Source organism: Aquarana catesbeiana, linkage group LG11 (assembly GCF_042186555.1).
Source record: "Aquarana catesbeiana isolate 2022-GZ linkage group LG11, ASM4218655v1, whole genome shotgun sequence".
Lineage (NCBI taxonomy): Eukaryota > Metazoa > Chordata > Amphibia > Anura > Ranidae > Aquarana > Aquarana catesbeiana.
In genome coordinates, this window is record NC_133334.1 from 69,708,183 (window position 1) to 69,996,540 (window position 288,358).

General features: G+C 42.0%; 2 protein-coding genes across 3 annotated transcripts; both read left to right on the forward strand.

Annotated features, from left to right (window-relative positions):
• Nucleotides 1-4,180: 4,180 nt before the first annotated feature.
• On the forward strand, nt 4,181-168,960 carry LGR4 (leucine rich repeat containing G protein-coupled receptor 4). The gene is made up of 18 exons (XM_073604539.1): nt 4,181-4,702; nt 70,577-70,648; nt 102,686-102,757; nt 107,318-107,389; nt 126,280-126,495; nt 129,099-129,170; nt 138,663-138,731; nt 138,865-138,936; nt 142,247-142,318; nt 144,482-144,550; nt 148,103-148,174; nt 151,309-151,374; nt 153,641-153,712; nt 155,204-155,275; nt 158,124-158,249; nt 158,766-158,887; nt 160,194-160,271; nt 162,064-168,960. The coding sequence occupies exons 1-18, from the start codon at nt 4,503-4,505 to the stop codon at nt 163,338-163,340; spliced, it is 2,871 nt and encodes a 956-aa protein (XP_073460640.1). The 5' UTR covers nt 4,181-4,502; the 3' UTR covers nt 163,341-168,960.
• A 46,128-nt stretch (nt 168,961-215,088) lies between these two features.
• CCDC34 (coiled-coil domain containing 34) lies at nt 215,089-261,265 on the forward strand. Of its 2 annotated transcripts, none has more exons than XM_073604540.1 (7): nt 215,089-215,186; nt 217,646-217,888; nt 218,255-218,393; nt 225,523-225,630; nt 244,999-245,157; nt 248,182-248,323; nt 256,956-261,265. In XM_073604540.1, the coding sequence occupies exons 2-7, from the start codon at nt 217,650-217,652 to the stop codon at nt 257,171-257,173; spliced, it is 1,005 nt and encodes a 334-aa protein (XP_073460641.1). In that variant the 5' UTR covers nt 215,089-215,186; nt 217,646-217,649; the 3' UTR covers nt 257,174-261,265. The 2 variants fall into 2 exon arrangements, with proteins under 2 accessions (XP_073460641.1, XP_073460642.1); XM_073604541.1 differs by having other exon boundaries at nt 215,102-215,197.
• The last annotated feature ends 27,093 nt before the right edge of the window (nt 261,266-288,358 follow it).

A 288,358-nucleotide genomic window follows, 5' to 3' on the forward strand; every position in this document is an offset into this window, starting at 1 on the left:
CATTTCCCAGTTCCTATTAAATTTGGGTAATAATCCCCCATCATGTCTGGGAGGCCAACAAGGAGGGGCAGATGTTCCCATGCCACTATGAGGGGGCTAGCAGCGTCTGTGTCCACAGGAAAAAGTGGACGTGGTCCGTCCTCTGGCAGGGCACATTTGTCTCTGTTTAGTGATGTTATCCATGCTATCCAGCCACAGCATGCAAAGGAGGTGGTAGACTGGCTTACTAAACCATCCTCATCCTACTCATCCTCTATGACCCAAGCTAACACTAGTGCACCGTCCACCTCAGCTGCCAAAGTGACTTATTCTGCCTCCTAGTCCACAGCTACTTCTGTCATAGCTCCAGAATTATGCATGGGGGAGTCAGCTGAATTATTTGAACTCAGAGTCAGCCACTTTCTTCTTGAGGATGAACAAACATTACTTGATTCTGATGTTGGTTCTGAGATAGAGGAAAGGAAAAACATAAGCCTAAAAAAAGGGAGAGCACTGATAAACGACAAATTGGCAGTCATTTTCCCCCAGCTGCAGCGTGTGGCCAGGTTGGCTTCAGTGATCATGAGGATGGAGGGGATGATGATAATGATGTCACTGACTTTATCTAAAAAAAAAAAAAAAAAAGTTAATCTTGGCCTGAGCTTACTATAATTTGGCTTCTTCACATAAGGATTGCTCACTGTGGTGCAAAAATATGTTATTTCCATCCAAAGTCTGCCAAAGAGACACCAGAATTTATCCAAAAAATCTCTAATCTTGTTCTGAGTGCACTAAATTGTGGACTCATCATACTGACTGGCTCCTTTGTTTATATAATAAAGAAAGCTTGCCGGGAAAATTGATTTACTGTAAGTGTCACTTTTTTCCTTTAAATATGTCAGTTTTGCTGCAGCAGGTTCTATACATGATACAGATGTGCCACTTTACAGGCAGACTAAGGGGACCCACTAGGCACTATATTTAAAGGAATCTTTCATTTTTATTGTTTCACTTTAAGCATCATTAAAAGCGCTGCTCCTTTAAAAACAATCTTTTAAAAAAATGTTTTTGCATGGATACATATCCCCCAGGGCAGTAACTGGGTCCCCATAACCTTTTTATGGCCAATAGCTTGCATATAAACATTCAAAATAGGCACTTTTGATTTTTCAAGTTCAGGTCCCACAGGTTTCAATAGGGTTCGGAGTTCGGGTCCAAACTTCAGCGATATTCCAGAGTTCTGGTGCAAGCTAAACTGGGGGGTGTTCGGCCCAACTCTAATCAGCACTGCAGCCAGTGGGTCAGTTTGAGAGACGCCGATCTAACGATAAGCTTCTGTTGAGGGCTACACACAGATCTAAATTTGCCCATTCCCTGAAGAACCAAAGCCGAATTTCGATCCGTATGTACCCAGTTTTAGACACTAGTAGAGGGATTGGGTTCTGTAATAGTCCTGTCTTGTTTCTGTTCTTAATACAGACATGTAAGTGAATGTTGTCATCCTAAGACAATAAATGTAACTGTAATAAACTATAATAATAATAAATGATTATGATCATTACACTACTACTACTATTACTACTACTACTACTGAATTATAGTGATAATTAAATCACTACTACTACTAATGATAAAAAAAATTGACCATAATTTATTATTTATAATAGTATTTACATTATTATTATTATTATTATTATTATTATTAATAATAAAAATGATGGTAATAATTAAATCACTACTACTAATGATAAAGTAATTATCATAATGTATTATTGATAATAATAATAATAATAATAATAATAATAATAATAATAAAGATCATTATCATAATTTAATAATATTATTAATAATAATAACAATAATAATAATACATTATAGTGATCATTCAATTACCACTACTACTAATGATAATGTAATGATCAGAATGTATTATTGCCAATATTGTTATTATTATTAATATTATCAATATTAATAATAATAGTAATATGAATAACTTATTGATCATTAACTCACTACTAGTACTAAAGGTAATGTAATGATCATAATTTATTGCTACTACTACTATTAAATAATCATTTTTAATTATTATTTATTTTTACTATTATAATCATAATTTATTATGATTATTATTATTACTATGACTACCACTAATAATAATAATTATTATTATTATTAATAATTATATTGATCATTAAATCACGACTACTACTAATGATAATGTAATGATCAGAATGTATTAATACTACTAATAATAGTAATCATATTCACAATAATAAATTATAGTGATTAATAAATCACTACTTCTGCTAATGATAATGTAATGATTATAATTTCTTCTTCTTATTAATAATAATAATAATAATAAGAAGAAGAAGAAGAAGAAGAAGAAGAAGAAGTATGTTATCATTGTGAAAAAATAAGTATTATGGTAATAAATTACTACTACTACTCATGGTATGGTAATATTCATAATGGATTATTACTAAAAATAATATAATGAACGTAATTTATTACTACTACTATTAAATAATTTTTATTATTATTTATTTATTTTTACTATTAAATTATCTCAAGACCTTCTGCTCTCTAGCTTCCTTGTCACCTCCTCCCATGCTCGCCTCCAGGACTTTTCCAAAGCCTCTCCAATCTTATGGAATGCCTTACCCCAATCTGTCCGCTTATCTCCTACTCTGTTAGCTTTTAAATGATCCCTGAAAACCCTTCTCTTCAGAGAAGCCCACCCTACCCACACCTAACAACTGTATTTTCATTTTCTCCATCAGCTCATCCCCCACAGTTATCACCTTTGGTTCCACTTGACCCTCCCTTCTAGATTGTAAGCTCTAATGAACAGGGCCTTCTGATCCCTCCTGTATTGATTTGTATTGTAAGTGTACTGTCTGCCCTCATGTCGTAAAGCGCTGCGCAAACTGTTGCCGCTATATAAATCCTGAATAATAATAATAATAAAATAATAATAATGTATTATGATTATTATTATTACTATGACTACCACTAATAATAATAATAACAATTGTTATTATTATTATTATTAATTATAGTGATCATTAAATCACTACTACTACTAATGATAATGTAATGATCAGAATTTATTATTACTACTATTAAATAATGTCTTATTATTATCATTAATAATAATACAAATAATAATAGTAATCATAATCACAATCATAAATTATAGTGATCAATAAATCAATACTTCTGCTAATCATAATGTAATGATAATAATGTCTTATTATTATTATAAATAATAATAATAATTATATGAAGAAGAAGAAGAAGAATGTTATCATTGTGAAAAAATAAGTATTATGGTAATAAATTACTACTACTACTACTAATGATATGGTAATATTCATAATGGATTATTACTAATAATAACAATATAATGAACGTCATTTATTACTACTACTAAATAATTATTTATTTATTTTCACTATAATAATAATAATGTATTATGATTATTATTATTATTACTATGACTACCACTAATAATAATAATAATAATAATAATAATTATTATTATTATTAATTATAGTGATCATTAAATCACTACTACTACTGATAATATAATGATCAGAATTTATTATTACTACTATTAAATAATAATTATTATCATTAATAATACAAATAATAATAGTATTCATAACCACAATCATAAATTATAGTGATCAATAAATCAATACTTTTGCTAATCATAATGTAATGATAAAAATGTCTTATTATTTTTACTACTACTACTACTACTACTACTACTAATAATAATAATATGAAGTAGAAGAAGAAGAAGAAGAAGAAGAAGAAGAAGAAGAAGAAGAAGAAGAAGAAGAAGAAGAAGAAGAAGAAGAAGAAGAAAGTTATCATTGTGAAAAAATAAGTACTATGGTACTAAATGACTACTAATGATAGGGTAATATTCCTAATGGATTATTACTACTAATAATATAATGGTCATGTATTCTTATTAATGATAAGAGTTAGTAATAATGTAATGATGAATAGTATGAATGGAATGAATTCTTCTGTGTATTGAGCTCCAGGCTGGATATTTACAATTGCAGGGAATGAATTGAGCAGGCAGTGGCCCCTCTTGTCCCCTCGGCCACACCTCTGCACAGGGAGCCAATCCGGGCTCAGGGTTGTGTGGCTGTTCTGGAATTTGCATATGAAAGCGTAGCAGCCAATGAGAGCGTCGTCGTACATTAGCATGCACCTTGGCTCATTAGCATGTGGAGCAGCAGGCGAGGAGGGATGAGAATGGCTGCAGTTACATTGTATCCGTAGTAGTCGGATCCCGAGAGAAGAAGAAGAAGAAGGAGGAGGAGGAGGGGGAGCCTTCCTCTCTTGTTTGTTTAGTGATCGGCAGCGGGGAAGGAGATCCGCACATTGCATGGACTGATCGCTCTTCTCTCTGGCTAAGCTCGGGACTCGCGGTGGCCGGCGGATCAGCCTTGTATAGGAAGCCGTTGGGGGATAGAGGGAAGCCGGCCAGGTCGGAGAGGATGAGCCGGTCCGGTTGGCTCGCTGCTCTGTCAGCCTGTGTGTTGCTCCTCAGCTCTCCTTCCTCAGGTGGGCCCAGCGGGGTCTCCTCGCCTCCCCCCTGCCCGGTGCCATGCCGCTGTAACGCGGAGAGAGGAGTGGACTGTTCCGGGAAGGGACTGGTATCGGTGCCGGAGGGGCTCAGTGTCTTCACCAACATGCTGTAAGTGGGGGGGACCGGGGAAGGTGCGGGAAGAGCTCATTGGGGTCTGTGTGTGTCCTACAAGGACCCCGGGACACATAGCTCACTACACTTCCTGGGGTCCTCAGGGCTGCTCCTTCCCAGGGGGGTCCCTCTTATTTCCAAGTGTTACCCCCACATCTCCAGGGCTTCCCTCAGTTGTCAGGTCCCCAAAGGATTTCCCCCTTATTTCCAAAGGTTCTTCCTGCTCATTTGCAGTTTCCCAAGGGTGTTCCTCTTCTTTTCCAAGTGTTGTCCCCCCTTTTTCTTAGGTTCTCAAGGGGTGTCCCCCCATCATTCTTAGGTTGTCACTAGTTTCCCTTCTATTTGCCAAGGTTTGTGTTCCTCATACCTGGGTTTTCTCCCCTCATTCTCAGGTTGTCAACCTGGAAATGTTGGGGGCAACCCTTTGCAACCTAGAAATGAAGGGGACAATGCTTGTCTTCCTGGAAAGGAAGGCACAACACTTGCCAAGGGTTGCCCCCTTGCATTTCCAGGTTGCCAAGGTTTGCCCTACGTTTCCAGGTTTCCCCCCCACATTTTTGGGTCTCCAAGAGTTGCCCCCCTCGTTTCTTGGGTTAGACTCGGGTTGCCCCCCTCGTTTCTTAGGTTGCCCCTCTTGTTCCTGGCTTGCCCAGGGTTTTATTCCTAGTTTTCCAAGGGCCCCCCTCACCCCTTATTCTTAGATTCCCAAGAGTTTCTCCTTCTATTCCTAGCTTCCCAAGGGTTGTTTTCATGTTCCCAAGTTTCACCCCTTGCTTCCCTCATTCAGAAGTTCCTAAAGGTTGTCCCCGGATGTCCAAACTGACACTGTACCCTTTTGATGACTTGTTAGTGAAAACTCTCAGTTCTTGCCTACTAATATTCTAATTACTGTTTCAGTTACCTGTCCACGAAGAATTAATTTAATTTTAAAAATAATCCCTTTGTTTCAACATGGAGGTGTTTTAAGGTCCTCTGTGACAGTTCTTCATGACCAGATTGGACAGTGAAGTGTCCATAGATAGTTTTTGTTTTGTTTTTTTCTGTGTTGATAGCTGTGCCCATGCGGTGTAGTCACTTTTCCTCCTCCTTTTATATGACAGTCTATGAGCTATTTTGTGTTTTGTGACCTCGTTTTCTACTAATGGAGCAAATTCAGTACCACCAGCTAATGTATCCTGGTCCTAAAACCTTTTTTTTCTTTTTCAGGGAAGAGTTCCCCTTTGCTGATATTTCTCTAAATGCTTTATCCTTGGAAATGCCCCTGATTTTGAACGCTGTTATTGATCTTTTGTTAGTGTAGTCTTCATTGTGTTTTTTTTTTTTTTTTTTTTGAAGTTGATATTTAATTGGCTTTATATTCAGTTTGGTAAATATGCCTGAGAGGTATGGCATGTGCCATGGTCCCATGGAATGGGAACTGATTTGACAATGCAGAAACCTTTTGGACCGTTTTCAATGTTGCCTTCCAGGTTTTTAAAACACCAAGTACATATATTTTTTTCTTGAATTTTTAATTTTTACCATCTTGCCTTTTTTGATCCAATCCATGTGTAAGTGCCAATTAAAGGGTAAAAGCTGATCAGATTTATTACATGCAGATACATAATATGTATATTTCAAGTTAATAAACATGTCCTAACTGGGTGTAGAGAGCTCCACGGTGCCATCATGCCTGATGGGATTAGTTATGCCAGCTCAGTAGCTGCAACCCTGGAAACAAAGTTGCCCAATGGATGCTCTGAATTCACATACTTCATAAATAGCTCCTCATCTTATATATACGATCCAATGATATTGTAGCTTTTACCCATGTTCTGTACTTGGTTATTGAAAGCTGATTTCTGATTAGACACCAAGGGCTCATTACACACAAGCCCCTCCGTGCGCTTCAGATCCATATTTCATTTCTATTGGAAGTATTGAATGGATCTGATTTTGTGTCTTCCTTCGTCTTTGCTGCCTTCTATGATAACCCAACTCCTGCTGTGCGTCATAGGACATCGCAATGTCCCTCACAGCTGGACCACTGCTGACCTCTGTTCCCCTCAAACTGACGTTGACCTGTTTATTCATGAATGTTTATTTCATTAAGCATGTGTACTGCTTGTTCATTCCATAGTGTTTACTTCATTACTATATTGTTATGTGGTTACTAGTGCTGTGATCATAATATTAGTGTTGTGTTGTGATTCTTTCCTGTGCAGATTATTAGTAAACGCAGCACTGTTGCTTTGATACAATGCCTGAGATATATATCTAATCTTTTTAGGGCCCCTTCACACTGATCATTTTTTTTTTTTTCTTTTGCCTTCCCAAAAGCAGAGCAAAAATGCATGGCTAGTAAGCCCTAGTTCACACTATAACCCGATTGTGAATCGCACAAACTGCATTGCATTCCTGTGTGATTTGAGCCCAATAATTTTGAATGGACTCAAATTGCACCGCATCGCACCAAAGACGTGCAGGCACCCTTTTTTTTTTTTTTTTTTTGATCCGCACTGCAACCGGATCACATGGTGGTTTTGTACCACGCGATCCAGTGCGGGCAAACCACACTGCTTTTGGGATGTCGTTAATTTTTGTATTGACACCCGCGTCAGATCGCAAACAGGATTGCAATGTGGTGCGAGAAATGTGCAGGGATCACAATTGGAATGCAGAGCTGGAAATGCGCAGGGATCACGATTGCAGTGTGGTGTGGGAAATGTACAGGGATCACGATTGCAATGTGGTGTGGGAAATGCACAGGGATCACGATTGCAATGTGGTGTGGGAAATGCGCAGAGATCATGGAGTTTCCTGCGCCGCATGTGTGAACCCAACTCTTCATACAAGTCAATTGTGGGTCAGTTGCATCTTTAAAAGTCCTGCATTCTGCATTTTTGATTCGGTTAAAAAAACAAAAACACCAAAAATGCACCTCCCCATTGAACTGAATGGAAAATACATCAAAAAGTAACAAAAACACATCTGGGGTTGTGTTTTTGGTGCAATTTTTGAGTCCTATGCCTTTTTTCACTGGTGCCAAACGCACTGGAAACGTGGCCAAAAAACGCACATGCATTTTTATTGCGTTTTTTTTTTTTTTTTTTTTTTTTTTTTACAACAGAGCGATGTGAAAGCAGCCTAAACCCTGATGAGAAAATTGTCAGAAAAATACCGCATTTGGAGCGATTTGTACGATAATCTGATCATTAGTACACAGCTTTCGAGAGCTGATCATGACAGTTCATGTGAAATTATCCAAAAGGACAAGCACAGAATTTTTCTTGTACGATACCAGAACCAACGATTTTAGTTCAGTACAGTGTTCGTACAAAAAAAATCGAGTGACCAAGTCCACACTTGCTCGGAAATGAAAACATACATTACATTGCTTCCTGAAGTTGTATTCTGTCGTAAAAGAAGTTTCGTAACTTTTTTATATGAGTCTAGCATGCAAAAAAAAAAGTACGATCATTCATCCGATATTCTCATCGTGTGTACGAGGCCTTATGCCCCGTACACACGGTCGGACATTGATCGGACATTCCGACAACGAAATCCTAGGATTTTTTCCGACGGATGTTGGCTCAAACTTGTCTTGCATACACACGGTCACACAAAGTTGTTGGAAAATCCGATCATTCTGAACATGGTGACGTAAAACACGTACGTCGGGACTATAAACGGGGCAGTGGCCAATATCTTTCATCTCTTTATTTATTCTGAGCATGCGTGGCACTTTGTGTGTCGGATTTGTGTACACACTATCGGAATTTCCGACAACGGATTTTGTTGTCGGAAAATTTTATATCCTGCTCTCAAACTTTGTGTGTCGGAAAATCCGATGGAAAATGTGTGATGGAGCCTACACACGGTCAGAATTTCCGACAACAAGGTCCTATCACACATTTTCCATCGGAAAATCCGACTGTGTGTACAGGGCATTAGAGTTGTGGTGATAGGAGTGTAGTATTGGTTGCCAATTCCACCTAGTGCCTAGATCTTGCTACGAAGAACATCTTGCTTGGCGAATACGTGGAAGCGCCTTCTGTATGTTTTCAGTTTTATGTAAATATATTGGTGGTGATCATTTGACTGTCAATTTTTTTTTTTTATTACATATTTTTCAAATTTATGCTTTAAGCATTGCAGCATGCGCTAAGACGCAGGCTAGATAAAAGAACATGTTACTGCCATCTGTCTGCATCCAGATGAATTTTTCTACATAAAGGTAGATAACGTGGGATTTTGCCATTTAGTGCCATATTTTTAATAATTGTCTCCAGCATCCAGGAATGTTGCTGAGAGCTGTGGCCGCAGGTAGCTTTCTGCTGTGTTGTCGCAAATCAACATAAATATGCTATGTATGCAGATTTCCACTGCTTACTACTCGGCTACAGCAGCATGTGTGGACAAATGAATAGTGCTGTGCATGCTTCAGGGTTTGCAACGTGATTGCTCATAGTTGCCCATAGTTGATCAAAGTGTATTTCTGTGCACATAAGGCAACTGGGTAACTGTTATAGCAGAGCAACAATATGCTTTGGAATGGCTGTCCACCCCCCCGCCCCACCATACATCAGCTGGATGTTGCCGGTTTGTTATATGACCATTTGCTGAGGTTCACAGAGTACCTTAAACTGGCCACATGTGTTACAATTTGCTTGTATAATCTTCTTTACATGGATGCCAAAAATGCCCGGTTTAAATCTGCAACACCGCTAACATATGCGTTTGTGACCTGAGCGTGCGTTCGCCTTTGTGCGTGAGCACAGGGCACGGGTCGCTTTATTTATTTATTTTTTTTCTGTTAGTTGAATATTTTATTTATTTACATTGTTTGATTTATTTATTATCGCTTTTTTTTTTTTTTTTTCTTTCACAAGGAATTTAAACACCCCTTCTGACAGCTATAGGCACGTGACCGGTACTCTTTATAGAGAAATCAGATGCCTCCTCCACCCTTACAAGCATCTAATCACACCAAGATTGGTGTAATCGGATGCTTTACCAATTTAAAAATAGTGCTGCTTACATCTGGGAAACCGAATGGGACAAAAATGCTTGTCGCTTCCGGTTTCCTATACCATAGAGATCATCGGAACCTTTTGGTCCTTGATCAGCTGGTGAAACCGCCGTCTGTGATCCTGGGTTCTCCAGTGTAATGGGAGAACCTGGGAAGGCAGAGGGGGAGGGGTGGTGCACCGTGCCACCTGTAAAAGCGATTCAGCAGCTAATTAGCCATTCGGATCACTCATACAAAAAAAGATAATCGCTGGCTGAAAACAGTGATACTGGGATGATGCTCGTATAGCTGCAGGCATCATCCTGGTATAACCACTGCAACTCAAGGATGTCCTTGGATGGCAAGTGGTTAAAATGGTGCATGCACTACTGTTGGTGCCGTCTGGTTGGGCTGAAATCGCGCCAAATGAATAGGCTGAAATCACACTGCACAGGAACGCAAAGTGCGATTCATGATGTGAACTGGCCCTGAATCCTATTCGATACAGTCATTGTCTAGATCTTCACGCAAGCTTAGGTGCCCGGCTGGCAGTGGAGATTCCTCCATCTATGCTGTTAAAGCGGTTGTATACCGGTGTACTTTTTTTGTGTTTTTTTTTTTTTTTTCCCCTGCAAGTTTGTAATAATGTGCTAGTATGCATTGCATACTAGCACATTATGTGAAACTTCCCTTAAAACTAAGCTGTTCCAGCACCGCGAATTCAGCGCTGTATGGGCTTCCATCTTCACCCATCTTGTTCGTGGGCTCCAGCTCTGTGATTGGCTGGAGTGCGCCGTATTCGCTGTTCACGGCACAGGGTTCTGAAGGAACGGCCTGAGTGGCTGCTCCTTCAGAGCATGTGTGCCAGTGATTTCACTGGCTGCATGTAATGTAAATATCTCCTAAACGGTGCATGTTTGGGCCCTTTAACACGGGCTTTCCGATCAGGTCCCTCTGTCCGCTTTTTAGGTGGACCTGATCAGAGCCTCCATTCACTCCTATGGAGGGGCAGATGTCAGCGGTGACCTGTCCGCTGACACCCACTGCTATCCGATCTGTGAAATCCAGACGGGTGGTGACCTTATCTTCCATCCATCTAACAGATCGAATGAAAATGGACAGGCGGTCCATTTTCATCCGATTTCCCCATAGAGGAGAGCAGGACTTTGACAGGTCCGGCTCAGCACAGTGAGCGGAGACGGACCTGTCATCTGCCTACTCAGCGGGGATCAGCCGGTCGATTCCCCCGCTGAGCAAGCGGACAAGCCCGCGTGAAAGGGACCTTTAGGAGAGATTTATACCACCTATAGGTAAGCCTTATTACAGGCTTACCTATAGGTAAATGTCAGTAAAGGGACCTCTTTAAGCATGGTTGGAGGAATCTGCATATGTCCTCTTTTGCAACTATTCGAAACAATGGTTGGTCATCGACACCCCCCCCCTTAGCAACAGATTCTCCAATCGAAAATGGATGGAGGAATCTCCCCCCCCCCCTGCTGTGCTATTGTATTCTGACAGGGAGGCTCCTCTGCTTTCAGATTACACTGATCATCGGTGGTGGCCAATTGGCTGCAAACCACTGATCAAGAAAAGTTTTCCAACAGGTTCGTTCTTCAGAAGTCAATCGTTGACGCTATATAAATCCTTTCTAAAAATAATATTGCTGTTTTGTCCTGAATGCCATTCCAAGGCAAGAAAACCAAACTCTGTCCTCATATTGTGTAGCACCTATTTAAAAGCAGCTCATAGCATTCTGCCAATCCATTCTCCTGAGGAGTCCAGTTTTCTTTCTTTGTCTAAGGTAATTTATGACTTTATGTTCTGTACTTGTTTTATAGATTTTCTTTTTGTCGTGTGCACCAGTCGCTCTGCGACTTACTGGATGGCTTGTAGAATAAATACATAGATCCATCCTTTATAATGTTCTGCTATATTTATAAGGCCATGGTCTTGGATCTTCTGGATAGACAGAGAAAAGGTTGGCTGTGTCTGTAGATTGAGACATGCCAGGTTGTCCTTTTTAGAACAGTGTTGTTGGAGTTCTCTTGCAATTACCCCCTTCTGACCTCTTGCCTCCCACCCAGAAGATCATCGGGCTGGTTGTGAAGGCCAACTGTTTACTGCAGATGAATCCAAACGTTGTGGAAACAATGGCTACATATAAAACCTATATATGTCCACTTCTTGCTTAGGATGGAAACAATGTTTTTCTGACAAGTGAAACTAGTCAAACAGCTGCAGTATAATTGATACATTTTTGGAAACAAAGAAGACTTTTTTGCATTGCTGAACTGGAGCAAGACTGAAAAACCCCACATATAGATGCCCAGCAAATGCCTTCCAATGTCTGCACTTGGAAGCTACATTTAGTGTTACTAAATCCATAACAGTAAAATCAGTCTGTACAGTGCCTTGAAAAAGTATTCATACCCCTTGAAATTTTCCACATTTTGTCATGTTATAACCAAACACTTTAAATGTATTTTATTGGGACTTTATGTGATAGATCAACACAAAGTGGCACATAATTGTGAAGTGGAAGGAAAATGATAAATGGTTTTAAAATTTTTTACAAATACATTTCTGAAAAGTGTGGCATGCATTTGTATTCAGCCCCCCCGAGACAATACTTTGTAGAACCACCTTTCACTGCAATTACAGCTGCAAGTCTTTTTGGAAATGTCTCTGCCAGATTTGCACATCTAGAGAGTGACATTTTTGCCCATTCTTTTTTGCAAAATAGCTCAAGCTCTGTTAGATTGGATGGAGAGCAATTTTTAAGTCTTGCCACAGATTCTCAATCAGATTTAGGTCTGGACTTTGACTGGGCCATTCTAACACATGAATATGCTTTGATCTAAACCATTCCATTGTAGCTCTGGCTGTATGTTTAGGGTCGTTGCCCTGCTGGAAGGTGAACCTCCGCCTCAGTCTCAAGTCTTTTGCAGACTCTAACAGGTTTTCTTCTAAGATTGCCCTGTATTTGACTCCATCCATTTTCCCATCAACTCTGACCAGCTTCCCTGTCCCCGCTGAAGAAAAGCATCCCCAATACGTGATTCTGCCACCACCATGTTTCACGGTGGGGATGATGCATTCAGGGTGATGTGCAGTGTTAGTTTTCCACCACACATAGCCTTTTGCTTTTAGGCTAAAAAGTTCAATTTTGGTCTCATCTGACCAGAGCACCTTCTTCCGCATGTTTGCTGTGTCCCCCACATGGCTTCTCGCAAACTGCAAACAGGACTTCTTATGGCTTTCTTTCAACAATGGGTTTCTTCTTGCCACTCTTCCATAAAGGCCAGTATTGTGGAGTGCACCACTAATAGTTGTCCTGTGGACAGATTCTCCCACCTAAACTGTGGATCTCTGCAGCTCCTCCAGAGTTACCATGGGCCTCTTGGCTTCTTCTCTGATTAATGTTCTCCTTGCCCGGCCTGAGAGTTTTGGTGGACGGTCATGTCTTGGTAGGTTTGCAGTTGTGTCATACTCTTTCCATTTTCAGATGATGGATTGAACAATGCTCCATGAGATTTTCAAAGCTTGGGATATTTTTTTTATAACCTAACTCTGCTTTAAACTTCTCCAAAACGTTATCCCTGGTCTGTCTGGGGTGTTCCTTGGCCTGTAATGATGCCGTTTGTTCACCAAGATTCTCTAACAAACCTCCTACTGAGCTTAAATTACACCAGGTGGACTTTATTTACTAATTAGGTGACTTCTGAAGGCAATTGGTTCCACTAGATTTTAGTTAGGGGTATCACAGGAAAGGGGGCTGAATACAAATGCATGCCACACTTTTCAGATACATCTATTTTGAAAACCATTTATTATTTTATTTCAACTTCACAATTATGTGCCACTTTGTGTTGGTCTATCACATAAAATCCCAATAAAATACATTCACGTTTTTGGTTGTAACATGACAAAATGTGGAAAATTTTAAGGGGGTATGAATACTCTTTTTTTTTTTTCAAAGCACTGTATATGCGGTAAAGCATACTTGTTCTACTCATTGTGGAACCTAAGGAGTTAATCCTCTGCATTGTGTAAAAAGGCTGTTTGAGCCTGTCTTTTCTGATCCTCCCATTCTTCTACTATCCACAAACCTTCTGCTGATAGAACAGAGCCCTAGGAGGCACTCTGCACATGCTCAGTTTGGTGTGTATTGCTAGAGTTTGTTTGCGATAGAAGTCATAAGACTGCTATATACTGCTGATTAGAAAAGGCATTTAGCAGTTTATATTTACTAAAATCATTGCATTTCCATGTTCTGTGTACTGTGGGAGACCAGATATAATGAATGTAGGGTCCTGAGTTTAGTAACACTTTAAGATAGAAATTAAAAAAAAACCTTCTGACTTTAGAACGACTTTAAATAGAAATTTAGAATAGAATTTGTTGCCGTTGCATGGGCATATGCAATTTTAAAGTGACATGTTTGATATCTTTTACTCAGCCTGACATCTTTTTATATTTGACCAAACAAATGGGCATTTATATTGTGTTTTTGTGCATTTTGAAATTCAAGTGTATTCTTTCCAAATACACTGTATAAAAGCAGAGTATATTTATAATATACTCTGCTTTAAATTATATAATGTTTGCAGGTTCTAAGTAATTTTCTTGCATAAAAATCCTGATTTTTAGGGCTCATGCACACTGGACGTTTTTGGACGTTTTTACAGCAGCTGTTTTTTTCGGCTGTAGATGTTTTTTCTACAGTCATTAAACTCTCCATCATGTTATCTATGTGTCCATGCACACATAGGCTGTTATCAGCATTTTTGAGCAGTAAAACCCCCCCCCCCCCCCAAAACTAGTGGGTTCTGAGTGACGTTTTTCAGCTGTAAAACGCTGATAAATATCAAACGCTCAAAAACGTCGCTCACCAGCGTTTTTTTTAACGTTTTTGATCCATTGAAAAAAAAATGAAAAATTTTTTTTTTTCTTCAAAAAAAAAAAAAAAAAACGCTAATAAACACTAAAAAACACTATTGCAAAAGCGTTGAAAAAAGTTGAAAAACTCACTGCAAAGCTACTGGCGTTTTTATAATGTTATTTTAACGTCCAGTGTGCATGAGGCCTAACATGTAAACAAAAAATGTCAGAAAAGGCCTGGTCTTCCAGTGGTTAATCAATCGCCTCTTGTCAAAGGAGCCAAATGGAAAATTGTTGGCCTAAGGCCTCATCCACACTGGATGTTTTTTGATGTTTTTACAGCAGCTGTTTTTGTCTGTAGACTTTTTTGCTACAGTTAGTAAAATCTCCATCATGTTATCCTATGTATCCATGCACACATAGGCTGTTATCAGCAGTTTTGGGTAGTGGCGTTTTTGAGCCAGTAAAAAAACCCCAAAACTAGTGGGTTCTGAGAGACGTTTTTCAGCTGTAAAAACGCTCTAACGCTGATAAACGTGGATAAAAGCTCAAAAATGTCGCTCACCAGCATTTTTTAACGTTTTTGATCCATTGAAAAAGAAAAAAATAATTTTTTTTCTTAAAAAAAACGCTAACGCAGAAAAATGCTAATAAACGCTAAAAACCGTTATTGCAAAAACGTTGAAAAACTCACTGCAAAGCTACTGGCGTTTTTATAACGTTATTTTAACGTCCAATGTGCATGAGGACTTATAGTGACTGCCTCCAATTATGTACAGGAACTGTTCAGGTATTCTGACAGCTGCAGGTGCCGGCTTTCCAAATACAATGGCTGTCAGATTCCTCATCCACTATGGATGGAGAAATCTGTTTGACTTCCTTCGTTAAGCCCACAGGCTAAACTAAAAAAAATGTGTGGCCACCCTTGGACTGATGTCAGTTTCTGGTGCACATAAGACCTAAGGTAAGTAAGATTTTGTTTAGTGGCTCTGATAGGGGAGCACCATGTCATGATTATGAGTATCCAAAGACTCAGACTTTAACCCTTGACGCTGGCCGCACGCAAATATGCGGCCTCTCGGCAGGTGGGCCTTGGTGCGTGAATTGGAGTAAATAGAGCTGTGCCGAGAACGCGCGGCCTGCGTGCTCCCGCCACAGTTACCAGTGGCTAACAAAGTAGCGCTCAGGAGCTTTCCGATCATGTGACAGCCAATCATGGTGGTCACATGCTCATAAACCCCCGCCTCCCGGCATCCTAAACCTCCTAAAGGGCCAGGAGGTGCCGACGCCAAGCAGGTCAAGGAATGGGAGGTGAGAGACCTGTCAATACTTATTGCAACCTATGATGGTCATTTTCAAGACTTTCTACTGACATTCGGATGTAGAATACCACCCTGTAACATTTGTTTCCTCTAATTTCCACAGAAGAGGAATCGGTTTTGCAGGTCTCTATGTAATATTGAGTTCTTATTGCGACTTAATGAGAGCAATGCCTAGTACACAGAATCATAACATCGGATGAAAAATAGCGATCGTTCCCATAATCTGATCATTTAGTACACGGCTTTCGAGAGCCGAGCGCAACCATTCATGTGAAAATATCCGAAGGGACAAGTGCACAATTTTTAACAGAACAAAAGATTTTCATGTAATTGGTATGGTATTTGTCCAAATTACCGTATTTATCGGCGTATAACGCGCACAGGCGTATAACTCGCACATTCATTTTAAGAGGGAAGTTTCAGGAAAAAAACTTAAATTTTAAATTAGGAACTTTGAAGCAAAATAAGGGTCAGTGCCCATCTGCAGCCTCACCATTGCCATCAATGCAGCAGCCTCACCATTGCCATCAATGCAGCAGCCTCACCATTGCCATCAATGCAGCAGCCTCACCATTGCCATCAATGCAGCAGTCTCGCCAATGCCATCAGTGCAGCCTGATCGATGCCCATCTGCAGCCTAGAGGATACGGGGAGGGGGGCGGGACGAGCACCGACAGATTACATACAGTGAGAATCTCCTATGATAGACAGAACAGTAGTCCAATGGCAGCCCAGGAGACGGAACTTCTTATTACAGAGGCCGCCAAGTAAACAGAAGATTCTCACTGTATGTAACCTGACGGCGCTTGTCCCACCCCCTCCCTGTCTCCACCGAGGCAGCTAAAATTGAAGTATTGGCGTATAACACGCACGCGCTATTTGCACCCGATTTTCATAGTGAAAAAGTGAGTGTTATACGCCAATAAATACAGTAATTTGAATGACCAGAAATGAAAGAATATATTACAGTCCATTACTACTAGAGTTGTATCCTACCGTAGGAGAATTTTCGGAACCCATTGGTTTTTAATAGGGCGCTAAAATAGGCAATTTTTTATATATATATATATATATATATATATATATATATATATATATATATATATATATATATATATATTTTTTTTTTTATCGTGTGTATGGGGCTTGAAGGTCACATCTGTGTAAATGTTGACTGCACACTGATTCTTGATCTGATACCACTTGGAGTTGAAATGGATAAAAAAATATCCTGCTGAATATGCTCAGGAAGTCACCCAATGTATGTTTTAGCACAAACACCCGAATCTGCCCTGATGGCCTCTTGTAATCCCCGCACAGCTGCACTCAGACTGGGAGAGGAACTTTGAACTAATCAAGATTTTGCTACTTTGCATAGTGTTGAAGGGGGGAACAGAGCGGTAACCATATTGGTATGCCACTGTCAGTTGTCCAGTCATGTTAAGGTGGGTTCTTTAGCTGGATATAGCGTCACGTCGTTGTAAACGCTTACATATACCCAGTGAACTGACTGGCCTTGGGTGATACAGAGATGAAACAAATCCTCCTACATAGGTTGTATCTGTTTATCTGCAATCTTCTTTGCTCTACATCCATTCAAAGTGCAGAATTTAGAAAGCTTGTCTGAGACTTCATAAAAAAAAAAAAAAAAGTGGGTGGAGCACTGAAGTTACACTCTGAGAAGTTCTCTGATTGTAGGCAAAAGACGCCCCCCCCCCCGTTCATTTAGCACGCAGGAACAGAGCTGAGGCTGTGAATCGGCTGGAGCTCCCTCCCGTGTCACCATTTTTCTCTTGGTGTCAGGAAAACTTGTCACAAGTGACTCATGCCGATATAGCAGAGGAATGAAGCAGCAGACAGAAATGACACTTGGTACTCCTAATTGAGAAGTACACACTATAGAGGGATATGCTTTGTTCATATTTCACGTCTGAGGTTTACAACCAATTTAGTTATTAGTAATGATAAGTAGTCTGAAGAGGGATACCTGGATCACAAGACTACCTAACAGAATTTCAACTCCTTTGGCAGGTAGAAGTTCATTCATGCGTGTAATCCGAGCGTTTTTGCTTTTTTGTCCGGCGTTCATCTTTGACAGTTCAAAGCTGAAATCCAGCTGCTGTGATTTAAAGGACACGGGCTGATTGAAGTAGAGAATTAGGTGTTTGTAAACTGGATGAGATGGAAAATCCATTTGTGCAATGACTTCATAAGTAAATGAGCTCAAGTCTTGATGCTTTTAATTTTCAAATGATCCAAAAGTTCACTTGGGTGTCCGATATTTGTCACAGATTTGGTCAGGTCTGTGAATAACTTGGCTAACTGGTGCTCCTTAAGGAAAAAAAAAATCTGGATCTTTTGGAGACTGACATTGTGTCCCAATCCTGACCTCCAGATCCTACTCCTATTATTCTAAGTGCATGTTTTGCAGATGACCTTTGTGTATGTGCTGGTGAACCAGAAAGGTTAAAGTGTTAGTAACCCAGGACCCTGCATTCACTATATCTGGTCTCCCACAGTACACAGAACACGGAAATGCAATAGTTTTATTAAATATAAACTACTAAATCTCTTTTCTCATCAGCAGTATATTGTCTTGTGACTTCTATCAGTGTCTGGTTAGCTTGCAAGAGGAGTTTTCATTCTCTTACTATCCTATGAGGCTGCATGACCCCTGACCCTCTGTCTGGACAGTGCTGTTTGGCCCTGTTCTGATCACATGTACCCTCCCAAGGGAAAAAAATAAAATCTCTAGCAATACACACCAAACAGAGCATGTGCAGAGTGCCCCCAAGGCTCTGTTCTATTAGGAGATGGATTTGGGACAGTGGAAGAAGGGAAGGATCAGAGAAGCCAGGATCAAACAGCTTTTTTACACAATGCAGAGGATTAACCCCTTAGGTTCCACAGTGCGTGTAACAAGCACACTTTACTGCATATATAGACTGATTTTACTCTTGTGGGTTTAGTAACACTTTTGATTTTACTTTTATTTCATCTGTACACGATTGGGTAGTCCAAAGTGAACAGGGATTTGCTTTTCATGTGATAGGATAATTGAAGTGAATATTTACATAAGCTGGCCATAGACAGACAGTTTGAATTTTCGGCCAATTCAGCAGGGACCGACTGAGATTCGAACCATGTATGGGCAGGCTAATTGTACCCAATAGGCCCGATTGATCCACTTGGGTACAACCAGCCTGTTAGATTTTTCTACATGTTGTTACTGACTGTGGCTATAGTTGCTAGCAGTAACCATTGTATTCTGCTGCCCATGAATGCTCCCTGCGCCCCCCACTGGCAAATACAATAGCACAGCAGGAGGCATTCCCCCATCAACCCGGGCTGTGTTGATGGGGGAATCGAGCAATTTTTTTTTTTTTTTTTTTTTTTTTTCTTTCCTTCCAGCCATGGTGGAATAAAAGAACATATCATCTATGACCAAATAGTATGTGAAGAATCAACCTGGTAGTGTCAGCTCTGCGATGTAGATACTTGAGTGGACATTGACCAATCCACCAATCATAAATTAATGGTGGGACCTGAGGTTTGGGAAGCACTGGTGTATAGAAATATTTGATTTATGCCTGCCGTTCTCAATCAGGGCTCCTCCAGAAGTTGCTAGCAATGGTGGATTTGGGGGGGCGCAGAAGCAGTAGCAGCTGCAATACCTGTGTCTTGCGTGGTAGCCGTCTTGGATTTCTTGTCCTCTGTGACATAGTCCTGCAGCCAGTGCGGGAGAGACTTGGAGCGCGTCCTGTTTCTGGACACAAATCGCTCCATCAATGGAGTGTCGCGGGCAGTAGGGTGGGCTAGAACCGGATCGCCCAGACTCCACACTCAACCTCCGGGCGAGGCCCTCTAGCAATCACGGCTCCCCTGGTGCCCGGCACCCCAGCTTCTGTGATGACATGGTCTTCAGCCTGCTGTCCCGATAGCCCAAAGCCAATATCGCAGGGTGGGAAGGCTCGTTGTGCGAGGACAACATATAACTGACCAATTGGGTCTTCCGGCTGTGGTTATGTGCTTGTGAGGGGGTGACGGATCTCTTGCTTTGGCGCCCCGCACACTGCACGGCCACACAGATGGTGTGGGCTCGAATGCCCCTTGTGGACTGGCCGCCACTGTTGGTTGTGTGGTGTGTGTGTGTGTTTTTTATGTTTTTGTTTTTTTGAACTTCTGTTTGATGGTGTCTGTATAGTTCCAGGGCCAACACCACTTGACAGTAATGGGCAAGACTCCAATGATCTGTAAGTGTGGCATTCTTCTCATCATTAGGGTTTTATTCTTCCTACTGACTACCTATGTAAGGGATTTTTTTCCACTGCCTCTAATGAACTGGTTTTAATAGGGGTTTCCTGAGATCTGTAAATATTATTATTTTAGGGGTTCCCCTTTATGGTGAAAAGGTTGAGAAAACGCTGCATTATACTGTACATATTGTTATGGAGCGCTATGACTCTTGTGTGTTCGGAAACCAGCTAAGACGGGCTTAATTATGTATGGCCGTGCTGAAATGTGTATTTAAGAGGCAGAGAGTGCCTCAAGTCTCCTTCTTTACTCGGAGAACATGTTAGACTGATGTGACAAATGACATGGTTGTATCACACTTTCCTGAGGCAATTCTACCTCCTGTGTCAGCTCACTTCCTCAGCTTCTATGACTTGTACAAATAAACACTCTAGTTCCTTTGCTTGTGTGAGAACAACTTGTGTGTCCTACTTGTTACATATTGTGCCCTTTTTTATTTTAAGGCCCGTTTAGCATGGGCATCCAATAGGGATGTGTGTTCTTGGCATCTACCGCTTGATCTCTGGTGGCCTGGGATGGAAGATTCTGAATTGCTTAGATTCACTCTCCATTATGCTGTGTTAAAATGAGCATTGGGTGGTCCATCGATTGGCATTGATGGCTCCCCTGCCAGCCTGTTGGCTGCTGGTTTTCCCAGAATGCATGTCCAACAGAAGCCGCCAAACATCCGGCTTTTGTTGGACATGCATTCTGGGAAAACCAGCAGCTGACCGGCTGGCAGGGGGCCGTTAATGCCAATAGATGGGCCATCCAATGCCCATTTTAACACAGCATAGTGGAGTCTAAGCAATTCAGAATCTTTCATCCCAGGCCACCAGAGATCAAGCGGTAGATGCTAAGAACACACATCCTTACATCCCTATTGGATGCCCATGCTGACTGGGCATCCAATAGGGCTTCTGTTGGACTGAATGTCAGCCAGTTTTAATTGAACAGGCCGTTGTCGCCCGACATTCTGTCCATCTATACTAGGTTTAAGTGAACCTCCAACTTGGAATAAAGTCTATTGAACTAATACCCTCACTGCCCAGCTAAAGCTGCAAGGGCAGCCAGACAGAGATGTACAGGAAAAAAGTTTACCCTCCTGTCCCATTCGGCAGGCACGCACTTGCAACGCAGTAATGTGCCTTTTACAAGATTAAAACAGGCAGTGAGGAGGCAATGTAACTCCTCTTAGTCACTCTAAACGCCTGTCAAATGTCCTCTGAAAAGCAATTCACCACTTAAGTGGCCAACGCAAGTGTAAGCAAGCCTTAAAGTGATACTAAAGGATTATTTTTTAAATAACAAACATGTCATACTTACCTCCACTGTGCAGCTTGTTTTGCACAGAGTGGCCCCAAACATCCATTTTTGGGGTCCCTCGGCGACTCTTTCGGCTCCTCCCTGCATTAGATAACCCCCTAGACCCCCTAGGAGAAGCGCTCTCCCGAGGGGGTTACCTTGGGGGCACACAGCATTTAGTGTCCATAGAGGGCGAATGCAGGACTCGGGCCCCCCCCGGTGTCCGCGTCATTAGATTTGATTAACAGCAGCTGGAGCCAATGGCTGCGCTGCTATCTATCCAATCAAGAGCCGGGAACCCGTGGAGAGAGGGACGACAGGGTCACGCCAACGGAAATTCAAGGCTCTGATAAGTAAAACGGGGGGTGGAGGGGTGGCTGCAAGGTGTTTTTTCACCTTAATGCATCCTATGCAAAAACAACAAGCCTTTACAACCCCTTTAAAGTATAACTAGAGGCAAAACTTTTTTTTGTTGTGTTATGGATAGAGTAGAGAGGGAGTAGAACACCTGTCAGTTTTAATTGCTGTCTTCCCCCATTATGGAGTTTCACCCTCCTCTGTCCTGTTTACCATATACACTAGTTCTGATGACCTGGGGATCCACAAAGAATCCCTTTTATTTGCTGGGATCTCCTCTCACTTCCTGTTTGGCTGTGGAACAGGAAGTGAAGGGAAATCTCTGTAATGGGACACAGGATTATAACCCTCCCTTGCTTTATCCAGAATTGAAGAAAAAAAGTTTTGCCTATAGTTCTACTTTAATAAAAGTTACAATCAAAGTGTGAAGTACCTGCTGAAAATACACCTTTTTATTTTTCCTTTTTTTTTTTTTTTTTTTTTTTAAAGCTTTTTCTAGCATAATAGGCCAACTATCAAGCTATATAGTCTGCCATAAAAGTCATAAAATCGTCTGTTGCTGGTTATACTGTAATATAGTGGAGTCTTCTGGGAATTGATAAACTTCATTTTATGGTCTGCTGATTCGTAAACGAGTTAAGAATGTGTCGAGCGTTGCAGGTATCAAATCTGACCTTGGATGTAGAGTAATAAGAGTATACAGTACCTTTTGGAAACCAAGATGTTTATCTCCTATGTGTGGCTTATGTGCTGTGTTTTTTTTGCAAAGTTTATTTTTTAAGGGTCAAACTATTTCGTATCCAGATAAATCTTGGCTATAAATTAAATCAATATGATTTTTGTTTCTTGCTCCAGATGAGATACAGGTCAACAGTTTGGCAAAAGCATGCCTTTCTTTTCTTTCGCTTTCCAGTACAAGCAGTCCTCTCAATTATCCTGTGGTTTGCTTTTCCTTTTCATATGAGAAAAGACATATTTGGAGACCTGATGGAGCACTGCAAATTCAGCATTTTAAATTAAATGTGACCTAAATTGCCTTATGTATGTATTTATTTATTTTTTAAAAAGAGTATGTAATTTTAGCAGACCCTGTTAAATATCTTAAAAATATTATTAGGAAAAAAAGCTGATTTCATGCCCGTGATTTGCGTTAATTTAGGGGTGGGCAACCAAGCATGTGGGTCAGGGCAGCGATGCAATTACATTTTTATTAATGATTTAGAGAGGCCTGTTTATTGTCAATGACATTCAGGTGCCAAGACTCCTCCCAGTACCCTCATAGGCCCGCCTACAGCCCGGGTTTTGTTATGGGAAGAAGCCTGCTTGCCCACCCTCTTCCTCCTCCTAGTCCATCTGCCGGCATGAATGTAAAACTTCTTCGTTCCTGATATTTACATTCAATTATAGCATTTTTGCAGATTTAAAGTGATTTGTAAAGGCAGAAGGTTTTTTTTTTTTTTTTATCTTGATGCATTAAGATAAAAAGCCTTCTTTGTGCAGCAGCCCCCCTAATACTTACCTGAGCCCCATCTCAATCCAGTGATGTTGCACGGGAGACTTGGTTGTCCAGGGACTTTGTCTCCTGATTGGCTGAGACGGCAGTGAAGCTCTGTTGGCTCCCGCTGCTGTCAAATCCAAGTCAGTGAGCCAATGAGGAGAGAGGGAGAGGACCGCGGCTCCATGTCTAAATGGACACGGGGAGTTGCGGCTCAGCTCGGCTACCCCCATAGCAAGCTGCTTGCTGTGGGGCACTCAACAGGAGAGAGGGGCCAGGAGCACAGGCGAAAGACCCAGGAAGAAGGGGGGCCAGGCTGCTCTGTGCAAAACCAGTATAACAGGTTTGTTATCTTTAATTAGAAAAAAAAGAGAGACTTTAATATCACTTTAAAAGTGGAAGGTCCACTTATCTGCTTCCTCATGAAGCAGGTACCCGCCCCCACTTCCAAGAGACTGCACTGCGGTGATGTCCTTCTAAAGTTCACCCCCCCCCCCCTCCTCCGCCACCGGGCCAGTTAGAAAGCGCAGCGCACTTCGCTTCACTGCCGGTCTCCCTTATCACAAATGGCGGCGGCAGCACTCGAGAGCCGATCCAAAAATCATCTGGGGTGCCGGAATTGAATGGTCCCTGGACAGATAAGTGCCCTAATATTAAAAGTCAGCAGCTACAGATACTTTTTTCATTTTTAGAGGGGATGGGTGGGGGTAGAACTCCGTTTTAAGCAGCCCATAGATGACTCAAATTTCCTTCCTTCCACCAAGGGGGAGTCTTTCTGGCTGGCAGAACACGATTACTGCTAGCAACTATAACAGCCGGCAGCAATCTAGTGTAAAAAATCAGCCCGGCTGGTCGTGCCATGTCAATCAGCCTGCCCATAAGTGGATCGAATCTTGGCTGGTCCCTGCTAAAAAAGCTGAATTTCGATACATGTATGTATGGCTTTAGGCAATTGTTTTACCCAGTTATTGCTGGTAATGCTGAACTATGTCATGTTACTGACAAAAATGCTGTATAGTGTTGGAGGGGGGAAAAAATAAATCTGTATGGTCAGCTTAAGGGTTTTTTCACCCCATATGGGTTGGTCTGCAATGGGCAACCTTGTCCAACACACTCCCAACGCATACACAAAACAATTTGCTCTAACTCTTATGCGCTGCATTGGTGTGTGCTGAGAAAGTAGAATTGCGGTGCACTATACTGCAATGCAAAAAAGGAATGAAAAGTAATTTTATGGCATTTTTACATAGTGGTAAAAGAAAAGTAAACAGTGTGATGCGTCATTACAATGCATTGGCACCGCTCCCTTCACAGCACACACCAGCGGCCGTCCACCTTACATTGCAGCCACTGGTGTAAATGGGCCCTTGCCATGTTGTAAACATGGCCCCAGTTAGCACAGCACTTGTGTAATTGCTTCTCTTATGGATGGCTGCTTGATGTCTCAATTGGCCTCCCATGTTGGCATGTACACAGGCTGTGCGTTGGCCAAGAAAGTCTAAAACTCACCAGCCGAAGTGTGGGTACCATTATTGCCATGTGTCATTGCTCTGTCATTACATAAGTTCACATACGGGGCCTCTCTTTGTGTGGTCTTGGCTCAAGTTGTTTTTCTGCTTGCTTTTCTACTGCTCCTGGACTGCAGGTAAATTTACCGAACACTTAATGCACAAAGAAATGATTCTAGCACTGGAGATTTTTAGCTTTTATGAAAAGCCATTCACCACAACAGGACAATGCACGGAGACGCTATTCAATTGCCTGGGTGTACTAATAAGTGTTGTATAGTTTGGCGATTGCACAGACATGGTTGATCACTATTGTGGTAAAGGAATTTGAAGGTAAACAAGCAAGCAGCAACAAGTTGGGACACTTGGCTTTGTACATGTAATATCTGACAATCTAAATTCATGTCAATGTGTTCGCTAAAAGCAGCTTTGTTTTCTTTATTTTTTTTTTTTTTTTTTTCCTCAATGGGATATTTGTGCAGCTTATTCTTAGAATGACTAACCTATGTTAGGGAGGCAGTTAAAACTTTCAAAAAAGTGTATTTTTTTTTTTCTGTTGACTTTTATAAATGTTGGTGGATGATGGGCCACATTTTTCCTTTCCATCGTACATGTGTTGTGGACTTGTTGGCCATCTCTTGTGGCTTTAGCTGTCAGCTCTGCCTCTTCTGCAACGGGGTCTTCTGCAGCATTAAAGTAATTGCGGCCTCATTGCTGCTCGGTGAATGGAAAGTACAGCAGAGAGAGTGAGACCCCCAGTGATCAGGTGAGCATACTTAAAATTTTAGAAGCGCAGATCTCATTGCTGGTATCCCAAAAGACCTAGGAGGCCATTGAGGTATTCAACTCATCATCATATACCCAATGTGACAAAATGCACGATTTACCGATTGTAGGTAGGTAGGGTTCCCCTTTATGGGTAATGCCACCCCTTAGGTGGAGTGGTCATACAGGTTTCCCTTTTATATGGTTGGAGGAGTTTGAGTTAGTTGGTTAGCACTACAGAAAAGAGGAGAGCTGAAGGGTTTTAGTGTGCTCCCCCCCCCCCAGGGGCTGTTGTGGACTTTTCCCTTATCTTACGGGAACTAAAGTTATGGACTGTTATTGGGTTGTGAGTTCCACCATGATCTTCTGCCATTTACAAGATGCAATAATGTAAGAGGCTGATGTGTACTACCTCACCAATATTTGGAAACGTGACTGATGTTTTATGGACTGTGCTATTCCAACACGTAAAAAAGTTTTATGGCAGCAAGGAGCCTCTGTGTAATAATCTACTAGTATAGCGTGTCAATTACAGCCAATGCCTGGGGGGTGAAGAGTTGTGAGCTTTACTGGAGCAAGCCTGGTTGGCCCTGGAGTGAGTGGTGATGGAGGAATAGGAGCGGCCCCCCCATGCACCACATGTTGGGTTACCCAGGCTCCTGTGTCTCATGGGCCCTGGGTGGGCAGTTGGGCTTCTGAAGCTTCTGTCTTGACCACGTGTCATACATAGGCCTATGTGCTAGGCCACCCACACACAAAGCAAATTTCTTTCCTCAAAGAATCGATCAAATTGGTACATTCAGCCTGCCCGTTAACGGTTTGAATCTTGGCCGGTTCCTGCTGAACCGGCTGAGATTTGAACTGTGTATGGCTGGCCTGAGTGACCCAGAGGATGGGGGGGGGGGGACGACTAGGACTGACACATCTGTGTGTGTTAACAATATGTGGGTTAAGGCTGAATACCACTCCAATGCCCTGCAACCCTAAATAAGGTCCTAGCTGCAAGTATCGGCCATGTAGGAATAAGGTGGGGCCTACTTACATGCTTGTTACTAAAACAGGACAATGCATATCCTACACAGCCCATGTCAAAAATAGTCCTGGCATAGCTTACCTCAGTATATACAAAACGGAAGCTTTAAAAACTAACAAGTTAAATCCTTGCAATGTGTATCGGAAGTCTTTGAGTTATTCAACTCATCATATACCATTGTAACAAAATGCACATTTTACTGAATGCTGCCAAAACGGAACAATGGATATCCTACATAGTCCATTTCAGAAATAGCCTACCTTAGTATATACAAAACAGAAGCACATTGGATTCTTGCAATGCTTATAGGAGCCCCAAGAGAGAATCTGCACCTTTTACCACATGTTATTACAATATAAGAAAGCATGTCCTAGAGTCCATCAGTTTTAGAAATTGTCCTAGCATAGCTTACCTTCGTGTATACAAAACAGAAGCACGTTAGATCCTTGCAGTGCACATAGAGACCCTAGGAGACCTAGGAAGCTATTGAATTCAACCTATCATCATACCCAAAGTGACAAATTGCACATTTTATTATACGTTAGCAGTGCACAACAGGTCCATATGTATCCAACACTGTTCGTTTCAAAAATGCTACTGGCAAGACCTGCCTCAGTATATACAAAACAGAAGCAGGTTAGATCCTTGCAATATACTGTATATACAGTGGGAAGGGAAAGTATTCGGACCCCCTTACATTTTTCACTCTTTGTTATATTGTAGCCATTTGCTAAAATCATTTAAGTTAATTTTTTTGCTCATTAATGTATACACAGCACCCCATATTGACAGAAAAACACAGAACTGTTGACATTTTTGCAGATTTATTAAAAAATAAAAACTGAAATATCACATGGTCCTAAGTATTCAGACCCTTTGCTGTGACACTCATATATTTAACTCCATGCTGTGCTGTCCATTTCTTCTGATCATCCTTGAGATGGTTCTACACCTTCATTTGAGTCCAGCTGTGTTTGATTATACTGATTGGACTTGATTAGGAAAGCCACACACCTGTCTATATAAGACCTTCCAGCTCACAGTGCATGTCAGAGTAAATGAGAATCATGAGGTCAAAGGAACTGCCTGAAGAGCTCAGACAGAATTGTGGCAAGGCACAGATCTGGCCAAGGTTACAAAAAAATTTCTGCTGCACTTAAGGTTTCTAAGAGCACAGTGGCCTCCATAATCCTTAAATGGAAGACTTTGGGATGACCATAACCCTTCCTAGAGCTGGCCGTCTGGCCAAACTGAGCTATCGGGGGAGAAGAGCCTTGGTGAGAGAGGTAAAGAAGAACCCAAAGATCACTGTGGCTGAGCTCCAGAGATGCAGTCAGGAGATGAGAGAAAGTTGTAGAAAGTCAACCATCACTGCAGCCCTCCACCAGTCAGGGCTTTATGGCAGAGTGGCCCGACAGAAGCCTCTCTTCTGTGCAAGACACATGATAACCTGCATGGAGTTTGCTAAAAAACACCTGAAGGACTCCAAGATGGTGAGAAATAAGATTCTTTGGTCTGATGAGACCAAGAATGAACTTTTTGGCCTTAATTCTAATGTGTGGAGAAAACCAGGCACTGCTCATCACCTGTCCAATAGAGTCCCAAAAGTGAAGCATGGTGGTGGCAGCATCATGCTGTGCGGATGTTTTTCAGCTGCAGGGACAGGACGACTGGTTGCAATCGAGGGAAAGATGAATGCGGCCAAGTACAGGCATATCCTGGACAAAAACCTTCTCCAGAGTGCTCAGGACCTCAGACTGGGCCAAAGGTTTACCTTCCAACAAGACAATGACCCTAAGCACACGGCAAAAAAAGTAGGAGTGGCTTCACAACAACTCCGTGAATGGCCCAGCCAGAGCCCTGACTTAAACCCAATTGAGCATCTCTGGAGAGACCTAAAAATGGCTGTCCACCAACATTTACCATCCAACCTGACAGAACTGGAGAAGATCTGCAAGGAGGAATGGCAGAGGATCCCCAAATCCAGGTGTGAAAAACTTGCTGCATCTTTCCCAAAAAGACTCATGGCTGTATTAGATCAAAAGTGTGCTTCTACTAAATGCTGAGCAAAGGGTCTGAATACTTAGGACCATGTGATAGTTCAGTTTTTCTTTTTTTAATAAATCTGCAAAAATGTCAACAATTCTGTGTTTTTCTGTCAATATGGGGTGCTGTGTGTACATTATTGAGGAAAAAATGAACTTAAATGATTTTAGCAAATGGCTGCAATATAACAAAGAGTGAAAAATTTAAGGGGGTCTGAATACTTTCCGTTCCCACTGTAGTTATGGTGAACTGTCTGTCTTTCTTTCACAACAAAAGGCATTGAACTATAAAGGATTCCAATTATAGGCATGGGAACACAAATATACTGATTAGCTATAACTTTATGGCCTATAGGCATGGAAGAAGTTGACCGCACTCACAGGTATGAAGCAAATGGTTGACTTTATTGCAGATAAAAATCCATCAAAAGACGAGCAATAACATCCTAGGCAGACGGGCAAAGATTAACACGTTTCACAAATCAGAATTCGCTTAGTCATAATCTAATAACTTTATGGCCACCCACCTAATATTGAGTAGGTCCCTGACCCGTTGAGGCATGAACACCTCTCAATATATAGTGTGGTGCCTGACACCAAGCTGTCAGTAGCAGATCCTTTAAGTCCTGTAAGTTGAAAGGTGGGGCCTCCATGGATCAGGCTAGGTTTTCGAGCACATTCCACAGATGCTCAATTGGATTAAGATCTGGAGAGTTTGGAAGCCAAATTAACACCTAAAACTCTTTTTGCTGTGTTCCTCAAACAATTTTTGAACCATTTTTGCAGTGTGAGGCTCATTATCCTGCTGACTGAGGCCACTGCCACCTGGGAATATAGTTTCCATGAAGGGGTGTACTTGGTCACCAACAATGTTTTAGGTGGGTGGCACGTGTCACGTAACATCCACATGAATGGCAGGCAGTGCTGTGACAAGGTCATTCAGTCCACAGGGCAAGGATGCCAAACAGTCCGACCCCATCCCTACAGTATACCATTGTGCCCCGGCCTGCCCATCCCTTGTCCTGGCCCTGATGGCAGGACCCAAGGTTTCCCAGCAGAACATTGCCCAAAGCATCACACTGCTCCTGCTGGCTTGCTTTCTTCCCATACTGAATCCTGGTGCCATCTCTTCCAAAGGGAAGTGACCTACACATGCATCCGGACCATTCAAATGATATAAAAGAAAGCATGATTCATCAGACCAGGCAACCTTCTTTCTTTGCTCCATGGTCCAGTTCTGGTGCTTTAATGCCTATTGTAGGTACTTATGGCTGTGGACACGGGTCAGCATGGGCACGCTTCCCTGTCTGTGGCTACATAGCCCTATATGCAACAAAGTGCAATGCCTTATTTTTTTTCTGCTTTTAAATGCAACAACTTCAGGGACCACATGTTTACTTGCTGCCTAATCTAACCCACCAACTTTCTGATACCATTGTAACCAGATAATCAATGCTAGTGACTTAACCTGTCAGTGGTCATAAAACTATGGCTGATCGGTGTATAAAGGTACGCCTCATGCTATGCCTGTTTCCTTTTAGGCTCCAGTCAGCTACCCTTGCACAAGAGTCCCATAAAATGGCCTTCATGGACCCGAAGACATGATAAGGGCAGGTTTTATAAGCTTTGCCTCCTTCCATTATCAGGTAGAAGCTGGTTGTAGAAGCGTGGGAAGATGTTGCATAGATGGAACATAAAATAAAGCGAGGTTATAAAAAGCCTTTCTTTTTGGCTGTTGGCAAACCTCTATTAAAATCGAGATCTCCGGGAGAATATCTCAAATTTACACAGAGGTGCAAGTTTACAGGCTGCTGAGAATGAGTGTTTTCCTTCCATCATCTGTGTTTCTGATGGGAAACCAAACAATGGGGCACAAGCTGCCACAAGAGAGGTTTATGCAACACTCTTTGTGCCAGAGGCAGTTTTGGCACCTGTTTTGGGTCCCTCTTGTAAAGATTAAATGTGTTCCTCACATCGGGAATGGAGAATTCGCACAGATGCTGTGTAACGTAATAAGTGGGAAAATCTGAATGGTTTTTATTTCAGGCTTCTCTATCCCAATAAACCTTTTTTATTTGTTGACATCCACAAGTGATGGCCCTAGTGTGTGACCGTTCATTTGGTCTTCCTACCATTTAATCATAAGAAAGGTTTGGCCCCATTCGCACTTAGTTTAGTGGGAACTCACGTTCCTGCTTGTAATTTTCTGTAGGCGATTTTCATGCGATTCCATGCATCGCTCATAGGGCAGCCCATGCACTTTAGGCCACATTCACATCTGGTTATAAAGGATCCCAGGCAGAATCGCCATGATTCTGCACCATGCGTGTTTTGGGTGCCATTCATTTTTAATAGCACTTAAACCTAGTGCAGTTTTCCCATTACTGCTGTGCAATAAATCTCGAAGCTTTGTCACCCAAAAAAAGCCCCTGCTTCCTTTTTAGGAGACCAGCTTTTGCGCGGCACAACCACACCGCATTTAGGTGTCCTTAAAAATGAATGACACACCATGCGCTTTGCCACTTTTGCAGTGCAATTTGTAATTGCGGGCAGAATAACTGCAATTCTGCCTGCGATCCCAAATCGCCAGAAGTGAACAGGGCCTCAGTGGGCTGCCCTAGGTGCGTTACTCGCCCAAAAGAAGCTCTTGCTCTTTTTTGGCTGACGAACTTCGTTCTATTTTTTTTTTTTTTTGTGCTACGTTTTGCCAAGATTGCCGCATGACAATTACAGCAGAATTGCACAACATTTGGGGTTCCTTTTTAGAATGAATGGCACCCAAACGCGCATAGTATTTTTGGAATCACGGGCAGAATTGCCAAGTGTGAAAGGAACCTAAGGCCCCTTTCACACTTGTGTGACTTGTCCTGCAAATTGTGACTGCAAAGTCACATGTCAAGTCGTACCCCATGGTTTCCAATGAGTACTGTTCATATCTGTGCGACTTCAAGTTGCAGGAACTTCAAAGTAGTCCCTGCACTACTTTGGTCAGACTTTGATGCAACTTGAGGTCCATAGGCCTCAAGATTACACAGGCAATGCTTCAAGTCGCAGCAAAATCGCAGCACAAGTGTGACAGAGGCTTTCGAGTCATCAAGTAGCCTAAACTCTGTGCTAGAAATTCCAATTCTCTAGAAACCCAGCTCAGGTTTTTATTCCAAAGGATAACCTTCATAGGTGCGTTGTGTATGTTCGTTGTAGTACCAATGAAAATGAAGGGCAATATGCATAAAGCAACATTTGTCAAGGGTGCCATACTGCATGAGTTACTACAATACAGTATGGGGTAAATTTATAACCATATTTTCTGAGCTATCTGCCCTACAAAACTGCATGTATATTTATTCTGTGGGGCTAAGACAAATGTTAGACTATTTCAGGTTATTTTCTCTCCAGCTCAGTTGTTCTTCTTTTATACTGAATAACGTGAATCAGGAAAATACTGCACTGTGGCCACTGGATGGAGCTGTCGATCATAGAAAATAAGTATTTTCTGTGATCATTGGCTCTATCTAGTGGCCATAATGAGGGATTGCCCTGATTAACTTTTTTTTTTTTTTTTTTTTTTTTGATGGATAACATTCAACCTGGAGAAAGAATAGACTAATAACATTTGATTTTGCCCCCCATTCACACAGAACTAATGTACATCCAGTTTTTCAGGACAAATATCTGTGTATACTTTGTCTAAATACACTCCTAAGTGTGACTAGGTCTTAACCCTCTAAATATACAGTTTTAATACTTATGGATACTATTTTACCTGTCGAAGGATCTTTAATCCTCTTCAGCCAGTTCTATAAGTCACATACTCCTGGTGCTTAAACTAATTGGCACTTGGGTCCATTCTGCAGCATGGCCGTTCGCCACCAATCACGAGAGACCTATAAGAGTTATAAGATCAGCTGAGCAGAATTAACAACTTAATTGGCAGGTATAGCAGTTTACATATACATACTTCAATTATGTATTTTCCTGTTTGTTTGGAGTTCAATATTTATATGTCAAGTGGTCTTTTATGGTATTATTAGAGATAAACCTCTTAGTGTAACAAAGTCAGTCCTATATTCTGTGACTAATGGCCCTCTTTTCGTTAGATGACAGTGGCAGTACACACTATTTGGTCTACTTTGCACCCTCATTTAGATGTGTGATTATGATGAAGGCAATTATAACCCTTTTGAACTATCCTGAAACTTTTTTTTCTTGCCTATTGCAAGCTGCACCGTCATGTTAAATGTTTCTTTAATCTTTTCGACTGGGCTAGTAACAGGTGGGGATGTGTGGGTGATCAGGGAAGATCTGAGGGTGGGTGTCTTTTGGATGTTTCATACAGGTTAAATCTGCATCCTAACTGTTCTTGTTATTGGGGATACCATCTGATGTGCACCTTTTTTATGTTGAAAGCTGAGATCATGCCAGTAAGAGAATGGCCCAATGTTTAAAGGTGACGATCTGCAGCGCAAGGATCACTCCTCTGGTACAGATATGTTTGGAAAACGTGTGTGTGTGTGTGGTGTTTTTTTTTTTTTTTTTTTTTTTTTTTTGTGTTTGGTGGACACAGTGGTGAAGATGACAGATCTGTGGGGTTTTGGATATGCGTACCTTTTTTTTATATCTAATTGAATGTTTTAGTTTTAAATTACCTAGATATGTTCCAGGTGCAGGTTCAGCAGGGACCGGTCAAGATTTGAACAATGTATGGGCAGGCTGATTATACCGATTGATCAACTTGGGTACAACCAGCATATTAGGCCTTTTATGCGATTGTCAGTGGCTATAGCTGCTAGCAATAATCATTGTGTTTTCACCTGGGATGGCTCCCACCCACCCCCCTCTAGCTTCATGAGAGGGATTCCCCCATCAATGTTGACAGTGTGTTGGTGTGATATTTTTTTTTCTTTGCCTAATTCCCCCATCTGGCCAGCTTTGGAGGTTGTTCTCTTTGGAAAGCAGTCACAGTAGAAAAGCTTGTTGCCTGCCAATGAAAGAAGGACTCTTGCTCCTTGTGTGAAAGCAGTGGCCTTTCTGCAGAGGACCAGCATACCCCCTGCTGAGTCAGAAGTAGAGTTCTGAAGTCAACAATGCAAATACACTCTGCTGATTGGAGGGGTTGTTGGACCCTCTATGATGAGCTTGATGGATATCCCATTTAAAAACCTGGGCATTGATATAGAGTTCCCCAAATCCCCTGTGTGGATATAACAACCCGCACATTTCTGGGATTGCTTTCCACAAGATTTTGGAGTGTCTGTGGGAAATTGTGCCGATTCAAACAAAAGTTTAACCATTTGTGAGGTTGAACTAATGTTGGACAACAGGATCTGGCTTACAATCAGCATTCAAGCAACTAGAGGTGTCCAGTAGAGTTGAGGTCAAGGCTCTGTACAGCCTCTACAAGTTCTTCCACACCAGACTCATTGAACCATGCCTTCATGGAGGTGGCTCTGTCTGTCATGTTGAAACAGAAAAAGGTTTTGCCGAAACCATGGCCGCAAGGTTGGAAGCCCAACAACTGTTCAGAAATTCTTGAATGGTTGAATGGTTGAATTTCTTTCAACCAAAATTTTAACCATTTGAGGTTGGACTAATATTGGACATCACGATCTGGCTTACAATCGGCATTTAGGCAACCAGAGGTGTCCAATAGAGTTGAGGTCAAGGCTCTGTACAAGCACTTCAAGTTCCTCCACACCAGACTCTCAATTCATGCCTTCATGTAGCTGGCTCTGTCCTAGCCATGCTTAAACATAAAAGGGTCTTGCGGAAACCATTGCTGCAAGGTTGAAATTCCAACAATTGTTCAGAATTTCTTGAATAGTTGAATTTAATTCAACCAAAATTGCAACCATTTGTGAGGTAGAACTAATTTTGAACATCAGGGTCTGATAGGTAGAGTTTAGGTCAAGGCTCTGTGCAGGCAACTCAAGCTCCCCCACACCAGACTCAGCTATCATGCCTCCATGTAGCTGGCTCTGTCATAGTCATGCTTAAAAGGGTCTTGCCCAAACCATTGGCACAACGTTGAAAGCCCAACAATTGTTCATAATTTCTTTGTGTGCTGGAAACACCTGAACTCAATATTTTGTAGGCGTTTTCCTCACACTTTTGGGTATATAGTATATGTAGTAGTATAAAGCTGTGACCCTCTGGAAATTGGACTTCAGTTATTTGTGCCACACTGGGGATCATCCCTTGGGGAGGGATGGTGGGGGTGACATATTCTAGGTTTGCAGCAGCCTGAATTGGCTGGCATCATGGAACGCTGAATATACATTTTGCACACTGCATTAGCAATTTTTTATCGTTCTGGTGATTTTTAGCATATGTATATGATTTTTTTTTTTTTAAACCCCCCCCCCCCCCTCTCCATTTGTAAGGCATAATGGGGCCCTGTTACATTTTGTGTCATTGTTACAATTCATTCACCACGGATGCTATTTGAGGGAGGCTTTTCCCATTAGCATCTTGGTTACACATGAATAGTTTGATCCAGTCTCTCAGTAGGAGGCTTATGTGGCTGTGCTTTCAATAGGCATCTTGTTGACAAAGTAAATATGTGAGACATTTAATTGCTGTCCTTTTAACAGATTGTGGGACTGGAAGGCAGGGTTGCAGACAAATTGTTATTTTGTGGTCTTTGACAGCAGAGGTAGTTATAGCTGAAAACTCAGTCCTGTAAAAAGCTTTCTCCTATTACTTTTTAAGATTCGTGCATACGAGTGCAAGAAAAAAATTGCTTTCAGGAGCATTTGGCTATTTTATTTAAGCCTCTTCGCACAACTATATGATGGTTAATGTGCCCATGCAAATGCTTGTGCTTAGATTCATAATAATAATTAAAAAAAGACCAAAACCCATGTTCCCAGGGCAGAGTAGTGGCAGTTTTTCACTGTATGCATGTTAACATTTATAATTGTATAATAAGAGTACAAATGTACTCTTGGAGTACAAGTGTTGCTTGCAGAGAACCCTGGACATCAATAGCCTCTTGCATCCTAGTAATGGGATGCTGGAAGCAATAGCCACCTAGCAACAGAGGGCCCTAGGGAGGAATAGCCTCTTGTGTCCTAGTAACAGGATACTGATACCAATAGCCACCTAGCAACAGAGGGCCCGAGGCGGTAATAGCCTGTTGTGTCCTAGTAATGGGATGCTGGAAGCAGTAGCCACCTAGCAATGGAGGACCCTAGGCATCAATGGCCACCTGCATCCTAGTAATGGAGGATGCTAGGCTGCTTCCTTGAGAAGTTATTTGCACCTAACAATGGAGGATGCTAAATAGCAGGAACTAGGGGGCAGGCAGCATGAGCCACATAGCATCCTATCAACCCATAGTGGATATTTGTGCTGAACGTTTGTATGCATATAAACTATGGCACTAATGTTTACATGTGTACAGAGCAAATATATCTTATTTTAGTACAAGAGCTGGCAACATCCTAGCAAAAGGGGATGCAAAGTGTCTATGAGGACTAACGTCCGAAACACATAGGTAATACTATTTTTTGGCTGTCATCCTTAGTTTCGACCATCTCTTTACTTATTCTGATGCTAGGTGTCCATGCCTGTGTCCTAGCAACAAAGAACCCAAGGTGGCAATACCTGTCTGCGTCTTAGCAGCAGAGGACCTAGCAATATGGGACACTATGCATCCTAGCAACAGAGGACGCTAGACAGCTTCCATAGAAGCTGTCTGTGCTCTAACAATGTATGATACCAGGAGGCAGGAGCTAGGGAGCAGGCGGCTCAAACATCTTGCGTTGCAAGGATGCAGGTAGCTTGAGCTGCCAAGGGTCCTAGCAACCAGTAGAGCACATTACAGAAATGTGTTCTGTATTGCATGTAAACAACATTTTACATAGGATCTTGCTGCTAGCTTCTAGTGGCAAGATCTTGCATATTTACATATGACCGTGTGCAGGTTTTATATAGCATGAGCATGTTTGGAGAGCTCAGGAAAACACTGGAACATCTATATCAGTCAATGTCCCCTACGGAGCTTACTATCACTTATTACCACAATCATTTACATATGACATGAAGAATGTCTCCTACTTTGTGAGGTGTCTCTAGGCAGTGTCTAGGTTTGTGACAGCAGGAGGTGGAACCTTGACTCGCCTGACCCACATCTTGTGTAAATCTACCCCAAAATCTGAGATGGCCTCTGTGCTGCTGCACAGTCTGCAGCCGTCCCCGTACAGCTCTACATCTCTGCAAAATATAACTAGAAAAATGTTGCTATGGGCAGCTGCTTTCATTTTCTTCTTGTGTCATTCTCGAGGTTGGTATGCATTCAGAGAACTTTGAATTTTTTCTTTAACCTAATAATAATGTTTTTTTCATCTCTTCGGCAGTCAAATATTTGACCCTTTGTTTTTAGGTGAGAAATGCAGCATGTGAACTGGCTTCTGTCTTTTATTTATTTTGCTGAGACCTTCTGGGATTTAGATGGCGGAGTGTTGACCAAGTGGTTAATATTTCACTCGGGTTGTGTAGGTCAGGTGTGCTTGAAGGTGTGCTGGTTTTCCCAAAATGCACTCTGTCACAGAGCATTATCTGCAGAGGCTGAGAACTAGATTGTCACTTGAGACAAAGTGCTCAGAGAAATACCACATCCTGTGAGGAGATGTGGGCTGGCAGGCTGAAGGATGGCCTGGTCAGGGAAGGTCTGTTCAGGACATAATACCACTGACTTAGGAACCTCTCCCCCCCCCCAGCATGTGGCCTAATTAGCCAATTACCTCATAAGCTGCCCCACAGTCTGTGCTAAATAACTTGAAGCAGTGATTTAGGGCCTAGGTTGAAGGAAACTTGCCTGGCTGTCTTTTGACTAAAGTAATTGAAATGCTGACTGGAAAAAAGCATTCAGATGAGGAAAGTTAGAAGTCAGAATTCCAAAAATGTATATTTTGTGAAAGCAGTGAAACCACCGGATCAGCATGACAGCCAGGGAATTTATATTTCTAGAAGGAAAGATCCGCAGTGGGACTCCACATAGTACTTCACTGCAAGTTTACTTTAATTGGTCAGTTCACTTCCAGCAGCTTGTGTTGGAAAGTCCTGAAGACACAAGTCACTTGCAGGCTTTTTTTCCCCTCATGCTTCTGACCCTTTCTTAGGCCGGGCATAAGAAATTTGCTCAATTCCCCCATCTACACAGACAGGGGTATCCCTCCTGCCGAGCCATTGTGTTCTCCCGGCTGGGGGGGGGGTTGTGGTGCTATAACAGCCGTTAGCAATAATGGCATGTAAGATTTGGCAGGCTGGTTGTACCCAAGTTGATCAATTTTTATCTTTGCTGAACTACCAGCCGAGATTCAAACATTCCATGGCCGGCTTTACGCTCCTGCTCACTCATGTTTGCTTGCTAGTTTTTGCTCTGTCATTCATTCGCTCTCGCACGCTCGTTCTCTCTCTTGCGCTCTCCTCCCTTCTCCCCCCCCCCCCCCTCTCCTCCCTTCTTTCTCTCACGATTGCTTTCGTTCTGATTTGTGCCTGCTCATGGTTGTGCGCCCTTTTGCTAATGTGCATTGCGCTCCCTTCCTCCCTCGCTCATGTACTTGCGCGTTTTTGCTCATTCTCTCACTTGCGCTTGTGCAGCCTGCCTCTCCTTCTGATGCATGTATGCTCTCCCTTTCTTACTCGCTCTTGCTGATGATTGCATGCTATCCTTTTTACCTATAATAATATTGTTGTTATTATTATTACAAATATAGATTCTCTATAAACTAATGGCTTGGCGCCAGATACCACAGAATACCTTCAGAGATCTAGTGGAGTCCATGTTGTAAACATGGCCATCATGGCTGAAACGCGTTGCCATCTGCTGTACGGATTTTTGTCTTTTATGGAGTATCAATAAATTTGGAGATATTTAAGAGCATGTATGGAGTTGCGGATCATCTTCTATCAGTTATCCTGCACCCAACATCACGGGAGGACTTCTGGGTAATTTGGGGTAGTAGCACCTTTTTTCTTTTCTCTTTTCTGGGATAGTGGAGTCCATGCCTTGACAAGTTATGGTGGTGATCAATATCAGCCATAACATTATGACCACTCACCATAATCCATCAAGGCATGGACTCCGCTAGACCTTTGATGGTATACTGTGGTATCTGGCACCAAGCCGTTAGTCACAGATCCTTTAAGTCCTGGAAATTGCAAAGTGGGGCCTCCATGGATCGGACCTGTTTTTCCAGCGCATCCCACAGATGCTCGATTGGCTTGAGGTCTGGACAATTTGGAGTCCAAGTAAACAACTTGAACTGGTTGTGTTCCTTAAACTTTTCTTATATAAACAAGGGGCGCCCCAAAAGGTCATGGCCTGACACGGAAGGAGTGGACATGGAACTTTATCACTGCACAAAGCCACTCTTCTAGATGTTTGCCGCTGAAAACTGTGCATGCACGTTATACAGTTTTCGTGCAGTACTTGCAAACAGTTGGCATTCCCCATAGTGGAGTTGAAGATGATGAAAGTGGAAGAAGGCTGCTCGGAGTGTTCCATCTTTGGGCAAAGTGATGGTGACCATCTTCTAGGGTTCCAACAATGTGTGGCAGGATCCCCTGAAGACTGTCGCTATCACTTTGCTCATTGATGGAACACTCCAAGCTGCTGCCTTCCACTTTAACTACGGGGAGTGCCAACTGTTTGCAAGGAGCGCACGAAAACCGCATAGCGCGGATGCTCTATTTTTAGCGCCATACATCTGGAACTGTGGCTTGGTGCGGTGATAATTTCATGTCTGTGTGGTCATTCCTTCAATGTTGGACCATGAACTTTTGATCTATAGATAGCTCTCTCTCCCTCTCTCTCTCTCTCTCTCTCTCTCTCCCTCTCTCCCTCTCTCTCTAGATAGATAGATAGATAGATAGATAGATAGATAGATAGATAGATAGATAGATAGATAGATAGATAGATAGATAGATATAGAGATAGATATTCTAAGCATGCTTGTAGCGTTAATCTGGACAAAGGTTGTACAGCGGTCACCTCCAGACAATTACAGGGGGTCCCCTACTTACAAACACCCGACTTACAAACGACTCCTACTTACAAACGGAAGGAGACAACAGGAAGTGAGAGGAAATCTACCCCTAGGAAGGGAAATTCACTCCTGTAAGAGTTAACATGGGAAAAAGGTGTCTCCACTGATGCTTTATCACCAATCCTTATTTCCCTAATAACCCCAAATTTTCAAAATCCAATTGTCATTGGGACAGAAAGTGAGGTGAAATCTGAGCAGGGGCACACACAGCAAAACAAATGTTACAGGGGTGATAGCCTAGGGAAGGGTTATCTAAAAGACTTAAAAATAGATTTTTTGGCTGGAGCTACACTTAAAAAATGTATCTGTTCCGACTTACAAACAGATTCAACTTAAGAATAAACCTAAAGTCCCTATCTTGTTTGTAACCCGGGGACCCCCTGTATTGGTGCCTAGACATACATGCTTGTACCACACCAGTTTGCATTTCTGATGTTCTCTAATCGGTTCACACAATTAATAATGGAAGATGACATGCCAGTTGACTTATTTTAGTCTTGTCCCAGCACCTTATAGTTATTATGGCCAAATAACTTTTTGTAGCTTAGCAAGTGCAGTTTGGCTTCCTCACCCACCTTCCAATTGCATCTCCTCGACTATATGACTTGGAGATTTCCTCACAGTAATTACCTTTGGTGCCCTTTGGCCTTTGTAACATTTGTTTGGAGTAACTTTTGTTGCTCAGTGAGCATTTCCAAACAAGGCAGTGCCTCAAGCTGTCTCCGGACGTGATTTATGCATTTGCAAACTTGCGTTGGGCCTGGCTGCTAAAGATCCACATTCTGAACTGGCTTGTTAAGTCAGGCCCCTTTTGTGAAGAGAATAGGAGCTAATCAATTCTAGTCAAATATCTACTAGGAGTAAATGTGGAGTAACTAGTGCAGTCGTTCAGACATTTCACAAAGGTGTAGTTTACTTGTTTTCTTCTCTCACGTCATGCTTCGCAAATAATATTTGAGCAATGTATGGCTGCCGACTGTCCCTGATTTCCTGAGACAGTCTGTGAAAATGATTTGTCCCTGGAACTTTCTTCCGTGCTACGTTCTTTCAAAACAAACCGCAACAAAAATATCCTGCTGGTTGTTTGTGTTCTTAGGGTTTAGATTAACTTTAATAAAAACGATAACTGAATAGTATTTAGCTTGCTTAGAGGAACTGCAGCCTTTTCGCTCCCTTTTTTCGCTGTCTATCTTTAACATTCTTCAGCACAATAAGCATACTCGCCTAGCCAGCAGGTCCAGCGTTGAGCCTCTGGGATCCTCCTCTATGCAGTGGCTGCATGGGTCCAGCGCCGCCATGTTATCGGATCAGCTGCCAGCTCTTTGCTGAATGGGACTGCACGTCATGCATCCCAGGAGGCACCGGGGGCACCGTGTCATTCGCCTAGACAAGTTCCAGAAATTGGGGGCAGGTTGAGCTTTTAAAATAAAAAAAAAAAATGTGGGTACCCCCCCTGATAGCGGCGCTGCGGAGGAGCAGGATGGAGAGGAGGAGAGTGCCGAGGGAAGATCTCCTTTAACCCCTTTGCTGACAGCATTCACTCCTTCACCTGCAGATCATGGAAATAGAATCCCTGGCTTTGGGAGGCGTTCCAAGCTTGGTCTAAGGTCGTTTACGCTGATATTGCCTTCTGAAGAGCGATCAGAGGGCTCCCCAACCCCCCCCCCCCCCAAAAAATAAACCCTGCACCACCGCGCTGCTGCCATATGCTTTGCACGTGGTTGCATCATGGACCATTCAGTTGATGGGTCATGTTCGCTGGGTGATGCTGTCCACCAAACACAGGTCATTTTTGGCCATACCATGTATACCTCCATCGGCTGCCTTTTGTAGCTTAAAGTGGTTGTAAAGGCAGAAGGTTTTTTTTTTATCTTTATGCATTAAGATAAAAAGCCTTCTGTGTGCAGCAGCCCCCCTAATACTTACCTGAGCCCCATCTAGATCCAGCGATGTTGGAGTGTCTCCGCTGCCCAGGACACCCCTCCTCATTGGCTGAGGCAGCAGCGCAGGCACCATTGGCTCCCGCTGCTGTCAGTCAGCAAGCCAATGAGGATAGAAAGTGGGCAGGCTGTAGCTCCGTGTCTGAATGGACACAGAGCTGCAGCTCCGCTTGGGTGCCCCCATATCAAGCTACTTGTGTGGGGGCACTCAATAGGAGGGAGGGGCCAAGAGCACAGAAGAGGGACCCGAGAAGAGGAGGATCAGGGTGCAAATCCATTGCAACAGAGCAGGTAAGTATAATGGGTATGTGTGTGCTTGTTTGTTTTTTGTTTATTTTTTTATCCATTTTATTTATTGTTACAGCACTTGTTTAATAGTCCGTTCGTTTTTTTTTTTTTTTTTTTTTGTTTAATATATTTTTAAAACAAAAAAACAAAAAAAGTTCTACATTGTAGACATTAAAAGCAATTGCTGATTTTCTCAGCAGCTATCAACACAGCATTTTATCTTTGTGGCTGCATTTTAACAGATCCTTCAGATCCACAAAATTTTAAGAGGACAATTGAGCCTTGACTACAGATTGGTTTAGACAGAGCTACTGAAGGCATTTACAAGGTAAATTTGCATGTCAGGACCTTAATTTAACGCACAGCGTAACTCCTGTCAACTCTCAGCGACAGCGTGTAGCCAGCCTTAGGGTTGCATGTCCATTAAAATGATTCACACATAGCAACCCACAATTAATTTTATATCATGAAATAACATCTGTCATCGAAACTGTTGAAGAAATTTGTTGATCGTCTTCCAAGTTGTATTGGCGGGTGAGAACAATTCACCTGTTTTTATGATTATTGGCTTCCAGACACAGTGTGCTAGATATACAATCTTGGGCAGGGCACACTTTCTCCACTGGCTGCTGACCCTGAGTGTGTGACCATGTGTACTAGGCTCAGATGTGTAGTAGTAGGCTCAGATGTGTAGTAGTAGGCTCAGATGTGTAGTAGTAGGCTCAGATGTGTAGTAGTAGGCTCAGATGTGTAGTAGTAGGCTCAGATGTGTAGTAGTAGGCTCAGATGTGTAGTAGTAGGCTCAGATGTGTACTAGGCTTAGATGTGTAGTAGTAGGCTCAGATGTGTACTAGGCTTAGATGTGTGCTCCGACACAAGTTCACAAGGTGTGTCTCACATTGAAGCATTTATGGCATCTGTCTTGCTGGTTATTGATAGATCTTCTGCTTATCTAAGGGCAGATTTGTAGCATGAGTTTCATCAATAAATGACTAGATGTCCTGGAAGTCTACCTATCATATTGTCAAGTGCCTGTGTTAATTACAAAGCTGCCAACATTTCTTAGACTTTTTTTTTCTTTTTTTTTTTTTTAAAGAAATACATATTAACACACATTCAAGTATGTTGAGAACACATTTGAAGACTAAGTTTAACCTTTTGAAAAAAAAAAAATTAAATTGAATGCAAAATTTTAAATTAAATGCAAAATTTCTTTTGCAGGCATAAAAAGTGCATTTATTATTTTTTATTTATTTTTTTCTAAGGAGCCTGCAGAACATGCATCTGCGATCAGCAGATCACGGGGTACAATATCCGGCTCCTGCAGACTCCCAGGATAGTTGTCTGCTGGTACCTCTGAAATGGGCAGGCAGTTACTTGGGAACAGGAAGATCCATGAACTGCGAGGACGCTCATCAGCACCCTTGCAGTCCATTGAGAACTACAAGCAGTCAGCCGCAATTCAGATATTTGCACTTACTGCATTTTAAAATTAATTTGATGGTCGTTGTGTTGTGTGTTGTTTGTTTGTTTTGTGTATGTGTATATATGTATGTGTGTGTGTGTGTGTGTGTATGTGTATGTGTATGTATATATATATATATATATATATATATATATATATATATATATATATATATATATATATATACAAATTTAATTACACACACACGTAATATATAATGTCACACTATTGTCAAAAGTATTGGGGTGCCTGTCTTTACATGCACATGAACACGGTTTAGGAGTGTGTCTATGGGAATGTTTGACCATTCTTCCAGAAGCGCATTTGTGAGGTCAGGCACTGATGTGGATGAGAAGGCCTGGCTCGCAGTCTCCGCTCTAAGGCTCCATTCACACTAGCGCGTTTTTTGATGCATTTTGCAGAAATGCACGGGAATTTTTTAACATGGGTTTCTATGGAACATGTTCACATCAATGCTTTTTTGTTTCTCTGCATTTTTGGAAAGGGTCGGGGACTTTTTTTCATGCAAAAAGCAGCGTTTTGCATGTAATGGATTTCAATGGACAAGCATCAAAAACGCAAGTGCAGCGTTTTTGCAGCGTTTTTGATGCGTTTTTGCCGTTTTTTTTTTTTTTTTAATTTTTTTAAAATTTTTTTTTAGACTGTAAAAAAAACTGTAAAAAAAAAAAAAAAAAAACGCAAATCGCGGCAAAAAACGCCGCAAAAACGCTGCTCAAAAACGTGGCAAGCATGAAAAAAAAACCTCCAAAAACGCCCAAAAGCAACATGCATAGGTGTGAATCGAGCCTAATTCATACCAAAGGTGTTCTTTCGGGTTGAGGTCAGGACTCTGTGCAGACCAGTCAAGTTCCTCCACTCCAAACTCGCTCATCCATGTCTTTATGGACCTTGCTTTGTGCACTGGTGCACAGTCATGTTGGAACAGGAATGGTTCAAAAAGAATTAGATGGTTATGGACTGCCCTAGTCAGATTCCTGATTTTATTCACATTGAAATTTTGTAGGGGGATTTTAAACCGGTCAGTTGATACAAGGAAACCCACAAATCTCTTGCAGTCAAATTTTGCATGGGAAAGTGGTTTATGTCAGAGGCTTGTGTCAGTTATACATAATGCCAGCTTTTGATGCCAAGGATGTACCTACCTTTTTTTTTTTTTTTTCCACCGTAAACCATTACATCTATTGATATTCACATTGATTAAATGAGTGAAAAGGACATTTTTTCTTCTGTTATCACCTTTTTATCTGTGGGCACCCTTTAAATAAACACCTAATATTTGTTAACTTCATTTTTCACATGGCTTTATATAATTAGGAATTTATCTTTTTAAATTAACCGCTTATTTTTTTTTGGAACGTTGACTAAAGACTTTGCAGTCTTGGCTTGTGAATGATCTACTAGATTTTAGCTGTAATCTATTTTATTCTCTTTTTGCAACACATGTTGAGTGGAATGGCGCCTTAGCAGTCACCGTTGTATGAAAAGAATTCACGCTGTGCCATTGTTTTGAAGGAACACCTTGTCCGTACCGGTTCTTCAAAAAAAAAAAATGGAGTTCATTAGCTGGGGAGAGGTGTTAATGATTTTACATCCTGGCCATATATACTTCAGAATCCTGTGATAGGGGATGCCATCATGTCCTCTAGTGATGGTCATGAGCTGTTTATCTGATGATTTATGTCTTGAAATTCTACCCTTCCTTTTTTTTTTTTTTTTTTTTCTATTTTTTTTTTTTTTTTGTATCTGTGAATGAAGCAACCTAACCCTGGGACTTCCAAGCACAGGGTTGTAATTTGAAGCCGTGTTTTGGCTTCTTCCCATAGTTATCACCAAATGGGTGTGGTGAACCTTTCTTATCTGATGATAAAGCCTGCAGTACAATGTCATAGCCTCCAGCAGTGCTTATCTTTAGTGGGAGACTGGGTAGACTGTATCTACCACCCAGATAGCAACAAAATGGTTAAAGAGTAACTTCAGTCAGCAAATAATTATTCTCTGAGCGCTGATGCAATCGAGGAGAAAAAAAAATCTATACTACAGTCAAAAGTCCACTGGGCTCACCTGGAAGAGGACTTATTACAAAAACTCACACTTCACGTGTGCAATAGGGTATCTATCGGTGTATGTGGTTAACGTTTAAAATCATATTTTCATTTAAACATTTTGTATTCAGTTATTTCAACCCTGTTTCTGTTTTAAACTTCTTGAAGATCCCAACACAACCCCCCCCCCCTTTTTTTTTTTTCAAAGTGTTTTTTTCCCGCGGAAAAATTAGAAAAAAAAGTGGCGTGGAATATATGTTATATTATTGTAAAATATCTGTCATAGTATTCAAACTTTATAACATGAAGACCTTAATGAAAGATTTCTGAGATGTTATGTAAGGTCCTAAATCATTGCAAGTGCTTTCAGCTGAAGACCAGCAAATCCTGGAATACAATTCAAGTAACACTGTACTTCTCAATTCAGTTCTCAAACAAGAAAAATGTGCATTTCTACTACTGGGGGGTGCTGCTGGGGAAAGGCTCCAGTTTAGTATGCTTGTGGGCTCCATTTTACTATAGACATGTATTCACTATGTCCTGTGAATAGGGATTGCTGTGTCACACGTTTCAGAGCCTGCCTTCTGACCTACAGAGGGGCTGAGAAGGAAAGTTTTAGGAGGCAGAGTCAGAACAGGAAACACTACTTGCAGGCATCAAGGTACCACGGGATATGTAATCCTTATAATTTGAAAGTGAACCAAAGGAATGAGTGTAGAAGAAAAAAGTGTGCTTGCAGGGAATCCATGAAAACTGAAGATTTTTTTTTCCCTCCCCAAAGAGTTAAATTTACAGTGATTTAGGAAGTTTTGCAAGCACAACCTTTGCACAGCACTGCTAAGTAGGAGGCGCAGCCTGAATATCTAATAAGTAACTGTGGCTGCTGTTGTGTGCATATATAATTGTATACTATATACAGAAATGAGACCTTCCTCCTTCCCTTTTTTTTTTTTTTTTTTTTTTTTTTTAGGGTCTACCTATCCTCTTCACTCTCAAGCTGTGTACCTCCTCAGGTGCTACCAGGCCTCTACAGGGCAGAACAACACTGTCATGCTTGTGCACACCTCCTAGGGCCTTGCGCCATCATGCAGGCTGGGCTCCTATTACTCCAGGACATCATTATGTGGGCACTAGGATAATGGCAGATGGGTGTGTGGGGGTGGGGGGGGGTTGATTTAAGTCCCACTTTAAGCAAGTCTTTTCAGGCTGGCCTGACACATACCCCTGAGGGAGACGGGCGATCAAGTATATATGCTGGTCACACCTGCTGGCATTGCAAGGAAGATCAGAAGATTTAAAAACTACTGTATGCTTGACTCTGGACTTTGCTGGCCATCAAATTTTTAAAGCTGTGGATGGCTCTGCAAGCACCATCCGGCTTGACAACCGTTGATTTAAAAAATTTACTAAGCTAGTGGATAATTGTCGTCTAAACAGCGACTTCGTCTTAGCAGATGCAGTCAATGTTAAAGCACTGCCCTTGTGTTCAGATATCTTTGGGTGCCATGGCTGTCTGAATACAATAGCCAGCAGTGGACATTCCTTTATCCACACTCAAGTGCCAGTGAAGCTAAAATGTAATTATAATAGTGTGTGTGTGTGTGTGTGTGTGTGTTGGTATTGATTTTATACTTTTCTTATTTTTAATTTATTTTAACAACCTTTTAAAGATTGGCAGTTCTTGTGTCAGTGGATACATGCTTGTTTTGGGAAACTAAAATTTTTGAAGCCATTACAATATCGAAAAAATTATCGATATCAAAATTTTTTTTTTTTTTGAAGGGCAGCAATGGCAATTTATGTAATTTTATTAGCAAATAACTTTTTTTTAATTTTTTTTATTTATTAAACCAATGGGATTTAATGGTATCTTTTAAGCATGTAATTACTTCAAAAATGAGCTTGAATGCGCTTATATAATTTTAAAACATTCAGCATGTGATTTTCAATTCAATGGAGATGGCAAGTTGTAGCAAAGCTACAGAATGCAACTTTCCTTTAAATTCTTGTCATGGTGCTAATGCTCAGGTGTATATACTGCCTTGTCCATTTGTTCCTCTCCAAGCTTATAACTGGACAGTAAATGGAGAAACAGTGGACTGAGAAGCCTGTTTCTCTATCAGTCCATTTCTCTTCCAGCCATCATGTTCCTTTTTTGGCACATAAGCATTGCAGCATGCCTGATTGGCTCCTCGTGCTGCTTCCCCCTCTGACATTCATAGCTCTGTTGTACAGGGACTGCAAAAGGCTGATACCAGGTAAAATGTAGGCATTTGCATTTATCAAAATTGTGCTGTATTAATTAATACAGAACTGCATTAATTAGTCTTTTATTTCTGCCTGGATTTTAATTCAAAATTTTAACTTTTTTTTTTTTCTGTATTTTTTGACAAAGTTGTTCAGCTCCAGTATGTTGTTGTTATTTGTGTTTTTTTTTTTTTCTTGTATTAATGCTGACGGTTATCCATTAAGTTTGCATGCTTTACAGATGAGAATTGATGTCGAAACAGTCAACGCTTAATAGGTCCCTCTGAAGGAAGTCAATTGCAAACCCTTCTCACGTTTCCTGGTTTTGAACATAACAAAGTTCTTGCATACTTCAGGTACAAAGGCCTGGCATTCCATCGGATACATGAGGCATGCCTTGTGTTTGAGATGAAGCCTGTGAAAACTGAAATACATAGACTTTATGACTTCAAGCTTATCTTATGAGCTGAGTCAAATTTTATTCTCACGAAGACCTTTTATATTCTCAAAGAGCTACCTGTGAAAGGCAAGACAATGAAAATGGCCTTCTTGTGAAGTTTTACAGTTGAAAACACTTAAAAGATCAGTTTACAAAAATTTGGGTATTTTTAGTTTTTGATACATGGCTTAAAGTCTAATTTCATATAAAAAGATGGGTAGTCGGACATTGTACCAAAAACCTCTACCTTCCCAGTAAAGCAGCTACACAGGGTGTCTAAAAATGACCGTGCAGACCTCGAGGTACCAGAGCTTGACTTGCTGCACTCAGTGATCTGATCTCTGTGATCAGAGCTGGTCAGACGCACCCTTTTTCTCTCCCCCCCCCCCCCTCAATACAGTTGTGAGGGGTGTGGTTACTACTCATCAATGCCAGCAGAGAACACTGCAGCGGAAAGCATTTTTTATTTAAAGTCCAACTCCAGAATGGACAGTGGGTCTGACTAGAGGGCCTATCTTGCACCTAAGTAAACTAAACTCTGTTTTCACTTACCTGAAGTGGTGGTCATGTGATCATCTAGCGCCCCTTTCTTCTCACAGTTTACTTCCTGGAGGAGTCCTTCTTCTGGAAGTCCACCTGACTGCCTGTGTAATGTGAACAATTCATTGACTGGCCATGGGAGTGGTCATGTTGGGCCCCTGAAGAAAGATAATGTCGGGCCCATGGTAAGGGGATCGGCTGGCGAGGCTTACAACTGGCACTGGATGGAGGAGGAAACAAAGTTAGCAAGGGATGTGGAAAGGGGGACTCAGGTGAGTATAACTGATGTCACCATGTAAGGGAAATTTTACAGTAGAAAGAAAGTACATTTTTTGGGTGGGGTTATGCTTTAAGGAATCTTCATGCAAGCAAATCTCTCAAATGATGTGCAAGGGTGGAGGACTTAGTTGGGCTTTATTCAATTTTTCTGGAACAGTGGTGAGTTCTTCGTTCCGGAACACCTTTTTGGAGCCTTAAAGTGATTGTAAAGTTTCGTTTGTTATTTTTATAGGTTAAAAAAAAACATGTTATACTTGCCTGCTCTGTTGCAGTGGATTTGCACAGAACAGCCCTAATGTCCCTCTTCTGTGCTCCTGGGCCCTCCCTCCTGTTCACTGGCCCCACAGCAAGCAGCTTGCTATGGGGGCACCTAAGCCGAGTCACATCTCCCTGTGTCCATTCGGACACAGAGCCCCGGCCCCGTATCTGTACCCTCTCTCCCCTGATTGGCTAGTTGACTTTGAATGACAGCAGCGGCAGCCAATGGTGCCCCTGCTGTGACTCGGCCAATCAGGAGGGAGAATTTCAGACAGCTGAGACACTCGTGGGCATTGCTCGACAGAGAGGGACCTCAGGTAAGTATTAGGGAGGCTGCTGCACACAGAAGGCTTTATCTTAATGCATAGAATGCATTAAGTTTAAAAAAAATATTCAGCCTTTACAACCACTTGCAGGCACACAAGCTGGCCATAGATGGTTCAAATCTTGGCCAGTCCCTGCTCAGCCGGCGGAGATTTGAATAATCTATGAGCTGGTTAAATGAAAATAATAAATAAATGAAATAATTGTTTTCAAAATAGCTGATCTTTAAACTAGAAATAATAATTATGAGAGTAGTGACCTTTTAAGCTTGGGCTGACCTCCTTGGATTTCATCACCACCACCATGAGCTACTTGCCACTTTGTATATATTCGATGAAAAGTTAATTTTACTCTGTTTGTTTTGTGTTGAGGTTAAATAGGTTACAGTGTACAGTGACCTTCAATGGGATTACAGGGCAAGGAGTCATTTCTGATTAGGAAATATCTGTGTACAACAACTTGGTTATCTAAAGCTCTTATTAGCCTATGAAACTTTTACCTGTTTGTATGTACTTAATAATTGCTGTTAAGGATCCAGTTACAAGTCTTTTTAGGACCTAAGCGAATATCTACAGTGAAGCTCTTATCTCCTAGGCAAAGTACTGTACCTGGACTGGGGGTGGCGATAATGATGAGATATTCTATTCCTTAAAGTGGTTGTAAACCCTAAAAAAACAAAACAAAAAAAAAACCTGCAAGACAAAGGCATAATGAACTACTATGCACAGCATACTAGCTCATTATGAATTACTTACCTGAGATTGAAACCCCCGCATTGGTCCTCGTTCACCGCTCCGGAGGCCAACATCGCTCCCGGAGTTACTTCCAGGTATCGCGGGCTCCGGCGCAATGACGTCACTCCCGCGCATGCGTGCAGGAGCCGCCGGTAGCGGCACAGTCTAACTAAAGCAACGTATATGCCGTTGCTTCAGTGCGCATGTGCCGATGACGTCGGCACATGCAAATATAAGGGGTATCTCCTAAACCGTGCAGGTTTAGGAGATATCCAGTGTAGCTACAGGTAAGCTTAATTATAGGCTTACCTGTAGCAAAAAGTGGTTGTAAAGGGTTTACAACCACTTTAAGCTGGCCATAGACAGGGTCGTTGGATGCAACCGTAGTTGCGGGAAAGAAAATCGTTCAATTTCCCTATCATCGCATCCCATGGAGCCATTGTGTTCTCCCAGTGTGGGAAGCTGTCCCCACCAGAAGAAAACTGTGATTATGGCTAGCGGCTAGCTATAACAGCCGCTAGCCATAATCGCATGTAAAATCCGACAGGCTGGTTCTACTCAAGTTGATTGATCAATCAACTTGGGTACATTCAGCCTGTTCATACATGTTTCGAACCTCGGCCGATCCCTGCTGAACTGTCTGAAATTCGAGCCATCTATGGCCGGCTTTACTCTATAACTGAAATTTTTGGCTTTACATCCATTTTAAAGATAATGAAAGAAGTCTTCTTTTAAATACTTTAATAAGTCAAAGGAATTTCTTTTAAAGGGAAACTCATTGTCTGCTTTTCTGTAATGTAAACTGACCCTTTTCTGTGCTTGATTTAATTCTCCTTTGAAAGCGTCTGATTGTCTGGCTTTTCTAAAAAAACGGTAGATACTTCTTTGTATTTGTGACAAATAACATTTAATCATGAAACCAAAGTTCACGCAAAAGCTTTCTGTTTTCTGGTTTATAAACTGAGAAGAACAGTCAGTCCTTCTACAAAGTACGGCATTCTAAAGGGCTTTTGTTTGTATTCGTTTTGCACGGAGGAGGGTATTTACCCAACTCACAAAGTTGGCCTTGTTATAGTGGTTTATCCTTCCAGAAACTTGTGAATGTACAAACAATTGTAAAAAAAAAAAAAAATACATGAATGAAAATTGTTACTTTAATAAAGCAATAGTAAGCTTGTGTGAGTAGCAAAGTGCTCATCATTTCAAGGAGCGAATCTTTTTAGAAAACTGTTTTTCCATCTTTCTTTCAAGTTGTGGTGCTGTGCTTGTGATTCCGAGCATCTTCTACTTCGTCGTTGTTTAAAACATAGGTAGGAAGATCTAAAAGGATCTAATAAAAAATGGTGCGCTAATTCAAGAAGCTATGCAGCAAAAATAGACCATGCATGAATGCCTATCCAGAATTTAAAAAAAGAATTGATACTGTTGTGACACAATGATAAAGTGCGCTGCTATTTCAAGAATCTATGCAGCAAAAATAAACAAATATGCATGAGTGACTATCCCTCATTTAAAAATAAATAAAATACATGCAATATTATGCAATATGTGAAACGGTGATGAAGTGTGCGAATTCAAGAAGCTAACCAGCAAAAATTTTATTATTTTTTTAAATGGGGGGGGATAGTCATTCATACATATTTGTTTATTTTTGCTGCATAGCTTCTTGAATTGGCGCACCATTTTTTTAAATTAATATTTGTGTTAGAGTGTTGACATCACTTGCTAATGGTTGCAGCTTTACCATGTCTATTTTTTGGGTGATATGTTTTTTGACATTTATTTTGTGCACAGGTTTTGGTTGGTTGTGAGGTCCATAGCAGCGCACAAGTACTTCATACTTAAGATCTAAAAGGGGGTTACAAGACCTGCCCTTCAGCACAACAATCCACCATACAAGTTCCTCCATTACTGTCATCCCAAAATAATGGTTTACTGGTCACCCTAGCAGATAAATGGCTTTTTTTTCTTTCTTTATTGGAAACCAGAGCCAATCATATGATTGCTCATAGCATGAAGGTCTCAGTAACCAATCCTCAGTTACATAGTTTCTCATTTTGAAGGAGGACACATGTCCACACAGTTCGACTGTGCTCGGCAAGTTGGGCTATCTATGCTGCTTATGTATCAAATATCTGCATAACTCATAGGTTGACCATAAATGGAAGAACCAGGCTAAGCAGACTTGTATGTTTGTGTTGAAAGATAGTTAGAATTATGTTAAAATTAGCCCAGAGTGAAAAATATAATTAGGGCCTGTTGCTTCTTCTTATTTAGTCGGAAAGTAAACTGTTTTAGCTCTAAAATACCTACAGATTTTCTTGAAGGACTTACTGGCTTCACACCTTCCTTTTGCAGGTCTACTGTAGGTGAGGGTGGGGTTTGGTGTAAGGCAGAAATTCAAAATGGTTCCTTTGGGAGAGGCAGATGGTCAGTGCCTCTGCCTTAAATAGAAATGCTCAGGTGCCACGCCTAGAAGCTGCAGTAGCGAATGATGTTACGACTCTGAGGGAGCACACTTCAGGGACTGGTACTTTAGGGCTAAATGATAAGGTCACAGATTGCCCCCCCCCCCAAAGAAAAAAAAAAAGACCAGTGGAACTAAAGTCAGTTTTTAAATATACTTACTTCTAAAGTAGTACTAAATGCTCAAACTTTTTACAATTTAATGCTTGTCAATGAGGTGAACTTTCATAATTACATTGCCAATTTTGTGCCCAGTACTTACTTTGTTTTCACTGTCCCTTGGTTGCAGACCACTCCATGTTGTCTCCCTGAACTCTTGGATAGGGGAGCGGAGCATGTGCACAAAGGACACTGGGAACTAGAAATAATGGACAGCACAGGCTCCTGTGGATGGAAGGATTCGAAGAATGGCTTGCTGCTCTAGGCTTTGGGGAGATCTGTTATAGTGTATGCATGCAGGGTAGGTGACTAGCCAGGAACACACATGCAAGAGTCTCTTCTTGCAAGGGGATGGAGCCTTCAAAGAACAGGAACTAGAGAAGACAACATTTTTGCAGACGGAAGGTAGAACAAGCACAGGGCTTTGGAAGAAAAGCACTCAAAAGTCATGGGTCGATCTGATGCTGCATCTGTCTCCTGCTGCCTCTAAACTGAGAAATGAGTGATGAAAGACCATTGATCGCTCAGTTCTTGGCCTTCAGTGAGCTGAGAGGTGGTGACTGTTAGTCATTGATTCACTGGGCTGTGGAGGGGGCTTGGGAGGCTGAGTCAGCTGGCGGTCCAGGCATCTGGTTGGATCCCGACCTTAAAGTCAGGATGTCTCCAGAGCCTGGACCGGCTGAGTGATGTCATCCAATAGGGGCCAAAGCCCGCTTTTGGATCAGTATAGATCACAGAAATGCAGAATGAAGTGCAAAAGAGCTTTGATTCCACTTTTAACTTAAAGAGCCTGGGGAAAAAGAAAAATGAAAGTCAGCAGCTACAAATACTGTAGCTGCTGACTTTTAATATATAGACACTTACCTGTTCAGGGAGCCCACAATGTCCACACCCCAGCCATTAAGTGAAACTGGCAGTGAAGCCTTGCGGCTTCACAGGCGGTTCCCTACTGCACATGTGCGAAGCATGCTGTGCTTTCTAATTGGCACGGCAGAGGAAGGAGGAGGGGGGCCGAACTTCTGAGGGACGACACCATCTCCCGGAAGTGGGGACAGGGACCAGTGAAAAACCAATACCCGTGAAAGGTGCCAATTGTGGCACCGGGGAGGAGCAAAAAGTTCTACTTTTGGGGGAACTCCACTTTTAAGTGTCAGTATAGATCTCATAGTAACCTGTTCAATCTGCACACGTGAAATCAAATGGTGTACACAGACCTTTCGTGTGTTTGTGTGTGTGCGTGTATGCATGTATTATTTATTATCAATATTTTATATTATTATTTACATTTTTTTCTTATTTGTGTTTTTTATGGTTTTTTAAATGTAAAAAAAAAAAAAAAAGAATTTTATTGTTTGTTTATTTTTAACTATGGATTCCAGTAAGTGGCTTTATGCCCATTACAGTGGCTTATATATGCCATTTTATAAAATCTAGGTATATATATATATATATATATATATATATATATATATATATATATATATATATATATATATATATATATATATTTTTTTTTTTTTTTTCCTTCTTCCTTTTAAGTTTAGCAAAACAGGCATGTAATTCGTTATTGAGCTGCACCAGTAGGGGTGCTTTGTGCAGGTCTTAATTAAGGGCTTTGTAAGCTGCAACAAAAGAGGGTGAAAAAAGTATGCTTCAGGCTCATTGTTGGCTGTCCCCATTGGCCCAGCTTGCTGGCCATCTATTGGTTCTCTACATGTTTTCTGAATATAACTGACACTTTTGTTCGTGGTTAACAGAGGTGAAAGAAGCCAATTATTGCCAGGTTTTTTTTTTTTTTTTCTGTCCTTTGTTTCGTTCTGTCAAGGGGCAGCTGCAAAGTAATGGAAATAAAGGCAAATATGGAATACACTTACACAAGGTGTTGTGGTAACTTTTAAAACTTTTTTCTTCTATGGCAGAGTTTTATCATGAATGCTTGGCTCAATTAGGATGCGCAGTCATCGTGTTTACTTGGTTAGCAAGAATAAGAGCTCTTTAAATGACCATAAGTACTTCTGGGAAAAGATTAAAACATAGTTATAATAAATAAAAACCTCCAGTTCTGATCACCCTTCCCCCTGAATCATTGAGGGAGGGGGGGGTCCCCTAATGTTCCCGCACTGCAAGAAAAGTGCTGCTTTATTTCTCCATGGTGGCCAGTCACATGACCGTACACCTAGGCATTTAGTTATGTAATCTCAGCTGAAGCGTCTTGTGACCGACAAGCAGGCAAAGCTGTCCAATCAGAAATGTTTAATAGACGTTTCCTGTGTGTGGAAAGACTTTTATCAAGACGGCCCAACAGTGCCTGCACACTTTTGGGCTGCTGACGTCTAAATGATATGTAATACAGTGACCTATCTAAAGTATTGAATGTCATTTAGACAGAAGCAGCCCAAAAGCGTGTCTCTCCAAACACTGACAGGGAACATCTTAAAAGTGTGCGCGTTTTCTGAAATTATGCTCGGAATTGCTTATATCACAGAAGTAAAAAAAAACTGCCAAAAAAAAGCTTACTTGTCACCCCCCCCCCCTCCCCAAAAAAAAAGAACCAAAACAATAAACAAAAAAGAAGAAAACGGTATTTTCACGAAATATACACTAAAATCGCTATTCTTGGATACAAACACAAAATAAATTACACAATTCCTGCTATATCTAAAATATGTAATATAATATATATATATTGTATTTTAATATATGATATTATAATATATAATATAATAAAACTGTATTGAGTTAATAAATACATCACTTGTCTAAACAGACCCATGATGTCTCACTGTTGGGACAGAGAAAGGGACTGAGGACAGAGATTCCCCTATCCGTTTCTCTGCAGCCACAGCTACACTGGACAGTGTATGACCAGAAAGCGCTCTGCACAGAGGCTCCCGTGTCATTTTACAAATGGAAGCATAGTAAACACAGTTTAGGCATGGGGGGGGGGGTGTCCAAGGCAGCAGGGGAAATTGAATCCTCGACAGGGAGGGTGAGTCGAGCACCAGTATCCAGGGGGCCTGGGCAGCAGGGGAATCAAATGTGGGTATGAGAGGGCCTGACCAGTGTGGGTGGGTGGGGTCAGAGGCAATCGCAGGAACCTATCACCTTTGTGTGTGTCTCTCCCCGCAGCAGCTGTAAGCTGTCAGGAGGAGAATCTGGCTTTTAGCTGCTGCAGGGGGATGCACCTGGGATCAATCTCTCAATGGGCCTTCATCCCCCCCCCCCCTCCACATCTTATTCACCTGCGGCCTTGGTAGTGTGTGTTGGTGGGGGGTGGGAGCTTTAATCAGACCCTGTTACTTTACCTTGATATAGCAAAGTGACAGGAATTCTGTAACGTGAAAGTAATTAAAAATTAGTTTAAAACTTAAATTATGTACAAAACCCATTAAAAAGTAACGGTGTGTTTTTGGTCAATTTTATTTAAATATTTTTAACAAGTTTTTAAACCAAGGTTTTATATAATTCTTTTTGCAGAACATTTTAATTCTCATGACCTTGCCTTTTCAGAGCATTTTGGGGTTTCTAAAAAGAGAGCAGAAGTAATAGGGCATTCCTTTTGTAACAGTTTCTCTAATTTAAAGGTGTGCATAGTAGGGAAGGACTCTTGACTCACACAGGTGTGTACGTGTACGTGTGGACGTGCGTAATTTAGGTATTCAGATCTATACACAGACTATTTTTAGCAAAGTAATTAAAGCCCCATACCCACCATTAGATTTTCTGCAGATTTTTGTCTTCAGATTTACCAAAACCATGTAGTGCAAGGGCCTGCCTGATTGCATAGAAATTGAAACTCTTAAGATTTGACCTCGTATTATATGGTTTTGGTAAATCTGAAGACAAAAATTTGCAGAAAATCTAATAGTGTGTATGGGGCTTTAGACTAGTTAGAACATATGAAGGGGATACTAGAGCTCTCCCTGCTGTTTGGGGAAAACATAATATGAATGTGTTCACTATACAATGTGTTTTTTTTTTTATTTTGTTTTGTTTTTTTTGTTTTTTAGTCCTGAAGCTAAAACAAATAAAATCTATGTACAAAAGCACTATACAGCTCCTTTATAGCCACAATTACATTTAATCATAATACAAAAAAAAAGTTAAAAAATCACTGCAGTGCATTAGTTATAATTCTCCTATTGGTAGGAATATAAGGAAGAGTAGCTGAGCTGGAGGGCAAATTAAGCACTTTACAAATTGACACTCTGTGACTTGCCCTGGTTGACATTGTTTGTTTTGCACTTTGGCTAGAAGTCGGCTGTGTTCTCCTTTATGCTAATATTTATCTTCTCTGCTGTGTTTTTGCCATCTTGGACAATTTACTAAGCTCTAGGCGAGTCGGTAAAGGTACAATTGTGGCAAATGGGAAGTGACAATGGTGTCTGTCGAAAAACCATTTACCTTGGCAGCTGATAAACATGATGTACTTCCCTTGAGGCTTTGAATTGCTGTCGTGTGTGTGTTTGTTTTTTTTTTTTTTTTTTCTTTTGCCAACTTTTTAATTTATTATTTTAATCATTGTCAGATTTAATTTTTTTCTTTTAACTGATGTATAAAGTGCACCTGTGATCTATATCAGTGGTCATCAACCCTGTCCTCAGTGCCCACTAACAGGCCAGGTTTTATGTATTACCTTGGGGAGATTCAGATTAGAATACTGCAATCACTGAGCAGCAAATGATATCACCTGTGATGTATTTCAGTTATCTTGCAAACCTGGCCTGTTAGTGGGTCCTGAGCACGGGGATGATGACCCCTCATATGCTGTCCACTCATAAAGGCTTTTCACCATTCTATCAGCTGATTTTTTTTTTTTTTTTTAACTTTAAAGGGGAGCTAAGTTCTCTCAATCAATGTCAAAGTGCTTTTAAAGGCTGCAGGTTTTTACCTTCTTGCATTCTATGCATGAAAGTAAATCACCTTCATTATGAATCTCCCACCACAGCCCCTACTTATACTCACCTGAGCCCGATCCAGTGATGTGCATGAGAGCAGAAGATCTCCCGGGTCTCTGCCTCTTCATTGGCTGAGACATAGCAGCAAGAGCCATTGGCACCCACTGCTGTCCATTACAGCCAGTAAGGAGGGAGTGAGGGGGTGGGCCACTCTCTGTCTCTCTGCATGTGTGCCCCCAGAGCAAGCGGCTTTCTATGGGGACACTCAGAAGGAGGGAAGTACCAGGAGCGCCAGGCTGGGGACCACAGAAGAGGAAGATCGGGGTTTTTTTCTGTGCAAAACCACTACACAGAGTAGGTAAATGTGACATGTATGTTCATTTAAAAAAAGAAGCTGCAGCTTTACATTCTCTTTAACCATTTTTAATCCTTAAAGTGATTGTAAAGTCTCAGTTTTTTAAAGTTAAAAATGACAAACCTGTTATCCTTACCTGGACAGTGGTTTTGCACAGAGCAGCCCTGACCCTCCTCTTCTCGGGTCCCCCCTCGGCACTCCTGGCCCCTCCCTCCTGTTGCGTACCCCCACAGTAAACGGCTTGCTATGGAGACACCCGAGTCGAGCCTCAGCTCCCTGTGTCTATTCGGACACGGAGCTTTGGCCTGACCCCACCTCCTTTCTCTCCTGATTGGCTGGCTGGCTGGCTGGCTGGCTGACTGACTTTGACAGCAGTGGGAGCCAATAGTGCCACAGTGCTGTGTCAGCCAATGAAGAGGGCAATCCCAGGCAGCCAAGACACTTCTTCAACATTGCTGGATCTAGAGGGACTTCAGATAAGTGTTAGGGGGGCTGCTGCACACAGAAGGCTTTTTATCTTAATGCAAAGAATGCATTAAGATAACAAACCTTCTGCCTTTACAATCACTTCAAGGCCCTTTCACACTCGTATGTTTTACCTTGCAAGAAGAATGTTTCCCTTTTAAATCCTATGGGACTCTTCACGCCACTGAGTTACAGGTGCAGTGCGTTTTGAAAAGTCTTGCATGCTTCATCTATGGTCAACCATCTGTGGTGCACCAAAAATGCATCTTTCCATTGAAATTAATGGAAATCGTGTTAAAAACGCACCACAGTTTGCTTTTTTTTTTTTTTTGGTGCGTTTTTTGAGTCACGTGTCCATTTAACATAGGTGCAGGAAACCCAAAAATGCATCTGAAACACAGCAAAATCACAGTAAAAACTCAAGATGTTTTTTTTTTTATAATCACATTTTCTTAAAACATATTTCAACATACAACATAGAAATACGCATTGCAAAAATATTTATATAAATCTTTCCATTAACACCGACCAGGGTTGCCAACCGCGAGTAAATTTACTGACAGTTTGTAAAAATCATTTTTTTACAATTGCCAGTGAATATCAGGGGCTAATAATTTCATGCTTTGTTGACTTTTTAAGTTTAAATCAAGCAAATTACTTTGTTATAGGTATTGTCAGTGTTTCCATATTATGTTTATACTGTTCAAATATTCACTGTGCTAGTTTTCAATAGGAGTTCTGTAATTTCTCAGGTTGTCAGTAAAAAAAATGTGCTCCGCCAGTAAATTTTTTCATGTTTTGTCAGTAAAAAAAAATGGTGCGGGAGGTTGGCAACCCTGACACGGACTACAAAAACCCCCTTCCCAGAGAAATGCACTGGATCCTTGATCATATCCTATTCAGAAAAAAAAAATCCCACAGCCATTTGTCTACTCATAACCAAAACTCAATTCATGCAAAACGTTGTTCAATATATAATTAAGAATGAAGCATTACAGCGCCCTATTACTTGTGTCAAACAACCCAAAAAAAAAAAAAAAAATTATATATATATATATATATATATATATATATATATATATATATATATATATATATATATATATATATATATATATATACTGTGTGTGTGTGTATGTGTATATATATATATATATATATATATACTGTGTGTGTGTGTGTGTGTGTGTGTATATATATATATATATATATATGTATATGTGTGTGTGTGTATATATATATATATATATATATATATATATGTGTATGTATGTGTGTGTATATATATATATATATATATATATATATATATATATATATATATATATATATATAATTTCAAATTAATGTTATCCTGTTCTATTATATTTAGTGCTTTTATTCAATATAAACCCCTCCCTGCTACTTCATAAAATATTTATTCCTCTCTTCCTTTCATTTCAATGTTTCAATCCACCCTTCTTTATTGGCTTTTAATTACGTGTTTCCTATCCCAGTTTAACCTAATTTATTATTAGAAATTATTCTTTTCCTTTTAATGACCTCAATCATCTCTCCACTGCATTTCCCCGCATATGTGTTAATTTTGCTACAGAGCAGCTAGCAATAGTAAATAATAAGAAGGTATATTTATATTCACTTCTTTTAAACGTTTTAAACCTCCTGCTTGCATGCCTAAGCTAAGGGCAGATAGATTCAAGGAATTAAATGCTACATGAATCCTATGCCCTTACGCTGTGGCTAGAAACACTAGGGGTTGATTTTGAAAGTGATTTCTCAATAAAATAAAGCATGACGACGTGGATGGATGAGTGAGTTTGCTTTTAATATAAAAAAAAAAAAAAAAAAGAATTAATTGGCATTTTCAGTTTGTGGTGCTCAGATACAGTTTAGTTCCACTTTAAGCTAAATGTACTTGTGGTGACTTTCTGGCCATTTCTACCTCTTTTGGTTGATCAGCAATCAAACATATGATCTAAAGTGGTTGTCTGAAGCAAAAAAAAAAAATGAATCCATGAATTTGATTTATCACCTACTTGAACTGGGCCATGAATTGGCAGCTTCAACACTGGTCATTAAAAAAAAAAACATTATTTTTATTATACAGATTAATATAGCGCCAACAGTTTGCGCAACGCTTTAAAACTCGATTGAAACCATAAATAGCAATTTTGCCAAAGGCCCTGCCCTGTTCAATCCCGTCACTTTGTGGTTGATCGAAACAACAAACATTTTAAGGTTTAAATGAAAATCTGGGGCATACAAACATAAAACAAAGTGACTTCTTTTTTCTTTGGGAGAAGTTGTAAAGAACAATTTGTAATAATAAGAATTTGCTCTTTTTTTTCCCCCAGGGGATATCTAGTGTGTTTTTTTTTTTTTTTTTCTCGTGTTAGTCTAGTAATGTAATTCTTATCTTAAATACATGACCCCTGAATTCATTATCTGCAACCTTTTTACTGCAGCAGAGTGTGGTGTGAGGAGTACATTCCCTCACAGTGAGGCTCATTCGGGGTAACACATTTTTTTGGAAAGGCCTTCTGTCCCTTTTTATGTGACGTTTTTAACCCATGCACAGCCAGATTTTGGTATATGGCTAAGGCTGGGGTCACACTATTGTTGCATGCGGCTTACAGCAGGGGTCCGGTGCGTCCCCGTTCACTGTTTTCAAGTCTGATTTTCAGTCCAAATTTTTGGGCTGAATTCGGACCTGAAACAAACCAAAAGACGCACAGGGCTCTTGCACAAATTTGCAGCGGAGATATGTGAACCACCTCCGTAGAGACCCGGACACAATCTCCTACCATGCAAATTGGACTCAGGAAAACCCAGCCTAAAGCCTGTACAAGTATACCTGTAGTGGAGCGTGTCCCACAGTACACAGGAAATGCAGTTAGTTTAGTAAATATAAACTGCTAAAAACCTTTTCTCATCAGCAGTATATAGCAGTCCTGTGACTTCTATCAGTGTCTGGTTAAAGTTTGTAGGAGGAGTTTTCATTCTACACTGACCTATCAAGATGCAGGACCCCTGGCCCTCTATCTGGAGAGTGCCGATTGGCCCTGTGCTGATCACAGGCACTCTCCCAAGGAAATAAAACTCTAGCAATACACACCAAACTGAGCATGTGCAGCCTGTCCCCTGGCTCTGTATTATCAGGAAATATATAGGGGACAGTGGAAAGAGGAGAGGATCAGAGGAGACGGGATCCAGCAGCCAGATCCCACAGGTGGCCTTGAGTTTACTATACCCAAGTGCACACTCAAAGTATATATAAACCAAATCATGTGGCGCTATCACCCAAAAGCCGATTGAAGAATCTGGTTGGGTAAGGAACATCGCTGGATGCCTGGATGGGTGTTCTAATATTAAAAGTCAGCAGCTACAGTGTTTTTAGCTACTGGTTTTTATTAATTTTTTGGGGGGGGGGGGGGGGGGTGGGGCGCTGAAGCTCATTTAACTAACTTGTAGAGAATTTTCTGGAGTCCAAGTTTGGAGTATTGTCATCGCATGAAATGCCTTACTTTCTTTTCTTTTAACTTTACTTCTTTAACTACACCATGAGATTAGTTATCTGCAGTCTTCTACTTAAAGGGAATGTAAACCCTCTCCTATACCCAGTGAAGTGAACAGCCTTAGATGATACATAGAAATGAAACAAATCTCCCTACATAAGTTTTACATGTGTATATATGCTGTCTTCAGCTTGCTATATTCTTTTAGAATTCTGTTAGAATTTTTACTTCCTCATTCAGCTGTGGGAGTGGTGTCTTGGCTTACACTGTGTTACAGCTGATTGAAGGAAAGGCACACACCCCCACTCCACATAGGCAGAAGAAGGAAGGAATGTGCAGAGCTGTGCTGTGACAAGACAAGCTCTCTGTTAATCTATTTATAGCACCCACCCCGACACAAATTTCAGGCTGGTTTTATCTCCCTTCTCAGGGAACTTGTCAGCAGAAACAGCAGAAAGACCAGGGACTTAGGGCTTTGGAGAGAGATAAGAAAACACTATGGCTGTATTCTCAGGCCTCCACCTGCTTTGTATGCTTGGTTGATTTAGATGGATAATATCTCTCTATTAAACATTTGTATCTGTTTGATATGCATTGCCTGAAATCTGCCAATGAAAACTAAAATAGTATTTTATTACAATGGAAGGGGAAAAAATAAAACTTACTTATGACACGCTGTGCCTTAGCAATTATAATTGGGGTATAGTTAGGGTTTACATCTACTTTAAAATGACGGTGTTTAAAGTGTAAGTTCAAAAAAAAAAAGGAATAATGTGAAAACACCCTGGCCCCTTTCCCCTTAGTCCCTACTTGCCGCATAAGAGATGAGTTTTTGGTGCCCATGCAGCCAATTTAGCTGTTTGGGGATCTCAGATCCCTGCTCTTCCCCCTTCATTCTGTAGGACTTCTGGGACTGATTGCTCTGGTCTGTCCTGGAAGCCTTGCAGAAATAAAGGGGAGACCAGGGGGGTTTTCGAATCCCAGGACTGCTGCACGGGCACTGACTGGTTATCACCCACAGGGGTATGTACAGTGTGGCGATCACCTTTTTTTTTTTTTTTTTCATTTTTTTTTTTTTTTTTTAATAATTTTTTTGAGAATTTTCCTTTTAATAACTATTTGTTTATATAAAAACAGTCGCTCTGACATCTTTTTAAAAAAAAAAAATCAGTTTATATGCATTTAAATTTGCTTTAATGCAGCCACACATTTTGCTAACTTAAACTGTTCACCTTTTTTCTTTGAAAAGCTGAACTTACAAAGTATATAGGTGTATATGTATGTACATACATAAATTTATCCACTTTTAGGCGATCCCTGAAAACTTCAGAGAGGCCTATCCTGCCTCCATCTAACAACTGCACTATTTGCTCATCCCCCACAGCTATTACCCTTTTGTATAACTTGACCCTCCCTCCTAGATTGTAAGCTCTAAGGAGCAGGGCCCTCTGATTCCTCCTGTATTGAATTGTATTGTACTTGTACTGTCTGCCCTAATTTTGTAAAGTGCTGCGTAAACGGTCGGCGCTAAATAAATCCTGTATAATAATAATAATGTACATGGCAGCAGCCATATTTAGTATTTCTGCAGAGTGATGCAAGTCTGCTCAGACAGAAAACAGTACTAGGTCTGTGTATAAATAGCTTTATTTATCTCAACAGTCATTTGCGTAGGGTGATTGCACTTCTTTGACATACTGGGAATGGGTAGAGTAATAAAAAATAAAAAATAAATATATATATATATATATATATATATATATATATATATATATATATATATATATTTATTTTTCTTTTTTTCTCTCGCACACAGTTGTAAAGCTATGGGACAGTACGCCAGTAACATTGGCATTCAAAAATGTGTTAAATTAAAAAGTAGCTCCAAGTGAATAAACACTGGCTGTACGCTAATAGCTTACTTATTCCATGGAGTTTACTATCGTGTAAGTTTTTTTTATTAAGTTATTTATTTCTTCAAGCGCTGTGGGTGACATTTGATGATGATTTATTGGTGTATGCTACAGGCCATTCCTGGCCATTAGGTATTTTTGCTTCTTTCCTGTTGAATAGGAATACAAGCGTGTATGGATTTGTAGAATTTCCAGCTAGATAGCATTCCACCTCAGCTGACACATGAACCTAGCCGTGATCTAGAGATCCTCCAACCTCCACCCCATTTGAATATAGCACATATTTAGGTGTAAAGCTACTGGTAATTTCTTTTTCCATGGCTATGTTGCTAGATTTAGTAGCTCAAAAAAAATTCTTGAAAATAATTAACACTTACATGTTCCTCTGCCTGTGATACCAACCTTGGCTCTCCTAAAGATTGATAAAAAATCTTGGCATCCTTTCCATCTGTTCCTGTAGCAATACTCTGTCCTGTAGTAATCTAGAGGCTAGCATAGGAAACAGAATGAGGAGGGGGACTGGGCGTCTGACAAACTCAGAAGAGTATCTTTAGGAACGGGGGGCGGAGGGGGGGGGGGGGGTGAACACACTGCACCCCCCGCCACACTTGACCTCAGTGGGTGATTACCTATTACTGCCCATGCAGTGATGGAACAGCGGTCTGGGGAATCGAATGCCCCGCTCTCTTCCCATTCATTTCTTAGGGTTTCCAGGCTGGAGCAGAGCAATTCCAATTGGTCAAAGTGGTCACGTGTCAGCATATGAGCGATGACCATCTCCTGGAAAGTGCAAACAAGGTTATCTTGATGGCAGCTTCCTTGGCTAAAAATGATGGGAGGGTTTAGTTCCACTTTAAGCCTTAAAAGTGTTTAGACGTCAATGGGACAATAGTTTCCTTTTTGTCTATAGGTCGAATATCAGCCAGTTCAGCAGGCCGAGATTGGATCCATCTATGGGCAGGCTGGCTGTAATGAAGTTGATCCATCGATCGACTTCAGTGCAACCAGGCTGTTGGATTCTTTTCATGTGATCACTGCTGGCTGCTTTAGCCCCCTGCAGTGACCATTGTGTTCTGCTGGCAGAACACAATAGAGCCGCAGGAGGGATTCCCCCATCAACACTGATCGGGCAATTTTCTTTCCTTCCAGCCGTGGTGGATAAAAAGAAAATTGCATAATCTATGAGTTGCTTTAGGGACCTTGGGTTAAAGAGTAACTCTCCAGGTTTATATATAGCACTCTACTACTTTTATCATTTATTTAGAGAAGTAGAAGAAAGAGCTAAACCAGTTTGGAGTTCAAGTTTGCTCTGTACTCAGTGCCCTATTTTGTGGAGCAGGTACGACTCCTGTTAAGGAAGATGGGTTCATGGGGTAAAGTGAAAATCGTATTCTATTTTCAGGTTCCTTTCTTCAGGTGAAATCTCTCAGGCACCTGAGAGCACACAAAGACACTGCAGGCCTGATTTATCAAATCGTTTTTAGGAGGAATTGCAGATGCCTTCCTTGAGTCATCAATCAGATTCAAACCTGTGCAATGCTACAATGTAGAATCTGGTGGATGTGAAGAGTACAAGCCAATTCTTGGCAAGATGCTTGAAACCAATGTAGGACCAAAGACTACTACACGCGACTGATGGACGGGGACTATATAACACTGTCCCAGACATTGGCCTGTCTATGGCTGACCTAAATTCTTCATCAAATAATGTGTCCTTAGAGTAAAATCCTGACTGCAAGTAATGTAGAAAATTACGTAATCTGTTGCTGCTCGCCCAGAAACTGCCAGAACGGAGTCGCTCTCCCCATATGCAATAAATAATTTCTTTACAGTCTTGTAAAAATATTTTTACGGCGCACCAAATCCATTGCGTATTTGCCACTTTTCCAGGCTGTTCCTCTCTTGTCCACTGTGGGCAATTTGTGCTTGATGGTTGGTATTCCCAGACAGTCTATTTTTTTTCCAGACACATTAGTTGAGATATATAAACAAGATCTTTTTACATTTTCTTTCCAGAGAGCATGATGAGTAGTTATACCCCAATTTTTGATTGTTATTTCTTGAATGGTCCATCCTACAAAACTAATTTTACTTGTGACTGGACACTAGTGGTTTGACATGCTCAAAAGGGCAGTGAGGAATCCAGAAGTGAGTAAACCCTTCATAGATCTTGGCTTTGCTCCGATTCTACAAAGTGCAACTCCTCCTGCTGTATGCTCTATAATGAAGAATACTAACTGCAAGAGGGAGACCTTACTCAACTGACTGCAGAATTTGGGAAGATCTGGAAAAATGGCTGAAAATTCCTTGTCATCAAACTCCTGAGATGTGAGAAGTCTGAGGAGGAATAAAGTTGCCACCATCAACCTATTTGACTGACTGTTGAAAGTGCAAGTTCTCCTTTTCAGAAAAAAAAACATACAAAAGGTGAACTAATGCCCTACACCCTCACTCATCCCTGTCCCCACACTTACCCCCTGCACTTGCCTCCACCATGGGTGGTTAGCTGTCTCGGAAATGAAAGCCCACTTTTATTCGTCTTTCCTTAGGGCTTTTGGGACAGATCATAGCGATTCTTATTGGTCTTGTGCTGGCAAATGTCAGGATCATTGTCATGTGGCATTGGCTCTGGAACTACACGGGTACCATCAAATGGGAAGCTCAAATTACCACAGCTCAAGGAACCCCTAGCAACATCTGAAGGAGTCCCAGGGTTCCACAGAACCCAGGCTGAGAATGGCTGCACTAAGAGGTTGGCTGAGAAAACTGGTTGGTTGTGGGCAGACATAGCTGCAGGAAGGAGGCGAAAATGTTGTTTTGGGTGAAAACATAACACTGGTTACCGCTTTTGCAAAGGGCATGCAAAAAATATATATATTTATTTGATCTAGAAATGAAGCCTTTTGAGGTTCTAAGCAAATCATGGCAGGCTGTTGCTTTCTTTAGGTGTCGAACTTGAGACTGCCTTCCTGTTGGTCCTTTTGATGTGATGAGCAACTCATCCATTGGGAGCAGCTGACCAATAGGGAGGCTTAGAAGGTGGGAGAGGTGGGACCAGGCTTGGCTGTAAGAGATAAAGTTGAAATTCATATGTAACTTTAGCTGCCTATGACTGGATCTGCAGTCCATTTCGACATTTTAGTTTTTACCTAAAAGAAAAGTATGGCCAAAGCTTGTTTGGTCTTACTTCTCTTGTGGGTCACAGGAGTGCAGTCCTGTGACCCATAATCAGGCAGCAGCGGGCTAAAACTCACTGTCTGCTGAACTCACAGAACCACTCCAATCTCTGCATGTATCCCGGCAATATTGTTGGGAACCTCTCAGATACCCAATCAGCAGCTGGCTCAGTCTCTAGGCGCACCAATGAGAGCCTGAGCCCAGCCGTTGCTGCCTCCTCCACAGCACTCTGCTCCAGTGTGTGCAGGAGGGGCAGTGCAGAGAGCGGGGACTAACAGTGACCCGAGAACTGAGCGGCCGGTGGTCATGTGATTGCTCAGTTCTCCAGGCTTAGAGCTGAAGCCATATAGATGCTGCAGCCGTATAGGTTACTATAGATGTTTGTTTTTGTCCCCACACTTCTTCTTTAACCTTGCCTCTGCTAATTTAAAGTTTTATTCATCGTGTACTCAGTTGGAATTGCCCAGGGTTGTGACCACTTCAGAGTTTTCTGATACGACTTGAAAATACATTTCACAGCCATATCCAGCAGTGTGCCAGGTCTGAATAGTAGATGTTGTGGCTTGCAATGTATCAGGAAGTATGTAGAATGTTCTGTCACAAGGACATGCACTGGTAGCAATGTTCAAGGATGATCCGTTTTGAATTTGGAGCAGTTGCCAAGACAAATAGTAACCCTGTATGCTTATACTGCAGTGAGATGATTATGTATTTTTTAGTTTGCATGGTATATGGTCTGTTATTTCTGGCAGAATGCAGACGTATAGTTTTGTGGTAATTTTTACAAAGTGGCTATTCTTCTAAATAAGGCATTAACTATTAACTATTTTTATTTGAATAAAAATATAGTAGGAAAATGTGTGTGGCATTCGCTAAAGAAAGAATGTAACCAATTGAATCCTTAGGAAGGGGAACTCACGGTCTTTGCTGTAATGGTGGCAGTTGTATTAAATGACTTACCATCAGTCTAAAGCTGGCCATACATCGATCAAATTCGGCTGGTTTAATAGGACCTGGATACGTTTCGAACCATGTATGGGCAGTAGGGTTGTACAGAAGTCGATATAGCGATTGACTTCTATACAACCACCCTGTTGGATTTTCACTGCTCGATCAGTGCTGCAGGCTATAACCGGCAATGCTAATCAATGGTAAAATCTCCCCGCTGTTAGAGTACAATAGTTCAGTGGGGAGGATTCCCCCATCCACATCAGATGTGTGGATGGGAGAATCGAGTCAGTGATTTTTTTCGTACAACTTGCTGGTCAAATTAAAAAACTAGCTCATCGATGAGCTGCCTTGGTCTTTGGTGCCCAAACTGTGGCCTAAGGGCCCATTGGTCATAGTTGCCGGGCCCTCAAACATCAGCGGCCAGTAATAAACCTCTAGCAGTCCAATGCAACATGCCCACAGTCTGACTGTCTTCTGCAGCATAGCCTCAGTCTCTAATTACTTTTGTAGCATGTCTCCAGTCTCTGACCAGCTTGAATGAATACGTGCGGCCCCTTGGTGGTGATGGGGGCTGAAGTTGAGGCTCCCTATTTTCAAATAAGTTCACCACCACTGGTCTAAGCACGTTTAAACCAGGTGTGAAATGACGAAATTACTTGGGGTCCGCTTTAAAGATGAACTTTACCCTGGTTTTGGCAGGCACCTGTACCCACTTTCATTCAGATTGCCACCGCAATCTGTGTGGAATTTGTCCCCTTCCTCCTTCCCTCACAACCTTCTGGAACACGTCACCGGTCCCAGAAGACTTCAAGACCGTTCAGAGTGCCGCATGGCTTGCACATGCACAGTAGAAAACCGACTGTGAAGCCGCAAGGCTTCCCTGATGGTTTCCCTTACTTAAGATCCCGGCGCCTGCACTCAAAGCCGATTTTGAAGAATCTGCTTGGGTGAGGACATCGCTGGATCCCTGGACAGGTAAGTGTAAGTACTTATATTAAGTCAGCAGCTACAGTATTTGTAGCTGTTGACTTTTTTTATGTTTTGGGGGAGGGGGGGGGGGGGGGATATTGGAGCTCCTCTTTAATGCCTTAGTTCCTCAACTGCGAATGTATGTTTTATAAAGGTATGGACCAAATTTATAAATGTCCTTATCACTTTAATGAAGATCCCAATTGCATTGTATGAGCCATTCAGACAGAAATCCATAAATCTTCATAGGGGTCACAATTTTTTTTTTTTTTCTTACAGCTGTAGGTTGTTAGTGGGTATGGTACTACACTTGTTTTATAATGATGTATTAAGGTTAAAAAAAATACATTTATAGCAACCCTTTGTGTGGTTTCGAATAAAGTAGGGAAGGGTGTAAACCCTGTTTTCTGCTATCTGTGTTGCATTATAGGGAGGTTACCCTGTACCCGAAAATGAAACAGTTATTGAGAGGAGATGTGTACAAAGTCAGGAGAACTCTCCTCTTATAGTCGGTTGTCACCCAATCTGGTATTCTTCAAAGATTTAAAGCGGGGGTCCACCTATCTATCATTTTTTTTTTTTGGAGTTCATTCACAAACTTTTCTTCTCATGATTATCTACTCACATGTTCTGTGTAATAAGTCCGCCTGTGTCCGATTTCGTTGCAAAGAATAACTTATAAAATTCACTGAAGGCGGTTTCCATCTTCATTGTGGGCATTTGAAGCCCACAAGCATGTATTTCCTGGATGCGGTGAATGCTGTGCTCCCAGCATTCACCGAGATGTTGTGATGACGCTGTTGCACAATGCATGCTGGGAAGCCTGAGACTAGCTCCCAGGGGACTGTGGGAGGTCTGGGAGAGGCTAGAAACACGCCTACTCCCATGGGAGGAAAACCAGGAAGTGCTAAGAAGATTAGAAAAAAAAAGGTAATTACGGCGATTTAATTTTTTTTACACAGCATGTCAGCATCTAGGCAAGGAAGAGAATGCATAGAGATAATGTTCAAAATTTGGGTGGAACCCCGCTTTAATATCAGTTGACGGAGGTTCTAACCCTTCACTACTAAAAGTTTTGGCTAGACATGCACTTTCATTTCAAGTGTTGTAACGCGATAAATTTTTGTTCATTTGAGAAATTGGATCAACACTCGTTTTTTCTGCAAGGTATGATCCTTCTCCTACTTGGCATGGCTGCGTATGTGCCAACCAGAAATAGTGTTTTCTTTCTGTATATGTTAATCAGGTAATGTTAATAGCTCAACAGCAATTAAAAGTGGGCATAACCTTTCAGGCAAACTAAGTTAATTGCCAACCTTATTAAATTTTTTTTTTTCATTAATCTTTTAATTGACGTTTTTACTTTTTAATTGTTTTACAGAGATATCAGCATGAACAACATCACCAAGCTACCAGAAGGTGCCTTTAAAGGACTGCCATATCTAGTAGAACTGTAAGTGTTCTTAAGTTTATTTTTTATTTTAAAAAAAAAGTGAATTCCTTGATTAAAAAGAAAAGTATTGAATGATATTAACTTATATGTGTGTGCATATAAAAAATTCTTCTTTAAAATAAGTGCTGTAAAGTACTTTTGAAGTGGATTTAATCCAGCGATCACATAACCGCAGGCCTCCATTGTAATGTAAGGTGGTGACATGGTTTGCTAACAGGGACTAGTGATGGGCTTAGGTGTGTTCAGGATCGTAGTCCCAACCCATCTGAGCAATCCCACCAGGAAGGCGACACTGCACACCGCCAATCATAGACAGTGAGGCATTTCCCGGTCTGCAGCTGCACAGACAGGGAAATGCCTCACTGCCTAATATTGGCGGTGTGCAGTGTTGGCTCCCTGGTAGGATTGCTCAGGTGGGTTGGAACTACAATCCCAAACATGCCTGAACCCATCACTAATAGGGACATATGAGGAGAATGGCTAATCTGGTCTTGATAGCTGGGTATTTTTTCTTCATTCCTGTGGAATCCACACTTGTTACAGGACAGCTCCTGCTGGGAGCTGCTGTCAATCATCTGCGCAGGACTTGGTGGGGCGCATGTGATGTCACAGGTTTACTGTGGGACTACAGGTTCTCCTAGGTCTGATTACAAGATGAAATGATGTAAACTGACCACGCTGACCTGCTGCTATGGTTAGTGTGGTCTGAAAACTACAGGAAATCAAGGCGCAATGGAATTGCACAGAGTGGCCCCAATCCTCCTCTTCTGGGGTCCCCTCCTGGTGTTCCTGGCTCCTCCTCTTGGTGTGCCACCATAGGAAGCTGTTTCCTATGGTGGCACACCTGTTGGCTTAATCCCGAGCTGTACACAACCCAGTTCTCAAGACATGGTCACTGGTGTGCACTGGGAGGAGCAGTGTGGGTGAGCCGATCCCAGCACATCACTGTTTACTTTTTTGTGCAAACTTTATTGAAATGACACAAGCTGACCCCTTCTTTTCTGCTGCATTCACACCTGAGCGTTTTCAGCTCATAAAACGCCTGAAAAAACACCTGAAAAAATCCAACAAGCAAAATCCCATTCATTTCAATGGCACCTGTTCACATCTGAGCGTTTTGTCACCTGAAGCAGGTTACAGGCGTTTTCTGCTTTTTACATTGGTGACCTGTACAAAATTGCGGTAAAAACGCGTGACTTTGAAACGCTCAGACCTGAATGCAGCCTAAACTTTACCCAGAAGGGGAAGTTCCGCTTGTTTGCATCCCCCCCCCCCCCCCCTTTCACTGCCACATTTGACACTTTTTTGGGGGAAGGTGGGAGTGGGTACCTGATTTTGCTAGGCACCCACTCCCCATTCCGGTCAGATGTGCCACGGCTATCTGAGCCAGAAGTTCGGGCCCCTCCCTCCTTCCTCCGCAGCCTTCTGGGACACATCACAGGTCCAAGAAGTCTGCAAAACCATTCAGAAAGCGTAGCACGACTCTTGCTTTCACAGTAGGAAATGTCGCAAGCCTTCACTGCCTGATTCCCTTACTTACAATGCTGGTGCCTGCACCTGAAGCCGATTTAAGCATCTGCTTGGGTGAGGACATCTCTGGACAGGTGAGTGTCCTTATATTAAAAATCAGCAGCTACAGTATTTGTAGCTGCTGACTTAATAATTGGAGGGGAGCCTGGAGTTTGGCCTTAGCACAGTGCGATGTAGTGGTGTGCATTGTGCCATGATGCGCCGAAACATGTTATGCATGCCGTAATGTATTTTTTTTTCAGTGCACAACACAGTGGTATGAACTGGTATAATAGGGAACCAGGCTTTTTGCCTTATCTTGCATTGGGACTGTGCTGGACAGCCCCAATGCACCTGGTGTGAACGGGCCTCAAAAATGCTGGAGATTCACTTTAGCGCACAACGACCATTCAAAAATCGGCCTATGCTGTCTACAGTAACTAGGCATCTGGTCACTATTGGTTATAGTACCCCAACATTTGCTTGTTGTAATAAGCCTATAAATAGTGACCTTGGCAAGACTTCTGCTTATGTGGTGCTGGGTATGGTTTTGATTTGTCTAGTTAGCAGAAAAGCTGGTTGTAGAACAATGTGTGTGGGCTGCATTGTTTAATATGCATCATCCATTTCCGGATATTGCTTTACTGACCCATAAAATGTGCTGTGCAGGTTCTTAGTCTACGGTTTTGTTTGTATGTATGCGGAACTTGTGAAATAATGTAAATTCTAACTAATTACTGTTTACACTATCTGGGTGGGTGGGTTCCCTTTACTGTACAGATCGTGTATATGAAGGGATTTCAAGACCAGTCGCCCAACTGATTCCAATTAGGCTTGTCCTGTCAGTGAAAGGGAAAGAAGAGAATGTTGTTGACTCTACAGAAGAAAGCACAGGTTTATTGGTTGGGTGTGTAGAACCTCAGTAGTACAATTATCTTTAACAATATTGTTTTTATACTGATTGTATAACCATAGTTAATGATGGACACCTCCAAGTTCTTCTGTTTTTATTAGTATTTCATTTAAAGCTGAACACCAGGCAGGTATAAATTACACAAATTTAAGGAGGCTCTGTGATCATTAATACATAATTAAAAGTATTTTTAAATTCACGCAGTGTAAGTATCCTAATTTGACCTGGTATCAGCCTTTTGCAGTCCCTGTACAGCAGGGCTAGAATTGAGAGGAAGAAGCAATGCAAGGAGCCAATCAGATAATGAGCTGCTCAGTCACACTTCTTGTCAACACATCACTGCGCAGTTTCTCCTTTTCAACCTGGGCTCAGGGGAAGTGGGTTCAATGATGTTGGACATCAGACTGAGGAGATCTAGTGAACTTAAAAAAGACTGCAGGAGAATTTGTCACTTGAAGGTAAGTTTAACCTCTTGCAGTACTGGTTAAGTCACCGGGTGTGGCAGAGGATGATCTAGGCTTAGAGGAAGTGGATTAAATTGACACTGGACATTAGACTGAGGGCATCTTGTGGTGGAAATAGAGTATTGTGGGTAGAGCTCTGGACTGAAATTGAATATTACAACAAAAGCTCTTTTTTTTTTTTTTAATGTATCTTATGATGGACTGTTCATTCTTATTTCATTGCCTTTGGCTGGAGCTCTTCTTTAAACTTGTGGTTGATGCCTGTGTCACCTCCGCCAGTGTAGTAAATTGAAGCACTGGTGACCAATCTGTAAAACTCCCCATACACATTACAATATTATTGTACAGTCCCTTAGATTTAACAAATCCTACATTTTATAAGGTGCTTCCGGAACTATCAAATACATTTTATCCATTCAGGCAGGCCCTTCCTCCAAGGGTCTTTAAACTTTCTATACAAAGGGCCAGGTTACTATCCTTACTATCCTTCCAAATTTAGGGGGGCCAGAGTGGCTAGTGCCTTAGGTTTGGTAGTCAGTGGGTGTAAACCATTACATAGCGCCTGTGGTCAGTTGGAAGAGGAAAATTACCCCATCATTGGTATCAATGGGGGGGAATAGTACCCCATTATTTATTAGCAGGGGGGAATTGGGCCCCATTATCAGTGTTAATGGAAGGAATATTGGTCCAATGCCTGTGTCAGTGGAAGGAATATGGTGCATAATTGGTGTCAATGGGAGAAACAGTGCTCCCCTGTTGGTGTCAGTGGAAGGAAGAATGTCTTGTGATTGGTGTCAGTGGAAGGAAGAATGTCTTGTGATTGGTGTCAGTGGGAGAAACTGTGGCTCGTATCAATGGAAAGAACAGTTCTTCAAGGACCGGATATAGGCATGCAAAAAACCCAATATGACCCGCAGGCTGCAGTTTGGAGAGAACTGCTGTACATAGTTGTTGGTAGATCTAAAGGAGATTATACACTCAAATAATCCGGTAATGTTAAAACTTATCTAAACCCAATTTTTTTTTTTTTTTAATTGTTTTAGCATGTGAAAGGTATAAAAACCCCTGTCCATTGTTTATTGCTCTCTTTGTCCCCTGCTAGGGGGATTCACCCTCCTATTTGTCCTGGTGATTATTGTCACTGTTACTGCAAGTGAGGCAAAATACAACATTTTGAGCTGTCAACAGAACAGACATAGAGAGGATACGTTTCCATTGGGACACTTGTTCTGGTGACAGCTGTCTTAATGGCTGATTTCCTCTCATTTCCTGTTATGACTACAGAACAGAAAGTGAAAAGAATACTCCCTAATTTTCCAAAACTAAGCCAAAATTGTTGGTTTAGGATATTTTTCCAAGTGGAGAGATGGATAAACAACATCACTTTAAGAAGGTCTCATAGCCACAGTGGGATCAAAGTACAGGAAAAGCTATATTATTTGGCATGAACAAAAGTAGTCCCCTTTCACATGGCCACCCTCTGTTTCGCCTTAGGCCGGCTATACACCGTTTGAATCTCAGCCGGTTCAGCAGGAAATGTTCATCAGCAGGCTGAATGTATCAAGTTGATCAAATGACTTGGGTACAAGCAGTCTGCCCGACTCCCTTCTCTGCAGCTGCTGGCGTCTTCTCCTAAATGGGATGGCTACCCCTGTGCCCCCCCCCCCCCCTGTGCTGGCAGTAGACGATATCTCGACAGGAGGAATTCCCCTGTCAGCACACTGTGTTGATGGGGGAATGGTGCAAATTTCTTTTCTGCAACTTGTGACTGCAGGAAAGAAATTCGCACTGTGTATGGACAGCCTTAGCAGGAGATCCTAGACAGGTCCCCTGCTGAGTTAGGTCAGAATGAGAACAAATGTCACATATTTGGCGTGTGTGTGCATTTTTCTTTTTTTCTACCATCTTGTGACAGAGGAAAAATTGACCCATGTAATACCTACGGGAGTCCGCGTTTTTAGTGAATGTCCACCCCATTCTATCCACCCACATCTGGTCAATAAAAATTGAAGTGGATGCAAACTTTGTTTTCCATTCAGTTTGATGACCCGGATGTGGACAGATAAAGGCATACCGCATGTCCACCTACAACTGGCTACCCATAGAGAAACCTTTCAGTCTATTTTTGAAAACAAACTGCTGGAATACGCATGTGAAAAGGGCCTCACTGTAAAGAGCAGCGATCAGAACATGAGATAAAGCTCATCAGATGTATCTTTTTTTTTTACAAAACAGAAATGAGAATAGGATCCTTGAATGTATTAGCTGCCACATTTTTCTTTTTTCCCTTTTATTTTGATCCGAAAATTCTACCAATAAGGCCGGCCATAGATTCGAACAATGTATGGGCAGGCTGAGTGTTCCAAGTTTATTGATCGATCAACTTGGGTACAACTAGCCTGCCGGATTTCGCATTTGATTATCACTAGTGGCTAGTATAGCTGCTAGCAATAATTGCTGTCTTCTCCCAGCAGGGACGGCTTCCCCCACCCAGAGAAGGCAATGGCTCAGCGGGAGGGATTCCTCTGTCAACAGTGTCTGTTGATGGGGGAATCGAGCAAACTTCTTTTCTGCAGCCCATAGTTACAGGAAAGAAATTTGCTCTGTGAATGGGGCTGCCTAACACACCTTCTAGTCCCTGGATGGCTGTACTTACTCCTCCATTTTATCTATGGAAGAGGCCATGGTGGTCACCCAGGATGGACTACAAAGGTGTGGCTTTGTGAGTCTCCATTGCATTTTGGTCAGTGTAAGATTGTGTACAGAAGAAAGATAACATTGTTTTTTAATTTCAGCTGCCTGCCCCCATTGATGCTGTTAACGTGGTAGGAAAATTGATTGACTTTCCAATGTTCAGGTCTTGGGCCATCTATGGCCAGCTTTTAGATGTGTTGGCTGCATTCATTTACATTTTCCAGGCTAAATATTGGCTGCTATATATTACATTTTTTGTTCTTCAGTTTAGTTATTCTTTAAACTAATCTTTCATCCAAAATCTATTGGTAGGGTGATTTGAGAGTCAACATTAGGGCCTGAATTTTGTCTAAATCATTTACCATTTAAATTAACCTTTGTTGGAATTAAGACGGAGCCTGGACTAAGTCGACCTAGTTGTGGCATTTGGAAATATCACACACAGACTTGTGTGAAATCCTCTTTCGTGCGTAACACAGGGTGTGACAAGAGAGGAATTTTTAATTAACATTTATTAGTTGTACAAATCTCTTTGCATGTAGTGCACTTGGCATAGAAAATGTATTTCAATGTTGATTATTTAAAGCCTTCTTTATGCTTGTCTGTTGCATATAACTTGTCAAGTGCTTTCTGCTCCTCCTTCTGTTAAATATACTTGTTGTCCTAATAGTATTTATATAAGGTATATGTTTGTCAGCAGTATGGCTTAAAGTGGAACTAAATTGTATCTGAGCACCACAAACTGAAAACCCTATTGAATTTTTGATATTTAAAGCAAACTTATCCATGCATCTGTGTCTCCATTGTTTATTTTGTTCAGAAATCTCTTTGAAAAATGCCCCTCCAGCATTTCAAGTTATGGCTGTCTTGAGTAGGGGCAGATAATTCATGTAGCATTTACTTCCTGGAATCCATCTGCCCTTAGCTCAGGCATAAAGGAAGGAGGGTGTTCTTAGTTTAGACCGCCCCTTCTCCCCTCTTCCAGATGAAAGAAAAAAAAATGCCCATGGAGGCTCCTGGTCCTATGACATTTTGGCCTATGTCCGAAACCAGTAATCATCTGAAGAAATGTACAAAAATAAATAAAAAGATTACCAATAACACAGCAGAAGGATAAAAATGAATGTTAATTGAGGAAGTTTAGTTCCACTTTAAAGCTGATCTCCTCCTTTACTTTCACTTTAGATTGTTTGGGTTGGGCTAGCCCAAACAAATGATTTCCTTCATTAATGGTGTGCCTGTTGGGAAATCTGTATAGACTGTAAGTAATCTCCTGTACCAAGCAGCTGGCCTGACTCTTTGTGATTGTGAAGACAGGAGGTTAGCCACTCAGCACGGGTGCCGTTCAGAGAATGCTTTGCTTTTTCTCAGTGAATGCAAAGCATTCGCTGATTGGACAAGAAGGTGAGATGGGGAGGCGATTGTTATGCTGTCCACCTCGTCCAATCAGAGAACACTTTTCATTCATTAAGAAAATGCAAAGCTTTCTCTTAATGGCACCCGCGTTGAGCAGCTGACCTCCTGTATTCACAATACATAAGGCTATCAATTCAGCACGGGACCCCAACACTAGTGGAGATAGCTGGAGTAGCGCTGTCAACTTAGTGATTTCCAGGGGCATCGTGGCAGGTATGGTATAGTCATAGTTACATTTGGACAAGTGTAACTATGTAAAAATATACCATGCCTGTAATTCATCTTTAAATGCAAGCTCCAAAGAATGTCTTATAAAACAAAAACCACAGAATCCTCAAAACTGATAATCATATCCCTGCTGCTAAACCAAAGAAAATCCATGTGTGATACACAGATTGCAATCCAAAAAAAATCAAACAGTAACTTGCTCCAGACCACCTTTCCTCCCTCGGTAAGCAGCTCAGAGACAGATACTACTCTTCAAACCTCCGCTCCTGATAAATAGCTCCGAAACAGAAGGTGGACATGTTCCTCATAGGGCAACCAGGCTTGCATGTATTTATAAGATGCAGTAAAATTACAACTCACATTTGTTGGTGCCCAAGCCTGCACCCAGCGATATCAGCAGTGTCTGGTATATCTCTGGCCGCCTCCTCCCAGCATGGAGGTTCAGCCTGAGTTCCAGCAACCAGATGCTCTGTCACTTAGTTGTAATTTTACTGCATCCTTTAAATAAATGTAAGCCTGGTTGCGCTATGAGGGGACCGTCTGCCTTTTTGTTTCTGAGCTATTTATCGGGAGAGGAGCAGAGGTTTGAAGAAAGTAGTATCTGTCTCTGAGCTACTTAACGAGGGAGGAACAGGGGTTTGGAGCAAGTTACCGTTTGATTAAGCGCAAGCTGACCCACAAAAAAGTGGGTCCTAAAATCTGGTGAGTGGCAGTGTGTGTCTAAGGTGGTGTGGATCACAGAACATACAAGTCTGTGGCACGATTGTCTGCATGAAATGGTGCTCAATCTGGAGGTGGCGATTTACCAGTGGTCACATGTTGGATGGTTTCATATTAGGCTAAAAGATGGACATTTTTGTTTATGTATTATTTTTACACGCCAGCTTGGCACATATGTGATGTGTCCCCAATAAGGAGGTACCTAGCGCCCATACACTAAGATTTTTTTGGATTCCAAATAATGTCTACTCCTTATGCCGCACATGAGCGGAATGTCTGACAGAAAAAGTCAGACGGAAGCTTTTCATCGTCTATTCCGATCGTGTGTATGCCTCATCTGACGGACCTAGAAATGGAACATGTTCTAAATATTTTCGACGGAACCAATTCCTATCGGGAAAACCGCTCATCTGTATGCTGTTCCGACGGACCAAAAACGACGCATGCTCTGAAGCAAGTACAAGACGGAAGCTATTGGCTACTGGCTATTGCACTTCCTTTTTCTAGTCCCGTCAAGTGTTGTACGTCACCGCGTTCTTGACAGTCGGACTTTGGTTTGACCGTATGTAGGCAAGACCGCTTGAATGGAATTAAGTCGGAGTTCCGTTGGAGAAACCTTCGGAGTTTATTCCGACGGCAAAACTGGTTGTGTGTACGCGGCATAAGAGTTTTAAATTAGACATAAACCCTAACTGAATGACCTTTTTAGCTAAAGTGCAGTGCATCGTGAACAAGTTTCATTTTCAGTGCTGGTTTCTTGAAGGTGATAGCAGTTGACCATGCCTATATAATGTGTTGAAATGGCCACTTATTGGCTTCATTGGAAGACCATGTGACAGGGTGACAACACAGAAGCGCAATTGTGACTCAGTGTTGTTACCCTATAACAGGAGGTTTTTGAACAAAAGAACTTCACGGCAGTATCGGTAGTTATTATTATTTTAATTAAGGCTGCAGATTTAAAATATTGAAATGGACTTCTGAAATGACAGGATAACCTGTTTTAGGCTTATATGTGATTCTAGTGATTTGGGTTTCCATATGCATACAGAGAAGAAGCCTGTTGCATAAGTAACCAGCGTTCCTACTTATGTGCTTGTATCTAATCTCGGCAAGGTGTGGCTTGTGAACTGTAGCCAAGCACCAAAAGTAGCTTTCATTACTTCCCAACCTCCTCCCTGCGCTTGTGTATTCAGAACTTCAAGCGAGCCTCCTGCATTGCAGCGCACGGAACTCTTGGTGGTCCGAGTGTCTGTTTTGGCTGATGCAGCCTCACAGACATCTGTAAATTGCTTCCAGATGAGTGTCTCTCCGGCAGACAAAAGGGAATGTTAAAAGCTTTTTAGACAGCGAAGTTGTTAATTTTTTGGGCTCTTGGCAGGTTATTGTTTAGATTTACCTTTTATAAACTCCTGTAGAATGGTTTCACTAAACACAACTAGTATGGCAACCTAACATATCACTATAGATCGAATACTGGACTAAGACCCCCCCCCCCCCCCCCCCATGCCTCTAACAGTCAGGGGCACTTCTAATTTTAGTTTGAGATCTTAACAACTCCTTTATCAAATTATCATATACGTATTATTAGCTAAACTGGCGTTCTTTAAAGGGAAAACGCATTTTGTTAAACTTTTATGTAACATATTTTGTATTTTATTGATGGTAAAATTAACCCCTTTTGGTTTAATTCGAAGCTGTTGTGTTTTTATAAAACTGCCAAAAAATTTAAACTTGGCCTTTTGTATGTGGGAGACAGTCTATGTGATGTTGGTGTACAAATTTTGCCCAGGAAAATGATTTCCTGCCTGTATAATTAAATTGAATAACTGCTTTTTTTGGCAATTCTGCTATTACAGCATCAAAATTGGTCATGTGACTGCAGCAGGATGGCCCTCCCACTTAGTAGAACGTTAAACGTTAAAGCCTGGTACACACTAGTGGGGTGTGTGTGTGTTTTTCTTTTTTTTTTTTTTTCTTTTTTTTTTTCCAACCCAGCAGGGCTGAACAAAATAAAACTTACAGCTTAGGAGGAGCCGCTGTACTAACTATCCAGGTTGGTACAGCAATCTCCCCTGCTGTTCTGTTGTGTTTTGACAGAACACTCAGGTCAGCACTATTGGCTGAGAGAAGCTGGCCGAACCAACTGCAGTACACACGGGCTGAATGTCGATGCCGCCTGAATTCGCCCTGTGTATACTAGGCTTAAGCTTAAGCATATGGTTTGATTTTTGTCTGAATTCACCAGAATTCCAGTTATAGGTGGCCCTGTTTGCACCACAAGCTCGACAAGTCAGTTTAAAAATCGACTGGGCTGGGTAGAAGTTTCTGGGCTAATGGCAGTTCTGCTATTACAGCATCAAAATTGCTCAAGTGACTGTAGAAGGATGACCCCCCCACTCAGCTTTTAGCAAGTAGAAAGTTAGGTTAGCCATACATGGCTTGAATTTGGGCTAAATCAGTAAAAATTCCAAATGTAGGTGGCCCTGTTGGCACTACCCAGCTCGACAAAAATAGACTGAGCTGGGAAGAAGTTTCTGGCCCAAACAGTAACTGCATCCTTTTGGATGCAGTCACTGTTCATGTAAACAGGCAGCTGCATGGGCTGCCTTAAAGCGGGGGTCCACCTATCTATCGTTTTTTTTTTTTTTTTTTAGTTCATTCACAAACTTTTCTTCTCAGCATTACACACTCACATATTGTGTGTAATATGTCCGCCTGTGTCAGATTTCGTAGGAAAGAATAACTTATATTATTCACTGCAGGCGGTTTCCATCTTCATTGTGGGCATTTGAAGCCCACAAGCATTTATTTCCTGGATGTGGTGAATGCTGTGCTCCCAGCATTCACCGCTCGTTCCCGCACATGCTTAGTGGCATCCTGGGAAGCCTGAAACTAGCTCCCAGGAGTCTGGGAGAGGCTAGAAACACGCCTACTCCCATGGGAGGAGAACCAGGAAGTGCAAAGAAGAATAGAAAAATAAAAGGTAATTACGGCGATTTAAATTTTTTTAAACGGCATGTCAGCATCTAGGCAAGGAAGAGAATACATACAGATATTGTTCAAAATTTGGGTGGAACCCCGCTTTAATACAGTAGCCAGACCCTTTTTTTTTTTTTATCTATTTACTGTTTAGTGTGGATGGAGGAATCCATTAATTTTGATCTCATTCAGCTAAAAGTGTATGGCTAGCTTTTGGTGGAACCCATGTGTGAGATGCTTACAAATGATGACACATAGGAACCTGTAATGAAGTAGGCTAAAATCCTTGCAACGTATATAACTGACCAAGAGTGATTTGTTTTTCTCATTAATATGGATTTAAACTTTTACGGGTGTCCAGAAACTTTGGTGAGGATTGGGTTTCACGGGGTTACCATTGGGGATAATCAATGTATGCTTTCAATCTTCCAACATACTCTTTATCCTTGACAGACATCAACCCTTTACTTCTCTATGGTGGAAAGCTAGGATTTAGTTGACCAACAAAAGTAGCAACATGCACTGTCGTGGGTTCAGACACTAACTTTTGTCTCACTGCCAATTTTTGGTACAACTCGAGCAGTATCTCTAAAACCTGAAATGCATTCAACCAGCATAAATGTATCATGTTTAATGAAGAACTCCTGGTAAAACACCAAATTCAGACTTATTAAGAACATTTCTGATTTTGACAGTTGCTGTTTGGCATCGGTAAGCCGCACGGTGATGATAGAAAAGCGGGTTTCTAAGTAAATAGAACAAATGCTGAAATTTCTGGGGAAGAGGAAGTGCAGTAAGTAAATGCACTTGGCTTTAAAGTGTATGTAAATCCTAACTATTTACTTATTTGTCCCATTTTGGTCTGTTAAATATAACCTTTCAAGCATTTTTACATTCTAAAAGATCGAGTGCCACTGCAAACCTCACTGATCTCCCCAGTCGACAAACAGGTTCCAACCTGAAGACCCGTCTACTCTCAGTATGCCACTATAAATGTTCCAGAAATTACCTTTTGTGGAACATCTTGAAGCATTTTATTTATATTTGTTTGCGAAGCGCAAAAAATACCAGTTGATCAGAATTTAGGAGCTGCCATTTGCAGTTACTTTCAGGGAATTTAATTGGCCCTCTTAGTTCTCGTCTTGAGCTACAAGACGAGAACTAGGACATCTAGGACATCTGGGCAGGGCTGTTATCTCTATCAAGCAATCAGAAAGCCTCTTTCCCAACCCAACGAGTGCGCAGGGTTATATGGCCTCAGCCAGCTCTACTCCACTGACCCCGCTCCCTGACGTGTTTCACCCTACCCACCGAGGTTTAGTCATAGAGGGCAGGCTGGTACCACTCTGTCCAGAAAAATGCTGTGTCAGCCCACAACAGGACTTAGAAGCTAAGTGCATTTTTGGCAGATTAATAGGTAGTATTTTGTACTTGCAGGGTCTTGTCAGAAATAATTTGTGGAGAAACATGCATGCACTGCAGAGATTACCTGCATGTTTTAATTTATTTATTTTTATATATATATATATATATATATATATATATATATATATATATATATATATATATATATATATATATATATATAATTTATATATTTTATACCCTACCTAGACACACTTTATTTTGCTGTGACATTTTATTGGTTTACATAAGCATCATACTTTGGGACAACGTTTCAGGGCTTCCAAAGGGTTGAGACATGCATGGTATGTAATACTAAACTAAATGTAACCATTCAGAGTCCGTCAGACAAGTGGTTCATGTCGGGGAAAATCCTGCTAAGCAGGATTTTGTGAATAATAGTGAGTATGTTCTGTGATTCCAGGCTCATGAATATTTATATTTCTCTAGGAACAAAGGAAACTCCCAGAAAAAAATGCTGTAAAACCATGTACAAAAGAGCCTTATTTTTCTTCATAAATTCTACTACAATTTCCATATATCTGAAATGGACAATTCACTTTGACTCCCCCCCCCCTTTGTAAAGTTGAAGGATCACGAGAGCTGTGACACCATTGAAGAAGCCTGTTATGATCTATAAAATGTACTCCTAAAAAGTTCAGGTGCTGTTTGGAGAACCAACTTATGGCAATCTGTGTAATGAATGTTAGTCCTCTGCAGCTACAGGGGAACCAAAATACCAGGGTTGTGCAAAAGAACAAACAACAAAAGTTTCCTCTTAATCCAGCGCTGGGGTGGTTAATGGCTACAAACCACTTGAGGCGTACCTCGGGTAAAGTCATAAAAATGTCTGTGCCATGGTTTGTGATAAAGATTTATTGTAAAATCAGTCCAAGGATTCCAAGAATGAATAGGGTTAAATATGGCTGACAGACAATCAATGTTAAACATCATGCTTGATTTTGAACCTCGATCCCACCCAAACCTCGGCAGGTTAACTCAGGCATATCAAAGCCAATCCTGGGTGTGATCAAAAGGTGTGTAGGCGCCAGATGTCCCATGGGTATCTACCCAATGGAAGAGATGACCAACCACTGGATGAACCTGTTAGGGTCAGTGCTATGAAGAGGCCCCGATGAACCGGACAGAGGACTCTGTACCACCGGATGGTGCAATTGATGTGCTCGGGTGACGCACTGGATATGACGTCACCAACACAGAGCAATTTCAAACCACAAGGCTTAGGGTGGAACGCAGATGCGGTGGTAGAGCAGATGAAAAGCAGGCAGCAGGCTTTATTCATGACAACGCTTTTCAGGCACGGCCCTTTATCATATCATCCACCTGACCACACCAGCTGCACCATCCGGCGGTTTGTAGTCCTATGCCTGGTCCATTGGGGGTCTCTCTACATCTACATCACTGACCCTTACAGGTTCATCCAGTGATCGGTCATCCCTTCCATTGAGTGGATGCCCATGCGACATCTGGCGCCTACACACCTTTTGGTCGCCCCAGCACCGGCCTTGGTATGCCTGAGTCAGCCTGCTGAGGTTTGGGTGGGATCGAGGCTCAAAATCAAGCATGATGTTTAACATTGATTGTCTGTCAGCTATATTTAACCCTTTACATTTTTGGAATCCTTTGACTTTGATTTTACAATAAATCTTTTTATCAGGAACTATGGCACAGACATTTTTCTGACTTTTCTGAGGTATGCCTCAAGCGGTTTGTAGCCAGCGCTGGATAAGGAGGAATCTTTTGTTGTTTGATATGATATATAAGTTGATCATTGACCCACTTCTGTTTAAAAAGGCGTTCCATGACACTGTCATGGAAGGTGTTAAAAGTATTAGACACATCCTGAGAGGTGTTATGGTGCCGGCAATATTTGCCTTTTGTTTCGCAATACGTGTAGTGTTATTTCAAACCAACATAAGTGTGTGCTTATTACATGCTCCTACGCTTTACACCTTGAACTTGTGTTTCCCTCTGAATTCGTGCGTGCTCCTTAGTTGCCAGATTCTTTAAATATTCTCTTTCTTGCTTTCTATCTTCCAGCCCAAAACAGGGTGAGGTTCAGGATTACCTTAGTGCAATTATATTCCCTATACATTTTATATTGAAAGGACCAGTAAACGCATAGGACCAATACATCATAAGGGCCCATGCACGTCTCCGCTTTGCACTAATGCAAGGCACCATGTGTGCATTTGTTTGTTACTTTGCCATTAATAATCAGTGTCATCCCAACACAGTGGTCTCCAAACTGTGGCCTCGGGACCAGATGTGGCCCTTTGCTTACATTTATCCAGCCCTTGGGGCGCTATTCTTCCCACTGATACGAGACACTATTCTACCACCTGACCTCAAGAATGGGGCACCATTTCTCCCACTGATCCCAACAATGGGATACTATTCCTCCCAATGATACCAACAGTGGGGCACTATTCCTCACCTTAATACCAAATGTGGTGATGTTTACTCCCACTGATGCCTGGAAAATGTCCACTCCTATTGGCCACAGTCCTGTCCCCCTACAGTCTGAAGGACTATAAATTCTTTTTGTTTAGCAAGTTTAGAGACCCCTACATTAGAGGAAGATACACCTGTTTATCTATTCAAATCAATGGGCGTCAACACATGACTTAATGCTCTGTACTGGAAAGATGTGAATGGGCCCTAAACTACATTGTTATGTAAAAAAAAAAAATATTTTATATATATATATATATATATATATATATATATATATATTTTAAATTATATATATATATTTTAAATTAACAAAATTCAGACTGGAAGTTAGACTTTTGAAGGTAAAGCTAAATTTTATCTTCTGAAAAATTTGGAAAAGAGGGACGAAGGAAAGTGGATTTTTTCACAGTTATCTCAGCTGCTAGCTATCAGTTAAGAGCTGTAATATGAGTGATGGAGCATTTAAGAACTTACAACCACCTCTGTGCACAAGTGTAGGCCCCATTCACATTTAGCATAGCGAGAGCACATGGTGCGTTTTTTGTGCAACACGCATAGGGCAGTCCATTGATTTTGATAGGCTGCTCTATGGGTGACAAACGTGGCATAGTTTCCGGTTTGCTTGTTTTTAATTTTTTTTATTGTGCATTTTGCCACATTTTTGTGGGCATTTTTGCCTGTGGAAAAATGAGAATTTTCTTCCCACCTTTGGTGGGAACCTACAGGTTTGTTGGCCATTTCGGGAACGTGAAGATGTGAACTGAGCCCAACATTGGATAGCCAGAGAAATGACATGGGTCATTTTAAATATGATCAGGCCAGTTAATGTCTGAAACATTTACAGATGTACAATTTGGCAAAATGGGGAAACACGATCAGCTTGGGTGATGGACAAACTTAAACTTGTCTGAAATATTTGGTCCTTGCTTGCATTACACTAGACAAACTACGATAGCAGCAATGTCATTTTTAATTCATAATCTTTAAAAAAAAAAAAATGAGATTGATTGAAATTAATCCAAACGTCTGTTGATTAACAACTGGTATCACCAGGTATATTTTGTTTGTATTTTTCTACCTTTTATATGTATGTTACTAGTTTTCTTACAGTGGTTTTAATATCTTGTTGTTTTCTCATACCTATTCATTAATGTGATGGTTTTTAACACCTCCTCTAAACCCTAAAACAAAATATTAATTTACTGTAGCTTACCAGTCCTTGTACATGGTGGTTGGCCGCATTAGTATTCATTAGTCAGGCTTTTCCTTCTTTGTTTTTGCCTAGTAATGCAGCAAATAGGCAAATAATACAATTTCTGTCCCTCGTTGGCTCCATTGTATCTGTATAGTTTGCCACCTAGGCTTGACTTTAAACACACCATAAAAACAAATATTTTATGTAGTTAGAATCTCCGTCATAGTTCACTAGCGCTCTTTAGCTTGTTGGCAATGTGCAAAATGACAGAAAAAAAAAGGACATCACATACAGTAAAACCTTGGTTTGTGAGTGTTTTACAAGACGAGCAAATTTTTTTTTTTAGAAGTCACACCTGCGTTTAAAAGAGAAGAGCGGTGTCTCTAAGGCCCCTTTCACACTGCCGCGACTTGGACGTGATTTTGACACCATTTCAGGGAATTCCTGTGTAAACTTGAGGTCAGACCAAAGTAGTACAGGAACTACTTTGAAGTCGGTGCGACTTGAAGTCGCACACATATGAATGGTTATCATTGGGAATCATAGAGTACAACTTGTCATGCGACTCTGATGTCCAAAGTTCCAGGAAAAGTTGCACAAGTGTGAAAGGGGCCTAAGTGTTGAAATATTATAGAAGGAACCCTCAAAGGAAAAGGAAAACACTTGTACCCCCCGGTACGGAGGGACTTTGAAGGCAAACAGTCAGAAGTTTGTAAAAGCATATTATTTATTAGAAAACGTTTTTTGGCTTTAAAAAGCATATTTATAAAAACATGATAGCAGTCTATACAAAATATTCATACAAAAACAAAGTTTGCACATAGTGAGTTTTCTATAATTTCAAAACCAAATACAAATTCCTCCATGAGCCTAACATGTTTCAGGACGATATCCCTTCTTCAGAGGCGTTTTTTGGAAAGAAGAATGGGTATGTTCAATATTCAACTGTATAGAAAGATGTATAAGTATATGCGAAAATAGTTTTCTTAAGGGTTTAGATAAACCTCTGCTGCCAAATGTCCAACATAAATTGATGGACCCCGTCCATGCTCAGAAAAGCCCACACAAAGGTCCCAAAGGAGGAACGGTCTATGTGGACAGCTTTACCCCGGATGCCTGCATACTAGTTGTGCCTGTTTTAATCCTCAGTCATGTGAGTTGCTAAATGTTGTACCCTCATTAAATGTAATACTCTGTATACACTATAGCTCCTGCTGGATTTTACTTCTAATCCCCTTGTGGAGGCTGCCATTTGTGGATGAGCATTTTATGGTTACACAGCCTATCACATTTCTATAATTTTATATGGATTATAGACTGAAGGACTTATGAATAAATGGTTGTGGAACGAATCATTTGAGTTTCCATCATTTCTTATGGGGAAATTCGCTTTGATATACAAGTGTTTTGGATTGCAAGAATCATGTTTCAGGAACGAATTCTGCTCGCAATCCAAGGTTTTACTGTATAGCACTGAACTGTTTGATCAAAGGTAGAAAGCTGTTGCTCTTTTATATAACATATAAAAATGTATATTGTGTTTTAATAGTTATTCATTTTAAAATTAATTTTGAGCTCCTCTTTGTATGTATACATCTTCAACAGCATGAAAATTGTGTCACATTTGCTTCCTGAAACATAAAACCATTAGCACCGTTTTGCTAATCCCCATTCATAGTTCAGCAAATTACTCAGCTGGGTAACTCACTGCAAAATAATGTTGACACTTAAGTGTTTTATTTCAGCTGGCCTGCAATTTTCACATTGAGTAATGTATGCAGTAAGCAGCCCTGTAGACAGGGTCTGGGACTCTAATTGTTTTAAATGTTAAAGACCTATAAATGTGAGTGTACTGAATTTAAAAAAAAATATATATAATATATATATATATATATATATATATATATATATAATTTTTTTTTAATTTTTTTTTTTGGGGGGGGGGGGGTGGACAGTATTCAGATCCCCTTAAATTTTTCACTCTTTGTTATATTGCAGCCATTTGCTAAAATCATTTAAGTTCATTTTTTTCCTCATTAGTGTACACACAGCACCCCATATTGACAGAAAAACACAGAATTGTTGACATTTTTGCAGATTTATTAAAAAAGAAAAACTGAAATATCACGTGGTCCTAAGTATTCAGACCCTTTGCTGTGACACTCATATATTTAACTCAGGCTCTGTCCATTTCTTCTGATCATCCTTGAGATGGTTCTACACCTTAATTTGAGTCCAGCTGTCTTTGATTATACTGATTGGACTTGATTATGAAAGCCACACACCTGTCTATATAAGACCTTCCAGCTCACAGTGCATGTCAGAGCAAATGAGAATCATGAGGTCAAAGGAACTGCCTGAGGAGCTCAGAGACAGAATTGTGGCAAGGCACAGATCTGGCCAAGGTTACAAAAAAAATTCTGCTGCACTTAAGGTTCCTAAGAGCACAGTGGCCTCCATAATCCTTAAATGGAAGACATTTGGGACGACCAGAACCCTTCCTAGAGCTGGCCATCTGGCCAAACTGAGCTATCGGGGGAGAAGAGCCTTGGCGAGAAAGGTAAAGAAGAACCCAAAGATCACTGTGGCTGAGCTCCAGAGATGCAGTCGGGAGATGGGAGAAGGTTGTAGAAAGTCAACCATCACTGCAGCCCTCCACCAGTTGGGGTCTTATGGCAGAGTGGCCCAACGGAAGCCTTTCCTCAGTGCAAGACACATGAAAGCCCGCATGGAGTTTGCTAAAAAAACACCTGAAGGACTCCAAGATGGTGAGAAATAAGATTCTCTGGTCTGATGAGACCAAGATAGAACTTTTTGGCCTTAATTCTAAGCGGTATGTGTGGAAAAAAAACAGGCACTGCTCATCACCTGTCCAATACAGTCCCAACAGTGAAGCATGGTGGTGGCAGCATCATGCTGTGGGGGTGTTTTTCAGCTGCAGGGACAGGACGACTGGTTGCAATTGAGGGAAAGATGAATGCGGCCAAGTGAAGGGATATCCTGGACAAAAACCTTCTCCAGAGTGCTCAGGACCTCAGACTGGGCCGAAGGTTTACCTTCCAACAAGACAATGACCCTAAGCACACAGCTAAAATAAAGAAGGAGTGACTGTTCTTGAATGGCCCAGCCAGAGCCCTGACTTAAACCCAATTGAGCATCTCTGGAGAGACCCAAAAATGGCTGTCCACCAACGTTTAGCATCCAACCTGACAGAACTGGAGAGGATCTGCAAGGAGGAATGGCAGAGGATCCCAAAACCAGGTGTGAAAAACTTGTAGCATCTTTCCCAAAAAGACTCATGGCTGTATTAGATCAAAAGGGTGCTTCTACTAAATACTGAGTAAAGGGTCTGAATACTTAGGACCATGTGATATTTCAGTGTTTCATTCTTAATAAATCTGCAAAAATGTCAACAATTCTGTGTTTTTCCGTCAATATGGGGTGCTGTGTGTACATTAATGAGGAAAAAAATGAACTTAAATGATTTTAGCAAATGGCTGCAATATAACAAAGAGTGAAAAATGTAAGGGGGTCTGAATACTTTCCGTCCCCACTGTATGTGTGTATGTATCTATATATCTATATATATATATATATATATATAGATATATAGATACATACACAGTGTGAATTTCTTTCCTGCAACCACGTGCTGCGGGAAAGAAATTTGCTTGATTCCCCCCATCAACAGTGTTGACAGGGGAATCCCTGCCACTGAGCTATTGTATTCCCTGGGGGGGGGGGGGGGGGGGGGCGTGTGCGGGGAAGACAGTGATTATTGCTAGAAGCTATAGCTGCCACTAGCGATAATCACATATAAATCTGGAAGGCTGGTTGTACCCAAGTTAATTGATCAACTTGGTAACTTTACTACGTTGTGGTTTTTTTTTTTTTTAATTCATTGAAGTGTATTTTTTCCCCAAAAAAATCCATTTAAAAGACCGCTGCGCAAATACAGTGTGACATAAAATATTGCAACAACCGCCATTTTATTCTCTAGGGTCTCTGCTAAAAATATATATGTTTGGGGGTTCTAAGTAATTTTCTAGCAGATAATACTGATTTTAACTTGTAAGCAACGAATGTCAGAAATAGGTTTAGTCTTTTAAGTGGTTTAACTGACCTTATTTAAAGCGGGGGTCCACCTATCTATCGTTTTTTTTTTTTTTTTTTTTTGGAGTTCATTCACAAACTTTTCTTCTCATGATTATCTACTCACATGTTCTTTGTAATAAGTCCCCCTGTGTCCGATTTCGTTGTAAAGAATAACTTATAAAATTCACTGAAGGCGGTTTCCATCTTCATTGGCGGCACGTGAAGCCCACAAGCATGTATTTCCTGGATGCGGTGAATGCTGTGCTCCCAGCATTCACCGAGATGTTGTGATGACGCTGTTGCACAATGCATGCTGGGAAGCCTGTGACTAGCTCCCAGGGGAATGTGGGAGGTCTGGGAGAGGCTAGAAACACGCCTACTCCCATGGGAGGAAAACCAGGAAGTGCTAAGAAGATTAGAAAAAAAAGGTAATTACGGCGATTTAAATTTTTTTACACAGCATGTCAGCATCTAGGCAAGGAAGAGAATGCATAGAGATAATGTTCAAAATTTGGGTGGAACCCCGCTTTAAACTCACAAGTTCATTCCTTTGATCTAAATGATATGACAGATACAATGTATCTCTTCTCTATCTCCCAGCAAATGTTGATAAACATTTGCCAGCTTTATTTATTTTTTTGACAGCTCTGAGCTGCTCTGCACTTGTCACATAGAATCAAGGAAATGTTGGGTTAAGATTGTGAGGAGGGTTGAATCAAGATTGCGATCTTTTAACGATTAATCGTGCAGCTCTACCAGAGGGGAAAGGATCTTTTTTTTCATTATTTTTTACTGAATCGTGTCGAACCCAGAGGTGTCTGGGTGTAAACAGACATGTGTCTGTTTACATCCAACTGCCCATAGAGGAGAATGGAGGGTTGAGCTGAAAAACGGACAGCTGGACCAGATTGGACCTCTAGTGTGAAAGAGGCTGTTCTACAATTAAATGTTAAAAGCAAATGAAAGTTTAAAGAGGAGGTCCCCCCACCCCTGCAAAAATGAAAAGCCAGCAGCTACACATACTGCAGCTGCTGACTTTTAATAATGGGACACTTACTTGTCCTGGAGTCCAGCTATGTCGGCACCACAGCTGATGCTTCCATCAGCTTACGGGTGTTGCCGCCGCCATTGCAGGTGAGGGAACCCGGCAGTGTATCATTACGGATTCACGCCAGGTCCCTACTGCGCACGCGCGAGGCATCGCTGTGCTCTCCTACTGGCGAGGCAGAGGGAGGAGGAGGGAGCCGAGTTGTGATGTAATTTGCCACGGCCCGGACTCCTGGAAGTGGGGACGGGATACCTGTCAAAGACAGGTATCTGCTCCCCTCTGAAAAGTGCCCAATGTGGCACCGGAGGGGGGGGGGGGGAGACAAATGAGCATAACTTCCACTTTTGGGTGGAACTCCGCTTTAAGTACTTTTGAATGACATTTGTCACACCATCAATTGTACTGAGAATTTTAATACTTATGTTTATATAAAAGTTCATTTGGAAATATACTAATGTATGGCCAGCTTGGAATAGGGAAGAACATCTCTCTAGTTTCATTAACTGTGTCCCCCTTAGGAAGACTTATATCCTGTTATGGTGACCATAAGGGAATCTAGGGGAAATCTCCTCAGTTTGTTAAGCTGGGTACACATTTCAAGAGATGAAGGGACAAATTTCCTCAGGAAAGGTAGATGCTGGGAATAGCAGTAAAGGGAGTTCTGTATATAATTTATGTACAGAATGCTTCCAGCATTTTCAGTGGTTATGAGGTGAATTTTAGAAAATCATAGCTGACTACAATTGAAAAAAGTGAATTTTATGATTTCTTTACAAAATTGCTTCTGTAGCAATAATGGATGTTTTTTAAACTAAAGTAGAGTTACTCTTTAAGTATTTTAATATAGGTCCACTTTAACATGAAAAAATGTCAAGGCTATAGACATAGGTGTGCAGCCCAAAGCTCAAACACACGTTATCAATCACTCACTGCATTCACTCAGTAATGGAAGGGGCCGGTGAATTACATATTTACTGGCCCCTTCCCCCACTCATCCTAAAACATCCCCCTGTGTGTGCCCGCAGCTGCAGCCCATGAGAGATGAGGGAAGCCAGCAGCGCTGCAGGGGAGGGATGGGGAGCCAGGGCAGTAGGGGGATTCTGTGCTTCTGTGATTAGGATGTGCCTGGGCACACCTGGCACACCCTGTGTGCACGCTGTGGCTATAGACCAGTGTTTCTCAACTCCTGTCCTCAAGGTGCCCCAACAGGTCCTGTTTTTTCAGGGTTTCCCTCAGATGAAACGGCTGTGGTAATTTAATAAGGCAGTAAAAACTGATCAAATACCTGTGCAAAATAATGCCTGAAAACCTGACCTTTTGGTGCGCCTTAAGGACTGGAATTGAGAAACACTGATATAGATATTCATGTGTTTACAAATTCTGATCAAGCATTAAATGAGCCTTAAAGCCAGCCCTCACTGAACTTCTTTATGTGCCGGGAATGTGGAGCAGTTCACCCTCAAAGTTAATGGCAGAAGCACTGAAGTCAATTTCTCAGCAGCTCAGCTCTCCCTGCTCCCCCTCCCAGGCATTTAGCTCTCTAAACACTAATGTAATGGAGATAGAGCTCTGGATGGGTAGCACGGGAAGCTGAGCTGCCAAGGGAAGGACTTGCAGAGTCTCTGCTGTGAATTTTGAGGATGAATTGCTCCAGACTGTTTGCAGCTACAGAAACTTTTAGGGACATGTAAATATTTTAAATGTCCACGTCATAGATTTATTTGAAAATGTACAATACACCACACATGTTAAAAAGCACATTTTGATGATATTTTGCCGTCTTGTTCTGCAGTATGGTTGATTGAGAGGGAAGTTGGAAAACTCTTCCAAACAGATGGGAGATCATCTACCTGTTCATCTATGATCATCTTTGGTTCAATAAATCAATGACTAGCTGCTACTATATACCATATCCTGGATAAATGGGAACTCTGAGAAATAGATGCAGGACTGTAGTTGTCCTCAATCTGGTAACTACCCAAGATTTAATCCATGTGCTTGAGATCAGCGTGTTCAGTTAACATCTTGATGTTGTGGTTTCATGTTCCTAGTTAAAAGAATACTGATGTCTGCAGGGTATGAAAACTGCTCATCTTCCGCTCTCTCAGCCCCACAGGCATTATTTATATCATCTGAAGAGTTTGTGTCTAGTGCTAATAGTGCACATCCCCTCCCCGCCCCTAATTATGAGGTTCTTGACCCTTCTAAGCAGTAAGTCCGTCAACGGCCCAAGAATATTTGGCAGGCACGTTAGAAAAACCTTTCTCATACTCGGCCAGTTGTATCCTGTTTCCTGGAAGATTGCCAGAGAGAGGAAAAAAACGGATGTTGGGTGAATTGCGCTTCTCTGTTAGTTGGTTTAGCAGGATGAATAAACAGGAGTTGCCTTGAGGTAGGCCGTTCTCCTCTACTTAAAGTCACGCAACCGCTCTTGGTTTCAGCATGTTCCCCCTCACAATAAGCTAGTGACACTTAAATGTGAGCTGTGTTTTTTTTTCTTTCCTTATTTTTTTCTGTGGTCTTGGCTTAAAAATAAAATATTTACTTCCATCTCTGCATCAGTCCTGGTATGTCTGCTATGTATAGTCTGATCCCAGTGATAAATGCTCGGTGGAATTTAGGGGCATTTGAAAAATATGCCTTGCACACTATTTTCACGGAGACAGAAAATTCTAAATTTTACAGTTGCCACCAGAACCAGAGGTTAAAAGCGAAGTCTGGGTTTTGTTTTTTGTTTTGTTTTTTTTAATGATACTTACCTCGGTGGATGGGGCATCAGACCGATGCTGCAGCTGTCCCCCGCCATCTCTGCACTGAGAACCGAGCCACCAAACATCGCCGATGGCTCGGTTCTCACAGATCCCTGAGAGGAAAGCTGCTGACTGTCAGTCAGTGTCTCTCCTCTCTCTGATCTTCCATGCTCACTGGAGCACTGAGCAATGGAGGGGCAGAGAGGCCATCTCAGCGGCTCGGTGAGACTGCCATCAATCAAGGCAGCTGGCGGATCCAGACTTGGAAGTTGGGATGACCCGATGCCTCGACTTATAACAGTGACGTCAGCGGAGAACTGACTTCACACTGCTCTCTGCTGAAAACGGGTCACAGGAGTGCAAAACGGATTGCAATCCTGGGACCCATAGCAGAAGCTCAGCCTAAAAAGCTCAGGCTGGACTTCACCGTTTAAGGTAAATTTTGCTATGGGGACACCTGCTCAAAGGCAAAAGGGTCATTCCCATTAATGTGTATTTCGGGTAAAAAAAAAAAACGAAAACAATCAGTACAGTACAGGCACATTTCCTGTTTTTATATTTTATCTTTAAATGCTGCAAGTACGAAGAGTACTTGATCTGTCAGGAATACAGTGTGCTCCTTACTTCCTGTTTGTTCTGACAATACGGTTCCTATGGTGGGCTGAAATTCCAACTGGTGTGGTAAGACCTACCTGCTGACTTGCAAAACTCCACCTGACCTTCCTCCCTTTTCTGTCTCACTCCACATGCATACATTAAGTTTTTGTTTTCCCAGGAAAACCATGTTGCTGCTTTGACTATCAAGAGTCTACCCACAAACTGTGCATGGAAAGGGATTTTGGGAGATTTACAGTAGTTTAGGGGGTGTATCTACCTGATTAGGATGGATACAAGCAACTGCTCCTGCAAGCATTTTACAAACCCGGGAAGGTCACAGTAAAGGTGGTTTCTTACTAGAGGAACAAGGCCAAAGATCAAATAGTGCTGGGACATGATCTAGAGGTGAAGGAGGGTTGGGAATACATTTGGGGGATATTTTGGGTAATGCTAGGACATACAAAAGCCCATCTCAACCTTTTTACCCTAGAGAAGCATCTAAAATAATTTCCATGTGAACCTCTACTAAAGCCAGTTCATCGGGGGTCTTTGGGAGATGTGCCCCTGATATTGGTGGTAAATTGCAAGAATGAGACTCTTACTTGCCATCCTTGTAGACCAGTGCAACTATACATGTAACATACATGGCCGATCCCCGTGGAAGCTGGAAATCTAGTAGACACCGCTATCTTGACTTATTTTATTGTTCAGTATTTATTTTTATTTTATTTTTGTTTCCATAATTTTTATTTTCTGGATAATTTTTATAAACATACAGTTATCATACAGAATGTGTCAAATAACGCTTATATTGGAATGCAGTATATGCAGTTCATCTGATAATAATTGGTACTCTCAACGTAATAGTAATTATTTTGATAAAACCGTTAAAGAATCATAGTTGGACAGATCAGGATGGTCAATTCATGCATTAGTTCCTGATAAAAGTGTAAATATGAGGGCAGAAAATGCCACAAGCGATAGCAGTTAAGTCTAGGTGCTTGCATCTGGTGTAGGATTTTGTTTTATAGCATCTAATAGGCAAATATTGACCTCCAAGATATTTTTTGCTTTTGCCTTCCCCCTCCTGCCTCCTACCTGACATCATCAGTGTTATCGATCGCATCACTGTTCAAGAGTGCCACAACCCAGAGCACTGTACTGGGCAAATCTCTACTTCCGCTAGGACTTTGGCACTTTGCCCCCACCATCTGTTTGACCCAGCAGTTTATTGGATGACCTCAGAAGATGCAGGGCATGGGGCCCAGCAAACTTCCCAGTTGAAGACTGCATGCAGCATTAGGGTCCCAACATTGGATGCTCTCTAAGAGCTTTTGAGGTTTCATACTGTATGTAGGCACTTTTAGGGTGCTTACTCCTGCATGCAAGTGGTAGATTACAGATTTTCTATTACTTCCGGTTTGGTTAAAGTAACAGGATTGCATTTTCTTGAATGTATATTAAAAAATAATAACACTTTTGAACTCCTAAAATGAGTAATACATGTTGGAAAGGGAACGGATAACTGGAAGATAAGACTTCTGAAAAGTTTCGTTATCGCAGTAGTTATGTGCTTTTTGAGGTTATCAGTTGTTTAATTAGTAAATCATTTTGAACCACTTGCTAAGAATCACACCCAACACATTCCCATGTATTTAATAATAAATAGAACTGAGTAAAGTAAGATCACACAAACAGATTGGAAAATGACTCCCCTGCCCTTCATTATGAACATAGGCATCAAGTGAGCAGAATGGCAAAATCTTGACTTAAGCTGGCTATAGATGGATCAAAAATTGGCCGGTTCAGCAGGGACTGCACAAATTTTGATGCATGTGTGGCCATGCCTGTTTGGCAGAAGTCGATTGTTAGATTGACTTTTGTCAAACAGGCTTGTTAAAAATTTTTTCTCTAGTCAGGCGGAGAGTCCAGCTGTCAAAATACAATGTCCCAACAGAGAGGATTCTTCTATCCACCTCACATTCTCACTTTTTTTAACCATTTATAGCCAGCTTAAGGTGTGTGTGTGTGTGTGTGTGTGTATATATATATATATATATATATATGTGTGTGTGTGTGTGTGTGTGTGTGTGTGTGTATATATATATATATATATATATATATATATATATATATATATATATATATATATATATATACAGGGGGTCCCCTAGTTACAAACATCCGACTTACAAACGACTCCTACTTACAAACGAAGGGAGACAACAGGAAGTGAGAAGAAATCTACCCCTAGGAGAGGAAATTCATTTCTGTAAGAGTTATTATGAGAAAAAGGTACCTCCACTGATGCTTTAACACCAAGGCTTGTTTCCACAACAACCCAAAATTTTCAAAATCCAATTGTCATTGGGGCAGAAAGTGAGGTGAAATCTTCTGAACAGGGGCACACACAGCAAAACAAATGTTACAGGGGTAATAACCCTTCCCTATGCTATCCAAAAAGCTTAAAAATAGTTTTTTTGGCTGGAGCTACACTTAAAAAATGTACCTGTTCCGACTTACAAACAGATTCAACTTAAGAACAAACCTACAGTCCCTAACTTGTTTGTAACCCGGGGACCCCCTGTATATATATATATATAAATCTTTTTATTCTCAAACTGAGAGATCCTGTTATAATTGCCAGCTTTGTGTGTTCCAGCATTTTCCCATTCCATTTTAAATGGAATGGGAAGCCCTTCCCTTTCCTTTCCATAAAATTGCCCCTTGCAATGGCCACATTTGGGCAGACCTGAAAACTGAAGGGCAAAGATCTCTTCGGTCGAGTTCCCGAAAATTAAGGAAACTACCAGGTGATTTAAATCTCAAACATTCATCAACCGAAATATCAGATTTGAGAAGACTTGCTCTTTAAAATCAGTCATTGATTATGCCAGGTTTGACAAATGTGTCCATCAGTTTAATTAACTAAAACCCAACTGAACTTTACATTTACTTTAGAAAGCAGGTATATCCTGAGAAGAAATGCCTGTCTCCTGCCTACATACTATAGAGGGGAACCCTTGCACTGTGTGTGATAGTTGTGGTCACTCTACAGAGGTCTGACATGCTCCTTGCTAGAGTGCTGTAACCAGTAGGGAGCTTTACTGATTGTAGACCAATTGGTTTAACTCAGCAGGGGTGTGCCCGACCTCTGCAGAGAGACTACTGCTTCCACACAGATTGCAAGGGATCTGCTGGCAGAAGGCAGGATTTTATACTCCTTCCAAAAAAAAAAAAAATCTAGAACACTGCACACTTTTTTTTTTTTTTGATGCACCTTGTGCATTTGGACAGTTTAAATGAAAAGTTTTTCATTCAGTTTTCTTTTCTCTAAAAAGTTTATCTGAAATCATCCACTTTGTACATTGTGTACTTTAATCTGGTCATTGCCATTTGTTAATTTGTGTGGATCTTCATTAAAACAAACAAAAAAAAAAAGGTCCAAGTGTTTTTGTTGAGACCGGTATTCTATGATACCTATACCAGATCTTTATTCAAATTGTACATTTTTTTAGTAGTTTTTCATTTGATGGTTTCCATTGGTGGTGTGTTTTTTTTTCTTTTTAATTTTCATTTGGAAGGGGAAAATTTGCTCTTGCACACCAGATGTAAAACCAATTAGCAATTATCAGCACATCCCTTCACTAATCACCATGTAAAATGTGAAGAGCTGGCTTGAGGGTTCTCTGTGACAAACCCCTGGGAGACTTTCATGCAGCCCCCACCAATTCTATCCAAAGGGAAGGAGCCATTCAGCTTGTGCTCAGCTTACTGTGTAAACTGATCCTGTGTTGGCAGCCTGGTGGCTGGGATTACTAGGTGTGCCACATTTTAACACTTGTCTAATTCTGCATTCAGGAAAGGGCTTGCGATATTTAAGCCTCAGTGCAGCAAAGGTTGGACCACACAGAAAATGTTTATCAGGAAGTAGGATGTGCAGAAGAAAACAAGCAGAGAGGAAAAACTTTGACTGCAAATGCACGTCTGTAAGATTTGGCTCTTTGACGTGTTGATTTTTCTGCATTGCTTCATGTTTATCTTGCGATGCTGAAGCCCCTCGTTCTGTGGTTTATTGCTTATTTCCTTGAAGCTCCCAAGGAAAGCGAAGGTCAAGAAAAGTAAAGTTGGCCTGTCAAACAAAAAAGAATTTATAATTACCTTTCCTATGGTCCTAATCCTAAAATTCCACTGCTTTGCAGATCTGCGCCCTACTGCAGGTATCAACACTTCCAGGTGTGCTGAATACCTTCTCCCCCTACTGCATGTTGTGGTTCTTCCCAACAGCTCCTATGTAGGCACTGTTGGAAGGAACCACAACTTGCAACAAGGAAGCAGGTATTGAATGAGTTGGAGATACGGGCTATAGGAAAGTATACTGCTGCTAAACAATTTTAATATTTAAGTTGAATAAAGCTGTGGAGCTGTGTGTGTGTGTGTGTGCTGTGAAAAGTTATTTTTCACATTACCTGGGCATTTGGTATTATGGAACCTCTCAAGGATTGCTAGCCAGAAGCTACTAGTATCTAGAGCCCTACCCCTTGTAGCAGTAGCTACTGTACGATGCTGCAGCCAAAGTTTCATTTAGACATTATAGTGTTATAGGTACACCTAAATGTATTTTATATATGCTTTGACCCTTGTGTAATGTGAGGCCTAATGAAATGAAATGTAAAAAAAGATAGATAGATAGATAACCAATTGTTTGTTTTTTGAGTTCTCTTAAGCGGTAGTACCTGCAAGGTGTGCGGGATGATTTTGTGAGATCTTAAATCTTGTTACCATTCAGTATAAAGAGTGTCATTGAGAATTTCATAGTCTGATGATGTACTGTATATTCCATTAAAAGTTTTAATATAATGGATTCTATTTTAGTTTAACTTGTGGTCAAATTAACCATTGAAGACCATACCCTGTCTGCATTATATGCAGAGCTAGTTTTCAAGTGTACATAACCAAACAAAAGGAAAAAGAAATGGTTTCATGTTTCCTGAACAATAAAGAGCCTTTTGACTACTCTCAACCTCCCCCGCACCTCCTTTCCCGTATATTTCTTGTGCTGAATTTATACACATTCCCAGAGGTGGTTAGATGGCAGAAACTAAAAAGGAAAACCTTACCACAATTTGTAGATTTTGAAGCTTGGTGCCTTCCTGCTACCCTAGGTGCACCGAACTGCCGGTCATATTATGGAAAGTACAGCTCTGTCTACAGAATAGCTGGACAGTTGACATTATCACAAGTTACATTTTATCATTAATCTTCATTTGTTTGAAAATAAGCAATGCTTTTTAGTTAGTTTGTGTACATTGGCAGATCTGTGTCAGATCTAAAAGGGGGACATTTCTATTAGAAAGATAAGTAGACATTTGGGAAGAGATTTTGAGACTTTTACGAACTGTAATATTTTAAAATCATGACTTTTTACCCAAACTTGATCATTAGACCAATTCTTCTCATCAGGATGTACATTCCCGTTCGGACAAGCTTGCTTCAAACTGGCCTCGGTTTCAGGCTCCCTATATAATTTCACCCTGATTTTTATTGCAAACTGTTATTCAAGTCCCGAAGTGTCCTTATCCCCCAAATGCACTGGCTGTGTCTGTTACTCTTAAATATTTTTAACCAATTTTATGATGGATGTTTGGAATAGGTTCTCCTAACCACACATCAAGAAGTTGCCTCATCAGGACATACAATATTTAACCTATCCATACCTAACTTTCTGAGTGAATTAAAAAGGAGTTACCATTTACATCCAAAATGGATAAGCAAAAGACGTTTATCTGCCCTGTCTGAAGTTGCGTGTACCATGAGAAATGAATGCTAGAAAAATTATTAATTAAAGTATAACTAAAGGCAAAACTTTTGTTGTAAGTTTTTTGGATAGAGTGCAGATGAATTGGAACACCTGCCAGGTTTGTATTGCTGTCTGTGCCCCTTTTTAGTGAGGTTTGTCCTGGTGACCACCATCACCAAATACGAAGGTGAAAAAAAATCATTACATTGTCACCACAGTTGAAATCTTCCAATGGGGACACTAGTTTTAATGTTAACCAGGGATTCCTTCATTTTGAAGGGATTTCCTCTCACTTCCTGTTTTGGCTATAGGACAGGAAGTGATGGGAAGTCTCCCAAATGGGACACAGATGGCAAAAGCTAAATTGATAGGGGTTATAACCCTCCCTTTTAGCTGGCCATGGATGAAACGAAAGAAGGTTCAGCAGAGGACTGTCTCAGATTCAATCCATCTATGGGCAGGCTGATTATATCCAAGCCAATCCATAGATCATCTTGGGTACAACCAGTATGTCTGATTTTTAGCATGCAATTATTGTCAGTGGCTATAGTCACAAACCATAATAACTGTGTTCTCCCAGCAGGGATGGCTTGCTGCGCCCCCCCCCTGCCTGGAGAACACAACAGCTCCACGGGAGGTATTCCCTCATCATAGTTGATTGGGGGAATGAAGAGACTTTTCTTTCCTTTCACCCATGGTTGCCTGAAAGAAAATCGCATAATCTATAGCCTGCTTTAATATATCCAAAATGGAAAAAAGAAAAACCTCTTGCCTTTAGTTCTTGTATGGTTTTTTATTTATTTTTTTTTAACCTATGCATTTCTTTTAACGTTCGCTATTCTAAATAGCAAAATGGAACTATAGAGGGGTTAGAGGAAAGATCTAGGGTAGTATAACACTTTTTTGGTAGTTAAAAAAAAAAAAATCCACAATTTAAGTGTTCTAGCTAAACATCAGACCAGAAAGAGGGACAGTGGTGGGATTTGGTTTCCAAAAGCGGCACACTACCTCCAAGTGAGTTGTCAGCTGGGAGTTGTACCCATCTTTAGTAAGACCACTAGGACCCTCTGCAGTTCTTTGCCTGCCTCGGCCAATAAATGGACATGAGTACCAATTGCAGATTGGTCAATCCGAAACACTTGTTATTGCTCTGCTATGAAACTCTCATTACGAGCCACACTTGAATAGCTTGCATGGGTGCCCTTAGACTTGTTCCCTTCGTGTTTTTGTTTTAATAAGCAGGAAGCTGGCTTATAAAATATACATTAAAATAGGTCAGAATCATGATAAATATAATTCGTGACATTCTTCCATGTCAGATTTCAAAAAGCTACCAGTTGCTGGAGAAATGGAAGTCGGTCGTTTTCACGGTATATTAATAATAACGAGATGTGCTCGGTGCATTGATTAAACTGGGTCACTCTGTTTTATAAAGACTTGGCTTTGGCGGGATTGCAAGAAGAAAAAAAGTCTTGTCTGAGTTGTTGTCTGATTCTCCGAACTGTCCTTATTGTGCCTTTTCCAAGACTAATTATGGCAGAATTTTTTTTTTTTTTTTACTGTTGTGGCCGAACATGTTACGTATTTATTCACAATCAATTAGTGCTGTGACAAATGATTGTTTTGTGGCATTCTTAGTCTCTGTTATGTTGAGCTCATTATTAGAATATTTTCAATAAATTCTCACTTTATCTCACTTTTTTTACCCCCGGAGTCTCAATTATTATTACAATTTTTCTTCCAGGCGACTGGCTGGTAATGACCTCTCTTTCATCCATCCCATGGCCTTGTCTGGCCTGAGAGAACTCAAAGTTCTGTAAGTAATTGTTCAGTTTTGTTAGTAATTACATGCTTGCCCTGCTCTGTCAGCACAGCAAGTCTTTCCCTTTAACTCTTCTGGACCTGCGGGGGAGGCAAATGTCACTTTGTGGCATGGGCAGTCGCCCACAAATGCTGGCTTCATCAATAGAGTTGTGCAATGTACAGTAGGAACTCATTCATTGTCATTGACAACACGTGTTAATAGGACATTTTTTGAATGCAAATAATGGTTTTTAATTGTATTGTTCAAACTTTGCATTTATATGCACTCAGATGTGTTCACTTTAGCTACATTTTGGGAAAGAGGGAATTCTGTACATCCAGGGTCCAATTAAAAACTCAACGCAGGTAAACGCGCGCAAAGGTAATGGTGAATACAGCTAAATGCGCGCAAAGGTGGGTACATCTGTAAGGTGACCTTACACTGAACCCCCCCCCCCCCCCGACAACGCGCCCCCCCCTCCCTGGTTCTGCTGTATTTCAGTCTGGTACAGCAGGACTGGGGGGATGGGGTCCAGTGTAAGGTCACCGGTCACCTAACACTTTAAAGAGGAAATATGGGAATGTGTGTGTATATATACATATATATATATATATATATATATATATATATATATATATATATATATATATATATATATGTATGTTGTGCTCATAAGTTTACATACCCTGGCAGATGATTTCTTGACCATTTTTCTTTCACTCATGGCTCATGGTTAGTGTTTGGCTGAAGCCATTTATTATCAATCAACTGTGTTTACTCTTTTTAAATCGTAATGACAACAGAAACTACCCAAATGACCCTGATCAAAAGTTTACATACCCCAGTTCTTAACACCGTGGATTGCCCCCTTTAACATCAATGACACCTTTTGAAGTCTTTTGTGGTATTTGTGGATGAGGCTCTTTATCTTCTCAGATGGTAAAGCTGCCCATTCCTCTTGGCAAAAAGCCTCCAGTTCCTGTAAATTCTTGGGCTGTCTTGCATGAACTGCACGTTTTGAGATCTCCTCAGAGTGGCTCAATGATATTGAGGTCAGGAGAATAAGATGGCCACTCCAGAACCTTCACTTTATTCTGCTGTAGCCAATGACAGGTCGACTTGGCCTTGTGTTTTGGATCATTGTTATGCTGGAATGTTCAAGTACATCCCACGAGTAGCTTCCTGGCTGATGAATGCAAATGTTCCTCCAGTATTTTTTTAAAACATACTGCATTCATCTTGCCAATAATTTTGACCAAATTACCTGTGCCTTTTTGTAGTTCACACATCCCCAAAACATCAGTGATCCACCTCCGTACCTTTCATCATAGGCCTTGTTGACTCCTCTCCAAATGTAGCGTTTATGGTTGTGGCCAAAAAGCTCAATTTTGGTCTCATCACTCCAAATGACTTTGTGCCAGAAGGTTTGAGGCTTGTCTCTGTGCTGTTTGGCGTATTGTAAGTAGGATACATTGTGGCATTTGTTTAGTAATGGCTTTCTTCTGGGGACTCAACCATGCAGCCCATCTTTCTTCAAGTGCCTCTTTATTTTACATCTTGAAACAGCCACACCACATGTTTTCAGGGAGTCCTGTATTTCATCAGAAGTTCTTTGTGGGATTTTCTTTGCATCCCGGACAATTTTCCTGGCAGTTGTGGCTAAAATTTTAGTTGGTCTACCTGACCATGGTTTGGTTTCAACAGAACCCCTCGTTTTCCACTTCTTGATTAGAGCTTGAACACTGCTGATTGGCATTCTCAATTCCTTGGATATCTCTTTATATCCCTGTACTGTTTTATACAGTTCAAATACCTTTCCCTGCAGATCCTTTGACAATTCTTTTGCTTTCCCCATGACTCAGAATCCAGAAACGTCAGTGCAGCACTGGATGAAAGTTGCAAGGGTCTGTCAGGAGTTCAGAGACTCATTAATCTTTTATACACACACACACACACACACACACACACACAGCATTCAAACCCCTTTGTGTCAACTTGTTTGCATGTTCTCAGGCCAAAATCACCAGGGTATGTAAACTTTTGATCAGGGTCATTTGGGTAGTTTGTGTTGCCATGATGATTTAAAAAGAGTAAATACAGTTGATTGATAATAAATGGCTTCAGCCAAACACCAACCATGAGTGAAAAATGTTTTTGTGTTATTCACATTCTCTGAAAAATGGCCAAGAAATCATAAAGTCTGCCAAGGTATGTAGACTTTTATGAGCACAACTGTGTGTGTATGTATGTATGAATGTGTGTGTATATATATATATATATATATATATATATATATATATATATATATATATATAAAACACTGCTCTTAAAATACTACTCTAAATGCCTGATGTGCATAGTAACATGGGCTAAAATAGAAATGCCTGCCTCTAATCGCAGTTTTAACGGCAGCATTTTATTTATTTTTTCTCCCTGTTTGCATCAGGCCTAAGTGATCTAAGTGATCGTATTGGTGATCCATAGATTGTTTACTGCTATGTGTATAGCCAGCATTAGATTGTCAGACAATCTCTGCATCAAAATCGGGAACAGGGAAAAAATGCCGTGAACAAGCACAATGCAAATGCGGGATATTTGCTGAATTTAGTGTAATGCCCCGTACACCCGATCGGAGCGTGTTGTCGGAAATTCTGACCGTGTGTGGGCTCCATCGGACATTTTCCATCGGATTTTCCGACACACAAAGTTGGAGAGCAGGAGATAAAATTTTCCGACAACAAAATCCGTTGTTGGAAATTCCGATCGTGTGTACACAAATCCGACGGACAAAGTGCCACGCATGCTCAGAATAAATAAAGAGATGAAAGCTATTGGCCACTGCCCCGTTTATAGTCCCGACGTACGTGTTTTACGTCACCGCGTTTAAAATGATCGGATTTTCCGACAACTTTGTGTGACCGTGTGTATGCAAAACAAGTTTGAGCCAACATCCGTCAGAAAAAATCCTAGGATTTTGTTGTCAGAATGTCCGAACAAAGTCCGACCGTGTGTACGGGGCATAAAGGAAATCTGTCAGGAGTGAATCATGGAGCTCCAATGCTGACCCTTCTGATGCTTGTTGCCAGGCTGTCATGATGACACCTAGGCTTCAATGCTTCCAGAATCACTAACCTGCAGAATTCAGACACTTTTCTAGCACATTTGAAGCATGTATATTCTGGTTCTATGACTTGATGTCGGCCATACCTAGGCAACAATCACTTTTAAAAGCAAAGCAAGCAAAGGAAGAAGCTTCCTTTACTACTTTTATGACTGGGCCACTTTAATTTTGGTTCTGTATTCTATAAAAACTCTATACCGAGGATCGGCCCCGATACCTCATATTCGTGAGGATTATTTTATTCATATATATCTAGAACATGTGGATTATGCCAATTTATATTCAGGCAATATGCAAAGCTTTAGTACAGTGCCTTGAAAAAGTGTTCCTGCCCCTTTTCCACATTTTGTCATGTTGCAACCAAAAATGTAAATGTATTTTATTGGGATTTTTTGTGAAAGACCAACACAAAGTGGCACATAATTGTGAAGTGGAAGGAAAATGATAAATGATTTTCAATTTTTTTTTTACAAATATGTGAAAAGTGTGACGTGTATTTGTATTCAGCCCTCCTGAATCAATACTTTGTAGAACCCCCTTTCGCTGCAACTACAGCTACACGTCTTTTTGCGGATGTCTCTACCAGCTTTGCATATCTAGGAGTGAAATTTTTGCCCATTCGTCTGTGCAAAATAGCTCCAGCTTTTTCAGACTGTATGGAGAGCGTCTGTGAAGAGCAATTTTCAAGTCTTGCCACAGATTCTCAATTGGATTTAGGTCTGGACTTTGACTGGGGCATTCCAACACATGAATATGCTTTGATCTAAACCATTCCATTGTAGCTCTGGCTGTATGTTTTTAAGCTCGTTGTCCTGCTGGAAGGTGAACCTCCGCCCCAGTCGCAAGTCTTTTTTGACTCCAACAGGTTTTCTTCTAAGATTTCCCTGTATTTGGATCCATCCATCTTCCCTTTAACTCTGACCAGCTTCCCTGTCCCTGCTGAAGAAAAGCATCCCACAACATAATGCTTCCACTACCATGTTTCACGGTGGGGATGGTGTGTTCAGAGTGATGTGCAGTGTTAGTTTTCCATTACACATAGCGTTTTGGACTTTAATTAGTAAATGGACTCCATTTACTAATTATTTGACTTCTGAAGGCAATTGGTTCCACTAGATTTTAGTTAGGGGTATCAGAGTAAAGGGGGCTGAATACAAATGCATGCCACACTATTCAGATATTTATTTATCATAATTATGTAACACTTTGTGTTGGTCTATCACATAAAATCCCAATAAAATACATTTACGTTTTTGATTATAACATGGCAAAATGTGGAAAATTTCAAGGGGTATGAATACTTTTTCAAGGCACTGTGATACAATAAAAATTAGTTCAAACAATTGCATACACAGTTTAATACATTTTTCTCTGTTAAAAGGTTAAAAATTGGTTACGGGTAGAAATATTCAAGTCCTCTATTTGAACGATGTATGTTTTATATTTTGTAGGACCCTTCAAAATAACCAGCTGAAAACCGTTCCCAGTGAAGCTTTAAAGGTCCTGAGCTCTCTACAGTCTTTGTAAGTGTAATTATTGTTCACCTAATTTATATACAATGTACTCCATTTAAATGTGTTTTGCATTATCTTTTTGAACTAAGAAAGCTGCAAAAGTCTGAATATATATACAGATGACTTTATTGGAAGGTTTGGTCAATTCCAATTGAAACTTGATAAAGCCAGTAACTGCAGTACAACAAATACACAGGGAATTGAATATCTTCAGATGTCATAACGTTCTAAATCAGGTTTTTGAATATATGGAGTACTGCGGTTTCCTTGACCAGAGTATGTACTATGCACTTGTTTAACTATACTGTATAATATAAAGAGTCTATACATATAGTTAGTAGAAACATTTTAAAAATGTATACACTCTCTAAAGTGGTTGTAATGCTCTAAAATGAAAAATGAACAAAGCATATTCTTCTATAGTGTGCATTTGCCTCAACCCAACGCACCTAGTGTGATTTGTGTCTGCTCTCTCATTCCTGTGCTGTTTGCATGACTCCCTTATGACAGTCTATGCTGACACCAAGCAATCCTGGGAGATGCCCTTGCCCCCCACAGCAGGTAATTGATAGCCTCAGCTGTGTATGCTATCCTTAAAATGTGAAGAGGGGGGCTTGTCCTTTCAATTCACTCAGATTACACTCAGCTCCCTGCTCTATGATGTGCAGTGTGTGACATCTAACCCCCGATATGCTGTGTAAATTCTTTACTTTGAATGGCTGTAGATAATAGATTGTTGCAGATAAACAGATACAGCTAATGTATTAGGCTGCAGCTACAGGGGAGAAGAGAGAGCTCCCAGACAATAGCTAGTAAAGCCTGGAGCGGGGTCATCACCCATAGGCTTTAATAGTCCATCTGTTGCCGGTGTTCCCTCCTCTCCCCTAAAGCCGTACTGGCTGATGCAGGGGAGATCACATGACCGGAATGTAGAGACCTGAAATGGGTAACTCTATACTGTGCATCTTTCTTAGACAAGTTGATAACCATAGGTGCGAGGGGAGGGGATGGGTTTAAGGTTAGTTAGGTGTAGGGGTGCAACGGATCGTCATCGATCCGTGATCCGATCCGCGGAGGTTGATCCGTACGGGACACCCGCGATCCGCGGAGTGCTCTGTGGCCTCGGCCATAGGAAAGGCAGCGGCTTGCCTAGCTCCGGAGCGGCGGCCATCTTGGTACACCCGGCGGCCGTTTAGCACGTGATCTCTCCCCTCTGTGTACTGATCTGTACAGTGGAGGGGAGAGATCGGATGGCAGCAGTGCCAATACTCTGCAATGCCCTGCCAATACTCTGCAATGCCCTGCTGCAATACCCTTCCAATGCCCTGCCAATACTCTGCAATGCCCTGCCAATGCTCTGCAATACCCTGCTGCAATGCCCTGACAATACTCTGCAATGCCCTGAGAATACTCTGCAATACCCTGCCAATACCCTGCCAATAGTCAGCCATACTCTGCCAATACTCTGCCAATATACCAGCCAATACTCTGCCAATATACCAGCCAATACCCTGCCAATATACCCGCCAATACCCGCCAATACCCTGCCAATATACCCACCAATACCCTGCCAATATACCTGCCAATACCCTGCAATACTTTGCCAATACTCTGCCAATACTCTGCCAATAGGGAGATTGTGGATATTACGGTGGGGGAGATTTTTTTTTTTGTTGATCCGAAAATGATCCGAACTGTGACTCCTGATCCGATGAACGTGAGTTTTTTGATCCGTTGCACCCCTAGTTAGGTGTAAGCTAGAATTCCATTTTTCGGGGGTTGTCTAATAAGGCTGGATAAAAGCTATGATTCTGTTCAGTAAAGATCTGTCAGACCGATGAAATGTTTTCTGTCGGTTTGGTCTTATTCAATATATTCTTCAGGATTGTAAAGAGCCAGGAAGCATAAATTTTACTACAACTAGTACAGTGTTCTAGATTTAAGCTGCTATGAATAAATGTTATAACTGCGGTGGCCGTCTGCCCTCTTCCATTTTAGAGTGCCTCTGAACACTATAATTTAATCTATGTAATGTTCTATTTCGGTATCCCAAATGTTATTGCCACATTCAATCTTGAAACGGCTGCAGTACGGCGTCTTAAATTTAACTTACACGCTTTTGCAGAATCTGTTCAATGCATTTAACCCTAACTGGGGCTTGGAGTATATAGAAGGACAAGGAACAGTGTTCATGAACGAAATGAAGAAAACAAAATATGTAATATTTTTTCATGTCTATTGTATGATGGTATGATTGTGATTGAAAGAGCGGTCTACCAGAAAGACACATAAACTGCATCACTATAGATTGTGACTTTACTGTTCAGTAGAAGTGGCACATTTCTGGATAAATAGCCTAATTTCTCAGTGAGGAAAAGGATCCGCTACATAGGGATGTGCACAACGGAAACATTTTTGTTTTGGATTTGTTTGTTAATTTTGTTTTCATCATATTCGTTATGTTGGATTGATTCAGTTTTGGAATTCGTTTTGTATATTTGTTATTTTCAGATCCAAATTAGAATTTGAAAATGATTTTAAATTAATTCGAGTTTGAAAATGAAACACATTGCAATAAATACAGTGAGGAATACAAGTGAAATAAGATGATCATTCCTACTTAGGCTGCTTTATAGAATATAATAGAAAAGAATAGCATAGAATAAAATAGAATATTTTCTATTATATTCTATTCCTTTATTTTTTATTCTATTCTTTTTTAATCTATTCTATTTTTTTTTCTATTCCTTTATTTTCCATGTTATTCTTATCTATTCTATAAAGCAACCTAATTAGGAATTATCATCTTTTTTCACTTCTATGCCTTAACAACTTGTTGCGAAATCACGTAATTATGCTAAGCAACCGCTCAGTTGTTATCCCAAGCAGCAAGAGGGGGTGTCCGTGTCCATCTATCCCCCCCCCCCCCCACCTTCTGCTGCTCTGCACGGGCTCTCCCATCTCACCAGGAGGCCCGAGCGACCAGCCGGCATGTGCGCCAACTGGCCAGTGACCCGAACAAAGCTGGAATCGGCTTGGATCAGGTCTCGGCTCTAGTAACCCGGAAGCGACATCACAACGTCACTTCTGGTTTACTGGAGCCTTAAAGGCACCAATTTAAAAAAAAAAATATGTCAGTATTCAAAACAGCCAAACTTGGCGTTTTTTAATGCTTTTAAGTGCAAAGGAGGGATTTTGGGGTCTTATAGACCCCAGATCCCTCCAAAAGAAATACCTGACACATGACAATTGCTGTCACAAGGGATGTTATACATTTAAATTTAAAGGGACAGTGTAAAAATAAAAAAATAAAAAAATAAAACAAAATTTTAAGTGCCCCATCCCTCCGTGCTCGCACCTGAGGAGCGAACTGATATGTAAGTTGCGTCCGCAAATGTAAAACACACATGTGTGGTATTGCCGCAATCGTTAGAGGGAGAAAAATTATTCTAGCACTAGACTTCCTCTTTAACCCTGGTAACCGTTAAAAAAAATTTAAAGTGTTTGCCTATGGAGATTTTTAAGTACCGTAGTTTGTCGCCATTTCACGAGTGTGCACAAATTTAAAGCATGACATGTTGGGTATAATATATTTACTCGGTGTAACATCAACTTTTACATTATACAGAAAAATTGGGCTAACTTTTCTGTTTTTGTTTTTTTTTTTAATTCATGAAAGTGTGTTTATTCCAAATAAATTGTGTTTGAAAGGCTGGACAAATAAACTGTGACATAAAATGTTGCAACAACCACCATTTTTTGCTCTAGGCTAATTCTAAGTAATTTTCTAGCAAAAAATACTAATTTAACCCATTCAGCCCCGGAAAATTACCCCCTTCCTGACTAAGCCATTTTTTATGATACGGCACTGTGTCGCTTTAACTGGCAATTGCATGGTCATGCGGCGCTGTACTCAAACAAAATTTACATCCTTTTTTTTCCCACAAGTAGAGCTTTCTTTTGGTGGTATTTTATCACCTCTGCGTTTTTTTATTTTATGTGCTATAAACAAAAGAGCGACAATTTTGAAAAAAGACACAATTTTTTTGCTTTTTGCTATAATACATATCCCAAATTATTAAAAAAAACAAAAAAATGTCTTCATCAGTTTAGGCCAATATGTATTCTACATTTTTTTGGTAAAGAAAATCGCAATAAGCGTACATTGAGTGGTTTGCGCAAAAGTTATAGCATCTAGCGTTTTTGGGTTTTTTTTTTTTTTTTATATTGCGGCGGACAGATCAGACACTTTTGACCCTTTTTTTTTTTTTTTTTTTTGGACCATTGACATTTATACAGCGATCAGAGCTAAAAATAATAAAAATTACTGTATAAATGTCACTGGCAGGGAAGGGGTTAACACTAGGGGGCGATCAAGGGGTTAAATGTATGTTCCCTAGGTGTGTTCTAACTGTGAGGGTATAGGATTGACTGGGGGAGGAGACAGATAAGAACAGACTATCTGTTTTTCATGTTTTTACATAAATCACTCAGATGGGAATGTTTTTTTTTTTTTTTTTTTTTTCAACAAAAGTGGAGTTACTCTTTAACCAATAACCTGCTGTATCCAAAATGAAATTTTTTTTTATTCAAATGTACTTTTAAGTAAAACACTTTACATATTTGCAATTTTGTACTGTGTGTTTGACCCTTTGGCTGAAGTTCCGCTTTTAGAGTTCCGATTTTTATGATATTATAATCCGTCTTCGAATAAATTAAACTTTGCATGTTTTTATTCTACATCTACAGCATTGTATATTTGTGTGGTCTTTGAACTGGTAAATCCTAATGCACCTAAAATTCCTAGCAGTGAGTACACTGTCTGACAGATCTTTTCCCTGTCCTCTATCCACACCTTGACATCCCTGGTATCCTATGAGGACTTGCCTTGATGAAAGGTGCTTTTGTTTGGGATGAGAGAGGAACTTTTTTATGTTAACAGGAAAATGTTGAGCCAAATGTTTAAAGTTGGTAGGTTTGGCACATTGGGTTGTGTTCCACAAGACCTACAAGGCTGTCTGAAGTAAACCAAATTCTCTTAGAGGTCTCAATGTTTGCATAGCTTCTCAGTCTTTTGCCAAGTAAAAACATGAAAATGACTGAAATTGTAATGTTTACTTCACTTCCTTGTGTTTTGGAGTTAAAGAACGAAATGCCGGAAAAATCTAATTGTAGTTTGTATGCTTGTGTGTAATGAAATCAGGAAAATCAAATTCTCACATAAACACATACCCATGTAACCGCTCCACAAAATAAAAATATATTAAAAGGAATATAATTCTAGATCTTGAAGTAGCGTTGTGAAACTTCTGTTCCTTAGGAGGGAACACAAAGTTCTTCACCAACACTGGGTATTTAATTCATAGTCCCCAACTCTCCCTTATGTGGAGGCCCTGTCCCCATCTCTCCCTTATGTGGAGGCCCTGTCCCCAACTCTCCCTTATGTGGAGGCCCTGTCCCAGACTCTCCCTTATGTGGAGGCCCTGTCCCCGACTCTCCCTTATGTGGAGGCCCTGTCCCCGACTCTCCCTTATGTGGAGGCCCTGTCCCCGACTCTCCCTTATGTGGAGGCCCTGTCCCCGACTCTCCCTTATGTGGAGGCCCTGTCCCCGACTCTCCCTTATGTGGAGGCCCTGTCCCCGACTCTCCCTTATGTGGAGGCCCTGTCCCCGACTCTCCCTTATGTGGAGGCCCTGTCCCCGACTCTCCCTTATGTGGAGGCCCTGTCCACGACTCTCCCTTATGTGGAGGCCCTGTCCACGACTCTCCCTTATGTGGAGGCCCTGTCCCCGACTCTCCCTTATGTGGAGGCCCTGTCCCCGACTCTCCCTTATGTGGAGGCCCTGTCCCCGACTCTCCCTTATGTGGAGGCCCTGTCCCCGACTCTCCCTTATGTGGAGGCCCTGTCCCCGACTCTCCCTTATGTGGAGGCCCTGTCCACGACTCTCCCTTATGTGGAGGCCCTGTCCACGACTCTCCCTTATGTGGAGGCCCTGTCCCCGACTCTCCCTTATGTGGAGGCCCTGTCCCCGACTCTCCCTTATGTGGAGGCCCTGTCCCCGACTCTCCCTTATGTGGAGGCCCTGTCCCCGACTCTCCCTTATGTGGAGCCCCTGTCCACAACTCTCCCTTATGTGGAGAGTTGTGTTTTTGAAGAAAAACACAGGAAAGTATTTATTGAAAATAAAATATCCATTTATTTATTATTTAAAGCTGGAGTCTGAAAAGTGTGAATTGTCTCAAAAGAAACTTCTGCTAACACGAGATTAACAGAAGGAGCCCAAAGGGTGGAGCACTGGGTATTGAACTTCCTTTTTCTAGTCCCGTCGTACGTGCTGTACATCACCTCGTTCTGGACGGTCGGACTTTTGTTTGACTATGTGTGTAGGCAAGATCGCTTCAATGAAATTCCGTCGGAGAAACCTTCAGAGTTTATTCCAACGGCAAAACCGGTAGTGTGTACAGGGCATTAGAGGTGAAAAAAGCATTACAGGGGGTCCCCAGGTTACAAACAAGTTAGGGACTGTAGGTTTGTTCTTAAGTTGAATCTGTTTGTAAGTCGGAACAGGTACATATTTTAAGTTTAGCTCAAGCCAAAAAGACTATTTTTTAGCTTTTTGGATAACATAGGGAAAGGTTAATACCCCTGTAACATTTGTTTTTCTCTGTGTGCCCCTGTTCAGAAGATTTCACCTCACCTTCTGTCCCAATGACAATTGGATTTTGAAAAATTTGGGTTGTAGTGGAAACAAGCCTTGGTGATAAAGTATCAGTGGAGGTACCTTTTCCCCATAATAGCTCTTACAGGAGTGAATTTCCCTTCCTAGAGGTAGATTTCCTCTCAGTTCCTGTTGTCTCCCTCCGTTTGTAAGTAGGAGTCGTTTGTAAGTCGGATGTTTGTAACTAGGGGACCCCCTGTATAAGGGGAAAGCCTTTCTGACAGTGGAGGCTGGTGGGGCAAACAGCCAACCACCCCTTCCGGGAGGACAGCCGGGACATCAAAGCCCAGCACTTGCCCCATCTAGGAAGTGGGCAGGCAGCATGTTGGCGGCTTTCTTCCTCCTCCTGTGGTGTGGCTCACGGTGCCTTCCATTGCGCATCCTCCTCCTCTTAGGCATCCAATAGGATCGCCTGACCTTTCAGCCAATCAGGAAACTGGTATCAGACCCGCACTTCCTGATTGGTGGAGAGGCGATTCAGTGTTAGAAAAGCGAATATTCATTTGCTTATCTAACACCTGGGTGGGCCCTGAGCGTAATGCTCTGTGCTCCGAGTCCACCCTATTTTGAAGCCTATTAAATCCTATGGTTCTAATCGGGTGCTTCAACAAAAAAAAACACCCCCGCCGCTGTAATTCATGTGCCAAGTGTCCTGACAGGGGCCAGACGCATGAATAGGTGGTGGCCATGGATAGATGTCCATTAACCATAGAGGGGGCGGCGCTCATGCACCCTTAATGGACGGGCCGCCCCTGCTTTCTGACCATCTAAAATGACCCTTGTGAAGGTAAAAAGAAAACTAACTTGGGGTGTAGGAAGTACATACAGTAAACATAATAAACAGTCCTCCACTTTTACTTCACTCACACAGCATGGTACATGTATTCATTTACAGTGCCCATCTCTACTGTACATCATGAACAGATGATTGGAAACCAAATGTCCGAATAGTTTTATAACTAGAATAAGGCACTGTGATTTAATACTTCTAATACTAGGAAAGTTTATAGGCATTTTGTATCTTTATGTGGACTTTCCTTAGTTGTGTGCCCTTTCTTCTGCTCATTAAAGTCAGGCCAGAACAGCCAAGCTTGTCTATCTGGATGACATGAAGGCACTCTCGTGATGCTAGATGAGTTTATCCCGGTGGAAAGTCTTCCTTTTTGATCTTCAGGGGAGGTTTATGAATTTGGAATAAGTAGATAGAAAAGGGACAGGTATTTTCTCGTTTTTATTTTGATGGAGCCTCAGGGCTTTTGTATCTTGAGATATTTTAATGCTCCTCTGTTTAAACAGTCCTTTCTCTAAACAGGCAGAAATGATTCATCAATAGCAGATTATTTATTTGCATTAGGTAAGAGGCATGCAGGTGGCATTACGTAAGGGGAGAAAAGTCGTCTCTCAGGTCACTGCTTTACATCAACACTGTATACTGAGAATCTCTTTCTTGCCTTATAAAAATCCTTCTGACATGTTCATAAGCCCCCAAGCAACTTGTCAAAATGACAGAAGGATTGGTGTGGAAGGGAATTGGCATTTCTGTATGCTACTCACCTTTTTGTGAGCAAAGTATTCTGTTTCAGTCATCTTCAAGATCATTTTTTGCATTCATATGATGGTCTATGGACGAATGGTGTTAAAGAAGTATTAAACCCAAAAGCAAACCTTTGTTATAATGCAGCGTACCAATTCTTAGATGTGATGGCTGCATTAGTTAGATAATTTAACAGGAGTGCCCTTTAATTATCAGCTTTTCATTTATGCAAAACCTGTATCCCCAAAAACTGTTTTCTGTAAGATATAAAGTATTACTTGGAGTTTAGCTTCCATTTGTTAGTGTATTTCAATCTGCTACTACATCCAACATCCCCTTTCCCTCATACTGACAATGCTGCTGTCTGCTGTGCTCATTCATCCAGGGTGTAGGCACTCAATAATACAGGAGGTCTGTTAATGGCCAGATCTCCAGATTGAAAACCGAGGGGAAAAAGTCCAAAAAAAAAAAAAGAAAAAAAACAATACAGCCACTGTCTAAAGTTTGGTAAGCTGCAATATATTATATTTTTGGTTTTGGGTTTATTACTGCTTTAAGTCAAGCTGGTGTTCAAAATATTGTCAGCCAAGGTTCCTTTGTAGTTGCTTTTAGCTAGGTGAGGGAAAACTTCCCCCAGGTCCATATGGCCTACACATGGCTGCTAGTCACCTTTTATAGTAGACATGTTTGTGTATATACCATAGCCTTTCTCAGCCTTTTTACCCCAGAGGAACACTTAAAAATGTTTCAGGTCGCAGGAAACTCCTGCTAAAATTAATTTGGGAGTCTGAGCAAAGAATGGCGCTTCCATTGGTCATCACTGGGAAGAATGCCCCTATACAGTGGTGGTTAGAAAAAAACCCTTACAGACAGCAAGAAAGATCATTGGCATCCTGCTGCCTGGCTTTGCTACATGGCATTGGACCCAGAACTATCCAGGCCACCTTCAGATAAGGCGGTTACAATGTCCATGGTTCAACCCCTAGCAACCTCTGGAGTAGGGATGAGCCGAACACCCCCCTGTTCAGTTCGCACCAGAACTTGCGAACAGGCAAAAAATTTGTTCGAACACGCGAACACCGTTAAAGTCTATGGGACACGAACATGAATAATCAAAAGTGCTAATTTTAAAGGCTTATATGCAAGTTATTGTCATAAAAAGTGTTTGGGGACCTGGGTCTTGCCCCAGGGGACAAGGATCAATGCAAAAAAAAAGTTTTAAAAAGTCAGTTTTTTCGGGAGCAGTGATTTTAATAATGCTTAAAGTGAAACAATAAAAGTGTAATATTCCTTTAAATTTCTTACCTGGGGGGTGTCTATAGTATACCTGTAAAGGGGTGCATGTTGATTCAAGGGGTTGAACATGAATATCAAGTACAAATTTTAGGAACTGCAACCATTTTTATACACAGTCCCCCCATTTTCAGGGGTTCAAATGTAATTGGACAAATTAATATAATCATAAATGTTAATAATTAATATTTTGTTGAGAATCCTTTACCGGCAATGACTGCCTGAAGTCTGGAACCCAAAGACTGGGTTTCCTCCTTTCTGATGCTTTTCCAGGCTCTAACTACAGCTGTCTTCAGTTGTTCTTTGTGTGTCTTTCTGCCTTTAGTTTTGCCTTCAGCAAGTAAAATGCATGCTCAATTGGGTTGAGATCAGGTGATTGACTCTGCCATTGCAGAATATTCCACTTCTTTTCCTTCAAAAGCTCCTGGGTTGCTTTTGCAGTGTGTTTTGGATCATAGTCCATCTGTACTGTGAAGCGCTGTCCAATCAAATGTGCTGCATTTGACTGAATCTGGACAGACAGTATATGTCTAAGCAGTGCCGAATTCATCCGACTGCTTCTGTCTTCTGTCACATCATCAATAAACACCAATGACCCAGTGCCACTGGAAGCCATGCATGCCCATGCCATCACAGTGCCTCCACCATGTTTTAAAGATGACATTGTGTGCTTTGGATCATGAGCTGTTCTAAGCCTTCTCCACACGTTTTTTCTTCCCGTCATTCTGGTACAGATTAATCTTAGTTTTATCCGTCCAAAGAATGCTTTTCCAGAACTGGTCTGGCTTTTTTAGATGTTTTTTTGGCAAAGTCTAATCTGGCTTTTCTATTCTTCAGACTTAAGAATGGTTTGCACCTTGTGGTGAACCCTCTGTATTTGCTCTTGTATAGTGTTCTCTTAATTGTAGACTTTTGACAATAATATGCCCACCTCCTGGGGAGTATCTTTCACTTGTCTGGATGTTGTGAATGGGTTTTTCTTTACCATAGAGAGGATCCTGCGATCATCCAACACTGTTGTCTTCTGTGGACCTCTAGGCCTTTTTATGTTGCTAAGCTCACCAGTGCGTTCTTCTTTCCTCAGAATGCACCAAACAGTTTTTGGCCACTCCTAATGTTGCTGCTATCTCTGATGGGTTTGTTTTGTTTTTAAAGCCTTACAATGGCCAGTTTCACTTGCATGGACAGCTCCTTTTAACGCATGATGTAGGTTCACAGCAATAGATTCCAAATGCAAATACCACATTTAGAATCAACTCCAGACCTTTTACTTAATTTGCTTAATTGATGAAGAAATGACATAGTAGCCCACACCTGGCCATGAAACAGCTTTTGATTCAATTGTCCAATTACTTTTGGTGCTTTGAAAAAGGGGGGATGGCTATTCTTAAGAGCTGTAATTCCTAAACCCTTCCTCCGATTTGGATGTACATACCCTCAAATTAAACCTGAGAGTGTGCTCTTTCAGCCCATATCCATTATATAACTATAGCTTGAATGTTTTGGTAAATACCTGAAAAAACTAAACTTGTGCCTGTGTCCAAATATATATGGACCTCACTGTATCTATTGAGATAATTTCATGTGTGTCATTTGTGTCATCCACTGTATGCAGCATTTGTAAGCCCCGTAGAGGGTATGGTTTTAGTCCCCAAAATGTGTTGGCTTGTCATTTTGGCTATCTATAATAGAATAAATGTTTTTATGATGTTTAGTGTGGCACTCTTACCCTGTGCCTGAGAACAGCCTAACCATCACTTTTCTGCGATACTCTGGACTACATAAGGTGCCCGTCCCACGGTGTGAAATGTTTGAGTGAGTGGGTGACAGGCGACAAGTCACTATGTGGATATGTGTTGCTGGAATACAAATTAAAAAAAAAAAAACACACTCTGACATCGGTGGTGATGGTGGTGGTGGTGGTGGTGGTGGTGGTGGGGGGGGGGGGGGGAGACTTCCCCCTCTTTCCTTTTCCCTTCCCTTTTTTCTTATTCTTTTACTTTCCCTCTTTTCCTTCCTTTCAGATGTGTTTATCGATTTCAAACAAAAGGAGCACTACTACCACTTAGGAAACCGTGTCTTCTCCACATTCTGCAGTTCCACCCTAGCCTTGACCAGCTGCTTAATACCATCAAAAGAGACACATTTGTGCCATGTACTTTGCAAGTTGCTCCTGTTGTTCATGGAGCTGGCTTTGTACACGGGGGTACATTCTTGCTGGTAAAAGAAAAGTGTCTTCCTCAATCTGTTGCCACAAGGTTGGAAGAGCACAATTGTCCAAAACAGGGGCGTCCAACCTGCAGCCCAACACAAATTGTAAACTTACTTAAAATTTTTGAATCTTCTTTTTTTTTTCTTTTTTTGTAAAAATGCATGTACTTTTTAGCGAACACATGTGGCCAAAAATATTTGACAGGGTTTCTTTCCTGGACTTAAGTTTTATCTTCCCAAAGAAAAATATCCCACTCTTCACAATCATGCCTTATTCATGTCATCAGTTTTCAATCGCACCTATATTTTGTCGGCAACTATTTTCAAGTATAAAGCACACAAAGTGTAAAATTAGAACCAAAATATTTTATGCGCCCCTTGAAAATTTGAGAATTGCTATTACATCCATCTAACCAGATATTGATGCGTAGGTTAGTTTAAAAACTGTGTCAAATATGCCACTAGTTTTATGTTGCCCCCTTTAATTTTTACAATAAAAAATATAAAAAACAAATTAAGTTTTATTACTCAGGTAGGCACATTATCTATATCAGTGATCGTTATGAGACCTGCCCAAATTTTTCTGCTCATCAGTTATTCTTATTGTTAGTGTATTTTATGTGCGGCCCAAGACAATTCCGCTTCTTCCAATGTGGCCCAGGAAGGTCAAAAGGTTGGACACCCCTGTTCTAAAATGTCTTTGTAATCTGTAATGTTAACTGTATTCTTTACTGGATACACCTGAGCTTAATATTTTGGAGGGATGTTCACATACTTTTGGCCATATAGTGGAGGTGTGGTAATACGGAGTCCAAAAAATGTTTGGGCATATTCTGTACCTAATATACCATGGAAAAGTTGGCAACCTCATGATTGTTGCAAGTTGCGTTTTTAGCTATCTATTTTATTTTTTTGTTTTTTTGTTTTTTTTTTACTGGTGGTGTCATTGATTTCCCAAACCATAATTATGCAGTTGTATGTTTGTTTTTTGGAAGCACACTGCATATAACAATTATATTAACCCTATGAAAGTATTCTTGTACCACTTTTTTTTTTTTTTCAGTAAACTGCTAAAACAGCTGTATGGGATCGAAACCTCAGTATAAAACAATGTTTTGTCAATGGCTGTAGCCATTGTGCATTAAAAAGGTTGTATGCGCAGCTGTTAAAATTCCTGATATCCCTTGTGAAGAAATTAATAGGATACACAGAAATCAGCTTTTGTTTTTCTTGGGGGGGACACAAAAGAAGTTGCAACTGTTGCTCGGTTTGTCTTCATTTTTCAACTGACAGTAACTTTGAAAGGGGAAAGATTTGAGACCTGTAAGTGATCTCTTTTCTTTGTTTTGAGAAGCCTAATGGATCGGCAGCTTGGTTATTAATCACCGACCTGACAAGAGAGTGCAGGTGTTTTTTGTTTAGTGGAGGAAGCTTGTCCATTTACTTCTACCCTGCATTGTGCCACAGGGACATCCGTCCATGTTTTCTCTGTTAACTCTTCTCATACCAGAGAGGCCAGCGGTGTACTTTGTTGTTGTGCTTCACTGCAACTGTTAGCGTGCATCGTTTATCAGTTCAAAGTACGCTTTGAACGAGGATTAATTAAGCATCCCCTGAAACACAATGGTCTAGGTGGGGTGCTGGTAAAGGATTTTCCCTTTGTTGTCATTGTTGCCATGACCTCAACAGGAATAATTATCCACACTGTACCTGGTGTGCTGCATGGATTTTTTTTCCTACTTTATTTATTTATTTATTTATTTATTTATTTATTTATTTTTAAAGAAGAAACAACGCATTGTTTCCAAAGCTAGCATTTTTTTTTTTTGTAAGTTAGCCAGGTAAGTGGTGCAAATTTATATCCTGCAAACACAGATTGCAGGAAAGAAATTCCACGATTCCACCATCAACACAGACCGTGCTGACTGGGGAATCAGCAATTGTCTTTTCCCGGCCAGGTGGGTTGGGGAAGCCGTCCCCACCGAGAGAAGACATTGATTATTGCTAGCAGCAAGAACTGCAGGGTAATCCGGCAGGCTGGTTGTACCCAAGTTGATTGATCAACTTGGTACATTCAGCCTGCCTATTAACAGTTTGAATCTGAGATTCGAACAGTGTATGGCCGGCCTAAGAGTATAACCACAAAAATTTCAACCCAGTCACTAAAATGTCATATAAGCTTTAAAGCTAAAATCTAGACTGATATGAAAGACCCCAATTAATTCACCTGAATTTGACTCGGTTTGCTGCCCCCTGTACATCAGAGCTCAGAAATGGGAGGGAGAAGCAGTCCGGGAAGTTAGAGGTATGTTGCTGTCAGTGTACAAAGAATGCTGATAGGAGGGGAGAGCAATGTAACAAATATGCAAATTGGTGTTCTGCATCTCCTTTCTCTGTCCAGTCATAGGGTGGGGATGGGGATGAGACTTTTAAGTAAAGGGGAACTGTAGCAGAGAAATATCAGGTCCCTTTCCCTGCCAAATAGTTCTATGCTGAAAGAATGTAAATCTCAGGACTAAATTGGCAAAAATACAAAGCCTTTGGGAGGTAAAACCGCTCCTATATGTATTTCATCTGTTTATTTAGCGGTTTGCCTGGCACTCAGCTTTTAACATGTTAATTTTTATGTAAGAACTAATTTTCAACATTTTTACATCTGCAACTTTTACCTAGTGATTCCACTGTGAATTATGCCTTATAAAAGGGACTTCCTCGTATCAGCTGACAACATTTGCCCCTGTCCCCTAAATTGTGCTCTTGTGTTGTCACCCTGTTCAATTGGCTGTTCCAATTACACAAAGCTGGACCTCTGTCACCATCAGGAAACCCACTCTGAGAATGTTGGAGAAATCTAAGCACTAAAACTTGACAGAGGATCAAATCATATACATTTTATATTTTTATATATAAATATATATTTATATTATATATATATATATATATATATATATATATATATATATATATATGTAGCGCTGGTATTTTTAATACAGACTCTATAAGTAAAACATTTAGTTGTCTGAAGGTGTAGTTTAACTCAGACTGCAATTAATGTAAATTCTGGTTCTGTTTCAGCTTGGCTGGTTGTGTGGTTTTCCCCTTGGCCTGGAGATGGCGCCCTATTATTTCAACCAAGGTTGGAAATTGCAACAAGCTGGGTTTATTGAGTGCCTACTTGCCCGGAAAACAGTCGGTGTGGTCTGCCTGCTGTGCATTCTGGGAGAGGGTACTTAACCACTTCAAAACTAGCCTCGTTTTGGATTTTAGGTGTTTAAGAGATTAAAACAGGTTTTTTTGCTAGAAAATTACTTAGAACCCCCAAACATTATATATTGTTTTTTTTTCTAACACCCTAGAGAATAAAATAGCAGTCATTGCAATACTTTTTTTTGCACCGTATTTGCGCAGCGGTCTTCTAAGCGCACTTTTTTTGGAAAAAATTCACTTTTTTGAAAAAAAAAATAAGACAACAGTAAAGTTAGCCCAATTTTTTTTTATATTGTGAAATATAATGTTACGCCAAGTAAATTGATACATATCATGTCACGCTTTAAAATTGCGCCCGCTCGTGGAATGGCGTCAAACTTTTACCCTTAAAAATCTCCATAGGCGACGTTTAAAAAAATTCTACAGATTGCATGTTTTGCGTTACAGAGGAGATCTAGGGCTAGAATTATTGCTCTCACTCTACCGGTCGCGGTGATACCTCACATGTGTGGTTTGACCACCGTTTTCATATGCGGGCGCTACTCACGTATGCGTTCGCTTCTGCGCGCGAGCTCGTCGGGACAGGGCGCTTTAAAATTTTTTTTTTTTTTTTATTATTTATTTTACTTTATTTTATTTATTTTTTCACTGTTTTTAAAAAAAAAAAATTTGGATCACTTTTATTCCTATTACAAGGAATGTAAACATCCCTTGTAATAGAAAAAAGCATGACAGGTCCTCTTAAATATGAGATCTGAGGTCAAAAAGTCCTCAGATCTCATATTTAGACTAAAATGCAAAAAAAAAAGTCGTTTAAAAAAAATGACACAAAAAAATTGTGCCTTTAAGAGAAGTGGGCGGAGCCGTCGTAATGACGTCGCTCCGACCGTCACATGGTATAGAGACGGGTGGGGGCCATCTTGGCCTCACTCATCTCAGTACCTCAGCAGTGACAGGTCCCGATCTCCTCCGCCGCTACCGACGGCTCCGGTAAGCGGCGGAGGGCGCGGGAGAGCGGCAGGAGGGGGGTGGCACCTCTCCCGCCGCCGATAACGGTGATCTCGCGGCGAACCCGCCGCAGAGACCACCGTTATCGTGTACAGAATCGCCGGCCCTAAAGATGGATACCTTGGTTGTGGCAGCATCTGCTGCCGTTACCGAGATATCCATCTTTAAAAAACAGGACGTCAATATACAGTGGGCGGTCGGGAAGCGGTTAAGGGACAGACCCCGTGACAGAGAGGAGTTCCGACCTGATGGCCCTCCTGGCCTAAGGTGTGTCGTTGCCGTCAAGTTTGTCTCGGGGCCAGCTGGCCCGAGGCGTAGCTACTGAAGGTAGGCCCAAAAGTCTTGGGGCCTACAGATCCAGGGATGGTCCTGTGCTGTCTTGCCTGCGGGAAGAAGCCAAGCGACTGGAGAATCCAGGGGAGTACTTTTCAGGAGAGGACTGCGCAATAAGGCCCGTGCCTCTAGAAGAGCCTGGAGACTCAGTTGGAGGATGCATCCTGGGTTACATACCACACAGTACCGTAAGTTCGGAAGAAGGGAACTGGTATTGTGTGATCAAGCCTTTGATATTGCAACAAGTCGCTAATTACCCAATCCTGTGGCAGAGGATTGTGTAACAGTTACACCGAATCTTAAAGTCTGTGGCAGAGAATCACATCGGCTGCCAGGTTAGAAAGAGAGGCCTGTTGCTGAATCCAGTTGTGGAGCTGTTGCCCTCTGGATCAAAGAGAGTGTTTCTGATCTGCAATTTCAAGGTACCTGAATTTCCCCTAAACCCTCCATCCCTCTATTGCATGAGTCTTTCTTAAATAAAGCATTCAAGAAAGAGACTGTGTGTCGGAGCTGAAATTACTAAAGAGAACTCTTTAATGGGACCCCTATGACGGATATGGTGAATCAGTAAGACCCAATTTAAACCAGCAGCTCCGTCGAGGGTAAGTTTTATATATTTATATATATATATATATATATATATATATATATATATATATATATACACACACACACACACGGTGCCTTGCAAAAGTATTCACCCCCTTGGCATTTTGATGCCTCACAACCTGGAATTAACATGGATTGCTTGAGGATTTGCATCATTTAATTTACGGAACATGCCCACAACTTTGAAGATTTTTTTTTTATTATTGTGAAGCAAACAACAAATAGGACAAAATAACAGAAAAAGTCAATGTGCATAACTATTCATCCCCCTAAAGTCAATACTTTGTAGAGCCACCTTTTGCGACTATCACAGCTTTGGATAAGTCTCTATGACCTTGCCACATCTTACCACTTGGATTTTTGCCCATTCCTCCTTGCAAAACTGCTCCAGCTACTTCAAGTTGTATGGTTTGCACTTGTGAACAGCAATCTTTAAGTTTGATCACAGATTTTCTATTGGATTGAGGTCTGGGCTTTGACTAGGCCATTCCAATACATTTACATGTTTCCCCTTAAAGTAATGTTTTTGCAGTCATTGTCCTGCTGAAAGATGGAACCTCGGTCCTAGCCTCAAATCACACACAGAGTGGTATAGGTTTTGCTCAAGAATATCCCTGTATTTAGCACCATCCATCTTTTCCTCAACTCTGACCACCACAACTTCATTATCAGTCCGTGCCAAGCTCCTGGCACTTCTCCCCTCTTTATGGTTACAGACTATTACAGCTGGAGAAACAGGGGGAAAGACTCCATGTTGGTGCAATTATTGCAGAGAGGAAGGTAGAGCCAGAATGGGATGTGATGGGAATCCACAGCAAACTTTTAAAAATGCTCTGAAGTGTTTTATTTTACATCTAAAGCATTTTTTCACAACCTACATGACCAATGTGACAAAATGGATTGTTAAAGAGACTGCCACTTTGCCATACATGCCATTCCTTATATCTCACTGCCTGACTTATTTATGCTGACTATCCTCACATACCATTACTCTGCATTTGTAACTCTGTGTATCCATTATTGGGAAAAAGCACCAAAGAGCACACTGGTAGATCGCCTACTCCCAGTAGTTAGTAGATCGGCTTCAGCTCATCTCTTTCCAAAGCTATGCAAAGCCTGAAGTGTGGCTTTTGGAGGAGATGAGCTGAAGCCTATCCACTATATACTGGCACTAGGTAGTTTGCCAGTGTGCTCCAGTGTTTTTTTCCAATAGATGTCTTCACATAGCTGTACAGGATCTTTTGGATGCGCTTGCTTGTATGGGTCACACAGATCCGGACTAATAGGACACACACCGGGTCGCATGTCCTAACCAGTGTCCCGACCTCTAATCAAAACTATTGATTTGCTAGGCCCCCATGTCTTAGCAACCAATAATATACACAAAGGCTCCGGCATTCAGCTGCTCCACCTTGTAGTGTCGCCTTCCTATCTCCACTTCCATTCTGGCTGCTGAGAACAGAGCTGGGAAACAATCAAAGCCTCAGAATAGACCTGCTGGCTAGTCCAGGGGTCATCTGTGTATCCACTGTGTCAAATGTTGTCGGAGCTTACACAGAGTTGACATCCTCATCGGATGTCCTGGCGATTGGACCCTGAGGCCTGGGCACTGCATCCTGGAAGGAGGTTATATGCCACCCCATATTATGCTATTTCACACCTGGAAGTGTCAGGCATTGGTGACGGTTGCTTCAGAGGAATGCTGGTGAGGGTGCTCGTTACTCAACTAATTTGTCATTAATAGGCAAAGTGACTGATGTAATTTGAGCTGAGTAAAATGACACTAAAAATGCAATTTGTTTAAACAATATCTCCGGTAAGTTTTTAGTACAAGGATCACGCATTTTTTTGACTTTCCTGAACATTCACTCTGCGGTTTTATTTGTCCAACTCATAAGTTCTTAAAATATTTTATCTCTTCCATTTTCAGTAAACTTGCTTCTGGTCATGACACAAAACTGATGAATTGTGCATTTCTCTTACAGACGACTAGACGCTAACCATATTGTCACCGTGCCAGATGACAGCTTCGAGGGCCTTGTGCAGCTCCGACATCTGTGGCTGGATGACAACAGTTTAACAGAGGTCCCGGTTCGTCCCCTCAGTAACCTCCCATCCCTTCAGGCCTTAACGCTGGCTCTGAACAAAATCACTCACATACCGGATTATGCCTTCTCAAATCTGTCAAGCCTCGTTGTTTTGTAAGTATTTCCAGGTCAATATTTCAAGGAAATGAAAAATTAAATCTAAAATAGCAGATGTTTTTCTTTTTTAGCATTGTTAAAATTATCTGTTGTGGCATTTGATTTCTTGGAGAAGTGTTAAAATATGTGTTTTCCATCTGTGTTTTTAGTGGGACAGTTATTAGTATTTTTATTTTTTTTAAATAAAAAATATATAACCTATATTTTGACACCGGGCCATCACACATAAAGGTTTGTTGGATATCCCGTTCCAAAACCATGGGCATTAGGGAGACACTGTCACCTTGCCCATTCAGTGCAAAGTTCTGGAGTGTTTGTAAAGGTTCCCTCCTACCTTTCTCCAATTCTAATCACCATACTATACTAACCTCTACCGCTGGAGAAAAGTCTTCCAGATATTGGGGAACACGTGATTTTCTCACATAACAGTAGTCCAGTCTGTTGAAGCAGTGACATGATCACTCGCACTAACATTCAGCACTAGAATTCCAGGTGACACCTTGGCTTTTAGTGCTGATACGAGCTGCAAGGGTAGCTGGAGAAAGTGGGGTGCAGGAGGCCTTTACAAACACACCATCATTTTGCCCTGAATGGGCAAAGTGACAGGACCTCTTTAATCTTATCCTTCCCCTGATATTACACCAGCCTCTGTTCAGTGGAGGCTTTCCACCAAATTTTGCAGTGCGACTATGGGGAAATTTGAGTTCAGCCAAAAATTATTGGATTTATTGGGTCACTCTGATGTTAGACAAAAAGATCTGGCTTGCAGTTGGTCTTCCAATTCATGCCAAAGGTGTTCATTAGGGCTGAGCTCATGGCTCTGTACTGGCTACTGGGGTTCCTCTACTCCAAATTCCTGAAACTATCTCTTGATCAAACAGGGGTTTCAAAAAAACTTTCTACAAGATTGGAAGTGAACATGTATTTATCTATACGTACCCTTGACCTGACCTCAATAATTTGAAGTGAATTCTTCTACCATGGTTTTGACCATGTAAGTGGAAGGGGTAGTCCAGATAATTATAACCATTATGGTAAAGCAAAGGAAGGACAATTAGTGAATCTTTCAATTAATAAATGATTTATGAATGAATTGTAGGCAGCATCAATTTTAATTATTCTGACGAATTTTAATCTGGAATAGATGTGATATATATATATATATATATATATATTTCGTTTTTGTTTTTTTTTTTAAACCCCTTGACCTCCCCACTTCTCTCCTGTATCTCTCATCGCCATCGCTGTAGCGGCCTGCATATCAACCTCTTATCCTGCACAGTAACCCCCTTCATCTACATCCTCCCACCGTGTGAAGCCTGTACATTAATCCTCTTACCTCGTCCCCAGTATGTGTGATCTGTACATTAATGATGCTCTGTAGCTAGTTCATTATTCCTCCATGTATTAACCACCTTAATACCAGCATGGTTCTAAATTTCCAAAAAATTGTAGGAAAAAATCAAATCACCCTGGAGGGTCTACTTTTCAAAAAGAAGTAATTTCTGAGAAGTTTTTATTGTCCTGCTATTTTATTTGGTATGTTTTATAACAGAACTAAAGGGAAACGGCTATTTCTTAAAGTGGAAGTTTAGCCAAAAAATTTCTAACGCTAAATCTTCTCTCAGCCACATTCTAAAACAAATCTTTCTAACCCTGCAAAGAAAAAATTGCTAAACATACCATTTCTGAAGCCGTTACGATCCGGCCTGGTCACCAGCAGCGGATGCTGTGTGCAGGAGAGAACCAACAATGGCTGGAAAATGCCTGGGAAGTGACGTCACCCATAGAGTTACTATAGGCTTCCATTGTTGGCTGCCTCTCCTGCATACTTCCACACATTGAAGCTGCCACTGATAACACAGCGTGGGACCGGACCAGAGCGGCTGCAGAACAGGTAGGTATAGCAATTTCTTCTATACAGGGTTAGATAGATTAGATTTAGAATGTGGCTGCCAGTAGGTTTAGAGTTAGGTTTTGGTTGAACTTCTACTTTAAAGTTTTTTTTTTTTTTTAAATAAACATGTCATACTTTCCTGCAGTGCACAATGGGGTACCCCCCCCCCCCCCCCCCCCGTGCTCTAGGGTCCCTCTCTTCTCTGTGCGTTGCCATAGGAAGCTGCTGTGTGCATCCATAGACGCACGCAACTCGACCCCACTCCCTGCTCCCTCCCAGGATTTTATTGACAGCAGCAGGAGCCAATGGCTCCTGCTACTGCCTCTGTGTCCTGTAAGGAGAGGGCCGCAGCAGGGGGGCACAGCACTGGATCGGGACAGTTAAGTTAAGTATAAAATGGGGCTGATACAACTGCTGGGGAATTTTTTACTTTAATGCAGGGAATGCATTAAGGTAAAAAATGTCCTGCCTTTACAACTACTTTATTAAATACCACCAAAAGTCTGAAAAAAAATATAAAATTAATTTGGGTAAGACCAAGTAATTGTCAGTCAAACTATCACAACACTGAATACTGAACAAAATACAAATAGTTCTTCCTGGATTTCTTTAACCATAGGCAAAGTGCATGCTGACAGGTTTAGTTTAATCTGCAAACTGTTTACATTTTACTCAGTAAACCTTTCTCCTTTCATGCTCCTAGACATCTCCACAACAATAAAATCAAAACTCTAGGACCGCACTGCTTTGATGGGTTGGATAGCCTGGAAGCGCTGTAAGTACCGCCTGTTGCATAACGTGACTCCACAATATTTATCCATCAGATTATTTCTTAGCAAGGATCAAAGAGCTGATGGCGTGACACGAGTGTGCCTGTGTATTGTGTCAAGACGAGTACTTCCTTTCATTATGGATCCCTTGCTGGAGGGGCTTTGACTGCGTGGATGGGCTTAATCAACAAAGCATTTAATTGCTATAATGGAAATAGATACAGGATGTGGGCACAGTTCACATTCTGCATGTAAAGGCAGTTCTACAGACATGTTATGCTGCAAAAGTAAGCAATGTAGGTTATATAATGAATTGACCACATAGGGTCTCATTCATCAAAGTGTTTTCTGTAAGCACTGTCTCGGTAGACCCGCAGCAACTATCGAAATAAAACACTTTCACTGCCAATGATGGTGAGAAAAAGAATGTGACCATGGTGGTTTTTATGATATGCTCTGCTTTTATTTTCCCCACAAGCAAGGAAAAAAAAATGTAATTTTTGCATTTCTTTAGATTTAAGACGATGAAATGAACTTATTGTATGTGAATATTTTGTATTTACCATCTGTAGCCAAAATGTGGAGCTGAGGTATAGAGAACATAAAGCTGGCGCTGCTCTGTTTGAATTGTGCTCAGTGGGTGACCCTATCGACTACCTCACGCCCGACATCCCTCGAGTTAAAAATTGAAGGAGACAGGCGTTAAATGTCAGCCGAACCACACCTACATGCATTCAGGTGCAGGCACTGTTCAAGGATTTTGACAATTGGCAGACCAACTGTCAAAATACAACAGCCACAGTGTGAGATTCATCCATCCTTGCTGTGCCAGAGGTTATCAAACGAATGATCACCCGTTTTTTTTTTTTTTGCATGCTAGTCTCATATCAAAAATGAAGAATTTACTAAAGTTACAAAAGTTCTTGTACAGCGGAATATAAACTTGGAAGTGATTTAATGTGTTGTGTAGTTGTGGTCTGGATGAATCGAGCTGAGGCTGCTTTCACCTGCTAACCAATTAGGCCGGGCGAGGTGTGCGGTGGCTGGGCTATCTCTTCCAATTTTTGCAGTATGCTTTGGGTCTGGACGGACCTTTCTTCAGCCTGCACCCTCACTAGTCAGCGGCATCCAACTCATCAGACCTTGACCGCCTGAGCAGGGACCCTTAAGCATTTATCATGGGCCTCAGAGATAGAACAACTTGCCTGTCCAGGGATCCAGAGATGTCTTCATCGGTTCTCGAGTGCCATGCTGCCGCCATTGCCTGTGAGGGAATCCCAACTACGTATGCGTGAAGCACCCTGTGCTTTCTGAATGGAGGCGGAAGGAGGAGGGGGGCCGAACTTCAGAGTAATCTGGCTGCGGCAAGATCTCTCAGAAGTGGGGATGGGTACCTGTCAAAATCAGGTACCCGCTTCCCCCCGAAAAGGTGCCAAATATGGCACCGGGGGGGGCAGATAAGCAGAGCTTCCACTTTTGGGTGGAACGCCGCTTTAACAGTTTACAAGGAAGCCTGAAGGTAGTGCTGGGCTTTCTCAGAAAGCCTAACCTTTTCAGACAGTGTTATGTGTATATACCCCATAGTGAACTGTATTAATGTATACAAATTAAAAATCTACCCCATAGTAAATGTTTTTGTTACAAAAAGTTAGATTACATTACAGTTTCTATAGATTAAATGTAAAAAAATAAAATAAAATTGGGCAAAAAAGATGTTGGTGTCTTGGGACTGGAATTTAAAGGCATCATGCACACAGAACATTTTTTTTTTCCTCCCCCCATGTTCTAAGGGAAAAAGCAGCTTAAACGCACCTAAAGCCATGTTTGTTTAGGCGCATTAGCATTTGTGCGTTTGTTCATTCCATTGGCCAGAATATTACTTTATTCTGGCCATTGGAATGCGTGAACACTCAAGCGTTAACGTGCCTCATTTCATGTTTAGGCACGTCCAGCTTTTTTCTGCTCAAACACACCTCTACTGATTGCGCAAGTGATGTTTTTTTTTTTTTTTTTTTCCCCAGCCTCTAAATGCTCCTCTTCTAATACGCCTGTGTGTTTAGAGGCTGGAAAAAAAGTAAAATGTCTGTAAATACACTGGGGTTTTTTTCAGTCTTGTTTGCTTGAGACCTTAATATGAGGGATTCTAAAGCTTGCATGAAAAATTAGGAAAAAACAATGTACTTTTTATCTTGCGTGAATTTGTATAAGGTTAGTCAACCTAAACTGGCTACACATAGAACAATTTGTACAATATATAAGGCTAGTGGCAGAAATCTGACTATACATGTTCAAATCTGAGATCTATAAAAAGCTTGTAAAAAAGCTTGTATGAAACCATGAACCTGTGAAAACATTAACTTGCATATATATCATGTACAAATGGTTGAGCATATCCACAAATATTATATATAGTTTTTAAAACCTTAAAATGTATTGGTTTTTCAGAATTTTAGTAAAACAAGGTTTCATTGGTGCTTTTAGAGGATTAAAAAAAAAGTGTAAAATTAGTTCTATTGACTATCTTGCATGTTCTCCATATTTATTTATTTATTTATTTATTTTACATTTTGCCTGTAAGGTTATTTCATTTTTGGACCTTGCAATTCAAACTTAGTACAATGTAGATTGTACAAGCTGATTGCAATGTGTATGGACAAACAACAACTTACATTTTCTGCCATTTCAGCTTCAGAAAAGCTTATGCAGTTTAAAAAGGGAATCTTATAAATATTAGGTGAACTTTATAAACTGGCAGAATTTGGCAGAAATTATAATGGATACCCTCAGATCTCAGAAGACACCCCCGGACTCTATTTCTGCTGGGCAGTGCAGTATAGAGAGCCTATTGTCTAGTAGTTATTGTTCCCATAAGATAAGCATGGCGCCAGCTGTGTGTACGCTCTGTTCACAGCCATGCATTCTTGGTCAATACAAGTGTACATGTCTGTATTCTAATCTATAAATAAATTTAAAAAAAAGAAAGTCGTCTTTACCAGTTTTAGTAGGTTAAAGGTATTCATTACAGCGCATTCACACCACAATGTATGTTTATGGTAACACTTGGCAACCCACTGTATGTATGGTTTGTGGTGTGCTGCCATAAATTTTTGTTAGCAATGCAGAGCAGTGTTCACCACAACGCATAAATGTGATTGGTTTGCATAGCGGTACATTATGATGCGTTTTGAAACAAACAGGATCTATTTTGTTTTCGTGAGGTTGAGATACATCGACAGCCTGTTCTTAAAAGAATGGGCTTCAATGCAGTGCTCCTTAATGCACAAGAAAATATGCATAAGTGGTTGGCACTTCCAGCTAGCAGCACTAGGGACGTGAGTTCAAATCCCAACCACAGCACCACCTGCCTTGAGTTTGCATGTGCCTGTGTGGGTTACCACCCAGGGTACTCGATTTTCCCACCCCAGGGTACTCGGTTTTCCCACCCCAGGGTACTCGGTTTTCCCACCCCAGGGTACTCGGTTTTCCCACCCCAGGGTACTCGGTTTTCCCACCCCAGGGTACTTGGTTTTCCCACCCCAGGGTACTTGGTTTTCCCACCCCAGGGTACTTGGTTTTCCCACCCCAGGGTACTTGGTTTTCCCACCCAGGGTACCCGGGTTTTCCCACCCAGGGTACTTGGCCTTCCTCCCACACTTCAAAGACATGCTGATAGGTTAATTAGCTCCTGTCTAAATTGGCCCTAGTATGTGTATCTATGAATGCGAGTTAGGGACCTTAGATTTTAAGCCCCTTGAGGGACTGATCTAAAAGTGCTGCATAAAAGCATTCTCTGGCGCACATGCCAACCTCCATGCCTTCACAGGGCGACATGGCAGCTGCCATGTTACCCGCAACTAAGTGGGGATCAATGCATAGAAGTGCCTTCTAGATGGTTCCCACAGCATGTATAAAATGCCATAATTGGAATTTTTTTTTAATGCGATTCTTCAGCCAGTTTGGAAAAATTAAAAATCAGCAGCTACAAAAACTGTAGCTGATGACTTTTATTAAACAGATACTCACCTGTCCCAGGATCCAACGTCAGCCTCACCCAAGCTGGTTCTTCACCAGTCTTCGGGTCCCTGTCGAAGGGGCGTGTCCCTGAAATATGTAGTGTCTCCAGTCGGCGATGTGTGACTCTCTTTGCTCCCTTGGCATTGGCAGTTCCTAATTGGCTCCAGCAGCAGGGTTTGCCCATACTCTTCGGATTCCCTTGGCTGACTTCCCCCAGGTTGTGACATCACTTCCAGGCTTCGTATACTGGCCCCAACAGTTCCTATGCCTGCAGTTTGGTTCCCCCTTCATTGGACCCCTGGCCTTGTGGTCCTGGACAAGCCCCCCCACCAGCGGTGCTCCTGTGTTCTTTGTCCAACGGCTTTGTGCTGGGTTTCCCTAAGCCCTTGTGCCATCCATGCAGCTCCAGCCTCCAGGTACTGTCAGTTTTTTAATCCAAGTCTCTGCATGACCATCAATTGACTGCTGTATGCCTTGGTGAACATTTTATTATTTTTTAACAATAATAAAAAGTTTTTACTTTGCCTCTAAGGGGCCTATTTATGTCTGCTGATCAGCGCTGTTCACCCCTTTGATTATATCTTCTGTCCTCATGTGTCTATGAGTTTTGGACAGCAGCGGCCACAGCTACATTTAGATTTTCTTTTTGACTTTTCACTTGGCCTCTGGTCTGTACGCCTGGATTTTTGTTTTTAGCACCTTTCTAATGAATGTCTTTTTTGTAGCAGAATTAAATTCATAATCTACTAACATGCGGAGCCTACCTTGTAACACCTTCATCTGACACCGCTCCATTTTTTTAGGTCAAACTTTAAATACATTTGTCTCCCTTGACTTGTTAAGCACAAGTGTATCTAGCTTGACTTCCTTCCCTGTATCCTTCCCATTGCTCTTATCGCTTCACACGAAAGAAGCCTTTTATTTTACTCTTTCAAGGAAATAAAAGAAAAAAATACTGAATATTTATGTTCAACAAAAAAAGCCTTTGTTTTCAAGCCATGTAAGCGTAGCGATACGGCTCCTAATTCAGCACCGGCAGGCATTCAGACAAAGAAGGAAAGGTATGAAAGAAACTATTGAGTGCCCAATTCTGAAATGAAACAGGTTTCTCTGATAGGATCAGTAAACACTTCACTGTGGTGCCAGTCGCTTCTTCTGATCGCAGATTAAGCTGCAAATGGTGCCGTCTGCCCTCCTAAGCTGTAGATCTTCAAATTGTACATATTTTGGCACGATAATCCTTGGTTTAGAAAGCAGTGAGGCTTAACAATTGGTTAGCTTTTTATTCCCAATATCTCCCAGATTGGGTGTGGTTTTGGTGGATTACACACAAACCTTAAGGCTTGCCGTATATAGGGCGAATTTCTTTCCTGCAACCATGGGACACCTATTGGGACACATGCCTTTACATGCACATGAACTTTAATGGCATCCCAGTGATAGTCTGTAGGGTTTAATATTGAGTTGGCCCACCCTTTGCAGCTATAACAGCTTCAAACTCTTCTGGGAAGGCTGTCCACCACGTTTAGGAGTGCGTCTATGGGACAGTCAAGTTCTCCACCTCAAACTCGCTCATCCATGCTTCTATGGACCTTGTTTATGCACTGGTGTGCAGTCATTTTGCTACAGGAAGAGGCCACCCCCAAACTTGCCACAAAGTTGGGAGCATGAAATTGTCCAAAATGTCTTGGTATGTTGATGCCTTAATTTCTTTCACTGGTATGAAGGGGCCAAGCCCAACCCCTGGAAAACAACCCCACACCATAATTCCCCCCCCCCCCACCAGGATTTTGGCGTGGGGTTGTTTTCAGGGGTTGGGCAGGGCCCTTTAGTTCCAGTGAAGGGAACGCTTAAGGCATCAGCATACCAAGACATTTTGGACAATTTCATGCTCCCAACTTTGTGGGAACAGTTTGGGGATGGCCCCTTCCTGTTCCAACGTGACTGCGCATCAGTCCACAAAGCAAGGTCCATAAAGACATGGGTGAGTCCTGACCTCAACCCGATAGAACACCTTTGGGATGAATTAGAGAGGAGACTGCGAGCCAGGCCTTCTCGTCCAACATCATTTTAAGGTCACCCATGCTCCATCCCTTTTCGACAATGTCATGAAGGGGAGGAGCTTAGTCATCATAAAGTGGAGCCATTCAAAGGTTTGAGAAACCTGATTCAAAAGCTTAATAGAAGGATCAAGCTGCCATTGTCTGATTAGCAAGTTTTTAACCCCTACCCTGTCCCTCCCCTCTCCCCCATAAAGACATGAATGAGTGAGTTTGGGGTGGAGGAACTTGACTGGCCTGCACAGAGTGCTGACCTCAACCCGATAGAACACCTTTGGGATGAATTAGGAGACTGCAAGTCTGGCCTTCTTGTCCAACATCGGTGCCTGACCTCAAACATTCCCATAGACACACTCCTAAACATTGTGGACAGCCATCCCAGAAGAGTTGAAGCTGTTTTGCTGCAAAGGGTGGGCCAACTCAATATTGAACCCTACAGACTAAGACTGGGATGCCATTAAAGTTCATGTGTGTGGAAAGGCAGGTGTCCCAATACATTTGGCAACATAGTGTATATATTTGTCCATTTCTGCATTTGGGCCTCATGCACACTGAAGCTCAGAAATCCCTTTTTTACAGGCATTCTGAATTTTTTTCTTTTTCCTTTTGCCTTCAAACCCCCCCCATGTGTCCATGCATGCATAGAAGTTGACAAGTAGGAGCATTAGAGGCAGAAAATAAATACATCACTTGTGCCTGCTGAAGAAGAGTGTTTGGGCTGAGGAAACACACACGTTAATACCTTCTAATAGCCATACAATTATTATTCTGGCCAATAGAATGCATGAACGTGCATGCAAACATGTTGCTTTTACCATGTTTTCCCAGCTGCTTTTTCTTCTAGGTGTTCTTTGGAGCATAGTGTGCATGAGACCTTATGGGCTTAGCTGAAGGCCATTGTCTTGTCACGGTGACATTTAATTTTATTGTTTGTGGTTTTTGTAATCCGCAGTAAGTCCTCCTCGCCCTTCCATTTGCTGAAGCCTGGTACAGCCGGCTGTGAAGTGGCTAGTCTGAACTAAGCTGACCCCTGGCCATTGTTTGCTTGTATCAGATATACTCTGTACACTGAAGGAAGTGATTAAAGATGGAAAGACAAATACTGTGGTTTGAGCAGGGGATAAAAACAATACCGCTGATTTTATTTGCACTCCAGCTTTGTTTTGTAAGAGTACGTTTAAGTATAATGTGGCTTTTGTTTCTGTAGTAAAAGTCAGACTATAGATTTAGACATTAAGCACTTTGCCCCCAATTATCTCTGTATGGTAGGAACATATTTATTTTCATTAAATGGGACTGGGGTGACAACCCAATGGATTTCCAATTGTGTTTCCTTTCCGTGCAATGGGAGAGAAGCTAAAGTGAACATTATGTCCGGACACTGAAAATAATTGTCTGTCTCTTGCATTAAGCCTTATTTGTAATTGGGTGTCCATTGGCTTTCAACCCATTGCTCTTCCTTGGGTATATGTAAGAGTTCAGGCACTCAGAAATTGCATAGAGTGGATATAAAAAGTCTACACACCCCTGTTAAAATGTCAGGTTTCTGTGATGTAAAAAAATGAGACACCTTTAATGTGACCAATAAACCTGTACCAACAAACTGAAATCTTTTAGGTGGAGGGAAGTAAAAATAAACTAAAATATGGTTGCATAAGTGTGCACACCCTTAAACTAATACTTTGTTGAAGCACCTTTTGATTTTTTACAGCACTTAGTCTTTTTGGGTATAAGTCTATCAGCATGGCACATCTTGACTTGGCAATATTTGCCCACTCTTCTTTGCAAAAACATTCCAAATCTGTCAGATTGCGAGGGCATCTCCTGTGCACAGCCCTCTTCAGATCACCCCACAGATTTTCAATCAGACTCAGGTCTGGGCTATGGCTGGGCCATTCCAAAACTTTAATCTTCTTCTGGTGAAGCCATTCCTTTGTTGATTTGGATGTATGCATTGGGTCGTTGTCATGCTGAAAGATGAAGTTCCTCTTCATGTTCAGCTTTCTAGCAGAAGCCTAAAGGTTTTGTGCCAGTATTGCCTGGTATTTGGAACTGTTCATAATTCCCTCTACCTTGACTAAGGCCCATGTTCCAGCTGAAGAAAACAGCCCCAAAGCATCATGCTGCCACCACCATGCTTCACGGTGGGTATGGTGTTCTTTTGGTGATGTGCAGTGTTTTTGCGCCACACATCTTTTGGAATTTTGGCCAACAATGTCAACCTTGGTTTCTTCAGACCATTACACATTTTCCCACATGCTTTTGGGAGACTTCAGATGTGTTTTTGCAAAATTTATCCAGGAATTTTCTTTGTAAGAAAAGTCTTGCCACTGTACCCCATAGCCCAGACATATGAAGAATACAGGAGCTTGTTGTCACATGTACCACACAGCCAGTAATTGCCAGATATTCCTGCAGCTACTTTAATGCTGCTGTAGGCCCCTTGGCAGGCTTTCTGACCAGTTTTCGTCTGGTCTTTTCATCAATTTTGGAGGGACGTCCAGTTCTTGGTAATGTCACTGTTGTGCCATATTTTCTCCACTTGATGATGACGGTCTTCACTGTGTTCCATGGTATATCTAATGCCTTGGAAATTCTTTTCTACCCTTCTCCTGACTAATACCTTTTAACAATGAGATTGCTCTGATTCTTTGGAAGCTCTCGGCAGACCATGGCTTTTGCTGTAGGATACGACTAAGAAAATGTCAGGAAAGACCTACTATTTGGGGTAATCAAAGGTACTTTAAATGACGGCAGGTGTGTACTGACTCCTACAGTATTTAACAGTTCAAATGTGATTGCTTACTTCTGAACACAGCTACATCCCCAGTTATAAAGGGGTGTGCATACTTATGCAACCACATTATTTTTTTTTTTTTATTTTTACTTCCCCCTTCCCTGAAATATTTCAATTTGTTTCTCAATTGAGTTGTACAGTTTATAGGTCACAATGAGCGCCGGTTCAAATTAGAAGCGGCACGACTTGCAGGTCGCCTCACCGAGGCGACCTGCACACGACTGCCGCGGCGACTTGCAAGACGACTTCTGTATAGAAGTCTATGCAAGTCGCCCCCAAAGTAGTACAGGAGCCTTTCTTCTAAGTCGGAGCGACTTGCGTCGCTCCGATTAGAACGGTTCCATTGTACAGAACGGGAGGCGACTTGTCAGGCGGCTAGGTCGCCTGACAAGTCGCCCTCGTGTGAACCGGCTCTAAAGGTGGAAAAAGTTCTGAAATTATTTCTTTGTCTCATTTTTTTTTTTAACATAACAGAAACCTGACATTTTTACAGGGGTGTGTAGAGTATATCCACTGTATGTATGTAAAGATTGTTCTTAAAAATAAGAATTTTTGTTTTTTGTTTTTTCCTACCCATCAGCCAACCATTAACTTCAATGTTTTTTTTTTTTTTTTTTTTTTTTTAGTGACCTTAATTATAATAACCTTGTGGACTTCCCTGAAGTTATAAAGTCATTGGGCAATTTGAAGGAGCTGTAAGTTTTGTTTTTCTTTGTTTTTCGACTTATATTTCAGAGATTTACATATGCAAGCGTAAAAGATATGGTAGCAAAAAAGGTTAAATCCTATCTTCATAATTCAGTATTTATTTATTTTTTCCATTTTTAGAGGTTTTCACAGCAATTCCATTACAACAATCCCTGATGGAGCATTCGAGAAGAACCCATTGCTGAAGAGCATGTGAGTTATGTTTTCATTTTATTGTGTATTTTACATGTTAACAAAAACTTAATTAAGGTAATTAAATTTAATACTTAAAATATTAAATATATATATATATTTTTTTTTTGGGGGGGGGGGGGGCGCTTTGAGTATGTATATCAGTGTAATCTACTATTGATAGATACACTATATTGTCAAAAGTATTGTGATACCTGCCTTTACACCCCTCCAAATCATTTGGTGGAGGGGGGATTTTGGTGTGGGGTTGTTTTTCAGGGGTTGGGCTTGGCCCCTTAGTTACAGTGAAGGGAACTCTTGAGGCATCAGCATACCAAGAAATTTTGGACAATTTTATGCTTCTAACTTTGTGGGAACAGTTTGGGGATGGCCCCTTCCTGTTCCAACATGACTGCGCATCAGTCCACAAAGCAAGGTCCATAAAGACATGGGCGAGTCCTGACCTCAACCCGATAGAACACCTTTGGGATGAATTAGAGAGGAGACTGCGAGCCAGGCCTCCTCGTCCAACATCATTTTAAGGTCACCCATGCTCCATCCCTTTTCGACAATGTCATGAAGGGGAGGGGCTTAGTCATCATAAAGTGGAGGCATGCAAGGGTTTGAGAAACCTGATTCAAAAGCTTAATAGAAGGATCAAGCTTCCATTGTCTGATTAGCAATTTCTTATCCGTTTTTAACGCCTACCCTGCCTCTCCCCTAAGTCCGCCCCTAAACAAGCCCTCATAAATTATCTCATAAAATGACACTGTTAGGTTCCAAAAAGAAATATTAACAATTTTAACAATATAACATAAAGCATATCAGTTCCCGTCAGTGCAGCCGAACCATGCCCATCAGTACGGGTCCCATCAGTGCCGCCTCATCAGTGGCCATCAGTGCCGCGTATCATTACCAATCAGTCAGGCCTATCAGTGTCAATACATACAGCCTCATCAGTGCCACTGCCCAGCAATGCTTCACGGAGAAATCGGGAGGATCTGCCAGCTGAATGACACAGAGGGGGGATCTCCTGCTGAGACGCGGCTTGTATATGAATAGCCGCCGCTGTCAAACCAAGTCTCGCCTCCTAGACTGGCTACTCTAATAGACCGCACACTGGTCCAGTGCCGGTCCAGGAGACGGGACTTAGTTTGACAGCAGCCGGCTATTCATATAAAAGCCGAATCTAAGCAGGAGATGCCCGTTCCGGCTGCTTAATCCTTCTGACAGTTTCCTGGCTAATCGCTTATGGCAGAAGCGGTGCAGCCTTTTGTACAGGACATCAGAGTGACCCTGGGGCAGGGAGTCCCCCTGTGGACCGCTCTGATGGCCCGCCATGAAACTGTCAGCCCAGTCCGCCCCTGCTCCACACCCGCCCTCCGCTAATTTCCACTCGCCAAATGAGAGCAGGCGTGTGGAAATTGAGAGCTGCGTGTGTGGACACCTTGCACCTTGCCCCCCCATGCGGACGCCCATGCTCCTACCCCTCTACAGCTAAGGAAGTTGCCATCTTAGCCTCTGTTTGATTTGCAACTGCAATGGTGCTACACATGTGATCAGTCATGACACCAGCCATCTGATGATTTGACAGTTTGGTTGAAACCACAAGGAAATGTGACATGCCAGGAGTGTAACCTTTTTTTGAAACCGCTAAAGCTGAACTTTACTCATAAAAATAATGTTCTTTAGCAAGGAACAGCCATTCCACAGAAATAATTATGCTACCAAAATGAGTGTGTGCTTTAAATTGCCTCCAGCATTGATCCTGTTTCTTCTTGCTGGAGGCTCTGAACAGTAAGACCCCTTTCACGCTGGGGCATTTTTCAGGTGCTTTTGGGCTAAAAATAGCGCCTGAAAAACGCCTCCCCTGCAGCTAGAGCTGGGCGATTTTCTCCCCAAAAAAATCTGCGTTTTTTTTTTTGTTTTTTTTTTTCCGGACACCACGCTGGTCCTGAGGAGCTGTGGGCAGGAGTTTTTAGGTGAGGCCGCGGCTTCGGCCTAGTTTGCGAGGCCGGACACTGCAGACTAGGCCAAAGCCGCGGCCTCACCTAAAAATTCCTGCCCACAGCTCCTCAGGACCAGCGTGGTGTCAGCGCCGGTGCTGGGGAGCCGCAGGCAGGAGTTTTTAGGTGAGGCCGTGGCTTCAGCCTAGTCCACGGCGTCCGGCCTCATGGACTAGGCTGAAGCTGCAGCCTCGCCTAAAATCTCCTGCCCGCAGGTCCTGGTAAAAAAAAATCTAAAAAAAAACGATTTGCTGAAATTTTGAATCGATTTGACCTCTCAACTCGATTCAAGATTCAAATTGATTTTTTCCCCAGCCCTACCTGCAGCCCCAGTGTGAGAACCCGAGTGCATTCATACTTGAGCGGTGCGCTTGCAGGACATTAGAAAAAGTCCTGCAAGCAGCATCTTTCGGGCGGTGCGGGAGCGGTGTATACAAAAGCGCCCCGCTAGCGATTAAAAAGCGACGCTATTACATGGGCGGCGCTTTATCGCTAATGCCCCCCGCCCCAGTACAAAAGTAGTCCAAATCAGCAGAACTGAATTCATCGAATTAACGGTTCCAAAAAGGTTACATTTTTTGGAATGCTGGGATTGCTAACTGTCACATTTGCTTGTGTACTCAACCAAACTGTCAAACCATCAAATTGCTGGTATCATTACAGTTAGAAGTTAGATTGTAAGCTACATGAGCAGGTCCCTCCTATTCCTTCTGTATTGAACCGTATTGTAATCGTACTGTCCCCCTTTACATTGTAAAACCCTGCGTAAACTGTTGGCGCTATATAAATCCTATATAATAATCTAATAATGTGCAGCACCATGGCAGTTGCAGATCAAACAGAGGCAGCTTCCTTGCCTGTAAAGTATAAGAGAGTTTAATTCCACTTTAAGGCCGTCAGCAAATTGGCCTCTACAAAATCGGCAGTGTCTAAAAAATAGAGAGCAACTGAGCATGTGCAGAGTAAGGTGAGACAGTGTATTACTGAATTTTAAACCCTTTAGGCACTAAAGTCCCATTTAAATCAATGGGTTTAGTTCCACTTTAAGGGGTTACTACATGCCAACCAGCTCTTTGACACATTTGATTACCTTTTCTGCAGACCTAGAGTAACCAAACAAAATGTTCACAAGGTTTTGGTTATACATTTCTAAATTCCAAGTGTTTCACTTGTGCCTAACGGTGACTTTTTCAATACATATGGCCATGTTGATCAGTTAATAATGGTTAGTACTAACCATAATAGCTCTAGGCTTCCACTGTTTTGACCTAAATTATTGAAACCAGTTTTAACAGTGTATTTATTTCTCTTTTTAATTCTGACAGCCAATTGTACGATAATCCGTTGTCCTTTGTTGGGAATTCAGCTTTTCAAAACTTATCAGACCTCCGCTTCTTGTAAGTACTTGTCTAGCCTTTAGTAGAATGTGTGAAGTGAGATACTTGACACAGCAATATTGGCTCTGTCTGCTTTCTATAATTATACTGTTTAACTGTACTCTGATCTGTGGACCCCTTCAAAAGATTTAAAAAAAACAAAGGGATTTTAATTCATTTCAAAAAGTAGTGTGACCAGAGAGAGTGTGATATCATTGGAGGAACTTAAGTGTTTTTTTTTGGAGCCCTGGCATGTGAGAATTTTTATGCTATTTACTAACAAGCTGGAATGCAGTCTAGGAGAACCAAACACAAAATGAAAAGGCCGTATGAAACGTGATCCTTTGTCTTTCACACCAGCTCACAGAACTAAACACACAATGATCAGGCTGCATGTAATCTGATCTTTGGGTCCTTTCTTCCAACTTGCTGTAACAAACACAGAATGGTCAAGACCAGGGGTCTCCAAACTTTGTAAACAAAGGGCCAGTTTACTGTGCTTCAGAATTTAGGGGGGCCGGACTGTGACCATCAGGAGTAGAAAATGTCCCAGCATCAGCTGTAGTAAACAATGCCCTATCTTTGGTGTCAGCGAGAGGAATTGTGCTCCATCGTTTGTGTCATTGGGAGGAACTTTGCCCCATCATTGTTGTCATTGGGAATCATTGGAAGGACCTGTGTCCCATCATTGGTAGGAATTATGCCACATTGCTTGTGTATTTGGGAGATCTTGTTCTCCATCATAGTTGTCACTGCGAGGAATTGTGCCCCATCATTGGTGTCATTGGGCCCCATTGTTGGAATCATTGGGAGGACCTGTGCCCCATCATTAGTGTCATTGGTAGGAATTGTGCCAAATTGCTTGTGTAATTGGGAGGAATTGTTCCTCGTCATTGATGGCGCTGGGAGGAATTGTTCCCCTTCATTGGTGTCGCTGCAAGGAATTGTGCCCTATCATTGGTGTCATTGGGAGGAACTGTGCCCCATCATTGTAAGTGGGCCCCATTGTTGGAATTATTGGGAGGACCTGTGCCTCATCATCGGTGTCATTGGTAGGCATTGTGCCTCGTCGCTTGTTTAACTGGGAGAAATTGTTCCCCATCATTGGTGTTACTGCAAGGAATTGTGCCCCATCAATGGTGTCATTGGGCCCCATTGTTGGAACATTGGGAATACCTGTGTCCCTATGTTGGTGTCATTGTTAGGAATTGTGCCACATCGCTTGTGTAATTAGGAAAAATTGTTCCCCATCATTGGTGTCGCTGTGAGGAATTGTGCCCCATCATTGGTGTTATTGGGTCCCATTGTTGGAATCATTGGGAGGACCTGTGCCCCATCATTGGGGTCATTAATAGGAATTGTGCCACATTGCATGTGTAAGTGGGAGGAACTGTGCTTCATCATTGGTAGGAATTGTGCCCCTTCTTTGGTGTCAGTGGATATAATCGTGCCTCAAGGGCCCGGATAAAAGCAAGCAAAGGGACGCAGTTTGGAGACCACTTGTAAAGACTGTTGAATCCTCAATTTAAGCTCACAGAACCAAACACAAAATATAGCTGCATGTTCTGATCACTGAGTCTTCTATTTCATCACATAGAACCAAACCATTTCAGGCTGAACATTGAGTTTTATATGCCAGCTGTCAAAACCAAACATAAAATTATTGGGATTTCATCATAGTTCTTCTCTTCCAGCCCACAGAACCATACACAAAATGATCAGCCTGAATATAATCATTTGGACTTTTATTCCAGCTGGCAGAACAAAACAAAAAAATGAACAGGCTGCATATTATCGGATCCTTAAATGATCTACTCCTGCTACGAGTACCAAACACAAAACTAGGTCGCACAAAGTGTGAAAAGCTCATATTTGATGCCAACAGAAGTACCAACTTCTCCCTATCAGCTGCCAGGTCTTTTTGTATCTGCCCCCATCTCTGTATAGTCTTTTATGCAATAAATTTGCTGATGGCAAGAATGTCTGGCTGTGAACCCAGCAAATGGCAGTTGTACAAACCATAAAAAAACTAGAATCTCTGACAATCATTTTAGCCTTTCATAATCTGAGTGCCTCCATATTTACGTTTAGTAGAGTGGTGGACTGAAGTATTTTGAAGTCTCACTGATCTTATAAGTTCAAACTGAATTTGTACCTTTTTTTTTTTAAACATTTATTCAATAGGGTTATTCGAGGAGCATCTGACATCCTATGGTTCCCAAACTTGACTGGAACAGTAAACCTGGAAAGCCTGTGAGTGATACAAATGACTGGGATTATTGAGCTGTACCCAGACTTTAGGATAAAACCTGAAGGAAATAAAGCTGGAAAGGATTTCAATAGCAACCAATGTTCCTATCATGTTAGAAAATGAGAGGAAATTATAGTTTATAGATTGTACATGAAAAAATGTGTGTTGTGGGAAATTCCCTATGGGCCTGTTAATAAAATGACAGGAGTGTGTAGGAGCCTAAAACATCTGAGCTCAGGTTGATTAACTGCAATTGCCAAAGTGGCGTGCATCTGGAAAATTTGTGAATCTACGTTCACACCGGACTTGACAAACTTAGGTTATGCACAAGGACAAGGGCTGATATGTTTTAACCGAGTCAGCCCCGGAAGAATTTACCCCCTTCCCGACCAGAGCACTTTTTGCGATGTGGCACTGCGTCACTTTAACTGACAATTGTCGTGCGACGTTGTACCCAAACAAAATTGACGTCCTTTTTTTTTCCCCTCAAATAGGTCTTTCTTTTGGTGGTATTTGATCGCCTCTGTGGTTTTTATTATTTTGCGCTATAATCAAAAAAAGAGCGTAAATTTTTGAAAAAAAACATAATTTTTTTACTTTTTGCTATAATAAATATACCCCAAAAATATATAAATTTTATTCTTCTACATATTTCTGGTAAGAAAAATCACAATAAGCGTATATTGATTGGTTTGCGCAAAATTTATAGCGTCTACAAAATAGGGGATAGTTTTATGGCATTTTTATTTTTAATTTTTTTTTTTTTTTTATTAGTAATGGCGGCGATCTGCAATTTCTATCGGGGCTGCGACATTATGGCAGACAGACCGGACACTTTTGACACTATTTTGGGACCATTGGCATTTATACAGCGATCAGTGCTATAAAAATTGCATTGATTACTGTGTAAATTTCACTGGCAGGGTTAAAACTAGGGGGCGGTGAAGGGGTTAAGTTAGAATCACTCCTGGGGAGTGATTCTAACTGTGGGGGGGAGGGGCTACACCTCACATGACAGCGATCACTGCTCCCGATGACAGAGAGCAGTGATCTCTGTCCTGTCACTTTGTTTACAGAAGCATCTCCCCGTTCTACCTCTCTGTGACACAATCGCGTGCACCGGACGGGCATCGAGTCCACGGGTCCCAAGGTCACGGAGACCGCGGTGCACATGCACCAGCTGCACCGCTTCTTACATAGTTAGTAAGGTTGAATAAAGACACCAGTCCATCCAGTTCAACCTTAGTGAGTGTTGGTGCATGTCTACAATTATCCTTATTTATTTAAGATACTCATATAGCGCCGTCAATTTACACAGCGCTCCACACATACATCGCACACTCACATCGGCCCCTACCCTCAAGGAGCCCAGAATCTAAGGTCCCCAACTCACATTCATATACTAGGGCCAATTTTTTGGACAGAAGCCAATTAACCTACCAGCATGTCTTTGGAGTGTGGGGAGTGAGGAAACCCACGCAGGCACAGGGAGAACATGCAGGTAGTGTCATGGTTGGGATTCGAACCAGCTACCCTTTTTACTGCTAGGCAAGAGTGCTACCCACTACACCACTGTGCGGCCCACCTGTACACCCGCCCACCAGCGCCATTCTGCCGATGTAAATCGGCGTGCGCTGGTCGGCAAGCGGTTAAAGACCATTACAGCGTATGTAAAGGCAGATTAGGAAAAACATTTCTGCTATGGCCTTTTTTTTTTTTTTTCCTAGCAATGACTTTGTCATTACTTAAAGTGATATTAATGTCTTTTTTTTTTTTTTAATATGTCATACTTGCCTGCTTTGTGCATGGGTTGTGCACAGAGCTGCCCAGATCCTCCCCTTTCCGGATCACCTTGCTCCTCCCCCCTACCGAATGCCCCCACAGCAAGCTGCTCTGTGTGTCTATTCAGACATGGAGCCGTGGCTCTGCCCCACCCCCTCTCTCTCCTCATTGGCTCACTGACTTTGATTGCCATTGGCTCCTGCTGCTGTCTCAACCAATGAGGAGGGGAGTATCGGACAGCCGAGGTTCTCATGCAATATCGCTGGATTGAGATAAGTTCAGATTAATATCGGGGGGACTGAGGAGGGCTGCTGCACACGGAAGTTTTTTATCTTAATGCATAAAATGCATTAAGATAAAATACGTTCTTCCTTTTGGAACCACTCTAAAGTGAAGCTAAACTAATCTGAGCACCACAAACTGAAAATGTTATTGAATTCATTTTAAATATTCACAGCAAACTTATCCATCCTTTTCTCTAAGCTTTATTTTGTGTAGAAATCACTTAGAACCCCCCCCCCCCCCCCCCCCCCTTTAGCATTTTTAACCATGGCCATCTTGAGTAAAGGCAGATGATTCATGTAGTATTTTCTTCCTGGAATCCATCTGCCTTTGGCTAAGGCATGCAGGCAAGAGAAAACCCCTCTTTCAGATAGAAGAAAACAAATCCCCACACAGACTCCTGGGATGTATGACATCATTTTGGCCTAGACCAGAAAGCAACTAAAAAAAGAAAACAAGACAAACATTTAAAATGGGTACAAATAATATACTGTACATTCCTATCTATTTACTAATGCTAGCAGCATCATAAGAATTAAAAATAGTTATTGTTGATCGACAGAGTTTAGTTTAGTTTTATGATCACAAAATAACTTCAAGGAAAAAAACCAAGGCTTTCTTTTCGTGTTTTTTCGTGATATTGTAATGCTTTTTTTTTATGTAATCCATAGACAAAAACGTGAAAACTCCATAGAGAAAAAAGTGAAACTAAAAAAATAACAGCCTTGTTTCTACTTTTATCATTGTTTTTTAAAAAAATTGTAAATGTAAAGAGAAAACCTGTTTTATTCCATAATTTGTCTTTTTTTTTTTTTTTTTAAATGACACTAAAATTAAGATTTTATGAAGATTTTAGACAAAACATTGCAACATTATTTACAATTATTTACAAATGGAATAAAACTTTGTTTAATGAAATACTAAAAAACTAAAAAAATTAACCAAATTTTTTTTTTAATGGTTTAAAAAATAGAATTTTTTTTTTAAGTCTTTAGGAAAATAACGAAGGGAGGAGTTAATTTGGGGTGATTAGGGTAAACAAAGGGTTAAACATGAAGGTATTAAACAGAATTTTTTTTTTTTTTTTAATATATGCAGATCACCCAATGTATTAGTCGACGAAATGTAACTTTGTATATCTCTCATCTGGCATGGTTTTATTTTCTTATGACAGCAGCACCTTCTACAGCTGCCTTATTAAGTCCTGGTTCACACTAGTGCGATTTCTGATGCAACATGTATTGTACAAAATCGCCATCTTTAGAAGGATGGCACTTGAGTCTCTTTTATACAGCACTGTTCTACCTTCTCTACCTTGTCAGGTCAGAGTTGGCGGTGGTGGAAAAAAATTGGGAACTGACCTCAGTAGGAGAACCTGTCAGTGACTTTAGAAACCATCTTTTGATGTCTAAATTATGTTTTTTTTTTAAATATTTGACATAGCAACCTATAGATGAAGATCAAGTTTCAAAATACCTTGTGTTTTACAGGACGTTAACAGGCACAAAGATCAGAAGCATTCCACTGAACCTGTGCCAGGAGCAGAAGATGCTTCGATCTCTGTAAGTTAATACATCTTTAATTTGCTTATATGTGCCATGTTGCTTTATCCTGGTATGAAACGTATTTTGGGTCGGCGTCATCCATCAGTTATACCAAATATATATTTAAAAACACTACGGAATCCAGTTATGAAAGAGGTACTATGGTACATTTTCAGTGTGTAAATAGCCAAAAGTACCAAAACCTTTACCGGAATAAAATTTTTGATCAGCTTGACATTTTCTTTTTGCTCTGGTTGCAAGATCAAACACATTTTTAACATTCTGCCTTTAGTTACTATTTCTGTGTTGGAGCGATCGGCATCTTTGCTGAACAAATAGGAAAACAAAGTAAGAGGATAAGCCGTTTGAGATTGTAGTGTAAAATAATGTTATGGACCTCAGCTGAGCCAACTGGCACTGAAAAAAAATAGAAATAAAGTAACTTTTTTTTTTTAAGATAGATTTGAGTTTTTCAAAAAAAATGCGTGTATATAAAAAAAAAAAAAAAAACAGGAATCTACATTTCAACTAGTTGCAGAATTAAAGCACTAGAGAAATACTAGGCCAGAAATACGTAGAAGTAATATAGGATCAGAAACTGTGAGGCTCGGTTCACACAGGGACGACTTGTCAGGCGACCTAGTCGCCTGACAAGTCGCCTCCCGTTCTGTACAATGGAACCGTTCTAAGGGGAGCGACGCAAGTCGCTCCGACTTAGAAAAAGGTTCCTGTACGACTTTGGGGGCGACTTGGGGCGACTTGCATAGACTTCTATACAGAAGTCGTTTTGCAAGTCACCCGGGCAGTCTTGTGCAGGTCGCCTCGGTGAGGCGACCTGCAAGTCGTGCCGCCTCTGGTGTGAACCGAGGCTAAGTTGAAACAAAGTTTTCAATTTGGGTGTCTTGCTGATCAAGTAGCTTCAATACCTTGTAGTAGAGGTGCACCGAATGGAAATTTTGGTGCCGAAACTGAAAACTCAGAATGCACTTAACTGAAAATGACAGTTTAAAAAATAAAATTAAATAAATAAATATATATATATATATATATATATATATATATATATATATATTTTTTTTTTTTTTATGTGTGTGTGTGTGTGTGTGTATGTATGTATATATATATTATATATATTATAAATATTATATATATATATATATATATATATATATATATTATATACAGTATATATATTATAAATTATTATAATAAATGAATATGAATTTTATTGTTGGCCATTATTGGCACCTTTAGTGCAAGAAAAGCTCAAGAAAAATGCATCCCTTTAAATTCTATGCATGTCTTCACACTGGTCGGTTGTGGTGTTAAAAACCTTGCTTGCTGCATTTTTGGTCAGTTAAAAGCACAGTAAAATCGTGTGCATTTTTGGCGCCATTATCACCAACTTTTTCTTTATCGGCAAAATGCCGAAAAACACTATTTTCGACCGATATGTTTCGGTACATCTCTACTTTGCAGGTTAAAAGTTTGGACTTTACATGCTGCATACTTATTCAGGTCAGTGACTTCAGAAATAGTCAGACCCTTAGTACTTTAGCCACTTCAGCCCCGGAAGATTTGGCAGCTCAATGACCAGGCCATTTTTGCAATACGGAACTGCGTTGATTTAATTTGACGTCCTTTTTTTTTCCCACAAATAGAGCTTTCTTTTGGTGGTACTTGATCACCTCTGCAGTTTTAATTTTTTGCACTATAAACAAAAAATGAGCGACAATTTTGAAAAAAACACTATCTTTTATTTTTTGCTATAATAAATATCCCAAATTTAAAAAAAAAAAAAAAAAAAAAAAAATTTTTTTCCTCAGTTTAGGCTGATATGTATTCTTCCACATATTTTTGGTAAAAAAATTGCAATAAGCGTATATTAATTGGTTCGCGCAAATGTTATAGCATCTACAAAATAGGGAATAGATTTATGCCATTTTTTAATTAATTAATTTTTTTTTTACTAGTAATGGCGGTGATCTGTGATTTTTATCAGGGCTGCGATATTGCGGCGGACAAATTGGACACTTTTGACACCTTTTTATACAGCGATCAGTGCTATAAAAATGCACTGATTACTGTATAAATGTCACTGTCAGGGAAGGGGTTAACACTAGGGGGCGATTAAGGGGTTAACTGTGTTCCCTAGTGTGTGTTCTAACTGTGTGGGGGATGGGACTGACTAGAGGAGGAGAGAGATCAATGTTCATACTTTGTTTACACACACAGATCCCAGTTCTCACTCTGTCACAAGCGATCGCGGGTGCCCAGCGGTCATCGTGCCCGCCAGGAACTCGTATCAGCTCTAGCGTGGCGCCTGCCCCCTAGTGGTCAAAAGGCGAACTGACGTACAGTTGCATCGTTTCGCCCAGGGGAGCCAACCTGCCGCAGTACAACTGCAGCGGCTGGTTGGGAAGGGTTTAAAAAGGAGGTCATAAAGGCAGCAATTTTATTTCTCCCAATAGAGGTTTCCTTTAAATTGAACATGGAGGACAAACAAGTTGCCCCTGCAGCATCTAATCCTCACACGTCCCTTTTCGCACCACTCTGTTCACTGTTGGGAGTGAAGAGATTAAAAAACCTTCTGTAAGCTCAAAGTCAACTTTCCCTGCTGCCATATGACAGTGCTGGACCAATCACCAAGCACCTGAGTTGTCATATGATCCCCATACCCATAAATACCAACTGTTTCTCTATGCTCCCATCAGCAAAGGAATTAGTGGGGTAGCAAAGAGTGGTATATATGTAAGTAGGGGCTGGCATGAACACACTTTGCTTTTATTAAAGGGAACCTAGAAAGGTAACACAGTGGAGCTGCCATTGTTTTTAGGCTCTGGGGATGCCCTTCCATCACTAGCTTTACCATTTGGTGAGTCACAGATGCAGGAGAAGTACATGCATGTAAAGTATACATGCTTTTTTTATTGATGGACCAAATCGTGAAGCAAGTAGAGAGCTAATACCTTCAAATAAGTCAGCAATGACCATTCCTGTAATTTTTTTATGCCATTCATATTTCTGTCCTGAGTTGTTCACGTTTGAGTGGTTTTTATGATGTTCTTTAAGAAGGCTACAGTAGACAGTACAGTACAGTAGAAGACTACAATTTAAATATCTTAATTCTCGTTCTCCTTTTTTTGTCTTAGAGACCTTTCCTACAGTGAAATAACAGATCTGAATGGATTGAAAGGATGCAGTTCATTGGAGGAAATGTAAGCAACAGCCCCTATCAAATGGTCTATCTAATGGTTAAAGCAGCCATGGACAAGACAGATCTTTGATTGACTAAGGCTAGCCATACATGTTTAGTTTTCTCTCATTCATCCTTGCATTTCAAATGAGTGAAATCAATTGATTCCCCCATCCACACTAAAGACCATGGATGGAGGAATCTAAACTGTAGGCTGTTGGATTCAAACAGCTGAGACTGCCTGAATACCTGAACAGTGACTGCATCTGATTGTATGCAGTCACTGCTCAGCTGATTATTTTCCAGCCAGCTCCTTCGGGCATTTTTGAACCAGGTGGCGCTGACAGGGCCACCTATGACTTGAATTTCACCCGATTCAGCTGGAATTGCAGAAACTTGAGCAGCGTATGGCCAACTTTAGACACAATTTTATCCACCCGATCCCCCATGTATCTTAAGTATTCATAGAGGCACATTTTTTACTATTTTGTGCCCTTTCTTATAAATTTTTGGACCCTTTTCACAGACTTGTCAACATTTTCTTGTCATTGCTTATCACTACTTAATAAGATAGACGTGGGTGGAGGTTCTAGAAATTTCTTGGCAAATCCAGAAGACTTTTGCAACTAAAAAATTATTGGCCAATGTATGAAATGGGCATGCAGTCAACTTGACCAATAGGCCTCTTTTTTATGTGACTGAGTAATGTAGGTTTAGCAAGATTAAAGGAGAAGTAGGGCCAAAGATATTTCAATCAAACTTCTCCTGTGGGTCACGGGAGAGTGCACTTAGTTCTGCACTCCTTTGACCCATATTCAGCCGACAGTAGGCTAAAATCTGCTGTTAGCTGGCATTACTTAGAGGGTCCAAGCTCTAGAGGGATCCAGACTTTAATGCTGGGGTCCACCCAGATGGCTCAGTGGCAGCTGGCTCAGCCTCTCAGCGCATTGCTGAGAGCCTGAGCCAGCCGGTCTCGCCCCCTCCACAGCCCAGTGCTCCACTGAATACTGAGAACCGAGTTATTTAACAAACAAGCATTCTCCTGCTCTCGCAGTGGTAGACCCAGAGGTACACAGTCTAAAATGCCTTCTTAACGCCAACGGTCTTGCTGCCCTCTCAGGACGATGTGTATCCTCAGACTGAAAAAGAACAATAGGAAGGGAAGGGCGCATCAACCTAGCGCATTAACTCAATGAAATGTATTTCAAGATAAAAACAGCAATAAATATACTCCCAAATGTAAATTATGACAATTTTTAAACACCTATCTTAGCAAGGGAAATTGACTGCCTGAAGGTCTAATCAAGTCCATCAATACTGCCAAAAGACCAGGAGGCGTCCAAAAATGACTGACGCATTTCACCAGAGCCAGGGTAGTGAAGATGGTTCTCCCTTGAAATGCATCAACCATTTTCAAATGCCTCCTGGACTTCCGGCAGTACCGACGGACTTGATTAGACCTTCAGGCTGTCGATAATATATGCTATGATATGCGTTTACACAATTATGTTTGAGTATATTTGTTGTATTTTTTGAGGTAATGCGCTAGGTCGGTGCACCCTTCTCTTTCTATTGTGTACCGAGAAACGAGTGTAGAAGTCTTTGACTGCTCAGTTCTTGGTCTTGGAGGCAGCAGAGGACAGATGGCAGGTTTTTTATAATCCCACACTTTTCTTTTAATATCACCAAAACATAGAAGAAACAGAATTTAAATTTTATGTAAACTTGTTTGTTTTTGTTTTTTTGTCTTTTTAAAATTTGGATTTTTCTTCACTTCCTGTCCCTTGAGACACAACCGGAATTGAGAGGATATCTTTCTCCAAACTGAGTGGAAATTCTCTTACCAAATTGTCACCATCACTTTCTGCCCAGGTAGCAATTGTCACTGTTATAATTAGCTATGTTAATCTTCCTAGTGGGAACACGTACGACAATATAAACCTGAAAAGAGTTCTAACCCCTCAACAAAAATAGTTTTGGTATAAGATCTACTTTACAATAGGTCTCTCCTCCTTTTTTTTTTCTCTCCAGTACATTGACAAGTGGATTAAACCTTTTTTTTTATTTTGGTCTTCCATAATGTGTTTTGATTTTGTATAATCTTATTGTACACTTGTAAATACTGGTGTGGCATCAGAAAAGCTTTTAAAAGGTGTCTGTGTACTAAGTAAACTTTCATATAGCTCCTGTCATAAAACATTGATGTCAGTTGCTTGGTCTATAATTATTTTTTATATATTACACAGCAGGTTACAATTTGTAGATTAATGTGTTTGTTCTACTTATAGTTACCTGCAACACAATCAAATTACTGAAGTTCAAAACGAGTCTTTACAAGGCTTGACATCGTTGCGTGTGCTGTAAGTATGGAGTCTGATGAAGTACTCTTATCTATTCCTTACAATAAGTTAACCTCTATTCCCTGGCTGTCCTTGATGTATATCTCAGGTAGTTAAATCTTTTTAGCAGGAGTGATGGGAGATGGCTGTATGGCAACTGGGACCTGTGGTCACCATATTAGATGCACCACTTTAGCAGAATTATCCGCCAAGGTTATTGCCGTACCTGTGAATATTCACATATAAACTTTTCTTGGTCTGGTCTTGAAGGGGAGCCATTCTTGGCAGTACTCCAGAGGCAATGCCAGCAAGCTCTCTTGATTGGCTGGCAGGGGATGATGCAACTCTGCACATGTGCACAGGAGTTCATTCATCCTGGCACCAAGGCGTACCAAGAATGTACAATGTGTTTTAAAGTGATTGCAAGTAAGTTTGCTTGCCTGCTCACAATTTTTTTACTTCTTCACTGTATTTCCATTTTAAAAATAATCTATTTTGCCCCTTTTGGACAAAGTAACAACTTCTCTTGATTGGGCACCTTTCTGATGCGCCCCTGCCCATCTGTTCACCTGTAGAAGCGATAACGCCAATCCCTGTGTAGTCTGTGTTGATCTATGTCAGAGCTTACACAGGGTTTAAAGACATTTTCTCCTCTGTCACATGACTTCAGGTAATACCAGGGGAAATTCAGATACTTACATGGCTTGAATTTACAAAATTGAATGTAAAGATGTAGTAATGAGTAATAAACTTCTATATCTACCTAGGGTTCAGCTTTAAGGAGTCAATGGGGATGATTTACTAAAACCTGGAGAGTGAAAATTTTGGTGCAGCTCTGCATAGAAACCTATCCGCTTCCATTTTTTTATTTTTTGGTCAAAGCTTGATTGAACAAGCTTAATTTAGAAGCTGATTGGCTATTATGCACAGCTGCACCAGATTTTGCACTCTCCAGTGTTAGTAAATCAACCTCAATGTCACTTTGCCCATGCAGGCTAAGTAACAGGGTCTGTGTAAAGTCATCCCAACCCACTGAAATGTACCTCTCCAACAACCCACCACCTGATTCCTCTTCAACAACCCACCACCTGATTCTTTGGCGATTGCAGAAGTGAATGTCTTTTCAAGGGCCTCCTGGGAGGGGCAGAGTGAGAATCTGTTGCGCAGAGTATAGATAGGCTGAACAGCCCACACAGTTTAATTGGTTGCTAAGATGTAAGCGGGCACACCATAACAACCAATGAACTGTGTGCCCACCTTCATCTTGGCAACCAGTGAGGCTGTGTGGGCTGCCCAGTATTCTTCTTTGCTAGTATACAGGAGGCCTGGATGCGGATTGATCAGACGTTCGCTAAGCTCAGGCCAGTTTGGCTCTTAGTGCTGACAAATAAGTAGACACGTGTTTCAGCCCACCAGAGTTATTGAGTGGAATTGACTTGCAAAGCTTCATTTGCTGAAACTAGGGATATTTTTTTAAAGGATTAGTAATGTAGGTTTGTTGTACCATTGCAGAGACCTCAGCAGGAATTCCATCCGTTGGATTCACAGTGACGCTTTCACAACTTTGGCTTCCATATCTAAACTGTAAGTGCATTCTCTTCCTCCTTTCCTAACATTACCAAGCTGCTTTTCATTTTCTAAGAGGATTTACTTTCTAAAGGGTTTAATAAGATCACAGACCCCCAGGGTAGAAACAGAAACCACGTAATGTAACATTAAAACAACAAACATGCTTTGAAAGTGCATTTTAGTCAGATTAAGATTTTTGCGGTGATATAGGAAATGTCAGATGCATGTCCAGAAGTGAATTCTGTAATATAGTATTATAAACCATGGTTACAAGACAACACAGACCTCCAGTGGCCTCATGTCAAAACGATCCTACATGTTTAGGAGGATTCCAGTTTAAATTAAGTGGATCCACGCTTAAGGAAAGGTATGTCTTGAGGGATGTAACTATGCATCCTTCTAGGGATACAGAATCGTTTTTACTTCTGTTTCCAAGTATATAGACATTTGGGATGTTGCAGTCTGTATAAATTATTCTATAGGAATACTGTGTTGGGCCCCCAGTGTTTCTGAGCCTCACAGTGATTGCATGGGTGGCCATGGCTATAATGACTGTCAAAAAGAATGTGGAGCCACATACCAGTTGCCAGCTGAATCACCATGTGTAGAAAAATGGCTTAAGCTGGTCTCCTCCCAATCCATGCCCCTTGGAGGTGTTTCACGCTCCCACAGGCTTAGTCGTACATCTATGACTATGTCCGTGGAAGGGTGAACCACATTAGAGGGACGTGGTTTGGGAGGAGAAACACTGAAGCTGTTCTACACATGGTGATTGGGCTGGCAACTGGTATGCGGCTCCTTATTCTTTTTGAAAGTCATTTTTGGTAGGCTGGACAAACCCTGGTAGATGCCACCAACCAACAGCAATGAAGCCATCGGGCTGTTGTGTGTTTTAGTGCTTGAAGCTGCACTCTTTATTCTTCTTGGGGTCACAGCTGTTATAACTTTAGTCAGGCACTGTGGGGGTTATTTACGAAAGGCAAATCCACTTTGCACTACAAGTGCAAACTACAAGTGCAAAGTGCACTTGGAAGTACAATCGTTGGAAATAAGAGGGGTAGATCTGAAATGAGGGAAAGCTCTGCTGATTTTATTATCCAATCATGTGCAAGCTAAAATGCTGTTCTTTATTCTAATCTACAGCGACTGCAGTTGTAGTTTGCACTTGTAGTGCAAAGTGCAGTTGCCTTTCGTAAATAACCCCCTAAGTGTCTTATAGCAAATCCCCTTATTAGTAAGTGCCACCTTGGTGGTTACTGTTTCTTCACCAGACTAAGTTGTCTTATTTGATTATGTCATTGTATTTCAATTGTTTAACTGTAATACCTGTCTTCACCTGTAGTAGTGCTAAAGGTGACCTCTGATAATGCAGTTTTTTTGTTCTAAGCAAAAGAAGTTTTTGGGATTGGGAGTCCCTTCTGCATTAAACTTGAAGGTCTCTCAAGATGAGGTCCACCTTTGGTTAAGACCCCTTTCACACTGGGGCGCATTTCAGGCATTTTAGCGCTAAAAATAGCACCTGTAAAGCACCCCTCAAGCCACCCCAGTGTGAAAACTGGGGCGGTGTGCTTGCAGGAAGGGAAAAAAAGTCCTGCAAGCAGCATCTTTGGGGCAGGGCGGTAGCTTTGTATACACCGATTTCAAACCACCCCTTCCCTTTGAAATGAATGGGCAATGCTGCCGAAGCGCCGCAACACGGGTGCTATTAACCCTATTAAAAGCTCACCGCTATCGGCCGAAAAGCGGCGCTATGTGGGAAAGGAGTCTTAAAGTGTACTCTTTACCGTTATTTGGACTTTTTTCATTCACTTCCTTCCCTTACCTCTTACACAATTTAAATATCATGTTCATTTTTTGCTTTTAAATAAATGTAACCTCAGCCACTTTTAGTTCTTGCCTATGGGGAAAGTGATTAGTCCAAGGGCCAAATATGTGGTCAATGTAGCCGCTGATGAGGCGGCGCTCGTGGGAAGCACTGATAATCGGGGCGGTGATGATCAGTGCCCTGATTATCATTGTAGATAACCCTTTTTACACTGATCACAGATCCCGCAGGGTTCTAGGAGGGTGTCAATAGATGTCCTCTCAGAACCGGACGACCGCTCTGTAGCCGTCATTTGGCTATAGCGCGGTCGCCTGGGGGGCAATGCCACCCGAGGCAAACACATTGTTTGCCTCGCACAGACATGCTCCTGTATACAGGGAATCTAAAAGCCCACTTTTAGGCTGTAAGAATAGAAGAAAGCCATAAGTGACATACCACTGAGGTAACTAGCAACTACCACAGTATGAGTTCAGATAAAGGCTGTTAAAGAACAAAATGTATACTGCAGCATGCAAGTCCCTTTTCTGCAAGTACAAAAATATTCATGTTGATTCTGCCAGAAATCTTGTGTCCTTGTCACTTCCTGTGTATTGAACTGAGATCTCACGCAATGTTGACTTTTTTGCTATCTTGCTATCTTGTTTGAACTATATTACACCACCTATGTAATGGAGATGAGGTGTTTCAGGAGAGTGACAGTGCTGCTCCTCCATAGATACAGTGCAAGTGAGTGAGTGTTGTCACCCTAGGGCAGGAAGTGTAGTACTGGCAGAATCACTAGATGAAAATTAGGAGGAAAAATGAATGCAGCCACTACATCTAAGGCCTGTAAAGCTGCAATATATTACATTTATATTGCTTTTTTTTTTTTTTTTTTTTTTTTTGTTCAGGGAGGGTAGGAGTGAATACACTTTTTTTTTTTTTTTTTTTGTTTTTGTTGCTTGTGTTTTTTTTTTTTTTTTTGTTTTTGTTGCTTGTGTTTTTTTTTTTTTTTTTTTTTATATCTGGCAGTCTGCTGATATGTACTTGTGTTTTCAGAGACCTCAGTTTTAATGACCTGACAACGTTTCCTACTGGAGGACTTCATGGCCTAGCCCAGCTAAGGCTTACGGGCAATCCTTCCTTCAAAGAGTCACTGCCTGCAAAAGAGTTTCTGAAACTCCAGTAAGTGTTTTTTCCAATGCTCAGTTCTTTAGTCACTGTGTGGTAAGGTAAAAATGAAAACCCCATGGTCCAAGCAATAACTGGATCCAGGCACAATAAGAATAGCCATATACAGCTCGAATGTAAACAAGTTCTATCGAATCAGCCAAAATTTGGCCATGGGTGCCTTTTCAAGCACCACCTGACTTTATAGAAGTCGGTTTGAAAACAGACTGAACTGGGTGGAAAATTATTTTGGCACAGTCAAATCTATCATTGTTGGCTCATCCACATCCTGCAGCCAATTTAGATGGACATGGTTTTTGTCAGAATATAACCTTGAAGAAATAAACTATCCAGTTCAAATTGTATTTGTGTCTATACGACCATTATAGTTTTCTTTACTTTTTTTTTTTTTCTATCGATGAGGGTGTAATTTTCTTTTTTGATCTTGAAACATCTGTGCAATGTATCATTTATCACATAATGCATTACATACCACTTGTTCTTGATGTTGGGTTTCTGTCTATTTTTAAGGTCAGTGTCTGTCCCGTACGCTTACCAGTGCTGTGCATTTTCTGCCTGTGACTCCTATTTGACCTCAACTATTGAAGATGATGGATCAAAGTATCAGAAATTACTGATGGACCATGAGAAAGGTATGTAACCACCAGGTTAATACTGGGTAAAATAGACAAAAAGATATACTAAAGAGCACATTGGAACTAGGAAAGTAAACCAAGGATGTAATTTATTGTCACACTATTGAAGTTAATCTTTCAGCAAATTAATAAAAAATAAGTTTTGATTGGGCCACATGGGTTGGTTCATCTTTGTTTGAAATGTTTTTGCCTTTTCTCAATGAAGATCCCTTCATGCAGGAAATCAAATGAAAATATGGAGACCTTCTACTAATGGAATAAAGACTCTTCACTTAGCAAAGTTAATGTTCTAGAAAAATATTAAAAGTGGAATTTTAAAGTAAAGGCATACATAGTGTATGAAAATGTTTAAACCCCTTTCAAACTGAGAAACATACAGGGCATAGACTACAGGGTGTGAAATCCCAATTATTTTATGAGGTCAACGCTGTATTAAAACACACTTTGCTTTGGATTGTTACCCTTGGAAATTCTAAAAGACTCTAAAGACTAGACTGCAGTTCATTATAATTGAAATTCACTTTTGGGTGGGCAGGCATGACGACAAGGCAGAGCGAGGATGGATGTATTATAAACTACCTTGGCTTATACTCGAGTACATGCTGTATTTTTCCAGGCATTAACTAATTTTATCCCCAAACCTTCCTAGGAGCAAATAGGATTCTTTAGAACATGTCTCAGCTTTTTTTTTTTTTTTTTTTTTTTTTGTAATAACCTTGCTGCCATAGTGAGAAATAACTTTGTTTCACTCCCTGTTCCAACACCAGGCTTGTATAATTCTTGCAGGGGCTCAGTTCCTATTAAAGTATGCACACCCCCAGAACCATATCTCCCAAGAACCCTTTTTCTACACACTGTATGAGAACAGGCTTTTTATAGTGAAGACATGTCTCTTGGGGACATTTTGCATTGTTTTGCTTGGAAATGTATGCATGTGAAGAGGGATAGGTGTAGTTTTGTAGTCCAGCAGGCAGGGCTGATAACGCTGCTTAGGATTGCAGTGCAGCAAACGCACTTTGCCATTCCAAAAAGGAAGTTTGGAGTTGATAGATTTTTTGCCATACATGCATTTTTTTTTAAATGGGTAAAACATGGAGAAATGTGTCTGTATTGCAAAGATAGACTGAGTATTGAGCTTAAAATGTAAACTTTTCTGGAGTGTGTTATCGGCAACCTTTTTTTTCTTTTTTTTCTGGCTATATCTGGTTATGTTTTGCTATATCTGGGTATATTTAGAGAAAGCAGTAACAGGCACACCTTATGATAACTGCCAGTTAATTACACTTTGCTTCTAATGTCACAGGAGCCCTTGAAGATTATATGATCACCGAGGATGAGAAAGATCACGTCCAGGCTGCTGTCCACTGTAATCCATCCACAGGTAATTCTGTTCTGTGTGTTAAGAATCCTGTTCTCTGCAAATGTTGATTTTCCAGAAAAGATTATCAAATGGCAACGGGTGGGAGGGGAAAGAAAAGTGTCATGAATATGGCATACACATTGAGATCAGATAAATAGTGTTTTACTGCATTTTGGGGGGAAAATAAAACCGCAGAAAGCCTTTGTAAATTGTCATTACTTTTTACAAAATAAATGTTTCTGAGTTATGTTCACCGTATTTAAAACAATCAAAAAAATCTGTGGAAAAATTGCCCTGAGTGGCAGCAACTAAGCCATTGGAAACTGGCTTCTATTAAGTACTGTCCATGTCCAAGCTGTTGATCCATGTACAGAGTAACTTACAGCCCCATTATTTACCTGCACATAACATTTGAGGCACCTGCAAGTATTTGTACAATTAAGCAGTTTTTTTAAAGAGACTCACTATTCATTTGCAATGAAAATGGTTAACACTTGTTCTTCCAACAACTAGTAATTGCTGTCTCAAAGAAATTACGCTGGCTGAATACTGATATATTTTTTCTTAAGTGTTGGAAACCTATTTTTTCCTCAAAGTTTCAATAAATATTAGAAAAGAAAGAAATTACACTAGGCATCCAGTATACTTCCAGAAGTGTCAAATGCCTGGTTCCTCTCTGCCTGTTGTAATTTCTCCGGACCCTACTTTACAAGACACAATGGGGCGCCAGGCACCTAGAAGTGGTCTGGATGCCAAAGATGGTTTAGTCGGCGTAGCTCCTGGACACAGCAGGTATTGGTGGTGGGGAGGTTAGTAAGTGCTAACCCTATTCTGTGCAAGCATGGCTTTGGGTTCAAAGTTGAAAAAAAAGCAACTGGGCCTTTTGAAACACTTTACAACCTTTTGGTAGTCTGGATCTGGCCCACCATCTTTTGTGCCTCACTGTTGATCCATCAATATAACTGCAGCTTGACTGAGTGAGATATAGGAATTGTTGTACCAGATCTTGACCCTGGGAACTAAAGTCAGAATTTGCATAATTGAGCATGCAGGATTCCAGCCTTCTGCTCAGAAAGCTTTTTAACATATCTGGCAAACTAGCCATAAACATTAAGGCTCGGTTCACATATATGCAAGTCAGATGTGGTTTTAACCGCGTCCGATTCGCATAACATATGAACTAGACTGGCTTTCAATGGAGTTGGTTCATACCTGTCCGGGGCAGCCGCGGTCTGTTTTTGAAAAGGGTCCTGTGCGATTTTGTGTCCGCTTGGAATCGCACCTGAACCGGTGAACAAAACCGAGCCAGACATGTGTGAACCTAGCCTCAAGCATAGCCTGGCCCTGGACTGGCAGTGACCAATGTCACCTGTGTAAATGCATGATTTGATTTGAACGTCACCGGACAGTCCTTTTTTAAATTTTCAGCTTTATGTATTTTTTTCTAGCTTCGTTTTAGAGAATAAAGTGCAATTTTTAAATCTTTGTCCCTTTGTCCCTTATTCAAGCAAATTTCCACATATAAACTTTCAGCCGTTGCCTTTCTCCTGCTGTTCTTGGACAGCTTAGGTTTGCTCATGTTGAAATTACAGAATGGAACAGTCTTTCCAGTAATGAGATGAGTTGTAAAAAATATTTCTGGTGTTCAGGTTTCTAGCAGTCAGTGCAAGCATTGATAGATATCAACTTTCACTAAATCAGATAAACCATCTGTTTATGTTCAACTAGTCTTTATCTGATGCAGATATTATTATTTTATGTCTATTTCTAGTTTAATCATTTATATTAAAACTTTTTTTTTTTTTTTTTTCAGGCGCTTTCAAACCTTGTGAGTACCTCCTTGGCAGCTGGATGATTCGGCTGACGGTGTGGTTCATCTTCCTTTTAGCCCTCATCTTCAACATCGTTGTCATTGTGACCATGTTTGCTTCATGCTCTTCACTGACATCCTCAAAATTCTTCATTGGTCTCCTCTCTGTCTCCAATCTCTTCATGGGCATTTATACTGGCATTTTGACAGTACTGGACACTGTCTCTTGGGGACATTTTGCAGAGTTTGGCATCTGGTGGGAAACTGGCAGTGGATGCAAAGTGGCTGGGTTCCTAGCAATTTTCTCTTCAGAGAGTGCCATTTTTTTCTTGACCTTGGCAGCCATCGAACGGAGTTTGTCTGCAAAGGATATAATTAAGAAGGAAAAGAGCCAGCATTTAAAGAAATTTCAGATTGCATCAATTCTTGCTCTGTTTCTTGCCATAGCAGCTGGATGCTTGCCATTATTTCATGTCGGAGAGTTTTCTTCCTCTCCTCTTTGCTTGCCTTTCCCGACAGGAGAAACGCCCTCCCTGGGCTTTACAGTTACCTTGGTTCTTCTTAACTCGCTGGCTTTTTTGGTCATGGTTATCACCTACACTAAACTGTATTGCACATTGGACAAGGAAGACCTCTCAGAAAGTGCAGAATCCAGTATGATCAAACATGTGGCTTGGCTGATCTTCACCAACTGCATCTTCTTTTGTCCTGTTGCTTTCTTCTCCTTTGCACCACTGATCACAGCGATTTCCATAACTCCGGAAATCATGAAATCTGTAACTTTGATATTTTTCCCTTTGCCAGCTTGCCTCAATCCAGTACTGTATGTGTTTTTCAACCCCAAGTTCAAAGAAGACTGGAAACTTTTGAAGTGGCACTTGACAAAGCGAAATGGCTCTGTTGCAGTTGCAACCAATGCGCAGAGAGGATGCGTGACTCAAGATTTTTATTATGACTTTGGAATGTACTCCCACCTACAAGGTAACTTTGCAGTGTGTGATTACTGTGAGACTGTTCTATTAAAGAATCCACTTCCTTGCAAACACTTGATAAAGTCTCACAGTTGTCCTACGTTAGCAGTTGTGCCTTGCCACCGATCGGAAAACTACTGGTCAGACTTTGGTACTCAGTCAGCCCATTCAGATTGTGCAGACGAGGAAGATTCTTTTGTATCAGACAGTTCTGATCAGGTCCAGGCCTGTGGTCGTGCCTGCTTTTACCAGAGTCGTGGATTTCCCTTGGTTCGTTATGCATATAATATACCGAGAATGAAAGACTGAGACAAAACTTCTAAACTTATTTCTGAAGGACTGTAGCAGTGGCCATAGAGCACAAATCATTAAGGACCCAATAGCAAAGGGAGCACTTTTGCAAGCACATCGCTTAGAAGAAGGGAAGTGGACAAGGGCTTTAGGACTCAGACAAAACCCTTTGAGGTCTTTGAAGCAACATGTGCTGAGTTGAAAAACTCTAATATACACAGTAATGCCTCTGAGGAAGTCAAAAGACTTTTAAAAAAATAATGTGTAAACCAAAATTTTACCTGAAACGTTTTTGTTTGTGTTCTAATCTTTGTAATGTTGTATTTGTTTTCCTTTTTTATATTGTGTTTTATGTCTGTTTTGAATTTTTTTTAAATGTTGTATAGTTCTCACATACTACCGTGTAGGTATTTGAGGGAATGCCATTTGAAGAAGGTCTTGTGCTCTTAAGCATTCCACAGTGTTCTTTTCCCTAAATTGAATGCTCATGTGGTTTGCAGATCTTAGATCTCACGTGGTTTGCAGAGCTTGTATTTCATGTGCACAGGTCTCCATGAAAAATTTTTTTTAATGGAAACATGTACTTGGTACATATTTGCAAAGTGTACCTGTAACCAAAAATGTTTTTGTTTAATTTGGATAGAGTGGGAAAGAATTAGAACCCATGTCAGGTTTTACTAACATCCAGGGATCCATTGGTGAGATTTTGCCTCACTTTCTTTGTTCTGAAGGCAGCGTTTTACCAGACAGGGAAAGAGAAAATTGAAAAGCTGACAGGTTTTTGAGCATTGTCTTATTGTCTGTGCTTCTTTTGGAAGTTCTGTTCTGTTCCCTTTTTCTGTCTGGAGTTGTCCTTCTGTATAGTGAGTAAGGAGAAATCTCCACATAGCAGTAAAGCCTAACAAGGGTTCTAATTTTTCCCCACTGTATAGACATAAAAAAAAAAATGCTATCAATACACTCACTAGCTTCCAGGTTGTCTAGGAGGCTGCACAAGGTGTCTGTTTTTACGATGCAGGTCTTCTCAGACACAAGTTCCTTGTGATTTGAATGCAAGTCTAGATTTTCTGAAAGTGCACAGGCCTTAGCACGTTGCCCACCTACCCCTTATTTGATCACACACGTAACCTACCCAGAAGTAAGTTTGTTCTGTTTGGTTTTTTTGTAACATTGTCAAGAAGAAAATGGGAGGAGAATGTGGTCATGGTAATGACAGGCAGAATGGGTACTTCAAAACTTGGCAGGTATTTAGGTAAATCTGCATAGAGAAATGAATGACTTTAAAGCTAATAATCAACCAATTTTATTTTTTTTTTCATTTGGATTTAATGAGGAAAGGTTATAACCTCTGTGGGGTTCCATTGCTGTTTTAGTCCCTTCTGAGGAAATTACTATAATTCCAGTGAGAGTAATTAACCAGACTAAGTGAGAGAAAATATCGAATGGGACCCAGACGGCAGTTAAAACCTGGGTGTGCAGGAAAAGCAGCAAAAAGCAAAATTTATTTGAACTTGATCATAAAAATCAACAAGTTTCAGGGGTACAAATGTCTCCCTTTATTAGGGCTTGGTACGGTAACACTATGTACATTACACAGGATCCTGGAGAGGTAATTGGAATGATCACTCCAGATATCGGTTAAGTTAGTTAAAATCTAACAGAGGCTCTAACAAAAAAAATGTCTGGAGTTAAATTTAAATACCAATCAAATGTCAAAATTATCGACACTTTGAATATTTTAAAAACTTGACTGACACTATTTTAGGTGTACAAAAGTAACTATAGTGCTGATAAGCATTTCCATCTGCCTTTGCCATAGAGAGCAGTCTGTAGTATGGTGAACACTCTTCGCATGGTGCCTTGGAGTCACTAAACACAGGAGTGCTCATATAGGTTGGTATGGTGCATAACAGTATCCTGAAGTGAAGCATTAATCATTTATCCATACCCATGTACCTTGTGTGCGTAATAACTCCAGATAACTTGCTGTTGGGTCTCATTTGGGGTGCTCTCTCAGTTTGCAATACTGTGATCAGTATTGCAATGCATTGCTGCTGTAGCAAAATACATGTTTTGTTGAAAACCATTTTTCAAATGAACATCAGGTATGGGCCAATAGTGTGAAGATTCAAGGTTTGATGATTTTAAAATGGATCTGTTGCAATCAATTAAAAATAGGCATTTCTGATGGATGGAAATTTGTTTCATCACCTAAAGGAATCTTACAGTTAACTGAAAAATGCCCCTCTGTGTAAAGGCTGTTCAGTTATGTTGGATATGCAAGGAAATGTCTTTTGTCTGTTTATTATGCTGAAAAGTATATTTTAAGACCATGTATGGGGTCATAAGATTTCTTTGTGAATAGCCAATATAAGAATATAGTAAGAAAAAAAAATCAAAGTGGAAAAATGGGAAACCCTCAGTATTCTGTCAAACTTTTGTGATCACAAGGACTAAAACTATGTCAATAAAGCTAAACTTTAGGCAAATGGGTAAAAACACAAAACACAGAAAAAAATTAAAAATTATATATATATAATGTATATGTATTTTTTTTTAGGGAGCCGTTTTACCTGTTAAAACACTTATATTTCTCTTCATTTATTAGATTTAGACTGGGTTCACACTGATGCAAAATGGATGAGGGTTTTTCCGCATCCAATTCGCATGACTGGAGAGTGTGACCGGCTGTCAATGGAGCCAGTTCACACAGCTCTGGGCCAGCCACGGCTCTGTTTCAGGTGCAAATTCAGGCAAAAATTCGGACTTGATTTGCGCTTAAAATGCTGACCGGGAACGCATCAGACCCCCTGCTGTGAGCCGTGGCCGTAGCAAGAGTGAACCCAGGATTTAAGAGCTCTACCACGTCACACAGGGTAGGAGACCTGATTTTTCCCTCCTGCTATTACAGAACAGTTATAGGTCTCCTCCCCACCCCCAACCTGTGATAGAAGAAGTGGCAGACTGATGAGCTCAACTTTGCCACTCTGCATGCTCATTGAACTGCAGCACAACTGATTGGCTCCTTGTGGTTCTTCCCTTCCCTTCCCACCCCTACACACACCCTCAGTATGAGCTCTACTGCACATAATCTGCAAGAGGCTAATTCCAAGTCAAATTTGGGTGCTTGCATTTAGGTAAAAAAAAAACCTTTAAGGATGTATTACCCGATACAGAGCTGCATTAATGGGTGTTCTTTTAGATCTGCCCGGAGTTCCGCTTTAGATAAGGTACGTTTGTTCAGGCTAGGTGACCTATATAGTATCAGCAGTGATGGCTTAGTCGGTTATTGCTTTTCTGGTCAGTTTTCCAATCCGGTGCTAATTTAATAGCAGGGTGCTTTATGTATCTCTTAGCAACAAATGATGTGATGAGTTTTATGTTCTAAATGTCAATGCATAAGCTACAACTTTCTCCAGGTTGTTATGAGGTACATTTTGTGTTTTAAAAAATCTCCACTGTATGTATATTTCTGCTGTCCAAGTTGCCTTGATCATGTTTTTTGTATCCATTTGTACTATACATAGAATAGACTGCAGTGCATCTTGACTCTGTGACAGACAAATGCTGCGTACACACAATGGGAATTTCCGACAACAAATGTTTGATGGGAGCCTGTTGTCGGAAATTCTGACAGTGTAGGCTCCATCGGACATTTTTTGTCAGAATTTCCAACAACAAAAATTTGAGAGCTGGTTCCAATCGTGTGTGCACAATTCCGAAGCACAAAATTCCACGCATGCTCGGAATCAAGCAGAAGAGCCGCACTGGCTATTGAACTTCATTTTTCTCGGCTCGTCGTACGTGTTGTACGTCACCGCATTCTTGACATTCGGAATTTCCAACAACATTTGTGTGACCGTGTGTATGCAAGACAAGTTTGAGCCAACATCCGTTGAAAATAAATCTAGGACTTTGTTGTCGGAATGTCCGATCGTGTGTACGCAGCATAAGGTCGACCATGCATAGAGCGAATTCCATTTCTGCTAGAATTATCCACAAATTGCTTTTATTAAGGCCTCTTACCTGGGCTTTACACTCAGGTCCACCTGTCAGTTTTTAGGGGAGACCAGACTGGAAGCTCATTGCAGGCCTATGAGCAGGGAGATGTAAGAGGACTCGTGTCCATTTACAAAATACTGAGAGGCACTGGGAACTTTTAGACTTGCAAGTGTAGTCAGATGAAGGAAAACTTCAAACAAGCTCAACAGCTCTGGCAAAGTGGCTCCCACACAGCAAGGCTTCCCTCGATGGGTACCCAACCATACCTCAAACCATAGATACATAAGGGAGCGGCAGAACAAAATTGGATAAGAATTCAAGATAATTTTAATTGTTGATAAAAGTCATACAAAAACAGTCAGTGTTTGGGGACAACAGGGCTCAATACAAGATAAAACTTGGATAATCTCAGATGGAGTCCATGGTTGCTCAGCACCTGCTGTAATTTTGTTCCTTCATGACTAGGGTTCAGTACAGGTTCTAATATAGTTCTGTGAAGTCACTGTTTTCTCTGAGTTCATCCAAGTTTTATCCCGTGTTGAGCCCTGATGAAGGGGGAGTGGTGTTGCCCCGAAACGTGTTGGCTGTTTTTGTATGACTTTTAAAATCCACAATTAAAATGATCTTGGACTTGTTTATCTGATTTGGGTCTGGTGCTCCAACAGTGCCAGTGCGTCCAGCTGCAATCACTGCAGGTAATCACTGGCTATGCAGAGAGTAACAAATAACTGAGGCTGCCAGTGACCTGTCATTATAGTGAATGAGATCGGTGGCTGCACCTAACAGCAGAGATCTGCAAAAGGAATCTGATTCCTGCCGCTACTATTCACATCGGCCCTAATTGGTGAATGTAGCCTAATAGTTCATATGTAGTTGCTAATCATTATCATGTCACACACACTTTTTATTTTTTTTATTTTAAAAGTTTGTCTTAAATAAACCCTAAAGATGGGTTAATGACTTGTCTATTTGATGTTTAAAAATTAATCTGCAAACAAAGCATTGGTACCATATTTTGATCACAGATTTGATGATTTAATTTGATAACACAATGGAATAAACTGATGGGTCTACTCTAACTAATTATGAGCACTTAACTGCAGAATCCATTATTAGTCCAAGCTTTTATTTTTTTTAAGCTTTTAATCAGCCTATATTTAACTTAACTTGCAGACAAAAACATAATTCATTAGACAATGGTCCTTTTTTATCTTTTGTACCTTTTGAATTATGGGTAGTTATTTGTATTGTGTTGTCATCTGTCTTTAGAATTGTTAAATGTTGTTGTTCATTGTACTCGCAAAAAAGCACAAGTTGTCAAATCTTGATTCCTTGCCACCATTACTTTGTTGTTCTCTAGAGACATTCCAGTCTTGACAGTGAAGCTAGATTGAAGTTTTACAAACTAAGCTGTATATAGTGAGCATATTTTTGTATCTTTGTACTGTAAATTATTTGATAGAGCACAAGGACAGGATGTATAGCTTCAGTTTATTTTGTCAATTAAAGCTACCTCCTAAAACTGTATTGGCTGCCAGTAGCAGAATAAATTGGTTTATATACTTTTTTTTTTTTCTTGCATTGTACATAAGTTTTTTGTACATAGATGCTGTAATAAAGAAAAGTTGTATATTAATCGAGGTAGGGGGTTTATGTTCTGTAAGTTGTAATTTTTTATATGCAAAGCTTTTAACAAGTAAAGAATTGTTTTCCATTGTGAGTTTTTCTTTGGCATGGGGTAAGTCATCTAAGGTGAGGATTAAATCTTTTTCAACTGTGTCTCTTATAACTCCTTTAACAAAGGAGATTGGCATCCAAATGTTACAGTGTAAGACATGTTGTGCTAATGATTGTCACCTGTTTTTAAAGTGGTCCTAGTATCAAATATAACCTCCTGCTACAAAAAAAAAAGTAAAGCGTAATGGTCTAGGATCTCAACGCAGCCACTCATGACCAAATGTCTGGGCACTTGGTTATATGATTTCTGATGCTGGGCTAGTTTATTCTTACGTTCAACAGAGATTACATGAACAAATGCCTGGGTGCTTAGGTATGCAAATAGAAGCTATGGGGTTCCAAAGTGGCAATGCTGCCAAAAAAAAAAAAAAATAAGTATTGTGATCTACGAATAACTTTACCATCTTTTAGTGTAGCATGGCGGGAAGGTTGGAAGTGGTTTATATTTGATCCACTTTAACGCGATATTTAACAAAAAAAAAAAAAAAAGTGCTGATAAATATTGTTTAAAAACTCTTAAGTCCAATTCACAAACGGACCAGAGAGTAAAAAGTAGTGATGCACCGAAATTTCGTCCGCCAAAACATATCGGCCAAAAATGGCCTTTTCGGCAAAATGCCGAAAAGGAAATCTCGCCGAAAATGGGGGCGGGGCCTTGGCAGGGCCCCGTCCCTGGTGCTGGCCGTTACGGGGGTGTCCTTCTGGCACTGCGTGCCGCAGTCCTCTCCTCTCTTCTCCTCCTCCCCTCTCGCCGAGATCTCCGTTGTGTCACCATCTCCTGTAATGTGTCTGCAGTCTCTGACCATCTCCAGTACCATGTCCCCAGTCTCTGACCATCTCCTGTACCATGTCCCCAGTCTCTGACCATCTCCTGTACCATGTCCCCAGTCTCTGACCATCTCCTGTATAAAAATATTTTTAAAACCAGTCACTTTCGGTATCGGTGCTGTTTCGGTATCGGTTTTCGACCTAGTGTATTTTTAATTTTTGGTATCGGTTTCGGCACCAAAAAACCCATTCGGTGCATCCCTCGTAAAAAGGCATGCGATCTTCACCACCAGGGTTTTGCTGGCGATATCACATGCAGTATTTTTCAAAAAAAATTCTATTTATTTTCTCCTCATTTTTAATTGTCCGCCTTTTTTTTTTTTTTTTACAGCTGCTGAGTCATCCGTTAGGTACGTGGCAGCCGGCTTCCTGGCCCGCTCCTTAACAACCAGCACATTGCGATAAATTACTGCAATAATGCAGTATTTACCGCTAATTTAAACAAATACCGCATTAACGCAAGTTTCTTAATGAACTGAACATTTGCACAGTTGTCACCGCATGTGGTATTTTACCGAATTTTATTAGCCGTTCTTTAACTCTTAATGAATTGACTCCATTGTAATGAGCTTAGCAACTTAAATAAATCAGCAGTTTAAATGCTATACCTTTCTTATACATAAAGATTTTCCCATGATCAGCTTAACTTAAAGTGGTATTGAACGCAAACATTTATTATATTGCAGCCTGCCAATTCTTAGATGTGATATTTCTATTTGTTTCCTTTTTAGGCTTGCTTTCTTATATTTTCATCTGGTGATCTGGGCAGTGAGTCTATTGTTTATCACAAGCTCAAGCTCTCCAACAGAATTTATCAATTTACATGGATGAGACAATGCACTTTACACTGGCAGGGGTGGTTAAATAGATCAGCTTTTATTTATACATGTAAAACCTCTATCCCAAAAGGAAAAAAAAACTGTTGCTGTAACTGATTATAAAGTGTGAGCTGGAGTTTGGCTTCAATATGTTACTGTATTCAAATCTGCTAATACATTTAACACCCCCCCCCCCCCCCGACTGACAATGCTCCTGGATCACCAGGTGAAAGCGGGGGGGGGAGCACCGATGCACCCATTACATCTAATGATTGGTAAGCTGCAATATAATACATTTTAAGGTATTGGGTTTAAAGTGGAACTAAAAGAAAAAAAATGTTACCCTTGTTCCAACAGTCTGATGCCGGCGAAGTCCCTTACCGACGCCAGAATCTTCTCCCTAGTATCTTCTTGATGCCAAACTTCAGCCGTCTTGATTAACGGGTTGAAACCATTCCCATACATGCATAGGAGTGTAGTAATCCCGTTACAAAGATAGGGTGCCGGAGTGTATGTGAAGCTGTGCATGCTCCGCTCATTCTTCATTCTAGAGGGGATTGCAGAGAGTCAGGTAAGTGTATTGAATTGAAAACAGACCTTGCGAGTCTCATCTGCAATAAGGGCCCTTTAGGTATGTCTGCAGCTTCATAGTACATGAAGTGCACTGCTTGTTTTCATGAGTACATTTCTAAAGGTATCTAGCAGTACTTGCATTTAGGGCTGTGTTTGCCCAGGGAAGAATGCAGGCTGGCATTCATCAATGGGCACATACTGCCAGAAAACACTAATACCGCTAGGTGCGCACTGTGCACCCGCAGCAGCTGTTGGCTCTCATATAGTAGGACAGGCTTCCAGCAGTGAGGCTGAATGGTGCACCTGTGACTTCTGCCCACACCCAAATGCCAGATTCTCATCAACTGGGGTTAAATGCCAAGTGTAAATGGGGATTCGAAAGGACTGAAAAGCATCACTAATTAACAACTCTAAAGTATTGCATATCCTCCAACAAAGAAAAAATAAAAATATGGGGCTAGGGATGGCGTGCAAGTCGTTGCTGTATACACAAATCAGTAACCTAAATAAACCCTCCCTATTTCCAGCCTTTGCCATTCATAAATTAATTGTGTTACATGGGAAACCCCCCTGTCTGAGAACAAGCATATTAAATGTTTATAATTTAATTAGGGGTTATCTAACTATTTTATGGAGTAGATAATTTATTCTTTTATCAAATTTTTAAATCTGCTCTGATTTACCACCAGCTGTATTTTCTAAAGAAAAACACATGCCAGAGTACACCACCCTTTGGATACTGCCAAAAGAAATGTTGCAACATGATCTATGATGCTTTGCTACTGTAGTTGCAGTATTCCTGAAGTTACATTTGTCTCTCTGAATGCTGTGTGCAAATCAAGTCCAGCTGATGCTTAAGAAGGCTGCAGAGCACCCAAGGTGTATGACACTTATCATATAGGGGCTGTGAGGACCAAGCAAAGGAAGTTAAACCCTTTGGCCAACCAATTGTTAAAGGTCTGAAAGTGTTTTTTTTTTTTATTGGTTTTTTTTTTTTTTTTTTTTTCAATTTTTGTTTAATAGCTCAGTGTTCCTCAACTCCAATCCTCAAGGCACCCCAACCAGTCATGTTTTCAGGCTTCCCATTGTTTTGCACAGGCGATTTGATCAGTTTCATAGCCGTGTCGTTTGAGGGAAATCCTGAAAACGTGACCTGTTGGGGCGCCTTGAGGACTGGAGTTGAGAAACACTGTAATAGCTTATCTTAATTGTAGACTTGGTCTGTCTTATTGCCTTCAAACCAGCTCATCTGGCGCCTATCAATTTGAAGGAGTAGTAGCTCTAGTGCAAGGAATTTCCAAAACAAAAAAACATGCAGTGTATTTTAAATTGAGCAATCCTGCAATTTTTTTAGTCAATGTCTATTTAAAACCTTGGGATTTATAATACAAGGGTCGAAAGTGAACCTGTGTCAAACCCAAGAGTCCACAAAACAAACTCACCAGGTTAAAGCAGATTTTAACTCTAAAATTGAACTGTTGTCCTCTTCAGCCACCGTCCTTTTTTCTATCCTAGACCAGAATGACATGTCATGTGCTCTCAGAGCCTCCTGGGGTATGTAGGCACATATGTCCCAGGGAGGAACTGGCTCCCATTCCGGAAAGGAGTAGAGGGCTAGGCCTGGCGGCACATGATTGGGAGGCAACATGTTTAAACCGGAAAGTGAGAGCCTCCTCCCGGTGATGTCATAGAGGAAGATGGTAGCACTGGACTTGATGGCAGCAAACAAGCATATTGCAGCAGGACAATGCTGAATGCACTGGGTGGGTAAGTATTTGAATTGAGGACAACCCAGCTTCAGGTAAGCAGAGGTTAAAAAAAAAAGGGGGGGGTGGAGGAAATGAAGTTGCTCTTCATTTTACACTATGATGGTTTGTTTCGGAGTCCAAAAAGATTTGATCCCATATGGTATGTCACTTTGCTCTGATTGCTTTTATTACAAACAGAAGCATTTAAACCCATTTATACATGGGTTGCCAATAAGACCAAGTTCATCCTACAATAAAAATGGGAAATGTAGATCTGCCCTTTGTCTGTTTTGCTCTACCTACTGATGTAGCATGATTTTGTTTTCAGACTTGGATACAGAAAGGGAGCAAATTCTCAGTGAAAGGGCTCCACTAAACTGATTAGTGTGTACCGGTTCTGGTTGGGCATTAAAACATGGTATCCTCTTAACAGATGAATAACACCTTGTTACACACAACCAACCCATTTTGTTACTTAATGCAAAAGCTATAAACAATAAAGCATATCGGAAGTAAAGTTCTACTACTCAACTGTATAGTAAGGTAACTAAGTTTTCAAAATAAAACCTGGGGATGACCTACTGATCATGCCAAATTTCAATGGGGGTAGGGCAGGAGTGGAGCAGGGGGTGGGGATGATGATGACATTCAAAGCAAGCGGTCTGGGTCAAGAGTGTAGAGGCTAAACCTAATACCTCCTCCAATGCAAATTCCTCCCTCCCTGAATTGTTCTCATTGGACCTTGGCAAGGCATTGCTGGTGAGTTCCCTCCCCTCATATCCAATGGTAGCACCTGTACAGCTGCAAAAGGTAACATATACTTGCAGTTTGTATAGGAGTCTGTGTCATCAGGTGGAACATGTAATTTCTCTTCTCTAGCACCCCCTTCCATGTGACAGGTCACGTCCCAGTTTGCATTTAAAGGTGGCTGCAGGCAGAGGGATCTCCAGATCAGTAATATCACAAAGTGCCTTTGGTGTCTATTGCAACAGATTTACTTAGCCACACAGTGCTTCCCTTCCTCTTTCCCCTACATTAAGACACTGTGCATAAGGTGGCTGCTCCCCCTGGATGTCCACCCACCCCCTATCCTGGCCCTGTACTCTACTATGGTATTGGCGTACTGGATCCACGCCCAGATGTGCACTACAGGTCACCATCACAAGCAAGAGCAAGGCAGTAAACAATCCATATCTGTACGTCTCATGAAAGTCTAAATAACCGAGAGGGGAGAGACTTGGGTAGACCTTGTGATATCAGCATGAGCCATAATAATAATTCCAGACACACCCCTCCTGCTACAGGCCAATCATAGAAACGTTGCTGAGACGGATCACCCTGAAGTTGTTTGGGCTGGGGACAACATTATTAAAGTTAGAAAGAAATCAAGGACACATTTTACCTCAAGGATGAAGTTGGGTACACTTTTTTTTTCCTTGGGGACAGCCTCTAAAATTGGGGACCGTTCCCAGAAACTGGGGATGTCTGGGGTCTCTACTTTATAGACCACTAAACATGGAAAAGGCTACCTTTTGAATAGCATGCTGAAAAAAATATGTTGCTGATAACATAAGGTTCCCCATTCTGTGCTAAGCATTGGTGTAGTATACCTGCCTGTAGATCTATGCTGTGTTGCCAGGCCTGACGACCCCAAACTGAGTGGGGAAAAAAATGGGGAAGTCAGTTGTACACAGAGCACCTTCACTTCTCAAAAATTTGCAATGAATCGTCAACACGATCAAACTGAGCTGATACTTTTCTTATCACCACCACACTAAAATAGCAAGCTCAAGACAGATCAGGATAAATCAAGCATACCAGGTAGGAATGTATAAACAATACTTAGTCAGGGGCTGTAAATCCTCAAAGGGCTTTTAAATAAGCCCAGTTGTAAAATCGCCATGTCATAAATCCTCTGCAGGACATCAACAGGCTCTAAAATATCCTGGTCATAATTGTCTGTCACTGTTGTAAAACCATTTAGAAGCAATACAAATTTAAAATGTGTAGTGCTTACTTGACCTGAAACTGCTCTTTTCATACATCTTTAGTTCTCAAACTCTACACATAATCCATAACCACAGGTACCGTATTTATCGGTGGAAAAAAAATTTTAGGAGGGAAGTTTAAGGAAAAGAAACTTACATTAAAATGCCAATCAATGCAGCCTCATCAGTGTTCATCTGCAGCCTTGTTAGTGTCATTGCAGCTTTTTCAGTGTCAGTGCAGCCTTGACCCAGTGTCCATTGCAGCCTTGTCAGTGCAGCTTTGCCCCAGTGCAGCCTTGTCAGTGCAGCTTTGCCCCAGTGCAGCCTTGTCAGTGCAGCTTTGCCCCAGTGCAGCCTTGTCAGTGCAGCTTTGCCCCAGTGCAGCCTTGTCAGTGCAGCTTTGCCCCAGTGCAGCCTTGTCAGTGCAGCTTTGCCCCAGTGCAGCCTTGTCAGTGCAGCTTTGCCCCAGTGCAGCCTTGTCAGTGCAGCTTTGCCCCAGTGCAGTCTTGTCAGTGCAGCTTTGCCCCAGTGCAGCCTTGTCAGTGCAGCTTTGCCCCAGTGCAGCCTTGTCAGTGCAGCTTTGCCCCAGTGCAGCCTTGTCAGTGCAGCCTTGTCCCCAGTGTCCATGCCTACCACCTGCCGCCGCCGCCGACATACACATGCATGTAGTTTTAAATATGGCGCCGCGGAGTTCGGAGGGACTCGGCGCCGGCGGAACTGAACTAACGCCGCCGAGATACACATAGTCGAGTGTATTCGGCTCTTTCCGGCGCCGCTCACAGTCCCGCCCAGTCCCGCCCTATGATGGACATAACACAGGTCCAACAGGCGGGACTGGGCGTGACTGTGAGCGGCGCCGGAAAGAGCCGAATACACTCGACTATGTGTATCTCGGCTCTGTGATTTCGGCGGCGCTCGTTCAGCTCCGCCGAGTCTCTCCGAACTCCGCGGCACCATATTTAAAATTACTCGCTATGTGAATGTCGGCGGCGATCGCCGCCGATAGCTCACAATTAGCGGGGATCGGCGTATAACACGCACCCACGATTTTCCCCTGATTTTAAGGGGAAAAAAGTGCGTGTTATACGCCGAAAGGCATTCCTAACTAGCATCTACCTGTATGTAAGAAAATCCATTAGAGACCAAACACCCCTTTATTATGAGGTTCAGAAAGCTGATGGGCCACATTCCCTTCTTCTGAAGAAGCCATACATACTGTAAGATCTGTGTAGTATTTCATGTCTATTACCGGAAGTCATAATTTTATTCTGTGCAGTAATGTGTTGGTTGTTGGACTCTAAAACATGATCATTTGGACATAATTGGAATGTATTATAGAATAAATAATATTTGGAAGAATTGGCAATAAAGAACTGTTAGGTGAAATATAATGAAATAATAGCAAGCAAAACTGATGTAGATTTTTAATAGAGGTGGCACAATTGTTGCAGCAAACATCTACATGCCACCAATGCTGCAACTTTACCTGTGTCATCTATGGTGGTATAGATGTCACTGTTCTAACAAATGGCTCATAGATTTCTGCATAGGTGATACATGGATATTGTTGCCATGTGTCAGCTGTTACATCAATCTATGGGGTTGATTTGCTATAACTGGAAGCTGATTGGTTTCTATGCAGAGCTGCACCAGATTTTGCACTCTTCAGTTTTAGTATATCAACCCCAATGTGTAACCTATGCACAATATGTGGCAGATAGAGTTGTGCAACATAGGTGCCATTGCACTGAATGCTTTAATATTGAAACACCTTGAGGTTTGTGGTTGTGTTGGTATGGTACTAAATTTTGTCCTCATACATATTTTGTCAGTGTGGTAGGATTGTGTTTTCAGACATTTTTTTGGTTGTGTCAAAACTGTACCAATTCTAGTTCTCTGGACATATTTGTGGTTATGTCAGTATGTTAATTATGTTGTTTTTAGGGACATGTTTCTGCTTGTAACTGTGTTAATTTGTTTATATTATTGCAAATGCTGGTAAATTTGATTTTGTGCTATATGCTGTGTTGAGAAGAGGGGAAAGGTTGCCAGCCTAGAGGATAAAGTATCCATCCACCCTAGTAGCCCATATATGGAGCCCAAACATGAAACGGAAGGAAGGAACTGTGTTGCCCCTTCTCCACCTTCCAAGTCTCAATCCCAGCCTCTTGTTGTGTTGAGGCTGGCAGGAGAAGTAACACTTGCCAAGGTACAGCTGTCAGGAATGCCCTTTTTTGCATTCCTGTCACCCGTACCACAGTGGATTAAGTGGTATAGTATATTGGTCCCAGCACTAATTGTGTATGGGACCAATATACTATACCACTTAATCCACTGCAGTCCTGTCAATAGCAAGCGCCATATCTGGTTGCAGTGCACTATGTGTGCCGCTGCTAGACCATCAGTCCTGTTTCAGCACGCCATGCAGAGTATGCCAGTATTACCTCCTACCCCCTATCCTGCTGCAGTCTTGGGCTCACCAACATTGAAAAGTTGCAAAGTATGTGTAAAATATTGATCTGATATAATATGCTGTTTTGCCTTGCTGTGTAATGTGTTATAGGATTATAATACCAGGGCTCAAAATTTCAAGTCCTGAGCTACTAGCCTGGCCTTAGAAGTTACTCTCCACCAGTTGCTCCACCGAACCCATACCCTGCCCCACCCCTAATTCCAACCCTTAATACGCCCTTGTAAATTACCATATTTTCTCTTTATTTTATTTATCACAGTAAGATCAATGCAATATGATTGCTGATTGCTGATATTGGTTATTTTTATTTGTTTTCTTATTCAGTGTAATAATTACAAATTATACTGAGGGCGGGGGTGGACAGGGCAGCCATCAGAAATTTTGGTGCCCCATACACAGCTTTAGGCCTGGACCCACAACACCCCCCTCCGTGCCTGACCACAAATATTCCCCAGGGCCAACACACTGGCCATCCCACCAAATCCACCCACTGGCCATCCCACAGCTCTACAGGCAGCCCCTACACCTGTACACATTCAGCCCCCCTCACATCTGTACACACTCAGCCCCCCTCACATCTGTACACACTCAGTCCCCCTCACACCTGTACACACTCTGCCCCCCCTCACACCTGTACACACTCAGCCCCCCCTCACATCTGTACACACTCAGCCCCCCTCACACCTGTACACACTCGGCCCCCTCACACCTGTACACACTCGGCCCCCCTCACACCTGTACACACTCGGCCCCCCTCACACCTGTACACACTCGGCCCCCCTCACACCTGTACACAGTCAGCCCCCCTCACACCTGTACACAGTCAGCCCCCCCACATCTGTACACACTCAGCCCCCCTCACATCTGTACACACTCAACCCCCCTCACACCTGTACACACTCGGCCCCCCTCACACCTGTACACACTCGGCCCCCCTCACACCTGTACACACTCGGCCCCCCTCACACCTGTACACACTCGGCCCCCCTCACACCTGTACACACTCGGCCCCCCTCACACCTGTACACACTCGGCCCCCCTCACACCTGTACACACTCGGCCCCCCTCACACCTGTACACACTTGGCCCCCCTCACACCTGTACAAACTCGGCCCTCCTCACACCTGTACACACTCGGCCCCCCTCACACCTGTACACACTCAGCACCCCCTCACATCTGTACACACTCGGCCCCCCTCACACCTGTACACACTCAGCACCCCCTCACACCTGTACACACTCAGCCCCCCCTCACACCTGTACACACTCGGCCCCCCCTCACACCTGTACACACTCGGCCCCCCCTCACACCTGTACACACTCTGCCCCCCCTCACACCTGTACACACTCAGCACTCCCTCACATCTGTACACACTCAGCCCCCTCACACCTTTACACACTCAGTCCTCCTGACACACATAGCACGCACACAACACACAACTCTGGCCCCCCTGTTCACAAACAGCCTGTCCTCACTTATACACACAAACCCTACTTGTAAAGAGGTCTTCCTAGTCCCAGTTCCTTTTCACAAAGCTGACACATGTCCCTGAGACTCAGAGAAGAGCTGCAGCCATCACAATCCAAAATACAGTACAAGCAGCACTCGCATGAGGAGTGCACATGCAGGAAGCAGCCTCAGGTGCCAGTAAAAAGCCAGATGTGAGCAAAATAGCAGAGAGCAGCAGCTGCTGACTCTTCTGTTGTGAATGAATGTATAGAGAAAGACAGGGCAGCCACGCCAATTGGAGGAGAAGAAGGGATAAGAAGCACCACCGCCATCTTTTCTCCTGGCAGGTGTGCTCCACTCGCCCTCAGCTTTTTTCTACTCATCAAATGCGAGTAGGCGAGCGGAAATTTTGAGGGATTATACTATAGTATTATACTATAAGGGCATTGTATATTATATCAGCCTGTCACCATCAAACAATGCCCCCCAAAACAGCAATATTTTCATGTCTACTTACAGTATTCCACAGCCACTATTTGCAGTGCAACATTACAGGCACTGCTATAAGGTGGGCTCCAAATCTCATTTCCTCTGGTGGACCCCGGTGTCCCAGTCTGACCCCGTACATTTATGTTATTCTTTATTTTCAGGGCAACCTGTGACCCACCTGGAACATCAGCATCGTACGTTGTTTTGTTCCCCATCTCTTATGTGTTATCAGCCATGGTGACCCTGGCTTCAGTCCACCATGTCAATAAGTACATTTTTTTTTATACACATCTTAACAATGGCTCCAGTGCAGGTGCTTGTGCTAGTAATTAAACACTGTTGACTATGAGCACCCAGCAAAATTATAGCCTCTGCTTTGTTTAGACTTCTGTAACACCTCTTATGAGGATATAGGGGCAAGATATCTTTGGACACTGTGTATTACAATGTACTGTATGTAGACCCTAACAACTTTTCTATTTGCTCCTTTTGGACTACTAACCACTTCAGTCCCGGAAGGATTTACCCCCTTTAATGACCAGGCCTTTTTTTGCGATACGGCACTGCGTTGCTTTACCTGACAATTGCGTGGTCATGCGATGTTGTACCCAAACAAAATTGATGTCCTTTTTTTTTTTCCCATGAATAGAGCTTCATTTTGTTGGATTTTTATCACCTCTTCGGTTTTTATTTTTTGTGCTACAAAGAAAAAAAAAAAAAGACTGACAATTTTGAAAAAAAAACAATATTTTTTACTTTCTGCTGTAATACATATCTAAAAAAAAATGTATTCATCAGTTTAAGTCAATATGTACATATTTTTGGGTAAAAAATCACAATAAGCATATATTGATTGGTTTGCGCAAAAGTTATAGCGTTTACAAAATAGGGAAAAGATTTAGGGACTTTATTTTATTGTTTTTACTAGTAATGGCGGGGATCAGCGTTTTTTTTTTTTTTTTTAGTGGGACTGCGACATTGCGATGGACAAATCTGACCCTAAGTGACACTTTTTGGTGACTAGTAACACCAATACAGTGATCAGTCCTGTAAAAATGCAGTGATCACTGTATAAATGGGACTGGCATGGAAAGGGTTAAGTGTTTCCTAGGGAGGTGTTTCTAACTGTGTGGGGGGCGGACTGACTGGCAGTAGAGAGAGATCGCTGTTTCTGATCACTAGGAACAGCTGATCTCTCTCTCCTCCCCTGTCAGAACTGGGATCCACCTTGTTTACATAGGCAGATCCCCGTTCTGCCTCTCTTCACCGAGATTGTGGGTGGCCAGTGGACCTTGAGTCCGCTAAACCCGTGCCCGCAGTACCACATGCACAGAAAGACGTACAGGTTTGCACAGCCGGGCCGCCTTGCCGCAGTATATATGCAGAAGGCAAGTGGTTAACCACTTCAGCCCGATAGGATTTGCCCCCTTAATGACCAGGCCATTTTTTGCAATACAGCACTGCGTTGCTTTAACTGACAGTTGCAGGGTCATGCAATGCTGTACCCAAACAAAATTAACTTCCTTTTTTCCCCACAAATAGAGCTTTCTTGTGGTGGTATTTGATCACCTCTGCGGTTTTTATTTTTTGCGCTATAAACAAAAAAAGAGCGTCAATTTTGAAAAAAAAAATATATATATTTTTTACTTTCTGCTATAATACATATCCAAAAAAAATATAAAAAAAAAATGTATTCATCAGTTTAAGCCAATATCTATTCTTCTACATATTTTTGGTAAAAAAGAATCGCAAATTGATTGGTTTGCGCAAAAGTTATAGCGTCTACAAAAAAGGGGATAGATTTATAGCATTTTTATTTATTTTCTGTTTACTAGTAATGGTGGCGATCTGCGATTTTTAGCGGGACTGCGACATTGCGACAGATCGGATACTTTTGACACTTTTTTGGGACCATTGACATTTATACAGCGATCGAAGCTAAAAATAGCCACTTATTACTGTATAAATGTCACTGGCAGGGAAGGGGTTAACACTAGGGGGCGATGAAGGGGTTAAGTGTGTCCTAGGGAGGTGTTTCTAACTGTGGGGACAGTGCACTGACTGGGAGTAGAGAGATATCTCTGTTTCTAATCACTCGAAACAGCAGATATCTTTCCTCTCCTTGACAGAATGGGGGATCTGTCTGTTTTCATTGACAGATCCCCCGTTATCACTCTCTCAGTAGCGATCGTGGGTGCCCGGAGGACATCGCAGCTGCCAGGCACATGCATCAGCTCCTACGTCACACGGCGTGTGTGCGCCTGCTAAGGCTAGTTAAAGGGCCGACGTACAGCTACGACTATTTGCCCAGGAGAGCCAACCTTTCGTAGTATAATGACGGCGGCAGGTCGGCTAGTGGTTAAATATGCCATCAAAAGCATTTGACAAAAACAAAAACCCCCACTGATCTGCTAGAGATTTAGTGAGCTGATGACTTTCTTTATACAGCTGTGGCCAAAAGTTTTGAGAATGACACAAATATTAATTTTCAAAAATCTGCTGCTTTAGTGTTTTTAGATCGTTTTGTCAGATGTTACTATGGTATACTGAAGTATAATTACAAGCATTTCATAGGTGTCAAAGGCTTTTATTGACAATTACATTAAAGTGGACCTGAATTTTTTTTTTTTTTTTAATGAAGACTTCTACCTGGTACAGTAGAGGATGTCAAGTCATCTGTGCCCAGTTTTGCCACGAAGAGTTAATCCAGCTCTAAGCAATCCTCTTGTCTTTTTGTAGTAAGATAAAAAAAGTCATAGATAAGTTTGTGTTGCCACATACCCCACTGCTGTGCCTGACATCTGATTTCTTAATCTCATAAACAGAGAGAGACCGAGAGAGAAAGAGAGTTCCAGCTTCACATCTCAGCATGATTGGGCATGCTGAAGTCATGTGGTGCCTTTCCTGTGTTTTGACTGGATGTTACTCAGGAATAGGAGAGGGTAGAGGTAGGCGGGGAGTCTTGTGACATCACGACTCAGTCCACGAGCTCCAGCAAAGAGACCCACCCACCAATTCCAGAGTTTTGCGGGGCTCTTACTGCTGAAGGGGGTGACATTTGCAAGGTAGGGATACATGCAGGAGGCTTGCATGCATATATACATTAATACTGTGCCATCAGTTTATACTGGGTGAGTGGTGGGTTTACATCCACTTTAAGTTTATGCAGAGTCAATATTTGCAGTGTTAACCCTTCTTTTTCAAGACCTCTGCAATTTGCCCTGCCATGCTGGCAATCATCTTCTAGGCCACATCCTGACTGATGGCAGCCCATTCTTGCATAATCAATGCTTGGAGTTTTTCAGAGTTTGTGGGGTTTTTGTTCAGTTGAGTAGGGATGAGCTGAGCACCCCCCGGTTCGGTTTGCACCAGAACATGCGAACAGACCAAAAATTTGTGCAAACACCGTTAAAGTCTATGGGACACGAACGTGAAAAATCAAAAGTGCTAATTTTAAAGGCTTATATGCATGTTATTGCCATAAAAAGTGTTTGGGGACCCGAGTCCTGCCCCAGGGGACATGTATCAATGCAAAAATTTCTTTTAAATCGGCCATTTTTTCAGAAGCAGTGATTTTAGGAATGCTTAAAGTGAAACAGTAAAAATGAAATATTCCTTTAAATATCGTGCCTGGGGGGTGTCCTTAGTATGCCTGCAAAGTAGCACATCTTTCCGCTGGGCTCAGCCCTTCCTTCTCTGAGCTGGCCGCTCACCTGTCGGCTAATTACCAGCTCCTATCTCTCCACAGTTACTCAGCTGTTGATGTTTTCCTGCTCGTCAGTCCTGCCTACTTAAGCCGTCCAGCCCAGAGGGTCACTGTCTTCGCCTTAGTCAACATCACAGAGACACTCTCCTGCAGTCCTGTTAAAAGACTTTCTTGGCTGACATCCCTTCTGGCTCCAGATCTGCAAGTTTTACTACGCTCATCTCCCTGGCTTCCTGACGTTTGGCTTGTATGACTATCTGTTCTGGTACTCTGGCTATGTTTTGACTAGGTTTTGTTCTATTTACTTTTATTATTAAACAAGTGTGATTTAACTGTACTTCTGTCTCGGTCTGATTTCATGGTTTCTGACACCATGTTTATAACAGTGCCACAGCAAAATTACATTTCTAAAGGAAAAAATGTCATTTAAAATTGCTCACGGTTGTAATGTATTGCCAGATCCCGGCAATATACATAAAATGGACGGGGGGGAACCCATGCCATTTTTTTTTTTTTTAATTCTCTCATAGAGCTCCCCTTAACCACTTCAATACACTATACGGTATTATATATTGTACACTGCACTATATACCCTGCACTGTGTTATATATACTACACTGCGTGCACTATATACTCTGAACTGCAGTATGTATACTATACGGACTGCACTATATACTCTGCTTAAAAATTGGGCCTTAGGTATTGGTGGTGGTAGAACACGGTAACCCCTCACAGTTACTCTTGTTGGGCGCAGGAACGGTCCCTGCTGTTAAATATTATTTCAGAAATTGTAATTACATGCCCCTGTTTAAACAGGGCAGAAACATTGGGCCTTAGGTGTTGGTGATGCCAGAACACTGTAACCCCTCACAGTTACTTTTGTTGGGTGCAGGAACGGTCCCTGATGTTAAATATTATTTCAGAGGCTGCTTGCCCTCTTTTAGTGGCCTGTGAGCGTCTGCCTCTCCTTGGAGGCCTTCCAGACATGATGGGTATTTGTTTATTTTTTATTTTTTTTAACACCGCAGTACACTGTATTATATATAATATATAAATCAAATACACTGCCACTAACCAGCCTGCCTAATCTAGCTCAATCTCTCTATCTTCGTCCGCTATAACACACTATATGGGCGCTGTGTAAACAGCCTTATATAGTGTGGGCATGGACTTAGTCCCCTTGAGCCATGATTGACTAAAGGCACCCTGCTTTTGGGCAATTATGGCTCTCACTGAGGAGCGTGCTTTGTTTGGCCAAAGCATGCAGGTCAGGTGTATGCTTTGGCCAATCATCATATAGCAATGCACTGTGTGGTCTTGCAGTGCATTATGGGGCACTCGAATTTGCCGCAAACTCCCCATAACATTTCCTGTTCGGCGTAGGGGTATACAGCTCAGCCTCATTTCAGATCAGGGCACACCGCTCCTGGTATACAGATCAAGGTATACAGCTTAGCACCCTATCACCAAAATCGTTCGTTCTGTTACCTTAGCTTCTGTTACGATCGCTCCAAAAGCGTATTTTTCATCTGATATTCTCATCATGTGTACGAGGCTTTAGGCTCCATTCACACTAATGCATTTTTTGATGCTTTTTGCATTTTGCAGAAAGGCAGGGAATTTTTTTAACATGGGTTCCTATGGAAGACATTCACATTAGTGCATTTTTGTGCCTCTGCGTTTTCCCACAAAATGCAGCGTTTTGCATGCAATAGACTTCAATGGACCAGCATCCAAAACGCAAGTACTGCGTCTTTACCGTGATTTTATGGCGATTTTAGGTGTTTTTTTACATTCACTGTATATAACTGGTTGCTAAGGAGCAGCCCGGGAAGCCGGCTGACGCGCCCTTAACAACCGATGAGTCATCAGCTGTAAGCGGGCTTGAATGTTAAAAAAAAAGGGCGTGGGGGTCCCCCACAAAGACCATACCAGACCCTTCGGTCTGGTATGGATTAAGAGGGGACACCACCCAAAATAAAAAAAAAATAATGGCGTGGGGTCCCCTGCAAAATCCATACCAGACCCTTATCAGAGCATATACAAAAGAAAGAGAGGAGGAGAGGACCTCCAAAAGACAGTCCGCTCGAGAACAAGCGAGTGTAAACCTAAATAACTTTATTAATGTCCCAATTAATACAGTACAACTATCCAAAAACCATACGTTAAAAATAGGACAAAGGTCCTATATTGCACAGGTGGCCACCAAAACCATTCCACATACATCTATCACTCATGCACTCGCACACATGTATAACATTATATGGGAGACCCGGGTCTAATCAAAATTTCGTAGAGTTCCTGAGTGAAGTTATAGATAATTTGATATTAAGCCTTCGGTCTTCACTAAATAAAGTGCAAGTGCTGGTGATTGATGAATATCCGTCCGGATATAAATGATGAAGGAAACGACTATAGATACAAATGCAAGAGCAAAGTAAGAAAACGGGATGTCCCAGTATTACCAGCTTATAGCGGCAAGCAGAGGGCAAGTTTACATCTTATGCAAGGAAACAGATGGTGGATAGCCGTGGACAGTGTACCTCCTGTATATTGGAGTACTACATAGCTCACCGTTTGACGTCTTCAATAGATGAATAACAAAGCCTAAGGAGGATGGTAGAAGCCGCGCTGATATGATGTAGGGGAGCGTTCATGCGGTGTGTTCATCTGTTGCAGGTATGAGCTGTCATTTCCGGATCTTCCCCGAGGGGATGTACGGTGTGTCACAGAGTTCAAAAGTTCCGTGCTTGATCTATCAGATAATTGGAAGAAGCGCTCAGCCTTAGTATCCACCGCAAGGCTCAACCCAGTGTCTCAGAGTCAGTCAGGATATTCCCATATAATCAAGGTAGTTCCTTCATCAATGTGTGGAGGTCCGTGTCCCACCTGAACATAGGTTAGACGCTTACGCGTTTCGCTTGTTACCAAGCTTCTTCAGAGCATGTGTAGTGCCCTCGGCTGAGTGTTTAAGTAGCCTGACGGCTAGTGTTCAGTATCCTTCAATTATAGCCAGCACCTGGGCACTAGAACCTAACCTTAATTTGCATTCACCCTTAGTGCAGTCACGCTCATGCATACAGCTGTGTTACAGATTCAGACAGAACACTGATAATAATGGGTTCATGAAAATTCTCCAATCTGATCGGGTTATGTATGGTCCCATTTGATTTCTGACACAGCATTAGGTCATTAAAATTATGGGAGAGGGCAATTTACCTATTCTTCTTCTCCTCCCATTTGATTTCTGACTCTGTACCATACATAAGCCGATCAGATTGGAGAATTTCCAGAAAAACCACAATTAGATCTGAAGGTTGTTAACCTATCTGAATTCTCCCTCAACCACCATCATATCTCTCTATTACAAAAGGGCCTATCTTTTTCTCCCACCACAACAATGAGTGAATTTGAGGTCTTTAAGGACATTAATTTGTTTTTGAGAAAATTAATTTTCAGATATTGGCACGCGAATAGGGATACCCAACGCACTGAAATGGATCAATTAGATAAACAAGAGCGGGACTCTCTTGAGGCCCTGATTGCCCTTCTTGACGAAAATCAAGAGTGTGATCTAGAAGGGGAAGCCACACAGATATCACCTAGTTGTCCCCGTCCATCTCAGTTAGTGATAAAATCCCTAAAAATGCCTCCTCTCTCTAAACACAGACATATCCAGTTCTTTCTAGAACAGGTTAAAAGGGATCTTACTGAGATCAATTGGGAATATAAAGGACATGATAATCTCAGCCAAGAAGAAAGGAGGGCCTTAAGGGAACTGGAGGATGCAAAAGACATAGTTATCAAAGCGAGTGACAAGGGAGGCAATACGGTTCTTATGTCTCACACTATGTACGAGGAACAAACTATGCGTCTTCTTCATGATGAGACCACGTACTTGAGGTTACATCAGAACCCCTTTCCCCAAATGGTGTCAGATCTGAATTTTAAGCTTGAGCTAGCCCAAGAAGCAGGCCTTATCATCAAAAAAGAATGTAAATATCTTAGTGTTAGTGACTTCAATAGTCCTACCCTGTACACTATCCCCAAATTACATAAGTCCATCACCGACCCTCCAGGGAGACCGATAGTATCGGCTGTCAAGGGTCCCCTTGAGAGGGTCGGTAAATACGTGGACTCACTGATTAAAGAACTAGTACATGAACTACCGTCATTTGTTCAGGATACACGGGATGTTCTGGGGAGACTGGAGGATATATCTCTACCAAGGGGGATGTTACTTGTTGGAGTCGATGTAGAGTCGCTATATACATCGATTCCGCACAGATGGGGTCTAAGAGCAACACAATTCTTTTTAGACAGCAAATTTCTATTACTGGCGGGGCAAAACGAATTCATCGTTGATCTACTGCAGTTCATGCTGGAAAACAACTATTTCCAGTTTCTTGGGATATATTACAAACAAATCAGAGGCACGTCGATGGGTGCCCCATGGGCCCCTTCATACGCCTGTTTACACCTTGGCCTCTGGGAACTTGAATGCGTGTACCCCTCGCCGATGTACCTCAGCCACTGTCGCCTGTGGCTGAGGTACATCGATGACGTGATCATGATTTGGGACGGCTCACCGGCTGAATTGATATGATTTATTGATGAGCTTAATGACAATGACCGTAACATCAAATTAACATATACGTATGATGCTAATAGTCTGTCATTTCTAGACCTCACTGTTTTTGTAAAAGATGACAAACTACATACTAAAACCTTCAGAAAAGATACAGCAGCCAATTCACTGTTATTGGCATCAAGTCATCATCCTATCCCCCTTAAACAAGGAATTCCAGTAGGTCAGTTCCTTCGTGCAAGAAGGAACTGCTCGGAGGAAGGTGACTTTCACAGGGAAATGCATGACCTTTACGGGAGATTTCGCGACCGGGGCTACTCACACACATGTATCAGACGTGCCAAAAAAAGAGCTCTACATACAAATAGATCATCCCTATTGATGAATTATACTAAAAGGGAAAAGGAGAAAACCCCAAATCACCCCCCCTTAAGGATCATCACCAAGTTTGGCGCACAGTGGGACCAAATCAGGGAGGTTTTGGGTCGTCATTGGCACATCTTGTCTGAGGCCCCCATCCTGGGAAATTTTGTTAGTAAAAAACCTTTGCTCACTGCTCGCAGAGCAACGAACCTGAGGGACCGTCTGGTACATTCAGAGTACAATCGCCCCAAAAAACGTAACTGGTTGACTGATCTCCCACCTCTTAAGGGCATGTACCATTGTGGTAGGTGTCATGTGTGTAGGTATGTGGATAGAACGGATGTGTTCGCCAGTTCTGACGGTAAAAGACAGTTTAAAATCAACAGTTTCATTAACTGTACAACCACACAGGTAATCTACATGCTGACTTGCCCGTGTGGTCTCATCTATGTTGGTAAGACCAAAAGAGAATTGAGAATTAGAACTGGCGAGCACATCTAGAGCATCCTTAACAAGGATGACGATCGGCCTCTGTCCCTGCATTTCCTCGAAAAACATGGGGGCAAACCAGACGGCCTTAAGTGTAAGGGCATCTATAAGCTTAACTTGCCCCATAGACGTGGAGATTTTGATAGGATATTGTATCAGAAGGAGAAGATGTGGATTTTTTATTTAAATAGTATGCAGCCCTCCGGATTGAACAATGAATTCAATCTGTCCCCCTTTTTGGAGCAATAAATTGACAGTAAAAATTCTAATTATGTTCATTCAAGGGATTAAAAAATCTCCTATTGAAAATCCACATCTTCTCCTGATTGAGACTGACACCATCTGTGGGCAACGGATTGCATACAACTTAATTCATTAACAGCACCTCCGTTCCCCAGACGGGTAACAGAATCTAACATATGAAATCTAACCAGATGAGATGATAATCTGTTCCCCCTTTTTTCATATGGTGTCTATCCCATGGTCATATATAAACCGATCAGATTGAGGCTGCAGCACTTTCTGACAATGGACTGCTGACCATGTATCAATAGCAATCTAATAATAAGCAATGTTCACTCTCCACAATGGTAACAGCATTAGGACATTAAAATTATGGGAGAGGGCAATTTACCTATTCTTCTTCTCCTCCCATTTGATTTCTGACTCTGTACCATACATAAGCCGATCAGATTGGAGAATTTTCATGAACCCATTATTATCAGTGTTCTGTCTGAATCTGTAACACAGCTGTATGCATGAGCGTGACTGCACTAAGGGTGAATGCAAATTAAGGTTAGGTTCTAGTGCCCAGGTGCTGGCTATAATTGAAGGATATTGAACACTAGCCGTCAGGCTACTTAAGCACTCAGCCGAGGGCACTACACATGCTCTGAAGAAGCTTGGTAACAAGCGAAACGCGTAAACGTCTAACCTATGTTCAGGTGGGACACGGACCTCCACACATTGATGAAGGAACTACCTTGATTATATGGGAATATCCTGACTGACTCTGAGACACTGGGTTGAGCCTTGCGGTGGATACTGAGGCTGAGCGCTTCTTCCAATTATCTGATAGATCAAGCGCGGAACTTTTGAACTCTGTGACACACCGTACATCCCCTCGGGGAAGATCCGGAAATGACAGCTCATACCTGCAACAGATGAACACACCGCATGAACGCTCCCCTACATCATATCAGCGCAGCTTCTACCATCCTCCTTAGGCTTTGTTATTCATCTATTGAAGACGTCAAACGGTGAGCTATGTAGTACTCCAATATACAGGAGGTACACTGTCTACGGCTATCCACCGTCTGTTTCCTTGCATAAGATGTAAACTTGCCCTCTGCTTGCCGCTATAAGCTGGTAATACTGGGACATCCCGTTTTCTTACTTTGCTCTTGCATTTGTATCTATAGTCATTTCCTTCATCATTTATATCCGGACTGATATTCATCAATCACCAGCACTTGCACTTTATTTAATGAAGACCGAAGGCTTAATATCAAATTATCTATAACCTCACTCAGGAACTCTATGAAATTTTGATTAGACCCGGGTCTCCCATATAATGTTATACATGTGTGCGAGTGCATGAGTGATAGATGTATGTGGAATGGTTTTGGTGGCCACCTGTGCAATATAGGACCTTTGTCCTATTTTTAACGTATGGTTTTTGGATAGTTGTACTGTATTAATTGGGACATTAATAAAGTTATTTAGGTTTACACTCGCTTGTTCTCGAGCGGACTGTCTTTTGGAGGTCCTCTCTTTCTTTTGTATATGCAATATGGTCCCGTGAACAAACCATTTGTTTGATTGCTGACTAAGCATAGCTGATCCAATCAACAAATGGTATTTGTGGTATTAAGGGTATAACAATCAAGGTGGGCAATTCTAGGCCGTTAACTTAACCTTGGCTATACCTCTAACCTAATCTGGATGTATTTAAGGTGTCCCCCTCCCCTTGTGCCCCTTATCAGAGCATGCAGCCCCCCACCCCAAAATACCTTTGCCCCCATGTTAATGGGGACAAGAGCCTCTCCCTGACAACCCTGGCCGGTGGTTGTCGGGGTCTGCGGGTAGGGGCTTATCGGAACCTGGAAGCCCCCTTTAACAAGGGGAGCCCCAGATCCTGCCCCCCCATGTGAATGGGTATCGGGTACATCGTACCCCTATCCATTCACCAAAAAAGCAGTGAAATGTTAAAAAAAAAACAAGAGCTGTTTTTTTTACAAGTCCTTTTTAAAAAAAAAACAGCTCCGAGCTGTCTTCTTCCACCGCCGTCTCTCCTGATGCCGTCTTCTCCCGTCTTCTTCCACCGCCGTCTCTCCCGATGCCGTCTTCTCCCGCCGATATGGGCCGATGTCTTCTTCCTCACCGCCGGTTAGCCGCTAAAAACAAAAAAGGCCGCTCTTGTCCTGAGGCTGTCTTCCTCCGTTGTGACGTCCCCCACTGTCTGACATCTCTTATATAGCAATGGGGCGTTGCATTCCAATGACGTCACCCGGAGAGCAGCTTATACATCATACCCTATAATCCAGGATATTATAGAGAATTCAACACTTTTCTAAGGGTTTCCTTAAAGTACAAATAAAGGCAAAACCTTTTTTTTTCCATTTTGGATTGAGTAATTTGTATTGTTATAACCCCTGTAAGATTTTTTTTTTTTTTTTTTTTTTTTGCCACATGTGTCCCATTGGTGAGATTTCCCTTCACTTCCTGTCCCATAGCCAAAACAGGAGGTGATCGGTAATCCCCCCAAAGTGAGGGAATCCCTGGCTGTCAGCAGGGCCACTAGAAATAGTTCCCCTATTGGAAGGTTTCCCCTCTATTACTGTTCTGGGGACAACCCAAAATGTAGGAATTTTCTTTTACAATCCCTTTTCGATGATAAAGGTAAACGGGACAAAAAAAAAAAAAAAGGATGAATCTGAACGGGCACAGACAGCAATACAAATGGACAGGCGCTCTAATCCCTCTACACTTTGTCTAAAACCCCAAAAAACATGTTTTTTCCTTTAGTTATACTTGAAACGGCATACACAAAGTTGTTAACATTTTATGATTTTTTTTTTCTGATCACCTGCCTGACAGAATCTTCTTAATTCCAAAAACATACTGCCCTGTTCGGTTTGCACCAGAACTTTCAAACACCGTGAAAGTTTGGACCCGAATACGAACCCAGTTAAAGTCAATGGGACCCGAATGTCAAAAATCAAAAGAGCCCATTTTGAAGGCTTATATGCAAGTTATTGGGCATTCAATGGTTATAGGGGTCCGGGTTCTGCCCTGGGGGACATGTATCAATAAAAAAAGTTTGTGAAAAATGTAATTTTTAAATGAGCAATGATTTTTTGATTTTTAAAGTGAAAGCATAAAAATGAAAAATTCCTTCCAATATAGTGCCTGGGGGTCCCCTTAGTCTACCTGTAAAGTGGCAGATCTGTACCATGTCTAGAATGTGCTGCAGCAATAATTGCATTTATAAAGCCAAAAAAAATGAAATTTTCCCTGCAAGCTGCCTTTATTTTGCTCAGCAACAGCTGGGGAGCCAGTGTGTATGATGAGGCCACAATGTAGTGCACTAGGAACAAGATTAGAGATTTTTTGGATACATTCTGGTGTCACTTTGACTTTGGATAAAACAACAGGTCCATAAAAATTGGTCTTTGGGTGTCGGTGGCGCCTTCCACCGTAACCCTATAGAGGTAATCTTAATGAAAGCAAGAATTGGCCTTGCTGTAAAAAATTGCACTATTGTGCACCTGTCAAAGAGGTGCAGAAAAATTGGTCTTTGGGTGTCAGTGGCACCTTCTCACCGTAACCTTATAGAGGTACTCTTGATGAAAGCAAGAATTGGCCTTGCCATAAAAAATTGCAATGATATGCACCTGTCAAACAGGTGCTGAAAATTTGGTCTTTGGGTGTTAATTGTGCCCATGAAACCTATACCAAAAACATTCTTCCAGAAATAATTGAACAGCCTCGAAGTCCTGCAGAGATTCCACATCGGTCTATTCTCATGACCCAGTAAGTCAGTGGATCAACCGCGGGAAAGCTCTCCATCTCTGTTTTGGCCCCGAGGTAATCATCCACCATGTGATGCAGACGCTGCCAATGGCATTTGGAAGCTGACAGCCCTGGGCGGCGAGGACTAAAAAAAGTCTGAAATGCCTCACTTAGGCGGATGCCTTCTCCAACCCTCCTCTCTTGACCAACAGAAGACTCAAAACTACGTTTTCATTGTAACCTACTGGAGTCAGGAAAAACATCCAATAAAAACCTCTTTAACCATTAGCATCCCGCCCACTGTCATATGACAGCGGGACGGTAAGGCTCTAGTTCTTGGCGGACGTCATATGACGTGAGCCCGTTTAAACAGGGCATGTGCGCGATCGTGTGTGCGCAGCCCTGTACTGTCGTGGCGGCGTGTGACCGAGACACCGCTCATCACCGACAGGGGTGAACAGCCACTGGGCATGGCTGTTTACAACTCCCCACATTACACGGTACATGCGCGCGATGGTGGGCGCACTGTGCGTGCACGTCAGTGGCGGCGTGTTCCCGGGAACACTGCTCGTCACCGACGATAGTAAACAGCCATTGGCCAGGGCTGCGTACCACATGATCGGATGTGATCCATTCACAGCCAATCACTAAATGTAAACATAGAGCTGTCGCTAGCTGTTATCAGCTCTTCTCTCCTCGCACACCGTTTCCAGTGTGAGGAGAGAAGAGCCAGGAACAGTGAGTTACAGATCTATGTTTAGTAGTGTCTGCACCAACATCACACCTGTCCCATTGCCCCCCCCCCCAATTGTCATATGTCACCCAACAGTCACCCCATAAAATTGCACCTGTCACATAAGAGACTGCCATCAGTGACCATCAGCGGTGCAACCGTCACCCATCAGTGACCGTGCCCTGTCACCCATCACCCATCAGTGACCTTGCCCTGTCACCCATCACCCATCAGTGACCGTCAGCGATGCACCCGTCACCCATCAGTGACCGTGGCCTGTCACCCGTCACCCATCTGTGACCATCACCCGTCACCATCCGTGGCCTGTCACCCATCAGTGACCATCACCCATCACACCATCATCACCTATCAGTGAACGTCACCTGCCAACCATTGCACAGCCCATCAGCGACCGTCACCTGCCACCCATCTTTCAACCGATCGAGAGTAGTAATGATTCGGATGAAGAATGGGTCCCTCCTAAAAGGGCACGACACTCTGGAAACCAGGCAGCCACCAGCAACCAGGATTATATTCCCAGGCCCAGTACCAGCGCTGCCACCCGCAATAGGCCCCAGAAACAAAGGCTCAGTACCAGCTTTGCCACCAGCAATAGGCCCCAGGAACAAAGGCCCAGTACCAGTGCTGCCGCCCCGTGAACAAATGCCCAGGCCCACTACCAGTGCTGCCACATCACACCTGAGTACCAGCACAGGAAATTCAACTCCCCCAACTACTGGAGTGTCACGTCCCCCAAGAGCCGGGGCCGCTACATACATGCCAGATGGTCTTGCCAACCCAAAATGTCTGGCTTCCAACTCGGGATCACCAAGTATTCCCCCTTTCACAGCACAGCCAGGTGTGCAGGCCAACACCCAAAATTTCACAGAGATCGATTGCGTTCATCTGTTTTTGCCCGACACTTTGCTGCAATTCATTGTGGACCAGACAAATTTGTATGCCCAGCAGTATATTGCCAACAACCCCCAATCATCTTATGCCCGTCCGTTTGAGTGGAGAGATCTGAATTTGGAGGAGTTCAAATTGTTTTTGGGCCTCACCCTAAACATGGTGCTTACAAAAAAAATGAAGGACATGGCTATTGGTCCACCAACCCCATCCACCATATGCCCATGTATTCTGCCGTAATGCCCAGGTTCCGATATGAGATGATTATGAGATTCTTTCATTTTTAACAACAAAACCCAGTGCCCTCCCCGCAATCATCCAAATTCCGATAAGCTATATAAAATTCGCTCACTGATAAATGTATTTTCCCAACGATTTGCAGAGCTCTATGTCCCCGAGAAGCATATATGTGTGGATGAGTCCCTGGTACCATTTTCAGGCCGGCTAGGAATAAAACAATATATTCCTAGCAAAAAGGCCAAATACGGAGTCAAATTTTACAAGCTCTATGAGAGAGCCACGGGATATCTTTATGCGTTCCGCATATATGAAGGAAGAGATTCCCAGCTCCAGCCCCCTGAGTGCCCGGCCTACATGGGCACAACTGGAAAAATCGTATGGGACCTTGCTTACCCACTTCTGTAAAAAGGATATCATATATACCTTGACAACTTTTATACCAGCCTGCCCCTTTTCAGACACCTATACATCAAAAAAACCCTGGCCTGTGGAACCTCAAGAAAAATTAGGAAGGGCTTCCCACAATCCATAGTAAACAAAAAGCTGCAAAGGGGGGTAAGAGCAACACTGAGATGCAATGAAGTGCTGGCCTTAAGGTGGAAGGATAACAGGAACGTGCACATGATGTCCACCATTCACGATGACACTACAGTTGTAGTTCAGCGAAGACGAGGTCCCATTGAAAAACCGACATGTGTCCAAGATTATAATCGCTACATGGGGGGGGGGGGGGGTGGATTTCAATGATCAAATAATTCAGCCCTATTTGTCAATAAGGAGGTCCTGATTCTGGTACAAGAAGGTAGCAATTTATCTCATCCATTTGGCCGTTTATAATTGCTACATAGTCTACATCAAATACACAGAAAGCCCTGCCCCCTTCCTAAAATTCATAGAAGAAGTAGTCACGTCCCTCATCTATCAACAAAGACCCCCCCCAGAAGACCTTCGCTCTGATGCTGTTAGCCGTTCTTCATGAACGCCACTTCCTGTACAACATTCCACCATCTGAAGCAGGCCGAAGACGGCAAAAAAGATGTCGCGTGTGCAGCAGAAGAGGATTTCTAAAAGATACCAGCTTCCATTGTCCCCAGTGTCCCTCCCAACCTGGCCTTTGCATTGGTGAATGCTTCGAACTTTATCATACATCCCTAAAATATTAGCCCAAATTTTCCCCATTTTCATCATCAGTGCTGACCATTTTCCATGCTCCCCCAAATAACCATGCCACTGCCTTCCAAGTGAACTGACCCTGGCCTGCTTTTTGACTATGCCTCTGCCTACCATTTGGACTGCTTCCACGTGAACTGACCCTGGCCTGTTTTGTGACTATGCCTCTGCCTACCGTTTGGACTGCTTCCATGTGAACTGACCCTGGCCTGTTTTGTGACTATGCTTCTGCCCGCCACTTGGACTGCTTGCACGTGAACTGACCCTGGCCTGTTTTATGGACTATGATTTGCCTACCGCTTGGACTGATCTGTTGCCCTGCTACTGTAGTACACAGGGTGTCTTACATATGTGAGGGGCTCCAGAATAGTTTTTCCAGATGGAGAAATTTTTTTTTTTTGTGTTCTCTGGGTTTTGTAATTTCCTGGCTAGGGTCTGGAGTCCGGAGGCTTCATAGAGATTTGGGTGGGTCGAAGCCTCTACCCCTGTGCCCCTGTGCACAGGTCTTACCCGATTGCGGCCCTCAGCCTGCTGCTGACTTACTGCCATCATGCCTTTGCCTGCCGCATGAATGGACCACACCTCTGCCTGCTACCTGGATTATGCAAATAATCAGCTGTAGCAACAGGCAGTATGTTTATGAAGGGCTGGAGAGCGGTACTTTAATGAGTGTCTGCAGGTAACAGTGTACCAGGACCAATATTATGGCTGTGCTGGCTGTCTCTGTCTGGACAATTTCTATGGACAAATGCTTTGGCTGTGCTGACAATATCCTTGTGCTGACTATAGACAATGTTCCTTCCTGCTGCCTGGATAATTACTATTGCTGTCGCTAAGCACATCCCTGACTGCTGCCTGGACCAGTGCTCTCTTCTGTGGACACTACTAAAAGCATAAATATTCCCTATTGTCTTCCTGCTTCTCCTCCTGGCCAATCAGGAAGCGGGTCTTCAATTGGCCGGAAGGAGAAGTGACCGTATTGGCCGCCAAGGAGGAGGAGATGCACGGGGAAGCCAAAGCTGCCTGTGACCTAGATAAGGTAAATGCAGGGCTTTTTAAAGGACAGGCGAGTGATGGGGGTGGCGTTTGGTTTACCGAACGACGGGGGGTGTGGGGGCTTTGACTGATGAACCGACCAAATGGGATGGCGGGTGGTTTGTTTGCTGCCCCCCCAAAAAATGGAGCACCAGCCGCCACCGCTCCACCCCCTCCTGTAGTTTTCTACAGGCAGCCTGTAGTGAGTGGAGCTTGTTAGGTTCCTCCCACAGTTCTGCTCTTTGCACAGATTTGATGATGTTATTACTACTTTTACAAGGTAATATTTGGGTTTTCAAAGGCATTTGGTGCACAAAAGTGGATGTATATCGTTTGTGGCTATTGAGGAATATATTTAAATGCATGGTTCACCTTTGCCTATGCAGATAAGGAACGTCTGTAGATAAAAACAAGCTGTGCAGCTTTGCCCAAGGCTGAATAATGCCCTTGCTATAGGTGTAGGCCATTTATGTGTTTCATGAAGCCTGACTAGAAAATCCCAGGATACTGCTAAGAGAGGCCTTGCTGTTACTGTTCACCTTCACCATCACAGGAGCGGGCTCTTACTTTGCTTCAACCCCTCACAGGCACTTATAATTAAGCCCTGGTGAGTGGGGCGAAACATGTCAGGGGCATGGCCTGAGCAAAGGCACTGACTGAGGCTTTCACATGTATAGATCCATACTAGGACTGGGGAGCGACGGTTTCAAGTTAAAATACGGTATTGCAATGGCATTATTCAACTTTGGTTCAAACCTGCACAGTTTGTTTTTTCAACAGGCACCCCTTATCTGTGTAGCGGGTGCCCTGCCTTTCCCGCGACCATACCAAGCTGACCGAGGCTCTCACTGAAGGCAGAGACACAGCCTGTCAGATCCTGTGGGGGAACTTCTCCCCTTGCTCTCCTTCTCTCACTGTGCTCTGGGTGAGAGGTCTATTCAGACACTCAGTACCCTCCCCTGTTTCTTCATTGGCAGAAGTAGCTGGTCAATCCCAGGGAGGACTGAAAAATTGCAAGGAACTCTGGGACGTGTAGTTCCCAGCACAGGTGGCCCCATTATAACCCCTGGGGGCAGAGACTACAAGTTCCAGCTTGCTCTGAGAGGAAGGAGAGAGGACCTAATCTTTTTTGCCTGGGACCAGGGCAGACCACCACGAGGTGAGGAAAGGGAGGCTGCTGTAATCCTTGGGGCCATCACCATTCCAGCCCAGATGGACCTGCTTTTCAGGGTAACGTTGGAATGACAGGTGCCAATCCAAACTGTTGGTTCCTTCAGACTGATCGAGTGTGTCCAGCATCTCTACATCGCTCCTGTGTGTGTCACAACCGTCTCCAGGATATGGTGAGCTTTGCGATCCAATTTGCTGCAAGCTTTCTCATTTCCAAGTATTTGTGGATAATGGCACCAACTCTCTCATGTGATATTCCCAGATATGTAGCAATACTTTTGGCTGATATTCGGCGGTCCTCCATGATCAAGTCATGGATGGCTTTCACATTTGCAGGCACAGAGACAGAAACAGGCCTTCCACTGGGTTTCTCACTTTCAACACCGAAATGGTCAGTTTTAAAATTGATAACCCAACCTTTAACTGTTGCATATGAAGGTCCACTGTCACCCAAAGTCTGTGAAATGTCATCATGCATCTGCTTCGCACCTTTCCCTTGGAGAAACAGGAACTTGATTATGGTCCTATGCTCTTCCACACTGAATTTTTCTGGAGGTGCTGCCATGTTCACTTTGGACCTGAAAAAGAAAGATAAGTTAAAATCATAGGTAGTTGATTTTTGCACCATTGAATATAGACAAATTGGCCAGTACACCCTGTAATTTACAGCTTCCTAGATCAGTTTTTTCTGGGTAAGGCTCAATACTTATCAGCACCCCCTCATATGCTGCTGTGATCCTTGGGGCCATCACCATCATCTCCAGGATTTTGTGAGTGGGCTCATGCCCAGATCGTCTCTATACTACCGAATCAAATAGCTTATGAACACTGCTAGCAGACATCACAATCCGGATTGCCAAGAGGACCTGTTATTTGGTCACACTAAACCAAACTTTGCTGATTACTGACCCTTGTCTGAGGGTCCCTTGTTCTTGTCTGGGCTCCAACACTGCCGGTGAAGATAAAACCAAGGCCTTACATCTAGACTAATACTCATTTGTCTTTAAGGGAAAATGTGACTGGTTTCTATACAGCTCAATCTCCTATTAGGATTAGAGTTACTGTAGGCTGGCCCTCCTTCTACAGTAGTAGTAGCATAATCAGCTGAAGTTCCTTTGAGTATCTCATTGCTAAATGTATGTTATTGCGCTGTTATCTTGAGTGCTACTGTTATTCATGTGTCATTGCTATTTGTACTTAACCAATTTTGTAAGAGTTGATTAAACGAAATCCTGGGTTGCTTTTTCCAGGATTTTGCTATACTTTTTCTTGTTCTGCTCAATTAATACAAGATACTGTTGAATTCAGATTGCATTGTGTCTGTGTGTCATTTACTAGGGCAGCGTTTCTCAACCTTTTTTTTCAGTCAAGGCACCCCTCCAAAATTATGGACAGTCTTGAGGCACCCCATTCTAAAATGTAAAGGCTATTCTATTAGTTTTACATAATGCACATCCACAAGTCCAAGTAGGACACTCAACGTTAGAGGTTCCAAAACAAACACACTTTTGCAAACTGGTACTGACTAGTATTCCTGTATTTCTTTACTCCCACCAGTTTTTCTCAATCACCTAGTTGATGTGACCCCAACACTTATCAAGAGGGGCAGGGTAAGGTCAAACAAGGATGAAATGCAGGCAACTGACATCCTCCTTATCAACTGATGATGCCTTTGGTTGTTAGAATGCCGGCAGCTAGAAAGTTGTAATGGTGCACAATGAAAACCTGTGGCTTTGTGTAACTTAAAGGCAGCCTTCATCCACACGACAGCTTGTATACAATTTTTGGGCAATTTTTAGGCATTTTGCTAAGGCACCCCTGAAGACACCTCAAGGCACCCTGGTTGAAAAAGGCTGCACTAGGGTATTACACTAATGCCCCGTACACACGGTCGGATTTTCCGACGGAAAATGTGTGATAGGACCTTGTTGTCGGAAATTCCGACCGTGTGTAGGCTCCATCACACATTTTCCATCGGATTTTCCGACCCACAAAGTTTGAGAGCAGGATATAAAATTTTCCGACAACAAAATACATTATCGGAAATTCCGATCGTGTGTACACAAATCCGACGGACAAAGTGCCACGCATGCTCAGAATAAATAAAGGGATGAAAGCTATTGGCCACTGCCCCGTTTATAGTCCCGATGTACGTGTTTTACGTCACCGCGTTTAGAACGATCGGATTTTCCGACAACTTTGTGTGACTGTGTGTATGCAAGACAAGTTTGAGCCAACATCCGTCGGAAAAAATCCTAGGATTTTGTTGTCGGAATGTCCGATCAATGTCCGACCGTGTGTACAGGGCATTACAGTATCTCTAGGTGTGCCAGAGGGGCTGAGACGGTTTTTGGGGGTTGAGAGGCAGAGTATTGAATCAAACATATTCTGCATAGACACCACATGATACCACAGTGCCCAGGGCAGCTGTGCCTCCTGCCCACCCCTTGTCTCAGCCCTGATTGGGTAATGCTAACAGTACTATAACAACATCTTATTCTGGAGAATGTCTGGTACAGATAAAATTGGAAAAGCTGTACCTAAAATGAAGTTATACTACATTTGTACTTTCATTTCTGGATCTAGTACAAACACCACCCTCCATACCGGTGAGCCTGAGAGACACCACAGGAATTGTATTACACACCCAAAGAGATTTGAAGTATTCAAACAACGGCGCCAGTGTGAATTAGTATACATTGTTTGCTTTATTAATAAATAAATATAACAATGTTTGACAGATGAACTAATTGTCTTAAGACAGTTTAGTAAACCCCGTCTTGTGAGAACACTACTTAAAAGCTTATCAGTTTTAATGAGAAGCATAACAGGGGCTTAGGGATTGATTCCATCGACTTATCCCAGAAAAACCTTTAAAAGTTCAATCTAATTTTACTATGGCTGTTGGGGATTCATGATATGCCGTGCATCACCTGGCTTTTATAGCTTTCGACAGAGATAAAAAAAAGAAATTCTTGGTATATGCTGAATTTTATAGAGGAAATCTGTCATCACGCCGCTGGATAATATCTACAGCCTCAGGTAGTGGATGTATTTGCTGTCACATATTTGCTTTAAATTATATCTTGCATTATATCTAAAGCCAAAACCTTTTTAAGTTGAGTATGGAATGGTTTAAAGCCTTGTCAGTTTTTTTTTTTTGCTGTCCCATTAGGTAGATTTCTCTTCACTTCCTGTAATGTGACATGGCAGGAAATGAGAAAAAAACACTGTTTGTCAGGAGAAAAGCTGTCCCCATCTGCAAATTCCCCCCTGTTTCCTGTTCATTTGGCAAACATCACATTTTGTGTTTTTCACTGCTGTCTCTCCTGGTGACAATGGTCACCAGGACAAAATGAGAGAGGTTCTCCTATTAGAATGCAGACTATTCTGTTTCTAATGCCACTTTATGCATTGGCATCCCTCTTTAGACCCAGTCTGTCTATACATTATGGTCACCTATTGACTAGACACCAGCCACAAGCAGCTTAACTCTTCAATAAGACACACAAGTTGAATCCAACACAACTTTACTTCATCTAATTGCAAAACAGAGGATGTTTTTCCAGCCTTTTGAAGTGTAAGAAGACAATGACTTACCAGAGCTCTCTGTCTGTGAATAACTAACACTGACTGAATGGCGAGAATCTAAGGCCGGCCATACACAATTCTTGGCAGGTTCAGCAGGAACCGCCGAGATTCAACCATTAATGGGCAGGCTGAATGTACCAAGTTGATCGATCAACTTGGGTATAACCAGCCTACAGCCTACAGGATTCTCTTGCGATTATTGCTAGCGGCTGCTATAGCCACTACGATAATCACTGTCTTCTACCAGCAGGGATGGCTTCCCCCACCCGCCCCCACCGGAAGAAGACAATTGCTCGGGAGGAGGAATTTCTGCACTGTCTATGTTGATGGGGGAATCGTGCAAATTTCTTTCCTGCAACCCTTGGTTGCAGGAAAGAAAATTGCACCATGTATGGCCAGTCTAAGAATAAACCAGTGGTCTCCAAAACATGGACCAAGGGAAGCATGTGGCCCTTTGCTTGTATTTTTTCCAGTTCTTGAGGCACAATTTTATTCACTGACACCCAGTAGTGTGTTTAGGTTTTGTGCTGCCCTAGGCCTGACTAAACTCGTGCAGCCCCTAATTTAAATATGACCCGCCCTTCCTGTCAAGGCCACACACCTTGCTGTTTAAGACCCGCCCTCAAATTTTTGAGTGGGGACACTAGTTCTGAGGGCCTGGGGGGGCGGCGGCAATTGATTCCATTAATTTGCATAGATTTCCTCTCACTTCCTGTTTGGCTATGGGGCAGGAATTGAAGGGAAATCTTTGCAATGGGACAGGGATGGTAAAATATAAACTGGCAGGGGCTATAACCCTCCCTTATTCTATCCAAAATGAAAAATAAAGTGTTGTCTATAGTTCTACTTTAAGCACAAATTTCTGATAATTTTATGGAGAGGACTAAGAAGATATAACCATGCCTATGGTGCAGCAGAAAACATATAGTACAGTGAGTAAGCTTTGTGGTCCAGGATGATAGGACAGTCAAAATTAGAAGCGGAGCCCCCCCCCCCCCCCCCCCCCACAGTTGCGGAATGCCGTCTGCCTGCATACCGGAAGCAGTGCGGACTGAATCCAGATAGCAATAAAAACCTGAAAATGGAAAATTGTATACTCACCGGGAGGGTGCAAGAAAAATGTTGTAATGGTCAGTAGCGCAAGTATACATAATGAATTTTCCAAATGTTAACGTCGTGAGCTGAACCGGGTTCACCTAATAAAGTGTAATGAAGGTGTCCTGGGAGTACTATATTGCTGACGTGCAAATAGCCTCAGAAGACACTCGCCACTGCTATGTCCACAATGCTGGCACTGCCCTGGTTGAATGTGCTCTTAAAGATGGCAGTCTCAGCAAGCTTTTGAGATGGCCGCTCCCCGCCCCTCGACAGCTCAGAGCTCCAATGAGCGTGGAGAAGCAGAGAGGAGAGACGCTGACTGACAGTCAGCAGCTCTCCTCTCGGGGAGCTATAAGAACCGAGCCATCGGCGATGTTCGGTGGCTCGGTTCGCAGTGCAGAGACGCCAGGGGACAGATACAGCATCGGTCTGATGCTGCATCCATCTAGGTAAGTATGGATCTAAAATAAAAAAAAAACAAAAAAACATACTACTCGTTTAAGTCCTCTGGAACAGGAAAGTCTTGTAAAGGAGTAGGCTCTTTTAATTGCCTTAACAATCTAGGAGGTGGCTGTAAGTGTTGATGCTGACTGACCCTGCCTTAACCCATGCTGGAACCAAGCACAGATTTTAGCTTTCCTGAATGAAAAGGTAGCTGCCAAGCAGGCAATCAGAGTTAGATCAAAATCCAGGGGATATGGTTCTCTCACTTCACTAAGAAAGACAGTAAATTTAATTTCTGGTTAAATTGGAAGGAGAAAGACAACTTATGGATAAAGCAGTCTGGGGTTTTAGGACTTTCTGGCCGGGTAGGTGAGGCTCCTTGAGTACAAAGCCTGCAGCTCTGACACCCTTTTCACAGAGCTTGTAGCAACCAAAAATTTGGTCTTCAGGGTTAGATTGAAGAGTGTAGCCAATTCTGTAGGATAGAAATGAGGCCTTGATAGAGCTGGGTACCATAAGCAAGTCCCACATACAGTGGCGTCACTAGAGTTGGTGTCACCTGGTAAAAACAGGGTGTCACTCGCCCCGGGAATGGATGGATATGGGATGGGGTGGTGGATGGAGCCGGAATGTGATGGGGGGTGGATGGAGCTGCAATAGGATGAGGGGGATGGATGCAGCCAGGATGGTATCAGGGGAATGCATGGAGCTGGGAGGGAATTAGGGGAATGGATGAGCTGGGATGGAATCTGGGGAATAGATGGAGACGTGGTGGAATCAGTGGAATGGATGGAGCTGGGATGGGGTGGTGGATGGAGCCAGGATGTGATTGGGGGGGTGGATGGAGCTGGAATAGGATCGGGGGGGGGGTGGAGCCAGGATGGGATCAGGGGAATGGATATAGCTGGGATGGGATCGGATGGTGGATGGAGCTGGGATGGGATTGAGGTTGTGAATGGAGCTGGGATAGGATGGGGGTGGTGGATGGAGACTGGATGAGATCTGGGTGATGGATGGCGCTGGGATGGGATGGGGGGTGGATGGAGCAGGGATGGGATTGGGGGGTGGATGGAGCAGGTATGGGATCGGGGGGGTGAATTGAGCTGGGATGGGATGTGGGAGGTGGATTGAGCAGGGATAGGATGGGGGGTGGATGGAGCAGGGATGGGATCGGGGGGGTGGATGGAGCAGGGATGGGATCGGGGGGGTGGATCAAGCAGGGATTGGATTGGGGGGATGGGTGGAGCTGGTATAGGGGGGATGGATGGGATGGGGGATGGATGGGATGGGGGGTGGATGGGGATGGGATGAGGGTGGATGGAGCAGGGATGGGCTTGGGGGGGTGGATGGAGCTGGGATGGGATCTTTGATTGTGGGGGTGGGGGTTAGAGGATATGTGCTAGGGGGTGCTTTGGTAGGGGAGAGGAATTGTGCTGTGGGGGGGTTAAATGTCATATCTGCCCCCTCTCCTTTTAGCACAAGTCATTTCTAACCCAAAACAAAGCACCCCCTGGTACATGCCCTCAACCCCACCCTCCATAAAATGACTCCTGGCAGCATAAAAGTCCTGTCCCCCTCCTCTGCAATACCTCGGCCCCGGACAGGTGCTGTGGCACACTGTCCCTCTTCCTCCTGGTCTGTGTACATGAAACATCAGACCCAAGGAGGATTCAACTATAGTCTGGTCTGCAGTGGGTTCAGCCGGCGGGGAGAGAGATGATTGCGGCGTGTGGGACAGTCAGTGTCAGACTCCAGGCACCTCTGACTCTGCTTCATTCTCTCCTCCCCCATTCTCCCTGCACATCGCATGCAGCTGAGATCTGGAAGGGAAGGAGGGAGCCGCGGCACTGGTGCCAGTCTCAGCCTGGTTGCACCCTCTGGTGGGTGTCACCCATGTGCGGACCGCCCCATCGCCCCCCCCCCCAGCGACGCTACTGCCTACATAGGTAACAATAGGTTCCTGGCAGGTCTATAACTTCATGCAAGCCTTTTAAGAATTGCATCACTAAAGGGTTAAGGGCCCCTTAAACCCCTGTAAGTGCAGACAAGACTGAACTTTGAAATTTAAACATATTTGAACCTAGGCCCCTGTTCAGCCCCAATTATAAGAACTGCAGAACCTTGGCTGGTTCAGGTGATAAAGGACTCCAGGCTTTTGCTGTGTGAGAGCTGCATAACTCACCCATAGTCTATGGTCTTATTCATGGAGACCTCTCTTGCTAAGGTAGCCACTACCTGCACTGAGCACCCTTGACTTGGTAGCCCCCTCCAGTCCTGATCAGGTGAAGAAAAAAAGGAGAATGCTGTGAGCCGTTTCTGTCTTTGATTTATAGTTAACCAGTCATATCAGGTTGTGGGGAGGAGTCACAACCATAGTATGCTGCCATGATGCACCAGGAAAGGAGTTTTAACACTTCCTCATCTAAAACAAATACAAAGTTTATATTTTGCTGTCCTTAAAGGGCTGACTTTTAATATTAAGACATATACCTGTCCAGTGTTCCCGTGATGTCGGCACCCCAGCCAGGGATAAACTTGGCTCCATCTCTACACCAATTATACAATCTTAACTTTCGCGACTTTGTCACCTAACAAATCCTGGTCGACTATGGAATCCTCGTCCATCTCATCTAATGGCCTGATAGACGCTCTCCTACTAACATCTGCTGGGCTTCCCTCAAACATAAAGACCACTTCCCCACCAATTTCAGCATCTCTGATGGCCTAGAAGAAATTTACCTTTGATGTGTCTCTACAGCACCCATCTCATACTCTATCGATTCCTCTCAAATCACTAAAGATACACTTGACAAATCTCAGTCTACAACAATGGTTAGCACATGGGATTAACAGCCTAAATGACCTTTATACCAATAACAACCTGAAGACCTTCCGAGAACTCCAGACTGAATACCACCTCCTAGACTCCGAAGCATAAACCTACATGAGGATATCTCATTTTCTAAAACATACTGAACTGAGATTAGAATACTTGCACCTCTACTCCAATTCTACACACAAGTTATAACCTAAACATGGTATCTCCTCAATATACGCAGCCCTCAGTGACAATCGACCCTGTATCCAAATCTCTACCCTATCAAAATGGACAGAGCAACTAAATGCCAATATAACTCAGGATATGTGGGAACGAATATTTAAAATGACCTACACAGCCTCCCACTGCTCCAATCATTGGGAACCTTATCAAAAAAACCTACGTAGATGGTATCTCACACCCTACCATCTATCAAAAATCTTCCAGGGTCATTCAGCTAATTGCTGGAGATTTTGTGAAAGTACTGGAACTATAGCACACGTCTTATGGTTTTGCACATCTATAACCTCCTACTGGAGACAAATATTCTCCTTGATCGCTACAATATCACATACCCCCTATACCCCCAACCCAACACTAGCTCTACTCCACATTGGAATAGAGAAGTTTCCTCCCAATCAAGAGTAGTAATACTACACCTACTACTTGCACCAAACTGAACATCACCAAGCTCTGGAAAAAAGCAGAACCCCCATCTATTTCCAGTACAATTACAAAACTAAACCTCCGATGTGAGATGAAGAAAATAGCGGCTAGGAAAAATTTATATATGAAAAAATTCCACTATTACTGGAAGTCTTGGCTATCACACCCACAATGCACTGTGACTTTATGAGCTGCAGACCCAACTTGTTTACTCTAAACTCTAAAGCTTGGTTATGCTTATGTTATATACAGTTCGAGGCATAATATTTTGGAATTTTTAGGGTGCATACTTACAACACGATAATTTTTAGAAAAATAGAAATTTATTAGGAAATTTTAAAAACAAAGACCCAAACATAAGTGATATTACAGTACTTTTACAAGTGCAAACTGATTTCATCCCTACACGTTTCGTCTTGGTTATTGGCTTCTTCAGGAGTATTTTTTTATATCAGGCACAGTAAACACTGAAAGTAGAAAGAGTTTTTTGAGAAAAGGTAACACGATAAACAATCAAAATACATCATAAATATATATCAAACACATACAAATTTAAACATTCATGAAATGGCAAAATGCATCGCGCCAAAGCTCCAATAGGTCATATAAGTTACCTGTATATTAAAAAAGCTATTTGTATGTATATTGAGGCTCCAGTGTCATAGGGGTATGGAAAATCGGATCATCAGGTATAACCATACAGGGTGATGCATCTTTAAATACAACCGTTTGTATGGTCCAACTGAAAGGGAGAGTGATGAAAAACAATTAGACCTGGCAATATGGAAAATCCTCAAATCATTATCATTAGAATCCCAAAGGGGGAAACTAGTCTATAGCTTTACCCCACAGACAGAATCCTTTAATGTGTTCCAAAACTTGAAATTGATTGATAGCTTCCAGCCAGGGGAAATAGATGAAGTTGCAAAAGATGGTGAGAGAAATAAGATAGATTGGTTTCTGAGATTTCATCAAGTCACAATATGACCCCTGAATCAGAAAAATAATATAAACATTCCAGTCGCTAGTTAGTCAGTTAAGAAATTAATCTTGTGAGGATAAATTAGTTACCGTAAACTTTCACAACAAATCTCTCCCCTTCCTATGCCGGAACACAAATGAAGACCAAAATCAGAATGTTTATATACCCCCCTCCACCCTCCCCTTAAGATCTGCTTAGGCGCCAAAACAGGAGGGTGAGGACGCTTTGTGAGCACCAAATAGAGAGCCGTGTTTACACCGGAAATGATGTCTGCATGGGAAGGGATGCACTGGAAGGTTCGCTATGATAATGGCGGCACACCGAAAGTGACGTAAGGGACGCCAGACCCGGAAGCGCCAACCACATCACAGACAACCACTGCTGGAAATGACGCTGAGATGTGATAAACATCAGGCATCAGTGTAGGCATCAACCTGCCAGACAGAACGCCAAATCGGCGTGTAGAGTAAAGAATTTGAATTGGGTGCTGCCTCATGTATTGAAGACAGCCAACCCGATGGGAAACTAGAATCAGCTAAAGATGAATGGCACCACCTAGTGAGGTCAAGAAAGACGACACTGAATGTGATGCCCTGGGCATCCCTATGGCTACCAAATCCAAAAAAGGTAAAACCCCTATAATAGTGAAGATATATGTAGATAATATATAATATTTAATAAAATAATATATTGTATTCATAGTAATTTTGTCTCCTAAAAAGGGACAAAAATGAAAAAGATACAAAAAGATCTGGAGCCTCCTCAAAAGGAACCACAAATGTATTGATTGAAAAAAGGAAATGACCCAAAATGAATATGGACACAATGCAGATTGCCAATCCAAGTTACAAATCAAGATAAACAACATTACCAATTCGAAAATTGGAAATTTTGCCAGACTTTAAAAAGTGTGGCAAAGATAAATTAGTATTTTTTATATTTGAAGAACGTGGCTAATTTTAAATCTAGAGGAACGGCTTGTAGCTGATTCATTCATACCTGGATAGACAGTGGCTGCCAGGGAATGAATCCATCTTGTCTCACGCTGAAGGAGAGCCTTGTTCACATCACCTCCTCTATTGTGAGTCGGTATATGTTCAAGTGCAAAAAATCTCATTTTTGACACCTGGAACGAATGGTAGAGTCCCATGTGTCGGCTGATAGGGGTTTCCATTCTTTTCTTTTGAACAAGGGAGACATGATCCCTTATTCTGTGAAAGAACGGTCTTATGGTCTTTCCTTCATAGAATGCTTGGCATTCACATACCATGTAGTAGACAACCCCAATTGACTGATAATTGGCAAAAAGTGTGGTTTATAAATGTTTCCATTGGGAAGGGCCAATTCAGCAGAGTTCATCAGAAATCTGCAGAATCCGCACCTCCTACATTTCTGCTGAACTCTGCTGAATTGGCCCTTCCCAATGGAAACATTTATAAACCAAACTTTTTTGCCAATTGTCAGTCAATTGGGGTTGTCTACTACATGGTATGTGAATGCCAAGCATTCTATGTAGGAAAGACAATAAGTCTATCCAGGTATAAATGAATCCATCAGCTACAAGCCATTGCTCTAGACTTAAAATTATTTTATTTTTGCCACACTTTTTATAGTCTGGCAAAATTTCCAATTTTCAAATTGGTAATGTTGTTTATCTTGATTTGTAATTTGGATTGGCAATATGCATTGTGTCCATATTCATTTTGGGTCATTTCCTTTTTTCAATCAATTAATTTGTTGTTCCTTTTGAGTAGGCACCAGATCTTTTTGTTTCTTTTTAATTTTTGTCCCTTTTTGGGGGACAAAATTACTATGAATATAATATTTTATTTTATGCAATATTATATATTATCTACATATATCTTCACTATTATAGGGCTTTCTTTTCGGATTTGGTAGCCATAGGGACACCCAGGGCATCACATTCAGTGTCGTCTTTCTTGACCTCACTAGATGGTGCCATTCGTCTTTAGCTGATTCCGGTTTCCTGTCGGGTCGGCTGCCTTCAATACATCAGGCAGCCTCCAATTGGGATTCTTTACTCTATGCGCCGATTTGGCGTTCTGTCTGACAGGTTGATGCCTTTTTTAATCCACGCTGATGCCTGATATTTATCACATCTCAGCGTCATTTCCAGCAGTGGTTGTCTGTGATGTGGTTGGCACTTCTGCGACTGGCGTCCCTTACATTACTTCTGTTGCGCCGCCATTATCATAGCGTCACTTCCGGTGCTTCCCTTCCCATGCGGATGTAATTTTCGTCATGGCCATGGCTCGCTATTTGGTGCTCACAAAGCATCCTCATCCTCTTTTTTTTGGCGCCAAAGTGGCTCTTAAACGGGAGGGTGGAGGGGGATATATAAACATTCCGGTTTTGGTCTTCATTTGTGGTCCGGCATAGGAAGGGGAGAGATTTGGTGTAAAACTTTGGGCTTAAGGCAACTTCATTTATCCTCACAAGATTACTTTCTTAACTGTTCTGAAGCTAATTAGTGACTGAAATGTTTATATTATTTTTCTGATTCAGGGGTCATATTGTGACTTGATGAAATCTCAGAAACCAATCTATCTTATCTCTCTCAGCTTCTTTTGCAACTTCATCTATTTCCCCTGCGCTGGAAGCTATCAATCAATTTGAAGTTCTGGAACACATTAAAGGATTCTGTCTGTGGGGTAAAGCTATAGACTAGTTTCCCCCTTTGGGATTCTAATGATAACGAATTGGGGATTTTCCATATTCCCAGGTTTAATTGTTTTTCATCATTCTCCCTTTCAGTTGGACCATACAAACGGTTGTATTTAAAGATACGTCCCCCTCTATGGTTATACCTGATGATCCGATTTTCCATACCCCTATGACTCTGGAGCCTCAATAAATATACAAATAGCTTTTTGAATATACAGGTAACTTATATGACCTATTGGAGCTTTGGCGCGATGCATTTTGTGTTTGATATATACTCATGATGTATTTTGATTGTTTCTCTTGTTACCTTTTCTCATGTTACCTTTTCTCAAAAAACTCTTTCTACTTCCAGTGTTTACTGTGCCTGATATCAAAAAATTCTCCTGAAGAAGCCAGGACTTTGCACTTGTAACAGTACTGTAATATCAAATACTTATGTTTGGGTGTTTGTTTTTAACATTTTTCTAATAAATGTCTATTTTTCTAAAAATTACCGTGTTGTAAATATGCACCCTAAAAATCTCAAAATATTATTCCTAGAACTGTATATTTATATATTAGGGGATGTGGCGCAGGATATATGCTACGTGATAAGCAAAAATCTCTTCTCCTATGCTTACGTAAAAAAAAAAAAAAAAAGAAAAGAAAAGAAGGGGGAGTTTTGAGGCTTTGAATGAGGCACATATGTGGTGTGCCTCCATCCCTGGTTCAGAAGATAAAGTGGGAAACTTGATACTTTAAACGAGGCCTATGGACAAGGTGGAGGTTGATGGAATAAAGGTACATATTTATTGGTCATACAGAACTGTATAAAGCATATCAGTAACAGAAACCACATGATAAAAAACATTGTGTCATTTCATGAATATTCACACACACATATGTATGTGCGCATGCAATATAAGCATCAAGAATACATCAAATATATATCAACTAGACGCCACATAATGGTCTCAACTGATTGGTTAATACATTCAATGAATACATATATATATATATATATATATATATATATATATATATATATATATATATATATATATATATATATTATATATACACACATCAGTGCAGCACTTGCAGTGGGAATAAAAAATTGTGTAAAACAACAAAACCATGATTGATGGAAAATGTTCTGAGTTGATGGTGTGATGTAGGTATGTGTCTGTCTGCATCACAGATTGTCCGACGCGTTTCGTGTAAACCACTCATCAGGGGCGGATGCTCAGACATATCTATAAATTGTAGTAAAATACAATTAATCTGACTGTAACTAATTGTAACAGGCAGGGCCGTCTTTAGCGCAGGGCAAACGGGGCACTTGCCCTGGGCCCAATCTTTGTTGGGGGGCCCGCGCTAGCCATGAATTGGGGCCCCGATGACAGCTTTGCAGAGCGCACAGAGGACACGGGAGGATGTATTCCTTGCTAGCCAGCTGAGAGGGGCAGGGCTGGGAGCTCCACTGACGCTCTGACCCCGCCCACATGCAGCCTGTGTACTCGGAAAAGAGCTTCTGTAGTGAAAGCCAGTGATCGGAGTGGGAGTGTCAGTGGAGCTTCCGGCCCCGCCCCCTCTATACTGGCTGGTGAATACAGAGGTCCGGGGGCGGGGCCGGGAGCTCCAATGACACTCCCACTCCGATTACTGGCTCTCACTACAGGCGCTCTATGCCCAGTACACAGGCTGCACGTGGGTGGGGTCAGAGCGTCAGTGGAGCTCCCGGCCCCGCCCCTCTCAGCTGGCTAGCGCGGAATACATCCTCCCATGTCCTCTGTGCGCTCTGCAAAGCTGTCATCGAGGCGACCATTCACGGGTGATGTAGGCCCCCCAACGAAGCATCAGTGGCGCTCCCAGCTGCTTTAGTGAGAGCAGAGAGTGGAAGCCCCGCCCACAGTCCTGAATGTATGTAGTGTTTGGCTGGCCAGGTATGGCCTTACAACCATAGAATGCCTGACTGTTTAAACCCTGAGCTGTGTTATTTAACTGTAAAGCTGTGCATTGCTGAAAGTTCTCTGACCATCCCCTGTATAATGTCCGCAGTCTCTGGTAATCTCCTGCAGTATGTCCGCAGTCTCTGATTGTCTCCTGCAGTATGTCCGCAGTCTCTGGGAATCTCCTGCAGTATGTCCGCAGTCTCTGGTAATCTCCTGCAGTATGTCCGCAGTTTCTGATTGTCTCCTGCAGTATGTACACAGTCTCTGATTGTCTCCTACAGTATGTCCGCAGTCTCTGGTAATCTCCTGCAGTATGTCCGCAGTCTCTGGTAATCTCCTGCAGTATGTCCGCAGTCTCTGATTGTCTCCTACAGTATGTCCGCAGTCTCTGATTGTCTCCTACAGTATGTCCGCAGTCTCTGATTGTCTCCTGCAGTATGTCCGCAGTCTCTGGTAATCTCCTGCAGTATGTCCGCAGTCTCTGATTGTCTCCTGCAGTATGTCCACAGTCTCTGAACCTCTCCTGTAGTATGTGTATTAATGTGCCCCTTTACTTGCTCAGCAAACAGTAGTGATCTGCTTTAATCTCTAGCAACCAATCAGTAAGTGCTAATGATGTGCTGTAACCCCTAGCAACCAATTAGTGAGCGCTAATAATGTACAGTAACCTCTAGCAACCAATCGGCAAGCAGAAATTATGTGTTGTAACCTCTAGAAACCAGCCATTGAGCAGTAATGATAGGCTGTAACCTCTGGCAAACAATTGCAATCGCTGCGTGATCTGCTGCAGTAAACTGATTTTGAGTCTACCTGCTATTTTTTGTATGTCTCAGAATGAAGGGGAGGCCCCAAGAAAATGTTTGCCCAGGGCCCAATCAAAATTAAAGACGGCCCTGGTAACAGGGAGAGGTAGGTAAGCCCACCCTGAGTACTTACATGGAATCAATGCAGGGGGGGTGTGGTAAGTATGGAGCCAAGGTCAGAATGGTGGTCTTTACTGGTAGCTGAGGTAATGGAGCCGCGCGTTGGTGGGGCGCATACACAAAACTCCCCCACACACACCAGAACCGGGTAGCTGGGTTTCGTGATAGGACAAGGTACTGTGCCAGTAATGACCGCCAAAAGGAGTCTAGTGTAAAGGGATTCATAATCAGTGTATCATAATATACTGATAAGGTAAGTGAAAGGTAATATGTATCTAATTGAGGGATAAAAATCAAGAGAGTCTGTGCAAAAGAATGAAATGAGATGAAAAAGATAAACCACATCCAAATTGCCATAGAATGTGGTATGGAAAAAGATCAAAAAAGAAGCAGAGACAGTCCCAATTCACCAAGACCAATTGGTGAGAAGAAATGACTGGCCGACATGGTAGTTTTAGCTTACATGTATCCCAGAAGAAATATCCAGTGCTGTGGTGAAGTATAACATCATCAGTTTGTGGCACCCAGACTATGTGAGGGGAGGCCAGATATACCCGCCTTGCACACGTGCATGCTGACTCCACACCAGCGTCATGCAGGCACGACATATGCAGGGAAGGGCTCTGACACGGATGATGAGTACCGCCCACGGAAGACGCCCATGTTGTTTTTCTTTCTTGCAAAATCAGTTGTTAGCCACTGGACCAGAACAACATTGTTAACATACCCTGTAAACCTTGATCCAGTCGAAACATCTGACCTGTTGTAACAAACATCTCTAATAAAGAAATATTGAGCAAAAAAAAAAATAATGTCTTAAATACTTTGTCATAGATTGCCACAGAATACCTAAGTTAAGTGATATTGGTGAAATTGATTTTGCAGCAAAACTTCAGATTTCACGATCAGCAAAACGGTTTTATTATACAGTGCCTAAAGGGTGACGGGGCAACTTCTCGTTGTGGGCGAGCCCTTGGTAGAGTCCTGTTTTTTACTTCAATGTTTGGGGGGGGCAAACAACTGAGCCCCCCCCCCCCCCCCCCCCGCGGCAACTCAAACTTCCTCGCTGTCTGCCGGTTGGTCCACTGGCACTTTCCCCTATCTAAGCAGCAGCGGGGATCGGGCATCCGTGGAGTGGCGGCGAGGGGATTGGGCATCCGTGGAGCGGTGGCGGGGATCGGGCATCCAGGCATCGGAGGCTCTTCTCCTCCTAGGCGTCCAATAAGATCGCCTGTCCTTTCAGCCAATTGGGTGATGGGTATCAGACCCGCTTCCTGATTAGCCAGGAGGTGGATCAGTGTTGCAACAGCGAATATTCATTCGCTGTTGCAACACACCTGGGTGGGCTGTGGTCGCACTCTCTGCGTCCCGAGCACACCCTATTTTGAAGCCTATTAGAGCCTCTGGCTTTTGAAATTTACAAATGCAGAAATTTAGAAATTGGATGAAAGGTTTAGCACTGGGAAACACTTTTTGAAAAAAAAAAAAGTGCATTTTATATACAACTATATAGATCAGACCAAAATGAGGGACAAATGAGGAGGAAGGAGGGACAGAGGGACATTGCTCCAATCAGGGACAGTCCCTCCAAATCAGGGACAGTTGGGAGCTATGGCAGAATTGTGGCAAATCTGATTCACAATGCCCAGGTGTGAATGCAGCCTAAGGGTGCCAGCGGCGGCTGGCTTCTACCAACCGATGCAAAAACAGACCGTTTCCATCTGTTTGGGTCCATTTTCGATTGTTAAATGGAACAAAAATAAAGACTTGTTCCGTTTAAAAAAAATGAACCTCAATTGATATGAAAATATAAGATAGAAAAAGAAAAGTAATGCAGCCATCACATGTAAGAATTGGTGCTGCTCTTTCTGGAAGTAGTGTGCTTTGTGTGTATTATATAGAGCAGAGTACAAGGCGGGGATAGCCCGCCCGGCCTCATACATATCACTTTATAGCCGTTGACAGCTGCGGCCGCAATGTGCTAGGAAGCTGCAGAGCCGAAGCATCACGCGTCGCCAGGGAAACGAGTCGGGACCGTTCCCGGTCTCTATTGGCAACGCCGGGCGGGGCTACAACAACCCTGGGAAGCGTGCTCTGTGATTGGTTTGGTCTCGCAGTGGACGACGGGATTGCTCTCCGGCGCCGCCATCTTGGACGTTGGCTGCTGTCGGTTCTGTGAAGTGAAAGCATCGTACTCTCGGTAATTAGCGGGTAGGCAGACACTTGTGTGGTCCGGGCCGGGCGGGGGTTGTGTGGTGTGCATGTTCATTATTGTCTGGAAGCTGTAGTTCTGCTTTGTGTACAATGCTAGGCCTGGCAAGTCTCTGCAGGTTTAGAGTGTTGTTATTATTAGTGTGTGGGGATGGAATATTCCAATGGTACAGTCCAGGCAGTGTGTTACTGTTCCTATATACTGTAGTAGAGAGAAGGCTGGTCATGTCCTGTGTCCTTGTCACATGCAGACACTCGGGCACCCAGGGTACAGGACAATGGACCCGCCAGGTAAGTCTGGACTGCTAACTTTACAACGAAAAGTAAAACTTTTTTCTCTAGCTTTGCATGGAGTGGAGAGGGATTAGAACACCTAATTATTTCCATTGCTGTCTGTGTCCCCTTTAGGGAGATTCACCCTATCTGTCCAGCTGACCCCCCCAATTCCCCTGGATTCCTTCACCTTGGGGGGGATTTCCTCTCACTTCCTGTTTGGCTATGAGACAGGAAGTGAAGGGAAATCTCCCCAATGGGACACAGATGACAAAAAAAGACCTCTGACAGATTCCCTTAAGCCTCGTACACACCATCAGATTTTTGGCAGGGAATTGTGTGATGACAGACTGCCTAAAATCCGACCGTTAGTACGCTCCTTCAGACAATTGTTGTCCAACTTTCCACCAACAAATGTTGGATAGCAGGCTAGTAAATTTTCGTTGGACAACGGTCTGTTGTCAGATTTTCCTATCGTGTGTACACAAGTCCGTCACACAAAAGTCCAAAGTACAGACACGCATGCTCAGAATCAGTGCTTACTAAACACGACATTAGCAGAAGGTGCCCAAAAGGGTGGCACTCAAGCTGAAATTCCACGTAGTATGTCACTACATTCGTGTTTGTTGGCCAACAATTGTGTACCGTTTGTATGCAAGACAAGTTCCTGGCACACGCCCTTCGGAGAAAAGTCTGGCGCTTTGTTGGCCAACAATCCGATCGTGTGTACGAGGCTTTAGGCTGGGTTCACACTCTCTTCACCTGCGGCTCACAGCGGGGGTCCGGTGCGTCCCCTTTCACCGTTTCAGATCTGATTTCAGCCTGAGTTTTTGGCTGAATTCGGACCTGAAACAGACCAAAAGACGTACAGGGCTCCTGTGCAAATTCGCGCCAGAGCCCCAGCGGAGAGGTGTAAACCGGATCCATAGAGAGCCCATCACAATCTCCTACCATGCGAATTGGCTGCGGAGAAACCCACATCCAATTCCCATAAGTGCCTCACTCTATCCAACATGAAAAAAAAAAGTTTGGCCTTTACTTCTGCTGGGCACTTTTACCCACTTCCTACCCAAGTCAGCTTTCAGCGCTGTCACACTTTGACAATTGCGCAGTCATGCAATGCTGTACCCAAATAATTTTTTTTGCATTTTTTTTAATGCAAATAGAGATTTATTTTGGTGGTATTTAATCACTGCTGGTTTTTATTTATTTATTTTTTTGCTAAAAATAAAAATGAAAAAAGGCCAAAAATTTTGAAGAAAAACACTTTCATCGCTGATGGGCACTGACTTTCATCACTGATCATCAGTGCCCTGATTACCTGTACAGGTCTCCCCTGTGAGGAAATGCCACTGATTGGCTCTCCTCTCCTCACACTCTGTCAGTGTGAGATGAGGAGCCGATAACCAGCATTTCCTTGTTTACATGTAATCAGCTGTGATTGGACAGAGCTGATCACATGGGTAATAAACTGAGTCATTGGCTCTTTACCAAGGACACAACGCGATCACCGCACCCCCAGAAGTGGTGAGACTGGGGTCGACGTCCTATGACATCGTCCAAGAACAAGAGAGCACCCCACCCACCGTCATTTGTCTATACGGCAGGCGGGAGATGGTTAAAGTGGTAGTAAACTCTGTTACACAACTTGTACCTACAGGTTGGCCTATAGTAAGGCTTTCCTGTAGGTACTGTGAATATCTCCTAAACTTGCACAGTTTAGGAGATATTCAGAGTGCATGATGCCGATGACCTCATCGGCGCATGCGCTCTGAAGGTCTGGCTTATGGTGCCGAACCTTCAGAGCCCGTGCCGGAAACGGCTTGCGCGCGGGAGTGACACCATTACAGCACTGGCCACTCACAGCGCCTGAGCCCGCGAACACGGCAGAAACGCCGGGGGGAGGTGTCAGCCGTCTCAGTGCTGAGCAGGCATATATTTCTCTTTTAAGGTAAAAAAAACCATTTAAACTTTAGCACCACTAGGTAGACGTGGCCCTCTGTAGACGCAATGCAACAGATTTATAGAAATTCATTTTCACTCTTGGGGTTTTGATATGCCTACGCTAGATAGTACCACCCTTGTGCATACTGTTTTTTTTTTTTTTTTTTTATATAATATATATTTATAATGTCTTCCTTTTCCCACTTTTTTTTTTTTTTTTTTTTTTTTCAGAGGCATGTCTTCGAGTAGCAGTGGTGCCCGATCTGCCGGGAGACGCCGTTCTCATTCCACCCCTCATAAACACTCCAAGACAGAATCCTTTACTGGGCGCTCAGAGAGCTGTGACATTGACAATACAGAAGATTCTCCTCATTCTTTTTCTCCCATCTACCATGACACTTTTGAAAGTGAAAACAAAGACAGTGAATCACAGTCAAGGATATTGGAGAATGAATCTGGATCAAAGTGCCCTAGGTATTGCTTCCAATTTAAAGTAGAATTTTGGCCACATGCAGATATTTACATACTTATAGGAAGCAGTTAAAAATCTTTAAACATGCTCTCAGTATGCTTTGTAGCTGCTCAAAACTGAGCTGCTGAAAGGGCAACTTGAACAGTTTTGGTGCTTCTGCTGTGAAATCTGAGAATGAATTGTGTCTACATCTGCTGGGGTCAGTAAGGGCTTGCTTTATATATTTGAATGTTCATAGCCTCAATTGTGACTTCATAGGCCACAATTCTACTTTAAGTATATGTAATCTATGCATTATTTTGGTAGTTCAGTGTAAAGTGTAATGTTGATATGTGACCTGGTGACCCTTTTTTTTTTTTTATTTACAGTGATCTGAACTTGGACAATGGAAAGGGCACCTCACTAATTGAACAATCTTTAGAAGAAATGCACCTCTCTCCTTGGGAGATGTGGTTGCTCAACAAAGAAAAACAATCTCGTATTGAGCTGCAGAAAAAACTGTCTGAGGTAAATATGGTGCATGGGGGGAGGGATTACGATTGTAAAGAAATATAAAAAAATATATAAAAATATATTGAAATTTATTAGTTGATAAACTTAGTAACACGGATAGAAACCGTAATGCATCATGATAGTAACTAGCACAGTGCAATTGGATAAGTACAGTTGATACTAAGAGATACAAAATTATATAAAACCAAAATCGTAAACAAAAAACACACAACTAAATGAGTTGACATTTTAAAGCTTATACATATTGTATTATCCCTACATGTGCATGGATGTGTGTCACACACACACACACACACATGTAGGGATAATACAATTATATAAAATATAGTTAATGAGAGATAGAGGGTTATTTACTAAAGACAAATCCACTTTGCACTTGGAGTGCACTTGGAAGTGCAGTCGCTGTAGATCTGAGGGGAACATGCAAGGAAAATTAAAAACAGCATTTTTGCTTGTACATGATTGGATGATAAAATCAGCAGAGCTTCCCCTTATTTCAGATCTACCCCTCAGATTTACAGCGACTGCACTTCCAAGTGCACTTGCAGTGCACTTGTAGTGCATAGTGGATTTGCCTTTCTTAAATAACCCCCGTAGTCTCCAAGTTAGCTCCACCACAGAACCTGCAGAGGGGCAAAACCCCATATTGAGTTGTACATGGAATCTAAAGCCATAGGATGTCTGATCAATATGGCTAATTGAATATAGGTGTAATGGTAAAAATGGAGTGTGGCTACTAGTGGCTCGACGCGTTTCGTGGCTCATCAGGAGCGGGCACGCGATCTGATATATAATGATATAAAATTGCCATAAGGACCATAAACCAACGAGGGAATATTAAAGAAATCGGATAATTCAAACTTTGATGAGTTACTTACAGTCAATAGAGCTGTTTGTAGAAGGTGCACTGCTGGGGGGGCGGGAATATCTTCCAAGGGTGCCAGATGCACAGACCACTCTCCTTTTTTTGGGTTCCCCTTAGCATGTGCGGTGCTAAGGGGACACCCGTGTGGGCATGCTTCTGAGTCTGGTTGTGCGTGTCCATAGACGACCACAGTGTTGGTAAGCCACACCCCCACTCCCTCCTCACAGGAGTTTGACAGCTGTAGGAGCCAATGACTCCCACCACCCTCAGTGTCTTCTGTGAGACCAGGAACAAAGAGGAGCAGTGGTGCAGTTGAAACACTGCTGGAGCGCAGAGAGGAGTCAGTTAAATATTTTGGGATGGGGAGGAGAACAAGTAGTGGGGAGTTTTTTTTACCTTAACCACTTCCCGCCCAGTCAATAGCAGATTGACGTCCGGGAAGTGGTTGCGTTATCCTGATTGGGCGTCATATGACATCCAGCAGGATAAGATGCTGGCGCGCGGCGATCGGGGACGGCGTGCGTCCCTCGGACACAGGGCTTCCCCGGTCACGGTAAATAGCCAATGTACCTCCATCGGTACCACCACCACCCGTACCGCCATCGATACCACCACCATCCATACCGCCATCTGTACCACTACACAGACCCGCCACTAATACCTACATCGGTACCACTACCACCAGCAGTACCATTACACAGGACTGCCAATAAGGACTGCCATAATGTCCCAAAGGGTTTACACACCTGTGGAATCATAGGATATTCTTGCCATGTCGGATGATGAGAGCAGCGGGGAGCTCCCATAATCCGATTCTGGTTCGGAAAACGAGCCAGTGGAGGATAGTGGATCAGAATCTGAGTCCGCGGAGGAAACCGTCCCTCCCAAAAGAATGAGATCAGGACCAAGATCAGGAGATCTGCCCACCACCAGCAGCGCCAGACCCCAGGAAGGGGAGCCCAGTACAAGTACTGGAAATGCACGCCCAACCCGAAGAATCCAGCCCCAGCCCCACCTTCCCGATGCCCTGGCAAACCCCTTATGGTTGCCTGCCAACTCAGGATCCGCTATCATCCCCCTTTTCACTGCACAGCCAGGTGTGCAGCCCAACACTACAAATTTTTCTCAATTTGATCATTTTTCTTTGTTTTTCCCACAAGATTTTCTGCAGAATATGGTGGATCAAACTAATTTGTATGCATCCCAATTTATTGCTGCCAACCCCAATTCTTCCTATGCCCGCATGTTCCAGTGGCGATGTGTCACACTGGATGAATTTTAAATTATTTTTGGGCCTTCCTTTCAATATGAGGCTTACAAAAAAGAACGAAGTCCATGCATATTGGTCCACCAACCCCATCCAACACATGCCCATATATTCCGCTGTCATGTCCAGGACAAGACACAAAATGATTATGCGTTTTCTCCACTTCAATGACAATCCACAGTGCCCTCCCCGAGATCATCCCAACCAGGACAAATTGTACAAGATACGCCCCCTAATCAATTCCTTTTCCCAGCGATTTAGAGAAGTTTTCATCCCAAACCAAAACATTTGTGTGGACGAGTCCTTCATACATTCCACTGGCCGACTGCAGTTCAAGCAGTATATACCAAACAAGAGAGCCAGGTATGGGCTAAAATTAAATAAATTATGTGATTGAGTTACTGGATACGTCTTCACATTCCGGATCTACGAAGGCAAAGACTCCCAGCTCCAGCCCTGTGACTGCCCCACATATATTGGAACCAGTGGGAAAATTGTCTGGGAGCTGGCATACCCCCTGTTTGAAAAAGGATACCATTTATATGTAGATAACTATTATACCAGCCCACCCCTTTTTCGTCATCTTTACAGTAAAAAAACCCAGCCTGCGGTACCTTCAAAAAACACCGCAAGGGATACCCACAAAATCTGTTGACAAAAAAATAGCAAAACGGAGAATCGGCATTCATGAGGAATGAGGAGGTGTTGGCCATGAAGTGGAGGGACAAGAAAGATGTCCACATCCTCTCTACCATCCACAATGACACTGGTGGTGGAGATCCAAAGAAGATGTGGCCCCATTTTAAAGCCTAAATGTGTCCAGGACTACAATATGTATATGGGGGGGGGGTGGATTTAAATGATCAGATGCTACAGCCCTATTTATCAACCAGAAAGTCCCGTTATTGGTACAAGAAAGTTGCGTTTTGCCTGTTTCACATGGCCCTTTTTGGTTAATTTGTCTGCTACCAAAAAGCAACTCAAAACCAACAAATCACCTACCTCAAGTATATTGAAGATATTGTCACTGCCCTCATTTACCAACAAGGTCCCACCCCAGGAAGCATTCACTTTGATAGTGTGAGTCGACTTCACTGGGCAACACTTTCTCTATAGCATTGCCCTCACAGAATCTGGAAGAAGACGCCAAAGGAAATGCCGTGTATGCAGCAGAGGAGGAGTAAGAAGAGATACCAGCTATTATTGTCCCCAATGTCCCTCCCAACCTGGTCTGTGAATCGGAGATTGCTTCAAAAATGATCATACACCCATCCAATATTAGTTCCCCTTATTAACAGACTGCCATTTCCCCATTTGCCTGCTACCATGTTAATTAACTGACCCTGGCCTGTTTACCGACGATGTGTTTGCTTGCCAATTTAAACCATGTTTCTGACTTCCACGTGCACCAACCTCAGCCTGTTTACCGACGATGCCTCTGCCTGCAGATTTAAACCACGTTTCTGACTTCCACATGCACCGACCTTGGCCTGTTGATCGACCATATTTTTGCCTGACACTTGGACTGATCTTTTGGCCATCTACTTTAGTACACAGGGGTCTCACATAAGTGAGAGGCTTCAGAATAGCGTTCTCAGTAGAGAAAACCAGTTTTTCGTTTTCTGTGCTCCCAGAACAGGGTCTGGTTGCCCAGAGGCTTCAAAGCGATTTGGGTGGAAGAAGCCTCTACCCCTGTCCCCCTGGCCCTAAGCTTGATGGTCCTTCCTGCTGCCGGGATCAATACTTTGGCTGTGCTGACCATATTGCTGCCTGTAATGACCCATGACATTATGGACCATGTTTCTTCCTGCTGTTTGGACCAATACTTTGGCTGTGTTGACCATATATCTGCCTGCTGCCTCTACTGACTTTGGACAGTATTTTTGCCGGGACACCTCTGCCTGCTACCTGGACCTGTGCTTTGGCTGTGCTGACAGTATCTTTGCCTGTACGAACTATGGACAGTATTCCTGCCTGCTGCCTGGATGATTGCTTTTGCTGTCGCTGACCTCATTCCTGCCTGCTGCCTGGACCGATGCTCTCCTCTGTGGACCACTGCACTTCTAAAATCACAGGTAATCTTTTGTTATTTGGTATGTACCTGCTTTGTGTTAGAAATATGAAGGGCCTTCAAAAATGTGATCGGTTGTCAGAAAATGATATGTGTAATTAATGCTGCTAGAATGCCTGGAGGTGTTACTTGGATGTTGGGCCTCCTGTATGTGGCCAGGCTGTGTAAAAGTCTCAAACATGTGGTATCACCATACTCAGGAGGAGTAGCAGAATGTATTTTGGGGTGTCATTTTTGCTATGTAAATGCTATGCGTTTATAAATATCTTATAAAGGGACAACTTTGTGTAAAAAAAAAAAAAAAAAAATGCATTTTTATTTTTTCCCCAAATTTTCCAAAAACTTCTGGAAAAAAATGAACCGTTCAAAAGACTCATCATGCCTCATAGATTATACGTTGGGGTGTTTTCTTTTCAAAATAGGTTCATTTTGTGGACAATTTCATTGTCCTGGTGCTCCAGGGCCTTCAAAAATGTAATAGGTGGTTGAGAAATGAGATGTGCAATTTATGCTTGTAGAACGCCTGAAAGTGCTACTTCAATGTTGGGCCTTTGTATGTGGCCAGGCTGTGTAAAAGTCTTACACATGTGGTATTGCCATACTCAGGAAGAGTAGAGGAATGCATTTTGGGGTGTCATTTTTGCTATGTACATGCTATGTGTTAGAAATACCTTATAAATGGACAACTTTGTGTCAAAAAAAAAAAAATGCATTTTCATTTTTTTTCCACATTTTACAAAACCTTCTGGAAAAAAATGAACTGTTCAAAAGACTCATTATGCCTCATAGATTATACGTTGGGGTGTGTGCTTTCCAAAATGGAGTCATTTTGTGAATAATTCCATTGTCCTGGTGTTCCAGGGCCTTCAAAAGTGTAATAGGTGGTTGAGAAAGGATATGTGCAATTTATGCTTGTAGAACGCCTGAAAGTGCTACTTCAATGTTGGGCCTCTCTATGTGGCCAGGCTATGTAAAAGTCTCTCACATGTGGTATCACCATACTCAGGAGTAGAGGAATGCATTTTGGGGTGTAGTTGCAATTATGTATTTGCTGTGTGTGAGAAATAACCTGTGAATATGACCAGTTTGTGTAAAAAAAAAAAAAAAAAAAATTCTTAGTTTTCCCAAGAATTGTGGGAAAAAATTACAACTTCAAAAAACTCGCCATGCCTCTTAATAAATACCTTGGACTGTCTACTTTCCTAAAATGGGTCATTTGGGGGATATTTGTACTTTCCTGGCTTGTTAGTGTCTCAAGAAATGAGATAGGCCTTCAGTACGTCAGGTGTGATCAGTTTTCAGTGATTGGCACCATAGTTTGTAGACTCTATACCTTTCACATAGATCAAATAATATACACTAATTTGGGTTATTTTTACCAAAGATATGTAGCAGTATAAATTTTGGCACAAATTTGACTTATTTTGCCAAATTTTACAATAGGAACTAAAAAAAAAAAAAAAAAAAAAAAAAAAGCGTGGGTTTTTTTTTTTTTTCAAAATTTTTGCTATTTTTTCGCTTATATCGCAAATAATAAAAAACCCAGTGGTGATTAAACACCACCAAAATAAAGCTCTATTTGTGAGAAGAAAATGATAAACATTTTGTTTGGATACAGTGTAGCATGACTGAGTAATTGTCATTCAAAGTGTGAGAGCGCTGAAAGCTGAAAATTGGTCTGGGCGGGAAGGTGCATAAGTGCCTGGTATTGAAGTGGTTAAAGTGGATGTAAACCCTCTCCTATACCCAATGGAGTGAACATACACAGAGGTGAAACCAATCTCACTAAATACGTTTTACTTGCATATCTGCTGTCTTCAGCTTAGAAGAAGGATGCCACCGCTTCAGGCAGGTCGGCCAAAGCTGAAAACCTCTCCTCCAGTTTTCAGGAGCCCCAGGTGCTGGCAATGCATATAACAGCAAGGAAGAGGAAAAAGTTCTGGACAGCCGCACTTCGAAAACCAATTTAGCCTTTTATTAAAAAATCAGGATCGCTTTGCTGTGGTCTGTATTTTTGTGATCCTGATTTTTTTAATAAAAGGCTAAATTGGTTTTTCGGAGTGCGGCTGTCCAGAACTTTTTCCTCTTCCTTGCTGCTGTCTTCAGCTTGTGATTAGTCTTTAGAATTCTAACATCATGTTAGAATTTTTACTTCCTCATTCAGCAGTAGGAGTGAATTTTTGGCATACGCTGTGTAACAGCTGATTGGAGGAAAGGCACACACCCCCACTCCACATAGCACCCACCCCGACACAAATTTTAGGCTGGTTTTATCTCCGTTGTTGGAGAACTTGTCAGTAGTTATCATGCTGATAACAGAGGAACGAAACAGCAGAAAGACACAGGACTTAGGGCTTTGGAGAGAGATAAGTAAACACCAAAGATGTATGTGCCCAGGTCAAATTTCATGAATTGGATTTACATCCACTTTAACGCAGAGAATGCATTAAGGTACCAAAAACATTTTGATTTTATTACCACCTAAAGGGGGGGTCCAACAGGGGCAGTTGTGGAGGAAAGTTAGTGATTGTTGCATCCAGATTATTTTTTGTAGATTGGTGCGGCCCACTACTAACATAGGGAGTTTACACCATGATCTATATATACTGAGACCTGAATCTGGAAATCGTAGGAATGAAGTTGAAAGGTCAGACTCACTTTAGTAAACAGCACCAATATATTTTATAGAAAAAAAGATGAAATTACTGCAGATCCTAGACGCGCACACACAGCTGGGATATCACATTATTATAATGTTGGCACAATGTTTCATTAAGATTGTATTGTACTTCATTTGTTTGTTATTTTATCTAATTTCTTCCTTTTTTGTATATTCAGCGTCTGCACTAAATATTTTGCCATATAACAAATGTCTCAATTTTAGGCCTCATTAATTACAATGTCTGCTATTTTTTCCCAGGAGATGAAACTGGAAGAGGAAAGGAGAAAAGCTCAAGAGAAAAAAGAACTGCAAAAACGTCTGGCAGAAGAACAACACAAGGACTGGGTGCGGAGAAAACAAGAGCAGGTAAAAACCAGGAACTGGCACCCACCGTTTTTCTATCAATGAGTCATCCCTGCTGTCAGCAAAAAAAAAAAAAAAATATGTGAGGTCCCCTGCTGTAGACACATCATAAGTCACGTCGTCCAGCGATGTAGGTCCACGTCAATCATTGTGAACAACAGTCCCGGACTAAAAGGAAAAACCCTGCCAAACCCAACCGGTCCCATTGCTTGCTGGCATCAGATGATATTGCCAGTTCTCCCCGCCGCTAAAGAAGACAAAGGGACTGGGACACCCAGTGACATCACCAAGTGACCCTGTCCATTTATGACGTTGCATATGGCCAATGACGTAATAAGGGGTGGGGCCACTTGGTGACCCCACCCATTGTTTACCGGCGGGGCCAAATGGCAGCTCTGCTTCTCCTGGCATAATGAGAGGGCTGGAAGGAAGAAAGGAAAGATCCCTGGTGCCACACATCCACGGAGTCCTATGGTGGTATGAGAGACAACCTCAGCCTGGGCTCCTGCCAGGCCACGCCCCCAATGTGTTTCACTCCTCCCCCCAGAGCTTAGTCCGTGATAATGAAAGGGCGTTGATGATCATCCGTTTACATCAGTTTGCCTGTTTTTTCATCTGTCAATGGATGAATGAAAAACAGACAGAGGGAACACCCGCGTGAAAGGACCCTTAAGCTGACCATACACCAGTAGGTTTTTTTCTTTTTTTGTTCAGCCTGCAGCCTGAATGAAAGAAAAATGAACAGATTTCTCTATCTTCGCTAATGAACGAATACCCCCCCCCCCCCCCCCCGCCGCAAGGCTTTTGTATTCTGACAGCCGGAATCTGTTCCACTGTCAGGCTCTTTTGACAAAGGCAGATTGAACAGTTGTTTTCTACTGAATACAGTGGTGCCGGCAGGGCTAAACGCTGCTTGAATTTTAGCTGAAATTTGAGCAGTGTTTGGCCAGCTTTTGAGATAACCTGAGATATGTGCCTGTTGTCTATTGTAACCAGTTACTATCCATCCAATAAGGTATACTTACCAGTCCTTGGTCCTTTGCTGCATCCATGTTCTGTTGGATCCTTTACTCTAATGCCGCGTACACACGAGCGGACTTTACGGCAGACTTTCTGAATGAACGGACTTGCCTACACACAATCAACCAAAGTCCGTCGAATTCGTACGTGATGACGTACGACCGGACTAAAATAAGGAAGTTCAAAGCCAGTAGCCAAAAGCTGCCCTAGCGTGGCTTTTTGTCCGTCGAACTAGCGTACAGACGAGCGGACTTTTCGACCGAACTCGAGTCCGTCGGATAGATTTGAAACACTGGTATAGAGAACATGTGACTTCCCCATGAATAGCCAATTACCAGACATAAACACTGTCACATGTGGGGGCAGTGATATCATTCACCTGGGTAAGCTCTGACACTGGGGCTTACCAAGAGTGGACTCTTTTCACAGGGTGTTAACTAAATAGAGGATTGGTGACTATACCTTGTTACGGGGCTATAAGGAGACACTGTCACAGTACCCAAAAAGGACGCTTTGAGTCTCTTTACCTTGCACTAGAAATATAAGAATGGACCACGGTTGCTATGGGAAACATAGGATTTTTTTTTTTGATAAATTTGGTTCTAGAAGACTGGATCTAATTCCAGTTAGATTTAGATGTTGGAATTTGTTATAATATATTTTGATGCTGTAGTAAAACAATTTAACTGAATCATTATTTTTTGTTTAATTAGGTTTAAGGCAGGGGTCTCCAAACTTTCTAAATAAAGGGCCAGTTTACTGTCCTTCAGACTTAAGGGGGCCAGGACTGTGGCCATTGGGAGTTGAAAAGGTCCTGACATTAGTGGGAATAAACAATACCCCATCGTTGGTGCCATTGGGAGTAATTGTGCCCCATCGTTGGTGCCATTGGGAGTAATTGTGCCCCATCGTTGGTGCCAGTGAGGGGAAGTATGTCCTATTTTGGTATCGGTGGATGAAGATGATGCCCCAAGGGCTAGATAAAAGCAAGCAAAGAGCCTCATCTGGCCACCACTGGTTTAAGGTATTTATAAAGGATAGTGATAACAGAAAACACTATAGGGATCTAAAGCCAAGGGGCTTGGGAAAGGGCCTTCACACACATCTGGCCATTTGCTGACTATGCCTGAAGTTCTCTAAAATTCCTTTACTGAATTAAATGCCTAGGCACATGGTCACATGACCAACCAGTACAAGCACCTGAAACATTTCCTGCGGCACATATAACTATTACTATTACATTTTTAAATGTTTTATATATATATAACTTTAGGGCAGGATGGCCAAGATTGTTTGTGTGCAGTTGGTTATTATTGGTCTACTGTAAAAAAAAACAAAAAGACAATTTACAACCGCATAACCTTAGATATTTTAACTGCCAGATTTTTTAAATGATTATATGAATAGCATTTATCTCCCACATTGTGAACTGTGCTGTGCGTGTTCAAACACAGTCCTGGTATGTAAAGGTGTGACCACTTTTGTAAGTCAGGCCCAACCTGTCATGTGTTTGTGGAAACAATAGTATTGATGTGTGTGCCAGATGTAGGCTCAAAATAGTAATTAAGTTATGCATTAACTCCAGCCATTGTTACATTTTACCATGTACATGATGAACAGTAAATCACCGGAATGATTTTATAATAATTCTTGCATCATAAACCGTTTGGGTTGTGCCATATTTTCTGATCATTCTTGGAAGGGAACATTATTGCTAAAATAGGAAGAAGAGCTTTATAACATATTTTGGAAGATGCCAAACCTTTATAGGCACGTATGAATCTACTGAGATCATCAGATAGCGGAAAGGGATGGGAAGTCAAATTAAGATATCATGGAATGTAAGAGGATTGGGGGATGGGGGGAAAAACAAGCAGTTTTTGAAACATTAGAGTTTTACTAACCAGGAATTGTATTTTTGCAGGAGACCCATTTGGAGCGAGAGGATTTAGCGCTTTTTGATACTAGAGCTAGATTTCCGTACCAATTTCACTCCACCTACTCTATATATGCACGGGGTGTGAGTGTCCTGGTTGCCCGCTCCATACGGTTCTCATGCAAACAGAGTTTAAGGCCCCTTTCACACGAGGCGGACTCTGTTTCCACGGAGCCCGCCTCGGTCCGCCGGCTCAGCGGGAGATCAGTCCGTTGATCTCTGCTGAGCCGGCGGATGACAGGTCCGTCTCTGCTCACTGAGCGGGGAGGGGCTTGTCAGGCGCCGCTGCCACCTATGGACGGATCGGACGAAAACGGACAGCATGTCCGTTTTCATCAGATCTCACCCGATCCGAGTCGCCAGCGACGGACCTGGACGTAGGGCCATCCGTCTGCTTTTAGCGGATCGGACGGGGTCGGATGTCAGCGTTCATGTCTCCGCTGACATCCGTCGCTCCATAGGCTAACATGGAGCGCCCATTCAGGTCCGCCGTCAAAACTGACAGGCGGATCTGAACGGTCCGATCATGTGAAAGGGGCCTTAAAGACCCTGAAGGTTGTTTTATTATGTTTATTATGTACATTTTAAAAGATAAAAATGTTATGTTGGTGAATGTTTATGTTCCCCTTCCTATAAGGAGGAAGTGTTGAATATGGCGCAATGGTCGGTCCTACCAATCTTATTGATGAGAGATTTTAATATTATTAAATGAGGAGGATGCATGCATCACACCAGTAAAACCCCTTGAAGCAATATTGGGTACGTTTGCGCTCGATACTTAAAAAAGTGAATATCGGCCGCCTATAATCGGCCCCACCTATAATCAGCCGATCCCTAGCCGCTAAAGCCTAATAAATGTCTTTTGAGTATGATAGATAAAACTAGGAACCCGGAAAACACCCTTAAATACCCCTATTTTTACATAGGGGTTGCCCACGGAAATTTGAGAAAGTGTGGAAGAGGTGGATGGTTATCCTGGTTTGAAGGATTGGTCAGGAGTAGATAGATAATGACAATAGGAGATTGTAGAGGGATGGAAGGTGGGGGGGGGTGTTTTTTTTTTTTTTTTTTTTGTTTTGTTTTCTTTTAGTTTTTTTTTTTTTTCTTTGCTTAATTTTGGAGTGAGTTTACTGTACGTGTGTATTGTATTGTTTGATTATAAAGTTAATAAAAAAGGATCTGATTTAAAAAAAAAAATAAATAAATAAAATAGGAAGAACATGTATTTGATTTATTGAGGGGACAGATCTCCATGTGATAGCCACTTGGTTTTATACAAAATGGGGATTAAAAATGTAGTTTTAGCTATATTTTGCTATTTCATATATCCATTTTTAAAGGCAGCACATGGTAAGCACAATGTAACAACAGAGCCAACCTGTCACCAGTCTGACTCACAACTTTGCTGTAATTGGCCTGTGTTGTGAATAAACCCAAATAGCATGTTATTAGATTGGCAGTTATTAGGGACATACTCCCATCACTCACTCTTAGAATCCTCTGAATTTTCTGCAGGAGCAGTCCATTTTTTACTAGAAGTTCCCAACTTGCTCTTTAAATGGAGTGTCCTGGAGATTCTATATTTATAACAAGACCCAAGGTTTAACCACTTCAGCCCCGGGCCTCTTTTTTACACTTGTTGTTTACAAGTTAAAATTATTGTTTTTTTCGCTAGAAAATTACTTAGAACCCCCAAACATAATATATTGTTTTCTAACACCCTAGAGAATAAAATAGCAATGCTTTCTGTCACATCGTGTTTGCGCAGCAGTCTTACAAGCGCACTTTTTTTGGGAAAAAATACCCTTTTTGAATTAAAAAAATAAGACAAAAGTAAAGTTGGCCCATTTTTTTTTTTTTTTTTATATTGTGAAAGATAATGTTACACAGAGTAAATTGATACTCAACATGTTACGCTTCAAAATTGCGCCCGCTCGTGGAATGGCAACAAACTTTGACCCTTAAAAATCTCCATAAGCGATGTTTAAAAATGTCTACAGGTTACCAGTTTTGAGTTAGAGGAGGTCTAGGGCTAGAATTATTGCTCTCCCTCTAATAATCGCGGCGATACCTCACATGTGTGGTTTGAACACAGTTTTCATATGCGGGCGCTACTCACGTATGCGTTCGCTTCTGCATGCAAGCTCATCGGGACAGGGTGCCTTAAAAAAAAAAAAAAATTTCCTTATTTAATTTACTTTTAGTTTTATATTTTGACACAGTTTAAAAAAAAAACATCCCTTGTAATAGAAAAAAAGCATGACAGGACCTCTTAAATATGAGATTTGGGGTCAAAAAGCCCTCAGATCTCATATTGACACTAAAATGCAATAAAAAAAAAAAAAATCTCCTTTTTTAAGAGTTAGACCCCGGTATTTAGCGTCAAAGAACCGACGTACGGGTACGGCAATTTGTGTGAGGTGGAGTTCACCTTTTCAGAAAAAAATAATTAAAAGGTGACCTAAAGCTGGCCATAGACGGATCGAAATTCATCTGGTTCAGCAGGAACTGGACAAACTTCAATCCATCTATGGGCAGGTAGTCGAGACTTTTTGTGCGATCGCTGCTGGCAGTGATCGTTGTGTTTTTCTGGCTTCCCGCTGACAGAACAAAATAGAACTGTGGGAGGAATTCCATGGGTGAAAAGAGAAAATTGCTTGATTCCCCCATCAACACAGTGTGAGTGTTGATAAGGGGGGGGGGGGTAAAGCTATTTTCTTTCCTTCCACCCATGGTGGAATGCATAATTATGCATAAATTGCATAATTTATGGGCTGCTTACCACCCTGGGCTGTGGTGTGGGGATTTAAAATCCCTGTACTTCTTGTGCATTCTGCATGGCTTCCAGGACAGCTCAGTATGCTTCTGATAGGTCAGCGCCAGCACATGCTTCCACCCAAAAACTAAAATTTGGTATATTGCTACTTACCAGTATTCAGATGTTTTTGCTGCATCAGTTTTCTTTTACTGTATAAGGTTTAATAATTTCTCTGCAAGTACAGAAAAGTACTTGTCAGAATTTGTAGTGTCTTTGTAGCCTGGTATGCACTGAACTAATCTATCAGTTTTCTCTACTTTCTTCTGTGAACTACAAAGTAGTACCTCCTGAGGTAATGAAGAGGTGGCACTTATGCCTTGCAGCAATGGGGTCCTTGTATTGAATCCCGGCCAGGACACTGTCTGCATTGAGTTTACATGCTCTCTATGCTTGCATGGGTTTCTTGCGAGTATTCTGGTTTACTCCAACACTCCAAAGACATATTGGTATGTTAAGTGGCCTTAGTATAAGTGATTTGGCTCAGTGATTTGCCCCCTATGGGGTGGCATCACAGGGGTGCCAGAAAAATGTACTGCTTTTCTTGTACTCGCTTCTTGGGCAAATTTGTTTGCTAGCCTAGAGCAATTTTTATACTGGCTGAATGGGCCAGCTTGTGTACAGCAATTGGCACGTTTTATTTATTTTAGGCACCTATTTATTGCATGCATGAGCACTCGCACTGCACATGTACATTTGTTTCCTTTATTCACAGAGACAGAGGATGCTTTTTTTTTAATTTATTTATTTTTTTATATTTATTTTTTTTTATTTTTTAGGGCTTGCCTTGATCTCGAGGAGATCACCTGTGGCTTTTGGGTCTTTTTTTCCTCCTCATTGGGTTTTTCTCTTCAGGAGAGCCCTCGCCAAAGACCTGGAGGACCAACTTCGCTCCTTAAGGAGTTTAGTCTCTTTTTTTCCCGCCTAGGTGGACTAGAGTACCTTGTGCCCTGGGGATTCAGGGATTGAGGCCCCTCCTCTTCGGAGGTTGATCCATTCTGTATCATTGTGTACATTTTCCCATGTGCTGTGTTTCCTTTGTACTTCCTAGAAATGCCTTTAATGTTTCTAGCGATCAGCTATTAGAGCCCTTTCACAATGGGGCGGTTTGCAGGAGCTATTGCGCTAATAATAGCGCCTGCAAACCGACCCGAAAGTGCCGCTACTTTCATTCCAGTGTGAAAGCCCCGAGGGCTTTCACACTGGAGCGATACGCTGGCAGGACGGTAAAAAAAGTCCTGCCAGCAGCATCTTCGGAGCAGTGAAGGAGCGGTGTGTATACCGCTCCTTTACTGCTCCTGCCCATTGAAATCAATCTATGCAGAGGCGCTTTGCGGTGGTATTTAACCCTTTCTCGGCCGCTAGCAAGGGGTAAAACCGCCCCGCTAGCGGCCGCATACCGACGGTAAAACGCCGCTAATAATAGCGGTGTTTTACCGCCGACGCCGCCCCCCGCCCCAGTGTGAAAGGGCTCTTAGTAAAATGTGAAAATCTAAAATTTTAAGTTTTATTTCTTGCCCTTATTGTGATGTAACTCTACGTTTATATATACACTCTGCAATTGCACTTCAAATTATGAGCTGCAAGCACAAACTTGCACGTGGTTAAAGTATTGTCAGAAGAAATAAAAAAGGCCATGTTCAATCCACATAATGTACACAATTCGACTCCTACAAGTATACATACATCATATGCGAACAATGAGCAATCACATCCAACAAACAGCACAAGCAAACACTAACCCGTCTATGTTTTACAAATGACCTGTCGGAAAGGAATTTCTGTCTGTTTTTTCCATGATTCAGCCATGCGGCTATTGAATCCAGCTTGTAAATATCTATCACTTGGCTAGATTTATGTGCTGTCACTTTCTCAGGAAAGTGTTGTAATTTCTGTTGACTGTTGCATGCAGTTGATTTGCTGTAAGTGATGGTTCGGCCAGTCTGTGTTAAGAATGTTTAAGACATTTCTGTAGACACATTATCCTTCAATAACAGACACACAAATGATATCATAGGGCTTTAATGATGTCTCCTACAAGGTTTATTGGTACATGTGGAGGGAAAAGTAAATGCAGGGTATGTGTGTTTTTTTTTTTTTTTTTTTTTTTTTTGTGTATACGATTTTGTATGCAAAATGTACAGTATATTCTACAATACAGGGATTAAAGCAGAGTGGAAAGTGTGTATATATGTATGTGTGTGTATATGCAGTGCTTTTTTTTTCAGCAGGAACTAGGGGGAACTCAGTTCCACCACCTCTGGCTCAGGTCTTCTGCTCCCTGCTCACCACTATCACTTGGTAACACTGAAGTCCAGCTTCTGCATTTAGAAGTGATATCTTATTTCCCAGTAGCTCCCACCACAGCTCATATCTCCTTCGCAGATTCCACAGAGTGATGGACAGGGACAAGGGAGATACAGATCAAATAACCAGGGTTCAGTGCAGTCATGGGCAGGAGAGGGTGCATGGTAGGCTGCACCCTCTGTGGACTCCATTTTTTCCCTGGTGACCAGTTGTTGATGCTCCTACTGCATGATCTCCCTTGGAAGTGACTGTAGTATAGTATAGTATGCTGGGAAGTACTACAGCCTGATAGGTGTTTTAGCTTAATATTGCAACAAAGGTAAGACATATGACAGATGGTGGAGCTTTTAAGGAGGGGGGAGAAGATGAGGGCAGAAGAGGGTGGGGTTGTATGCAGAGGGAAGAGCTACAATTTGATGCCATTTGGCAGGTATGTGTGTGTGGCGGGCATGGTTGAGTTCCTGCACCTATTCTCTGAGAAAAAAAGCCCTGTATGTATATGTGTGTGTGTATGTGTATGTATATGTGTGTGTGTGTGTGTGTGTATATATATATATATATATATATATATATATATATATATATATATATATATATATATATATATATATATATATATATATATATATATTACACATACACACACACACACACACACACACACACACACGGGACGGAAAGTATTCAGACCCCCTTAAATTTTTCACTCTTTGTTATATTGCAGCCATTTGCTTAAATCATTTAAGTTCATTTTTTCTCCTCCATTAATGTACACACAGCACCCCATATTGACAGAAAAACACAGAATTGTTGACATTTTTGCAGATTTATAAAAAAAAAAAAAAAAATGAAATATCACATGGTCCTAAGTATTCAGACCCTTTGCTCAGTATTTAGTAGACGCACCCTTTTTGATCTAATACAGCCATGAGTCTTTTTGGGAAAGATGCAACAAGTTTTTCACACCTGGATTTGGCATTCCTCCTTGCAGATCCTCTCCAGTTCTGTCAGGTTGGATGGTAAACGTTGGTGGACAGCCATTTTTAGATCTCTCCAGAGTTGCTCAATTGGGTTTAAGTCAGGGCTCTGGCTGGGCCATTCAAGAACAGTCACAGAGTTGTTGTGAAACCACTTCTTCGTTATTTTAGCTGTGTGCTTGGGGTCATTGTCTTGTTGGAAGGTAAACCTTCAGCCCAGTCTGAGGTCCTGAGCACTCTGGAGAAGGTTTTCGTCCAGGATATCCCTGTACTTGGACGCCTTCATCTTTCCCTCGATTGCAACCAGTAGTCCTGTCCCTGCAGCTGAAGAACACCCCCACAGCATGATGCTGCCACCACCATGCTTCACTGTTGGGACTGCATTGGACAGGTGATGAGCAGTGCCTGGTTTTCTCCACACATACCGCTTAGAATTAAGGCCAAAAAGTTCTATCTTCGTCTCATCAGACCAGAGAATCTTATTTCTCACCTTTCTCTTGGAGTCCTTCAGGTGTTTTTTTAGCAAACTCCATGCGGGGTTCATGTGTCTTACACTGAGGAGAGGCTTCCGTCGGGCCACTCTGCCATAAGGGGTGGAGGACTGCAGTGATGGTTGACTGTCTACAATTTTCTCCCATCTTCCGAATGCATCTCTGGAGCTCAGCCACAGTGATATTTGGGTTCTTCTTTACCTCTCTCACCAAGGCTCTTCTCCCCCGATAGCTCAGTTTGGCTGGACTGCCAGCTCTAGGAAGGGTTCTGGTCGTCCCAAACGTCTTCCATTTAAGGATTATGGAGGCCACTGTGCTATTTGGAACCTTAAGTGCAGCAGAATTTTTTTTGTAACCTTGGCCAGATCTGTGCCTTACCACAATTCTGTCTCTGAGCTCTTCAGGCAGTTCCTTTTGACCTTATGATTCTCATTTTCTCTGACATGCACTGTGAGCTGTAAGGTCTTATATAGACAGGTGTATGTCTTTCCTAATCAAGTCCAATCAGTATAATCAAACACAGCTGGACTCAAATGAACAAATGAAGGTGTAGAACCATCTCAAGGATGATCAGAAGAAATGGACAGCACCTGAGTTAAATATATGAGTGTCACAGCAAAGGGTCTGAATACTTAGGACCATGTGATATTTCAGTTTTTCTTTTTTAATAAATCTGCAAAAATGTCAACAATTCTGTGTTTTTCTGTCAATATGGGGTGCTGTGTGTACATTAATGAGGGGAAAAAACTGAACTTAAATGATTTTAGCAAATGGCTGCAATATAACAAAGAGTGAAAAATTTAAGGTATATATATATATATATATATATATATATATATATATATATATATAATCTGAGAGAGATCACAAAAGTGAGTACACCCCACACATATTTGTTAATATTTTATTATATCTTTTCATGTGACAACACAGGGGGTATGTCCTACGCCTACATACTTTTGCATATTGAATAGGCGTTCCTCATTCTCATCTTAAAATTTAGAAGGTATGAATTGGTATGTATTTTGTGTGTATATTTAGCTATTTGCCTGAAGTTCAACTCAAGTTTAGAAAGAATACTTATGCACCCAAAGAAGATATAATTATATATACAGACAGTCCCTGGGTTTACATACAGTATCTCACAAAAGTGAGTACACCCCTCACATTTTTGTAAATATTTTATTATTTCATTTCATGTGACAACACTGAAGAAATGACATTTTGCTACAATGTAAAGTAGTGAGTGTAAAGCTTGTATAACAGTGTAACTTTGCTGTGCCTTCAAAATAACTCAACACACAGCCATTAATGTCTAAACCGCTGGCAACAAAAGTGAGTACACCCCTAAGTGAACATGTCCAAATTGGGCCCAATTAGTCATTTTTGCCTCCCCGGTGTCATGTGACTCATTACTGTTACAAGGACTTATGTCTGAATGGGGAGCAGGTGTGTTACATTTGGTGTTATCGCTCTCACTCTCTCATACTGGTCACTGGAAGTTCAACATGGCACCTCATGGCAAAGAACTCTGAGGATCTGAAAAAAGAACTGCGGCTCCATGTGTGAATGGACACACAGAGCAGTGGCTCGATTTGGGTGCAGTCATAGCAAGCTGCTTGCTGTGGGGGCACCCGACAGGAGGGAGAAGCCAGGAGCGCCAGTGTGGGACCTGAGAAGAGGAGGATCCGGGCCAGTCTGTGCAAAACCACTGCACAGAGCAGGTAAGTATAACATGTTTATTTTAATAAAAAAAAAAAAATGAAAACTTTACAATCAATTTAAACTTCAGCTTTAAGCCAAAGACCATTACAGAAAGGATGTCCACCTCTGTATTAAGCTGGCCATAGATGGATTGAATTTTGATCACCTCCTGTGATGGTGGAGGTGAGCAGTAACGACTGGACCTCACTTAGAAATGTCCTAGCAACGTCTTTGGAGTATTCCAGTCAGGCTTCAGGAGATATGTAAATGGCCTACACCTATAGCAAGGGCATTATTCAATTTTAGGTCAGAGCTGCTGTCTTTTATCTACAGACACCCCTTACCTGCATAGGCAGTTTTTTTGTAAATGTGAACTAACCCTTTAAGTATGAGTTACATTTTTGAAATATTTTTCAGTTTAGAATAAAAACACAAATGGGGCATTTAATAAAGCAGCGTACCAAATAAAACCTGATCTGCCTTTAAAAAATAATTTTAGATAGGCAAATTCATTCTAGGGGCGTTGTCAAATTTTAGCTGAGGTATGCTGACGCTGCTGAATTTGGTCTGGGCTTCTAGGTTTTAGTGGCCTCTGGTGACGAAAGAGTTAAACACCAAAACATCCCTGTAGCTCAGCTTTTCTAAAACGTATTATCCCAGAGGAACCTTTTTAAAATAAGTTTCAGGTCTTGGAGAAACCTTGCTAGAACCAATTGGCCATTGGTGGGAAACCTTTCCCTTACATTGGAGGTTAGTGGAAAGAATACCTGGTGGTGTCATGCTGCTGGCTTTGCCAAGTGGAGTTGGTCCTGGAACTATGCAGGCACCATCAGATGACTCAAATGCTGCAACCCCCCCCCCCCCCCCCCAAAAAAAAACACCCCTCCTAGCACAAATCCTTTACCCTTAAATTTTGTTTCCTAGTACACATACTCCCCCCCCTCCCCACTTCCAATCCCTCCCAGCACAAACTTCCCCCCCCAAATCCCCCTTCCTAGCACAAATCTTCCGCCCCCCCTCCCCCCCAAAAAAAAAATACTCCTTGCCGAACCCCAAATTTCCCCTTCCAACACAAATCCTCCTGACCCCCAATCCCCTTGTGGCGCCCCCCCGGCATGATACTATAGTGCCCAGGACAGTGGACCCTCCTATCCATCCCTTGTCCCTGCCCTGCCAGGAGGTTTTACAAGGGATCAGGTCTAACTGCTGCACCATCAGGTTGGACTTCTTACCATGAAGCCTGAGTGTTCCTTTTATGTTGTATAGCATCATGGGAGCCATAGCTCACTGCCATTTGAAAATATTCACCTTTTTTTTTTTTTTGTCCTTGTGTTATAATCCTAAGACTCCAAACTTCAATATGCAGGATCCTTTACTAGAGCTGACTGTATGAGTAATGGTTGGGCATTGTTTTAAAAACCTGTTATTAAAGGATTATGACGATTTTAATATGGAAATCCATCTTGGGAGCTCTGTTGCCTATAATTTTTTTATTTTTTTTTTAAAGTATGTGAAAGATTGTTTTATATGTCTTTTAGATTGCATATAAAATGTGCCAGGTGTTCCCACATAGCTTGAGCTGAGGTATGAAGCAAGGAGAGTACAGTGTGACAATAAAAGGACTGCAATTATCTTGCCCTGGCAAGCAGCCAGTCTCCTATTGCAGCTATTAGTAAATGTGGCTCCAAGAAACTGGTGGGGCCATTTGCGAAGGGTATAATTAGCAAATCAGAAGCTTCAGTCTATGTCATGCATAGTTCTGGCTCGGCTGAAAATAAAGCAGAACAAATAAAATAGGAAGCAAGGGATTACACAGAGACATGCAATAGCTGCTACGGATTCAGGATAAAGAAGTCAAATTGAATGAGGCTGAATGAATTGCTTTTTTTTTATGTCATTTTGTATTTATTTTTCTTCACTTTTTCCGTCTGGGGGCAGAGGGGAAGTGTAAAATAGCGTGCAGGGCATCCAAAGACAATTATTTAAATATGCCCTTTGGAACATGGATTGCACAGAGGAAAACCTAATTTCCTTTTTGCTGTTTTGAAAGAAATTCTTGTGTTTTTTTTTTTTTTTTTTTTTTTTGCTGTTTGAATTTTCCTTTTTTTTTTTTTTTTGAAAAGCATCATCTAGCATTGAGTTAACAAGGTTTCACGCGTTTACTTTTTTTTTTCCGTAGTGCATTTTGTGCATTAACGTAAAAAAAAAAAAAAAAAAAATACTACCTGTCCTTGACCTCCCCCCCCTTTCCCTCAACACTTGGCTCCATATCACCATTCCAGCGATGTCACCAGCAACGCTTTCTGCTTTCACAGGAGAAATTGAGGGCAGTGGAACCATAGGTGCAAACAGGTGTAGTGGTGCTGCTACCTTCCTTCATTCCTCAGCTTCACCTGGTGCTCTGACCGATAAGGTGCCGATTCCTCTGTGTACTGTGAACCACTGGAGGGACAGCTGGCACTCAGGTAAACGTTAAATGGCAATATCCTTTATTGAAAGTACATGAAACAGCCAATGCGTTTCTGCCGTCAGGCCTTAGTCTTTGCCATGACGAAGGTATGAAGGCCAAAACGCGTTAGCCGACTGTCCCTCCAGTGGTTCACAGTGGAGCCATAGGCTCCTGCTGCAATCAGTCAACTTTCTGTGAGAAGAGCGCAGGGCAGTGGCTGACAGTTGCTGTGTGTAATCTATGGACACGCACAACATGGCCCGTGCTTCCCTAGCACCCAGCTTAGTAAAGGAGACACCAAAGGATGAAGGCTTGAACAGTGCTAGTCAGGACTGCCAGAAGAGGAGCTAAGGGACTTTCCTGTTTAATATCATAGAACAGAACAGGTAAGTATAACCACTTTTATTTATTTATTTTATAAATAACCTCGAGTATCACTATAAATGAGACCTTAGTTACATAGGTTGAAAACTGGACCATCTAGTCCAACTAAAAAAAAAAAAAAAAGAATAGAATTGTTGACAGACCCCAATACCCACAATTAATACAGAGAATGGCAACAAAAATCTGTTGGGGGGGAAAAAAAAACTGGTTTTGCATATACTTCAAAGCAAATTAGTGAATCTCATTTTTTGCATTGTCTGCCTGCATTCTCAAAGTGTGTCAGAAATTTAGAAGTATTATCTGTAATAACATATTTGCAAATATTAAAAGACAGTAGAGATAGTTTTCAGGTCCTGTGCTATGTTACTTGGGGCACCAATCAATGCATTATGACATGTCAAGAAAGTGTGAATGTTTGCCCTAAATCCAGACGTTTGTCGTTTAGGGGCTTATTCCAGTGTTTTCGGGAGTAGCGAAGGAAATGTAAAGTTTCATACCTCCCATCCTGTTCTCGGATAATCAACATCTGCACATTCTATGGTGAATGGATTAAAGTGCTTCTAAAGGCAGAAGGCTTTTTATCTTAATGCATTCTATGCATTAAGGTAAAAAAACCTTTTGGGTGCAGCCCCCCCCCCCATACTTATCTGAGTCCCATCTCGATCCAGCGAAGTGCATAAGAGCATTGGCTCTCCCGGGTCTCTCTCTCCTCATTGCCTCTCACAGGAGCGGGCGCCATTGGGTTCTGCTGCTGTTAATCACAGCCGGTGATCCAGTGAGGGGAGAGTGGGGGGCGGGGCCAAGTCGCACTCTGTGTGTGAATGGACAATGTCCATTCACAGCTGCGTAGCTTGGGAGCGAACCTGCTCAAGTGCCCCCATAGCAAGGTGCTTGTTATTTGGGGCACTCTGTAGGGAGAGAAGCCAGGATGGTCAACAGGAGACCTAAAAAGAAGAGGATTGAGGCTGCTCTGTGGAAAACCATTTCACAGAGCAGGTAAGTATATCATGTTTGTTATTAAAAAAAAAAAAAATTACAACCTTTACAGTCATATTAAGGTGTCATAGGCCTCATGCACCCTGAGCCTTCAGCCCTTGTGCATAAGGACCCTGGTTACCTCTCCCTATATGTGTCTTCCCCATGCTAGGACCCTGATGTTTAGGTGCAGGGCACAATGTTTAGGGCTTTTTTTCGCCCAAGGACATTCCAAGCATTAGTCCCTGGGTGTGCATACTGCCATAAACTTTAGTTCTGCTCCATGCACCTTCCATCCCGTCTAGCTGCAGCAGCTTATAGAGTCTTAGAGGATGGCATCAGGGCTGTTTAGTGTTCCCGTGCTTTCCTCCTGCACCTAAATGCCCATATCTTGTGCATCAGGGCTGAATGGCTATAAAGGCTAGGATATCTTCCTGACATTAATTGTAACTGACGAAGTGACTTGCATAAGCTATGAAACATCTTCAGCATTACAGAACACGTCCTTTTGAATATGATTAACTATTCGCTTTCCCATGATATGGATAAATGGGATCCTGTACAGATGTAAAGGTATGATATGGTATGGCATCAGAAGGTACTTGGCTATTGTCTGCACATTTTGCTATATTGCTTATTAAAAATATGTTACACGTTTACCTATGTTCACGCTAATCCCCACATTTTGTAACCATTTCCATGCAATTGTAATGCATTTGTAATGTGTTTCAGTGCATTCTTCTTGAAACTGGTTTACATGCGTTCCTGGTGGAAAAAAATGCTTACTGCTAAACACAGTTTGATTTTACTTTGCATGCATTTAGGATATGTTTTTCAAAAATGCACCTTAAGCATCTAGCGCAAACAAGTCCTTAAAGTTATTCTAAAGGTACATTTTTATTTTTTAAATATAACAAACATGTCCTACTTACTTGCTCTGTGCAATGATTTTGCAAAGAGAAGCCCCAACCCTCCTCTTCTGGGGTCCCCTAATGGCGCTCCTGGCCCCTCCCTCGTCGAGTGCCCCCATAGCAACCTGTTTGCTTTAGGGGTACTCGTGTGTGCTCACTCCCGAGCCGGCGATGTGTGTCCATTAACCTCCCTGGCGGTATGATTATTTCGGATTTTAGGTGCTGAAAGCGGTACAATTATTTTGCATGGAAATTTGGCGTTTTATATTGTAGGTCTGTAAATCTTAACAATAACACACTTAAATCTGTCCAAACCAGAGTCTAGTAGATATCCCGGGTATGATAAAGTTTGAAACACAAAAACATAAATTATAATATAATAAATAAAAATAAATAATTAAAAAAAAATAAAAAAAATAGTAATAAAATAAATTTCCCCACAATTCACTATCGCTCAATTCTGCAAGTGTTCTAATTTACTATCGCTGTTTTCTAGCTGGTCTAAAGCCACTTTTGACGTAAAGGGACACTTTTTGGTTGCTATGGACAATCTCCAGTTTCCAGGCAGAAAGAACAGTGTATATCATGTAAAACTGCATGCAGGGCATGGGCCAGAGCACTGGGGACAAAAGGGATGTGAAATCATTTCATACAGTACTGTAATCTGTAAGATTACAGTACTGTATGTGTTATGATTTTGACATTTTTTTGAATTTGCCGCCAGGCTCCGCCCCCGTGCGTCGCGCCGCTCGCAGGGAACGGAGCCTGGCACGGAGAGGCTTCGGAGGAGGACGGAGCCCTCGGACACTGCGGGGGACATCGCAGGATCCCGGGGACAAGGTAAGTAACGCTGCCCCAGGATCCTGCAATGCGATCCCGAGTGTGGCTCGGGGTTACCGCTAATGGTACTGAATTTTAACCCCGAGCCACACTCGGGAAAACCGCCAGGGAGGTTAAAAGCTGAGCCGGCTGTGAGTGTCTGGCTAGGCCCAGCCCGCCTCTCTCTCCTCACTGGCCATTGGCTCCCGCTGCTGCCTCTCTGTCCAGTGAGGAGAGAGAGAGACACTCGTTGTTCTTGTGCGCAGTGCTGAATTGAGATCAGGCTCATTTTTACCTTAACATGGTTCTAAAACCTAAATATTTTTTACTTTAATGCATTCCTTGCTTTAAAGTAAAAAATGTTTAGGCATCAGCATCCCCCCTCATCCCCCTTTTACTTACCTGAGCCCTCACTTGATCCAGCGCCATGCAGGTCTGCAGCTCTTCTCTCCCCTCACTTCTGGGTCTTGCTGACTTTCCTGGGGCACCAGGAGCTATTGGCTCCCAGTGCTGTCATTTAAAGCCAGTGACAAAGGAAGCAGGGTGGCGGGCCGAGCCCTGCTGTCTGTGTCAATGGACGCAGCAGCGGGGCTTTGGAGCGAGCACACACGAGTGCCCCAATGAGAAGCGGCTTCCCATGGAGGTACTGAACAGAGAGGAGGGGCCAGGAGCGCCGGCAGGGGACCCGAATAGAGGAGGTTAGCGGCTGCTGTGCAATTCCATTGCACAGAGCAGGAGTGTATAGACATGATTGTTATATATAAAACAAAAAGTATCTGTTGCGCTAAAAAATAATAATAATAAACAAAAGAAAAAGCAGCTGACACAATAATGAAACATATATAATAAAAAAAGTAGCGCTGAAATCATAAATAAACAATAAAGTCCATCTATCATAAGGACGATCTAATCCAAATCTTCATCCAAAGACCAAAAGACCAAAAAACGAGGCTTGTACACTCACATATTTTAAAATGACCACCAAGCATGTAGAAACATAATGGTGTTTACAACCGAAAAGATGGCCCAGGGTGGAGCTTAGGACGTGTGACGCTGATTGGAGATGCAGCAGCCATCTTTTCGGTTGGAAACTGTTATGTTTTTACATGCTTTTTTTCTATTTATACTTATACTTGGAAGCTGGAGCTGTCTGTGAAATTTAAAGTGGTTGTATAGTCTATTTGTATAATAATAATAATAAGGCTTACCTGTAGGTAAAAAAAAATATCTCCTAAACCTGTATGGTTTAGGAGATATTCCCCTTGCTATGAGCCGCTGACTGCAGCGGCGCATGCGCACAGGGCATTCTCGGCTGAAGGCCCGGCAGCTGCCGGACCTTGCCGGGGAAGAAATCTCCCGCGCGCATGCACGGGAGTGACGACATCGCGGTTTCAGCCACTCGCAGCGCTGGAGCCGCGATACCCGGAAGACACGCCGAGGCAACATGACAGCTCCCTTGGCGTGGACCAGGTAAGATACCGACGCCTCGTTCTAAGGTAAGTATTTTATAATGAGCTAGTATGCGGTACATACTAGCTCATTTATGCCTTTTGCCTTACAGGGGTAAAAAAAAAAAAATGTCAGCAGGTATACAACCGCTTTAAGGGAGTTAATGGAGTTAATGTTCATTGAGAGTAATGGGCTTAACTGCCATCTGAGGTGATCGATCGATGCAGAGGGATCGTTGGGGCCATTCATCAATGTTTATTTTGTGTGTACCCTACACACTGACGGTAAGGGTCAGTTGATTGGGTGTTGGTGGTGGCTATCCTTTCCATTCTACTTGCCTTTTGGATGAAGATTTGGATTCGATCGTCCTTATGATAGATGGACTTTATTGTTTATTTATGATTTTAGCGCTACTTTTTTTTAATATATATAAACGATCTCTATTGTCTAGGCGTGTCAGGAAGCTGACACTCCGCAGCGCTAATCACGGGTAGTGAGACATTTCCCAATCTGTGCAGCCGGGAAGTGTGTCACTGCCTGTGATTAGCGCTGCGGAGTGTCAGCTTCCTGGCGGACACGGGCATGTGGAGTTGCCAACACTCCTGAGCTCATCCTTAATGTTAACTTTACTATTGCTTTAATGTACTTTCAGCTTTTACAACTACTTTAAACATGGAAACTTGTTAGAAACCAGTTAAACTGCAGTGTGCCTCTTCTCGCGCTTTCATTGTCTATTTGGACTGCTGGTGTGGCTCACTCATTGACATCCAGTGTTTCGTAAATAGTTTTATATCTGAATAGACCGGATAGGTTTATTTAGACAACAAATCAAAGGTGGGCAGAATGGTGTCAGCAGTAGTAGGGTTCATATTTCTGGGTTTGGATTTTAGGAAATACTTTATGCCTTTATCATTTATGAGCTCTTTCAATGCTTTTTTTAACGTGGACAGTAACTCAAAATGAAGAGTTGCTGTGCAATAGGGAGCATCTAGAAATGTTATTTGTGCCTAGGCAGTCCCCTTACAACATTTACATTTTGTCATCAAAAATGAGCGTACGTTTCTTGACAAGGTCAGGTTGGTCAAGCTGAAGACTTTGAAGCATCAAGTGATTTTCATTGCATATTCTGTGTAGGAAAGAAAGGAGAAGGAGGAAAAACTTCTGAAGGAAAAGCAGAAGAACGAAGTGCAAGAGCAACGGAAAAGTTCTGTACAAGAGAGGAGTAAAGAAAAGTATCAAGAATGGTTGAGTAAAAAGAAAGAAGCTGAACAGGAAAGAAAACGAAAAGAAAAAGTATGTATTTACTTAGATCAAAGCCTAATTTCATCTTCTCCCCTCCGTGTGTGTGTATATATGTATGTATGTATGTGTATGTATGTATGTGTATGTGTGTGTATATATATATATGTATATATATATATATATATATATATATATATATATATATATATATATATATATATATATATATATATATATATAAATATACAGTTCATCCAGAAAGTATGCACAGCGCTTCATTTTTTCCACATTTTTGTTATGTTACAGCCTTATTCCAAAATGGATTAAATTCATTATTTTCCTCAAAATTCTACAAACAATACCCCATAATCACAACGTGAAAGAAGTTTGTTTGGGAAAAAAAATCACATTTACATTAGTATTCACAGCCTTTGCTCATTACTTTTTTTGAAGCACTCTTGGCACCAAATACAGCCTCAAGTCTTTTTGAGCATGATGCTACAAGCTTGGCACACCTATTTTTGGGCAGTTTCCCCCATTCTTCTTTACAGGACATCTCAAGCCCCATCAGGTTGGATGGGGAGCGTCGGTGCACAGCCATTTTCAGATCTCTCCAGAGATGTTCAATCTGGTTCAAGTTTGGGCTCTGGCTGAGCCACTCAAGGTCATTCACAGAGTTGTCCCATAGCCGCTCCTTTGTTATCTTGGCTGTGTGCTTAGGGTCTTTGTCCTGTTGGAAGATGAACCTTGGTCTGAGGTCCAGAAGGCTCTGGAGTGGGTTTTCATCAAGGATGTCTCTGTACATTGCTGCATTCATCTTTCCTGAAAAACGTCCCCACAGCATGATGCTGCCACCACCATGCTTCACTGTAGGCATGGTATTGGCCAGATGATAAGTGGTGCCTGGTTTCCTCCAGACATGATGCTTGCCATTCAGGCCAAAGAGTTCAATCTTTGATTCATCAGACCAGAGAATTTAGTTTCTCATGGTCCGAGAGTCCTTCAGGTGCCTTTTGGCAAACTCCAGGCGGGCTGTCATGTGCCTTTTTACTGAGGAGTGGCTTCTGTCTGGCCACTCTACCATACAGGCCTGATTGGAGTTTTGCAGAGATGGTTGTTCTTCTGGAAGGTTCTCCTCTCTTCACAGAGAAATGCTGAAGCTCTGTCAGAGCGACCATCGGATTCTTGGTCACCTCCCTGACTAAGGCCCTTCTCCCCCGATCCCTCAGTTTGGCCGGGCGGCCCACTCTAGGAAGAGTTCTGGTGGTTCCAAACTTCTTCCATTTGCAGATGATGGAGGCCACTGTGCTCATTGTTTCTGTACCCTTCCCCAGATCTGTGCCTCCATACAGTTCTGCCTAGGAGGTCTACAGACAATTCCTTTGACGTCATGGCTTGGTTTGTGTTCTGACATGCACTGTTAACTGTGGAACCTTATATAGACAGGTGTGTACCTTTCCAAATCATGTCCAATCAACTGAATTTACCACAGGTGGGCTCCAATCAAGTTGTAGAAACATCTTAAGGATGATCAGTGGAAACAGGGTGCACCGGAGCTCAATTTTGAGCAAAGGCTGTAAATACTTGAGTAACAGTAATAAGGAGAGCCGGCAAAACTGTAATTCTTGAACTGTCGTTTATTGATACATCAGAGTGACAATAAAACAATAGCTACAACTAAGGCTATTGCCGAAACGCGTCAGCTTTATTGTTTTATTGTCACTCTGATACCCCAATAAACCACACTTCAAGGACTACAGTTTTGCTGGCTCTCCTTATTACTGTTACATTGGAGTGTGTTGGCACACCTCAAGCCTCGGCACCTGTGAGTGGACCTGGTGTATGGATTGAGTTGTCCCTGCAGAGAGCGTTGTTACCCTTCTTCTTTTCCATGTAAATACTTTTCTACATGTGATTTTTTTTTTTTTTTTTTTTTTTTCATTTTTTATAAAATTGCAAAGATTTCAAACAAACTTCTTTCACGTTGTCATTAGGGGGTATTATTTGTAGAATTTTGAGGAGAATAATGAATTTAATCCATTTGGAATAAGGCTGTAACATAACAAAATGTGGAAAAAGTGAAGCGCTGTGAATACTTTCCGGATACACTGTATGTGTATATATGTTTGTGAGAGAATAAATATATAAATATTTTCTCTCTATATAGATAGAGAGAGATATAATCTCTCTCTATGTATTAGATAGATAGATAGATAGATAGAGCTATCTATCTATCGATCGATCGATCTATCGATCTATTCACACACACACTATAATTTATTTTTTTTTCGTGCATAATCAACCCCCATTGAGACAGTATTTCTTGGTAAACTTTTAACCGCTATTCTCTTTGAAGTTTCTGTCATTTATCTTTCTCTACATTTTCGTCTTTTTTTTTTTCCATGCACCTGAATTTATTTTTTCTATTTTAAGCCATATTTCTTCTTTCTAAATAAAATCGCTAACAGTGGTTAGAGCTGAAAATAGTTTCTTGCTAAGCAGGTAGTGCTGTTCCACGAATGAAAGCCCTTGAGCGCTAATTAAAATGTAATTTTCTTCTGCGGTGACTGAACGAACCCTTCTGGAAGACCCATACTATTTACACTTTAACCATTTTGTGGGCGAAGCACATTCTTGAAGCCCTGAATTACAATCCCTCCTGGAAAAGTAGAGGATATTAATAAGTTCCATAAATACATTTATGGAACATTTGCAAGATCGCAAATAACGAACCTTGCCCAGGGGAGACTGCAGAGCAGCCTATATTTTTTTTTTTTTTTAATGAACTGCGCCGTGATCGGACACAGGCCTGTCCTTGCAGTTTGCAGAGCACACTGCTTCCCGCATTAGGCGGCTATTACAAATATTACATGGCACGTTCAACTAGCATTTTGCATCATAGATGAAAGAGATGTAGGACCTCTCGGCATACCTTCTTTTTTTTGAAGGAGGCGTCTTGTATTCTGGTACCCGTTTCACAGTCTTTATGGAAAGGTGAAAGAGGGCAGAGGTAATGAGGAGGTAATTGGGTTCCTATGTCTTTCTTTTTTTTTTTTTTTTTTTCTTTTTTTGCAGGAAGAAGGTGAGATGCGTCTAGCTGAGCAGAGAGCTAAGAAAGAACAGGCAGAGCAAATATTCCAGGAGTGGCTAGAACAGGCTAAAAACAAGCCACGACCAACTTCAAACAGCTATGGCTATGTCAACGGGAAATTAACAGGTATGTTGCTAGGGAACGTTCAACTCCGGACTCTTTGCAGTGGGCCCCTTCCCAGCCAGTGTCATTAGTACAGTGACAGTGCATATTTTTGGTACTGATCACAGTATTGGTGTCATTGATCCCCAAAAAGTGTCAGTGTCCCGATTTTGTCCGCCGCAATATCGCAGTCCAGCTATAAGTCACTGATCGCTGCCATTACTAGTAAAAAATAAATTAAAAAATCTATTAATATATCCCATCATTTGTAGATGCTATAACTTTTGCGCAAATTAACTAATATATGCTTATTGGGGGTTTTTTTTAATCAAATATATGTAGCAGAATACATATTAACCTAAACTAATGAAGATTTTTTAATGAAGAAATTAGATTTTTTTTACAATTCTTCTTTATTGGGTATGTTTTATAGCAGAAAGTAAAAAAATGTTTTGTTTTGTTTTTTTTTTCAAAATTGTCTGCCTTTTTTTGTTTCTAGCACAAAAAAAAACACAGAGGTGATCAAATACCACCAAAAGAAAGCTCTATTTGTAGGAAAAGGACATCCGTTGTATTTGGGTACAGTGTCGCATTACCATACAATTGTCAGTTAAAGTGACCCAGTGCCGTATTGCAAATATCAGCACGAGTCCCTTCTGACAAGTTTTCCTGACACCAAGAGAAAAAAAGTGACAGGGGAGGGACCTCCAGCCCTCAGCCAGTAATTGACAGCCTCAGCTCTGTTTCTGTGTGAAGGGGGGGTGTCCCTTCTTTCCAATCAGCTTTCAGAGTTATCACTGAGCACTGCAGTGTATAATTTCAGCTCCCCGCCCCCTGTTTTCTGACAGCCCAGACAAGCTTGATAAATTTGAATGGCTGTAGAGAAGGGAAGACTGCAGATAAACAGGTGCAACTTATGTAGGAGAATTAGTTTCATCTCTGTTTATCATCTGAGGCTAGTCACTTCATTGTGTATATGAAACAACCACTTTAAGTCTAAGGAGTACAGTAAGAGGCTGCATTACTCGCCTGACTCCCTGCTTTGGCAGGCTTCAGCATTGTTACCTCCACAAAGCTTCAGTCTGTGGGCAGTCCCTCGGCATTACCACATACAATGTAGGATTATTAATCATGTATTGTGGGTGGTGGGACCAAGTATGTGATGGCGGCTGAGAGCAACTTAGAAAGTAGATTGCGGACCAGTTTCCCCGCTGGAGGAAGCCTGCTGGAGCGGGATGTTAGGGGTTACAGGAAGAGGCTGCATTGCTTGTCTGACTCCCTGATCTGGCACTGTCCTCGTCTCCCCGAAGCTCCTGTCTATACGTGGTCCCTCTGCATTATCCTTGAATCAAATCCCGGACAGTACATTTTCTGCATTATGTTTACATGTTTTCCCTGTGGTTGCATGGGTTTCCGTTGGGTGATCTGGTTTCCTCCCACACTCCAAGAACATGCTGGTAGGGTAATTGGCTAATGTCTAACTTGGCCCTAATGTGTATTAATGCATGCAAGACAGGCAACCTTAGATTGTAAGTTTCCGGAGGACAGAAATGAATGAGTATGTAAAGTGCTGCATAACTGTCAGAGCTATACAATGCTTGTAATAAATGAATAGAAAAAACTGGTGCTCCCCATACAGTGTTTCTCCTGAAGCAGGAAATATTTTGCACGTACAGCACCATCTGCAGGTAAAATCTAGTATTGCACTTTGTCCACTAAGATGTAATGGTGCTTTGTGGCACACAGGACAGGTCTCCAGAGAGTCTATTTGGTGTTAAAAGGTATTTCTTAAATAAATAAATACAAAAGACCACTCCACAGCTGATGTGCAGTTTAATTAAGCATTATTCCTGGGAATTAAGTGAGAGCAATCGGGGAGCTAGGTGTGCAAACGCAACTATGTTAAAGTAGCAAAATGTGCTCACCTTATCGTAATCTTCCTTGTGATCAACTACATCCACAAATCCAAATTGGTCCCTTAGACATCAGTAGGGAGGGCATTATGAGTCTACTGGAGTCCGTACATTGTAACTTCCACTCTCTATGACTCCTTCATCGCCAGTTATATTTACATTTTCAGGGCCAGTTTGATTTTCATTGGTCTCTGAGTGAAACATCCATCCAACACAGTGTGTGTTGCAGCATCACATATGGGTGTGTTCCAGGATCACCAAATTGCCTTCACAATTGCAGATTTTCTGTTTCACATTGTGAACAAGCTGGTGTTAGTCTTCTAGAAATATGAGCCCTGTGACATGCTTTTCTTGAAGGCAAATACAGCAATTCATATTTAATCACCACATGAGACATGCTGTACACCTTTCATTGGGGTGTATTGATTTATTGGCTCTATGTTAGCATAAGGCCTCATGCACTGGGTGTTTTCAATGCCGCTTCTAGAGGCATCTTGCGTTTTTTTTTTTTGCCTCTAAATGCCCCTCAATGTTAGCATTGTGTCCATGCACAATGTTCCACTTGACCCTCCCTTCTAGATTGTAACCTCTGACAAGCAGGGTTCTCTTATCCCTCCTGTATTGAATTGTATTGTAACTATACTGTCTGCCCCCTTGTTGTAAAGCGCAGCGCAAACTGTTGGCGTTATATAAATCCTGTATAATGCACACATAGACTTTTACAGGAGTTTGGAAGCACTGCCAGGCCGTTCAGGAGCAATAGCATTTTCGCAGAAAAATGTCTGACGTACCTAAACGCGCTCAAGCGCTTTGGCGTTCATTCATTTCTGTGGCCAGAACAAATACATTTTCTGGCCAATGAAGTTTAATAAATGCCCAAGCGCTTGACACACCTAAAGTGGTTTTAAAGCCTCAAGGTTTTTCACCTTCATGCATTCTGTGCATGAAGATGAAAAACCTTCTGTGCTGCAGCTCCCCCTCTAGACCCCCCCTTTTTTACCTGAGAGAAAAACTCACCCAAGCTCTAACACTATATAGTATAGTTGGTATGTAGAGTAGTCTGCACTCTGACTAATTAAGCTCTCAAAAGATTCATAGGAAGTACAGGCCAGCAACTCGACAACTTCTCCATAAAAAATATTTATTTAAGCATTACAGCAGTAACATCCAAATAACTGACGTGTTTCAGCTTTAGGCCTTCATCAAAAGCATGCTTTTGATGAAGGCCTAAGGCCGAAACACGTCAGCATTTTTGGATGATGTTACTACTGTAATGCTTCAATAAATATTTTCTATGGAAAAGTTGACGAGTCTTTTTTTTTTTTATTGGCTAGATAGCAGCAGGAGCTATTGGTTCACACTGCTGTCAATCAAATCCATTGACACGGGGCAGAGCCGAGTCCTGCTGTCTGTTTCAATGGACACAGCAGCAGCAGGACTCGGGAGGGAGCCCGCATGGGTGCCCCCAGGGAAATTGGCTTTCCGTGGGGGCACCCAATGAAGAGGAGGAGCCAGGAGAGCTAGCGTGGCACCCCAGAAAAAGAGGATCAGGGCTGCTCGGTGCAAAACATTGCACAGAGCTGGTAAGTATAGGCATGTTTGTTGTTTTTTTATTTATGTTTTTAACTAGGATTTTTTAACCCTCGTTTTAACTAAAAGCAACATTTTTTTGTTTTGTTTTAGATAGAGTGGAGAGGGATTAGAACCCCTGTCAGTTCTTATTGCTGTCTGTGTCCCAGGGAGATTCACCCTCTCTCTATTCTATTCTATCCTACTTACCATTATCATCAAAAGTGGTAGTAAAAGAAATTCCCAAATTTTGGGGGAATAGAGAGGGAAATCTTCCAATGAGGACACTAGTTCTGGTGACCCTGGTAACACTCCATGATTCGCTCAATTTGGAGGGATTTCCTCTCACTTCCTTTTTTGGCTGCAGGACAGGAAGTTAAGGGAAATCTCCGCAATGGGAAACAAATGGGAAAAGAAAAACAGAAGGGAGTTATAACTCTCCCTTACTCTATCCAAAATGGGAAAAAAATAAAGTTTTGCCTTTTTAGTGATGCAGCCTTTAGTGATACAGTGCATATATAGCCTAATGTAGAGTTCCTTGTACAACTCACATACAGCTACATCACAGTGTTCTAATCCATCTCCCCTCTATCCAAAAGCTAAAAAAAAAAAAAAAAAAAATGCCTTTTATGACACTTTAAACAATTATTGCACTTTCTCCATCAAGTATGCATTTGTATTTGTCCCAAAAGCCTATGAAAATGCCAATATGATGGTTTTCCTTTAATGAAGACAAGTCCTGGCTTAGCTTGCTGTCTTCCAAAGTTGTGTTTACATCCCACTTTGCTGTGATTAAAATGCTCTAGGCCACCACACAAGGGTTCTGTTTGGGGAAAGGAGACCAGCTCTACACTTGGCTCTGCAAAGCTTAAGTCCACCTTTTATTCCATGTAACATGTTACATTCATATTTAGGATTTACCATAGTGCCAAGCCTCCCACCCCCTACCTCTTACAGGAGCACAGGGTTCTTCTCCCCAACAGGTCCTCTCACATTTGAAAATTTATGTGGATTGATCCGGAAGAGATCTGTGAGTAAACTACAAGTCTCATCTTCCACCATGGCAGAGGGACTTGTAGTTCTTAATGGTATTAATTACCGCACTTGTAGTCCATCGACACTTGATTTGTAACCGAAAATCTATACCTCCAGTACAGACATGTAGCTGAAGGTAGAATCTTCAGGAGCCTGTGCGTTGCACCGGTGATCCACTGATCGCAAATGCAATGCTTTACAGGCTTGCAGCCGTGGCCAAAAGTTTTGAGATTGATATTAATATTAATTTTCACAAAGTCTGCTGCCTCATTTTTTTATGATGGCAATTTGCATATACTCCAGAATGTTATGAAGAGTGATCAGATGAATTGCAATTAATAGCAAAGTCCCTTTTTGACATGAAAATGAACTTAAAGAGGAGTTACACCCAAAAATGGAACTTCCGCTTTAAGGGAAGGTGACCCCCTGAGATGCCACATTTGGCATGTCATTTTTTTGGGGGGGGTGGATACACTCTTTTTAGAGGGTTCCAGCTCCCACTTCCTCCCAGCGCAAAGTGGCGCCGGAAGCAAGTTCACCTCTCCCCCTCCCTCTCGGCAATTATCTGGGACACAATCACAGGTCCCAGATGATTGCCTGGCCAGTCACGGCGCGGCTCGCGCATGCGCAGTGCGTGCCCAGCTGTGAAGCCACAGCCGGGCACCCACAGTGACAATGCTGGCGCCGCAGAGAGGAGCGGAGCTTCGTTACCCCGCATCGCTGGACCCTGGGACAGGTAAGTGTCCGATTTATTAAAAGTCAGTAGCTGCAGTATTTGTAGCTGCTGACTTTTTAATTTTTTTTTTTTTAATTTAAGCGGAACTCCGCTTTAATCCCATACAAAACATCTCTACTGCATTTGTGAAGAAGACTTCAGGGTGCCCAAGAAAGTACAGCAAGAGCCAGGAAAATTAATATTTGTGTCATTCTCAAAACTTTTGGCCATGGCTCTTCATGCAAAAAATAATCTCCTTTTTATTATTTTTTCTGCAAGTGTGGATGCATTTGTTTTAATTTTTAATATTTTTTTTGCAAAAGGTGAACGTAGCCTGAGCATGTCATCACAGCTTGGGAGGACTGCAGGCCTTGATACTTGAAGCATTTCTTTTGTAAAGTTATCCCAACTTATTGGCATTTTTTTGAGGAGCCATGGAAACGATTAATAAAGGGCTGATTTGCTTTATTCCCACCATTGGATCCCCTTGCTTGGATCTTCCAAGGGTGATCTGTAAGTAATATCTGGTTTAAGAAGACATTGTTGTGTTCCATAACATTTTAGTGAAGTGCTTTTTGTTTCTTTTTTGACAAACTAATACAACTTGACTGGTTATAAAAGTACATCAGATAAGTGTTAGTTTAATGCAAATTTTCCTTTAGATTTCTTCTCAGGAGCATGCAAGCCTTTTTAAGATTTTTTTTTTTTATAAGCATGAAAACAAATGTAATTTTTTTTCCCCTATTTAAAACTTTACAACCTATACAATAGTAGTGTTTTATGCATGGTAAATACATTTACTGCCTTTCTGGAGTGGAGACAGGCCAGGCATGCTTTTCATACCTTTGTTGGAAGCTCATAAAGTGCTGACAGTTTTCATTGCTGTCTGAAAACACCCCCCTCCCCTGTACATAACAAATGCCAGAGCTTGCTCTTAGGGCTGCTCTGAACTGTTTGGTGCTGTGTCCTCATGGCCGATACATACTGACATTGTGAGCTTCACACATTCCTGCTGTCAGCCAGTGTCTAGGCATCTGTGTCCAGGAACTGTGATAGTCAATCACGGGTCACTCACTCACAGTTCCTATATTCTTGAAGAGGCAAACTGGGGTACTTGCTATGGCATGTGTATTTGTCACACTCATCCACGTGATTGGCAGATAGATAACCTTCATGGTTCACTTAAAGGAGTAGAGATCGAGTGTAAATAAATCATTTCATTCCAAAGACCATGTGTAAATGAAGGACATTAATACGGAAAATGCAAATCTATACACGTTAACTACAGTGATTGCTTAACCATGTGCATATAGCCATAAAAATATGTACAATACGTACATCACAACATGTGATATCGCATATTTCAACATAGAGCGTTTTTTTTTTGTTTTGGTTTTTTTATATATGGTATTCGAATAAGAATATGCACACTCCAATCTCTTAAGCATGCATGGTTTTCCCTATGGAACATGGAGGGGAAGATATCTCTGGGGTCATTCCTTGCAGGTTTAGCTATGGACAAATATATTCATGTGCATACAAAACATAGGAAAACCAGAGGACACTGGCCTCGTGAAGTGTATTTACTGCTTATTGACGATGGGTAAAACATATTGAACTCAAACTGGATTACTGTATATCAGATTCATATCCATATAAAACCTCCGACCATCAATATCATGCAGCACAGTAAAGGCTGATGTGTTTCAGGGGTCAAATGACCCTTTCTTCAGAGCCTACCAATGGTGGATTACATACCATAAAAATATACAGTGGATATAAAAAGTCTACACACCCCTGTTAAATTGTCAGGTTTCTGTGATATTAAAAAATGAGACAAAGATAAATCATTTCAGAACTTATTCCACCTTTAGACCCCTTTCACACTGAGGCGTTTTTCAGGCTCTAAAGGGCTAAAAATAGCACCTGAAAAACGCCTCCCTTGCCACCCCAATGTAAAAAAAGCCGAGTGCTTTCACACTGGGTCTCTGCGCTACCAGGACGTTAAAAAAAAGTCCTGTAAGCAGCATCTTTGGGGCGCTAGAGAAGCGGTGTATACACCGCTCCCGCACCGCCCATTGAAACAAATGGGCAGCGCTGCCGAAGCGCCTGCAAAGCGGCCACTTGCCTCTTTTTTCAGGGGTCCCACTCCTCCTCTTCTACGATTGCTCCCTCAGCAAACTGTGTGCTGAAGGGGCACTCATGTGGGCATACTCGCGAGCTGGTCTGTGTGCATCCATAGACATGTACAGTAGAGCTGCACAATTAATCATTAAAAATCGTGATCTCGATTCAACCCCCTGACGATCTCTATTGCAGAGTTTGCCGATTCTTTCATATAACAAGTGGAGAGGCTTATCTGCTCACTCAGCTGTCAAAAGAACACATCTGGGCAGTCTGACAAGTTTTTAAAATGAAACATTGTAACTAACTCTTCCGATCAAAGGGCTAAACTTCTGTGTGAAAAATAAATCCAGGCAGCCTGACAAGTTTTAAATGCAGGAAGTTTAACCACTTAAAGTCTAAATCTTTTTCTGACAGTGGTTTCTTAAGTTAAAATCAATATTTTTTGCTAGAAAATTACTTGGAACCCCCAAACATTATATATATTTTAGCAGAGACCCTAGGGAATAAAATGGCAATTGCTGCAATATTTTATGTCACACTGTATTTGCCCTGTATTTGTCTTTCAAACACAATTTTTGGGGAAAAAATACACTTCAATGAATAAAAAAAAAAAAAACGAAACAGTAAAGTGAAAGATGATGTTACGCCGCGAGAATCGTGAGAGAATCGTGATCTATCTTCTAAGCAAAAAAATCGTGATTCTCATTTTAGCCAGAATCGTGCAGCTCTAATGTACAGCACAGCTCAGCTTGCCCTTCACTCCCTTCTCAATGAATTTGACTGACAGCAGCTGACTCTGCTCTGTGAGTCCTGTGAGGAGAAGAAGAGAGAGAAGCCCTGCTGCGCTATATTTAAGATGTTGGAAATACATTTACTTGTTTGATTGGAGTTTGGCTTTAAATGCAGGAAGTTCATATACTTTCTGCTGAGCAGACAGAACACCGATGTCCAAATGTCAAAGGGGTTAAGAGTTTTCTTGTGTTTCTCTGTAAAAGATATGTTTAAGTTTTGTATGTATTAGCCTTTACCTGTGTCCATGTAAGGCTTAGCACTTAATAAAATGGAAAGAATGGCAGAAATAGGCTTTTTTTTTTTTTTTTTTTTTACAAAACACATATGTTGAAATTAACTGCTATGTGGGTTAATATAACTATACATCGATAAGGTCATAATAAAACAGATGTGCTGTCTGCTTGACTCTCCCTCCCTTTTCCCCATTCACCCACTTGCATGTTTTAGTGTAAACCACACATCCTGCCATTTCCTCTCCTCAAATTGTGCATTTTTATTTGTTTAGGATATTATGATGGAAGTTCTTACCCTGCTCCAACTTTTTATAATCCAATACCATGGAAACCTATCCATGTACCTCCACCACCAAAGGAAACTGTCAAAAACCCAAATGGAAAGAAGAAGAAAAGAGCAGTTTCAAGCTTGTCATATCGACCTACTACAGTTTTGCCCTATAAGCCCAAGGACAATCTTCATGTTGGTGTAGGAATGATCAAGAGATAGCTTCCATCACATAGACAGCAGAAGTGAGGAGTAAAGGAGTAAAGAAGTGAGGGTTCGAATTTCAGCCAATTCCTGCTGAATCAGCTGAAATTCGAGCTGCAGGTGGCTCTGTTGGTCCCAGCTGACTCAACAAGACCAAACGGTGTGAAAAATGATTAGCCAAACATTGCCTGCATCTTGTCAGATGCAGGCACTATTCAATAGCACCACTATATTCAGGCAGCTGGGTGCTTTAAAAGAAGCCTTCACTAATCTCTGTAGCTGCAGCAATTTGGAGAAATTCATCCTCAAATTTTATAGCAGAAGCATGTAAAGCAGGGGTCGCAAACTGGTGGCCCTCTAGCTGTTGTGAAACTACAAGTCCCATCATGTCTCTGCCTGTGGGAGTCATGCTTGTAACTCAGCCTTGCAATGCCTCATGGGACTTGTAGTTTCGCAACAGCTGGAAGGCCGCCAGTTTGAGACCCCTGATGTAAAGTGTTACTAAACCCAGGAGCCTGCATTCACTATATTCGATCTCCCACAGTACACAGAACATGGAAATGCAATTATTTTAGTAAATATAAACTGCTAAATACCTTTTCTTATCAGCAGTTAAAACTTGTAGGAGGAGTTTTGATACTGCACTGACTGTCCTATCAGGATTCAGGACCCCTGACCCGCTGTTTGGACAGTGCTGGTTGGCCCCGTGCTGATCACATACACTCTCCCAAGAAAAAAAAAACTCTAGTCATACTCTCCAAACTGAGCATGTGCAGCCTGACTCCAGTAATCCGGACATGTTTTGGAGACAGTGCAAGAAGGAAAGGATCTGTGCATAAAGGATCAAACAGCCTTTTTACACAATGCAGAGGAATAACCCACTAGGTTCCACAGTAAGTACGACAAGCATGCTTCACTGCATATACAGACTGATTTTACTGTTGTGGGTTTAGTAACACTTCAAGTGGCTTTTCTCAGCCTTCCAGATTTCTAATCTCTAATGTAAACACAGAGTAGGAGCTCTGGGATGGGGAGGGGGGGCAGGGTGAGCAGAGATGGTGCTTGTGCTGTGTACTTTGAGGATGAATTGTTCCACATTGAGGGCTTGTTTTAAAGTACACTTACTGCTAGTTATGAATATGTAAATACTTGAATAAGCACGGTTTCACTTTAAAGTGAAACTATTGTGGTTTTTATGTCAATTATATTTCATTTTTTAAGTTTTTATACTTTTTTAGTTTTATGTTTTTTATATTGTGTTTTATTTATGTAAAATATTTTCTTTACAAATACACATTTGATAGAGAGTGCACACATGACACAAGATTCGTAGAGCATTATGTTTTCCTTTTAGACTCTTTGGGGGAGATTTCCTAAAATTGGAGAGTGCAGAATCTGGTGCAGCTCTGCATAGAAACCAATCAGCTTCCAGGTTTTATTGTCAATGCTTAATGGAACAAGCTGAAGTTAGAAGCTGATTGGCTACCATGTACAGTTTTAGTGAATCGCCTCCTTTCTGTTTAATTGAAACTTTGGGTGGAGCATGCTAAGTCAACTCCTTCACTTGTGTGTATAAATTTTAGCTTTAGCTACTGAGCTTTGTAAAACCTGCTTTTTCAGCAGAGTAAATAAAACCTAGACTATGTGAAAGAGAGCCTAAAGCTTAACCTACTATTTCATTTTTGAATCCCCACTTTAACAAACAGATAACAATATACATCCGTACCTGTTGTATATTCCCTTTTAAATGAAGCCTATAGACCTAGAAACATATAAGTTGACTTATTTTAGAAAATGCTATTCTTTTGGCTGTCTGTGGGTTTAATGATCTTGTTACTTTTGTACGAACTGAGTCACTGACCCGGAACAAGCATGCAGTTGGTTTCTATGACCAGCATGACCGCCAGGAAACTGACATTTCCATGAGGCAGGGTGTATATATATATATATATATATATATATATATATATATTTAAAACTGTATCTGTTTCTGTTAATGGATTAATAGAGAAGCAGTAAGCCTAAGACCCCATACACACTATTAGATTTTCTGCAGATTTTTGTCTTCAAATTTACCAAAACCATATAATATGAGGTCAAACATTAAGAGTTTCAATTTGTATGCAATCAGGCAGGCCCTTGCACTACATGGTTTTGGTAAATCTGAAGACAAAAAACTGCAGAAAATCTAATAGTGTGTATGGAGCTTTAGACCCCATTTACACGTGTGCAACTTGTCATGTGACTTTGGACATGAAAGTCGTATGACAAGTTGTACCACATGTTTTCTAATGATAACTGTTTATATATATGCAACTTAGTCACAGTGCCTTCAAAGTGGGTTTTGCCCTACTTTTTTCATGCAACTTGAGGGCCATAGACTTCAATGTTAAAGTGGTTGTTAAGCCACTAAGTAAATTACACGCAATCCCCTCTGTTAGAAAGAGTCCTATGCTGCAGTGTATGTGCCTTGTAAAAATATGCCCAATTTTACCTGAATTCACAACGGCGCTCATGTGACTCCTCTCTGCTCCCTCTCCTGATCTGACAGCTAGAGTGGGAGGGGACGAGAATCCCCCGCTGACATCAGTCAGGAGGAGAGTAGGAGAGATGGGACGTCAACTGGGGGGGAGGGAAGGAGAGAGTCGAGACGTCAGCCAGGGAGGACGGGAGCGGCGAGGAGTCACGTGAGTGGCGCTGTGAATTCAGGTAGAAATGGGCATATTTTTTACAAAGCAAAGACACTGCAGTATAGGACTCGGTAACAGGGGACTGAGTGTAATTTACACTATAATTTCAGCAGCAGGAGGGGGGCGGGCATGGTCACTAGCTGACAGGCAGGGAGGGGGAGAGGACAGAGGAAAGAGGACATAGCAGGCCTGCGGATGACGGAGGCACGTAAACTGACCACAGTGTCAGGGCTCAGCAGCCATGATAAACCGTGGTCAGTTTACCTGGGGGGAGGGCAGGATCAGCCAGGTATTTCAGGTATTACAGGGGGACCAAATTACATCGCACAAGCACTGTGCTGTTTAACATTTTTTAGGGTTACAAACGCTTTAACCCTCAAAAGTTGCATGAAAGTTCTACCTGAATGTTTTACATGCAACAGTGGGTCCGACTTTGCAGAGGGACAATAAGTCACATCCAAGTTGTACCCATTCAGATCTGCAAGTGTGACTGGAGCCTAAAAGGTAACAGCCATGGAGTATGCTGTTAAAATCCCACTCTTGGAGTCACCAAATTATATAAAACCCAGTGATGAATGTAGACTACCATAATCTCCACCTATAATTGGATAACACAATGTCACTAGATTTACTTGGGTGCTGGAAGCGTGTAAGCATCCACTACTCATGCAAAAGTCCATAGCCCTTGCAGGAACACAAGGTTTCTGTACATAAATGCAAGTCCTTGTACATTTGGGACTTGTGCACATGGGTGTTACTGTCAAAAGCTGCTAAAATGAATGCTGTCAAACACAGACCTGATTTTCATGCAATACAAATTCATATCGCATAGGATAGAAAGAAACATGACGCAAAGCAGGTCAATGCAGCCCCAGAACGGCCATTCCGATGACCTACGCTTGATGTATACCAACTCCTGAACACTTAGACCTGGTTACTCTTTGACCCTGTAAACACAAATCCAGTGAAAGAGCAGATGCTCAAAGTAATATTATTTATCCTATTTTTTAAAACCTACACATTTTAGATTACTAGATGGTAGATTAAAAGTAAATTTGCACCTTCTTTTTTGTTTTTGAAGTTTTTTTTAATTCTTCTTGGTTACTCCATCAAAATGTTAAGAAATGCAAAATCCATTTTGCCAACTGAAAAAAAAAAAAAAGGCTGTCAGTAGCAACATGGATTGTGCTTATATTTTCTAGCCAGTACTAAGGATAATCACAATGGTAATGCTTAGTTGTTGTAACAGGACCTCTTTTTGCCCCAGATTTGTTTTTGTCTTCACTTTGCAGGATAATTTTAATACAATTTTGTACAATAAAAAATGTGTAATGTTAAATTGAACTAAAATTGTTGGCATTGTTTTAAATGTGACGTGCCTTTTTTATATTTTTTTAATAAATTAAAACAGATTGTCAAACCCGTTTTAAGTTTGTGTTTTTTTATTTATTTTTTTTATTCACATCTATGCAGTTTATGCTTTGGCATAAGTCTTTATAAAAATAAACCAAATAATTAATAATTTATCATTGTTTAAAGAATGCAACTGCCCAGACTGGGTTTGGCTAACATGACACATATTGATCAGACTACTGCACTAAAATAACCTCAACTGTGAAAGCTGTGCTGAAAAAAAGGAAGGCAGAGGACAAAGCACTAGTTTAATGCCACGTACACATGATCAGACTTTCCGCCAACAAAACCGTGGATTTTTGTTCAAAGGTTGTTGGCTCAAACTTGTCTTGCATACACTTGGTCACACAAATGTTGGCCAACAATTACGAACGTGATGTACAAGACGTACGACGAGCCGAGAAAAAGGACGTTCAATAGCCAGTGCCGCTTCTTCTGCTTGATTCAGAGCATGCGTGAACTTTTGTGCGACGGACTTGTGTACACATGATCAGACTTTTTGAGAACCTGCTATCATTTGTTGGCGGAAAGTCCAACAGCAAATGTTTGATGGAGCATACACACAGTCGGACTTTCCGACAAGCTCGCATCCAATTTCCCATCGGAAAATCCGACCGTGTGTACGCGGCAAAAGTATTGCTTGTTTGGCTTCCCTATTACTGACTTACTATGTCTTGTTCCACACCACATCTCTATGTGGAGACAGCCATCTTAGTAGAGGAGCAGGGCTTTGCTTCTTAATATGAGAGCTGCCCTCACCTCCTTATTATTGCTGATCTTATGATGGGTGAATTTTCAAGATGCAGGAGAGGTTCAGATAGCTCCGATGTAAGGAATGGATGAAATGGAAGCTAGGTGAGGTACAGCTTCCACTCCAGCAAACAGGACAAGGAACAGCACAGTAGTGACATCACCACATTTTCTATATAAATCAAGTGATACTGGCAATCAAATGCAGCAGTGCCTTAGGGCCCTTTCTCACAGGCTTTCTGATAAGGTTTGCCTTTCCGTTTTTAAAGGCAGACCTGATCGGAGGCTCCATGTGGATCTACGGGAAGGTTGATGTAAACAGACTTTTGTCCGTTTTACACCTGCCTACCTCAGAGTCTGTTTGGATCTGGGAAAAAAAAAAAAAAAACAAGAGGACTGTGGCTTTTTCCGGACCTAAACGGATACATGTCTGTTTCAAAACGACTGCCCATAGAGCCACCACGGTTCTGTCTGCTGTGTGGATGCAGACACACACTTAATGGGCACGGATGTCGAGACCTCTGTGTGAAAAAAGCCTAAAATAATCTTACTCCAGACTAAGGCCTTGTTCACATTTGGGTATTTTAATCTATGCCCCGTGCAGAGCCGTGTTTACCGGCAGGAAGATACACAAGTGTGGATCCCTGTGTAAGTAAGCATGGCTCTGCACAGGGCAAGGATTAAAACGCCCTATGTGAACAAGGCCTTATAGCTATGAGGCTCAAGCTATTTTTTCAGGAGGAATTCAAGACAAAATGTAAAGTTTCTATGGTACTGCTTTAGACAAAAATAAAAAAGGCCAGTTCTTTTGGCAAAAAAACAACTTATATAGAGCGCTTTTGTACAGGCCTTTAGAAACATTTAGCGTTTTTTTTCTGCCAGAAAACTCCTCCTAAAAATGCAAACCAGAAGAGTTTTTTTTTCTGTCTCTAAATGTCCTAATGTGCATGGACACAGGATAACATTGAGCTGCTTCTACAGGCGAAACGCAAAACTCCTGTAGAAGTGTTTTGTAAGCCCAGTTTATAGTTACATAGTAGGTGAGGTTGAAAAAAGTTCAAGTCCATCAAGTCCAACCTATGTGTGTGATTATATGTCAGTATTACATTATATATCCCTGTATGTTGTGGTCGTTCAGGTGCTTATCTAATGGTTTTTTGAAACTATCATTGCCCCCCGCTGAAACCACTGCCTGTGGAAGAGAATTCCACATCCTTGCCATTCTTACAGTAAAGAACCCTCTACGTAGTTTAAGGTTAAAACTCTTTTCTTCTAATTTTAATGAGTGGCCACGTGTCTTTCTAAACTCCCTTTTGCGAAAAAGTTTTATCCCTATTGTGGGGTCACCAGTATGGTATTTGTAAATTGAAATAATTTTCCCTCTCAAGCGTCTCTTCTCCAGAGAGAATAAGTTCAGTGCTCACAACCTTTCTTCATAACTAATATCCTCCAGACCCTTTATTAGCTTTGTTGCTCTTCTTTGTACTCGCTCCATTTCCAGTACATCCTTCCTGAGGACTGGTGCCCAGAACTAAGCCCTGCTTAGCTTGGTGTCATCCGCAAATACAGAGATTGAACTGTTTACCCCATCCTCCAGGTCGTTTATGAACAAATTAAACAGGATTGGACCCCACTTCCCACACCTGACCATTCCGAGTATTCCCCATTAATCACCACCCTCTGAACTCGCCCTTGTAGCCAGTTTTCAATCTACTCACCCTATGGCCAACGGACCTTACTTTGTACAGTAAAAGTTTATGGGGAACTGTGTCAAATGCTTTTGCAAAATCCAGATACACCACGCCTTCCTTTTATCTAGATGGCAGCTCGCCTACTCAACACTGCAGTTTTGGTCACTGAAGCCCCTCTATTCCCTCGTAAAGACCAAGAAGAAGAATAAATTCAATACCTTCGCCATCTCCCCATCCTTTGTAACCAGATGTCCTTCCTCATTCTTGATGGTGCCAATATGGCCTGTCCACCCTTTTTTACTGTTTATATACTTAAATTGATTGGGATTTTTTTTGCTCTCCTCCGCTATGTGTCTTTCGTGTTCCATCTTGGCTGCCCTAATTGCACCCTTACATATCTTGTTGCATTCTTTGTAAAGTCTGAATGCTGATGATGATCCCTCAGCCTTGTTTTTTTTGGAAGGCCTTCGCCTTTGCTTTTGTGTTAATTTTTACATTAGAGTTGAGCCATCCAGGACTTTTGTTTGCTCTATGCCCTTATTTAATATGCTCCTAAAGCAAACCCATCACTCCTCCGTGTTCTTTTTTTTCTAAGATTTTATCCCAATTTATATCTTCTAGCAAGGTTTGTAGTTTAGGGAAGTTGGCTCTATGGGCCCTTATGCTTGCACTTTTTTTTCTTTTAAAATTTTGTATGCGTCCAAACCCTGCCCCATTGAATGTTGTGGAAATAGCCTGGGTTTTGCATGGGGTACATTCTAGACTGTTCTGGAACTGGAGCACTTTCCAAGTCCAGAGCCACTGACATTGCCCTGCCTCTGTAGACTCCCTTTGAGAGTAGGCCTAGCACCAGGAGTTACCTCATTTACTTGGGTAGCTGGGTGCCTTTACTTCTTGCTCTTTGCTCCTGCTGGTTTTGCCATGAAAAGAGTTAATGCTGTGGCTACTTAGTGCTGATGTCATCTTCTGGGTGATGTGTCATGCCATCAGCTGCAGAGACTCTATCTGATTCACATTTACTCCATTGATCTAACTCTTGAGGAGTCACAGTCTACTGGTATTACTCTCAAATTAAAGAAGTTTTATTGACACACTGCTCACCAGTCTGAAGCCAGAGTATCAGCCTATTGCTTCTACCAGTGCAGTCTCCAGTCTTGGGTTGTTTAAAAAACCTAAGGCTGAGACCTTTTTCATTAAACCCAGTTTTCGATCTATTTCTTTATGGATATTGAAAGTATCCTTAGAAGTTAGTGGATATAAAATGTCTACACACCCCTGTTAAAATGTCAGGTTTCTGTGATGTAAAAAATAAAAATGAGACAAAGATAAATAATTTCTGTACTTTTACTTTAATGTGACCTATAAACTGTACAACTCAGTTGAACAACAAACTGAAATCTTTTAGGTGGAGGGAAGTAAAAATAAAAAATAAAATAATATGGTTGCATAAGTGTGCACACTCTTAAACTAATACTTTGTTGAAGCACCTTTTGATTTTATTAAAGCACTCGGTCTTTTTGGATATGAGTCCATCAGCATGGCACATCTTGACTTGGCAATATTTGCCCACTCTCCTTTGCAAAAACACTCAGATTGCGAGGGCATCTCCTGTGCACAGCCCTTTTCAGATCACCCCACAAATTTTTTAATTGGATTCAAGTCTGAGCTCTGGCTGGGCCATTCAAAATTTAGAAGTGGATGTAAACACGAAAAAAAAAAAAAAATAATAATAATGAAGACATCTACCTGGTACAGCAGAGGATGTCAATTCAACTGTGCCCATTCTTGCCACAGAGTTAATCCAGCTCTGAGCAATCCTTTTGCCTTTTTTTACTAGGCTAAAAACTGACACACAGAGAAATCAGTGTCGCCACATCCCCCACTGCTGTGATTGACATCTGTTTTCTTTCTCTCATTCACGAGCAGAGGGAGTGTGTCTCTGATTCCATTTTCACATCCCCCCCCTTTCTTCTCAAGCTCTTAGCATTGGTGAGAGATCAAAGCTACTGGCCAGTAATCCTCCACTGGCGCGGAGTAGATGTGACGTGCTGCGCACATTGAATAGGGGCTGTGCGCGCTCTGCTTGTGCTTTGCACGCAGTAGGAGCTGATCTGTGCACTTTTCATTGTCCAGGCGCAAGCATTGGCCTTGCGGTGCTGCCTGGCGAGGGGGAGTGTAGAGGTGGGCGGGGGGTCATGTGATGTCACGACTCCACCCCCTGAGTGCCGGCAAGGAGACCCGCCCACCGATTCCCGAGTTTTGTGGGGCTCCTACAGCAAAAGGGGGCTAGATTTTAAAGGTGAGGATACATGCAGGATGTCTCTCTAGCTATACTGCCTCAATCTGTGCTTTTAGATTGATCTGGGTGATCAGTGGGTTTACATCCACTTTAATCTACTTCCGGTCAGCCATTCCTTTGTTGATTTGGATGTATGCTTTGGGTTGTTGTCATGCTGAAAGATGAAGCGCCTCTTCATGTTCAGATTTCTAGTAAAAGCCTGAAGGTTTTGTGCCAATATTGACTGGTATTTGGAACTGTTCATAATTCCCTCTACCTTGACTAAGGGCCCTGTTCCAGCTGAAGAAAAACAGCCCCAAAGCATGGTGCTGCCACCACCATGCTTCACTGTGGGTATGGTGTTCTTTTGGTGATGTGCAGTGTTGTTTTGCACCAAACATATCTGTTATAACTATGGCTAAAAAGTTCAACCTTGTTTCATCAGACCATAACACATTTTTCCGCATGCTTTTGGGAGACTTCTGATGTGTTTTTGCAAAATTTAGCCAGGCTTGGATGTTTTTCTTTGTAAGAAAAGGCTTCCGTCTTGCCACTCTACCCCATATCCCAGACATATGAAGAATACGGGAGATTGTTGTCACATGTACCACACAGCCAGTACTTGCCAGAAATTCCTGCAGCTTCTTTAATGTTGCTGTAGGACTCCTGGCAGCCTCCCTGACCAGTTTTCTTCTTGTCTTTTCATCAATTTTGGAGGGATGTCCGATTCTTGGTAATGTCACAGTTGTGACATATTTTCTCCACTTGATGATGACTGTCTTCATTGTGTTCCATGGTATATCTAATGCCTTGCAAATTCTTTTGAACCTTTCTCCTAACTGATACGTTTTAACAATGAGATCGCTCTGATGCTCTGGAAGCTCTCTGCGGACCATGACTTTTGCTGTAGGATGCGACTAAGAAAATGTCAGGAAAGACCTACTAGAACAGCTAAACTTTATTTGGGGTTAACCAGAGGCACTTTACAATGATGGCAGGTGTGTAATGACTCATATTTACCATGAGTTTGAATGTGATTGCTTAATTCTGAACACAGCTACATCCCCAGTTATAAGAGGGTGTACACACTTATGCAACCACATTATTTTATTTTAATTTTTACTTGGCCCCCTAAAAGATTTCAATTTGTTTTTCAACAAAACTTTGTACAGTTTATAGGTCACATTAAAGGTGGAAAAAGTTCTGAAATGATTTATCTTTGTCTCATTTTTAGAAACCTGACATTTTAACAGGGGTGTGTAGACTTTTTATATCCATTGTATCTGCTACCCCTAAGCACTTATTAAGCTCCTATTCATTTGGAGAGGATTTTGTGCATAAGTGGTCCATTCCCATTGTGGATCTAGCCAGGTGGCTAGAGCAGGTGGCTGTAGCATTAATCTGCAGTTATGATGGTTTGCTGGAATCTTCTCTTCTCATTTCCTGCATGTGTCTCATGTTGGCACATATATTTAGGGCACTTTGGCTAAAGTGCTGGACTACAGAATCTTTGTTCAATAAGTATTTAGTCTGCATGACCTTTTGAGGGACAACTGCTTTTGGACCGGCTCTTAATGATATTATCAAGGTTGCCACTGGTAGCAAGAGCACCTATCTTCCCGAGCAGAAGATACCCAAGGAACAGACTCCTGTCCAGCTACAAGATTTGGCACTCTAATGCCCCGTACACACGGTCGGACTTTGTTCGGACATTCCGACAACAAAATCCTAGGATTTTTTCCGACAGATGTTGGCTCAAACTTGTCTTGCATACACACGGTCACACAAAGTTGTCGGAAAATCCGATCGTTCTAAACGCGGTGACGTAAAACACATACGTCGGGACTATAAACTGGGCAGTGGCCAATAGCTTTCATCTCTTTATTTATTCTGAGCATGCGTGGCACTTTGTCCGTCGGATTTGTGTACACACGATCGGAATTTCTGACAACGGATTTTGTTGTCGGAAAATTTTATATCCTGCTCTCAAACTTTGTGTGTCGGAAAATCCGATGGAAAATGTGTGATGGAGCCCACACATGGTCGGAATTTCCGACAACAAGGTCCTATCACACATTTTCCGTCAGAAAAGCCGACCGTGTGTACGGGGCATAAGTCAACCAGATCCTCAGACAAGCCCTCCTCAGCATGAAGGTGTGTCTCCATTTTTCAGAGTGGAAGATTTTTAACCTTTCTTTATGGATGCATACATAGCTTGTGTCTCAGATGCTTGGGTGAGGGAGGTAATATCTCAGAGCTAAAATTGGGAATTTTGCTCACCATCCCTTCCCCTTTGGTTTTCTACCGCCATCCGTCCTGTGTCATTTCACAAATTAGACATTTTGCAGGTCTTCTGGATCAAGGACCCAGTTCTTGTGGCCAAACATTTTCAGGGGTTTTAATCAAATCTGTTTACTGTTCACAAACCCAAAGGGGGCAGCTATTCCATATCTGATGCAAAAATTTGCATAAAATCCACCAAATTTAGCATCGCCTTCTTTCAACAAGGATCATTTCTGGCTTCTATGGACATCAGCGATGCTAACTCTAATATCCACATATTTACAGCACATCAGCAATTCCTATGCTTTGCTTTGGGGCCACTACACTACCAATTTTTTGCCCTTCCCTTCAACTTCTTGCTTGCACCTCAGGTATTCACAAAGGTGGTAGCTCCAGTACCTGTCCCTGCTTTGCTTTTGTGGCACCCCTATTGTGGGATACTTTGAAAACCACTTATTAAGGGAACAGTCACTGCTCACTCTCCGAGAACACGTCTTTAACTGTTCAGACATTACAATGATTTGGACAGATTCTGAACCCTTTAGAATTTTTTTCCTGGAACAACCTCATCATTTGAAGTATCTAGGTCTAGTCCTAGACATAGCTCAGGCCAGAGTGCTCTTTCCAGAGGAAAAACTTCAGATTCCCCAGTTCAAACTCTTTAGTCCAGGATCATCGTAGTGCTGATGGTAGCCTCTGTCATTGGAGATATCAACCCTGACTCTGGACATAATGATATCTTCTTCTTTCTCTGAGGACCAGGTTGTCCCTGGCGTGGTGGCTCACCAATTGCTTCCTTCCCATTTTTTGGAGGATTCTCATGACAAATGCAAGGCTGTTGGGCAGGGAAGTAGTCCTGGACACCCTGTCAGTACAGCAGACTTGGCTGTCTTTCACGTCTTGTCTTCCAATCAATGTCCTGGAACTTTGGGGAATTTGGCTGTTTCTGCAGTATTAGACCATCCTACTTGGAGGGTCATTTGATCCAGATTCAGTCAAATAATTCCACAGTAGTGGTACATCAATCATCAAAAAGGAACCAGAAGATTTGCCCCAGCAAGAGAGTATTTTAAATACTGTCCTGGGCAGAACTTCACATTTCAGCCTTGTCCACTGTGTACATTAGACAACTGGCAGACAGATTTTCAAATTGCAGCACCCAGGGTATTTGACCCAACACCAGAAGTTTTCAAGGACCTGTGTCACTTAAGTGGTACTAGAGTATGCAGGGGCTGCTGCCATCACATCCCAGATATCTCAGGGCTTCGGGATATTTTACACAAAAGAGGCTTTTACAGGTAAATAACATTCCTCAAAATTGGTCAAATGCACATAAAATGGAATAGAAACATTTTTGTTGAAATAAATGGTCTAGCAACAGGGTCTCTTTAAAGTTCTGATGTAAAACAAAAAAAAAAAAGAAGGAAATTATTTGTATGCCTCGGGCATCAGTCTGAAATTTGTATATGTAACAGGGACAAGTCAAATATTTAAGTACCCGTGTAATGTGTTTTTAACTAGCAACAACTTCCTGTTCTGAGAGAAAAATAACTCTAATATCATTCTAGATAATAAAGTAGACGAAGCAGGACATATGACTTAACAATGAGTTTTTAAATGCTATTTGTTAATGAACATGTGAAAGGTTCTAGGAGCTGAACAGGAAATAAAGCTGTAACAGTTCCTTCAAGCCCTGATAAGTTTCTTTGTGCCTGCTAATCCCTTCTAATGAATATGCTATAATTTAAGGAAATGTCTCTTTTAAAAGCGCAGTATCAAGTAACCAAAGTAAAAGTGCTGAGGTAAGGTGGTTGATTGTGAAAAGCTTTTGTCTGTGGAGGAATGCTTTTAATTTGTCATTGTGACTGATAGAACTTTAATACTGATTGTGCAAATAATCACTGATATTGTCACAGTTCACAAAGCATCCTGTTTGGTCAGTGACAGACTGACAGTGTTTGTCCTCGGGCAATGTTTGCTGTAAATGTTGTCTCTTCAACCCTTAGTATAGGCTTGCAATCCATGAAATATTGTTTTTTTTTCTTCTTTCCTTTTAGAAGCACTGTATAATCTTTTTAATGCTAGATAAAATTATCTGTGTGTGTTATCTCTATAATGTGTGTTAAACCTTCCTTGTATGTATATTTATTAAAGCGGAGTTCCGCTCGTTTTTCTGTTTATTAGAAGTTAGCAGCTCCAAAAAGTAAACACATACTCACCTGTCCTTGGTTCTCTCCCCTACCTCTCTCCAGTATCACTAGTGTGGGCACCCCGCTGTGATAGCTTGCGGCTTCATACCCGGGTGCACACTGCGCATGCACGAGTCGCGCTGCGCTTCCTGAATGGCCGGGCAATCTTCTGGGACCTGTGACATGCCCCAGAAGATTGCAGGGAGAGAGGGGGAGAGGAAGAGTTGCCTAGGTGGCCCGGGCGGAAGTGGAAGCTGGGTACCTGTCAAAACTAGGTATCCACTCCCCCCCCCCCAAAAAATGACATGCCAAATGCAGCATGTCAGGTGGTTAGGAGTCCTTAAAGCAGAAGTTCCACTTTTGGGTGGAACTCCGCTTTAAACATACATTATATTACCAAAAGTATTGGGACTCCTGCCTTTACACACACGTGAACTGTACTGGCATCCCAGTCTTAAGCCTCGTACACACGATCGGATTTTCGGTAGGGAATTGTGTGATGACAGACTGTTTGCCTAAAATCCGACCATTAGTATGCTCCATCAGACAATTATTGTCCAACTTTCCGCCAACATATGTTGGATGGCAGGCTAGTAAATTTTCAGCGGACACCGGTCTGTTGTCAGATTTTCGTATCGTGTGTACACAAGTCCAAAGTACAAACACGCATGCTCGGAATCAATGCTCACCAAACATGACATTAGCAGAAGGTGCCCAAAGGGTGGCGCTCAAGAGCTGAAATTCCACGTGGTATGTCACTACGTTCTTGCGTGTTGGCCGACAATTGTGTACCATTTGTATGCAAGACAAGTTCCTGGTACACGCCCTTCTGACAAAAGTCTGACGCTTTGTTGGTCAACAATCCGATCGTGTGTACGAGGCTTTAGTTTGTAGGGTTCAATACTGAGCTGGACCACACTTTGCAGCTATAGCACCTTCAACTCTTATTATGGGAAGGCTGTCCACAAGGTTTAGGAGTGTGTCTATGGGAATGTTTGACCATTCTTCCAGAAGCACATTTGTGAGGTCAGGCACTGATGTGGACGAATAAAATAAAAGTGCGCTGTCAGTTAAAAGATATCAAACTCTATCGATAGTGACCACAGTGAGAGTCAAATCAACGTAGTAAAATATCTTGCTCAAACTAGCAAATTTGTAACAGTGAATAAAAACTAAAAAAGAAATTAAACAAACTTGTCAACCACATAAGATGTGTCACTTAGTGTCCATATTGCTAATTACTCAAAGTCTACTGTGCAAAATGTCTCAAAGACACCAATGTGATATATCAACATAAATGTCCAAAAACAAATAAAAAAAATTGTGTCCAAACAATTTTTCAAAAAAAGACAAACAGATGAGTAAAGGTGCACTGTTCCCAGTTTTCCTTAACCTCCCTGGCGGTTTTCCCGAGTGTGGCTCGGGGTTAAAATTCAGTACCATAAGCGGTAACCCCGAGCCACACTCGGGATTGCATTGCAGGATCCTGGGGCGGCGTTACTTACCTTGTCCCCGGGATCCTGCGATGTCACCCGCAGCGTCCGAGGGCTCCGTCCTCCTCCGAAGCCTCTCCGTGCCAGGCTCCGTTCCCTGCGAGCGGCGCGACGCACGGGGGCGGAGCCTGGCGGCAAATTAAAAAAAAAGTAAAAATCATAACACATACAGTACTGTAATCTTACAGATTACAGTACTGTATGAAATGATTTCACATCCCTTTTGTCCCCAGTGCTTTGGCCCATGCCCTGCATGCAGTTTTACATGCTATACACTGTTCTTTCTGCCTGGAAACTGGAGATTGTCCATAGCAACCAAAAAGTGTCCCTTTACGTCAAAAGTGGCTTTAGACCAGCTAGAAAACAGCGATAGTAAATTAGAACACTTGCAGAATTGTGCGATAGTGAATCGTGGGGAAATTTATTTTATTACTATTTTTTTTAATTTTTTTTAATTATTTATTTTTATTTATTATATTATAATTTATGTTTTTGTGTTTCAAACTTTATTATACCCGGGATATCTACTAGACTCTTGTTTGGACAGATTTAAGTGTGTTATTGTTAAGATTTACAGACCTACAATATAAAACGCCAAATTTCCATGCAAAATAATGGTACCGCTTTCAGCACCTAAAATCCGAAATAATCATACCGCCAGGGAGGTTAATAATGACATCCAATAAAGTGCTTCTAATGCCGCGTACACACGATCGGACTTTATGGCATACTTGGTCCGGCGTACCGGATTTCGTCGGACAATTCGATCGTGTGTGGGCTCCAGCGGACTTTGTTTTATCAAAAGTTTGACGGACTTAGATTTGAAACATATGTTCAACCATAGATGCCTCAATCTCCACACCAGATCTCGATGTGAGCCTCAAGCCAGCTATTCTTAGTGTTGGGCCATGTTGTATATATAAAAAGAAGGAAGACTCATCGTGCAGAACGTATAAAAAAATAAAAATATTTGTTTAATAAAATGTATGCATTTACAGCAATTAGATAATCCCAGATGTAGCCTTATATGGGGAAACGTGTCGGAAGGAAATAGGAGCAGCATTCAGTGCTTGCTGCAAAGCTGAAGTACTTCCTGTATGGGAGGGGTTATATAGGGGATCACTTCTTGTCTAAAGACCTTTGGTCTACCAGTGTCCATTCACCTGGAGATGAAGTATAACCCAGCAGGTAATGAATATTAGCCTAACTCTGTGTCCCATGATATACTCAAAGAAAAGGATTTTACAGGTAAATATGACGAAAAAAATCTTATTTTTACAAAAAAAGCCCACAGAAACAAAAACAATACTGGTATGATGCCTATAGCTGCAGGCATCATCCCAGTATACCACTTGAAAGCTGCTATGAAAATATACATATTGCTTATGGAAACCAGTTGCAGAACTTCTTCGTCCTGAACGTCAGTTAGCAGCACAGATTTTCACTCCAACTAAACTCACCATAGCAAGAGCCTGGAAAACCCCGAACCTTAGTTTTGAAGCAGTTAAAAATAGTGTGAATGATATCATGGTAAATGAGAAACTTACGGCCATATTGATGGACACTCATGATAAATTCCTCAGGATATGGCAACCCTGGGTGACTTACAATCGCCCATCAAGATTTGACCTAACACTCCTTTCCCTATAACAAGCCTCCGTTCCCCCCACCCCAGGGTCCTTCCCTCCTTTCTCTCCTTTCTACCCCCCTCCTTTCCCACTTTCAACTTCTCTCTCCTTCTCCTTATTCAGGCCTTCGGGCTTAATTCTACAAGGACCGGAAATTTAATATAATACACAAATTATTACATTCAGAGGTATTTTATCCTCTTTAAGGTTATTCAATTTAATCTGATTTTATTACTGGTTCTTTTTTGTTTTCTCTTTATTTTATATTTTTATTTTTTATTTTATTTATTTATTTTTTTTATTTCTTCATGTAACGTTATGTATTGCAACAACATCTCGTTTAGAATTTTTAGTTATTCATGTATGTTTGCAATCATATTAATATGTGCTGATACCATACCGCTACGCCAGAATACGCGGGATGAGAATAGGTCTTGGTATGTCGCCTGGCCTTGGCATTGTACCGCCTGAGTCCAGGCTTAAATCTTTGAACAATAGCTCCACCCGCCGGATACCGGCAGTCTTATACCTGTTAATTTATGATGTATCCATCACTGTTTTGTACTTATCTGTTGATGTATATTTTCAATAAAAACCTTTTGTACAAGAAAATATACATATTGCAGTCTTCAAATGGTTACAGCAGAAATTTAGGAGAAAAAAAAAACCCTAAATAGCGCATCTAAAATTTTAAAGTCGGCTTTTGCTGCTATGCCCACCTTTCATCTGGAGCAGCCCAACGCAGTGCTGCATTTCTGCCACTAGATGTTGTCAGTCTTCTTTTGAGTTCAGGTTGTCATGGGCCCAGCTCTTAGTCATCATCATACTGCCTATGCTCAGAATACCACTGCACTGAACGACAATTATATATCATTACCCGAGCACTGTTCAGTTCAGTAGACTGCTTCTCAGTACATAAATACACCACTCTGAGGACTGACATCTCTTAGTACGCCAACTTGGTCTTTCATAGTTGCCAACATTGTAAAAAAAAAATGTGGGACACTTTTGTGGCTGTAGGCGGAGCTGTCCAATAATTAGGGGGCGGGGCATTTGTCAGCAGGCGTGGCCTGGCAAAAACAGACAAGTGCGGCGCGCGAAAAATGGGCGTGGCTTAAATGGGCGTGGCTCTAGAGGGTGTGGTTAGATTCTGAAATGAATGAGGGATGGAGAGGGGGAGAGAGGGGGAGAGAGAGGGAAATGACGGGACAGCAGGCCCAGATCCTACACAATAGAAATATGTGTATTCTAGAAAGTTTAACAATCAGCAGATAAAGATACTCCAAACACCTGGTGTTAATGCTTCAATCATCCCGGCACCATGGTTGTTATGGTGTCAGGATGATTGAAGCGCATTATTTCTATTATTACATTGTAATATAAAATGAAATCATTCAACTCACCATAATGCAGAATCAGTGGGATCCCTGAGCGTGTCACCAGCCACGTCGCCTGCCACCAGCCGTCCGTCCTTGCTTCAGATGTCCGAGCAGAGTCCGTCCTTGCATCAGGTGCCCCCAGCGGAGCCCCCCTCACACCAGGAGTCCCCGGCGGAGCCCCCCTCACATCAGAAGTCCCCGGCGGAGCCCCCCTCACACCAGGAGTCCCCGGCGGAGCCCCCCCTCACATCAGGAGTCCCCGGCAGAGCCCCCCCTCACATCAGGAGTCCCCAGCGGAGCCCCCCCTCACATCAGGAGTCCCCGGCGGAGCCCCCCCTCACATCAGGAGTCCCCGGCGGAGCCCCCCCTCACATCAGGAGTCCCCGGCGGAGCCCCCCCTCACACCAGGAGTCCCCGGCAGAGCCCCCCCTCACATCAGGAGTCCCCGGTGGAGCTCCCCCTCACATCAGGTGTCCCCGGCGGAGCTCCCCCTCACACCAGGAGTCCCCGGCGGAGCCCCCCCTCACACCAGGAGTCCCCGGCGGAGCACCCCCTCACATCAGGTGTCCCCGGCGGAGCTCCCCCTCACATCAGGTGTCCCCGGCGGAGCCCCCCTCACATCAGGTGTCCCCGGCGGAGCCCCCCTCACATCAGGAGTCCCCAAGGGAGCCCCCCTCACACCAGGAGTCCCCGGCGGAGCCCCCCCTCACATCAGGTGTCCCCAGTGCCCCCCCCTCACATCAGGTGTCCCCAGTGCCCCCCCCTCACATCAGGTGTCCCCAGTGCCCCCCTCACATCAGGTGTCCCCAGTGCCCCCCCACTCACATCAGGTGTCCCCAGTGCCCCCCCCACTCACATCAGGTGTCCCCAGTGCCCCCCCACTCACATCAGGTGTCCCCAGTGCCCCCCCACTCACATCAGGTGTCCCCAGTGCCCCCCCACTCACATCAGGTGTCCCCAGTGCCCCCCCCACTCACATCAGGTGTCCCCAGTGCCCCCCCACTCACATCAGGTGTCCCCAGTGCCCCCCCACTCACATCAGGTGTCCTCAGTGCCCCCCCCACTCACATCAGGTGTCCCCAGTGCCCCCCCCCACTCACATCAGGTGTCCCCAGTGCCCCCCCACTCACATCAGGTGTCCCCAGTGCCCCCCCCACTCACATCAGGTGTCCCCAGTGCCCCCCCACTCACATCAGGTGTCCCCAGTGCCCCCCCCACTCACATCAGGTGTCCCCAGTGCCCCCCCCACTCACATCGTGTCCCACAGCGGTGCGCGCGCTCACCCCCCACCTAGAACACCCGCCCCTTTCCATATCAGACTGGCAGCGGGGCGGGGGGTAGGCGGGCCGAGGCGGAGCGGGGCGAGGCGGAGCGGGGCGGGCCGAGGCGGAGCGGGGCAGGGGGTGGGCGGCGACGCAGAAGCTTCGTCTAGCCTCCCCCCAGCCGTCTTCCTGAACTTCAACAAAATGGCGGCCGGCGGAGACAATGTCTCCGCCGGCCGCCGACCTCTAGCGGCAGCGGCGGCGGTTTCAAAAACCGGAACCGAATTTTTCGGGACATTTCCCGGGACACCACAAATCCGGGAATGAAGTCCAAGTCCCGGGAATGTCCCGGGAAATTCGGGACAGTTGGCAGCTATGGTCTTTATTATTGCCAGTTTCCCAATTTGCGAATCTATAGTAATTTGTATTGAATTTGCTATAGCCATAGCAACAGGTTGCAAAGGTTCTCTGGCTCAATCAAAAATGACCTGAATCTGTCGCATGCATCGGAAAGCTTATCTAAACTGTTGCAAGGCTTTCATGAAGAGGGTGCAGGCAGCGTTGAAGGGACCAGACTACCAGAAATGATTCTAAATGGTTTATTGAATGGCCTCCACAGTGTTGTCATGTTAAACAGGAAGGTAGGAGCACTTTATATTTTTGATACATTTAGTACATTTTCTGGTGTGCATGTATTGGTGTATTGCAGAGATGTACTAAATATGTTTTTTTTTTTTTACATACGTTTTAATTGTCACAAGAAGAGCAGAGATGTCTATGACTTCTATGATTGACAACCTGGCTTCACCAATGGAGTGATCCCCAATGGAGGAATAATATGTTCTTGGGGGAACAGCCTGGAGCAGACATTTTTAGTTAATGGATTATGCCCAGTGAGTTGTTTATAAGCTAAAAAAATCCATGTTTGGCATTGGTTTTCAGGAAGAGGAAGGGTTACTGATAATCAGCCCTAATCAACTAGGGTTCTGCCAGAGTTTGCTCTCTGAGCCTTGGCTGAGTGATCTTCTACTTGATGGTGCCTGCATAGTTCCAGGACCAATTCCACTTAGCAAAGCTAGCGGCAAGAAGCCAATAATCTTTTTAGCCGTCTTTAACCACTTAAGGACCGAAAGGTTTTACCCCCTTAATGACCAGGCCATTTTTTGCAATACGGCACTGCGTTGCTTCAACTGACAATTGCTTGGTTGTGTGACGCTGTACCCAAACAAAATTGATGACCTTTTTTTCCCACAAATAGAGCTTTCTTTTGGTGGTATTTCATCACCTCTGCGTTTTTTATTTTTTGCGCTATAACCAAAAAAGACACCATTTTGAAAAAAAAAAACAATATCTTTTACTTTTTGCTATAATAAATATCCCCCAAAAAAAGAAATTTCTTCATCAGTTTAGACCAGGGATATGCAATTAGCGGACCTCCAGCTGTTGCAAAACTACAAGTCCCATCATGCCTCTGCCTCTGGGTGTCATGCTTGTGGCTGTCAGAGTCTTGCTATGCCCCATGGGACTTGTAGTTCTGCAACAGCTGGAGGTACGCTAATTACATATCCCTGGTTTAGGCCAATATGTATTCTTCTACATATTTTTGGTGAAAAAAAATTCGCAAAAAGCATATATTGATTGGTTTGCGCAAAAGTTATAGCGTCTACAAAATGGGGGAAAGATTTATGGCATTTTTATTATTATTTAATTTCTTTTACTAGTAATGGTGGTGATCAGAGGTTTTTAGCAGGACTGCGACATTGCGGCGGACAGATCAGACACTTTTGACAATTTTTTGGGACCAGTGACATTATTACAGTGATCAGAGCTAAAAATAGCAACTGATCACTGTATAAATTACACTGGCAGGGAAGGGGTTGACACTAGGGGGCGATCAAGGGGTTAAGTGTGTCCTAGGGAGGTGTTTTTAACTGTGGGGGGAGTGGACTGAATGGGAGTACAAAGAGATCGCTTTTCCTAATCACTAGGAACAGATCCCCATTCTGCCTCTCTGAGGAGCGATCGCGGGTGACCGGCGGACATTGCGGCCGCCGGACCTGCGCATTGGCTCCCCCAGGTGTGCAGCGGGCGTGCGCCGCCCACAGTAACTCGTGCACAAAACGACGTACGAGTACGTTGTTTCACGCAATAGGGCCGCCCTGCCGCAGTATATATGTGGTGGGCGGTCCTAAGTGGTTAAAGTGGTTTTAAAGGCAGAAGGTTTTTTACTTTAATGTATAGAATGTATTAAGGTAAATAACCTTCTGGGTGCAGCTCCCCCACTAGCCTCTCTTTATACTTACCTGAGACCCATATCAATCCAGCGATGTGTATGAGAGCAGCAGCTCTCTCTCTCCTCATTGGCTCACACAGCAGTGGGAGCCATTGGCTTTTGCTGTTGTTAATCACAGCCAGTGAGCCAATGAGAAGAGAGCGGGGGGCAAGGGCCAGGACCTCCAGCGGGGCATCCAAAAAATAGAGGATTGCACAGAGCAGGTAAGTATAACATGTTTGTTACTAAAAAGAAAAATGACAACCTTTAGAATCACTTTATGGGTGGCATTCTGATCATCACTGTAACAGTTGCATTCTTTGTACTTACCACCCATGTAATGGGCACTTTTCCCCATTGACCCCTTGATGAACCACTTACCAACCACGCTATAGCCAAAATATGGCTACAGCATGGTCAGCTAGTTCAGGGAGGGTGTCCATAGATGTCCTCCCAGAACACCACCCCCTGCGCGCTCTGTGCCACTGTGTCCTTTGTACTAAGCTGATCACAGATCACATGGTAAAGGGCTGCTATGATTGGCCCTTTACCCTGATCAGCTGTGTCCAATCACAGCTGATCACAGGTAAACAGACTTGCCAGTTATTGGCAGTCCTTTCCTCACGCGCTGTATCTGCATGAGGAAAGGAGAGCTGATAACCGGCAAGGCCTTCGGTACATTGTTTACACTCATCATCAGTGCCCTGATTATCAGTGAAGCCCTATCAGTGCCAATCATTGTAGCTTATCAGTACTGCCTCATCAGCTCACATCAGTGAAGAAGAAAAAATTACTTACCGTATATACTCGAGTATAAGCCGAGTTTTTCAGCACATTTTTTTGTGCTGAAAATGCCCCCCTCGGCTTATGCTCGAGTCAAGCAATGCAGCAGAGAATGACATTTTCCGAACTGACTTTGGGGCCCCGTATCTCGGGGCCACTTAGTTCTAGTTCAAATTTGCTATACAACCCCAGTGGAACTAGCACTATAACATATCCAAAGCTGGGGTTCCTAGCACCAAGTGGCCCTGAGATACAGGGCCCAAAATTCAGTTCAGAAAATGTCATTCTCTGCTGCAGAAAAGTGCTTGACATTTTCCAAACTGACTTTGGGGCCCCATATCTCAGGGCCACTTGGTGCTAGGAACCCCAGCATGTTTTGTAGTGCTAGTTCCACTGGGTTTGCACACCAAACTTGGGGTTCCTAGCACCAAGTGGCCTCGAGATACGGGGCCCCAAAGTCGGTCAACTGTGTCCAACTGTAGCAATGTCATTTCTGGACCCTTTGGGTCCAGAGACCCCAAATTTTGGCTGCAGCTAGGGGGCATCTAACTACCGAGTTTGAAGTTCGGGAGACCTATGGCTGCAAATGGGCACAGTGAGGCTGCAAATGGGCATTGTTGACCCTCTTTTCCACTTCCAGTAGCTGCGCATTTCTCACCCTAGGCTTATACTCGAGTCAATAATTTCCCAGTTTTTTGTGGTAAAATTAGGTGCCTTGGCTTTTATTCGGGTCGGCTTATACTCGAGTATATACGATATTTGTAAAATGTTATAACAAAAAAAGAAAAACTTTCTTTTTTTGTTCTTTTTTCATTTTTTTTTAGCTAAAAATAAAAGAATAAAAACCCCAGTGGTGATTAAAAACCACCAAAAGAAAGCTCTATCTGTCTCCAAAAAAAAAGTGCCATTTGGGTACAGTGTTGCATGACTGAACAATTGTCATTCAAAGTGGGACAGCACTGAAAGCTGAAAATTGGCTTGAGCAGGAAGGGGGTGAAAGTGCCCAGTATTGAAGTGGTTAATTGGTTTAGTACGGGTTCCCTGAGTCCTGAAAACTATTTTAGTGGTTCCTCTGGTGTAAAAAGGTTGAAAAAGGCTGCGCTAAATTTTGGATGGGTTCTCAAAGAAGTGAGGGAAAATCTACCCAGTGGGGCCACAGACAGCAATAAACCCTAACAGAGGTCACACCTGCTCTTTTATTGCTAGCCGTGTCCCTATTGAGATTTCCCCTCACTTCCTATTGTGTCTGACACCTATCAAATAGACATGAGGCAAGGAAACTTTCCCCAAAGGTACACACACATCAATCTGAAAATGACAGAGGTTCGATGCCTTCAAGGCTTTATCCAAAACTAAAATAAAAATGTTGGCTGGGTGTGAAGTCTGTGGTTGACACCTGGCACTTTGTAAAATTTCCATAATACCATGAAAGAATAAAAGAAATGAAACTGTTAAAACTTTAAATCTTGACAAGCATGCCGTGAAATAATCCAGTGTGAGGGAAAGGGGTGGCGCACTATAAAAGGTTCAGTCTGAACATCCGTCATATGTCAGTTTTATAGGAGCACCCTGGAGACATGAGGATTTATGTTAAGCGGCAGTAATTTAAATTTAGATAAGTTGTGTTGATGCTAACATATTTGTTTTAAAATAGTTTATGCTGAAAACCAAGGTACTTGAAGGCGCATACAGCATGCTAATAAAAAGAGTGCAGTTGCTTTTGATGTTGCTCTATCCTGAAGGCCACCATACATGGCTTAATTTTCTCACATTCAGCCCTTGGGATGATGGAGAGAAAATCAGTTGATGCTACACACACTATATTGAATCTGTAGCACCCTCTAGTGTTTGCTACTAGTGTTGAGAGTAGGGGAAAGCATATTCTGACCAGGAATAACCTGAGTCATTAAATTGGGTCAGGGTTACTAGAGGCCAGGGCTGGATGACTCATCCTGGCAGCTCTCTGGTGTCTCCCCTGGTGTCTGGAAGGTTGGAAAACCTTCTAGAGCTAGAGGGCGTGGGTTAGGTGGAGCTTCCATGAATATTCCCCAGAGGTGGGCTGGCATGGGGCTGGGACAACCCCATAAATAGGCATTGGCCATTCCAGCAGGGGAGTTGGGTGGAAGATGGAGAAGCAGCCCTGAGGATAGGCTGACGGTGGCTCTGGAGGGACACCTTACCGGGGGGCTGCCTCGGGCTGGTGCTCAGGAAAGCTGGCCTGGAAGGATCCTAACACAGAAGGCAGTGGAAGGCTTTATGCCAGACAGGCAGCAGGAAGGAGCAAGGAGAGACAGTGAGTAGATCAGCATGGTGCAGGGACAGATAAGGGGAGAGACTGCCATCTGTAGCAGGCCTCTCTTGAAGACCGCGGTTTGCCAAGTCTTCATCTAACCTTGCCCTGGGAGGTTGAGGTCTCCATGTGTGTGCCAGTCAGTCAGGACTGGGGCAGAAAGTCAGGAGGACTGGGAGGAAGATCAGCCAGGCAGGCTAGCATTTTCTGCAAGCAAGTGGAGCTGGGATCAGTGGCCACAGAGAAGCAGCAGGAGGAATGTCATTCACTCACATTGGACTACTTTGTCAAGGGACTGAGAGTTCCTGCCTATAAATGGGCCTTTGCTGAGCTAGTAACATCCTGCTAGTTCCTACAGGTGTGAGCAGCAGGTGCTGTGCTGTGAAAACCAAGTTTGTGCAGGAGGAAGGAAGTAGAGAACTTTTTGTAATGAGGGAGTAATGCCCTGTACACACGACCGGTTTTGTCATCGGAATAAACTCCGAAGGTTTCTCCGACGGAACTCCGACGGAATTCTGCTCAAGCGGTCTTGCCTGCACATGGTCACACCAAAGTCCGACCGTCCAGAATGCGGTGACGTACAGCACGTACGACGGGACTAGAAAAAGGAAGTTCAATAGTCAATAGCCAATAGCTTCCATCTCTTACTTGCTTCAGAGCATGTGTCGTTTTTGGTCCGTAGGAACAGCATAAAGACGAGCGGTTTTCCCGATAGGGATTGGTTACCTTGGAAATATTTAGAACATGTTCCATTTCTAGGTCCGTCAGAATTTTCAAAAAAAAAAGTCCGATGAGGCATACACACGATCGGAATAGAGGATGAAAAGCTTCCATCTGACTTTTTCTGTCGGACATTCTGCTCACGTGTACAAAGTGTTCCTTTGTTCATAGTTCTGGACATTTTTCTAGTTGGGCATCCCATAATTCCCTACCCCATCCAAGGTATCAACCCCTAATAAACATCTAAAACAAGCCACTGTTTTCTGCGTTGGAATGTGTGAAGGAAATGCTATGTGACTGGCTGTGCAGCAGTAGGGACCCGGGACACTAGCGACTTCTTTAGGGGGGTAGTGCTACACATTCAAAAGTAAAAGGTCAATAAGAACACCAAACCCAAATCTTGAGTCTTTAATCATTCAACCGATACCCGCAAGAAAATCAGAGCACAACAAGTTTCAGGGCCATAAAATCCCCCTTCATCACGGTTGGGTGGAATAGAATATTGAATGGACTCACAAGTGTTCTGCAGTGAGATGATATTAACCCCTTCCCGACCAGCCGCTGCAGTTGTACTGCAGCAGGTTGGCTCCCTTGGGCAAAATGACGTTACCTTACGTCGCTTCGCCTTTTGGCCGATAGGGGGTGCGCGCGCGCCGCCAGAGCCGATGCAAGTGCCCGGAAGGCACGATGACCGCCGGGCAGCTAGCTGCCATAACCCCGGTATCCTCTTGTTCAGCTGGAGGTCCGCTTTCCACTAATAATGGTCTCTGCAGTAGATTCGCCGCAAGATCACTTTTATCGGTCGGCGGGAGAGGGGGCCCCCCCTCCCTCCGCTGCTTACTGGAGCCACCAGCAGCGGCGGAGGCGATCGGATCCTTTCTCCTCTGTGGCATAGAGACGAGTGAAGGGAAGATGGCCCCCACACTTCTCCATAGCGTTGCAGGGCGGAAGCGACGTCAAAATGTCACTTCCGCCCATAGCTCTTAAAAGGCCATTTTTTTAAATGCATTTTAGTGTAAATATGAGATCTGAGGTCTTTTTGACCCCAGATCTCATATTTAAGAGGTCCTGTCATGCTTTTTTTTCTATTACAAGGGATGTTTACATTCCTTGTAATAGGAATAAAAGTGACACATTTTTTTTTTTAAAGAACAGTGTAAAAATAAAAAATAAAAGGTAAAATAAATAAGGAAAAAAAAAAGATTTTAAACGCGCCCCGTCCTGCCGAGCTCGCGTGCAGAAGCGAACGCATACATGAGCAGCGCCCGCATGTGAAAACGGTGTTCAAACCACACATGTGAGGTATCGCCGCGATCGGTAGAGCGAGAGCAATAATTCTATCCCTAGACCTCCTCTGTAACTCAAAACATGCAACCTGTAAATTTTTTTAAACGTCGCCTATGAAGATTTGTAAGGGTAAAAGTTTGTCGCCATTCCACATGTGGGCGAATTTTTATAGCGTGACATGTTGGGTAACAATTTACTCGGTGTAACATTATCTTTCACAATGTAAAAAAAAAAATTGGGCTAACTTTACTGTTGTCTTATTTTTTAATTAAAAAAAGTGTATTTTTTCTTAAAAAAAAGTGCGCTTGAAAGACCGCTGCGCAAATACGGTTTGACAGAAAGTATTGCACCAACCGCCATTTTATTCTCTAGGGTGTTAGGGGAAAAAAACATATAATGTTTGGGGGTTTTAAGTAATTTTCTAGCAAAAATTACTGTTTTTAACTTGTAAACAACAAATCTCAAAAAGAGGCTCGGTCCTTAAGTGGTTAAAAATAGACATGTGCACAACCAAAAAAATTCGTTCATTTTCGTTTTCGTTTCATTAGTTTATTTTTTTTTTTCGTTTTTCAGGTCATTCGTTATGATCGCGATTCGTAAATTTGTTCATTCGTAAATATGTAAATGCGTTCATTCGTACATTCGTAAATTCGAACATTCGTTCATTCGTACATTCGTACATTTTTACATTTGTACATTCGTAAATTTGTACATTCGTAAATTCGTAAAATTGTACATTTGTAAATTAGAAAATCCGGAAATTTGTAAATTCGAAGCTTGAAAATCCAAAAACCCGAAAATTTAAAAATCTGAAATAGTAACTAACTATTACATTATAGGTATAGTAATTTCCTTTCAAATATGACTGTCAGTGAACGTAACAAATACGAATTCATCCGAAGTTACGAATTATCCAAAATGAATGCTGCATCTAAACAAATGGAACGGAACAAATTAATAATAAATAATAATAATAAAACGTTGTTATTATTATTATTATTATTTATTATTATTAATTCATTACGTTCCATTCCGTTTTTTCGGATCATTCATAACTTCGGATAAATTTGTATGTGTTACCTTCACTAACAGCCAAATTTGAAAGGAAATTACAATACCTATAATTTAAAAGTTACTAGTAATTACTAATAGTTAAGTTATTATTAGTTAACTATTATTTCAGATTTCCGAATTTACAAATTTGCAAATTTACAAATTCACTAATTTACTAATGTACGAATGCCCGAATGCCCTAATGTCCAATTTTATCGAATTTCTGAATATTCGGAAAAAATTTGTTAAACGGGTTTTCGTTAATTCAGATATTCCCGAATTAACGAATTTGTCGAAATTCGTTAAACAACTAATTCGGAACTAAACGAATTGCACATGCCTAGTTATAAGACTCTTGGATGTGCATCTTGGAGAACACAACATACAGGGATATGGAAAATGATTATCGACACTGACACACATACACCTACACAGGTTGAACTAGATTAGTTGTTCTCAACTCCTGTCCTCAGGACCCACTATCAGGCCAGATTTTAAGTATTACTTTGGGGATGCAGACTAGAATACTGCAATCACTGAGGAGCAAATGATATCACCTGTGATGTGTTTCAGTTATCTTGCAAACCTGGCCTGTTAGTGGGTCCTGAGGACAGGAGTTGAGAACCACTGAACTAGATGGACTATTGACTTTATTCAACCTTGCCAACTATGACACCTTTATCCCGGGTGTAGTTGTAGTTCTCTTCAAGCTTGCATTGCTATTTTTCATAGCTGTAACCACACGGAATACAAATGATGTTTTCTCTGCAGGCTAGAACTCGTCCCCCTATAGATTCTCACCTTTGTTTTCCCCGGAGCCTTCTTCCAGTGGTATGATTAGAATTCTATCATGCACAGTGTGTAAGTATCTGAGATGACTTCTGAGTGAAAGGTAAGGTAATTGTGCTGTAGGTTAGCAGATATTGCTGAACGAGTACACAATCTGTCAGACAAATTCACCTTTGAATAATCAAAAAAAAAAACAAGAATTCTTGATAAAGGTAGAGATACTTGGAATAAAATATGATATATTGTTTTGCCCTAAGCGACTTCGTCAGATGACTGGCAAGTAGAAGTTCATCCCTTCCACAAATTAATGATACCGTGTGTGATTTAATTTATTCACAATCTGATATCGACCCTCACAGCTCATGTTCCTTTAAAGCTGAATTCCAGGCATACAGCTAAATACAGCTCAAAATACATACAGTGCCTTGAAAAAGTATTCATACCCTTTGAAAATTTCCACATTTTGTTATGTTACAACCAAAAACGTAAATGTATTTTATGTGATAGACCAACACAAAGTGGCACATAATTGTGAAGTAAAAGGAAAATAATAAATGGTTTTCCAACTTTTTTTACAAATAAATATGTGAAAAGTGTGGTGAGCATTTGTAGTCAGCCCCCTTTACTCTGATGCCGCGTACACACGAGCGGACTTTTCGACCGGACTGGTCCGACGGACTATCCGACGGACTTTCCCAATGAACGGACTTGCCTACACACGATCACACAAGTCCGACGGATTGGTATGTGATGACGTAGGACCAGACTAAAATAAAGAAGTTGATAACCAGTAGCCAATAGCTGTCCTAGCGTTGGTTTTCGTCCGTCGGACTAGCATACAGATGAGCGGATTTTTCGATAGGAACTGGGTCCGGCGGAGTTCCGGCGTAAAGATTTGAAACATGTTCCAAATCTAAAGTCCGTCAGATTTTCGACTGAAAAAGTCTGTTGCAGGTCCGATGAAGCACACACACGGTCGAATTGTCCACCGGACTCGGTCCGTCGGACCAGTCCGGTCGAAAAGTCCGCTTGTGTGTACGCGGCATAAGGCCCCTTTCACACGAATGAACCGTTCAGGTCCGCCTGTCAGTTTTTTAGTCGGACCTGAACGGACGCTCCATGCAGGTCTATGGAGCGATGGATGTCAGCGGGTACCATGACTGACATCTGATCCGCTAAAATCAGACGTATGGCCCTACGTTTGCATCTGTCCTGGCGGATTGGATGAGATCTGATGAAAACGGCCATGCTGTCTGTTTTCATCCAATCCCTCCATAGGAATCAGCGGCGCTCCGACAGGCCCCTCCCCACTCAGTGAGCAGAGACGGACCTGTCATCCGCCGGCTCAGCGGAGATCAATGGAGAGATCTCCTGCTGAGCTGGCGGACAGAGCTGAGCGGATCCGCCTCATGGGAGTGAGGCCTGATACCCCTAACTAAAGTCTAATGGAACCAATTGCCTTCAGAAGTCACCTAATTAGTAAAATAGAGTCCACCTGTGTGTTATTTAATCTCAGTCTAAATACAGCTGTTCTGTGAAGCCCTCAGAGGTTTGTTAGAGAACCTTAGTGAACAAAGCATCATGAAGACCAAGGAACGCACCAGACAGGTCAGGGATAAAGTTGTGGAGAAGTTTAAAACTCAATTGTTCAAAGCTTGGGATATTTTTTTATAACCTAACCCTGTTTTAAACTTCTCCACAACTTTATCCCTGACCTGTCTGGTGCGTTCCTTGGCCTTCATGATGCTGTTTGTTCACTAAGGTTCTCTAACAAACCTTTGAGGGCTTCACAGAAAAGCTGTATTTAGACTGAGATTAAATAACACACAGATGGACTCTATTTTACTAATTAGGTGACTTCTGAAGGCAATTGGTTCCATTAGATTTTAGTTAGGGGTATCAGAGTAAAAGGGACTGAATACAAATGCACGCCATGCTTTTCACAGATTTATTTGTAAAAAAGAAAGAAGTAGAAAACCATTTATCACTTTCCTTCTACTTCACAATTATGTGCCACTTTGTGTTGGTCTATCACATAACATCCCAATAAAATACATTTACATTTTTGGTTGTAACATGACAAAATGTGGAAAATTTAAAGGGGTATCAATACTTTTTCAAGGCACTGGGAAGCTTAGTGTGCTGCTGCTTCTCCTCCCCCAGCTCTTATGCAGCATGGAACAGAGGGGATGTGATCACTTATAAAAAAGAGAATAAAGGTATTTATAATGTATTTTTATATCTATACAAAAATGTTTTGCTTTTCATTTCTATTTTAAACTGAATGGGTTGTTTTACAAGGTGATCGTTTACAAACACATTTTAAAGTGGTTGTCAAACCGTTAAAAAAAAAACAAAAAAAAACTGCAAGACAAAGGCATAATCAGCTAGTATGCATAGCATTACTTACCTGAGATCGAGGCCCCCGCAGTGGTCCTTGTTCACCGCCCTGGCGGCCGACATCTCCCTGGGGGGTTACTTTCGGGTATCGTGGCTCCGGCTCTGTGCTTGGCTGGAGCCGCGATGATGTCACTCCCACGCATGCGCGCGGGAACCGCCGGTAATGGCACAGTGCAACTAAAGCAATGGCACATACGTGCTGTTGCTTCAGTTTGCTTAAGTGCGCATGTGCCGATGACGTTGGCACATACAAATACAGGTGATATCTCCTAAACCGTGCAGTATAATGTGGTTGTAAAGGGTTTACAACCACTTTAAAGCTGAGCTCTTGGGTGGGAAAATATCCTCTAAATACAGTCATGTGTATTCTTCTTTGAATCTTGTGTGCTTTCTGTATTTGTTCCAGATCTGTGCAGTAATCCAGTGTAAAACATTGCCTCTGTGTAGGAACTTCCTGTAATAAAGACTGGTCACTGCTGCTCTCTCCTTGTTCAGGGTGACTGGTCTTGTCTCCGCCCCCTCCTGTAGTTTTCAGCAGCCAGCCTGTAGAAGA

Excerpts from the sequence above, each read along its gene's own strand:
- LGR4 (XM_073604539.1), top strand. The coding sequence starts at position 4,503 with ATGAGCCGGTCCGGTTGGCTCGCTGCTCTGTCAGCCTGTGTGTTGCTC. Across the intron at positions 107,390-126,279 it reads CTGAGCTCTCTACAGTCTTT|ACGACTAGACGCTAACCATA; the intron begins GTAAGTGTAATT and ends TTTCTCTTACAG. Across the intron at positions 144,551-148,102 it reads ACAGTAAACCTGGAAAGCCT|GACGTTAACAGGCACAAAGA; the intron begins GTGAGTGATACA and ends TGTGTTTTACAG.
- CCDC34 (XM_073604540.1), top strand. The coding sequence starts at position 217,650 with ATGTCTTCGAGTAGCAGTGGTGCCCGATCTGCCGGGAGACGCCGTTCT. Across the intron at positions 218,394-225,522 it reads TGCAGAAAAAACTGTCTGAG|GAGATGAAACTGGAAGAGGA; the intron begins GTAAATATGGTG and ends ATTTTTTCCCAG. Across the intron at positions 248,324-256,955 it reads TGTCAACGGGAAATTAACAG|GATATTATGATGGAAGTTCT; the intron begins GTATGTTGCTAG and ends TTATTTGTTTAG.